Source organism: Crotalus tigris, unplaced genomic scaffold (genome assembly GCF_016545835.1).
Source record: "Crotalus tigris isolate CLP2741 ecotype Arizona unplaced genomic scaffold, ASM1654583v1 scf7180000024359.8030256, whole genome shotgun sequence".
In the NCBI taxonomy this organism is placed as follows: domain Eukaryota; kingdom Metazoa; phylum Chordata; class Lepidosauria; order Squamata; family Viperidae; genus Crotalus; species Crotalus tigris.
In genome coordinates, this window is record NW_024100528.1 from 1,759,901 (window position 1) to 2,003,693 (window position 243,793).

At 37.5% G+C, this 243,793-nt stretch overlaps 5 protein-coding genes across 15 annotated transcripts; 1 reads left to right on the forward strand and 4 right to left on the reverse strand.

The window, feature by feature from the left end:
• Positions 1-114,224: 114,224 nt before the first annotated feature.
• LOC120300793 (nucleoside diphosphate kinase 7-like) lies at positions 114,225-160,185 on the reverse strand. Its single transcript, XM_039327263.1, has 10 exons — positions 160,045-160,185; positions 137,568-137,675; positions 134,478-134,644; positions 131,264-131,374; positions 130,826-130,876; positions 128,170-128,377; positions 124,939-125,044; positions 118,900-118,964; positions 116,362-116,430; positions 114,225-114,368 (listed from the first exon to the last, which is right to left on the reverse strand). The coding sequence occupies exons 1-10, from the start codon at positions 160,045-160,047 to the stop codon at positions 114,240-114,242; spliced, it is 1,017 nt and encodes a 338-aa protein (XP_039183197.1). The 5' UTR covers positions 160,048-160,185; the 3' UTR covers positions 114,225-114,239.
• An 81-nt stretch (positions 160,186-160,266) lies between these two features.
• BLZF1 (basic leucine zipper nuclear factor 1) lies at positions 160,267-177,699 on the forward strand. Of its 2 annotated transcripts, none has more exons than XM_039327262.1 (7): positions 160,267-160,350; positions 163,921-163,988; positions 164,511-164,941; positions 169,323-169,522; positions 173,081-173,209; positions 175,087-175,309; positions 176,783-177,699. In XM_039327262.1, exons 2-7 carry the CDS (start codon positions 163,961-163,963, stop codon positions 176,963-176,965), a joined length of 1,194 nt encoding a protein of 397 aa, XP_039183196.1. In that variant the 5' UTR covers positions 160,267-160,350; positions 163,921-163,960; the 3' UTR covers positions 176,966-177,699. The 2 variants fall into 2 exon arrangements, with proteins under 2 accessions (XP_039183196.1, XP_039183195.1); XM_039327261.1 differs by lacking the exon at positions 160,267-160,350 and adding an exon at positions 160,937-161,201.
• Positions 177,700-178,494: 795 nt separating this feature from the next.
• Positions 178,495-187,888, reverse strand: CCDC181 (coiled-coil domain containing 181). Of its 9 annotated transcripts, none has more exons than XM_039327254.1 (6): positions 187,793-187,888; positions 185,105-185,265; positions 183,490-184,473; positions 182,355-182,501; positions 179,650-179,801; positions 178,495-178,892 (listed from the first exon to the last, which is right to left on the reverse strand). In XM_039327254.1, the coding sequence occupies exons 2-6, from the start codon at positions 185,240-185,242 to the stop codon at positions 178,739-178,741; spliced, it is 1,575 nt and encodes a 524-aa protein (XP_039183188.1). In that variant the 5' UTR covers positions 185,243-185,265; positions 187,793-187,888; the 3' UTR covers positions 178,495-178,738. The 9 variants fall into 9 exon arrangements, with proteins under 9 accessions (XP_039183188.1, XP_039183187.1, XP_039183185.1 ...); XM_039327253.1 differs by having other exon boundaries at positions 187,752-187,809; XM_039327251.1 differs by having other exon boundaries at positions 187,670-187,804.
• A 1,708-nt stretch (positions 187,889-189,596) lies between these two features.
• SLC19A2 (solute carrier family 19 member 2) lies at positions 189,597-202,047 on the reverse strand. The gene is made up of 6 exons (XM_039327325.1): positions 201,684-202,047; positions 199,901-200,506; positions 197,465-197,687; positions 195,851-196,043; positions 194,172-194,313; positions 189,597-192,718 (listed from the first exon to the last, which is right to left on the reverse strand). The coding sequence occupies exons 1-6, from the start codon at positions 201,879-201,881 to the stop codon at positions 192,590-192,592; spliced, it is 1,491 nt and encodes a 496-aa protein (XP_039183259.1). The 5' UTR covers positions 201,882-202,047; the 3' UTR covers positions 189,597-192,589.
• Positions 202,048-204,137: 2,090 nt separating this feature from the next.
• On the reverse strand, positions 204,138-242,314 carry F5 (coagulation factor V). 2 transcript variants are annotated; one of them, XM_039327344.1, is made up of 26 exons: positions 242,053-242,311; positions 240,543-240,634; positions 238,150-238,272; positions 236,710-236,922; positions 235,030-235,173; positions 234,726-234,947; positions 233,196-233,361; positions 231,945-232,122; positions 228,921-229,023; positions 228,277-228,488; positions 226,723-226,873; positions 226,273-226,485; positions 224,042-224,452; positions 222,529-222,670; positions 219,380-219,539; positions 217,091-217,327; positions 216,281-216,488; positions 214,302-214,481; positions 213,520-213,636; positions 213,056-213,127; positions 212,169-212,263; positions 208,108-208,263; positions 207,056-207,200; positions 206,692-206,840; positions 205,602-205,784; positions 204,138-204,559 (listed from the first exon to the last, which is right to left on the reverse strand). In XM_039327344.1, the coding sequence occupies exons 1-26, from the start codon at positions 242,217-242,219 to the stop codon at positions 204,413-204,415; spliced, it is 4,386 nt and encodes a 1,461-aa protein (XP_039183278.1). In that variant the 5' UTR covers positions 242,220-242,311; the 3' UTR covers positions 204,138-204,412. The 2 variants fall into 2 exon arrangements, with proteins under 2 accessions (XP_039183278.1, XP_039183277.1); XM_039327343.1 differs by having other exon boundaries at positions 222,529-224,452; positions 242,053-242,314.
• Positions 242,315-243,793: the final 1,479 nt, after the last annotated feature.

Here is a 243,793-nt window from a genome sequence, read left to right on the forward strand (position 1 = left end):
CACGGCGCTGGCGACAGCCTGTCTGGTCCCGGGCAGCTTTGCACCTGCCCGGGACTGCCTGCAAACGCCCGAGCCGTTTGCAAGGCTCAGGACATAACACAGTTTATTGCAGAAAGATGGTTCTTCAGGAAAGTGCAGAGGAGAGAAGGAGAAGAAGAAGGGCAGGGCACATGGGGCAGTAGGCTTTTATACCCCTCTAGCCTTGTTTGGAATAGTTTCCTGTTCCTGTGGCATGAACCTTGAGGCTGTTTCTGAGTGTTTGTCTAGGCCTTGATATCTGTGGTTTAATTCTATTATCATATCCTGCTTCCCAGGTGATGGGGATGACTCCTAGAGTTTGGGTGGGGTATGCAGATCTTCTCTTTTTTCTTCTTGATTGCTCTGGCTCCAACTTTCTGATGGTTTTACATCTGCATTTGTATGGGGCTAAAGTCTTGCTTGGGGCAGAGAGATAGATTTGGAGCCAGGTTTGGTTTTAAAAAATCCTTTTGAGGAAAAACATATTTTTCTGCCTTTTTAAATATTTCTTCTCTGGGCTAACTTTCATCACAACTTACAATCCTCTATTAAGTAATATTTAAATTACTGTTAATATTTATTAAAAGTGTTTTTATGACCAGTCATTGTTCACTTATATTTTCAAAATTTGCAGAAACATTATATTTCTATCTTTCTTAATTGTTCAAAGTATTCTTTCCATCTTCCTGTACATTTGTTTATTTTAAGTGGAAAAATAGATAATTACAGATATAAATAATAGATATACCCAATGTCTTGCTTTTCACTAATTTTAACATCTTACTATGAAATTATTTCACAGTAGTATATTTAGTCAACAGAAAAAGAATATGCAGTCAAGAAATGTGCTGTGTACTAACACCTGGGAGAGCAAGCCTTTTGCCTTTATATTTCTATAATTAAAAAGATCAGAATAGCACAAGCAAAATTTTAAAGAAGCAAGATAGAAAGCATTTTGAGGCTTTTGAAATTTAGTATTTGAGGACACTTTTGAGAATACAATATACAGCCAAGAAATCAAACAAATGGATCATTGAACAAATCACACTCAAGACATAAAATGCCAGGCTTCTACTTTGGATACATTATGCAAACCCCTACATCTCTGAAAAAGGCTGTGGGAAATTTGACCAACAGCAAAGTGATAGACTAAGTTGCAGTTGCAATGGCTACTTGAAAAAAGAACTAGTTCCAAGACATAAATTAATTTAGAAACAAAAATTATTATTTTTAATATATTAAGAAATCTTCATTATGTATAATAAAATTGATAATTAATATAGAATGTAAATGTATTTTCTTCATATGTTTCATATAAAATGTGGGGTAAAGTTTAATAATAATATTCAGATGTGTTTGAACAATATCAAATCAGTATCAACAACTTTTAATAATACTACACTAGGGTATAGTATTCATGAAAGACTTCTGAAAGTAGACATAATCTATAAATTGTTCTTGATATTTTAAATTCAGAAGCCACTGTAATCCAAGTGAATTTCCTGTAAAATAACAGCATTTCCACTGTAATGTCCATTTGTCATAATCTTTCTTTAAATGAGCACAAGCAAACACTTTCCCATAATAATTTTTTTAAAGTGTGTGTGTGTGTGTGTGTGTGTGTGTGTGTACAGATAGATAGATAAATAGATAGATAGATAGATAGATAGATAGATAGATAGATAGATAGATAGATAGATAGATACATACATACACTAAAGTGTACAAAGTTAAACAAAATGAAAGGCCAAATCTATTTAAATAAAATGTTTTTCAATAAAAAAAGAAATACTAATATTTAAAATATGTAATATATGGATATTTCTATTTACTAATTATTTGTTGTTTGTTTTATATTTTCTTCATAACTGATGTATTTTGTTCCTCAGTTTTATTCCAATAATAATCCTGTTGTTGGGATGCAAGGTAATAACTAGGTCCAAAGAGCTAATAAATTTCCATATCTGGAAAACTAAACACAGGTTATCCGGGTATTGCTCAAATGTTTTAAGATGTATAAACATTTTTTAGGAGATCTTTAGTTATTATGATGGGTTCTAGAATTATGATAAGCTCCTCTTCTATAAAATCCAATAAATTATATGGTTGAATAATAATTCTTCTATATAATAGTTTCTTCAGTGGTCTTCCAGTATATTCTTCTGCTTATCAAATTACTAATACAAAAAGGAGGTAAGCTACAGGAGCTTCCATGCCATTAAATTAGCATGAGAATAAAAATTCCTACAGCACCATAATTAGCTGTTGTGCAGATTGTGACAGAGACCTCTTCAGTATATCTCCTCTGAGTGTTCCAAGACCAAAATGTGATGAAAAACCAAACTATTGATTTTTTAAAAGAAATTTCTGAATAAAATCTGTGCACACTGTCACTGTTTATGAAAATATAAGCATCAGAAACTTTCTATGAGACCAAGTTCTTGTTTCTATGGGGATATAATGCTTACCCCCCCAAAATGTTCTGCAATTACCCCATCAAACTATGAATATATATTGTTTAGTTAATAGGAAAAGAATTATCCTTTCTCTTTAACTTCCATGCATAGTAGAAAAAAAGAATAGCTTTTTTCAATTTTTCTAGTAGGGAACTGAATTAAAATAACCAATAGAGTTAATTCTCAGAATTACATTTTCTAAGTTGTCACGTGCCAGCAAGGATTCTGGACCACAGAAAAACATTTATTTGGTTACACAAGTGAGGAATGTAATAACTGTTGTATTTTATAGTCAATACACTTTTCATATTTTACTTTTGAATTCAATATTTCAAAGTATAACAATAAATTATATAATATTTTGAAATATATCAAAAATAAAACAAGAATAAAACAATTGCAGAACAATATTTTTGTTATATTCTGCTGAGCAGAACTATTCTTGCAATTCAAATTAGAAAGAACAACTGCCACACAACTTTTCCTATGTAAGGATAGCATGCATGCTTGATGTAAACCTAAAATATTCCATACACTCATGCCATAACTGTTTCAGTTTTAGAGCACAGTAAGTAAATGTCTACATTTAACAGACTAGAATTGAAATACTGCAAAATCTGTACTTTTAAAAAAGGCTACTACAGTATAATGCCAGGAAAGATTAAAGCAAAATGATTAAACTTTAGGAGGAAAATTAAAATAACTATGACGTTTTTCTCTAGGACAAGGACAACTAACACAGTAGTATGACAGAACTTCATAAAATTTTATTTATTAAATTTATTTAAAATTTATTTTAAATCTTATTACAGGGTAAGATTACATAGATGGATGTGAAGAATGAACAAAGTTTTTAACTACATTCAACAAATTAATTACTGGAAAGTTTAGACCAGACATGTCAAACTTGTGACGTCACGTGACATCGCATGACGTATCGGGACTTTTTCCCCATTGCCGGCAATGGGGTGGGTGCAGTTTCGGTGTGACGCATCCGGTCTGTGGGCCGGCAGTTTGATATGCCTGGTTTAGGCAGTTCAGTGGAACTGATTAGCAAGAGATGCAAGATAGATCTATTCTCCACCCCACCTCTTCTTTCAAGTAAGAATGAAAAAAAAACAAGAGAAAGCAAGAGAGTAACAAGTCATAAAAAAGTTGCAGTGTGAGTTAAACTGACTTAACTTCTTGGTTGCAACTTACAAAATAGACCTTCCATATTTTACTTTTTAATTAAGCTAGTTCTACAAAATTTCACTTGCCCACCATTAACAACAGTCTAAACTTCAATAACCCACTTGAAGTATAGAACTGCATGTTGGAAAATGTAGGTTAATAGTTACAACACAAATAACGAAAGAGATTAAGCGATTAAATTTTCTGTTGTGAAGTAGAAGTATCCCAATCCTAATGCAAATAAATGACAATTTCATTATTTGATTTTATTCTCTTTTATTATTTGGTTAGGTATGTTATAATTTTAAAATTATAAATTATATAAATTATAAATAGCAACAACATTTAGACTTATATACCATTTCCTAAGTGGTTTATAGTAAGCATATTGCCCCCAACAATCTGGGTCCTCATTTTACCAAAATTCTATCCATTGGAAGGATAGAAGGCTGAGTCAACTTTGAACCAGTGAGAATCAAACTGCTGGCAATTGGCAGAATTAGCCTGCAATACTGCATTCTAACTACTGTAACCTATGGTTCTTTTAAAATTATAAAATTATAACCATTGTAATAAAATAACCAAACAAATAATCAAGGTATTTCTAATGTAAGGAATATCATTAGAAAATCAGTATCAGATTCAATATTTTTGCAAAAAGTTGGAACTCGTATCCGTTGAAAAGCTAAGTAAAGTAGTTGCTAATAGCAACATTGTAAACAAAGAATCTCAGAATTCACAGTCACAGTTACTGTGGCTAATGTATGGTGATATGGTGAACAATTCTTGATGGGTTTTGCATATTTACAGTAACATAAGCTAGTAACACTAGCTAGAAGCTGACAATTTAATTATGTGAGAAGCCTAGTTGGAAATAAGATTGATTGAACTGAACTGTACAATGTACTTCCAAATGCTTTTGAGCTATCATAAAATAAAATTGTTATATAATTAAACACAAATACTGAGCTATTCTGCTACAAAGTGGAGCAAATTACATTGCTGGCTATGTTGTTATTATTCATAAGATGCATGTCGTGTCAGAGAGAGGCAAACAAAGAAAGAGTAAGAGTAAGTCTAAGAAAAATGTACTTAAAAGACTGATCAGATTTATTAAGACAGATATCCTATATCTACTTCCTTGAGAAGATGAGCCATTTAGCCCATTGGGATTACTTCTGAGTAGACACATAGAAACTTACTCTACATAAATTGTCATTTTATAGCAATTTATCTTCTTGAACATTCAACTCAGAAAAAAATAATGATCAGCTGAATATCTCTATTAACATATCCTTTCTTGTCGTGGCCTTTTAGCCAAATTTTGAAATGTTTTGCTTCTGAATATACTGATAAGTACTTCTGTTGAAACAAATTTCTATTATTTAATCATAGTTTCAATAAAAGCTTATTGTGAATCAATTATTATGCTTTTTCATGTCCACATCACATTAGTTAAGCACATATTTTTTTAATTCTCATTTTGTTTATACAGGATTGATTTGTTTTTAATCTATATATATAGATCTATAATTTTTTTAAAAAAAATTGAAGTATTAAATAAAAAACCTTAATTCAAGATTAATAATAAATCTACTTTACAAAGATAGGATTTGTTTATCTTAAACCTTTCAAGGAAATGTGTGATGTGTAGTACAAGCTACCTGGAAAAACAGCCAGCAAACTTTATTATATCAAAATGACCCACCACATTTCATACTTGGTTAATTCTAGAACATTTATTTGTTTGTTTGTTTATTTCTAAACCACCCGTCTCCCTCAAAGTGCATAGTACAAAGTATAAAGAAAATTGATATCACAACTCTAGTAAAAAAAAATTGTAATTACTTCAAGGTGAGTTATTGTGGAAATCTAAAATCAAGGCAAATAGGTGGGCGTGGAATGCTACAAGTACATCAGATGGTTGAAGAAGAAAAAATGGCTTTGGAAGAATATCTGAAGAACAATGATGAAGATGCACTGAAATTAGTATATCAGGAAGGCTTACTAACTACTGGAGAGACCAAACTGGCCTACAAGAAAGACCAAATGAAGAACAGAATAGAGGCATGGGAAGACAAAGCACTACATGGCCAATACATGAAAAATATAGCTGGGAAAGCAGATAATAATAAAACCTGGCAATGGCTAAGAGCAGGAAAATTGAAGAAAGAGACCGAGGGACTAATTCTGGCTGCACAAGATCAAGCCTTAAGGACAAATGCATACAAAGTCAAAATTGAGAAGACAGCAACAGACAGTAAGTGCCGCCTATGCAAAGAAGCTGAAGAAACAGTGGACCACTTGGTAAGCTGTTGCAAGAAGATTGCACAGACTGATTACAAGCAGCGGCATGACAAAGTAGCAACAATGGTGCATTGGAAGATCTGCAAAAAATATCATTTGCCTGTAAGCAAAAACTGGTGGGATCATAAAATAGAGAAAGTCATAGAAAATGATAAAATTAAACTGCTCTGGGACTTCAGAATTCAAACAGACAAGCACCTGCAACATAACACCCCAGACTTAACAATTGTCGATAAGAAAGACAAAAAAGTCTGGATAGTGGACGTGGCAGTGCCTGGAGATAGCAGAATAGAAGAGAAAGAACTGGAGAAGATAACAAAATACAAAGACCTACAAATAGAAATAGAAAGACTGTGGCAAAAGCAAGCAAGGGTAGTACCAATAGTCATAGGCTCCTTGGGTGCAATCCCAAAACAACTGGAGCACCACTTGAACACCATTGGCATTGACAAATTCGCTATTAGTCAATTGCAAAAGGCAGCCTTATTAGGAACTGCTTCCATCCTGCGACGATACCTGTAATACCATCAAACATCCCCATCTGCCTATCCCAGGTCCTGGGTAAGGACTCGATAGGTAGACAAAAGGCCAAATCCAGTCTGAACATCTGGCTGACTGTGCGATGATCAATAATAATAATAAATAATAATAATAATAATAATAATAATAATAATAAGAAGAAGAAGAAGAAGAAGAAGAAGAAGAAGAAGAAGAAGAAGAAGAAGAAGAAGAAGAAGAAGAAGAAGAAGAAGAAGAAGAAGAAGAAGAAGAAGAAGAAGAAGAAGAAGACAGTAGGTGCCGCCTATGCAAAGAAGCTGAAGAAACAGTGGACCACCCGGTAAACTGTTGCAAGAAGATTGCACAGACTGACTACAAGCAGCGGCATGACAAAGTAGCAACAATAGTGCATTGGAAGATCTGCAAAAAATATCATTTGCCTGTAAGCAAAAACTGGTGGGATCATAACATAGAGAAAGTCATAGAAAATGATAAAATTAAACTGCTCTGGGACTTCAGAATTCAAACAGACAAGCACCTGCAACATAACACCCCAGACTTAACAATTGTCGATAAGAAAGACAAAAAAGTCTGGATAGTGGACGTGGCAGTGCCTGGAGACAGCAGAATAGACGAGAAAGAACTGGAGAAGATAACAAAATACAAAGACCTACAAATAGAAATAGAAAGACTGTGGCAAAAGCAAGCAAGGGTAGTACCAATAGTAATAGGCTCCTTGGGTGCAATCCCAAAACAACTGGAGCACCACTTGAACACCATTGGCATTGACAAATTCACTATTAGTCAATTGCAAAAGGTGGCCTTATTAGGAACTGCGTCCATCCTGTGACGATATCTGTAATACCATCAAACATCCACATCTGCCTATCCCAGGTCCTGGGTAAGGACTCGATAGGTAGAGGAAATGCCAAATCCAGTCTGAACATCTGGCTGACTGTGCGATGATCAATAATAATAATAATAATGATAAAGTTTGAAGGAACCTTGGCAGTCATCTAGTCCAACCCCCTGCTCAGGCAGGAAACCCTATACCATTTTGGACAAATGACTGTTCAGTTTCTTCTTAAAAACTTCCAGTGTTGGCGCATTCACCGCTTCTGGAGGCAGGTTGTTCCACTGGTTAATTGTTCTAACTGTCAGGAAATTTCTCTTTAGTTCTAGGTTGCTTCTCTCTTTGGTTAGTTTCCACCCATTGCTTCTTGTCCTGCCTTCAGGCTCTTTGGGAAATAGTTTGACTCCCTCTTCTTTTTGGCAGCTCCTGAGATATTGGAACACTGCTATTAGTCCCCCTCATCCTTCTATTCGTTAAACTAGACATACCCAATTCCAGCAACTGTTCTTTATATGTTTTAGCCTCCAGTCCCCTAATCATCTTTGTTGCCCTTCTCTGTACTCTTTCTAGAGTCTCAATATCTTTTTTACATCGCGGTGACCAAAACTGGATGCAGTATTCCAAGTGTGCCTTACCAAGGCATTGTAAAGTGGTATTAATACTTCACGTGATCTTGATTCTATCCCTCTGTTAATGCAGCCTAGCACTGTGTTGGCTTTTTTGGCAGCTGCAGCACACTGCTGGCTCATATTTAAATGATTGTCCACTAGGACTCCAAGGTCCCTCTCACAGTTACTACTATTGAGAAAGGTAACCCCTATACTATACTGTACATTTGGTTTTTCTTGCCTAAATGTAGAACCTTACTTTTTTCACCATTGAATTTCATTTTGTTAGATAGCGCCCAGTGTTCAAGTCTGTCCAGGTCCTCCTGTATCCTAAGCCTGTCTTCTGGAGTGTTGGCTATTCCTGCTAGCTTGGTGTTGTCTGCAAATTTGATGAGTTCTCCATCTATCCCCTCATCCAGATCGTTGATGAAGATGTTGAAGAGCACTGCGCCCAGAACAGAGCCCTGGGACACCCCACTACATACTTCCCTCCATGTAGATGCGGTTCCATTGAGGACCACATGCTGAGTATGGCCGGTCAGCCAGCTATGGATCCATCTGGTGGTGATGCTGTCTAACCTGCATTTTTCTATCTTCTCAAGTAGTAGGTTGTGGTCTACTTTGTCAAATGCCTTACTGAAGTCCAAGTAAATTATACCAAGTAAATTCCTCTGGTCCACTAATTTTGTCACTTGGTCAATGCTGTGGAGAATACGTTGCATTCATTGGCTGACACCTCCCCAAGCTGAATGTATAAATAGGGGCAGAGCTATCTTGTTCTGAGTTCTGTTTTGTCTTCAGTAAAGAAGTATCTGTTTTACTACTCCTGCCTCTTCAATGCTGGACCCAGCAAGAAACAGAACAGGAGCATTCACCACTTCTGGAGGCAGATTGTTCCACTGGTTAATTGTTCTAACTATCAGGAAGTTTCTCCTTAGTTTTAGGTTGCTTCTCTCCTTGATTAGTTTCCATCCATTGCTTCTTGTCCTGCCTTCAGGTGCTTTGGAGAATAGCTTGACTTCCTCTTCTTTATGGCAGCCCCTGAGATATTGGAACACTGCTATCATGTCCCCCCTCGTCCTTCTCTTTGTTAAACAAGACATACCCAATTCCAGCAACCGTTCCTTATATGTTTTAGCCTCCAGTCCCCTAATCATCTTCGTTGCTCTTCTCTGTACTCTTAATGAGAATAGTCCTGGTTAGCCTAGAAATAATTCATTACAATCTTTGATAGTTTAAGATCATTGACTGTGCAAAGTTCAGACTCATGTGGAAAATACAACTCAAAGGGGGAAATTCTGACCTCTAGGCCCAATCTATTTCATAAAATCTCATTGACATCATGTAGTATATTCCCTTTCCTCAAAGTTGAGGAGAAGGCAAAATGTGAGTGAAATAACTTGTGATAGATGAGGAAAAAAGAAATGGTAACTCTACCTCACTATAATGATGAAAACAAAGGGCATTTGGAGATGATCCTAGTAGAGATTTTTTTTTCTTCACAACCCTTCCCTTCATACCTTGTGGCATGACATTGAATATCAGATAGCTCCAGATGTTCTGTCTTTAGTTATACAATCGGCTTTATTAGTATTAAGCAAAATATAGCAGGCTTCTGTGATGTAGTTATCTCAGATATTTTGCTTCTTTGCTTTAGTATGTATTCTTGTGCAAGAAAAGCTTTAAGACAAAAGAGAATTGTGACACCTCTATCAGTTTTCAATACTGGTTGTTTCCAACTCTAAAAAAGGATATAGAACAAGTTTTAGGGGAATCAGATATTTATTAATTAGAAAACATTTGGTTCCTAAATAAAAGCATGGCAATAGCTAAGTTTGTGAAAGGTTAGTTTTCATAAATCATTAAATTTTTTAATTATTTTGTTTTGGTAGTCAAATTTCAGTGGAATTGTTTTTCTCAATGCCAATTGCAAAACAATTCTTTAAGAATTATGAAACTTAAATTTCATACTGAAACTCCTATGTTACATAGCTATGTTTTATGCATTATTTTCAGATTATAAGATTATCACCAGTACACTTCCTTTAATTAAAAAATGTATCATGTTAGTTTTGCTCTCTTAGAGTAATTAGCATATGGATATAATCACTGAATAAATCTGCAAGTCCTGGAAGATGGGGGAGCAAAGAGATTATATTTTAAATATAATACATTTGACTAATACTTTTTTTAACAAATCAATATTTCTTATGTAATAATTGAAGTTCAAAAATTGTTAATGTAAGCGATAAGCATTACCATTATTTGCATTACATAACACTTTATATTGCATAAAGAGCAGTATTTTTACAACAAATTAATGTCTAAAGCACAAGCATTGTTTTAGTTCTTATTTCAGTGGGAAAGAATTAATAATGCATTACAGTTTGTTTATGACAAATTTGTCATTCATGAGGAATCTTGAGGAATTCTATACATAAAGTGTGGTTAAAATGATTTTGTTCCTGACTTTTATATGTCTGGAAGTTTACAGAGCCACAAAATCCCTTCTTTTATCCATTTTATCAACTTAGAACCTAGAAAACTTTTAGTCTTGTTCCGTTTTCTAACTGATAAAAAAAATCTAGAATTAGGATTGAGGCTTTTTGTTCATTTGTTTATAGAACTTCCAGAAATTGCTAAGATTCTGAAAAATTACAATGTACGGAACTAGATTAAGGTAATTAAGCAACTACATAAGCTTAATCAGTCAGTAACAACAGTAACCCATCCATTATATGTGCATTGTTTCTTTTCATGAGAAAAGTGTTTTATGAAGCATAGAAAGGGAATCATTTTACACAAAGCAGTTTATTCATTACATGTTTTCTATGGTTAAGGAAAATGTATGGCAGCAGATGCAGCAAAAATTACTATTTATGAACTTCAATAATATATATGAAATTTGGGATATCCGACATTTAATTATAAATAGACTGGAAGACAGACTATTCTGAGTTCCCACATCTGTGAACCAGATGTTGTTTATTCTTTCTGCAAAGTCTTGAGTTGTATATAGAAGAATAGGACAGATTTTCTATTTGTGATAAAAGAAAACAATATCAAAAGTCTTTAAGCCTCCTTCCCTCATAACTCATAAAACTCAAGATTTATCAGGTCAGTAAGAGATTCTAACAAAAAGAGAGTACTCCATACAGATAGTAAAAATATTTATTGCTTCCTTAATCCACTATTAATGTAGACATAGCAGAGTTCTATTAAAATTTTAATTCTTATATATTAAGTAGAAAATTTAAAAATAGTTGCAAGGAAAGGTTCCATGGTACAGAACATGATCATTTTTGTAGAGCATGTCAGGTTGAATTATTCATATTCTTACTTAGTTTTGAAGATATTATATTTTAATTAGGGTATATGTATATGTACTGTATTTTTCTGTCTATAAGATGCACCCTCGTATAAGACGCCCCTCAATTACTGGTACTTCTCGGTACCATCACACAAGGGAGGTGACTTCCTCCAATCAGATGGTGCTCTGCAGGCTTAGTCCCACCCACCCCTTGGCCATCAATCACAGCACTGAGGCAGTTTCCCGGGGCCTCTTGCAGATTCAGCCCAAGCTGCGCCGATGAAAAACAGATCATAGAAGGCAGCTTCAGTGGGACTGAGAGCATCCTTGGGGCAGTGTGATCCTCCAGCACCAGGTAGCATCTCGGGTTAGTGATATCCTCCTGCACCAGGTGGCATGGCAGTGGCATGTAAAGAACCGACACAGCCATGCCCTGGGCTGCGGAGGTTACTGTTCTGTTTCAGGAAAAGAGGCATTGAAATGAAGCAATGAGTTCCAACAGTCTCCTTTATTGCAACACCAACAGAACAGGTTTTAAAATGGTGTGGCCCCCTTTTATAGCCCCCCTGCACAATACCCTGCTGGCCAATCATTGCAAAGGCTGGAAGCAGCCTTTATTGTCCCAGGCAGCACAATACCTTGCTGGCCAATCATTGCAAGCCTGGAAACAGCCTTTCTTGTCCCGGGAATCCACATGGTCTGCCCGGGCCAATCGCTGCAGCCTATGCCTGCTGGCCCAGGACATAACACCCCTCCCCCCTTGGCTAAAATAATAAGGCACACTTATTATTTTAAATACTCCAACATTCCATTACATTGCGTATGTTGCATTTATATATACACAACACTACAGTCTTGCTATCGCCATACTCCCCACTCCCCTTGAGCTGCATTACTTAACCCAGACTACCAGGCCTGCCCATGAACTGACAAGGACCCTAAATAGTCTTGTAAGTATTTAGGAGGACCTCTGGCCCGCCCTGATCTTCTCATGGCCAGTGTGTGTGTCTGGCCTGCCAGCTCGCCTGCCAGGCTAGGCAGACCAGGACTTTGTTGTCCCAAAGACCCAGGGGACCCACCCCGCTGCTGACTGGCTGGATCTGCTAAATCCAAGCCAGGGTTCCTTGGGGGGGGGGTTGAATTCCCCAAGTCCAGTGGTGGGGTGGAATTCCCCAAGTCCCCACTGGACTCCTCTTGGGAGCACTGTCCCTTAAGCCCTAGACCAGCAGCTGGAGTGGCCTGAGTGCCAGAGGCCAGAGCTGTCTCCATGGCAAACCCCCTTTCTGCAGACTCCCTATTTGGAGCAATAGCTGAAGCCTAGGGATGTTGGAGACACTGTGGTCCACAATCGTAATTGTGGTCCTCCTCCCCTCTGAGAGCAGAGCTTGGAGTGGAAGAGTTGCTGGGAAACCTCCAGCGCAGTTGGTCAATGTGACATCGGATCACACGACCATCGTCCAAGGCCACTTCATATGACAGTGGCCCAGAGACCTTGTATACCACTGCTGTGACCCAGAGATGTCCTGGTCCATAGTTCCTTGCCCAGACCAGATCTCCCACTTGTAGTCTCCTAGGTGCCCGTGGCTGTGACACCTGTGAAGCCACCCGGTCTGGGTGCAATCTGTCCAGTTTCGTGATGATGCGGCGACCCCAGCGGAGTTCAGCTGGGCTCTTTCCAGCAGCTGTGCAAGGTGTGGTGCAGTGGCACAGAAGAAAGTCCGCTAGCCTGTGATGCCAGGTGCTGTGAGTGATCCTCTTTAAGGCATCCTTGGTTGTGCGCAGCATTCGTTCAGCCTGGCCGTTGGAAGCTGGATGGAATGGTGCCGATGTGGCATGCCGGATCATGTTGGCCTGGAGGAACGCCTTGAACTCAAACGATGTGAATTGGGGCCCGTTGTCAGAGACAAGGACATCGGGAAGTCCATGTGCGGCAAAGATCCCTCTCAGCACCTGGATGGTCCTAGCAGTGGTAGTGGAGGAGACAGCCATGACCTCTAGCCACTTGGAATGGCTGTCCTAGAGAATTAAGAAGAATTGCTCCTGAAAGGGCCCAGCGTAGTCGATATGGACCCTCGACCATGGGGTATGAGTCTCTTCCCACCTATGAACTGGGGCCTGGGGCATCTCCAGCCTTGACTGTTGACAGACAGTGCACCCGTGGACCTGGGCTTCGACATCTTTGTCAAGCCCAGGCCACCAAAGATGGCTGCATGCTAACGCCTTCATCTGGACTATTCAAGGATGTCCCTCATGCAGAGACTGCAGGACTCTAGTCCTCAATGAGGTTGGAATTACTACCCAGCTACCCCATAGGACACAGCCCTTGAAGGTGGAAATCTCATGCTTCCTCTGCCAGAAGCTCTGGAATTCTGAGCCTGGACATCCAGACAACGCCCAAGTTAGCACGCATGTTAATGTGTGATCAGTGGCTGTTTCTGCAGCCACATCCCTAGCACTGAGGGGAGATTCAGGCAAGTCCTGAATAGACAGGATGCGATTGGCAGGTGCTGGATCTGCCTCTATCTGCTGTAATGGCAACCTGCTGAGACCATCTGCATGACCCATTTCTTTACCTGGCTTGTGAACCAGTGTATGGTCATATGCAGACAAGAAGATAGACCATCTCAGCATTTGAGGGATATTATGTGTGGGGTTTGTTTGTTCGTTGTGAACAACCCCAGCAATGGCTTATGGTCTGTAAAGACCATGAAATGGCGGCCATATACGAAGTCATGGAACCTCTTTATGCCAGCCACTATGGGTAAGGCTTCCCTATCTATCTGTGCATAATTGCATTCAGCTGATGATAGGGTTCTAGAGTAGTATGCTATTGGGACTTGCGTTCCATCAGCCTTCAAGTGACTTAACACAGCCCCAATCCCATAAGGGAACGCATCACAGGCGATACACACTGGCAAGTTCTCATTGAAGTGCGCGAGGACCGCATTTGAAGAGAGCAAGGCCTTGGCCTCTTTGAAGCTCTTTTCATGTGCTTGTGTCCACTGCCACGGGAACTGTTTGTCCAAGAGCCAGTGTAATGGCTCAGCCACTGCAGCCTTGTGAGGAAGGAATGAGTGGTAAAAATTTAGCAGTCCCAGAAAGCCTGAAATTTGCCTTTGGATTTGGGACTTGGGGCCTGCTGAATTGCTTTGCAGCTTGGATTCAGAGCATGAATGAGGAATCCTAGAAACTCCGTGGAGGTAACCCTGATCTTGCACTTGTCTTGCTTAAGCTTCAGCCCCGCTTGGCGGAAACGTAGCAAAACGGCTCTCAGCTTTTTGGCTAAATTGTCAGCTGAGTCCCCAGCGATGAGGACATCATCAAAGTATGAGCAAATGCCAAGGATATTTCGGAGCGTTACACTCTGGAAGATGCCAGGGGCCACATTTATTCCAAATTACAATCTTTTTACCTTGAATGCCCCTCCTGTGAGTCACTATAGTTTGGGCCTCAGCCATTTCCTCATCAACTGGCAATTGTTGATAGGCCTGAGCCAGGTCAAGCTTAGCAAAGATCTGGCCCCCCTTGAGGGAGGCTAGAATGTGACTGACCACTGGTACTGGGTACGAATGCTGCTGCAACGCTTTGTTAAGCGTGCACTTGTAGTCCGCACAGATTTGGACTTCCCCATTGGCCTTCAGTGGCATAACTATGGGCGTTTCCCATGGACTACTGTCCACAGACTCTAAGATACCCTGCTGTATCAGTTTATCCAGCTCTGCATCTATTTTCCCCTTTAAGGCAAAGGGCACCCTGCGTGGCTTGATTCTAATGGGGGCTATGGCTGGGTCTAGCCTCAGAGAAATAGGAGGGTCTTTGTAGGAGCCAAGTTCTGGACTAAACACATCTGCAAACTCCTTGCAGACCCAGCCAGGCCTGTTGTTTGCACGCTGCGTATTCCAGTCATCTGAATTCCCAGGGCCTCAAACCAGTCGAGTCTAATGAGACTCGTACGGTCTCCCCCAACCACAACTACATCCAGTAGCCCCTCAAAATTCCTACGCTGCACTTTGAACGTGGCCTCCTCCCTCACGTTGACTCTGGAATTTTGGAAATCTGTGAGGATGAGGTTTGACAGCCTGAGTTTCACCCATAGGTCGCTTCTGCTGCAGACCTTGTTGAAGGTGTCTAGGGAGATGATCGATAGAGCAGACCCAGTGTCCAGCTCTATCAACAAGGGGACCCCTTGCAACTTCACGTTGATGTGAAGCTTCTTCCTAAGTGGCACGGGAAAAAAATAGCATATGTATATGTATGTATATGTATATGTATATGTATATGTATATGTATTGAAAGCTAGCACTTCTTGGGTCAGCCTAGTTTTTTTTTTATTGTGATCTTGCTGGAGTAAAACTCTCCCATCTTCCTTTCTTTCTTTGGTATTAAAAAATGATATTCCATCAGCTGCAACTACCAGATTTCCTTATAATAAAGAAAATAGAGACTCTTAATTATTTTTTCTTTGGAAGAGTTTCCTTTTGCTCTACTGTCCCAAGACAATCTTAGTTAAAAAGATTAGTGACAAACGAATGTGAAAGGAGCACATAGTATTTGCAGGAGCACTAGATACCAAAATATAAAACAAACTTTTACATTAATTTCTTTTATGGCTTGTATGAAAGCAAAATAGTTATAACCATGAAAGTACTTTGCAGGATATATATTTAACCATATTATTGTTCATATAATGGCAGAAACTCAACTTAGGAGCAGTGATAATGAAGCACCAAGTATATGATTTTGACTAATGAGCTGGAAGTGCTCAACTCTCTGAAATGTTAATTGTCTTGGTCAAAAGACATAGTGGAAAGCCATCTGTCATTCTGCCTGGTGATTTGAAGGATTTTTTTTCCTAGTAAAAGACAATACTGCTGCTGCAATTGGATTCAATTAAATATAGTATATAGTGGAGTTTTATTTAATTTATGCCTTGAAGAAAAATAATTTGTCTTGTTTTTCTTTTAAAAAAATTTCCAAAATCAGTGTTACTAAGACAAACTTGGAAAAATTACAGTTCTTGTTATAAAAACTGTAATACTAAAGGAAGAAATATATTCACTCTATATTTATCTATACTTATTATTAGGTAAATATTATGGCAATATGTCTGGCAATATATGTTATATATTTATTTATACTTATTAATGTTTATAAAGCCTAAATACAAGACAGCAAAATGCAATCAATCATTTTAATGTAAAACTAATTAAAATAAATAAAAAGTGGTCATCTTTTCCTACTGTACCTTAATAGCACATAAGGCCTATTTAAAAAGGAAAGGTTTAAGAAGATTTCTGAAGGGAAGGGAACAAACATATTTCCACAGGAAAGAGTCTAACCTTTAGGACAGTGGTTCTCAACCTTTCTAATGCCGTGACCCCATAATACAGTTCCCCATGTTGTGGTGACCCCCAAGTGGGTGTGGCCACCAATAAGAGGGAGTAGGACAGCTAGGAAAAAGGGGGAAAATGGTGGACAGCGTGGTTTGGCGACCCCCATGAAATGGTTATTCGACCCCAAATGGGGTCCCGACCCACAGGTTGAGAACCACTGCTTTAGGAGAACAGAAATGTTGGAGACTGTCACCTAGAGCAATGGAGGATAGTTTCATCTCCTATACTATTTCATCAACTGTGTTCTAACAAAAGGCAGCCCCTTTTGTTAGAACACAGTTAAGTGGGGTGTTAAGAAGGCCAGTTCCTCAGAATTCTAAGTTGTGGGTTTTTTTTTTTTTTTTCATTTCTAAACACTGCCCTTTGTGTTATAGGCTTTGAAATTATATAATACTTTAAACTGTTAAGCTTTTGTCAAGAATAATAAAATGAAGAAATGTTGTGTGTCTTTCCCCTTCTACATACCCCAGGAGTCAGCACAGCTTTAGGTATGAGATTGTGTCCCAGCACCACCACCGTAGCATCAAAGGATTGGTCTATAACACATTATTTGAGATGTTACTCCAGAAATCAGGTGTATGGTTTAAACAGAGTTTATATTTAACTTTTTGGAATATTATATTTGAAAGTGCAAATATATACAGTTTTATTTTTGTTACAATTATGAATGTTTTAATTATTATTATTGCCTGTGAATTTATGGTCCAATTACAACCCAAGCACAGAAAGAAAAAAAACTCTCTTAATTTCACTATAGATATTTTAATCTTATTTTTATTATGAAAAACAATTATATTTTACCTTTTAATCAAATAATAATTAAAAAGAAATGGAAGGGAATTACAAAATATTTTATATATAATAATGATTATAACCAAATTATATATAAACTTTTTTGTAAGTAAAAATCATATATGACAAGCATAGTATGTTAAAAAACCATCACTGTAATTCATACATTCACCATCACTTAAACAAAATGAATTTAATTAAACAATGGCAGAGAGAGAGAGAGAGAGAGAGAGAGAGAGAAGGAAAAACATCTCAAATAATAGGTTATACATCAATCCTTTGACGCTTCTGGTGGTGGTGCTGGGACACAATATTATACTTCTCCCAATCAAAACCAAAGCATAAGGAAAAAGTGGGAGAACCCATTCTGTAGCATCTCATTTCTCCTAGGTTACTTCATAAATGTTGTGTTCTTTATTCCTTGAACTAAGATATGCAGGGTATTAATAAAGCAATTTAACAATATTATAAATTATGTCACATAAGTTAACTGAGGAATATAATATTCATGCACTATATTCATCAAATTTGTTATTTATTAAACCATGATTTCGCTCCAAAACATTCTAATATAGCTACTCCCTCTTCACATTTATTGGTATATTTATTCTGTGTAAGTGTAGGGTGCCGTGAATGCATCAGACTAAATAACGTCCCAGATCCACTTACAATCAGAGAATTAGCTTAGGAAGGGTTTTTTTTTTTTCAGTTGTAAAAATGTGCTTAGTTGCCAAATGAGCTTAAAGCTTCAGATTGATCAAGACGACAAATAGATACATATATTTAAAAGAGGGAAACTTTTATCCTAAAACTGTTGCAAGAAGGACTCTGGGATGTGTGTGTGTCTGTGTGTTTGTGTATGTGTGTGTGCGAGCAAGCGTGTAAGTGCATGCATGCATGCACGCACACACACCTGTGAATGCACACATGCCCACACACATATATAAAGTGACAATTCACGTAAAATTGCAATATTGATAATAATTGGAATTTAGACCTGTATGCACATTGTTTATACACCCAGTATTCAATCATATCAGGTAGCACCAATGTCACCGTAGGATTCATACAGTGCATCTTCCATTATCTAAAGTTGCATTCAAATATTATGTCACAACAAGGGACATACCTACAGTGAATGTGTTCAAAATTATTACTTTTTAACATTAATGTTCCAACTACTACTGTAATTTGTAATAATCTTATAAAGTTAACTGTACTTTTCATAGAATTGTCTGAAAAGTATTGCAGAGAAACTCTTTCATCTGTACTAGTGTGGGGTGGCTATTTAATAAGTTGGAAAGAATAATATTAATTCTTCAGATTTTATGAAAAAAAAAATTCCTTGAAAAAGAGCACTCAAATGAAGAAATGTCATTTGCTTTTAGAAGTGATACTCTTTTTTCTCCTGGGATTCATAAATGTGTAAAACTTCAAAAAGCTCCTCAGTGAGAGAAAACTGCATGAAAGTTCACAGTAATTTCAGAATAAATATCTAAAAAGGAAAAGAGCTTTGTGTCTCAGAATCGTCAATTTGCCATTTCTACTGTGTTGTTAATCTATGCCACTTTTCTTAGAACTACTATTTTCTTTTTTTTTCTTTTTGTTTCCTTAAAGGTCCCAGATAAAGATAGGAAAGTGAAAAAGATAAGCTTTTAGATATTTTCTTTATTTTCAAACCTGTTTCTTCTTACATCCTAGGACATTAGTACCTCAAAGAATTGGGCCATTTTCCTTGCAGCTTTTGGCCATATAGAATAATGCTACCTTTTGGCCATATAGAATAAAGCTACCATTTTATGCATGCATAATATATAGAAAAAGATAGAGGGCTCATAGAAATTCATTGTAATAAAAAAAATTACCTATCATATTGGTAAAGTTCTTGTTTAAAATGGATCAGAAATCACAATAACATTTCTAAGAATGAAAACTGAAAAAATATAGATGACCGAATAGAGTTGAATATATTATTTGATATAGTATATAACACACGTTTAACTGCCTTTCATATGAAGGATGTATGCAAGGTATTTTATAAGATTCTAAAGATAAAAACCCAGTCACAAATTCAGCTTTTAAATCTCAGGGGCTGCCACAAAGAAGTGGGAGTCAAGCTATTTTCCAAAGTGCCTTAAGGCAGGACAAGAAGCAATGGATGGAAACTAATCAAGGAGAGAAGCAACTTAGAACTAAGGAAAAATTTCCTGACAGTTGGAACAATTAACCAGTGGAACGGCCTGCCTCCAGAAGTGGTGAATGCTCCAACACTAGAAGTTTTTAAGAAAAGACTGGAAAGCCATTTGTCTGAAATGGTATAGGGTTTCTTGCCTGAGCAGGGGGTTGGACTAGATGACCTCCTGTAGAGATAGAGGTCACGTAGAGTTCGTGAGCAGCACACTGCCTCGGCTCAAATACATGAGCTCACCTATATGATCTCACCTAGTTCGCATGATCTCACTTATTTCACACCAACAGGATGTTCAGAAAACTGCCCCTGGCTGGTGCCCCTTGGCTGTTATATTCTTAAGGATTGGCAGGAGAATCCACAAATAAAAATGCTGTTGCTATGCTGTTGCTATGTTAACTTTTGCTGCTTATAAAAACTGCATAAGAGCAATAAAGACTGTGAAGGCAGTCAGACATCCTTGCACCCTGCAATGACTGGTTTCTAATTACTTCATTTGGTACCCGAGCCACCACCCCCCAGCTCCCCCAGTGGGGAGCAACAGCCAACATACTTACCACCTTCATCCTCTGGGACCCCTCAGTGGTAAGTATAGGTTGCAATCTATCTCAGCACCAGCATAAACATGTACAGGAACTCCGATTCCTGTTACATAAATCAGGTGTGACAGCACCTGAGGCGGATATAAGGAAACTGGTGGAGGAGATAGGGAAACACCGTCCCTGGTATCCAGAGTGTGGGACCCTCTGTTTACAGGAATGGATAAAGATAGGGCATACTTTACATCTTGAACCCCGGGCTCCAGTACAGATATTACATTGATGGTCTCAGTACCGTCAAGCAGTGGAAAAATTTGGCTCTGATGCTTTGGCAGGGCAACAATTAACTACAAGCCCCCCCGCCTGATTATGACCAGATAAAAATTGTCACCCCAAAAGCATCTCCAATTAGATCTTCAGCTCCTTCTGAAGAGGCTAATTCTTTTGCTTCTTTACGGCCATCGTACACCCCATAAGGAAAATATTAGAGGAACAATTAGAAAAAGGGTGGGAAATGTAGAAGAAATTGCTGATATGCTTTCTGTTTGTCCAGTATATGCCACGGGACAAGTAAATCAGAATGGAGCTCAAATAGTGGAATATTGCCCTTTGTCCTATGCAATTTTAACAGAACTTAGAAAAGGAATTAGAGATATGGGATTGGGAAGTACCTATGTGCAGGGAATGCTGGAAGCCACTATGAGAAATCATATCTTAGTGCAGTGGTTCTCAACCTTCCTAATGCCGCGACCCTTTAATACAGTTCCTCATGTTGTGGTGACCCCAACTATAAAATTATTTTCGTTGCTAGTTCATAACTGTAATTTCGCTATGTTGGGAAGGAGGGAAGGGGAAGGAAGGAAGGAAGATTGAAGGGGAAAGGAAGGAGATGGAGAAGGAAGGAGACTGAAGGGGAAAGGAAGGAAGGAGAAAGATTGAAGGGGAAGGGATGGAGATGGAAGGAAAGAAGGAAGGAAGATTGAAGGGGAAAGGAAGGAGATGGAGAAGGAAGGAGATTGAAGGGGGAAGGAAGGAAGGAAGGAAGGAAGGAAGGAAGGAAGGAAGGAAGGAAGGAAGGAAGGAAGGAAGGAAGGAAGATTGAAGGGGAAAGGAAAGAGATGGAGATGGATGGAAGAAAGAAAGATTGAAGGGGAAAGGAAGGAAATGGAGAAGGAAGGAGATTGAAAGGGGAAGGCACTGCCAAGGACACACAAGCAGCTCTGCACAATTGCCTGGGGAGGGGGAGGCACTGGCAGAGAGCCTGGTGGAGAGCCAAGTGGCAGCACATCTGGGGCCTCAGAAGCTGCGCGGAGGATCCGCATGCCTCAGAGCCGCCGGCTGCCCTCTCACACTTGCCAACCTGGAGCCTCCCATCCTCATCCCACACCTCTTGCCCTCTCCCAGCCACCCCCCTGGGACCTGCCTGCCCCTCCAGCCTCCTGAGTGCCATCACAGCGATGGACTCACAGGAGCCCTTTTCCACACTGCACAGCCCATCGCACGCAAGAGGGATGTGGCCAGAGTGCCAGCTCCCACTCGTAAGGCGCTGCTTCTCCCCTCCCGGCCCAGCCGGCTGGCCTCCAACGCTGCTGCCTCACCCTCTTCGCTACCCCTGGCCGCTTCCGAGGCCCAGAGCCTGGTGAGCTGGGAAGGAGCTGCTCCTGCCTGGCAGCCCCACGGCCATGCCGGGTGCCAGAGGGCGGAGGCAGCCTCCAATGGTGAGGGAGGTGGGCCGAGTGGCACAGGGGAGGCTCCCATGTGGTGCGGAGGGCAACCAGAGGCAGAGCACGGCAGGGCAACCAGGAGGCATGGAGACCAGCTCGGTGCCGCAGCTCAGCTCAGCTGGCAGTGGCGGCAGTGGCAGAGCAGCCCAGCGCCAGTGCCAGCAGCGGCCCAGACCCAGCTCGGCCCAGCCGCCCACACAGCTGAACCAGCCCAGGGCGGCATCAGGGGTGCACACGATGGTGCTGCAGCGGCAGGAGCAGGGGCTGTTGGAGGAGAAGGGCGCCCTGGAGGCAGAGGAGCAGGTGGAGGAGGAGGAGGGCAGTGGCAGTGGCGGCCGGATAGAGGAGCGCTGTCTCAGTTCCTAAGACCATCGGAAATATGTGTTTTTCGATGGTCTTAGGTGACCCCTGTGAAAGCATCGTTCGACCCCCCAAAAGGGTCGTGACCCACAGATTAAGAACTGCTGTCTTAGTGCCTGAAGATTGGAAAACTACCTTTCACATGTTGCTTACTCCAGCACAATATGTAGTTTGAGATAGCGAGTTTAAACATCAATGTGCTGTGCATGCTCTTAACTCAGAGGGGTCATTATTCCTGATCAATTGTATGGTTCTGGCCACTTTGCCCCAGTTGATGCCCAGGTTGTTCTACCGGCTGCCACTTTACAGGTTTCTTCTGAATGTGCTTATCGAGCCTTCGGAAAAGTGCCTGTTTCTGGCAAGCCTCATCAAGCCTTCTCTAATATTAGGCAGAAGGCTACTGAGCCGTATCCTGATTTTATTAACAGACTACAGGATGCCTTATGGAGGCAGATAGACAATCCTGAAGCTGAGGCTGACAAAAGACAATGCCACTTCTGAATGTTGAAGGGCAATTATCGGTTTGGGAAAAGATATGATTAGAGCTTGTCAAGATATAGGAACTGCCTCTTATCAAACCAATTTATTGGCAGATCTATGTCACAAGGCAGCAAGACTCAAGGAAAGTGTTACAACTGTGGCAAACCTGGTCATTTTAAAAGGGAATGTAGAAATCCAGGGGGGAGGTATGTCTGCAGCAGCTTGCTCCCCTTTCCATCGGGGAGCGAAACCAAAAACAAAATGCCCAAAGTGTCAGAAAGGTTATCATTGGGCAAGTGAGTTTCAGTCATGAAACTGCTGATCGGGCCGGTCTCTGGCCCCAGTCCAAACAGAGACAACAGACCATTAATAGGAAATACTCCTGCAGCTACAAGAGATAGTGCCGGAATTGATTTGATACTACAGAAGGAAGTTAAATTTAAATTTCCTGGGCAAGTTCAAGTAGTTCCATCCCAATTATCAGGCCCCCTACCACAAAATTATGTAGGGCTTGTCCTTCCATGATCAAGCATGGGTAAAAAAGGAATTTTTGTTATTCCCGGGGTGATAGATTCAGACTATACTGGAATTATTTATGTTCAATTGTGACCAATTTGCCTCAAAGTTTGCCCATTTACACTAGCCCTGCTCAGCTCTTGCATTTGCCTTATTTTGTCCCAGCAGGGGGAGAGTTAAAGGAGAGAGGGGAAGGAGGCTTCAGTTCTACTAACCCAGCCACTTCCATTATAGCTGCCATCACTACCCCAATCACATTTCAACGGCCCCATCAGATCATTGTGCTGCAGGATAAGCCCTTTGAGGGAATTTTGGACACTGGAGCGGATGTTTCAGTGATCTCTGCCAAGCAGTGGCCTGACACCTGGCCAACTGAGCCCTATCTAAGTGTGTGGGGTGTGGGGGATCATCAAAGTGCATGTCAAAGTGCATGATTTCTTTCAGCCCATTTGCCTAACTCAGATTTGGTTATTCAGGTCCACTCCTTTATATTGGATATTCATGTCAGCCTTTGGGGATATGACCTACTCAGTAAATTGGGTGCCACCCTTACTTTGGAAGACTGAGATTACTGCCCTCCCGTTGACTTGGCTGGTTAAAGAGCCAGTGTGGATTGATCAATGCCCCATGTCACACGAAAAATTGGCTGCTCTCCACCAGCTGGTTAACGATCAGCTGCTTACTGGTCATGTTGTGCCTTCCACTAGTCTGTGGAATACCCCTGTTTTTGTCATAAAAAATAAAAGTGACAAGTAGTGCTTCTTGCATGACCTTAGGACCGTTAATGTCTGTATTCAACCTATGGGCCCTTTGCGGTGCAGAATGCCTAACCCTAATTTGATTCCTCAAGATCATGAAGTAATGGTAATTGACTTAAAGGATTGTTTTTTCTCTATTCCTCTATACCCCCCTGATTAGGAAAAGTTTGCATTTACTGTGCCTGCAGTGAATGATTCAGAACCTAATAAACATTATCACTGGACAGTTTTGCCACAGGGAATGCTGAACAGTCCCACGTTATGTCAGTTTTATGTTGCTGCAGCATTAGCCCCTTTTCGTAAACATCATCCATTGGCTTTGGTATATCATTATATGGATGACATTTTAATTGGAGCCCCAAAGATACAACCTAATTGGCTTTCTGAAATACAAAATGATTTAGGTCTCTATGAATTGCAGGTTGCCCTGGAAAAAATACAGCTGCATTCTCCCTATCTTTATTTAGGGCATAAAATATTGCAATCTTATTCTGCCCCAGCTTTTCCTCGCTTGAGCTTACCCAAAGTTATTTTGTTGGTCAATTTGCAGCAATTGCTGGGCACCCTGAATTGGGTTCACCCATATTTTTCTTTGCCTACACATTTGCTTAGTCCATTATTTGACTTATTGACCAAAGGAAAACAACCTGGAGATCTCATTTTAGTTCCACCTGCAGCACTTGCTACAGTGGAGCAAATTAATGGCATTTTGAGTACTCAATTTGTGGACCAAATTCCACATAAAAATTGTCAGTTAACTCTTTTGATATTTCCTACTAGTAAGCTACCTACAGGAGTATTAGCTGTGTTAGAAGCGTAAAAAGTATATTGTATTGAATGGCTTTATTTACCCCATTCCCCATCCCAAAATGTTTTACCATTTATCCATACTGTTGCTGAAATAATAACCTTAGGATGCACTCGAGCTTGCTGTAGAAATGGGACTGATTTAATGAATATTGTTCTTCCTCTCCCTAAATCTGATTTTCAATTTTATTTTCAGAATAACTTATCTCTTCAGTGTGTTTTAAAGGATTATATAGGTTGTATTTCATATTATTTGCCTAAAGATCCTCGGTTTGCTTGTTTAATGTTCTTCCTTTCCTGTCCACCCACTGCTTTCTCCTTCTCTATTGCTGCAAGCTCCTACTGTTTTTTCTGATGGAGGGCGAACAAGAGGAGCGGTTGCTTACAGGGATCCTCATGATGATACCTGGAAAGTGTCCTACACTGCAGTGCAATCCTCACCACAATGCTCAGAATTATCTGCTGCTATTCTAGCTTTCCACACCTTTTCTCAACAGCCTTTTAATTTAATCCAGTGGTTCTCAACCTGTGGGTCGGGACCCCATTTGGGGTCGAATGACCATTTCACGGGGGTCGCCAAACAACGCAGCCATTCCCCCCCCCCTTTTCCTTAGCTGTGCTACTCCCTTTTATTCTATTGGCTTTTGAACGCCAATAGAATAGACTCTCTTGAATAGAGTCTAATTCTATTGGCCTTCAAAAGCCAATAGGAATTGTCCAGGCTGTCTCTGCCCTGCTGAGCCCACCAAAAGTCCCATTCTGCAAACGGTGCTGCAAGTTGTCTGCAGCGAAGGTGAGCTGTCTGGAAGTTTTCACCCCTCCCTGCTAAGCAACTACTAAAAATGTAAGTAAAAGAGGGGCAGGGGTGGGAGGTGGGAGGCCTGTGGGCGCAGGGAGGGTTGCTGGCACACGTGGGGCCCGGCGGGTGCCTTACCTCCCTTGGGCTGGGCCAGCTGGTGGCCCAACCAGTGGTCGGCCTGCACCGTCTCTGCTGCTTGCCAGCTACGCTTCGGCTGGCGCAGGGGGCGGAACCACGCATGCGCAATGCTCCTGGGCAGGGAAAGTCCTCGACTTACGACCGGTTGGATAGTCCTCAACTTACGACTGGTTGGGTAGTCCTCGAATTACAACCGGTTGGGGGTCGTGGCATTAAAAAGGTTGAGAACCACTGATTTAATCTCTGACTCTAATTATGTGTGTCAACTTATTTTTAATCTTCCAGGTGCTTATATCATGCCCAGGATTGACCCCAATCTCATGGCTTTGTTTTTAACTTTGCAGCAGCTACTACAAGTTTGGAAGCATTTATACTTTGTTTCTCATATACGCAGTCATTCATCCCTTCCTGGCCCTCTTTCTGAAGGCAATAGTCACACTGATGCCACTGTTCATGTCTTACCCGCTTTGTTTTCTGATCCTTTTTTTCCCATCAAAATGCTAGGGGACTGGCACAAGCTTGCCAATTCCACTCAACCAAGCCAAGCAGATTGTTTCACCTTGTCCCCAATGTTCTGGGGCATCTCCTTCAGGGGACACGGGAGTTAATCCCTGTGATTTCACCTCTAATCAACTATGGCAAATGGATGTTTTCCATGTTCTCTCTTTGTCTCCCTGGAAATATATTCATTTATCTATTGATACCTACTCAGGAGCAATTTGGGTCACGCCTCAATGAGGGGAAACAGCTGCACATGTAATTTCTCATCTTTTTTCAGCTATTACAGCCTTGGGTAAGCCCTCTTCTTTAAAAAACTGATAATGGGCCAGCCTATTCTTCAGTGGCCTTTTTGCCACTATTTTGGAATATTGTTTTTACTTATGGTCTCCCCTATAATTCCATGGGTCAAGCCATCGTAGAATGTGCTAATCGGTCATTTAAGGACTGCCTCCACAAACAAATAAAAAAGGAGGACTCTAGGGTACCCAATTTGTCATCGGTAACACAATAGGTTCAAAAAGTATTTACATTTGAATGTTTACAATTGAATGTTTCTATTCAAAATTCCACTGTGTGTCAAGGCACTTTCAACAGAAAAAAAGCTTGCCTTCCCCTCTGGTATATTATTGGGCTTTATCAGATAAACCATGGCAGGGACCGGTCCTTCTGATTACTTGGGGGCGAGGCTATGCAGCTGTGCTTGCTCCTACAGGACCTTTGTGGATTCCAGCGCATTGCATCCGCCCAACCAAGGATGTTGTGGCACCAGTCCCTGGATCCGGTCCCAGAAATGGTAAGGGTGACTCTACAGAAGGCACAGCGACCAATCCAATCCCATCATGCCAGTCGGCCAGTGACGTGGGGAGATGCGAAGAACTTGACCACCAAAGCGCAGGAAATGCTGCAGCAGCAGCAAGTAGAGCAAAGCACTGAGAACTTTTGTGCTGCCATTTTTGTGGTTTTAACTGCAAATTCCGTAGCCATCATTTGTTTCTGTTTGATTGTTAACAGCTGCCCTTTGGCAACAGCAGCTGTCATCCCACCCAAACATTCACTCGAACAATGAATGAAGCAAAACCTATGGGTACAGCTAGCTAAAATCACACAAAATGATGTCTTTTGCTTATCTGAAGTGTATGATATGGAAAATTTGCTTTCTACATGTTTAGTCCCTGTTTGTACCCCTTCTGCAGTAATTCAAAACTTCACTGGCTTGGGTGAATTTCTATTAAATGGGAACTTTAATTATGGGGTTCGCTGCTTATTATTTATCTGCTGATGCAATTGCTTTGCACACCCAGTGGTAGCAATCCCTGCAAATATAACATGTGCTAAAGTAGTTAATTGTACATCTTCAAGTAAAAAACCTCACTGTCTTCGCATTAATTTACCTGTTTTAAACTGCACAGCTTTTGAAGAGACTTCCTTTAATTTTGCCCATGTTTGGCTACCGGTAAGGATGGTTTTTCACATGTGGTCAAGAAACTTTTAATTATATTCCTGCTAATATTAGTGAAGCGCAGTGTTGCCTCAGCCAGTTGATTCCTGTTTTGCTTTCCAAACAACAATTTCACTCAAACCGTTCTCGGCGTGGGGTCACTGTAGATAGCACTTGTGACTCTGAGACAGCCTTACTTAATAAAGCAGAGTATGTAGTGCTGGCTGTGTCTATAGTGGGTGTGCCAGCACTTGCTGCTCGTGCTCACCTTAACATTAATGCTGTTGCGTGTAATTTAGCAAAAAAAATTAATGCTACTTCTCAGCAATCAACCATGAGCTGCAAGATTTGAGAAAGGCTATCGTGCAAAATCGTGCTGCTATTGATTATTTGCTTCTGCATCAGCATTTAGGTTGTGAAAGTTTTGAATGTTGTTTCAATATTTCGAATGAGGCACAAACCATCCAGCACCAGATCAGTATTTTACACAATTTGGTCTCTGATTTGAAAATTGATATTTAGGATCTTGGTAGAAAAGCCTTTGGGCTTCGTTGCCCACAGGATTATTGGGAAATGTCTTACATTATTTACATTTGTGTTATTTTGATTAGTGGGTGCTGCTTTGTTCAGTGTATTCCTTCCTTTTGCAACATGTGTATCACAGCTTTTTGCCCCAAACTCCCTCTCACATTGCCTCAGGGTCAGGTTTATGCCTTATATAAACAACTGCAAGGATGCTCCTCTCCTGATTATGATCCTATTACTAACCCTTCTTACAACAATGTCTCGTCTAACAAAACAAAAACGAGTGAGATGTAGAGATAGAGGTCATGTAGAGTTCGTGAGCAGCACACTGCCTCGGCTCAAATACATGATCTCACCTATATGATCTCACCTAGTTCACACCAACAGGATGTTGCAGAAGGCAGTCAGACATCCTTGCACCCTGCAATGACTGGTCTCTAATTACTTCAACCTCCAAGGTCCCTTCCAACTTTTATTATTATTATTATTATTATTATTATTATTATTATTATTATTATTATTATTATTATTATATCACAAAAATGATTAGACAAACAAAGCAAAAATAGAAACAAATACAACCATATATGTATTTTAAAAATGCATGGTCATAGATTTAAATTGTAATAGAATCTCCAGCGAAAGATGGAAAAATAGGCTCCACAATTTTCCTCAATCTCAAGAGGGATGAACCTGATTGTCTACCAGAAATGAATTCCAAAGTGTGGAAGTCTTCCTGAAAATATCCTGAGATCCTGTCAGATGGGGACAGGGATAGTATGTGCAGCGAGTTCATCAGAAAAAGGCCCTTCAGATAACAAGGTTTGGATCTATGCAGAGCTTTAAAGATAACAGCTAGTATCTTAAATTACAGCCTTGAGCCAAATGGCAAAGGGCCACAATTTAGCAGTTTGGTTAAGAACCAGTCACTTTTTGATCTAAAGGATATTTAGGGCATGTTTGTCTTTTGATTTACTGAGGACTTCAGGAGATGAAGCAGCAGGATGTCTTAAGAAGAACAGATATCCTGAATCTGAGGAGATAATGTCAGCATGTGTAAATGTCCTTACATTGTCACAGTTGTACTTCTTAAAAAGATTTTATGTATGTTTCATGTCCTATCTTTTTTAGCCATCCATTAGGAGTCTGGGCTTATATAGTGTTAAAGAGAAGAGTTGTTTCTGTACGTTCTGATAGCAACACAACAGTAATTGGCAAAGTAAAAGACAAAAAGTAAGAAAGTAGCAAATAATCACCAATAAGAACTTTATTTATTTATTTATTTATTAAATTTATTTATTTATAAAATTGATTTACCACCCATTTCATATCCAATGACTCTAGACAGCTTACAGGATAAAACACTGAAAAAGAAAAGACATTAAAATTGACAGTCATGATACACCACAGATAAAATCATTCACAAACACAATCCATTAAAACCAGATGGGAAAGGTGGAAGGGATGAAGGGGGTGGAATTAAATCCTTCCAGTATGAAGGTCCCACATTGTGTTCCCAAAGCATCTATCAGTTAGGTCTTGAGGCTCTTTCAGAATGTCAGGAGGATGGGAACCAATCTCTCATCAGGAGGTGTAGGCCAGACCCATCAGGGTGAGATGGTTCCTCAAGTAGCTTGGAGCCATGTCATGTATGCTTTCAAATCTTGAATTGCACCCATAAGCAGACTGACAACCAGTGTAGCTTGCAAAACAGTGGTGCAACATAGGCCACTCTAGGGGCCCTAAAAACTGTCTGCACCACTGCATGAGCTGTAGTTTCTGAATAGTCTTCAGGGTAGCCTCATACAGAGTGCATTGCAATAGTTAGAACGTAAGATGACTAGGGCTTTAGTGACTGAGCACAGAAAATCCTGATCCTGAGCACAGGAATGCACAAAACAAAGGTGTGTAAAGGCTCTTCTAGTCATGACTGCAACTTGCTTTTTGAGTTCAGAATCCAGGAGAACCTGGCCTGTCTCTGTCTGGGATAGTGCAACCCCATCCAGAACTAGAGATGTTAAAGTCACAGATATTGGAGCTCCATGCATCCAAAACCTGGGCAAAATTGGACTAGTAGTCCCTTCCAATTCCATTATTCTATTATTCTATATTGTGAAATAACTTTTCACAATAAAGACTACTTTATTTCAAGTAGTTATTAAAAAGGCTAAAGTTGCTTATCTTTAGCCTGTGGAAGATTTATAGTTTCTCAGTGTACTCTCTGGTATACTGGCAGCCAACTGTGATGGCATATAAAACAAAGGACTTGTTTTATTGTATATTGTTTCATATTTAAAATTTAAAAATAAACATATGTTTACAGGGAACTCTACTTTTAAGCAGCAATCAATTTAACCAGGAATCTGTATCATGATATTATTTATTTTATTTTATTTTATTTTTTATTTATTTTACTGTATGCCCCATGAGAGCATGGTGGCTCACATGGTTAGATGCTAGGTTGACAATCAGCAAGCCCATGCTCAAGACGCGAATACTGTTGTGTGATGGGGTGAACACCCATCATTCACTCCAGCTCCTGACAACCTAGCAGTTCTAAAGTGAGTAATCTAAGTAGATAAATAGGTACCACTTTGGTGGTCACATTAATGGGGACATGAAAAGAGACTCAACTGGGTGTCCCTGGGCAATAGGGATATAATTTTAATCCAGAAGGGCCTCAGTGCTTTCAACATGAAAGCAGCAACACTGTATGGCATTAAATCTCTGATTCTATGTAAATTAATTGGGTATTTTAAGCTCAGTCTTTTCAAATTGGGCATTATTATCCTCAAGCTGAAGATAATTTTATCTTATAATCTAATGATTTCATCAACTCTCTGCAATCTCTTCTTAATAACACTTCTGACAAAGAAAAGAAACTTTTTACAGTGGATCATAACAAAACATTTGCCCCTTCCTTCTTCTTCTATTTAAAGAAAAGATTTGTAAACTGAATTATCAAAATCTGAACATCTAACTCTTCATCTAAATGTTTTCCATGTTAAGATTTTAAAGAGAAAAAATGTGAATTTATACTTTAATAAAGTATTTAAAGATTATTCTATATCCCAAAAAGATGACAAGGAGCGAGAGCTGTCACTATCGTATCTGCTCTAAGCTACATATATGCCAAGTAATTGTGCGTGGAAATTATTTTTTCCTAATTTTTATAATTTCTAGAAAGATAGAACACATTGTAAAAGTCTGATCTATTTTCTAATGTTATTCTATAATTGTGTGGAATATTTCTGTTGGGTGTTTACACTTATTTATAAGATGACCAATTATTGTGCATGAGCAGCTCTACAAAGAGATGTTCTGCACACTCCTTGCTATCCAGGCTTCAATTCAATTCCAGCAGAATTCATCATAAAATAATTTCTCTGAATAAGAAAAGACTGCCAGATAATCTACAAAATAACAAAAAGATGCTAAAATAAATAAGTTCTAAAACAAATCAGGATTGGAAGGGATAGAGGGAAGTTATTTTACGAAAAATAAAAAGAGAAGCCCCATTCTCACAGATAATAAACTTTGGAGAAATTAAGTCAAATTTTTCCAGATTTTTAACTTTAGAATCTGGCAAGCTGAAGTGCTTTGTTGATCATGGCAATGGAAGTTGTAGTTGGCCAAAAGGCTTTTACTTCTTCAGTTCTGTTCACACTTCCTTGAATTTCAAACTTAGCTAAATATTATTTTTATGCAATTCTGTGGCCTGTTTCAAAACTCTGAAACAGCTATAGCTCAGTCTACTAATAGTTCTGCCAAATGTCAATTTCTGCCTTGCTTTTGAAATGAATGTCCAGGAATACCTGCAGGTGTGAAACAAACTGATTAGGATTGTTAGCATCACTGGAAGACTTCTTAGTAAATGTAAAAAAAAAGTATATATTACTATAATAACATTTATAGTACTGCATTTTTTATTATACCATTTATGATAACACGTGCTCTGACAACTGAATGGCTTACTACAAAAAGAAGAAAAAATACTGCCATAGGAGTATATTTTTAGGATAAATTATAAATTGAAATTACAGTAATTTGTAAAGGTGTCAGAATATTTGAAATGGAAATTATACTAAAGGGGAAATGTTCATTTTAGAAAAAAAGCTGGACAAACTTTCCTGACACAAAACAATAGTAACTGCAACAGTTCAATTGTGTGTAACATTTTCATCAGACAGTGGATGACAAAACTGCTCCCTGGTTCCCCCCCCCCCATTCATTCTTGACATATTCACTGATATATGCTACAGTGTGACATCTATTTTCTAAGCACAGGTGCTCCAGCACTGCATTATTAATGATTTTTGGCTGCATATTTCTGCTCTGCTATAAAGAGACAAAGCCAAAAGATAGTACATTTTCCCCCATTCTTGGAATTATATATTATGATATTGTACAGGTTGACACAAACAAAACTTATATCACTTGTCCTTGCCTTACATCTAGTATTGATATAATAACATACAAAAGCGCAGTGGCCTAGAGTGAAGACACTCACCTCACACTCAGGAGGCTGAGGGTTCAATATTAGGCAGTGACAGATGTTTCTCTACCAGAATGCAAAGAGAAAATATCTGCTGCAAACTCTGCATCGGTGTCAGGAAAGGCATCTGGCCAATAAATGCTCAAGTTGTTCCACTGATTAATTGTTCTAAGTCACCAGTTCTAGATTTAGTGGTTAAAAACAAGAAAAATGTGGGATTTTTTTTTTTTAAAAAAAAATAAGTTACCTCACAATTTTTAGCAATATGTTAGACTCTCCATAAATAATTAATTCTGTTTTTCATTATTATTTCTAATTATAATGTTTAGGTTCAAAATAATCTATGATTATCCCATGTATTTCTGCATATACTAAATATTTCCTAATTTTCTTTTTCCATTGCAGTTCTTCAGATTATATTAGAAGAAATAATTGTCTCCAAATTGTATGGGCTACAACTGTAATAATTCTTGATCATCAGTCAGGTAGTGTGTAATTTATGGTAGTAATAGTTTTAATGTGAGGAAGTTACCCACTTGCCTAGCTGCAAGCAACAGTGATAGGTTCTAATCAAGAAAACATTGATTCAGATTTCTAATCGACCATAATGCTCATCTGATGACTTTGGGCCAGTCATCCTTTCTCTAATCTTAATCTATATTATGAGATCAGTTTAAAAATAATATGTGAAAGAAGAAACATATGGGTCTTTTGGAAGAAAGGTAGAATAAAACTTTTGAAGAAAGTTGAAGAAAAGATCGATGTAAGTTTCTAGATATATTTTGAATGCCAGCCACAATAATTTAAACCCATCCCTCATAAACACCAGGTGACATTTGAGATGCCATGTGAAAATTCCTGCACTGCAATGAAAAGGTGAAAAACAGGAGAACAAACATATCTCTGAATTCTCCATATCTGTAAAATGATTAATTCTGTCATATGCAATTTAACTCAACCTATATATATACATATACATACATACACACACACACACACACACACACATATATATATATATATATGATTGCTGTGAATAATGGGAAAAAAATTGTCCAACCTACTGGAGGGCATCAAAGTTGTTTTGGTATTTTGCATAAAGTTTGTCAGTCTATTAAATGTTTCTGTCATCCATTTATTTTAATTTCCAGTGGTTTTGAGGATACTGATCAGCGAATCTTGCCTTCTGTTTTCTGCTCTAGATAATGACTCTAATACATATGGAGATATTTTTAAACTTTTTCAGCTTCCAACTTGATAAATAAGTAGAAAAGACCAGATATTTATTACTCTTTTTATCTCTTTACTTCAGAAAGCTTCATGTTGTGATTTCAGAGATGCCTCATATTTCAGATGCAGATGGAATTGCTTGTAGATCTATAGAGTCAGCTACAGGTGAATGGGGAGCCAAATATGCAAATAAAACTTTCTTTTATGCAAAAAAAAAAAACTTTCTCACACTTGGTTCATTTGAGACCAAGAACACACTTTGAGGCATTTAAAAATGTTTCACAGAATGGAACTACTTATGCAGAATATATGGAAATTACAGTTTTATTTGTTTCTAGCTTCGAAAATTTTCAAATTCCTTCAGAGTCATCTGTGCTAGGAAAAAGATAAATCTGATTACTACTTCATTCTCTCACAAAGCAGTTAAGAAAGCTTCAAACTGCATTGAAATAGATAATAAATCTTCAATATCATTTAAAAACTTGAAATACAGGTTTATGTGTTTATGTGTCATTTTTATATAATGCCATCTTCCTTTTTTTAATACATTTTATTAGGTCATAGAGTAAAATACAAAGAAAATAGTAGGACACAAAGTGGAGGGAAAAGGAAACGGAAAGTGAGGGAGAGAGGGGGAAAAGAAAAAAAAAGACATTGACTTCCAACTTCCTCTGTTGCAGTAGAATAAAGCATTCCATAATAGTATATAAACTAGCCATTTCTATAACAACAAATCAATCTAATTAGTAAAACCCAAAATCAAAGTTTCATTTTTTTCCATCTTAAGCACAAAGTCCAAAGCGGTCTCCATGTAGAAACAAAAGTACTTATATTCTTTTCTTTAGTCAAAACAGTCAATTTAGCCATCTCTGCCAACTCCTATATATTGCCATATTCCTGAAATAACTTCCTGATAATTTATAAAAACAAAATAAAACAGTTACTTTTCCACAAACTCAAAAAAAATCTTTATTTTAAATTACATAGTCCTTTTGCCAGTCATATTTACGTAAGTGCTAAAAGGCCAAAGAAAATAGCTAAATTTTGAAAGTGACCAATGAAATAAACACAGGATCTTTTTATGAATTGTGTCAAACAAATATCTCAGATTAATGTCTTAAGTTTATTTGAATTTATTTAAAAAAGTAGTATTATCTCTGCTGGTTGTTCAAAAAAAAAAGAACAGAATAAAAATCTACAGTGAATAAATTCATTGCAAAATTTCAAGAATTTTTCTACGGGAAACTTGAATATTTAAAAAAGAAGAATATCTGTCAGTTGTCACTGATCCTGGGCCATGTCTGTACCAAGTTACACAGCTAAATGGCATAATGAAAAAAACCTTTATAAATTAACAAAATAGAAGTGCAATTAACTTTTCCAAAGCTTTCTAGTTTAAAAAAAATGAATGACTGCGAATTTTATTTTTTTATTTTTATTTATATATCAAATTAAGAGGCTGCCCAGCTTACTCCAATCATATTAATATCCCAGTAGGAGGCAACTAAAACAAGAATACAATAATTAAAGTTAAAAAGGCAGGGGAAGGACCTTCAAGTCACCAATCTAAGGTTATGTGCTCCTCTCCAAGCCCCAAGCAAGCCAGCAGAGCCAGGTTTTCAGCTACTTCTAAAAGGGCAGGAAAGTGGAGTCCCACCTCACCTCATGGGGAAGGATAGAATATTTCAAAGGGTAAGAGAAGTAAGTAAGTCAAAATTAAATAAATAATTTTGACTTATTTACTTCTCTTATCTTTTGGAATATTATTTATTTGTATATATCAAATTTAGAGACTGTCCATCTCATTGACAGAGCAAGTGAGTAACATGTTCTCCTGGCCTGACTGGATGGATTGGGCCAATATAATGGGGAAAAGATGGTACCACAGATAGCCAGTCACCATGCCATGTAGGGCTTTAATAGTCATAACCAACACTTTGACTTGCACCCAGAAGCAAACCAGCACCAAATATGGCTCATGTAGCAAAAGTGTTACATGCACCAGCCTTGGGATATCCAAAATTACTCACCCTGCCACATTCTGTATTAGCTGAAGCTTCCAGATACTTTTCAAGATGCATTGCTATAGTCAAAAAGGGAGATGACCAGGGCATGAGTGACTGAGAGAAGGGCCTCCCTATTCAGGAAGTGGTGTGATTACTTCACAACATTAAATTGTGTTGCTCTGGAACTGAGAAACCATCAAACACCACGTGACAATTCGTGGAGTTTAAATATGGCTTAAAATAGAACAATTCTGGAACTGGAGGCAGTATGAATTTGTTCCAGGAATAATCATCACTACTCTAATACGTGCTCCATGGATCCAAGTAGTCTTCTTTGAGCTTTGTCATCTTTATGTCAAGATAGCCCAGTGAGAAAGAAAATTTGGTAACGTGTTTGCCAGCTTGACTCAAGTTAGATAAATAAACTTGCTATACAATGAGTGTTGAGTCCTCGAGTCAATGGAGAAAGAAGAGCACACATTCTGATAGTTATAACAGCTTTTATTCTCTTCAGCTCTCTCCGACACAACTCAGAGGCTCACAGGCCTCTCTGCCTCTAAATAGAATCCCCGGGCAAAAAGGTAACAAAGAATGGCGCGCTTTCGCACCTTGCGCATGCGCGCAGGCTGGCGCCCGGGACCATTGCAACATCCCGAGCCAACACCTCTTCCCCCCGGATGAAACTTAATTAACCTATATAGTTAGGTATACGCGACCTTCAAATGGATGTGGTGTGCTATCCCTTATGGAACCGCACACCTGTTGCAGCTACTTACTAGCCACTCTATAACATGGTACCATGCTATTATTTTGGAATTAAGTGCCCAAGACTCACAATCCCAAGTTCACCCAACAGCAGGCACCCTCTTCACCTCCCTTGCTTTGACAGCAATGTCACAAAATCTTCCAGGTATTTGGGAGATCTTTTAACCCTCTGTGACTTCCTCAGATTTTGAGAACTCCCTTGACCATCCTGTGTAGTGATTATAGTGGAGTTGCCCCCTCTTTTAAGCCCTAGTGGTCCCTGTGACCCTGGTTCTGTTGCCTGGTCTGCTTGCTTGCTCACCGGGCTCGTCAGACCAGACTTTGCTCCCTACTGTACCTGGTTGATCTGCCTAACTGTAGGCTATTGGGCCCCTCTATGTTCCCACCAGTATTTGGCGATTCTGCGGTACTCTCCAAGTCCACAATGGACCTATCAAGGGAACACATCCCTTCACTCCCAAGCCCCATAACTGGGTTGTCTAGGGTTTCTGTGGTGCCCCAGTACTCGGTTGCCCTCCATTCCATGCCGGAGGTACCAGAATCAGGATTTGCCTATCTGACTACCTCCCTGTATGCAAACTTCCTTTTGGAAGCAGTTGCAGCATTGGGCCAGCTTGTTTGTTTGGATGCCAGTTCTCTTGTGTTAGTTGGGTTGTTTGGATGCTCCCGGTAATTCTCCCTGCTTGGAGTGCTGTTGTGAACAATGAGTATGCCCCCTGGGTGACTCCCTGGCTGGAGTAAGTACTGGTGCCTGTATTGTTCCTTGTTCCCCTGAATTCCTGTTAGGGACACTTGCAGAACCTTGGGAGAGGCCTTCCTCCATCTCTCCGTTTGCCCCTGATTGCTGCCAACACCCTTCCCTTTGCCCACAGTGGTCCCCCTCCCCCCCGGAGAAAACCCAGGAGTTGAAGAGGGAGAGTCCAGTCTCGTACACAGTTGATCGATATGCTGCCGAAGGACACGACCGTCGTCCAGGGAAACCTCGTAGGACAAGGGACTGGTGACCTTGCAGACTACAGCCGGGACCCACAGGTGACCGGGCCCATAGTTCTGGGTCCATACAGGGGCACCCACTTGCAGACACCTAGGTGCCCTTGGTTAGGAGACCTGAGGAGCCACCCTGTCCGGATGCAGCCTGTCAAGTTTGGTGATCAGTCTGCGCCCCCAGCAAAGTTCAGCCGGGCTCTTCCCAGTGGAAGTAGAAGGTATGGTGCAGTAAGCAAGAAGAAAATCTGCCAACCTGTGATGCCAGTCACCATAAGTCAGTTTCTTGAGAGCATCCTTGGTGATGCGAACCATCTGTTTAGCCATACTTTGGTGGAAAGGTGGAATGGTGCCGAAGTCGCATGATGAATCATGTTGGCCTGTAGGAAAGCCTGAAACTCGGAAGAAGTGAATTGAGGACCATTGTCTGAAACCAGAACATCTGGAAGGCCATGAGCAGCAAAAATCCCTCTTAGTACTTGAATGGTCTTGGCAGCAGTAGTGGAAGAGACAGGAACAACCTCAAGCCACTTTGAATGGCTGTCAACAAGGACCAAGAAGAATTGTCCCTGAAAGGGCCCAGTGTAATCCACATGCACTCTAGACCAAGGTGACTGTGTCTCTCCCATCTATGCACAGGAGCCTGAGGCATTTCAGGGAGTGAACGTTGGCACAAGTGGCATCCATGCACTTGGGCCTCTATTTCCTTATCTAATCCTGGCCACCATAAATGGCTGCGCGCAAGCGCTTTTCTCCTGACAATGCCAGGATGACCCTCATGGAGAGAGGCCAAGACTCCAGGTCTCAATGAGGTAGGAATAACTACTCTGCTGCCCCACAACAGGCAATCCTGAAAAGTGGATAACTCATGCTTCTTGAGCCAGAAGCTTTGGAACTCAGTATCTGGACAACTCTCAGGCCATCCAGACAAAACCCATGAAAGCACACAATAAGCGTGAGATCTGTGGCTGATTCAGCAGCCACATCCCTGGCATTTAGGGGAGACTCAGGCAATGCCTGAATGGAGAGAATATTGATGGCAGGAGCAGGGTCAGCTTCTACCAGTTGCAGAGGTAATCTACTTAGGCCATCAGCGTGGCCCATTTCTTTGCCAGGTTTGTGAATCAATGAAAAATCATAGGCTGACAAAAAAATAGACCATCTCAGCATTCTAGGAGAGATAATATGGGGAGTTTGTTTGTTAGTGGTAAACAACCTCAAGAGAGGCTTATGGTCAGTATAGACCGTGAAATGTCTGCCATATAAAAAATCATAGAATTTTTTAATTCCAGCTACAATGGCCAAGGCTTCTCTGTCTATCTGAGCATAATTTCGCTCAGCAGAGAATAAGGTTCTGGAGTAATATGCAACAGGAACATGAGTCCCATCAGCTCTTAAGTGGCTAAGTACAGCCCCCACCCCATAAAGGGAAGCATCACAAGCGATGCAGACTGATAGGTTTTCATTGAAATGTGCAAGCACATCATTTGATGTAACCAAGGCCTTGTCTTCATTGAAGCTTTTTTCATGTACTTGGGACCATTGCCAAACTGCCTGCTTGTCTAAAAGCCTATGAAGTGGTTCTGCTACATCAGCCTTGTTAGGTAGGAAAGTGTTGTAAAAATTCAAGAGGCCTAGGAATGCTTGTAACTCAGCTTTAGACTTAGGCCTAGGAGCCTACTGTATGGCTTTTAATTTAGAATCAGCAGGGTGAATACCTCTGGCATCTATTCTGAAACCCAGGAAATCTGTAGAAGTAACTCCTATCTTGCATTTATCTTTTTTAAGTTTTAGGCCTGTTTTTCTGAAATGAAGCAAAACAACCCTTAATCTCTCAGCCTTTCTTCTAAATCTTTAAAATCACAGGGCTTAGCTGCTCTTCTCAAGGCTGCAATGTATTCTTTGGCTGATTCACCAACGCTTTGATCCTTCTGTTCAAACATGTGCCTCCACGCAATGACAGACAACTTGGGCTGAAAATGTTCCTTCAATAACTTCTTTAAGTCTGTATAAGTGACAGACTCAAGAGGAGCAGGGGCTGCCAAATTTTCTGCAATTTCAAATGCATCTTGACCACAGACACACAGAAAAGTAGCGGCCTTCAAGCCATCTTCTCTAACTTGATTCACTCTAAAGTAATTTTCTACTCTAGCGACATAAGACTCCCATCTTTCTGGGTGAGTAACGTCGAATTCAGACAATCTCCCTATCTTCGCCATCCTTGCTTCTTATTCTAGGAAGGGGTCTATCAGCCAGCTTACCTCCAGAGACGCTGTACTGGCAGGCCAGATGCTGAGTTTAATGCCATCTTCCTTTCTCCAGGACTCCTTGGGACTCCTGCCTTACAAGTCTTCTTTCTTTATCTTGTAAGTGATCCCACCTTCATCGCCAGTGTTGAGTCCTCGAGTCAATGGCGAAAGAAGAGCACACATTCTGATGGTTATAACAGCTTTTATTCTCTTCAGCTCTCTCTGACACAACTCAGAGGCTCACAGGCCTCTCTGCCTCTAAATAGAATCCCCGGGCAAAAAGGTAACAAAAAATGGCGCGCTTTCGCACCTTGTGCATGCGCGCAGGCTGGCGCCACTCAGTCTGGTCCCAGGCAGCTTGCAACAGCCCAGGACCATTGCAACGTCCCGAGCCTGCTTTTGCAGGCTCAGGACACAACAATGAGCAAGTACATTTATTAATAAAGGTTTTAGACTTCTTGACAATTTAATATGGAAGGGAACTGTTTCACAAGCTAAAGTGTGTGATCAATCAGAATGTCAAGAATGAGCAAAAATCACCTAACAAGTTATCCCAAAAGGAAATTAAATGCTAATCACGTTTTCTTCCTTGAGCAGATTTTGATGCTTTAGAGAAAACAGAGACATACTCCAAAGATTTGTAGGAGGATTCATCTATTAATATAATAATCAGATGCACACATACACAAATCTCTGACAGTTTTATTATAATTTCTGCTGGTCTGTTTTAGGATTATTTATCCAAAACACATTTTTCCCACCCGAAAAAAATCATTTCAGTATATTTCACATAATCATTATATATTTAGACAATTATAGATAGTTTTCCAGACAGGTAGAAAGGATTACTGTGTCCTTTATGACACATAGGATTCCAGTCTCCTTATATAAGTTTTGACATATTTAAATAGTGGTCACTGGTGTAAATACTGAAGAATCTAATCTAAAACCTACTTTTTACTGAGATAGTAAACTATAGCCTCTGTTATAACTGTAGCTGGGGGTTCTATAGTACTGAACCGTATGGTAGTTGAATAAACTAACCACAGAAAATATACCCTGTCAAAAAATCATAATTCAAATTAATGGATGAAAAAAGTAATGAAAATACCATATAAAGAAGAGCTTATATTATATAGCCCCATCATATGCCAACTCTACCCCTTCCAGAGTCTACATACTTGGTAACTGAATGAACACTAGGAATGTACTAACCATTTGACTCCTCAGCTTAGAAGAAAGGGAAGAAAGGAAATGGATCCTATGCATAATCTTTGATGTATGTGTAATATTTTTTGTTAAGTATCAAATGTGCAGCTATTGGTTTGAGTGACAATCATGAAATGCGGCAAATTGATGGAGATAGCCAATGTGATCAGGTCTTAATACAAAATGCATGCATAAGAAAAAAAAATGCATAGACATTCATCCCATACCTTGATATTTTTGCTTCTTCCTGACAACTATATTTTCTCAAAGGAAAAACATCTGAGTGCTTACAGCCTGAAATACACCACTTACTGAAAAAAAATGAACCGTGAGCTCTTTTTCTTTCTTTCCTTCTTTGCGGATAAAAGGATGAATGTGTTAATCTGAGCAAAAAGCTTCCCAGAAGATCTCTTTCTAAGCTTTCTCCTTTTTTCCCCCAATCAAGCATTCCTGAACAATAAGGAAGAGTCAGTAAGTCTGCTTTCTCCAAGTGATCAATCTGGCTCTACTAAATGTCCTCTAATAAAAAGAGAGTTCAGCTATTATATGGGAGAAAATGTATTGCTCTAATGAAACACAAGGTTTAAAATGAATTGTACCATAACTTTTAAAAGTAAAGGTATACTGAGTTAGCTGAGTAAAAGCTTCTATGCCTTGATATCGAGAAAGCACTCTCAACTGAAGATCTTGCTGCTCCATTACTAGAATATACCACATTATTACTAAAAGCTATTAGCTGCAGTATCCATAGAAGGCAGGGTAAATTAGACTGATAAAAGCAGCATAATGGCAAAAGCCTGCATCTTTTCTGCAAGCATCACAATATCATACATAGTACATGTATGAAGGGGGAGGAGCTTGGTTTTTTTTTTTTTTTTTTTTTTTGCAGAATGAAGGTCATCACTGGTCATTAGTAATATAGTCCTTAAATCTGTTTTCCAGCTTTCGAAGTTGGTGATCTCCATTGCATCTTGTGACGCTGAATTCTATAGGGAACTATTAGCTGTAATTAAATATCTTCTTCCATCCTGGACATCGTGGGTCAGATACCAGGAATTCTGCTGTGAGCTCAAACAGTTTCAGCTCAGGATCTTGAGGGTCTCCCTTCTAATTATGACAAACATTGCAAGATCATAGCATTTATTCCTCCATCAGCACCACTGATCCTTAAAGTTCTAACCAATTAACTTTGACTTCTTCCATTTACAAATGGATAGTTTATTTAGCCTTTATTAATCTTATACAAAATGTTATATGGACAGCTTTCCAGAGTTCTAAGGATTCTGTGGGAAGTAAAGAATCAGCTTTTCCTAACACGACAGAATGTCTTTTACAGAATTGTGAGTAGAACTATTACAGAAAAGATTCCTCATTCCAAGAGTACAGAGAAGCCTGAGAAAGACACTCAGAGTAACTCCACCTTAATTTTTCAAGGTAAAGTTGTTCTAGAAAATTGTTATGGCAGACTTTTGAAATTCTGCTAGATTCTTACCAACTGTTAAGATCCTTCCATAATTCTAAGTGACTCCTGATTCCTGAGTTTGTCAGAGTCAGAGGATGTAACATCAATACAGGAGAAAATGAACTTGTTTTCGGATACTTGCAGGATAGCCAGAATGCATTCAATGAATAGCCATTGGATTGCAAATGTTTGTGACTGACTGCAATATCTTTAGTGCAATGGTAGAGTTTTCTCCATATGTGGTAGATCTGATACCTACATTTTTGCTGAACCTTCAATTCGGACTACATTCAGTTATGACCCTTGAAGCAAATGCTTTTTCACATTCTGATGTTAAACTATTGATAAAACAGATCAATAACTTTTCCCAGAAAATAGATTGCTTTGGGAAGTATGCTCACATACTAATAATTTGGTTTACAATGAAAGGTAGAAATTGTGCACTATATATATTCAAAAAGTAATACATTCAAGTTCATGGTAAATAGGAACCAATTAACTTCCCAATGTTTCTTACCATACTTATCCCTATGAAACAAATTATTTCAAAGAAAATGTGAGTCACAAACATTTTAAGTCTAAAAGAGTGAGGTAGCGTAGTATCATAGTGCTATACTTTGCTCAGTCTAACAGTCTATAGTCTGTTAAATGGGAAGGCCTAATTGTGGGTGAAAGAGAACAAGCAACCTGAAGACAGTTGTCTTTAATTAATGGCTGCACTTCTGAAAGCTTCAAAGGAATTTAGAAACTTCTGATCATCAAAAAAATCTGGAAGTCAAAGATATGAAAAGTGTATTTCAAAGGGGTTGGCACTGTATCAAAAGAGTGAATTATTATCTCCATACTGTGTTCTCTACAAGTTACAGAATTCTTTAGTTACATTTATATGCAGTGTATTAGTTGGACTTCATGAGATCAAAAAATGTAAATATAGAAATAATTTTATTATATGTTTTGATTTACTTCACTGACAAGAATCAATGTGTCGTTACATCTATTAAATATTTTTAATTAGTAGGGACTTAACATGTCTTATTGTTTTGTTTATAGAATTAGGTTACACTTTAAGAAATTATAAATAATTACAGTTCTGCAGTTTAGGGATTTTATATTTTATTGTATGATATTTGTACACTGTACACTGTTGTATACTGTAATAACAGTGAACTAATTGGTCTTATTTTATACCCCACATTTATTTCATTCAAACTTGTTAGATTTTATTCCACTCCTGCAATTATATCATGGAAAAATCTTTTTTACTTATGTTCTAGTATGAACCAATTAATTTACAGATCCTGAAAACATAGAAAAAATTATATGCATTTTATATTGTAATTCATTTTCAATGCTATAAAAAATGCATCCAGTAAAAACTGAATGTAAAACCATCTATATTAAAAAAAACACAATATATAATAGAGAGCAGGGGTGTCAAACTGCTGGCTCACGGGCCAGATGTGTCATCGGGAAACCATGCCCACCCCATTGCCGGCAATGGCGAAAAAGCTCTGATACATTGCACGAAGTCACGTGACATCGTGAGTTTGACATGTCTGATATATAAGGACAATTTTTGTGCAACAATAACAATAATATTCATAATATAATATTCCACCAATCAAGTGGAAAGCTGGATGTCTCAAATGTCTCACTGAAGCCCACCAACCCATGCTGCTTGGGGTTGTGGTCCTCAAATCTTACTTAGCATCCTCCTAATAAACCCAGTTTGTTCAAGAGATAAGATTGAGAGGTTGAAATTAATTTTGCAAGAATTTATTCATGAGGGGTTTTACCTACAAGACAGTTAAACAATAATATAAAAAATGTGTTAGACCTTTTGGAATACTTGGAGCAACATAATGAAAATAAGCTGCATTAATATTTTTAGTCCCAGAGAAGGTCTTCAATATTTGAATTAGGCATTCGAGTTTAATGTTTTGGAAGATATAAATTTCGGAAAGAATTTTATTAAATGGCTAAGATCAGAGAAAGCACAAATAATTGTCAGTGAGATGAAACAAAATCTTTGAGATATAAAAAGAGACAAAACAGGGATAACCAATGTCTCCTATTTATTTTCATTCCTGAAATACTGAATAGAAATATCAGGCAAGACAAGAGTATTCGTCTTGCCTTTAAAAAGATACTTATAAATTAAAGGCATTTGCTGATGACATGGTGTTGATTTTTAAGAATCCACTAAAGAGATGGTTCTTAATCTGTTGTCTGCGGAACCTTGGGTGGCTACTATGTTGTCACAGTGAATCCACAAAGGCTTAGAAAAATGTTATGTTTTGAATTGTGAGTTAAGGCTTGGGGGGCCATGGTTATGGTCCATGGCCACAAAGGGTATTTAAAAGGGGGGTCCATGGTGAAGAAAAGGTTGAAAACCAGTGCATTAAAGGGAATATAAACATTAATGGGAAAATTAAAATAATTTGGTACACTAGCAGGATCTAAAATTAATAATCAGAAGACAATGATGTGAACAAAAACATAAAATAGATTATTAAACAGAATTGATCAAAAGTGTTTTCTTCAGATTTCATTGGTCCCGTGATTACATTTTAAACCTATTCATAAAATTCTTCCTCAGCAGCTAAACAAACTCATACTTTTAACTAGCTATCTACCATCTGTCTATCAATCTAGAAGTCTCACATCTGACACAGAAAGTTATTTGATCTCTCATCTTCATGTTCTTGCAACTGTGGTACAAAGAGTTCTACTAAACAGTTTAAAGGGCATATCCCCATGCTGTTACCTTTAACTTGTCCAGCCCACACACATCTCATTGAAAATTTGCTACTGATGCAGAAAGGGGCTGGTTTTTTTTTTCTTGATGTAGTATTGTTGTTTTCTAACAGAACCAGTCTTTCAATAGGCCTCATTGCCTCACACTTTCTTAGTTTTTAATTGTTACCTAATCTAATCCTTTTAACTCAGCAACTTTCCATTCTGCTGGAAATAATCTTTCAAAACATTTCACTTTGCTTAAATGTTGAGATGAGGAAAAAGAAAATGAAAACGTATTTGAAATCAGGACTTCATGGAAACACTTCCAGGTGTGGAGTTTTGTTTTGTTGGCTTAATACTAAGTTATGGCTTTCTGATTCTGAATGCGGGCATAATGCTAAAGCACCCAGCAATAAAATAAAATGAGTCTCAATCAGATCAGAGAGGCTTGAACAGCAATAGCAGAGTTCTAGCTTCAGACTCATAATTCTATCTCCAGTTTCCATCACTTGTTGCTAAATGAGGAAGATATTGGGAAGCTGTCCTCTATTCCTCCAGTTTTACAGTATTACACATGATTATAGCAATCTGTTTAAAAAAAAATCAATTCCTTATTGCCTCTTACTCCTTTAGATGCTGTCCTACCTTTTTCGGCAAAGGATCTGATTTCTCCTATATCCAATTCATTCTTCTTCAGAGAAGCAGGGAAAAAAACTGATTTTTAATCATTTGATTAAAAGTTTTTTTAAAAAAAAAAACAAAGATAAAAACTACTACAAACTAATACAAAGAAAGGAAAAAAATAAAGAAATTAAAGAGAAAGCTAAAATTGCAAGAAATAAAAAGTAAAGAAAAATAGAAAAATATATAAATATATAAATAAGTAGCTTCAAATCTTATTTATAGTAGTTATAAGTACAATTATAATTTTACTTCTTTCTTTAAAATTACATCATGACTCTCTTCTTTCTACAGTCTGTTTAATCATCAAAATCATAAATCACAAGTTCATATTTGTCTGTTTTAAGCAAAAAGTCTATAAAGATCTCCAGTCAGTAATAAACATAGACATTGTACCTTCTGTATCAAACAAGTCAATTTGGCCATCTCAGCAAGTTCCATCATCTTCACAAACATTCCTCCATTGTCGGTATTGCCAAATTGTTCCATCTTTATGCTCACAATAATCATGCTGCAGTTATCGTATACAAAAACAAAGTTTTTTTCCCAACACTTGGTTCATTAGCCTCAAAAGAAAGACCTATGGCCTCAACTATATATTAATCTTTCACAAATAATTGGGAGTTAAAGCAAGACTACTATTACTATTGGAACTACCTTTGCTTTCTTTTTCCACAATTGTTCTGATTCTATTTGCAGGTCTTTGTATTTTGTTATCTTCTCTAGTTCCTTCTCCACTATTCTATTGTTCAGTCTGGAGTATTATGTGCCAGGTGCCTCTTGGTTTGAATTCTAAATTCTACAGCAGTTTAGTTTCTTAATTTTCTATTGATTTTCTGTCTTACAGTCCTACCAATTCTTGCTTGCAGACACATGGAATTTGGTAGATCTTCCAGTGCATCATTGATGCTACTTTGTTTGTACAGTAGTCAGTCTGTGCAATCTTCTTGCAGTAGCTACCCAGGTTCGGTTCAGAAATGGCACTTGCTGTCTGTTGCTGTCATCTCAATTCTGGATTTATATTCATTTGTTCTTAAGGCTTGGTCTTTTGCAACCAGCATTAGCTCTTCTGAATCTTTGCAGATTCATGCTATCTGTTGATATTCTGCCTTAGTTATGTGTCCTTCTTTCCATTTTTTGTACTTATTCTTTTTACCTTTCAGTTTATCAGAGAGATCTTTGTGCCACCATGCTGGTTTCTTCTTGAATTTCTTGCTTTTCTTTTTCAGTGGTATTGTGTTCGACTGGGCTTTTATTATTGTATTTTTCAGTATTTCCCATGCTTCTTGAGTTGTTTTCTCTTTTAGGATTTTTATCCATGAAATTTTCCTTAGAGTCTCTCTGAGTTTGCTAAAATCAGCTCTTTTAAAGGTTAAGGCACTGGTTTGGTTATATTCTATTGCTTGTGTTTGCATTATGTTGAAATCCAGTATGATGTGGTCACTCTCGTCCAAGGATATGGCAATTTCAATTCCCTCTATCACTTCTATTAGTAAAAATTAGTTCCAGTATACCTTTTCCTTTAGTTCCCTCCTCTATTTTTTGGATGACAAAGTTGGTTAGGAATCTGTTCAATCTGTTTGCTACTACTTCAAGTTTACCCTGTTTGTTCCCTAAACTTTGAGCATTAGTATATAGGCATTTGAGTCCTTTATTGGTCTTGGGTATGTTTCTTGTATTTCCTACTTTGTAACTGAGATTTCCATCCTTCCTATCACTCTCTATTTTATTATGTTTTTCTTTCTTTTTTCTCTTTACTCCCTTCCTCTTTATGTGATCATTCACATAGTGGTTTTTGGTTGGAATTAGGTTCTCTGCTATTTGGGTAGTTTTCAACTTGTTGGCTGCATCAGCTACCACATCAGTTAGTAATCTGAAAGTTGTTAGTAAACAGAAATTCAGTCTATAGTTGCCTGGTGCTGCCCTTTTGCTGGATCTTTCATTATCAAGTAGGCTTTATCAAATGTTAACTATTCTTCAACTTCACCCCCTTTCAGTATGTTGTTAAACTATTTGGCAATGAATAGGTGTAGACTACAGGTGCCAAACTGCCGGCTCACAGGCTGGATGCATCATGCTGAAACCGTGCTCACCTCAGCTCCAGCAAGGGGGGAAAAGTTGTAATATGTCGCACACATCACATGACATGGCAAGTTTGACACCCCTAGTGTAGAGCAATCAGATGTTGCAACCAAAATCCATACAGTTCATCTTCACCTGGTGCTGACCAATTCTTGATTTTTCTTACTCTTTTCCCCACTATTTCTGCTGTTATTACCAGTCCTTTCATTTCAGTTGATGTTTTATTCTTATCCACTTTCTTTAACCAAGCTGCATTGTGTTATAATTCTTTGGCTTATTTTATATCTGGACCCAAAATTGCAGTCTCTTCATTGATGGATTGAAGATTGGATTGAAATTGGAGATTCTGCCTATGCTAATCTTCTTGGCTATACCTATTATTTATTATATATACTGTGAGCTTCTGACATAGTAGATATGTATGGATAGACTAAAATAACTGGTAACAATTTCTCTTATAAATTCTAAATAACTGTTGTTTATAATTTTTCTTGTGTGGTGGAGGTGGAGAGGGTATTTGTTATTTAAAAACATGAATATTACATTTATAAAAAAGATGTAAACAATTTATCATATGCATATAGCTTTGCTAAAAGGAAAATCTTGCATTACTAAAGCTAAAACCTTTGCTAGTCCCCTTGGGAAATGCTAGTGGAAGAAGCTGCAGTAGAAAATGTAAATGTAATGGTTACACTTGAAAAACAGCATTTACATTTTCTTTTCAATTCACTTCATCAGTAAATATTAAGTCTAAACAGACAGTTTCAGGAAGAACTCTAACTGGTGATTATGGAGAGTACCTGAAGGCAAAACTAAATGTTTCAAGATGATGTTGTAATAATAATAACGAAAAGTGACTATTTTAATGGAGACAAGCAGTTTTTGCATCAGGAAAAATAATTCAGAAAATAAGAGCAACTGTGTGAACACGAACTTAACATCTTTTCTCCCAAACATTTCCTTACACCTGTGCGCATGCACAGACACGCAGCAACAATGAAAAGTCAAATATTAAACTTACTATGAATATTAATATTACATTTAGAGAAAATTAGTAAAATATTTTCCACTAGTATATTACTCCAGTGCTGATTGCCAAAATAGATAATTCTTATTGTCAAAGCTGTTGGAATAATCAGGTCAGATCATTTCTTTCATATTTGGTAGTGTCATGGAAGAAAGAAGAACGGAGTTGAACCCTGAAAAGGAAAGAAAATGGTTTATTGAGCGGCAATCATCAGATTCCAAATTACAGAGAAAATAGAATGCAGTTACAGGAAAAATGTAAGTTTTAATAGAAAAATAAGGTTCACTATGAAAAAAATTGATTGGTTTATATTTTCAGGGGCTTGTCAATGATTTGTTACTATTTTTAGGGCTCCTGAACTTGACAGTGATTGGCTATTATTTTTAAAAGGCTTAGGAAGAATGCCTGACTTTCAGCATTGAATATTTTAATATATAATTTGTTATTGAGCCAAATATATGAATAAATGCTAGTTGATTGTTTAAAGGAATGGAATCTTACAGATTAGGTTGATTAGGGTAGGAATGAATACCATTCATCTAAGTTCATTGAATCAAAGTAAGGAAAAATTCCAGCGGCAAGATTTGTTGGTTAATCTATTGTATTGTTCAACTATAGCCTTCTTTAATTGCCAATAACCCATCCCCAGTAATTTGCTTATTAAATCAAAAAGGCCAAGAGGTATTTATACCATAGTTAGTCTTTAGATATTTGGGAAACCTCTAATTGTATTGCTTAAACTTTTTTTCCATTATAGTAGCAAAATTCTTCCATTCAATTTTGTCCAATTCTTGGAGACTGCCTTGACAAATCTGCAAGATTTTTCAAAAGTGGTTTGCTGTTGCTTCCTTCCTAGGGCTGAAGGTGAGTGGCCCAAGATCACCAACTGGCTTTGTGCTTAAAGTGGGACTAGAACTCACAGTCTCTTCGTTCTAGCCTAATGCCTTAACCACTACACCAAACTAGCTGTCAATAATGTTATAAAGCTTAACTATTCCGGAATATAAATTATTATTGAAAGAAACAAATCATAGAGATTGGATCTTATTTTCTGCCAACTGTTTCTCTCCCACATATCACCTAACATTATAGGCTTATAATGTGTGCATAATCGGGTCTGTATTTCACAGCAGGTAGTCATAAGGACTTGTACCATCCAAATTTCGGTTCTCTTAATCTAAGTGTTTTATGATATTAAATTTTATTTTGTTTTGCTGTAGATAAGAAGAGATTTATGAAGTTAATAGAAAAAGTTGTGATTTAATTTGACTTATTATATTGGCTACTGTTGTTAATTATTGATCATTGATTCAATTACAATAATAATTAAATTTATTGCATATGTAGTATTGATTTTTAAACTGTATCCTATTGTCATATTCTGGTTTCATACATTTCATTCTTAAGTGACTTTTCTCAAAGTCGAGAATGTGTCAAAATTCCTTTGTATGTCTATGTGTAACACATACTGTAGTTTCATACATATTGTAAAGGTGCAATACAATCAAAAGTCATTGATTAAGATGGGTGAGAAAGAAAGAAAGAAAGAAAGAAAGAAAGAAAGAAAGAAAGAAAGAAAGAAAGAAAGAAAGAAAGAAAGAAAAAAGAAAGGAAGGAAGGAAGGAAGGAAGGAAGGAAGGAAGGAAGGAAGGAAGGAAGGAAGGAAGGAGGCAGGGAGGGAGGGAGGGAGGGGGAGAGAGAGAGAGGAAGGAAGGAAGGAAGGAAGGAAGGAAGGAAGGAAGGAAGGAAGGAAGGAAGGAAGGAAGGAAGGAAGGAGGAAGGAAGAAAGCAAAAGAAAGAAATCCCATAACAAAGAGCCAATAGGTTATACTTAGGGCTATATTTAGTTATATTTAGTTATTTTATTTTTCTTTAAATGGTTTGTTCTGTAGAAACATGCTTAGATATGTATTTACATTTCCAATTTTTATTTGTAATGAAGCATTTTAATAATACAGAACATGTCTGTGCTAATTATATTAATCAATCAACATTTGCAATGTTGATCATAAAGACTTTTAGTTCCTAAAATAATATCCCATAATACCACTTGTGACAATATTATATAAGAAAATGTATTGATTTAGATCCTGTCTTTTCTAGAACAGAAATCTCATCATCTCTGAGATTAATTACCACTATAAAATAAATACTCATATTTTAGTTTTCCTTTGACTAAGGCCATGTCTTTGAAAGCCAAAATTTAAACGATTATTTTCAATAATTTGATGTACTATAATTTAAAGAATAAAAAACTTAAATTATATTTATGAGTGTATTAGAAATACTAAAAACATAATCCTTTTTAATGTATATTTACATATAAGTCCTCAATTTTATATGTTTCATCCACAACACACATTTAAAAAGTGATATACTCTTGTTTGCTTGACCTTTATTGTTATAATTGATCCAGCAAAAATATTTATATATTCACCTAAATATTTCACTTACTGTTCTATATTTTGCACAATTTGTCACAAAAACTTGTTTCTTACATTATATTCCTTGGACCATTACATCCATAACTATCACTGACCTATGAAAATCTATTTTCTATGTATTTACAAAGACTATTGGCCATTTATTCCTCAACTCCATTACATACATTCTGACCATCTTCATATATATATTATTCCCTTCACATCTTTAAACATTTCATAGACACATAAACATTCTATCTTTTCATTTTATTCGTTTGTTTAATTCTTTGCCTCTTACTTCTTACATTAAAAGGTTCAAACTTCCACAAGGTACATGCTAATGTAAGAAAAATCCAATGATTTATAGATGGCAGCCAATATAGTTAAATCCAGAGTTTTGCATTTCAAATATCATAGCAGTGAGTAAGGTTACAAAGATGATCATATCTGAAGGTCATTATGTTATGGAGGAGGCTAACTAGAGAAAGATTAGGCAATAGGGGAGTAGAATTTGCACAGGTTAAATTTCTCAACTATTTTTTTAATTGAATGAAACTTAATATATAATATGAAAATGAAAGGACTCATCACTCTCCAAAACATTCCAAAATTTATCAAAAACTGAGCAATGAATACATACCAAGAATGTACTAGTTTGTTCAAAAGTGCCATGATATTGTACCGATTCAAATTATCCATTACAATTTCTGTCTTTCTGTGCTCCTGTTTCTGCATTTAGTGCTGTTAGCCTTCATCATGCCACACATTGTCAATACTCTTTCACTGAGATTCATCAATAATTACAAAAGCTTAGTATTATTAATCTATAATATTATATGTATTTTATCTTACAAATATCAGTTAATAGTTATTTGATTGATATAACCTAATATTCAAAATCAGAAATGAGGAGGTGATAAGCTGCCTGGGAAAGCCAAAGGAAATCATCAAAACAATTAAAAAATGAAAGTTAGAATATTTCGGATATGTGATGCCACACCCAGAAAAATACGGCATACTCCATTTAATCCTCCAAGGAAAGATTGAAAGCAAGCGAGGTCCAGGCAGAAGAAGAACATCATGGCTTCAAAATCTAAGGGACTAGTTTGGACAAAACTCAGCAGCACTTTTTTTCGTGCGGCTGCTGATAAAAACAGGATCGCCAACATCCAATAATGGCTTTAGCACAAGAAGAAGAAGAACCTGATATTATGCACTACTGCTATATAATCATAAATGTAGGATATAGGAACAAAATGTATCTCTTTCTTAAAATAATATTTTTGTGATTAGAAACTTGATATCTTAGATAACTTTTATTTGTTACCCTTATACCATTTCAGTTCTGTGTAAATATAATATCACTCAAAAGTAAAGCCACAAATTGGTTTCGTTTCCTTCCCCTTCCCTTCCCCTTTTCTTTCCCCTTCCCTCTTCCCATCCTCCTTTCTCTTCTCCTTGCCCTTTCTTCTCCCAAAATTAAGATATTTATAGCCAATTCTGGTTTCACAGTTCTAATAGATAAAATCAGCTACAGGAAAAGATCAAATGAAGGCACAACATGAATTCAATCCTCTCAAAGTGTCATTTCTAATAAGATCAAAAAAATGTTCAACCAAAGCTTATTGCTATAATGAAATCCTTTCTCTGGGTTTTATTTCTTAATTCTTTGTTAAATGTAAGAGATGCTTAGACATGCTGTTTTTTTTTTTTGTGAAATGTGTTGTGAATCTTACTAAGTGACATCCTTATATATCCTTATATAAAATTATATCCAATCTGACAAAATAGCTGCAACATATTAAATTAAATGCACTTTAGCTAATATGAATCATAAACAAATGTATTTTTACTGAATAATAATGGAAGCAAAAGACAGAAAATTCTAAAGCAATGCACTGATTTTTTATTATTTTTTGGAGGGAAGACTTTAAATCCACACATTTGAACAGTTTATTATTGCTTTGCATCATTTATATTTAAACATACACATATATGTTCAAATACTTTTAAAACCAAAAATGTGCAAATGGCATCCCTTTTGTAACTTAAATGCGAATTGACATTCACATAGTCCGAATTATTGTTCTCAAAATTATCCAAAACTAATTCAACAAATTGTACTAACCAGAATCCAAAGAACCATTGCACATTTTCTATAATAGTCAAAAACTTTAAACTTTTCTGAATGCATGAATATGAGAAGTAAATTCACAGAGATAAGATTCTTACACTTATAGCATGAATTTACATAATGCTGCCTTTATCTTCTTCCTGCATTAGTTAAGATTCAAATGATATGGAAGCTAATTAGAAATTTGATGAACAACTATATATAACATATTATGAATTCTAAAATGTATGTGATCTGAAAAACTGTTTATAAAATAGTATGAAATTTAGACTCCTGAAGATCATTAAGACCAGATCCAAACTTTACTTATTTGAATCTTGGGTCCCTGAATATTTGATTGAATGCCTCTTAGCTTGCAGGGAGTGAAATATTTGCTATATATATTTTTGCAATCATACTGTATTGAGAAGGACTATGACCTGCTGCCCATGGATCCTAAACACCTACCAGCTTGCCAAGACGCAAAGTTATTTATATACTGTTAATCTTTTTTATGTAAATAGGAAGCATACGGAGCTCAGTGTTAATTTCAATTAGAGCAGGGCTGTCAAACTCAATTTTATTGAGGGCCGCATCAACATTGTGGTTGCCCTCAGAGGGCTGGGTGGATGTGGCCAGGGTGGGTGTGGCCTACTGGGTGGGCATGGATGGAGTGGGTGTGGCCTACTGGGTGAGTGTGCCCATCTCTACATCGTTCGCATCAAGGGTGCCTGTGGGGGCCTGGGCAGGAATGGGATAGATCTGAGGGTCTCTGGCAGAAGGGGGCGGGACCAGGGCAAGTGCCAAGGCCTGCTCCACTGGAGGAGCCTCACTGTTCCTCTCAGGCCATACGGGGGGGGGGGGGCTTATGGAGCTAAGACTGAATGCATTTCAGCATAGTTGGCCACCACAAAATTGTACATTGGCTCCCAGCTGGCCTGAGTCAGGGCCAAGGCAGAAGGGGCTGTTTCTCACTGTTTCCAGGATGCCTTCACCACATGAAACCACTTCACGGGCCGCATCCGGCCCCTGGGCTTTTGTTTGACATGTCTGAACTAGAGCAACTAAGGCTAATAAATTATTAAATAAATAATTGATGAGATCTCACTAACATCTAATAAGTTTTTGATGGTCTTATGCAACATACCTTTTATTAATTCATGCATGCATGCATGCATACATACATACATACTGTACATACATACATACACACCCACACCCACACCCACGCATATATATATATATATATATATATATATATATATATATATATTTAAGAATATTAAAAACAAAACGGTGATTCCTGGGTAGACTCATATTAAACAATAAAATATACGAATACCCAGAGGTTACAAAACTATAAAAAGTTTTAATAAAACCAGAATAAAACCAAGCTTTCGCTGGCTTCTGCCAGTATCATCAGTCGATGGGAGAAGCTATTTATAAATGTGGCGCTCTTTGCGCCCGGCTTCTTGACCTCGTCATGGGTCCCAGCCAATCCACCTGCGTTTTGATCGTAGTTTCTGTGTTGCAAGCTGTAATTTCCTCACTTTCCTTACTTGTGCCGGTACCGCAGCTCTTCCTCCCTTCTTTGTATGACTGTAAGTCGGGTTTTATGTTGTTTATTCTCCTCATCCTCCCTCTTAGTACTCCCTATTTCCATTCTCCTCCCCCTGTTTCTCTGTTTACGATCCTCCTTCACAACATAAACACAGACAGTGCACATTTAACTGCGTAGAATTAAGGAGTCCCCCCGACTTACAGTCATACAAAGAAGGGAGGAAGAGCTGCGGTACCAGCACAAGTAAGGAAAGTGAGGAAATTACAGCTTGCAACACAGAAACTACAATCAAAACGCAGGTGGATTGGCTGGGACCCATGATGAGGTCAAGAAGCCGGGCGCAAAGAACGCCACATCTATAAATAGCTTCTCCCATCGACTGGAGACTACCCTGATGATGCTGGCAGATGCCAGCGAAAGCTTGGTTTTATTCTGGTTTTATTAAAACTTTTTATATTTTTATAACTTCCTGGTGTTCGTATATTTTATTGTTTAATATATATATATATATATATATATATATATATATATATATATATATATATATATATATATACATATATATATTATTAATTATTAGAAAATGTTTCTTTTACTAAGAATTGTTTTATATCAGTAAATGTTCATTCTGAAATATGTAGTTTAAATATATAGGAAATTCACCAACCTGCTAATACTATCAGCTTTATCCATATTTATCTCTGAAACTGAACTGTTTTTGCTTCTAATGAAAATTCCAAAAGCATACAGACAAAAGGCACAGTATCAACTGTTTAGGTTAGAAACAAACATACAATAAATTCATGAGAAAGCAGGAAGAAGTCAGACATCCTTCAAATACGCTATGTGGCAATTGTCCCATTACATTGTACATGCAGGTGGTAGTCATTTCAAAGTGATGGTTGACTAACTTGGCAGAATCCACCACCAGATGGTGTATCCTAGTGGTATGAATAAAATGCATTTAATTAAACCAAATTGCTCTGTGCTTACCTTTCATCTCCTGTGCCTAGGTCAATAGTACATGCCGAATTAGAAATAAAAACAGTGAAGACTGCATAAAAGAATTCTGACATGTTTGTTATTCAGAAAGGTTCAGAATATTCTTGGTCGAAGAGACAACATATATTAGCTGGCCCATGATCCGAAACACTCACTGCTTCTAAGAAAGTGTTCTATTCGCACATGATGACTCAGATTTTTAAAGAGATTTGCTTCTTTGCACTGTATAAAAAATGCTTAATTTCATTTTAAAGAAGGTATTAGTGAAACACATCGGGGTTGTTTTAAACCCTGCTACACTATTTATAAAAAAGGAAAGAAGTATTTTTCTGTTTGAAAGCAGCAGCAGCATCAATAGTGGTAGTAGTACTTTTATTACATCACTGACATAATTTTATAACTCTTTGCAAGAAGTTGCAAGGGTGAAATTAAAGTACATTTAATTCAGACTTCTGAATAAAATAATTCAGACTGCTATATTATAGATTGCTATAATATAAATATTTAAAACTAATTAGATAGGAAAACTATATTATGGATAAAATACTAATATACCAGGTTCTAAACTATCAAATGAATGTATGTGTGGTGTATATGACAATTGTCTGCAAATATATCCTTGGTACCCATCAGATTCTATGTCCCACTTTATTTTAAAAAATGGTAAGTAAACATGTGCCAGTTTCACCCATCATCTTTATTTCCAACAATGCTAGTGTTATTGGAATCTTTTTTTCCGATAACACTAGAGGCATTTGCAGAAAATAAAAATTGTGGGTAAGGGCAATTTTAAAGTGATCAGCAACAAATGACATGTAACATAAAATGCACAGTACCAGAGAAATCATTAAAAAGTTATTGTATATTTGTATATTTATGAGCTCCTAAAATCAGATTATGTAAAACAGTAGCAGCTAAATGATATTTTGCCATGCTCCTGGAGATCTTATGATCTTATTCTGACAGAAAAAAGCAAATAATATCCTAGGAAGCCCTTAGCTATTATTGCAGGTATGGCCTCATGTTTTGAATGCAGCACTTTATTTAGAAACTGGGATAATTTCTCTAGAATCTAGGGTCCATATAGGTCAGCATTATTTCTTGCTCAATATTCACTTTTTAAGTGTGTTCCTGGCTATCTCAATTATACTTGCTAACTTTTCTTTTTCATTGAGATCTTTAGTTCATTCAGACCAGTGAAGCTTCTTAGGTAAAGCCCTCCTGGCCCTGAGATATCAAGAGCTAAGCCACAATATGACAGTGGTATTTCACAGAGCCCTGCAGATAAGGCACAGTGAATAAAATAATCAATATGGGAAAAGTTCCATAGCATGTAACAGCAGGTAATACGTTTTTAATATTACCCGCCTAAAGCACCGTAGAATTTTTTTTCCTCAGCCTGCCTTAATGATTTGCCCTCTACAATATCAGAGGGAGGTATAATAATACTTTTGCAGAGTAAAACTGCTCCTGTCACCTGGAGGAAACAGAAACTCTAGCTCATTTCTTTCTTCAATATCCTTTCTACAGCAACAGGTGATCTATGATCATGACTTGGCTTGCTTTGAACAGTGTCATCTGTTACTATAGAAATAAAAATGAAAGAATGACATTTTCCCATTTCATGTGCTTTTTAAACAATGTTGGTTTTACATTCAAATTATAGGCGCTCAATTTAATCACATTGTGAAATACTCTAAACCATTAGTGGTGAAATAAAATATATCACCTGGCATCTCTTTGAAGGGCAGAAATCAAGTCACAAAGAAAAATTATCATAACAAATAAATAATTCATAAAGAAAGAAAATCTGACACAATTCTAAATTCAATTTTTTACTGATTTTGGCAATTCTTGATATGACACCCAGCCTTTTTTTCCCATTCTGCAGTATGCATGAGAAATGCAAACAAAAATCTTTCTACTTCTGAATACTACTCAATTTATCATTAAGATTACCCTGCCATTGTGAATTTTGCTGATATGCACTGCTTGAACTATTATGCATAATATAATCTAAATACAGAGAACATGAATATTTTATGTCTTCTTTTCCCATTTTTTCAATGTCTTTTAAGTGTGTGTGAAAGAACAATATCAAAAGAGCAGCATCACAGCAGTTTTAGAAGCTCTTGTGATTCGAGCTATGCAAGATCTTATAGCATTTTTATTTTAATTTCATCTGAAATACCAAATTCTGGTCAAGTATATACAGATTGAAACAGAAGCAGATATACAAGCTACTTGAAAAAGTAAAATGATAGTTTGGTGTAAATTAATGTACAAGTCTAATTACCCTAGTTTGAGATCTAGTTCTTCATAGAGAAGTGCTTTTTTTCTAAAGCTAATTCAGTCATTTAAATACTCTTATTTACTATTTGAAGTTGTTTGTAGAAATACATCAGATGCTCACAGACTATTATCTAGATTCCATACAGTAAATTTCTGTTTGTTTACATGACTTATTTCTCTGTATATCTCATATAATGGCTCCAAATGGCTCACAACAATACATAAAGCATAGCTAAAACATTCTTTCGCCCAAGTAACAGACCAAACATGCTTAGATGTCAATCCCCTCATTCTAGGCCAATGCCTGGAGAAAAACTGAGTCTTCATAGACCTCCCAAAAGCTCACAGGGTAGAGATCCTTGATCCCTGGTGGGAGACTGCTAGGAGGGACTGGGGAGACCACTGAGAAGATATGCTTCTGAGGTCCCATCAGATGGCAACAAGATGGGCAGTTACTTTCAATGATGGGAGGTGCCAAAAGTACCTGGTCCTGTGCTACCTAGATCAGGGCTTTTCAACTGGTTGTATGTGTACTACCTGTGGTAAATTAGCACCTGGCAGGTAATATATAGCCCTGCCCAGCCAAGTGAAGGGAGGAAATGAACCAGTGCAGTGCAGGTCTTACTGTGAGAGAGTCCTCTGGAGCTGGGGTAAGGAAAAGGCCCCAGGCTCACTTCTGGCTCACCCAGATGAGAAAGGAGGAGGGGGACAGAAACAGGAGAGGCAGTTTGGGTAGGAGAGGGAGAGAGAGAAAAAAAGAGACAGCCTTGGGAGGAGGTGGGGTCACTGAAGGGAAAGAAGGGGGGGAGAGGAGAGGAGATCAAGCAGGCCAGTCATGAGCCAATTTACAACTTCTGTGGCAGCCACCTGTGCTGGCAGCAACAAACAGGCAAGAAACATAGTGGGGGAAGGGTCACTCTCCATGAGGAATGAAGAAAAGCAGCAATGAAGAAAGGCAGCATTGGCTGGAGGTGAGGCATGGAGGGAGGGAGGGAGGGAGGGAGATGGAGAGTGGAAAGATTCTTTTGTGCTTTTGAAGTTAAGGGATTTGTGCAATGTGGGCTTTGTGTTCTTAAGGAGTGTTTGGCAATTTCTATTTGGCTGATGGCTGATATCTTGTGTTAGCTTCTATTGGTCTGCTATTGTTAGCTGTAAGTTTTGCTGCAAGGGATTTTGAAGTATTTTTCTCCTGAATGGATTTTGCCTATAACATTTCTTTACTTATGAATGGAGCCATTTGGGGAGACTGCCTTAGCTGGCAGCCAGTACTTACTACATTTTTTTTCTTCCTTAAGTGTTGGCTGCCAGCTCCTTAACTTTCCTTTCTAGCCAGCAGCTAATTCTTAAAAGGGACTGTGCCTTTTTAAGCTAGTTCACTCAGCAGCTTGTCTTTTCTGTCTCTGGAGGCTTTTCTTTGTTTGATGAATATATGGAAGAGGAAAGATATGGGGGGGTCAAATTCTTCCTTCAGAAGGAGATGGGAATAAGAAACAGGGAGGCAAGGAAGGAGGGAGGAAGGGAAGGAAGGAAGTCCTGCCTTAGCACTTGCCATTGACTTTGCTTGTCAAAAGGTTGCAGAAGGGGATCACATGACCCTGGGACACTATGACCATCATAAATATGAATCAGTTGCCAAGCATCCAGATATAAATCACATGACCCTGGGCATGCTGCAATGGTCATAAGTGTGAAAAATGGTCATAAGTCATTTCAGTGCAATTGCAACTTTGAACAGGTTTTTTTTTTTTGGGTCATCAAGTTTTTGACACCTTGCTAGGTGGTACTCGAATATTGCCATATCCTAAAAGTGGTACAATCGGTGAAAAGGTTGTAAAGCCCTGACCTAGATGATAACCAACACCTTGTATTGTACTTGGAAAGCAACTGGAAATCAGTGCAGCTCACACAACAATGATGTTATTTAGGTGAACCACAACCCAACCAAAATAGTCTGTGCTGCTATATTCTGGACAGGTTGCAAATTCTGTATGGACTTTAAGGGAAGCCACATAGAGCATACACAAATAATTCAAACAGGAGGTGATTAAGACATAGGTGACTATGATTGAGTCTTCACAGTCCAGATATGGGTACAATTGCTGCAGAAGATAAATTTGTGTAAAGACCCTCCAAGCTACAGCTTCCATCTGCTATTTTGCAGAAGCCATGAGTCCAAGAGGACTCCCAAACTGTGTACCAGATATGTATGGGGAAATTTACCCTAAGTAGATTGGGAATGTCAACTCTCCTGGGCTTAAGGGACCAAAAATCACAACCACTCTGTCTTGCTAGGGTTGAGTTGCAACTGGTTTGTCTTCATCCAGGCCCTTACAACCTCCAGGCACTGAACTAGAACCTGAATAGCATCACTTGTCCATCATGGAGTGGAGATGTATAATTAAGTATAATCAGCAAACCCTATGCTTGCAAATGATTTCTCCCAGCAGTTTCATATAGATATTAATTGAAGGAGTGAGAGTCCTGAAGCACCCCTTATATAATAAGGGCCAGGGCTAGACCTCTGTTTCCACACCAATACCATCCTGGTACCACTTTGGAGAAATACAAAATAGTGCCCCCTTCCCAATCCCCATAGGAAGTCTGGCAATATATTATGGTCAATGCTATGGAAAGGGCTAGGATGACTGACCACCCAGACCACACCCTGAGCTTTCCAAAGGTAATCCACAAGTGGAATCAATAGTGTATTAGTAATATATCCCAGCTTGAATCCTGACTAAAAATGGTCCAGATAATCTGCTTCATCTAAGGCCCTCTAAAGTTGGGAACTCACCATCCTCTCAACAATCTTCCCTATCCAAAACAATAGGCTCCAAAGATGGCCTCTTGAGGAGGAAGTAAACCATTGCCACTGTTAAGGCTGGTGTAATTACCCCATGCCTGCAATGAGACATTTATAATCATTTGGACCCAATCACCTTCCATCTCCCAAGAGGCCTTAACCAGCATGGGAGGCATGGGTCCAGACAACTGGTGGCACAGTAATAAGAATCCTCTCTACTTCCTCAGGATTGACCCACTCAATTTTTTTCCAGATAACTGAGATAGGATGTACCTCAATAACACTGGAGTCCAACTCCGAAAATAAGTCAAGTGATTTTATTTATTTATTTATTTACTTATCCATTTTATATAGCTGTCTATTTCAGCAAACAAGTGGCTCTGGGTGACATAAACAAATTTAAAGCAATCAATAAATGCCTAAAATGATTACCATTTAAAAACATTAAAATGATAAAAAGACTATATAAACAAAGCAAAGACAAAAAATAGATTAAGGGTTTTAATAATAATGGACCTCACTAGTTCATCGATGCTCTGTGGGCCCCAGGTCTACTGGCATAACCAGGTCTTAAGTGACTTTTGGAAAGTCAGAAGAATTGAGGCCAATTTCACCTCAAGGAAGAAAACCTTCCATAGTTTCCACAAATTTTGTCTGGCAGATGCTTAAAATAGTCCTATAACTATTTTACAAGGAGACACCTGCATCCTCTGCTTTACCAGAAAGGCCCTAATCACCCAAAACAATGCCATCAGCTAGCCATCTACCTACCAATAATAGCAGAGAAGTAAGAATACTTTTCTACTCTTATTGCCACAAGGTAAGCCCTATTAAAGAGTTGTATCTTTATCTTAATCCTTTATCTTCCTCCAGTAGCATTCTAGCCATCTCAGGATCATTTTCCTGATCCTGGCCACTGCCTAATCAGAGCAAAGGAAAACTTGGTTCACACAATATCTCTTCTCCAATAACCAAGATTGTTATGTCCTGAGCCTGTGCAAGCAGGCTCGGGGCATTGCGGGCAGTTCCAGCAGGTGCAAGCTGCCCGGGACCAGACAGGCTGTCGCCAGTACTTGTGCGCATGCGCAAGTGCTGGCGCACCAAAAGTTGCAGATTTACCCGGGAATGGCCTATATAAGAGGCCAGGAGTTTTGGGCGTTGTCGGCGTCTTCTAACTGTAAGCTGAACACATGAATAAAGAAGTTTCCTGAGAACTACAACTGCTTCTCGTGTCTTGCCATTTCGCAAAGGACTCAACACTGGCGACGAAGGTGGGATTGCCTTACATCAACAAAAAGGTGTAAGCTTACCCGAGTGAGTCCTGAGCCGCAGGAACGGCGTTGACTCGGCAGCTACCCGCCAATCCAGCGTGCATTCGGGGGTAGGCTGGCTGATAGACCCTTCCTGATACAAAAATGGCAAAGATTGGAAGGCTTTCGGACTTCGACGTCTCACATCCAGAGAGGTGGGAGTCCTACGCAGCCAGGGTGGAAAACTACCTCAAAGTGAACCAAGTGAGGGAAGAAAGTTTGAAGGCTGCCACCCCGCTGTGCGTTTGCGCTCAAGACGCATTCGAAATCGCTGAGAACCTTGCAGCACCTGTTCCTTTAGACTCTGTCAGCTACGCAGATCTAAAAAAGCTACTGAAGGAGCACTCCCAGCCTAAGATGTCCGTCATCGAGTGGCGCCACACCTTCGAGCAGAGGGATCAATGACCCGGAGAATCGGCCAAGGAGTACATCGCCGCATTAAGGAAAGCCGCCAAACATTGCGAGTTCAAAGACCTCAAAGAACGACTGAGGGACAGATTCGTATGCGGGCTAAGGCATCGTGAGTTACAACAGAGACTTTTTGCTAAGGAGGACTTGTCTTTCCAAGATGCCTTGAGAAAGGTCACCGCAGAGGAAGCAGCGGGCGGCGCCGTCAAGAATATGCAGCCGATCAGGAACAGTCCAGATGCTGCATCCGTGCACCAGGAAGAAGTCTAAAGAAACTCTGAGGAGGATCCGGATGAGGAAGTCGACCGTCTTCACCCCACAAAGAAAGGGAAACAAAAAGGAAGCTCTTCAGCTCTCCCCAAGTGCATCGGCTGTGGAGGTCGCCACAGGAGAACCGACTGCAAGTTCCGCTCCGCTATCTGCAGGGCGTGTGGAAAACAAGGACACATTGAAGCTGTGTGCCTGGGCCGTCTGAAGGTACAACTTCAGGAAGAATTGCGCCTGAAAGGTACCAGGGTCCCCAGCCAGAATAGGGTGGGGTTTTGCGCTTCGCGAAGAAGCATCTATAGGACAGGCACACACAAGTCAATTAAGAAAAAGCTGTCACTTAAGGTGAAGCTACAAGGGGTTCCATTAGCTATGGAATTGGATACGGGGTCTGCCCTTTCAATCATTTCCATGCAAACGTTTAGGAAGATTTGTTCTGGTAGTGGAACTCAGGCCAAGCTGAGGCCTTCTGACATTGTGTTAACAGACTTTCAAAACTCCAGAGTGTGTGTTAAGGGGGAGGCCACCCTTAACATACAGTATAAGGATTTTGAAGGTCCACTAGACATATTAGTAGTAGGGGGTGAATGAACGAGTCTCATAGGACTCGATTGGTTTGAGGCCTTGGGAATACACGTCACAGGGCTCAACAGCATACAAACACTCAACCTACAGGAAGTCTGCAAAGAATTTGCAGATGTTTTCAGCCCCCAGCTGGGCACATTCAAAGGACCTCCTGTGTCCTTAAAGCTAGACCCCACTGTCACTCCCATTAGAATTAAAGCAAGAAGGGTCCCTTTTGCTTTAAAGAGTAAAATTGACACTGAGTTGGATAAACTGATCCAACAAGGAATTCTGGACCCTGTTGACTCCAGTCCCTGGGAGACCCCCATTGTCACGCCTCTCAAGGCAAATGGGGACATTCGCATCTGTGCTGATTACAAATGCACCCTGAATAAGGCATTGCAGCAACATGCCTATCCTGTTCCTGTGGTCAGTCATATTCTGGCCTCCCTCAAGGGGGGGCGTGTTTTTGCAAAGCTTGACCTAGCTCAAGCATATCAACAGCTGCCTGTTGATGATGACGCTGCTATAGCTCAGACTATTGTGACCCACAGAGGGGCTTTCAAGGTAAAGAGACTTCGATTTGGAGTAAATGTCGCTCCTGGGATTTTCCAAAGCGTAATGGAAAACACACTTCGGGGTATACCAGGGGTTTGCCCCTATTTTGATGATGTCTTAATTGCTGGAGACTCCACGCACATTCTAGCTGAAAGGCTAAGGGCTGTCCTGTTAAGGTTCAGGAAAACGGGACTCAAACTCAAGAAGGACAAATGTAAAATTGGGGTGCCTTCCACAGAGTTTCTGGGGTTCAAAATTGATGCTGCTGAGATTCACCCTGCTGAATCCAAACTAAAAGCCATTATGCAAGCCCCCAGGCCAAAGTCTAAGGCCGAACTACAGGCTTTCCTGGGCCTTCTGAATTTCTACAATTCCTTTCTTCCACATACGGCTAGTGTAGCTGAGCCTCTTCACAGGCTATTAGATAAACAGGCAGTGTGGCAATGGTCACAAACACATGAGGCAAGTTTCAATGAGGTCAAGTTCTTGCTCACTTCTAACAGTGTACTTGCACACTTCAATGAGTCCCTTCCTGTGTGCATCGCTTGTGATGCTTCCCCTTATGGGGCAGGAGCTGTACTGAGCCACCTCAGGTCTGATGGAACTCAGGTTCCTGTTGCATATTACTCCAGGACATTGTGTTCAGCTGAGCGCAACTATGCTCAAATAGACAGGGAGGCCTTAGCTGTTGTTGCTGGAATTAAAAAAATCCATGATTTTTTATATGGTAGGCATTTCACGGTCTTTACTGACCATAAGCCTTTGCTGGGACTGTTTACCACACGTAAACAAACCCCCCAAATCATCTCCCCCAGGATGCTCATGATTTATCTGCATATGATTTTTCCCTGCTTCACAAGCCTGGGAAGGAAATGGGCCATGCTGATGGCCTCAGTAGATTACCCCTGCCGCTAATAGAAGCTGACCCTGCGCCAGCTATCAATATTCTCTCTATCCAAGCCTTGCCCGAGTCTCCCCTGAATGCCAGGGATGTAGCCGCTGAATCGGGCACAGATCACACACTTTCACGTGTCCTTTCTTGGGTTTTGTCTGGATGGCCTGAGCACTGTCCTAGTCCTGAGTTTCAGAGTTTCTGGTCTAAAAGGAACGAGTTGTCCACCTCTCAGGGTTGTCTGCTTTGGGGAAGCAGAGTTGTCATTCCCACCTCACTGAGGACTAGGGTCTTAGGTTCCCTCCACGAGGGTCACCCTGGCATTGTACGAATGAAGGCTCTTGCGCACAGCCACTTGTGGTGGCCTGACCTAGACAAAGACATTGAAGCTAAGGTGCATGCATGCCACCTTTGTCAACGCTCGCGCCCTGAAATGCCCCAAGCTCCTGTGCATAGATGGGAGGAAACACAATCTCCATGGTCTAGGGTGCACATTGACTATGCTGGGCCCTTTCAGGGTCAATTCTTCTTGGTCCTCGTTGACAGCCATTCAAAATGGCTTGAGGTTGTACCTATCTCTTCCACCACCACTGCAAAGACTATTCAGGTACTGAGGGGGACTTTTGCTGCACACGGGCTCCCTGACGTCATTGTGTCTGATAACGGCCCTCAATTCACTTCCTCCGAATTCCAAGCTTTCTTGCAGGCTAACATGATTCGTCATGCCACCTCTGCACCCTTCCACCCGTCCACCAACAGTATGGCTGAACGCATGGTGCGCATCACCAAGGACGCCTTGAAGAAACTCACCTACGGAGACTGGCATCACAGGTTGGCTGACTTCCTCCTTTCTTATCGCACCACACCATCCACTTCTACAGGGAGAAGCCCAGCTGAACTTCGTTGGGGGCGCAAACTGACTACCAAGCTTGACCGGTTGCATCCGGACAGACTGCCTCCTTCTGTCTCACACCCCAGGGCACCTAGGCAACTACTTGTGGGTGCCCCAGTTTGGATTCGTAATTACGGGCCTGATCATACATCGGTCCTCGCATCTATATCCGGGGTCACAGGTCCTCTATCCTACGACGTATCCCTGGACAACGGTTGTGTCCTGCATTGGCACATTGACCAACTTCGCCCTTGACGGGACCTTCCCGATGAGACTCCTGGTCTTTTCCAGGGGGGGAGGGGGAGCCCTTTGGGCAAAGGGAGGGGCATGGGATGATGCCCATTATCAATGGGGAAGCCACAATCAGCCCATCTCAAGATTCCGCGAGTGCTCCAAACAGGAATTCAAGGAGCCCAACTAGATACCAGGCATCAACGCCTACTCCAGCCAGGGAGTTACCCCAGGGGCATAATCACTACTCACCCGCATCACTCAGTACTCCAGTCAGGGAGAATACCCGAGAGCATCCCAATAAACCATTCCCCGCAAGAGAGCTGGCACACATTCCTTCGAGTTGGCCCGACACTACTCCTGTCCCTAGAAGGGGGCAAACACACAGGGAGGTGGTCAAGGAACCAAATCCCGACTACAACACCTCTGACTCCACTCAGGGGACAACTGAGTTTTGGGACAGTACTGAAACCCACACAAGCCCGGGCACAGAACGGGATTCAGGGGACAGACAGCCTCCTGACAGGTCTTGGACGGACCTAGGAGGTTCTACAGAAACGCCCAACAGTGACAGTCACTTAGAAGGGCCAGAGAGCCTACAGCTAGGCGGGACAACCAGGTCACATAGTGAAAGAAGCCCTGGCCTGATGAGCCCGGTGGGCAAGCAAGCAGGCCAGGCATTGGAGCACAGGCCTTTGGGAATCACCAAGGCAAAACAAGGGGGACAGGCACGCATCACCCCTCAATCAGAGGGTACTTGGCAAGCACCCTGAACTTAGGAGGTCACAGAGAGCAAGGAAATCTCTTAAGTATTTGGAGGATTTTGTAACCCTCTTGGCCAAACAGAGCTAGTAGAAAAATAGAGCATTGAGGCTGATGGAAGACCAGGAATACCTGGTATTGGGGAGCATGGCACTACACTACAGAAATGAGTTATGTGTTATTATGGTATAAGGAATAGTTTTAGCCCGGGGGGGAGGGGTGTTATGTCCTGAGCCTGTGCAAGCAGGCTCGGGGCATTGCGGGCGGTTCCGGCAGGTGCAAGCTGCCCGGGACCAGACAGGCTGTCGCCAGTACTTGTGCGCATGCACAAGTGCTGGCACGCCAAAAGTTGCAGATTTACCCGGGAATGGCCTATATAAGAGGCCAGGAGTTTTGGGCGTTGTCGGCGTCTTCTAACTGTAAGCTGAACACATGAATAAAGAAGTTTCCTGAGAACTACAACTGCTTCTCGTGTCTTGCCATTTCGCGAAGGACTCAACAAAGATGATGGTTATTCTCTCCAGCTTTCTCCAACCACATCAAATTTCTCAAAAACAATTATAATAAATTATCCTTCTCTCCACATCTACACATCAGCATCATATTAAAAAAATAATAATCTAAAAAGAAAGAAAAGTAGAAAAATAGCTTTCAGCTGTCTTCATTTATCATCTGCCTACATTTTCCTTAGTCTAACAAAGTAAGCATATGTGAATTGCCCTGAAGTAATTTGAGCACTGCTGTGTTGCAATGTGTCAGTTATGTGTATCAGTAGAATTAAAATACAATGCTGAATACTGAAAAAACAGAAAAGCCTTGTAAATGACTAACATTTCAATTGGATTCTTGATTAAGCAATAACAATATAATTTTTAAATGAGTTTCCTGATATTCTTTTATAAATTATCTGAGGTATAAAAATGCAAATGTTTAGACAGAAGTGAGTTAAGGTTATTCTATATCTCAGAATTTTCATTTCTAGCGTAAATTGATATGTTAAAATTAATAATTTTTCTTGAGTTGAACTGAAAGAAGGCTTTATTAATTGCAGTAAAGCCATGTATTCAACAAACTGATCTTCAGCTTGTTTTTCCATGTCCAATTCTTTACAATAGGGTATCAAACTGCCGGCCCATGGGCCGGTTGCATCATGCAGAGGCTGCACCACCCCTGCTCCGGCAATGCAAAAAAAAAAAAAGTCATGATACATTGCTACATGTCACATCCCAGCAGCAGGTGGTCCCATATCTGAATGTAATACTATCAGTGACTTCATATTGTTGTTAAATAGTATGTGTAATATTGCAAAGCATTACATTACACAACCTTATGACAAATAAATATGACCTTAAGTCATATTCTGTCTGGAATATTGTAATAACTTACATAGTACAGATACTCCTGTATATGCTTTTTACAAAAGAAGAGCTTACTATTTCAGTAATTATCCCAAATTATTAATTCCAATTTATCAATAATTTGCAAGACTTGTTCTGCATATACTCTATTAGATTTTTATGATTTTTCTGTTTTACCAAGTTTATCTTTACACAAAAATTTGTCTTGATTTGTCTAACTTTAATAAATATCTTGTCCTTCCCATTCAACTGTTGTTTTCAATTTCTTTGTATTGATTATTTCGATATATATTTTTGTCTTCTATAGATATGAATTTCATAATCAAGGTTTTTTTCCCTCTGTACCATTGTCTTTTGCTTTTGCATTTCCTCATTTATTTTCAACATTGTCAGTAGACAACATTTTCAACTTGCTTTTTACAAACTGTAATATTTTCAATCCTTTGTTTTAATGAAATTTTAAAAGCTCCTTTTTAACAAACATATTAAATATGTGATCTTGAACATTTATTGATGGAATATTGTTAAGATAATCTGAAATTTTGATGATATCGTATCTCATCATTTTGCTAAAACGTAGATTTTGAATTTTTTATTTAATTTAAGTCAGTATTTTGGGAGACGTTCATGAATTGCTATTCCTCTATGATTTTCTTGTCTACAGTAGAAGAATTATGCTCATCACATGCAAAATGACCATGCCAGTCCATTTCAGTTGACTTATTCCCAGGTTATCAATCTTTAGTCTTCACCTTTTTAATGGGAATTGGACAAAAAAAATATTGTGCAAGATTTGAGAAAAGAAACCTGGTTCTTACAGTAGTTACTGTATATGTATTGATTATCAACATTTGAATTATATTTTGGCAAACTAACTTCAAAGATAACATTTGAGCAAGATAGACACACACAAAAACAGACTCCTGGACCAGCATTTTATACTCTGAAGATGTCGGTAGTGTGGCCAACAAAAGCTTGGTTTTGTAGATTAAACATTTGTGTTTATGATTTTATCCTGGTGATCACCTTATTTTACTTCACATTATGTGTATACTCGGGATTTGTGTTTTCAATACTATATATGTAGGTCTTTGATTATTCGGGTTTTCTCCCGCGTCAAATTGGAAGTGTCTTGGCGACATTTCGACAAAGTCTCATTCGTCATCTTCAGGCTGGTGTTTTCAGCTTCGTGCTTCTAGGAGCAATTAAGCAACTAATATACTCTCCAATGAGTAGGAAAGAGCAATTGGAGAGTATATTAGTAACAACAATACAGGGAGGAGGAGGCTGGACAAGGATGACAGAGCAGAAAAATGTAAAATTGGAGTGCAATAAAGAGAGGGCAGGGCAACTAAGGCAGTTATAGGCAATCAGGAAGAGTGGCCCTGTCACGCGAGCAATGAGCAAGCAGTTAGATCGGCAAGGGGACAAAAAAACCTTCCCCATCCCCTGAGCCTCACTCTGAAGACGCTGGCAGATGACCAGCAAAAGCTAAGTTGTTTTTAACTTTGTATATAACTGTTTTTATTGTTTTAAATATTGTTTTAACAATAAACAACTAGGTTATAATCTTCCCGGTGTGTGTGTGTGTGTGTGTGTGTGAATCCCAGGTACATTCATATTAGAAATATAAAAATTATTTCGAACACTGGGATAAATATAAACATAAAACAGCTGTTTATTTGGTAAAAACAACCATTTGTTATACAAACATCTGTCTGCTACCTGAGCTTTCATTGGTCCCCTGCCAATGTCATCAGAGTAAAAGCTTTGGAGTTTGGAGAGTCTGCCTATAAACCCAGTAGTTTTTACGCTCTGCTCATTGAGCAAGTAATTGGTCCGTCTGCCCTAAATGACTATAATTGCCCTGAAAGCCTCACACCGGTTGTGCACAGTTTGATTTTGCCATCTTTCCTCCTCCCATTACTCCCCTCCTTGTCCACTCCACTTTGCCCGTCCCAATTGGTCTTGCCCTGTGTGGCTGTGTCTTGTCCGTAGGTGTGCCTGCCAATCTTGGCATCCCTTTTTCTCTCATCTCTGCCCTTCTACCCGTCCCGCTCGCACTTGGCTGCTTAAAGTTTGCGTTTTTGCTGGATCATCTCCCAGCTCTCCCCCCATAGTTCTCATAAGTCGTTGTGCAACCCGCTCTGGCATTGTTGCTGGATCATCTCCCAATTCTCCCCCCATGGTTCTCGTGCATCGTTGTGCACTCCGGTCTGGCGATTTGTGCACCCCCCATCTTTGCCGATCTGTCCTTCTTCTCCTGATCTTCAGGACGGTCATGTGTGCGTGTGTGCTCTGCATGCCTGCTCCCCTCTGTTTGCCTTTATCACTCCCGTCTTTGCAAGTTGCACTCCATCTGTTAGAGTGTGTGCAGATCATGATGCTCCTCCCCTTCGCTCTGCTGGCACTTGGCTGTCAGAAGTTGCTACCGGACCCCGTCTTCTGGCTCCCATAGATCATTGTGTGTCCTGGTCCATCGGCATCTCTCGCATCGTGCTGTCCTCCTTAATCCGCCATCCCTCTCCTGGCTCCTGGGCATGTTGCATCGATGTCTCCCCTCTTTCACTCACCATTTCCCTCCTTTCATTTTCATGTATTGTACTAATGCGTTGTCCTATAGGTGAGCAGTTCTGGTCTTTTCTTCTGTTCCTTGTTCTCCTATGTATGGGCAGTGCTTTCCATTGCTGTTCATGCCTCCTTAGTACTTGGTAAACCGGCAATAGATCTATATGATGGTTGATTGCATGTTCATCTGATAGCCAGGTTTCCTTGAGCAACTGACCTCCTTTGGAGATGTCTTGGGCAACAGCGTCTGCTCCTACAAAATCAAAAGAATGGTTATTGTTGCCATGTGTGTCCATATCTGTGAGTGTTGCTCATGCCTTTTGACGGCCAGGGTCCATGATGTTCAAAAGCCTGCTGATAAGACCGGCAGTTTGTGCACTCTGCTCATAGAATGCGTTACCGGTCTCCCTACCCCAGTTGACCATATTGCTTCTAATAGTCTTGCATCCATCTGTATACTCAGAAACTTGGGGATCATCACCTCTCTTGTCACTCTCTTTGTCCACTTTGGACATATCTGGGTGCATGTTGCTATAGGATGGTCCTTCAATGTCTCCTGTCCTGTGGCCACCCCCCTGTTGTGAGTGTGGCATCCTGCCTCCCATCATTGGCTCCTTTATGAATCATGCTGGGCATTTCTCCCCTTTGCTGGTTGTGGTTCTTTGCTGTTGAATGAGACAGCGATTCTAGTTTTGCGTAGGCTGCACCTGTTGCAGTCGTTGTGAGTTGTTACGCTGTTGTTCCCACTTCCTTAGTGCCTGATAAGCAGTAACTCTATGTGGTAATTAATTGAGTGCTCATCCAACATCCAAGCCTCCTGCAGTAACCGGCTGCCCTAGGTGACATCCTGTGGCTTGGAACTAGAATCCATGAACACGAGCTGGCCATTAGATGACATGAGCAATGCTCACAGGTGTGAGTCCTAATGGCACGAGCTGGCCATTAGATGACATGAGCAATGCTCACAGGTGTGAGTCCTTATGACAAGTCCTTGTCTTGTTTTTATATTTATCCTGGTGTCTGACTATTTTTCTCAACACACACACACACACACACTGTTGTGTATATATATGTATATATATATGTAGGTTTTTGGTTGTTCGGGTTTTCTCCCACCTAAAATTGGAAGTGTCTTGGCGACGTTTCGACGAAGTCCCATTCGTCATCGTCAGGCTGGTGTTTTCAGCTTCGTGCTTCGAGGAGCACGAAGCTGAAAACACCAGCCTGAAGATGACGAATGGGACTTCATCGAAACATCGCCAAGACACTTCCAATTTTACGCGGGAGAAAACCCGAACCACCAAAGACCTACATACAAACACCCACAAAATCTCAGAAAACAAATATATATATATATATATATGAAACAGTAACAGCAGTACAGCAGTGGATTGGATTACTAAAGGAGGTTGTGAGTTCCACTTCCCCGGATAAATTTGAGTACAGATGGACATCGGTCAGGGATACTTTAATTTAGGTTCCTACATCAAGTAGAGAATTAGATGCAGTCACTTAAATATCCCTTCAGGTCTATCATTCCATAGTTTCTGCATACTTAAATGTTGTAAAGACATTTAGCACTTCAGAAAAGATTGTGCGCTGCAGCACTGCATAACTGTTTTAAAGTTATCCTTTTGTAAATCTATAGAATGTGCATTTTTTTAAAAAAAAAATCCGCCAATAGTTTAAAAGAATTTATGGCAAAGCTCTTAATTTCAAAGTGATTTCTTCTAAAGGACCACATTACTTCTCAAAACGAAAATCACAAAACTATTAGAAATAATAAAAAATTATTTTGTAAAAATGGATAATAGAGGAATTCTTAAATTCTGTTGAACTACAGACAGATATCTGAAATTACACAGATTAAGAATATTACTGAAGAGATAACATTACAACCTATTTTATTTAAGTATAGTGATTAGAATATAAATACTCTTAGATTTGCATTTAAGGATGATATTTATGTGTACCCTATATAAATAAATAAATAAATAAACAAACAAACAAACTTTGCAAAATTATCAAAGCAAGGTATCCTTTTCTTTAGGTCAATTCCTGACACCTATTTACCTGTTTTCACATATAGAAACTGCTTCACAGTTTTAATAAAGAATAGAGTACTCTAACATAAGTGTAGCCAAATTATTTGATCCATTTAAATCCAATGGAATCAATTATTCTGACTGGCACAACTCTCTATAGGAAATAACTTTTTAGCCATTATCATAGTGATTTTTAACTGATCATGCCAGAAACTAAACTTGGAACTTTTGCTTATAAATGTCGTACAGCATTCTGCTTCAGACCTAAAGCCCCATCCATCTGCTGTAGTTTCAGGTAACTAAAAAATAAGCAGACAGTACAGATTGGAAAACAATTCCCAGTTTTCTTCATCTGAATTTTATAAATCAGAGATTATTCTGGGGAAGCTTTCTAGATTTCCCATCCTGCTGCAAAATTTGAAATGATCTTTTATTGCAGAATTCGTTGTGGTAAAATAAAATCTCTGAGTTAGATTTTTTTTTCAGTAATAATGTGATAGCATTACATTAGTTAGTTTTAGGTTGCTTCTCTCCTATGTTAGTTTCATCTATTTCTTTTTGTCCTGCCTTCAGGTGCTTTGGAGAATAGGTTGACCCCTCTTCTTTGTGGCTGACCCTTAGATATTGGAACATTGCCATCATGTCATCCCTAGTTCTTCTTTTCACTAAACTAGACATATCCAGTTCCTGCAACCATTCTTCATATGTTTTATCCTCCAGTCCCCTATCATCTTTGTTGCTCTTCTCTGTACTCTTTCTAGAGTCTCAACAACTTTTTTACATCATGGCAGCCAAAACTGGATACAGTATTGCAAGTGTGGTCTTACCAAAGTGTTATAAAACGGTATTAAAACTTCACATGATACATTACATAAGAATGGAAGGTTCCAATTGGGCCACGGAAAGTTCAGTTTCAAAGCAAGCACCATTATACAAAGTATGGAAAAGGTGAAAGAAATAGCAAACCAGAGAAATTAAGGCATGAGGTAGGGAAGAAAAATGAAGCTGCAACTAATTTAAAGCTATATCCTTCACTCTACCTCTCTCTACCTTTCTGTCCTTAAAACCATCCTTGTTTTTCCCACATTCATACCATGCCTCACACTATTTGTTTGCCTCACACATCTCTTAGGATAAGAATTTCCTTGGAAATCAGTGCTACTGAAGAATTGTCAGCATTAGAATCTGCAGCATACCATGTGTTGGTTACGCCTTGCTGCTGTTTTTTTTTTAATGTTATGATATATACCATTACATTGTTCCTTGATGCACACACAGTGAGTTAATAAAAACCATGAGGTTGTTTTTTTGAAGAAACTACAAACCTTCCATACAAAGTTATCATCTCTATCACCAGATGGCTATCGTTTATGTTCACTCTCTTCACTGTGAGAAGAATACTAATAAATCAAAAATTTCAAATAGAAAAGAAAGCAATGTTCTGACTGGATTTTTTTTCTTTTTAAAGAACTTGACTATGAAAATAGATAAAGCCATTATAAGCTTACACTCTCAATCAAATATAAATTGTCATTTTTGGCATTCAGAAGGTTAATGATGTATTTCTTAGCCACAGAGCAATGTATGATTATATACAATCAGAGATTTCAGTAAACCTATCTAAGCCAGGCATGTACATTTTTCACTTCAGCAGCTACTCTGGTGGTAGCTTGTAGATCAAATTTCATCTAGTCTGTGTTCCTGACAGCAGTCACATCAAATTACAGAATCTTCTAGAGTTTGCTGGCACGGTCATCTCAGTCTTTCTATCAAATAATATGCCTGTTGCTTTCATCATGCAATCCTTAATTATCTGCAAATCAGCAAGCTACAGCCTGTGCTAGCCAAGGAAATGAGGAAAAAAATAATATTCCTTCCAATGCACATGAGTAGACACCCTTTAGAAGATCTGATTTGATTGCCAGTAACAATATTCCATTGGTACTTTTTAATCTCTCTGCCATTCCTCTCTCATTCCATTTAAGTCTTAAGACTCTTTTCCTAAAGAATTAGCTTATTCGGGCATTTTTTAAAATGGCAAGATATTCATCCTTTGCCACAAAAATGCTGTGAATATTATTTCTCATTTCCAGATAGCTGATGCTTGGTGGATAAATACACTAACTCCCTCAGGTCAATGTGCTATGCATAAAAAATAGGAAGAAAAGTTGTTGCAAAGGGAATATTTTCTATTTAGCCTTCTGTCTGAAATGCCTGCCTTTAGAATACCCCTTTCTTAATGCAAGTGAAGGTGAATTAAATTTTCTGATTCAGATAGGATCAGGGTTGGTATAGGTAACGAATTAATCCATCAAGAACTCATTAAATTTTGCTTGCCTAGGAGGAACTTTTCATGTAGCATGTCTGTCATTGAATTGTGGGACATTGCCTATCAATTTTCAATTCCTAGTGTTGCTAAAATCTAACATCAACTCCGCTTAGAGAATTACTACCTGTAAAGCACACCTCTCTGTACTTGATCTAGTCCAGTGTTTCTCAACCTTGACAATTTTAAGGCATGTGGACTTCAACTCCCAGAATTCCACATCCAGCAATGCTGGCTGTGGAATTCTGGGAATTGAAGTCCACATGCCTTAAAATTGTCAAGGTTGAGAAACACTGATCTAGTCATTACAACCCAGGGTCAGCATTTAAATACATAAATACATTATTCAGGACTAAATATGGTTGCATGACATAAAGGAATCATGAAACTGTCATTAAACACTAACTTTTATATAAAATATGTTTAGTACTTCATCTTGCATTAGTGCAATAACAATCCTTCATAGAGATAGAAATATAATATACAAAGGAAAAGATTTCAAGTATGCCTTTGTTTGAAATATTATATCCCAATAGTAGTTACAAATGTTCATTTGTTAAAATTACATTTAAGGTTTTTAGTTAATAACAAATATCAGTAATAATTTTCTTGCATTTTAGAAACAATGAACAAACATTTTAAATAAGCAATGTAAATCAATAACTTTCATAACTATAAATGACATAGCATAAAAACTCACAGACTGTAGGACAAGGTGTGGCAGAATCTGGGCACAGAGTTAAAAGAGTGATCAGCCTAGAATCCTATGTAGTACACTGAACTAAGTATAAAATGCTTTGATAAGTGATAAGCAGGATCACAACAAAACTAAAACTAGATTTAATGCAATTAAAATTGAATTGGGTTAAATATAATTAGCATGACCATTCCCATATATTTAATAGTATTATTTAACACTTGTAATACAGATGCAACTTTGTCTGAAAGGATAGCACATGGAACAAAACTACTGTGGCATTAAAAAATAGACACATACATACACACATAATTAATCTGTCTTAGCTTTCCTGGTTTGTATTGTCATATAATCTCTTCTCTGCCAAAAATACATAGTTCAAGTCATATTTCTATTTTTTAGTTGATCCTTTTTTCTCTTAGCTCAACCCTTTTAAAGCTTTATATTTGATTCAGCAATTGATTTTCACATTGCCGTCTAGATGTCTTTTGGGCATCAGGAACTGGATCTGAGGAAAGACATTTTTCCATGGACTAGATGGGGCGTGGTTTCAAGTGCTGCTTGCATAACATGTGTGTGCAAATGGGGCTGCACTCGTTTGCATAGTCTTGCTTCTGGCATGCTGCTGACAGATGCCAATCTGCGGCCCGGGGGTTGAGGATCCCCGTTCTACATAAACAGTTTATTTAATATTTTTTTATTCTCATCTCTTCTGATGTTATTTGTTTTTTAATAGAAACATCTTTCTTATTAGTTCCCTTTAATTATTTCTCTCAACATTATTTTCAATTCATTCTTCCTCCAGAATAATTGCTTCTTAGCCCTTGCATTCTCTGCACCATCCCTATCTTATCATATCTGGATTCAGTATAGTTTCTGTCATCTATTCCATACAGTCTTCAATTGTATCTCATATAAAGTTTAATCCCAGCAAACTAATAATTTTCCATGCCTTAATAAAACTGGACTGAAACCAGTTTCTGCAGAAACAAATTATTCCATCCTATGAAAGCCATATAAACAATTAGTGCTAAAGTTTCCTCTAGTACAGCTGAAATATACAGGAATAAAAATACAAGAAGATGCCAATATGTTCAGAAAATGTGAAGAAATTAGATAGCAATATCACAATTGCCTTGATTCATAGTCTGGTATCTTTGCAGAAGAGAAAGAGAGTTAAAAAAATTTCCATTTCAAGAAGTGTGTATTTTTTAGCAATGGAGGGTTTTAAAATAAATGATGCATTAAGTCGAGCCTGAGATGTGATGCACTATAGTGTGAACTCTAAAAAGCATTCATTTGTTACATTTATATAGAGCCACGCACTATATATTCCCTTTTTTTGTTTGTTTATTGCCTCATACCACAAATATTCCCTTCTCAGCCACATGCAGAAAAACATACTGGTTCAGCTACTTAAATAGGCTAATAAAAACAACATTCAGCCATTTGGAACTGAAATATTCATGAGCTACTCAGGGAACAATGAAACTCAACTACCTTAGCTGTCCTAAAGGAACAAAAGTCAGGGGAACAGAACAGTAAATACAGACCATTCTAATGCATCTTAAATTTTTCTTCTTTGTACACTTCTTTTAGCAGAGCATTTTCAGTATAAACTCAGACATGGGAATTAATGTGCTTGCAGAAAATTGTATATAGCCTTCAACCAGATCACTGGTTGCTTCCATGCCTTTGATAGGACTGGTATGTTTTAAAAGATCCAAATCAGGCAGCTATCCCACTATTTAGTTATCTCTCTTTTTTTCCTTTACATCATGGGACATCATGGTAAAGCCATACCCAAACTTCTAAAAGCAATTACTTCCAATAACAGTGCCATAAGCTTCTGCATTTGTCTTCTAAAATCCACGAGGATCAATTAATAATCTCCAGACAAAGTCATGCATGCTTTAAACAGCTTTGCAGTTGGCTAATCAGTGTGCAGACTGGATTCAGATGTTGCTTTTTGAGAGCTGGTGAGGACACCAAAATGGTGAAGGAATGGGCTCAAGCTTGGTCTAGATCCATCATTAGGTGTGCAGCAAAAGCTTCTGATTAATTCAGGACACCATTCTGTATTGTTTAAAATACTTGACTTCACAAATCTTTAAATGATGAGTTTTGAAACATGTGGTAGTGCATATGAAGCATCACTTTTTCTATGTTCATTAAAATTCTTCTCTTATATCTGAATTAGCATGGGAAGTGCAATGGCCACTTTCCTTTCTTTCGTTCTCCACTACTTGTAACATAATGAAGAATGAAAAAGGCAAAGGCAGAATAAGTCTGTTCTTCTAGACATATAAACTATGGTAATAATGAGAAAAATCAGATATAGTTTTTTATCTATACAAAGTTTCTCTTGGGAAGGCAGATTTTGAAAGGGACCAAGAACTTGCATGAATGTTAGTAGTTTTAGAATTTGAACAGGAGGATAAATGACTGGCAAATAAAGATGAGATTAGTTAGTCTCAGGCTGCTTAGGAGATGCAGGTTTCACGCTGATCAAGGATTTAATTATCCAAGAAATATTTATGCAGTGAAGAATAAGACATTATATGAGATTTATCTACCTGGAGCAGGTATTAAGAGGGAAAAGAGAATCTGAAGATTCCCCAAAATATCAAAGTTGTGCAAGTCATGAAAGATTGCCATCTAAGAAATATATGAATATCTTGATTTACCTGAGAAATATTGTGATACCTACACACTTAGCTACAATTTAGGATTGGCTAAGCACATCATTATATTAGCAGAAGCAATATTATTGAAGACAAAGAGATGGTTAACCTTAGACTGATAGACTAAATAGACAATTATTATTTTCTATCTTCCCTTGAAGTCAGATGCTAGAAGATAATGGGAGGAGCTGAAGCTATTTAACCACCTGCATAATTATCTGGCTAAGGAAGCAGTCTAAGAGAAAAATTAATGTCTTTCGATCCTTGACTTGCTATGAATAAAGAAAATAATTAAACTAGTTTAGACAAAAGGCCTTGCATTATATCTTGCCTGAAACCTTATGATGCAGCTTGTTAAAAATAAAATTAGAAGGCATTGTTCTCTTATAGACAGCTGATGACCATTATTTGTGTTATTTAATGTACATGATAGAGGTTTCACATGCAATATTCAGACAATGTCATTTCACAACAAATGCTTAAGACTTTTTACCTTTTTTTCATGCAGGAAAAGGCATGAAGACATTCCATAAGACTGGAAAAAAGGGTGAAAAAATAAACTGTAGTCAAATGTTTTACTGATCTACTAAGTCAAATCAAAGAAAGAAATGTGAATTTCTGAAACTGCTTCAGTTTTAAAATTTAAAATTTTGAATTTTGTATGTTATTCCATTAGCTCATCATATAGGTTTTAGTATTAAATATGTAATCATAGAAATGGTTTTGTTTCTCTCATTGGTACTATCTTCAACGTATAAAATATGTCCTAAATGAGAAATCATGTGCTACATTAGGACTTTTTCATTTGTTTGTTTCTTCTACTACTTTATAAATATCTTACAATTAAGAAGCACTTACAAATTTTAGATATCATATTTTACCACTCTTATGCATGTATATTGTTCAGTGAAAAAAATAAACATATTTAAATATCAAAACCAGAAACAAAATAAACCTTAGAAACAATATCATGGCTAAAAAAAAAAAGTTTTGTTCAAGCTAATGAGAATACAATAGGATTCTTGTTCTATTTAACAACATGTCTTGTGTATCCCTAAATGTATTGCAGGGGTTCCCTAATACTCCAGAGCAAGCAGTTTCTAGGATGCACATGAAACTACAGGAGAAAAAGATAATCCAAGTCTGTTAATTGACCTGAATAGTCCAATTAGATACATTAAGGAATTCCCATGGTATACATCAAAAATCTGTTATCAAGAATATTATTTAATACAGAAATGAAAACAAGAATAAAGTAAGCCTCTTAGGTGTTTCTAAAAAAGAGAAGTGTTGCAGAATAATCAAAATGCTTTCTTTCCTCATGACTATTCTGGCTTGTATAGTTACTTTGCATGATCTGAAAGAAAGGAGAGGTTGATTTTGGAGAGCTTTGCAAAGTAGAAATACAGCTTTAGCTGCTCACAAGCCTAGAATCTTGTATTTCTACCATTGCTCACTTGCTCACCATGCCCACGTCTAATTATCCATTGTTTGACTGGAGATTAATAGGTAGAAATAAAAATGTAAGTTAGGAAGTTATTTTATTTATTTATTTACTTGTTTGTTTATTAAACTTTTATGCCACCCATCTCACCAAAGCAACTCCAGTCAGCTTACAGTCATACAATTAAAATACAATATGGAACATGAAAACAATGAATAAGAAGCATACATCGCAAGCTCAATTAAAATTCAATTAATCAAGATAAGAAGGAAGGGAACAATGTGTGCATGAGAAGGTGAGAGGGGTCTGATTATTCCATTAACCACTTCCAAGATGCCACAGCCCCACTGAGCCGTGTCTTCAAGCTCTTTTGAAGGGAGGTTATGGATCTCACTTCAGGGTGAAAGCAGGTTATGCCAGAAGGCATGCAGTATAGCTCAAAAGGCTCTTCTCCTGGACCTGCCAGTCAAAATTTCTTGACTGACATGGTCCATGCCTCTTCTGACATGCCTCTTCTTCCAGCATGAGTGCAACAGGCCAATCCTATCCAGATGAGCCAGATCCTTAACTAACCTGAACTCATGCATGAAGGGTTTTAAAGGTGATAACTGTTGAGTCCTTGGCGGGAAGCAGACACGAGAAGCAGTTGAAGTTCTCAGTTTCCTTTATTCAGCGTTCAGCTTACAAGTAGATGGCTTCAGCAGCTCCCCAAACCTCCCAGCTTCTTATATAGACGCTTCCCGGGTAAATGTGTTACTTTTCCCGCGCCAGCACCCGCGCATGCGCACGGCGCTGGCGACAGCCTGTCTGGTCCCGGGCAGCTTTGCACCTGCCCGGGACTGCCTGCAAACGCCCGAGCCGTTTGCAAGGCTCGGGACATAACACCCCTTTCCCCCGGGCTAAAACTACTACCAACATATAAACATTTATTTTATGCAGTGTTCTGCTTCTCAGTGCTCCTATCGTTACCTGGCTTTTGTTTAGCCAGCAATGTTATGTAATCCTCTAAGTATTTAGGAGACTTCTTTGCTCTCTGTGACCTTCTCAGCTCTGGGTTACTAGCATGAGTTCCCTGACTGGAGGGAGATGTGAGCCTGTTCTCCTTATTTTGCCTTGGTGCCTTCCAAGGACTGTGCCCCAATGCCTGGCCTGCTTGCTTGCCCACCGGGCTCGTCAGGCCAGGGCTTCTGTCACTTTGTGACCTGGTTGACCTCCCTAGCTGTAGACCCTCGGGCCCCTTGAAGTGATAGCCACTGCTGGGCGTCTCTGTTGAACCTCCTAGGTCCGTCCAAGACCTGTCAGGAGGCTGACCATTCCCTGAACCCCATTCTGTGTCCGGGCTTGTGTGGGTTCCTGTACTTTCCCAAAACTCAGTTACTCCCTGATTTGGGCTAGAGGTGTTGTAGTCGGGACTTGGTTCCTCGACCACCTCCCTGTAGGTTTGACCCCCTGTAGAATTTGGGGTAAGGTCAGGCCAACCTTGGGGATTGTGTGCCAGCTCTCTTGCGGGGAATGATTTGTTGGATGCCCCCGGGTATCCTCCGTGACTGGAGTGCTGTGTGATGTGTGTGGAAGGTGAGTATGCCCCCGGGGTGACTCCCTGGCTGGAGTAGGCGTGAGTGCCTGTTGTGTGGGTAAGCTCCATGAATTCCTTTTCGGAGCAATTGCGGAACCCTGGGATGGGCCGTTTGTGGCTCCATCAGTGGAGATGGGCAGCAGCTCATGCCCTTCCCTTTGCTACAAAGGGTTCCCCCTCCCCCCCGGAAAAGACCCAGGAGTCTCATCTGAAAAGTCCCGCCTAGGGCGGAGTTGGTCGATGTGCCGACGCAGGACATGACCGTTGTCCAGGGCAACCTCGTAGGAGAGAGGACCTGTGACCCTGGAAATAGAATCGGGGACCCAGGTATGACCAGGCCCGTAATTGCGAGCCCAAACCGGGGCACCCACAAGTAGTTGTCTAGGTGCCCTAGGATGTGAGGTAGATGAAGGCAGTCTGTCCGGATGCAACCAGTCAAGTTTAGTAGTAAGTTGACGCCCCCAGCGAAGTTCAGCTGGGCTTCTCCCTGTAGAAGTGGACGGTATGGTGCGATAAGAAAGGAGAAAGTCAGCCAACCTGTGATGCCAGTCCCCGTAGGTGAGTCTTTTCAAGGCGTCCTTTGTGATGCGCACCATACGTTCAGCCATACCGTTGGTGGACGGGTGGAAGGGTGCAGACGTGGCATGACGAATCATGTTAGCCTGTAAGAAAGCTTGGAATTCGGAGGAAGTGAATGGAGGGCCGTTGTCAGACACAATGACATCTGGAAGCCCGTGTGCAGCAAAAATCCCCCTCAGTACCTGAATAGTCTTTGCAGTGGTGGTGGATGAGACAGGTACAACCTCAAGCCATTTTGAATGGCTGTCAACAAGGACCAAGAAGAACTGGCCCTGAAAGGGCCCAGCGTAGTCAATGTGCACCCTAGACCATGGGGACTGCGTTTCCTCCCATTTATGCACAGGAGCTTGGGGCATCTCTGGGCGAGATCGTTGGCACAGGTGGCATGCATGCACCTGAGCCTCAATATCCTTAGCTAAAACAGGCCACCACAAGTGGCTGCGTGCAAGAGCCTTCATACGAACAATGCCAGGATGACCCTCGTGGAGGGATTCTAAGACCCTAGTCCTCATTGAGGAGGGAATGACAACTCTGTTTCCCCAAAGTAGACAACCCTGAGAAAGGGACAACTCGTTTCTTTTGGACCAGAAACTCTGAAACTCAGGACTAGGGCAGTGCTCAGGCCAACCGGACAAAACCCAGGAACGGACACGTGAAAGTGTGTGATCTGTACCTGTTTCAGCGGCAACATCCCTGGCACAAAGAGGGAGCTCGGGCAAGGCTTGGATTGATAGAATGTTGACAGCTGGCGCAGGGTCAGCTTCTACTACTGGCAGAGGCAATCTACTGAGGCCATCAGCATGGCCCATTTCTTCCCAGGCTTGTGGAGTAAAGAAAAATCATATGCAGACAGAAAAATAGACCACCTAAGCATTCTAGGGGAAATGATTTGGGGAGTCTGCTTACGTGTGGTAAACAGTCCCAGCAGAGGCTTATGGTCAGTAAAGACCGTGAAATGCCTGCCATAGCGAAAATCGTGGAATTTTTTAATTCCAGCGACAACAGCCAGAGCCTCCCTGTCTATCTGAGCGTAGTTGCGCTCAGCAGAAGACAATGTTCTGGAGTAATATGCAACAGGAACCTGAGTTCCATCAGACCTGAGGTGGCTCAGGACAGCTCCTACCCCGTAAGGGGACGCATCACAGGCGATGCACACAGGAAGAGATTCGTTGAAATGTGCAAGTACACTGTTAGAAGTGAGCAAGGCCTTGATTTTGTTAAAGCAAGCCTCATGTGTATGTGACCACTGCCACACTGCTTGTTTGTCTAGTAGCCTGTGAAGAGGCTCAGCTACACTAGCTTTATGTGGAAGAAAAGAATTGTAGAAATTCAGGAGGCCCAGGAGGGCCTGAAGTTCGGCCTTGGACTTTGGCCTAGGTGCTTCTAAAATAGCTGTCAGTTTGGATTCAGCAGGGTGAATCTCAGCAGCATCAATTTTGAACCCCAGAAACTCTGTGGAAGGCACCCCAATTTTACATTTGTCCTTCTTGAGTTTGAGTCCCGTTTTCCTGAACCTTAACAGGACAGCCCTTAGCCTTTCAGCTAGAATGTGTGTGGAGTCTCCTGCAATTAAGACATCATCAAAATAGGGGCAAAACCCTGGTATACCCCGTAGTGTGTTTTCCATTACGCTTTGGAAAATCCCAGGAGCGACATTCACTCAAACTGCAGCCTTTTTACCTTAAAGGCTCCCCTGGGGGTCACAATAGTCTGAGCTATAGCAGCAGCATCATCAACAGGCAGCTGTTGATACGCTTGAGCTAGGTCAAGCTTTGCAAAACGCGCCCCCCCTTGAGGGAGGCCAGAATATGACTGACCACAGGAACAGGATAGGCATGTTGCTGCAATGCCTTATTCAGAGTGCATTTGTACTCAGCACAAATGCGAATGTCCCCATTTGCCTTTAGAGGCGTGACAATGGGGGTCTCCCAAGGACTGGAATCAACAGGTTCTAGGATTCCCTGTTGAATCAGTTTGTCTAACTCAGTGTCAATTTTACTCTTTAAAGCAAAAGGAACCCTTCTTGCTTTAATTCTAATGGGAGTGACAGTGGGGTCTAGCTTTAAGGACACAGGGGGTCCTTTGAATGTGCCCAGCTGGGGGCTGAAAACATCTGCAAATTCTTTGCAGACTTCCTGTAGGTCGAGTGTTTGTAAACTGTTGAGTCCTGTGACGTGTATCCCCAGGGCCTCAAACCAATCGAGTCCTATGAGACTCGTTCGTTCACCCCTACTACTAATAAGTCTAGTGGACCTTCAAAACTCTTGTATTGCACGTTAAGGGTGGCCTCCCCCTTAACACACACTCTTGAATTTTGAAAATCTGTTAACACAATGTCAGAAGGCCTTAACTTGGCCTAGTTCCACTACCGGAACAAATCTTCCTAAATGTATGCAAGAGATAATTGAAAAGGCAGACCCTGTGTCTAGTTCCATAGATAATGGAACCCCTTGTAGCTTCACCTTGAGTGACAGCTTTTTCTTAATGGGCTTGTGTGTGCCTGTCCTACAGGATGCTTCTTCGCGAAGCGCAAAACCCTACCCTATTCTGGCTGGGGAATCTGGTACCTTTCAGGCGCGGTTCTTCTTGAGGTTGTACCTTTCGTCGGCCCAGACACACAGCTGCAATGTGTCCTTGTTTGCCGCATGCCCGGCAGGTAGCGGAGCGGAACTTGCAGTCGGTTCTCCTGTGGCGACCTCCACAGCCGATGCACTTGAGCGGAGCTGAAGAGCTTCCCTTCTGTTTTTCTTCCGTCGTGGGGTGGAGACGGTCGACTTCCTCGTCCGGATCCTCCTCAGAGTTCCTTTGGGCGTCTTCCTGGTGCACGGATGCAACTCTGGACTGTTTCTGATCGTCCGCATGTTCTTGATAGCGCCGCCTGCTGCTTCTTCTGCGGTGACTTCCCTTAAGGCATCTTGGTAGGACAGTTCTTCTTTAGCGAAAAGTCTCTGTTGTAGATCTCGATGCCTTAACCCGCACACGAATCGGTCCCTCAGTCGCTTCGTCGAGGTCTTTGAACTCGCAGTGCTGGCTGCCTTCCGTAATGCGGCGATGGATTCTTTGCCGAGTCGCCGGCCGTTGACCCTCTGCTCGAAGGTGTGGCGCCATGCGATGACGGACATCTTGGGGTGGAAGTGCTCTTCAGTAGCTTCTTCAGATCTGCGTAGCTGACAGACTCTACTGGAACAGGTGCTGCAAGGTTTTCTGCGATGTCGAAGGCGTCTTGGCCGCAAACACAAAGCAGGGTGGCAGCCTTCAAGCTCTCTTCCCTCACTTGGTTTGCCTTGAAGTAGTTCTCCACCCTGGCTACGTAGGACTCCCACCGCTCTGGATGTGAGACGTCGAATTCCGAAAGCCTTCCGATTTTCGCCATCTTCAAATCTTCAGGAGACGGGTCTATCAGCCAGCCTACCCCCGAATGCGCACCGGATTGGCGGGCAGCTGCCGAGTCGACGCCGTTCCTCTTCCGCCACTCAGGACTCCTTGGGTAAGCTTACACTTCTTCCTTTCCAGGTAGTGCAAGGCATCCCACCTTCGTCGCCATTGTTGAGTCCTTGGCGGGAAGCAGACACGAGAAGCAGTTGAAGTTCTCAGTTTCTTTATTCAGCGTTCAGCTTACAAGTAGATGGCTTCAGCAGCTCCCAAACCTCCCCAGCTTCTATATAGACGCTTCCCGGGTAAATGTGTTACTTTTCCCGCGCCAGCACCCGCGCATGCGCACGGTGCTGGCGACAGCCTGTCTGGTCCCGGGCAGCTTTGCACCTGCCCGGGACTGCCTGCAAATGCCCGAGCCGTTTGCAAGGCTCGGGACATAACAATAACCAATACCTTGAATTAAATCTGGAAGCAAACTGGCAACAAGTGCAGCTTGCAGTATAGTGATGCAACATGGGCTGCCTAGGAATCCCCAGAACTGCCAATATTGCAAGTGTGATCTTACCAAGTGATTATAGTGGTATTAACACTTCATATGATTTTGATTCTATTCCTTTATTAATGCAGCCCAGGACTGCATTGGCATTTTTGGAGGCGGCACCATGCTGCTGGCTCATATTTAAATGGTTGTCCACTATGACTTCTCACAGTTATTGCTATTGAGTCAGGTACCACCTATTCTGTACCTGTGCATTTGTTTTTATTGCTTTTCTCATACTGAATTTCATTTGTTAGGTAGGAATAAGTGCTTTAGTCTGTCAAGATCCTTCTGGATATTAAATCTATCTTCTGGGATAATGGCTATTCCCACCAGCTTGGTGTTGTCACAAATTTCATTTTGCAATGAAGACTAACTTTCTACTTGGTGTTGTCACAAAGTTCCCCTTCTATTCCCTCATCTAAATCATTTATAAAGATGTTGAAGAGTACTGGGCCTAAAACAAAACCACTGCATACTTCCCTCCATATAAATATAGTTCCATTGTGGACTACACATTAAGTGCAATTTGTCAGCCGGTTATGAATCCTTCTGGTAGTGATGCTGCCTATCCTGCATTTTTATATATTATCAAGAAATAGGTGTGGACTTACTGAAGTCCAAGTATATTATGTTCACATCATTCTGCTGGTCCTATTTAACTATTTAGCTATGTAACATATATATATGATAAATAGGAGTGAAAAAGTATTGAGCCTTGCAGGATGACACAAAGAAGCAGCCATGGACTGGACTTCTCTATCAATACTGTTAGGGACCAAGAAAAGAGCCAAAATAGTGCAAACCTTAATGCTGCTGTTAAGGCATATCTCTTGGTGATAGTAGCAGTGAAATACAATTATGACACAATAGGAGTATCACCCAACGGCCCTGTTCTAGATCACTGATTCAGGTTTTAGTCCTAATGCATGTTCTAGCTATAGTTTTTTTTTGTGACTGAACAGCTGATACTCCATGCCACTGAACAGCTGAGCCAAATGAGGTAACTGGTTGAAAAGAAAATAGACATAATAACAACAATACTACATGCAATGCTTGAAAAGAAAGGTCCATTGGTTTTCTTTGTTCCTGTGTTGGTAGTGGTGAATGAGTTTATTTTTCTCCCCAGCCATCACAAAAATGCATTAGTATTTTCATTAGAAAAGTAAGTTAGAACAGCACAAAGAAGGAGAATTAGGACAGGATATAGCCAAGAAAATTAATTGGTTACATAAAGCAATAGAAGCCGGATTTTCCTAATAAATGTTTTGAGCACTCCAAAGAACTGTGAGAAGATGCCATAATTCCATTTTTAATTACATTCCAAATGCACCTGTAATGTGCCTGAGGTAAGAATTCAGTTTCCAATGATATATGGGTAAGAAGAAAGATAAAGGAATAACTGGTGTAGAGGTCACATTAACTGGATGGCTTTTTTAAAAAAAAAAGAAGCAACAATCAAGGCCACATTCTGTGCATAAAAGGGCTGCCAGCTAAAACAAGGAATCTTAAAGGCTGCAACAGGAAGCATAATTTGATTGATATATTTACTGAAAACATTTGAATTTGCTTCCAAGCAAACATGTATTGAAAAATGTAATTATACTAGTTTCCTTCTTTGTCCTGATTATATTTTTCTTACTTTTAAAAGATACATTGCTCATGATTAAGCAGTTTCTTGATGGTAAAAAAGATAGCTTTATGACTGATTTTTGATTTTGCCAGGAAGTGATTTCAGAACTCCTGTTTCACAAAAGAATGCTCTGCACAAGGTTAGTAAAATTTAAAATTGTCCCTTGGCAGTTTCTCAGCATTCTGGATGAATTCCAGAATGGATGTCAAGAAGCTTTTCCTGCAAAGAGATGTAAGTATGAGATGTAAGATGGGTATGCTAAGTAAACAGACATTTGTCCTAGGCCACCTATCAATTGGATGATCTATCATATTCTATGATTCATTCTCATTGCAATAGATATTTGTCTAATGTCTGACAAACCACACAAATCAGCATGGCTGGAGGCCAAGGTCCCTACAAGACTGAAATCACTCTGTGCCAGACCTGAAAAATAAATTATTTCTTCCAATCTAAACACATTACAACTTTGCCATCTGGAAAGCATCTAATATGTAAGAACATAAAAAGACATAACAAAGTTGATTCACAATGTCTCCAAGAGTCTTTAAAGAAACATATAAAAAAGTTTATGTTTACTACAGAAATCAAAACCTACTAATTCTTTATAGAATAAACAATTCACAGACAGCCCAGCTTCATAAACCATGCCAAGATGATGTAAAACTAGTTCCATGCATAAAATTTATTCAAATAAGCGTATCATAATGGTATGTGCTTCACTGTGGCATCACATGTTATAGATATTGTATCAAGATTATTTTGGACATCTTGCAAATGATCAAATGTTCCGTAAAGCACGGGTGGTGGGGGGAAAGGTTATATGTGGAAAACTTTTGGAAAATGATTAGGATGGTGAAAACTGTCAGCTTTATATGGATAATAGTCAGGGATATAGATAGACAATTAACCCACAGTTTTATATTTTTTAATCCTTGTCTACATATGTCAGTGAGAATTATTTTCCTGAAAGAAATATATAACAGCGACTAAGAACGTATTGCACAAGTAGAAAAATGGATAAAATGTTTAGGTAACTAGATGAGTACTTATTCATTGATGGAACATACTATATGCTAACCGAATTAAACTAGTTTATATCACACTAAATTTCACTGATTTTTTTCTGACTTTCATCTGAAAAAAGCTTTCTGCCCTTATTCTTTTAGTTGTTTTTTTCAATTTTCACAATTGCCCCAAAGTTAGATTTAGTAATTGAATAAAGACAGCAAGGGTTAAAACACAATATTGTTCCCTTTAAACTGACCTTTCAAGTAACAGCTATAATATTTTGTGGTCCTTAGTAAGATGGGAAAATTATTTAATGACTTAATGTTAAGATAACCTATGAATCCAAAACAATTAAAGTTAGACTTGTCCAAAGGAAAGCCAATGACATCAAAATAGGAAAAAAATGGGGTGGGGGAAATCCAATGTTCTGTAATATTATATATTGATGTCCATACATAACGACAATCTTGGAGATTGGAAGCTAAAGAAATACCTTTATAAATACTAAAATTGCAATTACATAAAGTGCAAGCAAGCATTTAGAAAGCTATTTAAAAATGTGTAAAGTTATTCCATAGTCATCAGGTTATGACAGATTATAACATTTGAGTTTGATAGCACATTGCAAACTTTATTTGGCAGCAAAAATACTAGATATAATAATGAGTTTGTATGAAGAAATGTGTATTTTCCAGCTAAGCTAAAGTGGAGGTCAGGAACTGCTCTGTATTATGGATCCAGTTTTAATGATTTATTTAATCAACCTGAATAGGTTTACTGCTATTCTGAAAATAAGTTTACAAGACAGTAAGACTCACCATTTTCAAATGACTTCCAATTGCCCTAATTTACAGAAGTAATTATTATTCATTTTAACAATATCCATCTGCTCGGATAGAATCACACTGGATAATATAAAATGTAAAGTGATTTCATAATTTTCATCCAAGATCTTTGCTCTAGGATACATATTTCAATCAAATGTTTATAAGTAAGACTTATAAAATTTAAAGAAAGACATCTAGGACTCTGTACAGCATCCCCTTTTATAGTTTCACTTTAAGGATTAGACATTATCCATGTACCAGAATATCTATCTGATTTTTTTTTTAAAAAAAAATGCATAATCAGATATGACTCCTGGTAGATAATAGCCACAGATCTCTAGAAAAAAAGCTTTTTTTTGTTTTGATGTCTTGTTAACAATCCAAAATTTTTGATTAAGCTAGCCAAGATAGCCAGATACCAAAATAAATATATAAATCAACAGAAATGCCACCCTCGCTAAAAAAATATTTTTTTGAAAAACATTACAAAGGGGAAGAATTCCATCACATTAAATGAAAACTGATTTAATTAATTAGGGGTGGGTAATGTTCAAAAAAACAATAGCTGAATTGCATCTTCCAAAAGTTCCAGGGAATACCGGCCAGATTTGTGTTGTCTGGAAATTCTGGAACATCTCACAGCCTGTCTCTTGAATTCACATTGGGGAGGGTTAGAATAAGCAATTAGAAAATCTACATATGTATACATATACATATACATATACATATACATGGAAAAATCTGTACTGTACTGAGAAAGAATTCTGATTCTTATTTCCAGCAAGGCAAAAAAAATTCTACCAAAATTTGTAGAGACAATATGGCAAAGCCCTATACTTGATTCACTGCTATAATAAAAACATTACATTAATAAATTATTTATAAATGAAAAATCACTCCATGTAGATTTTCTTAAATATATAACGGGATAAAACAATCCCAAATCATTGTTATGGTAATTATTTTCAACGAGAGTCATCTTAAGTTTAAAAAGTAATAATAAAAGCTTCTAAATGGTACAGTAATTACAGTTAACTGCTGTGATTAAAATATATGTAATTTTTTTGCTTTAGAAGTTGGATTGTTTCAAAGATTACATAACTAGCAAAGTATCAAAAAGTTCAAGTATCTCCCCTAATTTATTCAATATGAGTTTCTGCATCCAGGCATAATTCCCCCAGCTGAATACAATTTATTACTTGAGATGGGATTTTAAAAAAAGTAGCAAAATGAATTAAACAATGGAATGATATACTATGGTAACAAAAGCACTTAAATGAGAAAAAAACAATTTGGAAACAATTCTTTCCTACCACATGGCATTGTCTTATGCATACATTTGCCACATTACCTATTTAAATGGATATGAATATGTTTTGTTTTATTTAATATGAAAAACCATATTTTATATTGCTTGATGCCTTAGACATACTTTAATTTAGTGTGATCACATCCAGAAAAACATTATGAGAGACCAATATGATGCAAAAAATTATCCTGGTTTCCATGTAATAGTTTTTGTTTGTGAATGTGTTGCAATCTAAAAGTATTTGTTTTAAAAAACATTTCCATATTTTTCTAGTAGAAGGAGAAAACTCTGGTGCAAAATTCAAATTCAAGTAAACCAGTAAATTGAGCTTGGTCAGACTAATTTGTCCTAAGTTTAGCAAATTTGAAATGTCTCAGTAAAATTAAGGTTTTGAATCATATTAATGGAAGAGGAAACTGTAACTGCCTGATTTTTCTTTTGGGGCTATTTTTAAATAGATAAATGTAAAAAGGTTTTGTGAACATTTTCCAGATGCAAGACAGGTGCTAGAAAACAGTTCTAAGTATTCTTCAATACTCTGTCCTGGCAGCAGTTGGATCCTAGAGCATCACCAGTAGAGCAAGTATACTTAATAGGGCTGTAATCAGACCTACTTCTTACTTTCAGTATAGGGCATTCAAGTATAAGAAGTATTCTTTTGAATAAATGTGATTCAAACTTCACCAGATTTGATTAAATATAAGTTTAATGAATTTAATATGGCCATGATAACTTCAGATGTCAATGACAAACATTTCCAAAGGAAAAAACAGGCAAAGGAAAAGAAATGGATCTTAAGCTTAAATTAATATTACTAATTACATACAAATGCATTATCTGTTTTCATATAGAATTTCAGTACAAGCATTAATACAATTTATTAATATATATTTATCCCAAAAAATGTGTTCCCCTTCCTTGGATAGTTTACTTTTAAAATGGGAGGTTTTTCTCAATTTACTGACAAAAAAGGGTAAAGGAAGCAGATTATTTTCTTTTTCTGCATTTTCTATTCTGAATATTAGTACAAGAATATCAAGACAAATAGAATTGAGATGCAGCAATTTTTCTTAGTTTTTTGACAATTAAACAATATATTAATCATGTAGTCAAACACAGAGTAAGATAGACGGTCCAAAGCTAAAGTATTACAGGAGTATGTTATTTTCTTATAAGGAACATTAGTTGCATGATCATAAACTTGAAATGCTTTCATACCAAAATGTGATATTTTAATTCTGCATTAACCAATCCCATTATAAGAGAGCATTATTGACAGATTATATCACTCACATACAACAGTTTACCTGATGGATGTCTTATATGCAGAATGAAATTAAAGTTACATTAGTTCCGTACAAAGATGTTTGATACTGCAATTTATTTATTTATTTTCAATAGTTTTTAAAAGTATATAAAATATTGTGTGTCCCAAACATAGATGTTACATGCTATTCTGCACATCAGTGATGAAGGGAATGGTTGCATGAAGCAAGTAGAACAAATCGTCTTCAACATGATACCAAAATTGAATATTTTGGTTACTTAAATAAGCTTCATTTTTTCCTTAGGGGAAAAAAACTGCATTTGATTCAAAGAGTTGCAGACATATGTTATGTTCATGCCCATGAAAATTCTGAATTACCTTTTTGCCTTCTGATTTGAAACATGTGAAGCTTTAAATAGGCAAGGGCAATCAAAAGTAGCAAGTATCTCTCCAATTGTTTGAAAAATATCTGTTACTCATTTACTGATTAGATAAGTTACTCATTTACTGAACAAATAATATCTGTTACTCATTTACTGATTAGATTCCTCTGAGAGACTCCATTTTCATTATAAAAACATCATGGTGGCAATTGTCTTTGTTGCCAGAACTAGGAGGTAAATTCCACTTATTGTGGAGAAAATAAACCAATAACATTGGAGAATCTGTTTAAGCATAATAATGCCATGATTCATATGAAAGTGCAAAGGGGAATATGAAAATTAGAGATGGATTATTCCTGCAGTTACTCTGTCATCAGATAACTAAGAACTCTTTACATAAACATCTAAGAAAGCTTAGAAGCAGCTTCAGTAATTTGACATCAAGTTAGTTGGATTCAGTCAGTCAGAATACAGCTGGAACGGACCTTGGAGGTCTTCTAGTCCAACCCCCTGCTCAAGCAGGAGACCCTATACCATTTCAGATAGGTGGCGGGCCAGTCGTAAAAACCCAAAGTGATGAAGCACCTACAACTTCTGAAGGCAAGCTGTTCCACTGTTTAATTATCCTCACTGTTAGAAAGTTTATCCTTAATTCCAGGTTGCTTCTCTCCTTGATTAGTTTCCATCCATTGTTTCTTCTGGTGCTTTGCAAAATAAGTTGATATCCTCTTCTTTGTGGCATATACTAGAATACCAGTATCATGTCTCCTCTAGTCCTTCTTTTCTCTAGACTGGCCATTCCCAAATCCTGCAACCGTTCTTCATGTTTTTGTCTCCAGGTCCTTAATTATCTTAGTTGCTCTTCTTTGCACTTTTTCCATAGACTCAACATCTTTTTTGTAATGTAATCAAAGCTGGATGCAATATTCCAAGTGTGGTATTACAAAGCAGTACTAATACTTCATGTGATTTTGATTCTATGCCTCTATTTATACAACCAAGGATTGCATTAGCTTTTTTGTTTGCTGCTGCACACTGCTGGCTTACGTTTAAGTGATCGTCCACTAGGACTCCAAGGTCCCTCTCACAATTACTGTTTTTGAACCAGGTTTCATCTAATCTGTACTTGTACCTTTGGTTTTTCCTGCCTAGGTGTAAAACCATGCTTGTCTCCACATTAAATTTCATGTTGTTGGATAGGACCCATTGTTGAAGTTTGTTAAGATCTTTTTGGACCCTGAGCTTGTTTTCTAGGATGTTGGCTATTCCTGCCAGCTTAGTGTCATCTGCAAATTTGATGAGTTTGCCTCATCTAAGTCATTTATGAAAATATTGACGAGTACCTTGTGGTACTCCACTGCTTACTTCCTTCTATGTAAATATAGTACTATTAAGGATTACTCATTGAGTACAATTTGTCAGTCAGTTACAAATCCATCTGGTGGTGATGCTGTCTATTCCATATTTTTCTAGTTTACCAAGAAGTAGGCTGTGGACTACTTTATTGAATGCCTTGCTAAAGACTAAGTATAATATGTCCACAGCATTTTCCTGGTCTACTAATTTAGTCACTCTGTCAAAGAATTAAATAAGATTGATTCGGCATGATCTGTTTTTAACAAACCCATGCCAGCTGCTAGTTATAACTTGATTTGTTTCTAGATGTTCACAAATCTGTTTTTTTATTATTATTTTCAGTATCTTCCCAGATATTGATGTTAGGCTGATTGGTCTGTAATTTCCTGGACCTGTTTTTTTTTTTTCCCTTTTTTGAAGATGGGAACCACATAAGCTCTTTTCCAATCCTCTGGTAATTCCCCATGCTCTAGGATTTTTTAAAGATATGGTACAATGGTTCTGAGATAACATCCGACAGCTTCTTCAGAACTCTGGATGTAATCCATCAGGTCCCGATGATTTATGAGGGAGATTCAGAAATAAATCTCCATTAGTTCATGTGAGAGAAATAGGTGGGGATAGCAATGCCCATCCTATGGTGCCATGCGCAGTAATTTAGTAGACAGTGAGAAGTGGAAGGAGAAGGTTATGTTGCAATTTACTCATCTGCTAGATCAATTGAAAATGAACTGTGCCATAGAAAATCCTGCCAAATGTGAATTGTGTGCAGTAATACAATTCCTGTGTATGAAAAAAATGTCATTGCGAACTGTGTAATGTTTATGGACCAAACGTGATAAGTGAAGGTGTCATACATCAATGATGTCACATATTTAAAGATGGACGAACTGATGTGCATGATAAGGCAAGAAGTGCCTGCCCATCTGTAGTCAGTGATGAACTCATGCAGGAAATTGACAAAACGTTCTGTGAAGTCCATTGGTTCTCAGTATCTGCAAGCATTGGGGCATGCTGACTTCCAGTGTGGTGTTGGTTCATGATAATTCTCACCCGCACACTGCTAGATGCACACAAGAAGTTTTGAAGCAGTTCTGTTCGGATGTTTTTGATCACCCTCCCCCATAGCCCAGATTTGGCACTGAGCAACTACCACCTCTTCAGGCACATGAAACAGTGGGTTGTGCTTTTATGATAACAATGTGCTTCATGAGGCTGTTACAGGTGGGGAATTTTTTTGCAGAAGGAATTTCAAACCTTGTAAGACATTATGACAAGTACCTCAATTTCAGTGGCAATTATGTCAAAAAGTAATGTAATGTTGTAGTTTTCTAATGTGTATAATAAAAGTTCTGTATCTGCACGTGTCTTTCATTGATAACCAAATGGAACTTCATTTCCAAATTGCCCTCATATATTAATCAAGATCAAGCAGGTGTTCTATTACCATTTTCTTGCTTAATTTTAATTTTTATGTCTAGTCTGACTTTTACAGTTATGCGTTTGGTAGGTTGGACAATAGGGTTTTGGGGTTTTTTTGCATGAAGACTAATGACTTAAGCAGCTCTGGTTTGTCTCTACTGCCTGTTACTTCCTTGCCATCTCTTCTCTTTAGCAGACCAACTGTGTCCTAGACTTTTTTCTTGTTCTTTATATGTTGAAAGAATTTTTTTTTACTATCTTTGACTTTTTACTATTTTCGTTCCTTCTGAGCCTTTGCTTTCCTGACTTCATCTTTGCAGACTCAGGCTATCTGCTGATATTCTGTCTTATTTATGTGTCCGTCTTTCCACTTTTTGTACTTATCCTTTTTGTCTTTCAGTTTATCAGAAAGATCTTTGTGCAGCCATGCTGTTTTCTTCTTGGATTTCTTGTTTTTCTTTTTTAGTGGTATTGTGTTGGACTAGATTTTTATGATCATATTTTTCAGAGTTTCCCATGCTTCTCATTTTCCCCTTTAGGGTTTTTATCAATAGAATTTTTCTTAAGTTCTTTCTGAGTTTGATAAAATCAGCTCTTTTAAAGTTTAAGACACTAGTTGGATTATATTCTATTGCTTGTGTTTGCATTATGTTGAATTCCAATATGATGTGGTCACTTTTACCCAAGGTTCTGGCAACTTCAATTCCCTACATCACTTCTTCTCTATTCGTAAGAATTAGGTCAGTATAGCTTCTCCTGTAGTTCCATCCTCTACCTTTTGGATGACAAAGTTGTTAGCTAAGTTAGTTAGGAATCTGTTTGATCTCCAACTTGTTGCAGAGTTTGTCTCCCAGTTGATATCAGAGTAGTTAAAGTCTACCATTACTACCGTGGTAGGTTTGTAGGTTTCCTACAAACATTTGTTAATTGATTAGCAAAGAGTTCATCTATTTCTTCTCTTTGGTTGGGTGGTCTGTAGATGATAAGACAAAATGTTGACTATATTTGGTACTAATTACTATTTCATTGTAATAAATAATGTAACTGATTTTTGTTCCAATATGGCTACCATTCAGAATAATTATATCACTATAATCATATGTTACAAAGAAGAAGTACCATAGGATTCTTACTTCAGAACAAAAACATCTGATAGCAAACATATTTGATTTGAACTTGAAATCAATTTTTAAAAAAGAATCATTAATAAATCATAAGAAGAAAGCATTCACTAGTTATTTTGGCTCTACTTTCCCCCTCTTTTTGGCAATATAGGATGATAATACACAAGTAGAAGATCATTTAGTATCTAGTTTCTACTGGATATATTCAAGAATTACACTTCAGTACATTATTAGGTTATGCACCATAATCCAAAGATAAAGAGAGAGCCTCTAAGAATGTTCTGTTGAATCATGGAGGAAGTATCCTACTCTCAATTTAAAAACAATGCTTTCCAACTTCCTTTTATATTTCCTTTTGTAGAGGCAAGATTTAGCATGAGATTGAATAATGACCATTAAGTTGCTCTTAACGGAATGGTATATATGTGTTGCCTCTAATATCTAGTAAAATTGGCATAGCTAATTGGGAAGCTTGGAGCCTGCTGGGAAGTATTCCTCTCATCACTCACAGATCTTGGTTATATCAGAAAAGTGGCTTGCCAATACCTGAAAATTAATTATCAGAGGCAACATAGAAAGCATTCACAATGATGTGTAATACCACAAAAATGGGCAGGCTACAGAGAAATTAGCTAGCAAAGAGTGAATGATATTCATAGCCATTTATAACCACTCTTAAAAACAATAAATGTTTATTCCATTATCTATAAGCATTTTGTTGGAATATTCACGAGCAGGAAGATCATGTGGTAACTCAGTCAGCCAATGTGAAGAAAGTGCTACTGAGTCTGTGCAAAAGGGTATTGAGTTAGGAGCTGAATTTTCAGTCTCAGGCTTGTCTCTGTATCTCTCTGTAAGAAGTCTTCATTGAGCTATGTTGCTGTAAAGAAGAATGTATGGTATTGTAAATATTTTGATATAAATATAAAGAAGTTATTTTGAATCAGCTAAATGCAGTCAACTGTGAGAGCTTTTGATGTATTTTTTCATCAAAAGAGAAATTAAAATTCTCTAACAGGTTATGGGCCCAGAGCTTACTAAGGACTGTATTGTAATTTAAAGCTGGAAGAAATTGCCTGTGTTTAGAAAGTATAAGAACAAGGCAGAATAAGCAGAATGGCTACAATGGAATTTAAGGAAAGCTCTGTGACTCGTTTAGACCAGAAGAATTACATTATATGGGCTGCTAAAATGAAATGTTTGCTCAAAGCAAAAGAGCTGTGGTATATCGTAGAAAATCCACCACAAGTGTTTGTAGCTGCAGATCAGAAAAGTCATGATCGAGCAATGGCTTATCTCATCTTGAATTTAGATGATGAACAATTTCTAAATGTTGCAAATTTAAAAACTGCAAAGGAGATTTGGTTGAAGTTGAGAGCTGTGCACATGAATGTTTCTACATGCAATATAGTGCAATTGTCAAGAAAACTTTACAGGGCCTGTTTGCAACCAGGTGAATCTGTGGAACAGCATTTAAATAAAATGCAAAGTTTATTTTTGGACTTAGAACAACGTGGGATTAAATTTCCTGAGTCCCAGGAGGTTTTATTGGTGTTGATCAGTTTAGATAAAACCTGAGCCACAGTTTCTGAGATACTTAAGTGTAAAGAAGAGCAAGACTTAAATTTTGAGGCTTTAAAGGCATGTTTGCTTAATGAAGAAGAAAAGCAACATTTTAGGAACAGCCATGAGGAGGTGAAATTCCTGAGGAGGGGGTCCAGACTGCAAGTCTCCGGAGAAGAAACAAGCAGATGGGACCAAGTTGCATCAAAAGAGAAATTTTGCAAGCAGAGGGCTCAGCAAGAAAATAATTGCTACATTTGTGGAGCAAACACACATCTGAAAAGGAACTGTTTGCAGAGGAACAATTTACAGGGAAGGACATTTGTGCAAGCAAAAAAGACTGATTTGCAAAAGGAACATTTTGGTGTTGCAAAAGTTTGCTATAGCAACAACAGAGACAAGTGGCTAATAGATAGTGGGGCAAGTCAAACAATTGTTAATGACTCTGAATTAGTTTGTAGGTTTGTTCCAGTAGCACAAGAAGCTGTGGCTTTGGCAAATGTCCAGAAAGCAAAAGTCATCGGAAGAGGCGATGTAAAAAATCCATATTTGGAATCAAAGTTTGCCAATGTGCTTTGGAGATGGAACATAATTTGTTAAGTGTGTCTAACTTAGACAAACAAGGTTTTGAGACCATTTTTGTAAATGGGAAGTGTCTCATCAAAAGGAATGGGAATATTTGTATTGCAGGGACAAAAGATTCAATGTTCCCATATATTTAAGAATGTTGCAGAGCATGATTCATGTATTCATCTTCTACATAGAAGACTTGGCCATGCAAGCTTTAAGGTTTTGCAGCAAATGCAAGAGTTTGCAGAAGGGCTAAATTTGAAGGGATGCAAAACATATTTGGACTGTGCAGTATGCAAAGCATTGAAGTCAAAGGCATTCCCAGTTAGTAAATATAGCACAAGACAAACAAAAAGAGCTCTAGAGCTGATCCATGCAGATCTGGTGGGACCTATGAAAGCCAGTTTGGGAGGAGCAAAATATGCACTGGTAATTATTGATGATTATAGCAGGTATTCATTTTGCTAGTTGCTCAGGGGTAAGACAGAGGTGCTACAACAATTCAAACAGTGGGTAAGTTTTGTAGAGAGAAGGTACAGACAACAAGTGTGTCAGTTGCAAACTGACAGAGGTACTGAATTTATGTCCACTAAATTCCAACAATGGTTGGGGCAGTTGGGGATAAGACACAGACGTACAAATCCTTACACAGCAGCAGAGAACGGTGTAGTTGAAAGAAGGAATGGTGTTTTGCAAACAATGAAAGATTCATTATTAGAGGATTCTGGTATGAGCAGGTCATATTGGGAGAAGCCATATTGACTGCCAATTATATAGTTAACAGGCTGTGGAGTTCCTCCATTAATAATACTCTATATGCCATTCTATATGGGAGAAAGCCATCAATGGCACATTTGAGAATTTTTGGAAGTACTGCATGGTTACATATTCCGAAAGCAATCAGAAGAAAGGGACAGCAAAAGGCAAGAAAGCTCAGGTTTGTGGGCTATGAGCCAGGGTCAAAAGGATATCGCTTTAGCGATGGAAGTAAAAGAATTGTAATTTCAAGGTCTGCTAATTTTGCAGAACAAAATTGGGACAGAATTAATGCAAATTCTGGGTATGTCTCACTTAATGACGGTGATCTATTTAATGACAATAACTCATCTAATGATTAAAAAATGATTATTGAAGATGTCAATGTTCACGGAGGAGAGGCTGAACAAGACATGAAGCCAGATAGACTTGAGACACAGGAACAGTTAATACCACATAGGTCAGAGCAATGTAACAAAGGAATTCCGCCTGACAGGTATTCTGCCAGCAAGGTAAAGGTTTGCAATGTGTGGTATGAGCCAAGAAGTTATAAAGAAGTGTTGGCATTACCAAAAGCTGAACAAGAAAGATGGAAGGAGGCCATGGATAAAGAGATGAAATCCATGGGAGACCATGAAGTATTTAAATCAGTGACTTTGCCACAGGGAACCAAAGCTGTGGGTTGTAAGTGGGTATATAAGAAAAAGGTATTGCCAAATAATGATGTACAGTATAAGGCCAGGTTAGTGGCACAAGGTTTTTCACAATTAAAGAATTTGGGAGAAATAAAAAAATTATCTCGGTGTAGAGATACAGAAAAATGAAAAAGGTGGTTATATTCTCAGTCAAAGGAGAAAAATTGAGCAGTTATTGGAAAAATATAATATGAAAGATTGCAATACTGCTCCCACACCCATGAGTACAGATTTTTATAATAGTTTAAGTGCAGACAAAGGTGAAACCTGTGATCAAGAGATATATCACTCAGCAATAGGGAGTTTGTTATATCTATCACAGTGGTCCAGACGAGACATAGCTTGCGCAGTAAGCATTTTGAGTTGTTTTACTGCTGCCCCTACAAAGTTACATTGGATGGGTGTAAAAAGGGTTCTCAGATATTTAAAGGGAACTATAAATTTGGGTCTTCAAATACGGATTACTGAGGAATTGAAATTAAAGTGTTATGTCGATAGTGACTATGCAAATGACATAAACACAAGGAAATCAAATTCTGGGATTATAATATTCTTTGGAGGGACTCTGATTGGATGGAAGTCCCGAAAACAAACAACTGTTGCTATTTCAACAGCGGAAGCAGAATTTATTGCTTTATCTGAAGTAACATGGTATGTACTGTTGTTGCAAGATTTAAATATTAATGTAAAAGAATCTGTAAAGGTCTTTGAAGACAATGCTGCCTGTATAAAAATGGCAACTGGTGACAGGGTGAAGAACAGATGTAAACATGTAGACATTAAGTATTGTAATGTCAGGGAAGCTGTAAAAGGAAAATTGATTAGTTTACATCATTGTTCTTCTGAGGATAGTTTGGCAGTCATGATGACTAAACCATTGGGTGGTGTTCATTATGGAGAATGTATTAAGTCAATAGGTCTGATGTCTCTTCCTGTCATGAAGGGAGAAGTGTTGGAATATTCACAAACAGGAAGAGTCATGTGGTAACTCAGTCAGCCAATGTGAAGAAAGTGCTACTGAGTCTGTGCAAAAGGGTATTGAGTTAGGAGCTGAATTTTCAGTCTCAGGTTTGTCTCTGTATCTCTCTGTAAGAAGTCTTCATTGAGCTATGTTGCTGTAAAGAAGAATATATGGTATTGTAAATATTTTGATATAAATATAAAGAAGTTATTCTGAATCAGCTAAATGCAGTCAACTGTGAGAGCTTCTGATTTATTTTTTCACCAACAGAGAAATTAAAATTCTCTAACATGTTTTCTGACATCCATTTATTTACTGTCAATCAAATTAAATGCACATCAATTGGCAGAATATGAAGGATGTTTTTGTTCCAAAGATGGTGGCTTGTTAAGAAGGAAGCAGAGCTTTCTATGGGGACAATCTTTTTAATGTTTTTTTTATTATTCTGTTTCTATTTAGGATAATTTGGTATTCTAGACCAGGGGTATCAAACTGCCAGCCCGCAGGCCAAATGCATCATGCGGAATCTGCGTAATGGCAAACCAGTCCCGATACGTTGCACGGCGTCACGTGATGTTGCGAGTTTGACATGTCTGTTCTAGACAATAGTTTAAAATTAAAGGCAGAAGAATAAATTTATTGATTAGGAACAACTTGAACTCTTAGCTGTCTACTTCAAAGTTTCTGAAACTGAGAAAATAAATTAAGTTCTAAAGCAATGTTAGCCTTGTCACCCCAAAAATCCTTTGATAGGCAGAAGTTTAAATTACCTTATATCTACTTATAACATGTCAAATAATTTATCACATAACTGTAACTATTAACCAGACTCCCACACAAATGTAAATTAAGCCACAATAGTGTATATTATCTGGAATAACCTCATAAGCAGCAAAAAAGATATACAGTAGAATTTGTGAAGTAATTCAAAGCTATCTGATTTGATTTGCCATTTTGAAACAGTTCCTTATTCATTATTCAAAGCTGTTTTGATATGATGATTCGATTAAAGGTTTATCAAATTAAGCATTTCTTCAAAGTTTTGCACAGTTGTAATATATCTGGGAACAGTATTTTGATTCCTTAAGTGTGACTTTATTTAAGTGCTAATAATCATTAAGATTACATGTTTCCTCATTAGAAATTTCTACATAGTAAATCACAATATCATTATGACTATATACCATTCAAGTCAGGGTTTATATAACTGAAATGTTCAACAGAATTTTAAATTGTAATGGTATATCAGATGTATCTTTCCCATAATTTACTGAACTACATTTCCATGAAAGTGGGTGTGGGTTGCTGCTTGAGGATTATATATCTAAATTTTAAAAAAAAGTTTATGTCCAATAGATTTAAATGTAAATCTTACTTCATTTCCAATGAAACTACCATTGCTATTTTAAGGACTGGCTGATATCTTGCTTTTTTTTCAAAATTAATAAATGATTGAGAGATTAAAAATTAGAATTATACATGATAAATGAAGTAAGTTATTACTAATTATTCTAAAAGTCAAACAATCGGAAAATGATCTCTTCAGGTGCTAATTTTAATACTTGAATGATATTAATAAGGCTCTTGATAAAACAGCAGGATATCTTTAGATTACACGAGTAATCAGGAAGAAAATTTATTGTGGCTTTGTGAAGCATGAAATGTTTGTGGAATGTATGCAAAAGTGGTACTTTATTCTCTGCAGTGAACAATTCCAAGTCCTCATAATAGAAAATATTTAATAGCTTGAAAACTCTTGAGGCATAGTTTAAAGTTGTTCGAGTGCAGTTAATTTGACTCAGTATAAATGAATGCTGAAAGAAGAGTTGCCTTATATAAAAGTACTTTAGGGCCTCATTGATTAAAATAATTATATAAGGTAATGCTAAAAACATTAAGATAGTGAGAAAGTAAAATCAACGTCTAGAGAGTTAACATATGAAGGAATACCATTTGCAGATGAGATTTTGAATAGCAGACTCATTTGAATTTTTTAAAAAACAACACTTTCTACATCAAGAAAAGCCCCAAAGCTTCATCCAGGCACGTAGTAAATTTACCTTCTAAAAGTAAAATGTATTAAAATATATCTTTAATTTAATGCACATGTTCACTTGTACTTTTTAGAAATCATGTTTTTCATGTTTAATTTAATTAGAAAGTATGTTTTTAATATTTGTTGACAAATATTAGAGATAGAGATGATAGAGACAGAGATAGAGATAGAGATAGATAATCTGTCAACAAATTGTCAACCATATGGCTAGCAAATTCAATATTGAAGAAGTTCTATGGTCTTGAGGTGCCATAAGAGGTAAACTTTATTGAATACACATCCAGCACTGAAGAAGCAACATCAACTCTAATTTTCCCAATGAAAATCTAGTTAGTTAACAATAGCTTTTCATAATCCCCACCCACCAAATGTTCACATTACCAATCACATCTCTTCTGTTTGGTATGGGAACAATCCACTTCTCCATCAGACACCTGCTTTTGTGATCTTGGGTCTCACAGTCTCTGGATGGCTTCTTGAAACTCCCATTTCTTTCCCAGGCTCTACCTCCCCCCCCCCATTTCTGTGGCAAGTTGAGTAGTGACAGAGGTTAGCAAACATCTTAGCAATTCATCATTGACACAAATATTAAAATAAACATTACAATCAAAAGAAGGGGTGAGAAGATATCTTCCCATCCTGGATATAAACTGTTTCAACTCTCTTCTTGGGATGGCACTACAGGGCATTGCAGACCAAAACAACTAGACACAGGGACAGTTTTTTCCCTCAGGCCATTATTCTACTGAACACCTAATTCTCATAGTGATATCTAATGTCTATGGGTACTTACCCAAGTAGTATAGTATAGCCGTATTATTATGGATCATCGCACAGTCAGCCAGATGTTCAGACTGGATTTGGCATTTTGTCTACCTATCGAGTCCTTACCCAGGACCTGGGATAGGCAGATGTGGATGTTTGATGGTATTACAGATATTGACACAGGATGGAAGCAGTTCCTAATAAGGCTGCCTTTTGCAATTGACTAATAGCGAATTTGTCAATGCCAATGGTGTTCAAGTGGTGCTCCAGTTGTTTTGGGATTGCACTTGAGGTTGTTGAACTCGACCCAAGGAGCCCTATTACTATTGGTACTTAAACACGACCCTTGCTTGCTTTTGCCCACAGTCTTTCTATTTCTATTTGTAGGTCTTTTTATTTATGTTTAGTCCGTCTCTCAGTTTCCTTTCTCTTCTATTTCTGGTCATGTCATCCATGGCACTGCCAGTCCACTACCAGACATTCTTTATGCTCTATTTTTACATCCATTTTAACACATTGATCGACAATTGTTGTAAGTGATCTGAAGAGTATGGTATGCTCGTTTATTGTTCGACTCGGTTGCTTGTCTGTTTGAATTCTGAAGTCCCAGAGCAGTTTAATTTTATCATTTTCTATGACTTTCTCTATTTTATGATCCCACCATTTTTTGCTTACAGGCAAATTATATTTTTTGCAGATCTTCCAATGCACCATTGTTGCTACTTTGTCATGCCGCTGCTTGTAATCAGTCTGTGCAATCTTCTTGCAACAGCTTACCAAGTGGTCCACTGTTTCTTCAGCTTCTTTGCATATGCGGCACTTACTGTCTGTTGCTGTCTTCTCAATTTTGACTTTGTATGCATTTGTCCTTAAGTCTTGGTCTTGTGCAGCCAGAATTAGTCCCTCGGTCTCTTTCTTCAATTTTCCTGCTCTTAGCCATTGCCAGGTTTTATTATTATCTGCTTTCCCAGCTATTTTTTTAATGTATTGGCATGTAGTGCTTTGTCTTCCCATGCCTCTATTCTGTTCTTCATTTGGTCTTTCTTGTAGGCCAGTTTGGTCTCTCCAGTAGTTATTAAGCCTTCCTGATATACTAATTTCAGTGCATCTTCATCATTGTTCTTCAGATATTCTTCCAAAGTCATTTTTTCTTCTTCAACTATCTGATGTACTTGTAGCATTCCACGCCCACCTATTTGCCTTGGTAGATAAAGTCTATCAATGTCACTGCGTGGATGAAGGGCATGATTCATTCTCATTATTTTTCTGGTCTGCCTATCCATTGCTTTTAGTTCTGCTTGAGTCCAGTCCACTATTCCAGCTGTGTACCTAATGACTGGGATTGCCCAGGTGTTGATTGCCTTTATGGTATTTCCTCCATTGAGTTTGGATTTTAAGATCTTCTTCACTCTCTTGATGTATTCACCTCTAATCTTTTTCTTGACTTCAGTGTGCTTGAGGTTGTCAGCTTGAAGGATACCCAAGTATTTGTAGTACTCTTCCTCATCCAGACTCTTAGTGTTATTTTCGTGTGGCATCTTGATTCCTTCAGTTTTCATTATTTTTCCTTATTTGATAGTAAGTGTGGCACATTTGTCCAAGCCAAACTCCATTACAATATCTTGGCTATATATACGGACAGTGTTGAGTAGCGATTCTATTTCAGATGATGTTTTTCCATACAGCTTCAGATCATCCATGTAAAGGAGGTGGGATAGTCTGGCAGATTTTTTTGATGTTTGATAGCCATGTCCTGAGTTATTCAGTATTGTTGACAGAGGAAACAGTGCAATGACAAATAGTAATGGTGATAATGAATCTCCTTGAAATAGTCCTCTCTTGATATTAACCTCTCCCAGCTTCTCACCCTTGATCTGCAACTGTGTCTTCCATTGTGCCATCGATCTTTGCACAAATTTTCTGATGTTTCTACTGACTCCTTTTATTTCTAGGCACTTGATTATCCAGTCATGTGGCAGAGAGTCAAATGCCTTTTTGTAGTCAATCCATGCCACATTCAGGTTGGTCTTCCTTCTCTTGCAGTTTTCCAAGATCATTTTGTCTATTAGGAGTTGATCTTTTGTTCCTCTGCTGTTGGGGCGGTTTCCTTTCTGCTCAGGTGGAAAGAGATTGTTTTCAACTAGATGCTGTTGCACTGCATCAGCTACTACACCAGTTAGTAATTTGAAAGTTGTTGGTAAGCAGGTAATTGGCCTGTAGTTACCTGGTGTTGCCCTTTTGCTGGATTTTTCATTATTAGGTAGGTTTTCCCCCAGTTGTTAGCCACTTTTCAATTTCTCCTCCTTGTAGTATATTGTTGAACTGTTTGGCAATGAGTGGGTGTATAACAGTTAGATGTTTCAACCAAAACCCATGCAGTTCATCTTCACCTGGTGCTGACCAATTTTTGATTTTCTTTGCTCTTTTTTCTACCATTTTTGTTGTTATTACTAGTTCTTTCATTTCAACTTCTGTTTTATTTGCATCCACCTCTTTTAACCAAGCCGCATCCTTGTTGTATTTCTTTGGGTTATCCCATATCTGCTTCCAGAACTGCACTGTTTCTTCCTTGTCAGGTACTGACTGATTCCTTGCAGTTTCTCCATTGATGGATTGGTAGAAACGTTTCTGATTGGATTGAAATTGGAGGTTCTGCCTATAGTTTGCAATTCGAGCTTCATATCTACTGATTTTCCTGGCTATAGCTGTTATTTGTTGCTTTATTATTTCCAGTGCTTCCTTGATCTTCCTTGTTTCTAAGTGGTATTTCTTGATTAGGTATTCTTTGGTCTTCTTGTTCTTCAGCTTCTTTTCTTTCATCTGTTCTAGCTTGCTTGCATGTGATCTTAACTTGCTGATCTTATTTTCTAGTCTAACCTTCCATTTTTGTGGTGCACTGTTTGTTTGTTTTTCTTCTTTGTTGATTTTGCATCCCAGGTATTCTGTTATAACTGCAGCTGTGCTGTACATTAGTTGGTTTGTTTCTTGCAATGAATTGGTGCTTATACTTGATATTGCAATATTTGCATCTTTTAATGCTTGTGCTAGCTGTTTCTTTGGAACAAGCTTCAATGCAGGTAGCCTTATTCTGTTGTTTTTGTGCTGTTCTAGATGCTCAGTTATTCTTTGTTTCAATTCTTTTTTTCTTTAGTTAGAGGGTTTTGTTCTTCCTGAGGTAGAGGTGCCTGGTTTCCAAATGAGAACAGTTGTATATCTCTGCTAGATTCCTTCACTGCCAACTCCCCCTGGTTTGCCTCTACATTCTGAATTACTTCTGGTAAGGCTTTGATTTCTTTGCCATGGGTAAACCTTTGCAGTTCGTCCAATTCTGTTTCTGTGAATATTTTATTTCGTGTTATAAATCGGCGTTGATCTGCTAGTCTCTGTTCTGTTGTTTCTGATTCTGGATGTTGTTCTTTCAGAACTGGTGCATTCGTTTTAGATATCCTCTTCTTGTTGAACTTGATCTGAAGTAACAGATCATTATTTCTTTGTTTTCCATCACTGTGTATTTGCGACGGGTAAACACCTTTTCTTCCAGTAGTTCTGCAGCTGCTGGCCCTGGTTGCTCAGCCAACAGTCCTGAGTCCTGTAACCCATTTTTCACCAGATATCCAGGAACTATCTAGTGTGGACCTTGTTAACCTGGGCGATGTCCGAGCCGGTATGGCATTCTGCAATTTACGTCTCACCATATTTTTTATGGGAGAGACACTCTTTGTCTGACTCCTCTGATGAGACCTGTCCAGTATGGTTGAACCTCTGGCATAGCTCTCATCTTCCTCAGAGTACACAAGCCCCACAACCACGTCAAGGTAGTGCCTCACTGGGGGCTGCTTCTTCTTCTTCTTCTTCTTCTTCTTCTTCTTCTTCTTCTTCTTCTTCTTCTTCTTCTTCTTCTTCTTCTTCTTCTTCTTCTTCTTATTATTATTATTATTATTATTATTATTATTATTATTATTATTATTATTATTATTATTTTCAGGCTTATAATCCATTTGATTGATATCAGCCTTTTAAGGTAGTCCAGACCAGAAACCAAAATTATAAGTCCTAATACCATATTTATTATACAGTTGCAATATCCTGGAAATCTGAATGTGTCTCTCCCCTTCTTGCCTTTACATTCCAGAGAATGAGGAAGGTCATTTCTGAGTTGCTTCCTCAAATTACATTCCTGCTTTGGATTTATATTTCGTCTTGGCTACAGTTCTTCCTCTTGCCTCTCAAGGTTATTCTCATAGCCTACAGCAGTTCCAACCCACAGGCCACAGGCCATATGTGGCCGTGACAGCTAATAATGCAGTCCCACAACATTGTAATAAAAATATTAAAAAATAAAGGAAGTTTGTTATTATATATTTTATCTGCAGTCTGAGACAATTCCTCTTCGCTCAATAAATCAACCCAGATTGGATTCTGCAATTTTTTTTTACTTGTTTGCTTTCAGAGAAATATGTATGGCAGCTAGAAATGAGAACAAACAAATTTAATTAATAAATAAATCTCAGAAAAATATGACTTCAGGAAAAATGGAAGCCTGTGAGGCAATATTTGTGAATCTTATTAATCAGCTCTATATGCTTCACAACTCAGGGCAAAACCAGAAATTGCAGCCTTCTCCTATTAGATACCTTCTTTATATTTTGGACCATAGCCATCAAATACAGTGAACTAAATTTTCAAATATGTTTACCAAGAAGTGAAAAGAACTGCAGTTTAATATGCAAGGGAGATATGATATTGTGCACAAATATGAAATTAGTTTTCATCATTTTAATAAAAGATTTTGTAGTCTGTGTGGTTTCAAATAGAGTTCAACAATTAAATTGTCTATCATTGACAAAACTATCTAGTAGATGTCCGAAATCTAATATTTGTGTTTATATGTTATGCTGATCATGATGTCTGACTCATCACATCTTTTTTTAACAGAGACAGAATGACATACTAACTGCAGTCTCATATTGATCTGATTTTTTATGCTGACCTACAATAGCCTTGGTACTGAATGAAAATACTTTTCTTTCTTTGCTTTGCATCTATCTATCTATCTATCTATCTATCTATCTATCTATCTATCTATCTATCTATCTATCTTATCATCATTAAATTCTGATTCCTGTAACCTTTAATGGGGAAAACATGCACCATAGGACAAAATCTTTTGAACCAAGGCACCTTGAATGGACTATCTTATAGACTGCCTCGGAAATGTAAGATTTAGGACTCCTGTGGAATTGAAATTTGGCAAATGTTATAACACATTTGATGATATAAACATTATCATAAAGCAATTTATGACCTAACTCAAAATGTCATAAAACATTTTCTGTGCTCTGTTTGATTGTGCTATGCATGGGCTATTTTCAAGTGAGATACATCTCTGAATGTATCCCAATTTTTCCAGTGAAGGCAGTACATTAGAAGCTGTGTCACTGAAGGCACTGAGGAATCTGGTAAGGAAATATCTCTGAAACAATGACCCAACAGGGTACAGGTTTTCTAGTATATTACTAAAACTCTCCTGTTGTAACTTCCAATTGTAACTTCCAATTGGGCATAATGCTGCTTCATAGGGAAACAATTTTTTAATCAATGTACCTTAAATGAGCTAACTTACAGAGTATATTCAAAATCTGAGACCCATTACTCCCATGGGATTGAAATTTGGCAAAGTTGTGCCCATTTCAATACTGCCACACTGCCACACTGATAATAATCATTTCCAACACTCCCTGCCAGCTTCCCATAAGAAAAGTAAATGGGAGAGCTTCTGGTGAAGAAAATGGCAGACTGAGTGGCTCCCTCAAATGGGAAGTGACTCCATAACTGAAGTGGGGTTCGACCAGAACTTGTAGCCTAAATAATTTTATAGATTTAAGAAGAATCCTGGAAAATAATGCACTCATCCCCTGAACAGCCACTCCTTGCAAGATTGCAAAATAGAGGTTTTGGCAATCAGTTAGTGAGTCAAACAATTCACACTATTTAATACACTACAGAAGTACCACATATAATGGTTCATTTTAAAGCAAAAAAATAATATATTTTATATTTGTATCTGTACCAAAGAAAGTTGGAAGCTACCCTTTTTCTATATTTTTCTTTTCTTTCTGCACCCTTAATTTTTCTTTTTATCTTATCTGTTTTTCCTTAATTTTTTCTTTCTGTTTTCTTGTATTTTATCTTTTATTGAAATTTCATAAAGTCTTATAAAAAGAAAAGTCAATGGGGCAGCCATCAACAGTCAGAAATCACTTTTGCTTTTTTGTCCACCTGTAGTCATTCTGTTTCTTAATTTAATAAAATATCTCTGAAATCATAACTCAATGAGATATGGGTTGTCTAGAACTACCTAAAAAGCTATCTAGTTTATGTGATTGTAATCACAAAAACCTCTATCTTCAAATCTACAAATCTTTGAAACAAAGTTATTACAGTTCTGAAACTAACAGAAATAAGATAGTTAATAGAAAACAATTGCATTGTTATTAATATAGCTGTATTTTAATAGTTGTATGATTTCTAAAATAATTATTTTAACTTGCATAGACCTTTGAAGGTGTGTAATATGCAAGTTTTAATATTCAAAAGAAAGATTGGTTTTCTAATACTTCAGGACTTTAAAACTGAAGTTGAAATTAAGATATAGTTGCTAGCTAAAGTCACTTAGGTCAGACATGTCAAACACAAGGCCCGGGGGCCGGATGCGGCCAGCGAAGTGGTTTCATGTGGCCCGCGAAGCCATCCTGAAAACAGTGAGGGAATGGCCCCTGTTGCCTTGGTCCTGGCCCAGGCCATCTGGGAGCCAATGTACAATTTTGTGGTGGCCATCTATGCTGAAACCATTCAGTCTTAGCTCCACAAGGCCGTCTGGAAACAGCAAGGGACCAGCCTCTGCCGTGTCGGCCCTGCCTCCTGGGTGCATGCTGGGGGCGTGTCACCTTTGTGAGGAATGAAGAAATGCACTATTGCCTGGAAGTGGCCAGCAAATGGCTCTCGCCTACTTCACATATCCGGCTTGATGGGCTCTGGGGGAGGGGTTTCAGCAGGCTCTTCCAGTGAACTATGCCTTGGCGCTTGCCCTGGTCCCACCCCCTTCTGCCAGAGACCCTCAGATCTGTCCCACTCCTGCCCAAGCCCCCACAGGCCCCCTTGGCGCGAATGATGTAGAGCTGGCCATGTCCACCCAGTAGGCCACACCCACTCCAGCCATGCCCATCCAGTAGGTCACGCCCACCCTGGCCACACCTACCCAGTCCCCGAGGACAACCGCAATGCTGATGCGGCCCTCAATGAAATTGAGTTTGACACCCCTGATCTAGGTAGTTCATAGCAGAAATGACATCAGAAACTTTTTTTTGCCATAGCTCATTTAGCTATTTTATGCCAGATATCAGTAATTGATTTAAGGCTGCAATCCTATAACATACAGCAACAACAAGCACCAGTAATTTCTAAAGGATTGCACATGTATCAGAATGCCATGGCATGATTATGTAATGACCCCATAACATCTGATGGCAAAATGTGTATTATGAAATATTTATGATGTATATTTGATGGTGGCTCACATATATTATCATTTGCCTTGCCACTCCTCTCCCATGTTTACAGTATAAATTGATAGATATCTATTCAGATGGAAGTTCTACTGAATTTAATGGTTTTAAGCTTACATAAATAGGTTAAGGATGGCAGTCTAATCTAGAACTAGAAAAGCTCACTTTTGAAAAAAAATGGTATCAGATATTGTAATGGTTGTTGCTTAGGCAATATAACTGTTATCTTGATAGTTTCTAGCATTTTTAATATTTAACATTTAATCACTGATATTTCATGTTTTAGCACCTAAATCTTTAATTTAAAATTAGGGAATGCAAGATAGGTTTATTTCAAAAATTGTAAAAGTGGACCAAGAAATAGTTATTGTACTGGAGTGAGATCTAAATGCAACAAATAAATAAAGCAAAATTATTAAAATCATCTATGGATTATATACAAGAGATTAGTTTTGCATTAACATAATCAATTAAAACTGTAGATGTTGATGCAAGCATAAGCTACACAATCATGCATAGCTTAGAATAGTGATATAAATTCTAAAAATTAGCAGTAACAGAAATATAAGAATAGCTAATAAAATCCTGGAAGACCAAAGGATCATTATTTTTTTCACCTCAAGCTGTTATCTTCTATACTCTACATGCATATATTTATTCATATATGTATATGCATATTAGTATGCATATACATACTACAAAAAAGATGTTGAGACCTTGGAAAAAGTTCAGAGAAGAGCAACTAAAATGATCAAAGGCCTGGAGACTAAAACATATGAAGAATGGCTGCAGGACTTGGGTTTGGCTAGTCTAAAGAAAAGAAGAAACAGGGGCGATATGATAGCAGTATTCCAGTATTTGAGGGGCTGCCACAAAGAAGAGGGTGTCAAACTATTCTCCAAAGCACCAGAGGGAAAGACAAGAAACAATGGTCAGAAACTGACCAAAGAGGGAAGCAACCTAGAATTAAGGAGAAACTTCCTAACAGTGAGGACAGTTAACCAGTGGAACAGCTTGCCTTCAGAAATCGTGGGCACTCCATCACTGGAGATCTTTAAGAAGAGATTAGACAGTCACTTGTCTGAAATGGTATAGGTTCTCTTCCTTGAGCAGGGAGCTGGACTAGAAGACCTCCAAGGTCCCTTCCAGCTTCTATTCTATTCTATTCTATTCTATTCTATTCTATTCTATCCTATCCTATCCTATCCTATCCTATCCTATCCTATCCTATTCTATTCTATTCTATTATTTCATTTTAACAATAACAAATGCATTTCTCATGCTCAATTTCATAAATCAGCTTTCTCCAAACTGGCACCAACCACATACATAGAATAACAAATTCTATCATCCCTGAATATATATTTAATGGTGCTGGGCTGGAATAGAGTCTCTCCTAAATGGATTGAAAGTGCATATAAATAGCAAACCATACATAAAATATGCTTTCTGCTTGATGTTTGTTTCCTATGCCTACAACTAACTCTTTGAAACTATTAAAAACTACAATTCAGAAAATATCAATTAGAATCTCCTTACTGAAACAACTAAATAAAATAATTCAGCTGTATATGCAGCAGTCACTGGATTTTTTTCATTTTTTTGTACATAAATTTTTGTACATAAATCAGAAGTTCTCATATCCTGTGCATGCCTGATTATTTGTTAAAATTGCTAAGGAAAAGACTAAAAACAATGTCTCATAATCTTGTTATACAATTCAACTTGCTACATCAAAAATATGTCAATTCCCAGGAGAATCACCAAGGTTATTTAAAAAGTTAAAGTCAATTGCAAGGGTCTAATTTTGGCTAGAAAAGCAACACTATGATACTTAATGCTAACACTTGTTTCAAACTCAAATGAGCAATATGTTTCAATGCAGGAGGCTATTTTGTTTTACATCTGAATCACAATTTCTTTTCTTAATAGAAGTAATTTGGGTAAGAACATTGAGAATCTTGGTTGTGGTGGTGATGGTGGCATAGAGGCAAAAGAAAAGTCTTGGGACAACAGGGAGATATATTGTCTTTTCAATAGTGGTGACAACTCAATACAGAGATAGAAGGAAGATTAGTGAGGTGGACAAAACCATGAGTCATGCCATGCTGGGAGTGGCTGATAAGAGGAGTGAAGAGAAAGGGTGAAACATGCTAATCATATTCTATTTGCCCCTTAAAATTCATGTGCAATCCCTCCAAATGTTGTTTTGTCCAAGATTCTGGATTTCAACCAAGACATTCTGGATTTTATTTGTTTTAAAGTACAATGCTATTCCTCAACTTATGGAAAGCATTTTGTCTGGATTCAAAATATAATATATTTAATGTTGTTATACTCCTAATATGTACATATGTAATTTGGCAAATTTGTTCCTAGCCCTTTAATAGATTGGAAACGAAAGGAAAATATAAGTACCTTTATTATGCCAGTATATATTTTTCACACAGGAAGAGAAATTTTGACCTAAGAAAAGAGGTGAGTGAACTGTTCTGTACAAAACTACAAGCTAAGCAAAAGTGGATCTCTTCTCCAAGCTGCTTTAAAGTGAAAGTAAAGGATATACATTCACAGATCTCACTCATCAGTCTTATTTTGTTATAAGTTGCTTAATAAGTTACTTACAGGATCAGAAGGGCCACAGTAGTCTCTGAACACTTTTTCAGGATCTACCTGTCGAATCTCTAGAGCTATACAAGGTCCTGAATAGAGTTCTACAACCATCTCCTGTAACCAGAAAAAAACCCAACAGATGTTTACATTGTTCTGAAGGCACATTATTGAAAATTTTATGGCCCCATTACTAAATTGATAATTTTACAGAAATCCAAATAATCAAAAAGCAGGGATGCAGAAAACAAGCAAACAAATCCTTTAGGACTAGACTTGGGTTTTTTATCCTAGATTATTTTGGGATAAACATTAATCAAAAGCAAAGTACCTCCCCAATATCTGAGTATTTATTTTTATAAACAAGTATGATGTGATAGAGTGATCTCTTCTAGCTTATTTTGCATTTTGAAAAGCTCAACACACTACAAGCTGCACATTTTTTCATACTGCAGAAAGCAGTAATATATTACTGATATTTTACCAAGAAAACCACACAGTTGGGAATATAAAATAACTGATGATATAATGACAGATAATGTACCCATTAGAAGGGATAGCAACACACTGCTGAAGAAGAGTTGAGAATCTTTTAGAGCAAACTGCCAGCCCACGGGCCGGATGCATCATAGTGAGACCGCACCCACCCCATTGCCAGCAATGGCAAAAAAAGTCGTGATGTGTCACATCATGTGATATTGCGAGTTTCACACCCCTATTTTAGAGTACTAATTGTGTTTATGATATTGCCAGTTTAAAGCCTACAGGATCTCTGATTGCACCTAAAGCTTTGGGAAAGCTCAACACAATAAAACATGAAAATGAATGACTAAACATCGGTATCTTAGGATCAGCAAATTGAGATAGACTTGAATTGAATAGTTTCAGTCAAAAGTTGGTGGTCTTGTTTTCATAGTTAAAAAGACAATAGCAAGAACAATACTTGGCTGCAAAGCAATCAATCACCAGATATAATCAATTAGACATAATTGACAGGTGTATTCAAGTTTATGCTCCAACTATATATACAGAAAAGAAAATGGATGAGTTTTATGATCAAGTTCAATTCGAAATTGACAGAGAATGCAAAGCATGGTGTGCTGCTTGTGGCAGGAGTCTAGAATGCCAAGGTTGGAAATATTGAGAAAAATATAGTTAGACATTATGGCCTCAAAAATCGAAGTGAAATTAGACTAGCTCCTTTCCTGTTTTCCTTTAGGAGGACTCTGGAAACTGAGTTTTTTCTTAGAGTAGTTACACTTTGAAATGATACTATCTATTGAGTTTATTGGTTCTTAATAGAAAAAGATTATCAATTTGTTATATTTCATTACTGACTCATCATTTTTTATTAAATTTACCATTGGTATTTAAACTGTGGATGTTTTAAATGTCATGTGTATTTTGTAAACAGGTAAGAACCATACTGAGGCATGACAGAATAAAAATAGAACAGGTACATAACTATCCAACTATTGTAAAACAAAATGTGTAAAGTGGCATTTCAGTAAATATTATGAAGTGTGGCATTCCTGCAAATACTGCAAATGTAGCGTATTAACAAAATTTGCCTTTGAGAATTCTTCCCCAATTGCAAAGATGACATATTATTAAACTGCAGAAAGATCTGGAGGCAGAAGGTATGCCAAGCATCCCTCCTCAATGGGGAAAAAATATCCACAAAATTAATTTGCTAGTTTGTGGATTTGATCCATTTTTAAAGTGAGGCAGAAAAATGCAAGGAGGATTTCTAAAGGTAGCAAGGAATTGGAATTTTTGGAAATTTGTTTTAATTTTAAAAATTAAGAATTTTGATATGATGTTCAAGGACAACATAATGTTACTAATGGGGATGCTTTTTAGCCTGGAAAACCATTATCCAAAAGTGCACACAATTTATGTATATCACACTGTGGATTCAAACCTAAAAATTATGTGTACAGTTATCTTTCCAATAAATTGTTAATGGTTTATTTTACAGCAAATATTAAAACAATCCATAACTATGAGTAATAATCCTGAGCATTACCATACAAAAAGGATGGTCCATTAAGATAATATCTAAACTGCATCAAAAATGGTGAAAACAGATGTCATAATATTTACTTACAGAATATTCAGCAACAACACCTTTGTAGACTGCATAGAATTCTTCTGCATTTGCTCGGTCCATATAGAACTACATATAAAATAGAAAGGAATAATCTAATTCTTGAGATTCTGTGAAGCAGAATTGTGGAGCTAGTATTGTCTTAAAAATACTTAAAAACTACCTAACAATTATAGCTGCCCTTTTTCTGTACAAGAAACATGACAAGAATTGTGTGGTTTCTCAGTCATGTAGAGGGTATTTATTGTTTGGCAAATAAGCTGATAAACAACATGTGTGTGCACACTACTCATCAAACCACATGGTAAAAAGTCAAGCACACATAAAATTAAGTTATTCAAAATAATAATAATAAATTTAGGTATCACAGTTTGTAAGTAGCCTGGCTTTAGTAGCCTTGCACGCTGACTGAGGAATTCTGGGAGTTGAAGTTCACAAGTCATAAAAGGGCCAAGTTTGAAGACCCCTGCTTTAGAGTCAGTGGGGGCTACTGGAGGAGGCACCTTTTGCTGGTGACAACAGACAGACTTTCCTTTCTCAGCCTTATAGTTGTCAACTTGCTCCCCCCCCCCAAGTACAAACATACCAGGTGCAAACCCAGAGTTTCCTGAGCATAAAGAAACACCTTCCTCAACAAAAGTCTTAATTAATTTCACTCTATCTCCAAAAAAAGTTTTTGTCAAGTTTCAGGCTGCACAAAGCTCATGATTGTTGCTCACTATTTATATTATTCAATTATTTATACTAATTAAAATTTAAGTAAGTTCAAAATACATCAGGGGAAGGAAACAATGGGGCAGGGAAAAGAGAGGAGGCTTTCTAAATGCTTTTTGTATAATGCTTTTGTTTCCTTTTACTTTATTAAAGAATTATTTCAGTGTCAAAACAATTTTAAGTGCTTGTACAATATTATTGCAATGATCACTGGCTAATGAGTTTTAATTGTAATATCTAAGTATGTATTTGTAGAGTCAGACTGATGTAATGTTTAAGGTATTATTCTAGAACTTAGGAGATGAGTTCCAGCACTACCACACTTGAACTCACAGTCTAGAACAGTGGTTCTCAACTTTTTTAATGCCGCGACCCCCAACCGGTCGTAAGTCAAGGACTACTCAACTGGTCGTAAGTCGAGGACTACTCAACTGGTGCAGCACCGTTTGCAGAATGGGACTTTTGGCGGGCTCAGCAGGGCACAGACAGCCTGGACAATTCCTATTGGCTTTTGAAAGCCAATAGAATTAGACTCTATTCAAGAGAGTCTATTCTATTGGCTTTCAAAGGCCAATAGAATAAAAGGGAGTAGCACAGCTAAGGAAAAGGGGAAAAAAATGGCGGACTGCGTTGTTTGGCGACCCCCGTGAAATGGTCGTTCAACCCCAAATGGGGTCCCGACCCACAGGTTGAGAACCACTGGTCTAGAAACTAGTTTTCGTTCCAAATCAGGAATGCAACTGCCCTGAATGGATCCAGAAAATCAGCTTAAAAATGTCTGAAATTGATCAGCAACCACCAAATGCTCAAGCATTTTCCCTGAGAAAGTGGGGTAAACTACTAATTCCAATTAACATCTTATTAATTAGGTTACTTCAGAACCAATCTGATCATTGCCTCTTCAAAAGCTAACCATAATTAATTAGGGTTGGCTATGAGTTCTTTTCTTTGTTTTCTTTTGGAGGAGGAATAGCCAGATGCTTCTCAATATACATTATTTATATCAAGGCTTTATTGATTTGTGTTCAGCAAATTCAGTGGGGATAATTCCCATCTTTAAAAGTTGCTTCCATAGTACTGTTGGAAAAGTATAATGATCTAGCATATGGGAGGTATATCAGCATTTGTGAGCAAGCAGTTCTGACTATGAAATGCTTTAGCACACGGGCGTCAAGCTCACCACGTCATGTGATGTGTCATGACTTTTTTTGCATTGCCAGAGCTGGGGTGGGTGAGGTCTCCGTATGATGCAACCGGCCCTCCAGCCAGCAGTTTGACACCCCTGCTTTATCAGCAGCAGCAACAACAAAAAATGCTTTATTCTAAATTAACTGCTGCAATGAACAAATACGGGATTTTCATGTGAAAAAAACTGTGAGTTCAGTTTAGTTCTGCAAGTTTCCTGATTCAGAATATGGTCAGAGACAACCTGATCCAGTTTTAAGTCATTTTCATTTTTCTTTGGCTGACAATCTGAGAATTATAAGAAAAAAACAAAATAAATTCGGCAACTTTGAAGTCTATCCATTTTTTGTTTAACTGAACTGAAAAGGCTGATTTCCTTTGTTTAACAAGATAACACTTTGAAAACCTGATACAAGACACCACTTACAACAAAGCTGAAGGAAGCAGCTACATTTCTGGCTGCAGCTGTTTCAGCTGAGAAAGAATCACTAAAAGCAAAGGCAGACATGTTCCCAAGTGCAATGGACTATGGTGTGGTTCTATAGTAGAAACAGGAGTGGTAAATGTGGAATTTTCTCTCCACCTCCTAATTCCACGAGAATTAAATAAAAAGAAAATAAGAAAAAGAAAATTAGTTACCATCTGCAAGGCTGAGATATCAAATCCTCCATCAAGAATTGCTTTTATAATCTTTCCAGCTAGACCTGCATTAAAACAAAAAAGGAGAATAATGGTAGATACCTAAGAGTATTTTAAATATTAAATGCTTGAGAGTTAGGGTGTTATCATATAATAATTCTTTTTTAAAAAATCCAGAATATATTTGGACTAATATATATGCATCTGACACCTGTACAGAGATAAATATAACACCTACTCAAACTTTTGAGCTGAGGCACTCAGCTGGGAAAGATTTTTCTCTATTTAAAGCAAAACAAAAATATGTGTAATTTACATAAAATAGGAAGACCATGATTTACACTTAAGTGTAAGATATTTAGCTCTTTGGGGGAGAAAATCAGATTTCAAAAAGCACATGGTATCCTGTGGATATCTCCTAGTTAATAATACTAATTGGATAGTCTGTATTTGACAGGTCCTAGCTGGCATACAATAACACAAACATGCTTGGGATAAAACTTGGCTTTGGTTGCAGTTGTGGCATAGTAGCCACAGTGTATTAAACCTGACAAGTATTGTCTGTTACCTGGGAATGACACAGGTAAAATTGAAGAAGCCTATGCAATGGGACAAGAAAAATTAGACAGAGATAAAATCTTATATTTGAATGAATTAAAGATTAAGGGATTAATTGGCCTTATATTGAGGATTTAGATTTATAAGGGAAATGAAAATGAACTATTAGGAAATAGCCTTGAATTATTGTTTAGCCCAGATAACACAGACAATGTATTTGAGACTATAAAGGATACTCCATTAGTAAGTAGTGATGTACTAGGATGAGAAATAGAAAATGTTTATGAAATAAAATAAGAATATACTTAAGTAAGTAATAGGTGTATTTTAGATATTATAATTTTTATGTAGTGAAATAAAGGAAACTTGGGTTACCCGAAATTTAAATACTATGGATATTAAAGGTTAAATTGGAATACTATAATTAAAAATTAAAATTTAGGTAAAATTTAAACACAGGACATGGATATGTATAAGCAAAAATATATTGATAAATGTTTTAACTGAGCTTGTTATAATTAGAAATTTACTAGCTTAAATATGATATAGCAAATGTTAAGGGAAATAGAGAAGGAATTTTTTGATGATGTAACCTGAGATATGTACTAAAGATTTTGTTATTGTACTATTGATTACCCAAACACCACACTGCTTTCCAAATACTCAAATGTAAAATTGGAAAACCAATAAAAACTTGCTATTAAAAAAAACGGCTCTCCTCCTGGGTCCTGTCAGATGATACTACTTAATAGATGTTACCCATAAAAAGGTTCTTCTGCAGTCCAGATAGCATACAGCATCTTAAATTAAAATCAAAAGAAAATTGACAACCATTGCAGTTCTGGGAGCAGAGGTTGTGTGCTGGTTTTGGAGTGCCCACAACTGCCTGCACCATAGCACTTTGCATTAGCTGCAGCTTCTGGATGTTCTTCAAAAGCAATCATATTTAGAGTACATTACAGTAATTTATTGAGGAGGTGACCAAGGCATGAGTGATTGAGAGCAGAGCCTCTTGTTCCAGGAACTGGAGCAAATTCACCAACAGAAATTGTAAAAAGGGCCCCCTAATCACAATTGTTATCCGCTCTTTGAACAGGAGATATGAGTCCAGAAGGACACCCAAGTTGAGATTCCCAGAAGCTGAGGGCCCGAAGAGCCAAAACCACTCAATTTTGGCAAGGTTGATGCTGATCCCCATCCAAACCCAGACACTGAGATATGACATCTATAACGAAGTGTGAGAGTAACCTTGAGGAAGGAGAGGAACAGCGACAGCCAAGGCAATAGTCAAATAAAAAAAATCTCAACATAACTGGAATGGAATTTGAGAAAGTATCTCAGCCTGGACCTCTCCAACCTCTCTTTAGGATAAAGGCAGAGAAGGGAGAGGCACATTCAAAGTTGCAAGATACTGTTACTGTTCTATTATTGATTAACTTACAATAAGAAGTTTACTATTCATGACTTTGATGTTCAGGTTTTGTCCACTTCAATGGTCTGAAAACATCAACAGCAACAGAATGTCTCAGGAAGAGGATCAAAACAATTAAAATTATTTGAGAAAAGATATTCTGGGACATCCTGAGAGACTGCACTATAGCAAATCAGGGAGTCCTAATTTGAGTCAATGAAAAGTCATTCAAATGTGAAGCTATTAATCTCTTAATAAAAAATAAAACAAAAATATATAACAAATTATATCAAGATCAGTGTTACTGACTACATTCAAAAGTAACCATGTAACACAGATTTCTAAAAAGGAATCTGGAGGTGATTCTGTAAATTATACTTTAAGTCAGTCAGCTTAACATCTGTTCTGAACAAATTTGTAAAATTGGTAATACAATGAAAAGTAACTAGGTACATAGGTACAAGCTTTTCTGAAGAAAAATCAGCATTGATTTCATAAAGATTAATCCTGCTTCATGAAGCTTAACAAAGTTCTTTCAGAGTGTCAGTAGGCACATGGATGAGGACTTCTCATCAAAAGCTGTTTAGTATATTTAGTAGTCATGGGATAAGAGAATTGCTAATGGGTTAAATAGAAACACAAACACATGACTACAAATCAAGTTTCTTTTTAGAGGGAAAAAAAGGAAAGGATCTATGTTGAGACTAGTAATTTTTAAATGAATCAAACAATCTTGTTGTAAGCAATGAGCTGGTCAAGTATGTGGATGATGTAAAATACATAACCTTGGTTAGGATGGTAAAAACCACAAATCATTGAAGATCTTTAGAAAGATCCCTTTCAGTTACATGAATAGGCAATTTATTTTTTCCCCTTGCAAACTAGAGAGATTGTTTAAACAAACTATTTTTTTTCTGAGTGGCTTTTCTCGACTGCACAGCATCTCCCTAATAAGCGCTAAAAAAAACAAACTAAGAAGCTGCAGTCCATGACTTTAAGCAAGTTAATTATCTTAGGCGCAGCTTGTACTGCTGCTACTGCTAGCAACCAACAAAATCCCTGCCTTGACATTAACAAGTTAATAGCTGACAGCTTTTGCCTCCTTTTGCTCTTGTGGCTTGCTGTCATGAGCACTCTAGGCAAACAGCTGGAGGGAACAGCATTCCTGTCAATCTGAATTCCCAATTGTGTGCTTGGGTACACTTTTGCATTCTTTTCTTTTTCACAATATATAAACACAAACATCAATTTCCTTCCATTTAATTATCTCAGTGCCAGAATAAACATTTTTAGAGGTGGGAGAATTGGGCAAAAAGAACTATAAGATCTGCCCAGAGAATCAGAATTCTGGGCAGATCTATTTGGGCTATTTAATTAATAAATTCTCCAAAGGTAATTGCTACCATGGTGTCTCCTTTGGGGTTTTTCTTTTTTGATATCCATCCTGCAAATTCTCAATTAAGTGTTGATGCATAACAGGGGCTCCCGGTAGATAGGCTCAATACTGTCAGCTCAGGGTATGGTAGTGTTAAAAGACAAATGGCATCCTAAGTAGAGTTAGAAACACTGTAACACCTCTTGGATGTTTGAAGCTCTTTAGCTCAGAAAAATAGAAATATGAGGAATGTGAACATGGGTTATAAAAGTTATGCATTGCATGGACAAAGTGGCCTGATCAAAGCAGAGAAGAAGAAGAAGAAGAAGAAGAAGAAGAAGAAGAAGAAGAAGAAGAAGAAGAAGAAGAAGAAGAAGAAGAAGAAGAAGAAGAAGAAGAAGAAGACGAAGAAGAAGAAGAAGAAGAAGAAGAAGAAGAAGAAGAAGAAGAAGAAGAAGAAGAAGAAGAAGAAGAAGACTAATTCTGGCTGCACAAGACCAAGCCTTAAGACAAATGAATAAAGTCAGTGTGCTGCCTACCACAGTGGACCACCTGGTAAGCTGTTGCAAGAAGATTGCACAGACTGACTACAAGCAGCGGCATGACAAAGTAGCAACAATGGTGCATTGGAAGATCTGCAAAAAATATCATTTGCCTGTAAGCAAAAACTGGTGGGATCATAAAATAGAGAAAGTCATAGAAAATGATAAAATTAAACTGCTCTGGGACTTCAGAATTCAAACAGACAAGCACCTGCAACATAACACCCCAGACTTAACAATTGTCGATAAGAAAGACAAAAAAGTCTGGATAGTGGACGTGGCAGTGCCTGGAGATAGCAGAATAGAAGAGAAAGAACTGGAGAAGATAACAAAATACAAAGACCTACAAATAGAAATAGAAACACTGTGGCAAAAGCAAGCAAGGGTAGTACCAATAGTAATAGGTTCCTTGGGTGCAATCCCAAAACAACTGGAGCACCACTTGAACACCATTGGCATTGACAAATTCGCTATTAGTCAATTGCTAAAGGCGGCCTTACTAGGAACTGCTTCCATCCTGCGACGATATCTGTAATACCATCAAACATCCACATCTGCCTATCCCAGGTCCTGGGTAAGGACTCGATAGGTAGACAAAATGCCAAATCCAGTCTGAACATCTGGCTGACTGTGCGATGATCCATAATAACAACAACAACAACGTTGGAAGGTACCTTGGAGGTCATCTAGTCCAACCCCCTGCTCAGGCAGGAAACCCTATACCATTTCGGACAAATGACTGTCCAGTCTCTTCTTAAAAACTTCCAGTGTTGGTGCATTCACCGCTCCTGGAGGCAGGTTGTTCTACTGGTTAAACATTTTGTCTTTCCTATCAATACAATATTATACAGATAATCCTTGATTTATGACAATTGAGCTCAAAATTTCTATTGCTAAGTGAAATAGTTAAGTAAATTTTGCCCCATTTTACACCCTTTCTTGCTACAGTTTTTAAGTTAATCACTGCAGTTGTTAAGTTGGTGACACAATTGTTAAATGAATCTGGCTTCCCCACTGCTTTTCAGAAGGTCGCAAAAAGTGATCACATGACCCCAGGACATTGCAGCCATTATAAATTTGAGCCAGTGAAATTTTAGTGATGTGAGCATGAGGATGCTATAACAGTCATATGAAAAATGGTGATAAATCACTTTTTTCAGTCTATATATAAGTCTGGCATAGTCACGTGATATTTTGCTTAATGACAGTGGGACTCAGCAACAGAGACATAGGTCCCAATTATGGTCAGTAAGAGGACTAACTGTACCATAGTTTTGAAACTGGCAGAAGGAAAGAACAAGTTTAAGTCAAATTAAGTAAAATCTTTTGAATAAGAATAGTAGAAAATAGCAGTTTTCTGTAATCTGAATGTCCTTCAGATATACTTTCTTCAATTTCCCCAGAATGTTCCAGCCAGCAGATCATTAATAATAATTCTAAAATACACACCTTTGAAAGATGCCCAGGCTGGGAAAAGTTATCAATATTAAAGCTACAGAGGGTTAAATGTATTTTCTTATAATGCAATGAACTAATTTTATTTACAAAAATCAAATTAGTTCCAAAATAAAAAAAGGATTTTAAATTATCAAACATAGTCTACAAACCCCATTAATAGCTTTTTCTCATTTGAAAGAATCCACTGTTATGTACTGATGCATTATGGGAAGAAACAACTATCACACTATATTCTAAACATTATCATTTTATTCTGAGGACCTACTAGAAGCAGCAAAATATGACGGTCAAAGTGGTTTTGCAAAGCATTCTCTTGCCAGTATCTCTGCAGAACCTGTTAACCCAAATAATTATTTATGTGGTTTATGTACTTTAATTGCATACAGAGAACATCTCCATCTGATACTGCAAGCAGGTCAGCTGGAAATCATCTGAGCCTAACTGATAAACAAACTGCTGGTAGGAAAGACTTTTGTCAAAAAAGTAAAAAAAAAAAAAAAAAAGATGAACAGCAACAGGAAAACAAGTCTTTATCTCTGCAACTATGAGTATTAACATTAACAAAAAGGAACAGCATTGCTTGTTAGAACCAGGCTGAGATAGCTACCGTTGTGGAAATAATTTATATGTCTACTAACTAGACAAAAAGAGGACCAACAAGTATTTTTATTGACTCTGCAAGGAATATAACTAACCTTCTTTAATTGCATGAGGTTTAATAACACAGCAAGTACAATGTGTATAGTTTGCAGTGCCTGCGGGTCCACGGCCTCCATTGGAAGGAAAGAATAATTCCAGTTCCTGGAATTAATAGGAATTAAATACATAAATTTAATAGGGGTCCAAGCACTGAGATTATAATAGTCATTTTGGTTTTTATTCATTTCCATTCCTTATTTATTAACATATTTTTGAAAGTGCCTCATCATTCAGCACAGACAATAGACTTCCAAACACAGACTAAGATCCAAAACAATGCCCATTTTCAAAAAAATCCCCAAGTACAGGTAATCCTTGACTTATAACCATTCATTTAGTGACCTTTCAAAGTTATGAAGGCACTGAAAAAAATGGCCTACCAACGTTTTTACACTTATGACCTTTGTAGCATCCCTATGGTCATGTGATCAAAATTCAGACATTTGGCAACTGGCATGTATTTATGAAGGTTGCAGTGTCCCATTGTCATGGTTCACCTTTTGCGACCTTCTGACAAGCAAAGTCAATGGGGATGCCAGATTCACTGAACTGTATTACTAACTTAACAACTGCAGTGATTCACTTAACAGTTGTGGCAAGAAGGGTCGTAAAATGAGGTAAAATTCATTTAACAATTCTTTGGTTGAATTGGAAATGTCAGGCTTATTTGTGGTCATAAGTCAAGGACTATTTGTAATACCAAGAAAAAGATACAATAAACCTTTCACAAAAAAAAAAAAAAAACCTTGAGAAATTTAAGGCAAATTTCAGTACTGCATTACCAAGAATAGGCAGGGAGAAAACCATGAAAACTATCCTATGTCACCATAACACATTCATTGAGCTATAATCACCAGATGAGTTCATTATTTTGTCATATTACCATTAAATATTTCACAATAAACTATGTAACACTTGATTTCTTACTAGCTGCTCATACTGGAAACAGAGAACTTTCCAACCTGAATGCCACAGGACTGCCAACTGTGTTGAAAGAGTTTTAGGCTATCAGAGTGAATCAGGTGGGCCAGAAGAAATAAAAGAACAGTAAGCTATTACAGGTGACTTAACTGCCTGAAAAGATGAAAAAGCTTCAAACCCAAGTCAATAAAAACATAACAATTCAAATCCCAAAGCAAGCTGAATATATTTATGGGAGAATGTGTGTTTTTCAACCAGAGGAAGACAGAAAACAAATAGAACTAATGATTTAATGAAAAAGAAATTACAGGCAGAATCAGGTGATTCAACAACATAGAGAAAGAGGTTAGAAAAAAGGAGCAAAAAAAAAACAACCAAATTACAAAAATAAGCTTGAAACCACAGTCCTACTTCCTATTTATCTGTTACAGCACAGATACTCTTTTGTTTGTTTTCTTGTCTGCCCACTCCTAGAAAACAGAGGGCCTTTTTACAGGGCTAGCTGCTCACTGGGGAGGGAAAGGTCATCATCATCAATAGCAGAGGTTCTCTTCGTGATGAGGTGAGATCCTTCTCCTACATTGTTGTTTTTTTTAAAATGCAGACTAGATTGGGGGCTAGAACTTCTCTCCAACCGCTACAGAAAATCTTAGGACCATGATTTCAAAAATCCAATCAGCAGAAATCATCTGCCTGAAATTCATGGAACTATATGAACTGTTAGATTGGACAGTCAGAGAATCTATTCTCTCTGACTTGCAATTTTAATATCTATACAGAAATTAATCTCCAGTTCTTTCTCCCAAAGTTTGTCTTCACAAACAACCAAGTAATTGCTCTTCTACTTTTACCAACATGGCTTCTGCAAGCTATATATGCTTTTCTCCATTAGTAGCCTGTTTTTTCATGAACAGGACACTGAAGTAAAATCTCAGGCTAGCAAGGGCACCTATGATTAGATCACCTGTTATTTCTCCCAGATATGGCACTACCTGGATTCAGTCTTGGCAGATGTTTTCATTTATCTGAACTGGGAAGAACAATGCTTGTTGCCTTACAGTAAGTACAGTGATCCTGAGTTGCTAAGTAATCTCAATATAAATATTTCCCTTTCTCCAAGCAACACAAAACACAGAGAAAGCTAAAGAAGATAAGAAAACTGGAAGGAGGAAATCAGTAGCAAACAAAAAAACATTTCAAGTGCCAAGGACTGGCCCTCCTTTTTTGCCATCCTAATTTATAATCTCATAAATTTAACATTTTTCAGTGGCATGAGTATGTGGCATACCATTTTAGAGTTGTATAGAATTCAACAATGTATAAATTAATGGATTCTTTAACTCTTCATAACTCATAATCACACACTTAAATACATAATACTACATTAAAATACTTTTAAGGATACACAGCAGGGACAAAAAAGGGAGTAATTAAAACATTGCCAGCAGCACTATTCTTAGCTCCTCTAATCAACATCAAGAAACATGTTTCCATGGAAAGAAAAGCAGGCATCAAAAAGTAAAATGCAAATATATTGTCGAATCTGTTTTCTTATAGCTTGGAAAGATTCACATGAAGGTTTGCCTTCAGATGAACCTCCAATTAATCTGTTTAAATTTATTTAATCCATCACAATAAATAGTTAGGAAACTATAAAAAAATTCAATGTGGCTATGTATTATCATTTATAGTTTCAACTCTAACAAGATGAAAATTAAAATGATGTATACATTATATATCTTATTTTATTCTGTAAGATTTACTATTTCATTTATTTAGAGTATTATCATGCAATTACTCCTTTAACAGCTTCGGGCAATATTTGACTGAAATCATACTACCATTATTCAAAATGACGACAAAATGGGGGAGGCTTTCCAGTGAAAAAAAAATGGGATGAAGTCATATAAACATAGTTAGTTACACAGTACAGTAGTTTTCCTGGACAGAGAATTCTCTGATTAGTTGAAGCGATCTTCATAACAAATCACTAACACTAAACGTTTGTGTTAGTGATAAAATATGCCTTAGGATCTTCTACAGATCTTAGTTGAATTGCCTCATTTGATCTAACTAAGATGAAAGCTATGGAATTAGGAGGCTGGTCAATAAGGAACTACTGGTCAAAAGTAGTAACTTAAACAGGATTCAGAAAGAAAGAGAAAGGAGTGTTCATTTTACATATGTACATGCATCAGTGGAAAATATTTAATTGAGAGGTATGAAAACATAAATAATTCTTATATGCTAAAAGAAACTAAGTCATGTACAGAATGGCCTATCAAATGTATATTTGAGAAACTTACACTAGCAGCAGAGGCAAAGGAATCAGGGCCATGAGCCACATTTCTTATGTTGTCACTTCCAAAACGTGCTCTAATGCTGTTTGGAGCATCGGTTCGGGCTACAACTGAATTTGCGGGTCCTAATAATTGTTTCCATCTGCCTATGGCATCATCTCCCAAAATCTCCATGGCAACAACAGGGCCACTTGTAATAAACTCAAGAAGCTCACTGAAAACAGAAAATAGAATAGTCAGGATACCTGGGAAACCAAATGCTTCAACAGGATTCTTCCATCCTAAACAAATTAATACCAACAAAGTTGGGTACATAGTACAAATATTAAGCTACTATAGTAAAAATAGTAAGTTGCAGAAAAATCTGATTAGAAATAATATTTTCATATTTTTGAAACAATACTTTGTTTATTCTGTTATCTTTTGCAACATCAGAAACTATTTTAATATTTTAAGAAAGGCAGAACTGAAAAGAGATAACAGATTTGCTGACTACTCAGGAACTCTGATCTTATGTTTAATTGCAAATTAAGCAGAACATAAATCCTAAACTTTTGGCTCCTTAGAAATTGGCAGCCTAGAAGCCAAATGAAGCTTGCCAAGTCTATCAAGCCAGGCATCTCTCTCTGTAGAACTCTATCTATTATTTATGTACATATATGGGCGATCATGTTCAATCACAAACATGCATGTCAAGAAAACAAAGTACTGGTCACAGTGTGTATATAAAGCATTACAAAATAAATTTAGCACATCAGTACTGCTCCCAGAAACAGCAGGCACCTAATTAAGTGGATAGTCAAGAATAGTACAGATCACTTAATTTCTTAACATTACTTTTACAGTATATAGGTAGTCCTTGACTTACAAACACAATTGAGCCCAGAATTGAAGTCATATGTTATTGCAGTCATTAAGTGAGGTGCCCATATGACCATCTCACTCAATAACCACAGTTCCATCATTCCCAGTTGCAGTTGTTAGGCGATTGCCTGGATTGTTAGGTGAAGTTTCAGTAAGGATCATTCTCCCTTCCATTCATGTTCTTTTGGCTCTGCACAGTGGTACTGCCAGCGGTAACCCCAATTGCCCCTCCTGCCCAGTTGACCTTCACCACCTTAAGCCATTTTCCAAGCAGGCATCCCTTTCCTTCTGCAAGCTTGCACCTCATTAGAAACTTCCTGATCCAAATCTCATGAAAATTAGACATGTGGTTTGAAGAACAGCAGGAGCCTTGTTCTTGGGTTGCTTCAAAAGCCTCATTTCCCCAAATCATGTGCACCATTTCTTTTGCACATCGTGAGGGCTTTCACATAAAAAGGGATATTGGTTTGAAGAAAGGATCAAGGTGGTGAAGATCAGCTGGTATAGGGACAATTGTAATGGCTGCTGATGAATGCCACTGTACAAGCAGCCAAAATGGGGGAGGGGGAGGGATATACAAGGGGAGCTGTGGCATCCCCAGGGTTGTAAGGGCATGTGTGCTGTAAAGCACTTGACTTTTTATCATGTGACCACAGCCGCAACTTCAGGCAGGGGTTGTAACTACCTTTATTTGGAGCCGTTGTAATTACAGCTGGTTGCTGAACATACCGTTGTACGTTGAGGACTGCCTATAATACAGTAATGTGCACATTTGACTCCCATGTTCTACCCAATATATTTTAAACCAAAGAGCTTGCCATTGTGTCCTGGAACACAGAGAGGCAGCTTGGGAAGTTGCAAGATTACCTTGCCTATTCCCAGTCTCCTGGAAAGGAAAAACTGATTAATTTTATATTTTGCAGTGATTAGAACAAGAACACCCCTTTTTAATGGACCACTTTTTTGGCAGCAACCATCAAAGGAAATTGCTGTAAACAAACTATTGTCCTTAAATTTCCAGTCTGTCTATGCTGACTAACAATAGCTATTTATTGATTTACTGGATATTTCATAGATTGAATCACTGAATCTTCTGTGATACTCTGCAGTCTACACTATACTAATACTAATACTATACTACTGTACTATAAAGTCAATTTGCTTAATGGTAAGAAAATGAAAAGGATCAAGATCATTTTGAAACAAAAACACACTGCAAAACAACTAAGTATGTAATACCACAATAAAATGTAGAATGAAAGATGTATTAAGGTAGGACCATGTATACTCTTGTAAGAAAGTTCTAAAGATGAGAAAACGATGAAAGAGTATTTTAATGTTGTTAGAATATATTTAGTTTATTAGAATAAAAGTATCAGAGCAGGTTGCAGGACCTAGCTGGTACTAAAAAAATCTAAATAAGGCCCAATCTGATTAGCACTTGGATCATAGGGATTTTTTAATGCTGAAATCAAAAATATATTTTAGAAGGTAGCAAAAGAAAATGACTTATTTTTATCAAGAAAACAACATGGATGTTTCAATGAAATCACCAGGATTTGAGTCTGACTTGACTACAAACCTGACAGAATGAAAACCAATAACTATCCAATTCTGTACAAGGAAAACAGTATAAAATTAAGAGAAGTCTAGTTTTTCTATGCTTATCAAATACTATCTATATTATATTTGTGTAGATAACTCAAAGGACATTGATAGAAAGCAACATGGTAAGAGTTTTTATTTCATGGAATGTAACATACATTAAACCACTCAGTGTACCAAAACGTATACTCACTTGTAGTAAGGCTTAGCTTGATGGTCTGCGTGTAAATCCATTGCTTCTCCCCTATAAAAGATATTTTTAAGAATATTTTTAATATTCTTAATTAATAGATTCTTCTATTTTTAATTAATGTGTACACAATATTCCTAGCATTTTCTTAATAACAGCAAGCAAGATTCATTCATTCATTCATTCATGTAATATCACATTATAATAGATAGTATTTATCGTTATTTCTTCCATTCTTGGGCTACTGCATGGTTCAAGATAGAAACACTGTATATAATTGCACAGTCACACTTTAATGATATCAAGAAACAGCATATATTGGTAACATCTATGCATTCTAGGGTAATTTTACAAAAGATTGTACTTCACGAATCAGTAAAAATTTAAAATGTAAAGTATATTTCTATTTTTTTGAAAAATAAGCAATGATTAAAATCTCACCTTGTAAGTTTCACCATTTTAGCCTTTGTTATTGTAAAACCAGAATTAATAATCATATCAATAATTTCTCCAAGTCTGAGTGCTACATCTGGTTTTAATAATGCCAAGGTTCTATAACAAATTTAAATGAGAAAATTTTAAAAATAGCTTATGCATCAACGTTTACCAAGACAGGAAAACATAATCATGTCAATCATCATGATGTGATCATTCCTAGTGCCCAGATAAATAATGGAAGTATTTGGTCCAAACATTTTAGTACTGCAAATGAGTTTTGAAAAAAGTTACACAGGAACAAATAGTAAGAAGGGTATTTCTTTAGATATTGTTGTCTTTTTGTCCTCTTCAGATTCTAGTTGGGAGGAAAGGGACCTTATGCTAGGCAAATAAGGACCCACATATTTGTTAAGCAGCTATATCAGACACGTCAAACTCACGATGTCACATGACATTGTGCAACGTATCGAGATAGTTTTGCCATTGCCGGCAATGGGGTGAGTGCGACTTCCGCAGGCTGGCAGTTTGACACCCCTGAGCTATATATTGGGTCATATATTAGGAAGGACCCTAATATATGACCCAAAAAGGGAGAGAGAGCAGCTAATTATACTTTTGCAATATTGCTAGTTTTTAATATTCTCATACTGAAAAATGGAAATATATTCTTATGATGAGAGATGCTGGTTTTTCAAAAATCTAAACGTAATCCAGCAGATTTTTTTTTTTTATCCTGTCACCCTCATTATCCCATGACCCTGTTCCTTTGATAACTGCAATATAACTGGAACACTTGGGGTAGGGAGCAATTAAGGGAGAAAAATATTCTTTAGTGTCTTTGTCAGAAACTGAGAAAGGCAAGTGATTAGCTGAAATTTAATTATGACAATATCTGGATTATGATACTGTAGGGGAGAAATGCTAGAGATTGGTGTGAAAGGGAGAAAGAAGAGGAAGTGGTGTCCCTAACCAAAGTGTAATCACTGTGGGAAAGCAGCAGTATCTTTTTCTTTGCTTTTCTAACTTTTCCCTGAGGAAATCAAGTAGTTCAAGCACCATGGTCAGCTCCAAGCCAGATAAACATCTCAAAAAAACTCCAGTACAAGCTTAGTTTTAACAAATTTCCTGAAGATTAAGCTGGATTTTTAATGACAATACAAGTTTCTAAAGTTTTATCTAGGTCAGAAGACACTCACAGTTGACCTGAGAACCAATCTCTCCTACCTCTCGTATTATAAATTGGCTAAATCACTGAGCAAGAACTATTCTGAGGTTAAATAAGGAAGGAGGAGTTTGCTGGAGGCTTTTGTTCTTTTGTTTTTCCCTGGGAACAATAGCTGACTATGAGGAAGGAAGGAAAGAAAGGAATCTAAGCCACCATTCAAATTATGGGATGAAATCATCCAAGATGCAAAAAAGACTCTAACGTATACAAACTTTTAGACGTAGAAACTGTGCAATTTTATTTTGTATACGCTCAAAAGAAATGCCAGATTAATTTTTAGTTTTTTTCTTAGAGGCTAAGCTGCCATTTTAGATGAGCCTACCCATTGTTCCTCTTCCTCTCCCTTTTTAAAAAAATCCTAACACATATTTTCTTTGCTAATGAAAGAGTCCCCTTTCTTTCTTGCTATACAGGCAGTCCTCAATTTACAATAGTTTATTTAGTGACCGTCCAAAGTCATAATGGCACTGTAAAAAGTGACTTATGACCATTTTTCACATTTACGCCTATTGTAGCATCCCCATGGTCAAGTGATCAAAATTTCGTTGCTCAGCAACTGACTCATGTTTATGATGGTTGCAGTGTCCCGAGGTCATGTGATCATATTTGGCAACCTTCTGACAAGCAAAAGCCATGGGGAAGCCAGTTTCACTTAGCAACTGAATTATGAATTTACAACTGCATTGGTTCATTTAACAACTATGGCAAGAAAGGTCATAAAATGAGGCAAAACTCACTTTACGAATGTCTTACTTAACAACAGAAATTTCAGGCTCAACTGTGGTCATAAATCGAGGACTACCTGTTACTTTAAAAATCTCTAAATGCTAGTTGACACATACTTTTGGTACTGATTTGTATCTTGGGGGATAATCTGGCATATTAACTTGATATCAATAATGCCATATTGATCAACAATATGTTGATGTCAGTAAATATTTTGATCAATAATAATTTTAATGAAACCAGTGAATCACATTTGTACATTATCTCTCTTCTATTTTAACAATTTATGTCACACAAATTTTTTGAAGAGAAAGGAATTTGCTATTACTTTATTGTTGTTGTTATTGTTGTTATCCGCATTGCTAATGTGGAAATGAACAAATGTCATCAAAACCTAGTTTTCTTCCTTTCTGAAAACATTTTCAACAGTGCTAAAAAAACTAGTTTGCCATTTTCAGCTCTTTCTAAGTACTATTTCTGAAATAATTTGTGAGTATTACCATCAGTTGGAAAGAAACCCCAGTATAAAAGAAACACAAATACAAAAGAAGACATAAGTTTTTTCCAAAATTTAAACATATTAATAATTAGTGATTAATAATACATTGGAGTATATATAAAAGCAATATATGCATATATTTTATACACACAAACACATTTTAATTAGATTATCTAGGAACTTGAGTAGCAAAAATAAAAATGGCTTTGTTGTTCATAATCAGTAAATTTAAATCAGATGATGAAAAATAATCTGTATTATAGTAATACTGCTAACTTTTGGGGGCGATAATTTTTCTGGTACAACAATTTTCCAGCTTATTTGCTATTTTATCACAGGATCTTAATTCTTTTATGTTTCAAGGTGTTGTTTGGAGTATCATTAAAAACTTAGAAAAGACAACTTAGGCTCTATAACCATGGTCTGAGTTGTAACAGATCTAATATGAATATTTTTGAAAATTTTAATTGTAAGCCCCTGATAGTAAATAGGATATAACTACACAAAGTTAAAGCAGCAAAAAACTATATGAAAAGCAAGACATGACTATAATAAAGAGTTTGCTTCTGCTTTTTTATGTTCACATACTTGGTTCCAATTTTTCTAAGGATCAATTTAATATAATACCTTTCTCCATTTTTCCTTTTATCCATCAGAAAATCCAGTGCTAATTCTTGTATATAATAAGATGACTCAGTAAGTGAAGTATGTTGATTAACTTACAAAACTGAAAATTCCTCAGAAGTTCAGAAACAGCACTTTCTCACCTTTCTTTGCAACTGCCCAACACGCGAGAGGTATATTGATCTGCATAGTCCACCAAATTGAGGTGGCGTGAAAAAATAGTAATTCTGTTGCCCACAAAGAAATCTTTAAAATTCAGATCTTCATATTTAGTGCGATTTAAGAATCTGAAGCGATTCTTCATGTCATACTGAAGAGTAAAGAGACAGCTGTTTTAATGTTCTTATTTTAAATTAAAATATATAACATTTCAATAACATTCAGTCAAATGTTGGATACTGAATTCCTACTTGATGCATATAGGAAAAAAATCCAGAAAGGGTCATAGAAAAGAAGGTAGAATAACATCCCCATTTGCCCTTTTTATTTTCTGTTTTATTGACAAAAATGTGACAACTTTTCTGATTTAACTTTTCTGGTTAATTTTTTTAACAAATCATGTTTCCTAGTTACCTGCCTAATTTGTTGGCTCTCATGTAGTTTGTAGTTTGTCACATTTTAAGCATGAACTTTGTGATTCTGAGTCTCTGATGACCATGAAAAAATTAAATGTCTTCCTGAGATGATTATAATTATGCTATAACAACTGAAAAGGAGCCAGTGTGATATAGTGATTACAGTATTGCCAAAGACCCCCAAGTTCTAGTCTACTGTCTATTATGGGCACTTACAGGGTGATTTGGGGGTAGAGATTTTAAGCACTATATAAAGATTGAGATAAACGTTTAACAAAAAACAAATGGGCCAATCCAATTCCTTTTGTATTAAACAATTCTACAATTATTATATTAATGGTTTTTAGAGATCATCTCATCCAACTACCCACTCAACACAGGATGCACTGAAGTACATCCAACATATGATCATTCAGCCTGTTTGAGGGATTCCAATAACTCAATACTTTCTGTGGCAGTTTGTTCTTCCTGCCCTCTAGTCTCAACCAACTTCTTGGTAGGTTTAAACCACTGGTTTTGGTCCTACCCTATGGGGCAATTGACAAAAATCAATTTTCTTCTTCTATGTGAAAACTATTTGAACATTGTTATCATGTCACCTTTCAATCATTTTTCTTAGCCTATGTTCTTTCTTTCTTCTACTTGCCTATCCTAAGATGCAATTCCCTTCTTTCTCATTATTGATGATTAGCTAGGGCTCTATTTTATTTCTAAGAAAAGACAGGTGCAAAACAGAACTTAAAAGCTCTGCCTTCTCACTGTCACCCATTACCAATTCACCACTATCTCCTTGCAATGGACTTTACTCTGTTTGGTTTTCCTTTAATTTCTTACACTGCATAATTTACACAGTTTATAATGAAGTTTCTCTCCTGTTTGCTCACATTCTGGAAATAAGCGACTATGCCATAAAATGCTTCACTATTATTTGTCATTTGTTCTGATAATTATTGCAAAAGTTTCAATCCATTTTCAAATGCTAACACATCTGTTTTTATTAATACAAACATGTATAAATAATTCGCCTGTTCATCCTGAATTATGTATACATCTGTTTACCCAAAGACACAGGTGCACAATAAAGCCAATAAACAGAATTATTCTAAATTGTAAATACAGCTTGTTAATTTCTTCCTTTCCCTTTTTCTTGCACTCTCTTCGCCCATGATCAAATGAAGTCCACTGAATTAGAATTAAAAGGTCTTAGGCACACACTTAATCCATCCACGAGAAAAGTCTTACATTAAAATAAAGAATTAATTTCATAAATCTCTGGCATCTTTCTTTCAGACTCATGAAAAGTATCTGGCAACCTTTATTAATAGCAAAGAAAAGATTGATAGAAGAGAATATTTGTAGTTCAGCGTTGGATTGTGGGGTCCTTGGTGCTTTCTGAGTTTGGTGGTTTCCTTGTAGATGTTTCATTAGAATGACATTTCATTAATCAAAGAAGAGATTGCACAAAACCAAAATGAGCAAATATCAGACAGACTGCAACAACAAACAAAAAAACCACAAATTCACCCATCATCCTAATATAATTTGTTGGGGTTTCAGTTAGAAAATTGTGTATGTTCAGTCACTGTGGTTTGTAAACTCTGGTTTAAAATTAATGAAATTTGTGAATCCTCAGCCTTTGAATTAGCTTTATACTAACAATAAGGAAAAATCAGGCAATATAATTCCATGGGATCTAGATTACATATTTAAAAAATGTAATATATTCTGCATGAAAAAAATAGTATTTTATAATGCAGAAGACCAGATAAATATTATTAACCTATTCTTACTCATTCCTTTTTTCCCATTATTCTATTTTATTTCTTGTATTATTTTTACTTCCTACCTTGTATTATTTAGGTAAATATATTTGAATTTTTAAACTGTTATTTATAGGTTGTTTTATTTTCTTCAAGAAAATAACTCTTTTTAAAAAAAAAGTTTATTGTTAAGTATATTTTGAGAACTTAGCCAACTATGGTTTATTCAATAATCCCTCGTTATATAAATGATTGTGTGACAGTAAACCAAGACTATCCATCCCACCTAACTTATGCATATCTTTAAGCTAATAAGAGCTATGCAGATCATATGCATACACACAAATAAATATACAAAACATACCAATTCACTAATTCAAGTTCTGATCAGTATCAAACTCATTAATATTTAACATCGAGAGAAAAAAACAAAAATTGGATAAGCAGACTTTACATACTAATCCTATGTAACTTATTTAACTTGTGAAAGGAAATATATCATGGGATTTCATCTCCATGATCAGATTTCAAGTCCATGGTCACAGAAAAAAATAAAGGAAACAAAATGGCTAAGTGGATTATCTCGAGCAAGATTGTTCAACCTGCCCTTATTTGTTGGGAAGCTTCATATTTTTCTCAATTAATTTGAGTGGAGTATAAATTCACACTCAGTTTTTCTCAATTACATTCTTTCTTTGTATGAAAAGATATTGCAATTATATGTAGGTTTCTGAAAAGGGGAAATAATGCCATCTTCTTCTCCCACATCATGCAGTTCTTGGGGAAGGAAAGCAATTCTTCTATTTCTAGTTTGTGTAACACGCAATCCATGTTATTAAAGTTAGTTTTGCTTTCAAACAAACCATTTATAAAATACTTTTATACAAAATAATCCTACCATTTCCACTGATCCATCTTTAGGGTAATACAAAAGCTCATAACGTCGAAAAAGTGAAGCATTTGCATCATACCATTCTGCAATGAAAGCAAATCTTTCATCTTGACTCTAGAAAACAAAAGTCAAATGTATGGCTTCTGTAACAATTTCAGAATAGACAATATGTTCAATATTTCTTCCAATAATACCTAACAATATTGCTTAGTTATTTGCAGTGAAAGGCATCAAGATTTGTCAATCTGGCACCAAAAGCTGGAATTTTAAATAAGGAGCATTACTTTTTTAAATGTTTCTCCAAAATTATGGATCAATTCACTGTTTTCATTGACAACTATTGCTATTCATTTACAACAGTACATACTAGTGATTATCTGGACATCATAGTATAAAATCAATACAGATGCCCATAAAATGCATATTTTATTTATTTTATACTCTATCTTATCAGACTTTTCTGAGAGTTCTAGGTTACTTCTTCTGACTGCTGGCTGCCAGCAGTTTGGCAGTTCGAGTCTCACCAGCTCAAGTTTGACTCAGCCTTCCAGCCTTCCGAGGTTGGTAAAATGAGGACCCAGATTGTTGGGGGCAATGTGCTGGCTCTGTAAACCACTTAGAGAGGGCTGTAAAGCACTGTGAAATGGGCTATAAGTTTATATGTATATATATGCACAGAGTGAGAATGCCACTTATATATTAGAGAGCTTCATACTCTCAACTTCTCCAGATTATTTAAAATTCAAGGATTAATCAAATATTATGTATTTAAAAGTTCAGTATTCAAAAGCAGCTGATGACATACAAAGAGACAATTGTCAGCCAGTCTTTTTCTAAAGCTCAAAACAACACACAGTATGTATTATTTGTGGCTCACTGAAGACACAGCAGTTGCTAAGAGTGCTTTTCTATCCAAAAAGCAGCTTGTATACTTTTGCCACTGCTGTAAAAAGGCAATAAGTCATTACCAACAGAGATCAAATGAAAGATTTTACATCTACTTACCAGAAAAGACAGAAACAAATGGATTCATTACTTACCATTAGCTGTTTGAAGGCTCACACTTTTTTAAAACAGTAGTTTAAAATAATGATCCCCAACCTTTTTCACACCATGGACCAGTTTTGTGGAAGACAATTTTTCCACGGACAGGCGTGAGGGATGGTTTTGGTTTCACTAAATCACCCGCCACTCCCCTCCAGTTGTGCAGCTCAGTTCCTAACAGGCCATGGACCAGTACTGATCCATGGCCTGGGGATTGGGGACCCCGGGTTTAAAAAGTACTTTCAAATGAGACTCTTACTGTATAATTACTTTGCTTTATTTACTATATAAATTGTATCATACTTATATCAACTAATATTTTTCCACTGAAGACTTGCACTTTTTCTAAGCATAAATATCCAGGTAGGAGATAAAATAGTACAGGGCCATTTTTTTTAAACCCATTTAGATGGAAGAATGTATAACTGAGGAAGAGTCTATTTCTAGATGTAGAGCTATTTGCATTCTGCAAAGCAAATATTTATTTGCTTTCAAAATCCAGGCTATAAATAAAATAGTGAGTAGTTCTGAATAGGATGTAGCAGTAATACTATAATATTTTTATTTATGTTCACATCTGATTACTGTATATTGAAATAGAAACAATTCCAAATCATGTATGAGCTGCCTATTTTTTCCAAGAATATGAGAACCAAGCTAATACTTTACTATTAATACATTTTGTCAACTCCAATATATGTCTTCCTCCAGTAGAAAATGTATGCAACCCACAGATGAACATAAGAGATTAACCCTTTCCTCAAACTATTTAAATACATAACCAAAAGTAAAGAACAAAACCAACAGCCCAGAGTAGCAACCCCTAACCTTTTGGGCACCAGGGATTGATTCTGTGGAGAGAGTTTTTTTCCTGTGGACTGGAGGGAACATGGTTTTGTGTGCTGCCTGCATCCTGCAGATGGGGCCTTCACTTGTTCACATGGCCTGGTTTCTGGCATGCTGCAGCTTGATGCTGGTCCACGGACTCGGATTGGGGACCCCTGCCTAGTACTAAGATAAACAGCAAATATACCAAACAAAGCTATAAACACGGAACTTCAAAGAAGATTTTTCTGTCCCAGTCTACGTGAGTCCTTGTTATGCTCACAAGAAGAAATCCCTCTTCCAAGAAACAGGCAGGAACCGCAAGAAAAAAACAACTCCTTTTATTCTCACAGACCTGAGTCAATGTCCAAGGCAAACAAACACAGTCCACAGAAACTTGATCCTCAACACAAAGGGTTGCCTTTGGCAACCAGCACCTCCCACACCTTCCCTTTTATAATTCAGCCAAGGCGTGGCTTCCTAATGCCTTCTCCTTTGCCTTTGGAGTCACCCCATTGCATTCCTCTGTCCCACTTGCTTCTCCTGCCTGCGCCAGCTGTTCTTCATCACTATCCAACTCAGGCTCCCAGCACAGCTGTGTCTCAGCCCGAACGTGATTAGAGGGGCCAGGCTCCTTGTCCTACTGTAAGTCTTGGAGCTCCTCAGAGCCTTCCTCTGACTCTAATATCACTCCAGGCCTCTCCTCCTCATCTGATTCCTCAGACTCAGCTGCCGGATCCACTAGCTGGCGAGGAATCACAACACGGATATACCCCAACTGAGAATGGCAGAACAAGTTACTGTATGTAAACAATCAGCAAACATATTCTGCTGTGCACTGATGATATTAGCAGAAATGAAAGATCTGCAGAAAAATAACCCAGATCAGAAACATGCCTTCCTCTCCCCATGTTAAGAAAGAATATTAGATATTCCCTGATAGTAGGGGAAATATCTCTTGTAGGGAAGATGGGTAGCATAAAAATGTAATAAATAAATAAAACTAAATAAAATTAGGAAAGGAAAACCTCTTTCAAATGCCTGGAGAAGATGGAATTAAGGATGTAGTTCCTGTATTTTGCAGATGGCAATGAAACTGATTTAAATCTGCAGAATCTACTGTACATTGTAGACTACTCCTTGTCATACCTTCTGTTCAATTTTTAACCTGCAAAATGAACTACAGGTTCACCAAATGATGTGACAAAGTTTTTTCAGTTACTGCATTAAACTTCTAGAATGTCCTATCAAGGGACATCAGTCAAGCTTAGTTTTCCTACTTTTTAAAAATAGCTTTTTAAAATATTGGTTGGTGTTATTTCCTGCTGCTATGCCCTTTTTAAAAAGCTCATGTTATATTGTTGACATTTTGTCTATTTCCATTGCTTTGATACTCTCAAGTTGTTCTACAGAAAGGTTATTTACATACAGTAGCTTTGAACTGTGAACAATAAGATAAATATCTTTAAACCAGATAATTGTAAAATACACACAGAAGCACAATTAGAACTATATAATTTTTACCTTTTCCCCTCTCAGATCTCTCAAAATTGCCCATTCCTTGCCATTCAGTCAACTATTTAGAAACTATTATACATTTTTGTGCCAAATGAGAATTTTTAAAAATAAAACTAATTAGGATTTTTTTTTAATTACTATGACATTTGAATAGCAGACATGAAATTCTATGCATGACAGTCCCATGTTATTAAATGGGAACCATTCAGTTATGTTTAAAACTGCATCCCTAAATTATATCTTTAAATACTAAATGTGTGGTGATTATCAAAATAACATTATTTAGATTAAGATGTACATAATGAGTTAATTATAAAGTCCTAGAACACAATATTTAATACACTAATAAAAACCCCATTTATAGAACACAAACATTATGTAAACAGAGAAAGAGGGGGGGGAATCATATAAAATATATTTTAGGGGATGTTCCCCTAAAACTCTTGTAGGGCAGAGATAGCAGAGAAGGCAGACAACACTGCTGCCTCCAAATTATCCAGTAAACAGCTTAAATTGGGCCAAATGACTTCATAAAATCCTAGTCCAATGTAAATCTTATTTAAAAGTAAGCTTTTTCTTTAAAAAATCAACATATCCACCATTGAGCAGTGGCATTTCTAAGTTGTTGGCATGACTCACTTAGTCTCTTCAGGAAATAATGTGCCACATGCTATTTCAGCAACAATTTAAAAAAAAACCTGGTATGCTATCACAATTGTGTAAATGAGAAAATGCTATGAAAAATAATTTGTAATATATTCTTCATAGTTGAGTAGCAAGCACACTATATAAAAGAAAAATGTTCAAGACTTTGCAAAGCCAGTAAATCTATCAAATATAATTGAGTATGAAGCAATCTGAAGGAACTTTATTCAATTTGACAGCATGAACTTCTTTGAAATCAAATCATTCATTTGTAAGATCCTAGTGTACTTAACAATATTACTTCATTTACATCAATTTTTTCACAATAAAACTGCGTTCAAAGCAATTTACAATCAGAATATTTTTTAATTTTCAGATCAAGGCAACTATGCTGCATATTTTTGAAAGATTAAAAACAAACTGGAAGCTGTTACTGTTGAACACTGCGCTACACTCACTTTAATTAATTACAAGTAGTCCTTAACTTAAAAAGCCATTCATTTAGTGACCAGTTAAATTTACAAAGGAACTGAAAAAATGAATTACAACCAGTTCTTGCACTTATAACTGTTGCAGCATCTCCACCATCGCTTAATCAAAATTTGTGTACTTGGCAATTAGTATGTATTTCCTATGGTTGCAATGTCCCATTGTCATGTGATCACCATCTGCAATCTTTCCAGACAGCTTCTGGCAAGCAAAGTTAATGGGAGGAAACCAGATTTGCTTAATGACCAAATGATTCATTTAACAACTCAGTTATTCACTTAACAACCTCTGCTCAATCATTCAAGCCCTAGTCATCTCACGTTTCGACTACTGCAATGCACTCTACATGGGAACACCCTTGAAGAGCATTCAGAAGCTACAGCTGGTATAGTGTGTGGCAGAGCAGGCAGTTCTTAGGGCTGCCACCTGGCTGGTTTGCTTACAGATGTAATTCAAGGTGCTGAAAGCCCTGCAAGGCAAAGCGCCAGGTTAGTTGAGGAACATCTCAACCTGATGATACTGACCTAACCTACTTGTGCTAGCAAAGGAGGCATATTGCAGATCCATCAGTCAAGGAATTTCGGCTGTGTGGTCAAGAAGAGGAGCTTTCTCTGCTGTGGCTGCCTTTTGGAATATCTTACCCCCTAGGTGAGATCGGCTTCCACCCTTCTGACCTTCCCCCATAGCCTTAAGACCTTAGCTCTGCCAGATGGCTTGGGGTCCCAACAGGAGAGTAAGTATCACACTGGAGATGGTTGATTAATTAAGAACCAATCCACCTCCCTCCCATCCTGCTCCCTCCTTCCCTGTCTTGTAACTATGATTTTATTTGATAGTACTTTCATTTATTGTGTTAGGAATATTATCTCTGATGATTTTAATATTTTTATCCTGTGAGTCGCCCAGGCTTGCTTTGAAATGAAATGGACAGCAAATAAATTTAAATAAATAAACAAACAAACAAACATGGCAAAAAAGATTGTAAAATCAGGTGTGACTCACTTAACAACAACTTTGCTTAGCAATGGAAATTCTGGTCCCACTTAAGTTGAGGACTACAGCATTGTTTTTTCTATTTGTATTCCATCCCGTTCCAAGTACCATATTGTCCATAGTTCCCATATTTTAAGGAACGGTTAAACAAAAATGAAGTTGGAGAAACAGAAACACTACAAAAATGGGAAACAAATAACTAATGATGGATAAAAATCAAGCCCAGTGTAATTAATTAAAAGCCACTATGAACAAAAAGGCCTGCAAGGTCTGGTTAGAAACATTTAGATCTGAATGAAGTCAATGTAGCATATATAAAATGCACAAATGAGCCTTGAACTCAGTGTCTGAGTTCCCAAATGACCCTGAGCCAACTATGCCACAATCATTTTCTACGTCTAACACTTTCCTAAACATAAGAAAAGTACTACAGTTGGGTTCTCCTGGAACTGCAATAAGGGTGAAAAGTGACCTTCAGCCAGCTGATACCAGCGTGTGTTAGTGCTGAAGAATTTGAAAGGCGGTTCCAAAGAGCACACATTTTGCACTTACCTTGAACATTCCGAGAATATCGTGGCCTATTAAAAATTTATTGCCTTGCTACAAAGACGGACAAGAGTTCAACCAATCCCCTTCTTATTCACTACTGGGAACATTCTGAGCCAGCATTCATTGTGTACTACAGTTTAACCAAACAGGCTCCTGATCAGTCTGTCATTAAAATTAAATGCTTCTTTTTACCTTGGATTGCGTAAAATATTAACTCTTGGGCAATTCAGCTGAACGCAGATTTCAGTTACCACAATGTTTGATGGCATGCCCATAAAACTATTATCATAAAGACACATAGCAAGTTAATATTGGAACAGGGGTGTGTTGGTTTTTCTAACTTATCTAATATCTTTAGTAAAGAATTATGTAGCGAAAAAGAAAAGGAAAAATGGGAGGGCAGGCAAGAACAAAGAGGATTTCAACTGCAATTCATAGTTCTGGAACTAGGTACAGTGTGCATTTACAAAAGTCTAGTTAAGGTTCTAGTTTTATACTCCTTGACTGGAGCAAATTCCAATCAACTAAATGGGATTTACATTGAATATACTTGTAAAGACTAGCATTGTACCGTATTTTCCGGCGTATAAAACGACTTTCTAAACCAGCAGTTCTCAACCTGTGGGTCGCGACCCTTTTGGGGGTCGAACGATGCTTTCACAGGGGTCGCCTAAAACCATTGGAAAAAACATATTTCCGATGGTCTTAGAAACCGAGACACCGCTCCTCTATCTGGCCGCCGCTGCCGCCGCCCTCCTCCTCCTCCTCCTCCGCCAGCTCCGCCTCCAGAGCACCCTTCTCCTCTGATAGCGCCTGCTCCTGCTGCCACAGCGCCATTGCGCGCGCCCCCGATGCCGCCCTGGGCTGGCTCAGCAGCCAGTCTGAGCCGAGCTGGGTCTGGGCCGCTGCTGGAGCTGCCGCTGGGCTGCTCCGCCACTGCCACCGCTGCTGGCTGAGCTGAGCTGCAACGTCGAGCCAGTCTCCATGCCTCCTGGTTGTCCGGCCACATTCCACCGCCGTCCCCCCTCCGCACCATGCGGGAGCCTCCCCGTGCCACCCAGCCAGCCTCCCTCGCTGTTGGAGACCGCCTCGGCCCTCTGGTGCCCAGCACAGCCGTGGGGCTGCTGGGCAGGAGCCGCTCCTTCCCAGCTCACCGGGCTCTGGGCTTCAGAAGTGGCCAGGGGGCAGGGAAGAGGGTGAGGTGGCGGCAATGCCTGCATGTGCGTCGGAGGCCAGCCAGCCGGGCTGGGAGGGGAGAAGCAGTGCCTTCCGAGCAGGAGCTGGCGCTCCGGCCGCACCCCTCTTGCATGCGATGGGCTGCGTGGCGTGGAAAGGGGCTCCCGCGACCCCACCACTGTGATGGTGCTCAGGAGGCTGGAGGGGCAGGCAGGTCCCGGGAGGGGGCGGCTGGGAGAGGGCAAGAGGTGCCGGGATGAGGATGAGGGTTCCAGGTTGGTGGGTGTGAGAGGGCAGCCGGCAGCTCCAAGGCGCGCAGATCTTCTGCGCAGATTCCGAGGCCCCGGATGTGCCACTGCTTGGCTCTCCACCAGGCTCTCCGCCAGAGCCTCCCCCCTCCCCGGGCAATTGTGCGGAGCTGCTTGAGCATCCTTGGGAGCGCCTCCCCTCTTCAATCTCCTTCCTTCTGCATCTCCTTCCTTTCCCCTTCAATCTTCCTTCCTTCTCCATCTCCTTCCTTTCCCTTTCAATCTTCCTTCCTTCCTTCCATCTCCATCTCCATCCCTTGGTGGGTGTGAGAGGGCGGCCGGCGGCTCCGAGGTGCACAGATCTTCTGCGCAGCTTCCAAGGCCCTGGATGTGCCGCCGCTTGGCTTTCCACCAGAGCCTCCCCCCTCCCTGGGCAATTGTGTGGAGCTGCTTGTGCGTCCTTGGCAGCGCCTCCTCCCTTCAATCTCTCTCTCCTTCCTTCCTTTCTTCCTTCCGTCCTTCGTTCCTTCCTTTCCCCTTCAATCTTCCTTCCTTCTCCATCTCCTTCCTTTCCCCTTCCATCTTCCTTCCTACCTTCCTTCCTTCCTTCCTTCCATCTCTATCTCCATCCCTTCTCCTTCAATCTCTCTCTCCTTCCTTCCTTTCTTTCCCCTTCAATCTTCCTTCCTTCTATCTCCATCTCCATCCCTTCCCCTTCAATATCTCTCTCTCCTTCCTTCCTTCCTTCCCCCTTCAATCTTCTTCCTTTCCCCTTCAATCTTCCTTCCTTCCTTCCTTCCTTTCCCCTTCAATCTCCTTCCTTTCCCCTCCAATCTTCCTTCCTTCCTTCCATCTCCATCTCCATCCCTTCCCCTTCAATCTCTTTCTCCTTCTTTCCTTCTTTTCCCCTTCAATCTCCTTCCTTCTCCATCTCCTTCCTTTCCTCTTCAATCTTCCTTCCTTCCCCTTCCCTCCCTCCCCACATTTTTGAGCAAGGAAGAGTAAGCTTCTCCAGCGAGCATTGCTATATTTTTTTGTGATTAATCACTATGCTTAATTATATTCAATTCGTAACAATGAAAATACACCCTGCATATCAGATATTTACATTATGATTCATAACAGTAGCAAAATTAGTTATGAAGTAGCAACGAAAATAATTTTATGGTTGGGGATCACCACAACATGAGGAACTGTATTAAAGGGTCGCGGCATTAGGAAGGTTGAGAACCACTGTTCTAAACCATGAAAATCTTCTCAAAAGTCGGGAGTCGTCTTATACGCCCAGTCGTCTTATACGCCGGAAAATACGGTAAATCTTTTTAATTCAGATCAACTGATCAAATTAGCCATGCAAATAATCCCATTGCATAATGTTATACCTTTCTACTAAAGCTTAACCTGCATCACAATACAATTCAGGTGGCCAAAGGAAGAAGAATCTTGTCTATTTTTTTTCAATATCACATACTGTGTAATGCTATTTCTGAGCATTTTTACTATTGCAATCATAGAATTATCGAATACTTAAAGCACACCTTTTAAACTGCCAGTGTAAGGTGGCTGCTTAAACAGGGAATTAGTGTAAGCAGAAGGTCCAATTCTCCCATTTATTATTTTTAAAATCCAGTGGCAGAGACACAATGAAACTGTAGCAAACAATCTTGAATTGCAGGTGTTGGCAATCTTTTTGGGTCAAAGGATACAACTGAAATTTTATGCCCATGTAGTGATCTCACTTGAAATGATTTAACAAAATGGCTACAATGCAGACATGGACTTTCAAAAAAATACTTCGTAGAAAGCAAACTGATGACATTATATTCTGCCATCTCCTCTAGTTCCTAACTTGTCTTTTTGCTATGTCTCTTCCATCACAGTTTATCTTTCCCCTTTTTCTAGAAAAGGAGTTCTTAAATGTATGAACTATAAAAAGGCACTTTTCATTTACTGATTTTTAAAAATACATAAAATTAAAATCAGGTTCTATAGGAAGCCTAGCAGACACCAAGAGGAACGATGTTGATGATGTCCACGGGCACCACATATTCTAGTTTTCAATTATAGCCTACTATGGTTTGCAAGTTTGTGAGTCATTGCAGTCTTACTCATCTTTAGCTTACCTAACTCCTTTAACTGTAGATGTCTGAGATTGAACCTAAAAACATCTATAGGTAGTCCTCGACTTACAACAGTTCATTTAGTGACTGTTCGAAATTACAGTGGCACTGAAAAAAATGACTTATGACCGTTTTTCAGAGTTACAACCATCGCGGCATCCCCAGGATCATGTGATCAAAATTCAGATGCTTGGCAACTGACTCATGTTTATGAGGGTTGCGGAGTCTTGGGCTCAAATTATCAACTTTTGCAACCTGCTACAAGCAAAGTCAATAGAGAAGCCAGATTCACTTAAAAACCGTGTGACTATCTTAACAATTGCAGTGATTCACTTTATGACAAGAAAGATCATAAATGGGGCAAAATTTGCTTGACCACTGTGTTGCTGAGCAACAGAAATTTTGGGCTCAATTGTAGTCCTAATTCGAGGATTACCTGTATAGGCAAAATACATGTTATCAAAGCAAGTAAAAATTCTTTATGGCCTTTTGGACAGAGAACACTATAGCAAAATTCCATAAACCTATACTTATTAATAGAAAAATAGGTATAAATACATTAATACAGTAAAATAAAGTTTTTATAAAGTACGGCCCAAGGACTACAGAGGATAGTGCATCCAACCTAGCTTAAAATACTGATTAAATACAGGTGAACGTTCAATAATAATAATAATGTTATATTTATAACAATAATATTATAGCACACTTAGGGAAAAACCTATTAAGTCACTGAAATGACATTTTCATAACATGTTGGCTGCCCTATGTTTCAACATAATTATTTTTACAACAGTTTTAAGATCTCTAGAGGAAGAGATATTTACAAATGATTCAAGTTAATATTCTTGTCTAAAGAAACCCTAATTAAATGCTGGTAAATTATGCACTTTAAAAAGAGTACAGAAACCAGTAGAGAAATATCTTTGGCAAGTAAATAGCTCCACCTAGTGTTTCAAGAAGAACTGATTTTAATACTTAATCCTAATGCAATTACAGAATGTGATTACTTACAATCTGCTTACCCCTTTACTTGGAAACAAATCCCACTTCATTCAGTGGACTAGCTGGTATGCTGTTAATAGCATTTCAGCCTAAAATTTGAGTCCACAATTTGTAGACATGCTAACCTTATGGCCATATATTTTCAGATATACCAGTTTATTGAAAGTATTGAGTGATAAAGGAAAAATATTATTTACTTAAATGTTTCAAAGGTTTTCTACAAACTTGCTCTGAAAATACTGAAGGAGAATCCAATCTATTTTTATCTGAAGAGAATACCAGCATTATCAATTGTTTTCTTCATTGATGATACCCTTTTATTGATAGCTACTCTTTTATTTATAGATAAATTATTCCTTTCCAGTTAAACATAATTCTGTTCTTGGGGAATTATGCACCACTGCCAAAGCTGTTTACATCATGGAATTTTAATTAGAGATGTAAAGAAGTTTACAATAAAAAAACTGTCCTTAAAAATACTTTTCAAAACAAAAAGAAAATTGGAAAAATGTCCATTACCACTTTCATATAATTATTTATTTTATGCATGGTTTGAGTTCAGACAAAGCTCACAAAAACCAAAATGAAATAAGAGAATAGTATTAAGTTAAGTCAACTAGCAATACTTTATAAGAGGTAATTTCAAATACTGAAGGGCTGTGATCCATTAATATAATGAATCTGCATGAATAAAAATGATGGACTGTACACTACCACTCCGGCAGGGCTGCCATTATCTTTGCTCATCCAGACAGAAAATGAGCACTATCTATAGTGATCTGTAGAAGGCTGGCTCAGGAGCCTGCCACTTAAAAGAACAGAGAGGGAGGCATGCTCAAGTGATGCAAGCAAACTTGGGGATGCAGAGCCATTTAAGCAAAAAGTCTTGAGAAGCCATTTGAGCAAAAGGATATCAAAAGGTGAATTTGACTGAACTGGCAAAGAACAAGTGTCTCTCTCTCTCTCTTAACAATAAGGGATTATGCAAGGGAAGATGTCCCCTGACTAAGCAGTGGAGTTATGCTAGCTAGAGAAAAGCACTGGATGTTGTCTGGCCAGCAGCTTTTCAAGGAGGTTATGGAAGTATGGCTGTTCAAGAGTGGGCTCCCTGATTTTTTCCACAAAAGGAGCAACCTTCCCACCTAGTGACATTCCTCTAATGCACAACACTTCCAATCCAGAAGACCTAGATATTCATTCCCATAAATGATGAGAATTCCTAGGAGTCTAATTTCTCCTGCCTCAAGGGATGGCCATTCCATTAATCTTGCAAAGAAGACTTGGCAGTTAAAGCTTAGATAACCAAACAGCTCCTCCAAATAGGCCTCCAGCGCAATGCAACATGGTATAGATAAGGTTGGAAGCTTCATTTTCACAGTAGCAGCAGTCAAATTTCTCACTGTAGGGGGCCCTGGAAAGTCTCTGTGGAACTCAAAAATAGATTAGAGTTGGTGCAAGAGTCATTGCATGTGCACAGAAGCTGTTAAAGGGAGAACTCCTGTTCATAGTTTTCATATACAGACCAGTGTAGAATCAGTAACTCAATGAGGCCTACCCACATTAAGGCAGAATCAGGATAAGTGCAACCCCCTTAACCCCAAATGTTGTTGGACTTCAATTTCATCAGCTGTGACTGACTTGGGGCAAATAAAAGCAAAGTATCATTTGTCTGTCTGTTGTATATAAATGATATTTTAGTACTTTTAGAGCCAGCTTGGTCTAGTCGTTAAAGCACCAGCCTAGAAACCAGTCCTGCCTCAGCCATGAAAGCCAGCTGGGTGATCTTGGGCCAATCACTCTCTCTCAGCCCAATTTACCTCACAGAGTTGTTGTTATGGGGAAAATAGGAAGGTGTGCTGGATATGTTCATTGCCTTGAGTTATTTTTTAAAAATAATAAAGGCAGGATATAAATAAATAAACTATATACTTCTGTTGGGTTCTCATATTATTCTCCACATCCCTATTTTCAGGCACTGCCAGAAAAAGAAAAGTGCAAGCTTTCTTACCTAATTTTAAATTAATCTTGCTGGACTCCAAATTCCTGATCATTGAACAGGTGGCTGCTATGGAAAGGAAGGCCTAGCAACTCCATCTGGTGCACTAGTTGTGCCCTTTCCTAGTCTGGGAGGCCTTTCAATCATTCATGCCCTATTCATCTCATAACTTGACTGTTGCAACGTGCTCTATCTAGAGTTGACTTTGAAGACCACCTGAAAGCTTCAAATGATCCAAAATGCAGCAGCATGGGAAATAATGGGCATCCCTGATAAACTGCACTGGTTAGCAATATGCTGCTGGGTGCAATTCAAGGTGCCTTAAGCCTACATGGTATAGACCAGACACTGCCCAGGGCTCCGGACAGCCTGCACCACTGTCCAGGGGTCCTCTGTGTGGCCTGAGAGGGACAGCAAGGCTCCTCTAGTGGAGAAGAGTTTGGAACTCGCTCTGGTCTCGCCTTCCTCCGCTGGAGACAGTGGACCCCCCCCCCAGCCCCACCCAGACCACATAGGTGCCCCCTAACATGAGCGACGTTGACCTGGCCACGACCCCCCCAGCCACGTACCCCCCGAGGTCAACCACAATCCTGATGTGGCCCTCAGTGAAATCGAGTTTGACACCCTTGGTATAGACCCTTATTATCTGAGGGACCATCTATTTTGCCAACAGGCAAAAGTCTACAGGGTTGGTTCAGCCTGGTCCCTTCAATTAAACAGTGTCAAGTATCACTCAGGAAGCATGCCTGGCTTCTAGAAAGAGGTACCACCAGAGATCCATTTGGCTCCCATTCTGGTGCATTCCAGAAATCCTTAAAAAGTGGGTGTTCTCCCAGACTGTGTGGTAGGTTTGCAGGAGCCATTGTTTAATATGTTTGTCAGTGTGTTTTGTTAGCTGATCCTGACATCTTGCTCTTTATTTCCTTTTCTTTTAAATTTATTTTCTATACTTTCTACCTGTTTGGTTTTATTGCCACCTAGACACATTGGAGTTGGATGGTGCCTAAATTAAGTAAATAATCTATTTTAAAAAAAAATCAACTCAATGGAATATTGAAAAGAAACTATATAAAATGATGCAGGACTCTATTCATCAGTTTCATTATATTTTTTTAATTAAGTTTTTATTAAGTACAAAGAAAAAAAAGGATTAAAAAGATTGAACATGGTAAATCGTCTTTGATTGACATCTCAGTCCATATTGTACATTAATTACATATAATATATCTATATACAACTATACATTTCTGGTCTCTGTCTCAACTTATCTCTTTAATGTGACCTCCATTTTTTCCCTCCATCTATAAAATTTATTCCATATTCGATAAAATTCTGTTTCTTCCTCATTTTTTAATGTTTTAGTTATCCTATCTAGTTCTGCGCAATACATAATTTTCTTTATTAGTACTTCCCCACTCGGTACTTCCATTGCTTTCCACTTTTGAGCAAATAGTATCCTTGCTGCTATAACCACATGGATAATTAAATATGTGTCCTCTTTATTTACATTTTTCTCTAGTATTCCTAATAGTAGTGTCTCAGGTTTGTATTGAATGTTTTGCCTAGTCATTTCTATTGCCCATTCCCAGAACATTCGCCAGTACATCTGTGCGTCTCTACATGTCCACCATACATGAAAAAAGGTGCCCTTTTCTTTTTTACATTTCCAACACATAGATGAATATCCGTTATACATTTTGGGTAATCTGGCCAGAGGGAGATGCCATCTGTAAACTATCTTATACAGGTTTTCTTTATATGATGTCGCCACTGTGATTTTGTTATTTTGCTCCCATACTTGCTGCCATTGATCCATATTTATATTATATCCTAGACATCAGTTTCATTATAAAGGCAATTGTTTGCAAACTGAACCATACTTTCCAACACTGAAAAGCCAGTAAAATAAATAAATTAGATCTAACTATAGTCTGTGAAAAGATCAATCCAGAAAATAAATCTTCAATGAACTTTTATGGGCAAAGCAGATGGGCAGTAGTTCACACCATTTTCAACTTCTTCATTGTAAGCTCCTTTTCTTCCCCATTATGTTTTCCAAAGTAGAGCTACCTGAAGCATTATAAAGAATTTCATGCTTCATGGTTTCATTAGCTTTTATTCCTTCCAACCCAAAGGAAGGGAGAGAGGGAGAGGGAGGAAGATAGAATGGGGAGGAAAGAAATCCCATGAAATATTACTGACACCTGTAATCTAAAACCTGTACTATGATGCAGCTAACCCTGTGTTACCCTATGCATACAATAGATAAAAATATAAATCAAAAGGGAGAGCAGAAACATACTGCAATTAGCTGAAATGAGGAATGGGGGTATTTTGCAAATATTGGCCAGATCTACAGTATATACATCTGGATCAGACAAATAGGTAGCAAACTTCTTTGCATCAAGAGGCAGATAAAAAAAGGATCAGAAGAAAGAAAGAACACCTGCATTTACTGAAGGTTGAGAACCGTCCTAAAGTATACAGCAGTGGTTCTCAACCTTTTTAATGCCGTGACCCCCAACCGTTCGTAAGTTGAGGACTACTCAACTGGTCGTAAATCGAGGACTACTCAACTGGTGCAGCACCGTTTGCAGACTGGGACTTTTGGCGGGCTCAGCAGGGCAGAGACAGCTTGGACAATTCCTATTGGCTTTTGAAAGCCAATAGAATTACACTCTATTCAAGAGAGTCTATTCTATTGGCTTTCAAAAGCCAATAGAATAAAAGGGAGTAGCACAGCTAAGGAAAAGGGGAAAAAAATGGCGGACTGCGTTGTTTGGTGACCCCCGTGAAATGGTCATTCGACCCCAAATGGGGTCCCGACCCACAGGTTGAGAACCACTGGTATACAGTATATACCCAGTTTTTAAGATGTTGTAACCTAAGCATGTTTCTTTAAATCAATTTAAAGAATGAGACTTTGGGAAACCAGTTTTCTTAATTGGAATCAACTCTCATGGGACTAGCATACACAGAGAAAATACATCCCTTCTTAGTAAGTCAAATACAAATAGATGGAGCAAACACATAAGAACCTGCCCTAATCACAGCTCAGAAACACACGCATATACAGGCAACAATAATGCACATAAACTAATAAGACCCTGGGGAGGAAAATCACTACACAGAAGAAAATATAGAAGCTCCTATGATCATTAATTGTACAGGAATTGGAAAGAATGCTCAAAGCTATGCTTATATATTCAGTTCAAACATAAGAACTCAAGTATTGTTCGTTAAGAAGCTAGGAATATAAATTCATTTCCTAATCCTTTATTTGTTGCCCTCTTTGCTTCTTAAGTTCCTAAATCTTTATAGATGCATTCAGACTACAACTATTTATCAATCAATCAAATTTATATGGCTGCCCATCTTATGGAAAGTTACTCTGGGAGACATATAAAAATCCAATAAAACAGTAGATACATAAAACAATAATCTAAATCTATTAAATATGGTTTGAAAATTCAGAAGGAGGCCAATTTCATCTCTAGTAGAAGAAAAGACTCCACAATGTAGGTGCCATAGCAAAAAAAGGATGAGTTTGTATGTACAGTAACATTATAATACAATGTAGTGTTACATGGCTAGGTTTTTGGCATACATATAGTAAACTATCCCATTGATGAAAGTTAGCCCAGAGAAGAAATATTAAAAAGGGCAGAAAAATATATTTTTCCTCAAAAGGACTTTTTAAAACCAAACCTGGCCCCAAATCTATCTCTCTGCCCCAAGCAAGACTTTAGCCCCATACAAATGCAGATATAAAACCATCAGAAAGTTGAAGCCAGAGCAATCAAGAAGACAAAAGAGAAGATCTGCATACCCCACCCAAACTCTAGGAGTCAGCCCCATCACCTGGGAAGCAGGATATGATAATAGAATTAAACCACAGATATCAAGGCCTAGACAAACACTCAGAAACAGCCTCAAGGTTCATGCCACAGGAACAGGAAACTATTCCAAACAAGGCTAGAGGGAGTATAAAAGCCTACTGCTCCATGTGCTCAGCCCTTCTCCTTCTCTTTCTCTCTCCTCTGCACTTTCCTGAAGAACCATCTTTCTGCAATAAACTGTAACCTTCTTCCCAAAGCAGTCACCATGTTTGCTTATTTATTCCCGGCTTGGATGAACCAGGATGAAGACTTTACTTCTATCAATTTGGCACCCCAGATGGGACTCCAAGCTAACCTCTCCAATGGACTGAGACTGGTAAGCCCCATCTTGCCGGCAGCAGACCCCCTTGTGTCTGTGGATGGGTTTCCCAGGCCTTGCCCATGTGGAGCTAGGGTAGTAAAGGGAGTTTTGAGAGTTTGAGCTCAAGGGCTGCTTTGGGAAGAAGATGAAGGTGAATACCTCTAAATTTTAAGTTTAAAGCCCAGGGGAACAAAGAAAATGTGTGTATTTCTGTTTGTGTGAGTGAGAAGATCTTTTTTTCCCAATCACAGTTGGATTTTGCTGCTTCTGGTCTTTCCTAGCCGCAGAAAGGATCTGTTTAATTGGCAGAACCTGGAAAGCATGGGGGTTGGCCAGAGCACAGAACCTTTTGTTAGGGAAAAGGGAGAGGCTGTGTGAAAATGAAATGGAATGAGTGAATGAAAGAATTGGATTTGGCAACTAGCTGGTAAGGCCCTGTAAGCAAAGCAAAGTTAGGAAATTAAGCCTCAAGAAGGGAGCGACCACCTACCTCCGAGAGCAAGTGGAGGTGCCCACGGACATTAGAGGCGTCCATAAACAGTGGGGTAAAGCCGGCCGGTCGAAGAGTAGCCCGTACCTTCTGAGGGAAACTGGAAGGTCTCTGCAGACCCCTTTTTGGTCTGAAAACGTGGAGGATCCCTCGGAGGAGCCCACGAACTCTGAGAGGGATCCAGAGAAGCTCCGTGAGTCCCCTTTTTTTGGACTCACAAAATCGTGATAATAGGAAGAAGTCTCACAAGGAGACTTCTGACGGATTGTGCCCTTTAGTGGTAGGAAAATCCCATTATAGAAACATGGGAAGTTCTAATTCAAGGGCGGAAGTAGGTTTCCTGGTTGAGAGCTTGCTCGTAGCCTGGGACAGGAACCAGTTACCTGTCCAGGCCAGAATGGAAAAGAGGTAGGTAAAGAAACTATATGGGGGAAAAGAAAAAAAAAATACAGACTTTGCTTAGGGCCTTGCTGGGAAACCAATTTGGCTAAATAAAGGTACTTAAAAGGGAAAATAAGAAATAGTGATTCTCTATCTCTCTCTCTCCTCTATGCAACCACGTGGTATGTTTAAAATATGTGCCTTCCCTAACTTGAGTTATCTGAAATTTATGGTGGGAATGACTAGGATGTGTAAAACTAAGACTTCTGTTCTCTTGTCTTTGTGTATATATGTTTGTCAAAGTCTGCGTGAGAGGTAAATGTGACTGTTAACTGTTTCAAATCCAAAGAAAAAAAGAATTTTAAATTTTGCTAGAAATTCTGCTTAAAAATAAGCCACAAAAAGGAAATACCTCACTCTGTTTGTCTGGCCAACAAACAGAGTGAAGAAAAAAAAATGTGTTTGTTTGTTTGTTTGTTTTCCTCTTTCTTTCTGAGTACTCTCAAGAACAGCCTTAAGTTACTAGGAGGGATTGCTTTAAGTTTATCTGTTGGAAACGTTTCACTTGCATTTACTGTATGTGTTTTATCTATCTTTTTCCTGAAAAATGTGTGTCTATCTACAAGAGCCTTTTGAAACTCAAGTCTGCTTGTGTGGGGAAATAACTTTTTAAAGTTACTTTTCTTATCCTATCACTTACTGGTGAAACTACTATGAAGCTTTCTGAAACATAAGCATTTTCCAATCTCTAAAATAATGTGATCTATTTTAGAATAAATTTTAAAGGCAGATCCTCCTACCCTTGGCAGGTTACACATCTTAAAATATTAGGCTTTTAAAATTATTTGGAGTTTTCAGCATTTTCAAACTGCCTGCAAGCTACCCCCCTTCCAATTCTTTTCCTGCCCTTTGTTCTCCATACCTTTTGTCTGCCTCTCCTGGTAGAGTCCACCCAGAAAGCGGGGGGGGGGGAGACCTTGTTCTTGTATCTTTCAGCCCTGAAACCCTCTCCCAAGCCTTTGGAAGCAGAACACACAGACCCAGATGCTGCCTCCATCCATTTGAGCCATGGAATTGAGTTTTGAATCCAGCCATCCACTAAAAAGCCACCATGCAATCTAAGTGGAACATCTTCCCAAGCCCTACCATTTACCCAGATGCCTGTGAGAGCTGCAGAAGGAAGGTGGTGCCATGTGAAGCCTCAGAAGAGAAAATTAGACTGTGGGGGGAGGGTGGAAACTCATTGTAAACTTTTCTTTCTTGCCCCATTTGTATTGTAACAAGCCAGTTGAATGTATTAATGGAGAGATGGCACTTGGGGATAGGTGGCAGAACAAGTACTGAACACCTTGGACTTCTATCTGGTGGGAGGGAAAATTTATCCAGAATGTTTGTATTGACTATTTTGTAAAAGTGCACACACACACACCATTCAGAATCATACTTGAGTCTATCCCCTCCACCTACCTTTAGTAAAGTTCCCCAGGCTGATTTTTGCTCTATTGCACCAAAGCTTTGTGGGACCAACTTCCAACAGATTCCAAGGGGGAGGGAACCAAGCCCCCTCAGGTAATTTGCAATTCATATGCCCTGACTAAGGAAGCAACAGGAAAAATCCCAAACTTCAGCCCTGAATATCTTGCACTGTTGGGCTCAGATTGGGATTCCTAGAGCTCAGTATGTGCAATTTAAAGAAAAATTTAATAGCCTGGCATATTGGACATTACAAACCTGGATGCACTGAATTAAGAGCTAAGGCAGAAAACAACCCTTGAAATTGGGCAGCCAGTAGTCATGTACTAAGGAAAATCATGGCTGTGAAGAATTTTGGGAGTTATGCAAACCTGACTGGAAGCTAAAGGTGATATCCAACATTTGAAAATGATTGGCACAGAATATTGGACACTATAAATTTCTTTTCCACCTAACAAAATTTTGCCCTGACTTTTAGAACTTTATGGGTGCAAGCTCCCCTTTTGGGAGCCACTAAAGGGATCTTTTTCTGCTGCCTCCATTAATGTCTTATTATTATTAGGTTTTTTTGCTTAACAGTTTAAAAGCTTGTCTACCAAGGCTCCCTGACCAGATCAATTTTAATGTTGTGCCAATAAGTGTGTCATAAATTCACACTTAAGGCACAAAGCGGGGATTGATGAAAGTTAGCCCAGAGAAGAAATATTAAAAAGGGCAGAAAAATATATTTTTCCTCAAAAGGACTTTTTAAAACCAAACCTGGCCCCAAATCTATCTCTCTGCCCCAAGCAAGACTTTAGCCCCATACAAATGCAGATATAAAATCATCAGAAAGTTGAAGCCAGAGCAATCAAGAAGACAAAAGAGAAGATCTGCATACCCCACCCAAACTCTAGGAGTCAACCCCATCACCTGGGAAGCAGGATATGATAATAGAATTAAACCACAGATATCAAGGCCTAGACAAACACTCAGAAACAGCCTCAAGGTTCATGCCACAGGAACGGGAAACTATTCCAAACAAGGCTAGAGGGGGTATAAAAGCCTACTGCTCCATGTGCTCAGCCCTTCTCCTTCTCCTTCTCCTTCTCTTTCTCTCTCCTCTGCACTTTCCTGAAGAACCATCTTTCTGCAATAAACTGTAACCTTCTTCCCAAAGCAGTCGCCATGTTTGCTTATTTATTCCCGGCTTGGATGAACCAGGATGAAGACTTTACTTCTATCACCATCCATAGCTATAGTTTAAATTAGGCATAAAACTGCAAGGATGAAGAGTATGGCATTAGAAGCAGAATAGTGTGTGTTTAGGTATTTTTATCAGCTTCTGATCAGATTCAAATTCTGTACAAAAGTTCAAGAATTCAGCATTTCTATAAAATTTTAAGGACATATCTAGCATGAGATAGAATGTTTATGTTTCCCATATTGTTTTTTCTGCTTGTTTTATCCATTATCCATTATATAATTATAATTCAGATTCAAATGCATTTCTTCACAGAAACAGACCTTCCAGCAGGTCATATCATTATAATACTTAACTGCCATTACTGCCTACACACATCTTCTTCAAAATCTTTTCTTTTTAAACTAAGTGAAAGACTATTTTTTCCTACTGTTTTTTCCACAAATGTTGCAATGTTGGGGATTTTAACCAAAGTTATTACTGCGGTAAGAAAAATGTTTTAAAGGTTTTAGGTAAAACAGGTGAAATGAGATGAAAATACATTGTTATCACTTTTGAGCCAAGAAAGGATTCCAGGGAAAAAAGGAAGTTGTCACAAAAGATTATAGAACTGACTTAAGTAGAACTTTAGACACTTAAATAACTACATACAAAGCAGCTGAGAAAAATTAAGTTGGGAAAAATGAATGTTGCCCTATTTATGCATAGCAAATACAAATCCCATTGTATTCAACAAAATTCTTCTAAATGTAGTAATATGCATAAAATTGCAGGCAAACAATCTTAATGAGCCAGATTCAATTCTCTTTACTGTATTCAAAAATAAATCAGTGGTTTTACAGTTGTATGGTTTTAAATCTATAATTCCTGCTTCATAATTGTAATCTTTATAGGCCTTTGCTTCTATGTTTGTGTATAAAATACTACAATGTATAACAAATCGACAAAGTAACAATCCATGCAACCTGAGTTCACTCCAAAATTGGCTGTTTGTCCAACACATTATGCCCAAATCATACAAACCATATAATGGCTTAACATGCTATGTAAATCAGAGGATAAGTTGCAGTCAATGCCAGCCTGAATTCTTGATTCTTGATTGTTTTTTTCCATCTTGCCTTCCCCTTTTTGCATGGAGGGGACTTATTATTTCCCCAAGTTAATGCCAATAGACATCATTTTCCTAAATCTAAAGAAAACCTCAGCTTATTAGAATACCATGAAGATAATCTAACAGTTTAGTAACTATAACAGTCATCCCAACATGAGTTTTTTTCTCACATTTACCAAAGAAACTCTGGTTCTCCTTGTTCATTAGGCAAGGTGGCAGGAGATGATATAATGAAAATGATGGGAAAGATCAATTTAAGAGCAGAATGAGTTAACTTGAAACACCTTTTAACTATAAATAACACTGAATGGTTGTAGCCTAGTGCTTTCTAAGCCCAGCCTACTTCTCAAGGTTACAGAGAAAATAAAATATGTAAAACTATAGATGCTACATACAACTTCTTTGAAGAAAGATGGAATATAACTGTGGTCTCATTATATAAATCATTGTCCATTTTTCCCAGTACGTCCTTTATTGCAAAGGACCATTCTTTACAGTATTTCAGAAAGTTGTTCTGTAGATTTATTCCTTTTGCTTTTGAATTCTTTTGTAAAGCAAAGTTATAACTTTTTTCCGTTATATATTCAAGATGGACAATATTTAATATTTATTTGCTACGTATATGTAGGGATGGGAGTCTATACATATGTTGTTCATAGTATGTTTAGGTGTGTGTCATGTATATGTTTCACTCTGAGAGCGGGCAACTAAATTTCATTTTTGATGTGTGCCATTGTGCCCACAGTATAAAAATGACAATAAAGGTTATCTTATCTTTGTGAATTTCAGATTTGCCCCATTTTAGATTTGTCCTTTAGTTTTTCCAAGAAAATATGGTCACTTTTAACAAAACCCTAATAAATATCATGTCACTGAGCTATAAGACTGCTATTAGCTCAAGCGACAACATTTCTTTTCATGGGGATACTTCGTTAGGGGTCGTCGCCTCCCCAATCGACTTTTTATGCTGACATTACGGGAATCTCCTCCCCGCCGGAGATCTCCTTCCTCAGCCTGCACAAGCCATCTCCACTCACCATGGTCCAGCCACCTCCGCCTTCCCGGCCGCGATTACAACAAAACGGAGAAAGAAAACTCGACTAGCGACACGAGCTATCCCCAAGCCGCTTCTTAGCAACCGAGGCCACACCTTCTCTTGCTCTGCGGCTTAAACCTCCGGTAAAAAGACCAAGCCGTCTTGAGTTCCTATTGGTTGGGAGGAGTATCGCTCACTCTCGCGATAGTTAGTCCGGCAAAGTAAAAAGCCTGGCGTTGTCACTGGAAAAAGAGACCGGAAATCATGAAATTCCCGCGGGGATGAATGTGCGCAAAGATGAATGTGGGTAAGGGCATGTCATTATTACTTGTCTGTACAAGAACGTAGAGATAGGAATGTAGAAGTTACAGCGTTCATTAACTTTCGAGTGAAAAGTGCTTTTTTTTTTTAGTTCCGCCACAGACTCTAGCTGCGAATAGACTTCATTATATTGTAAGGAGACCTGTGGCTAACATACATTAATCTTGCAATATTTTTTTCAAAATGGAGATGAAAAAAGAAACTGATTGCACTCCCTTTCAAAAAAAGCCCCACAAAAAAGTTACTAAGCCAAGACCGATCTACTTCAATTCCATCTTTCGTGTTCAAATTAGCTAAACTTCATGCAGTTTTTCATACAACCTTTAGAAACTTTTTTTTCCCATTTGAACGAAAGCCTTGCAGAAAACGTAGGAATTTTCCACTGGTATTTATATATCAAATCTATATAGCCGCCCATCCACCGAAGGCAACTCCGAAGACTGAGGGTCGCACTGCTAGCCAACTTTATTTTAAATGTTTTGGACTTCAACTCCCAGAAATCCTCAGCCAGCATTCTAGATGGGGTTCTCTGACAGTGGAAGTCTACACATCTTTAGAGTTACAATACTAAGGATGAGGAAACACTGCTCTTTAAGTAGAAAATTAAGGGGTCATGTGATTTTCTAGTCTAATAAAAGGTTGCCAGTGATTTGTTTGGTTAGTCTCCCAACTAAGGCAAACAAAAAGTTGAAATTGAAGTCAGAAGTTACGCCATTTGGGTGTATTATACCTCTATAAACGGAAGGGAGTAGATCGGAAGTTACTCTTTCCCAAAAGGAGAAAGAAAACAGCAATGAGAAGCAGTCTGGAGGAGCGAAGGAGGAAATCCCACAGCTGGTTAGTTTTTTACACTTTAAATGAATTTCCGCAGCAATTGACTGATCGCCTGGGCCACACCTAGTCGTCCAAATAACGATCGGCTTATTTCTGGGTTGGCGTGTTGTGGGAATGAAGCCGTCTGGGGATTGCCTGAAGCGAGTTATTCAGCTGTATTTCTGTAAATCATTGTTACGAAGAAGTGGGATGTGTTCACATCATACCCGGACACAATGTAGCCTGCCGTGCCGGAGACCCGTCAGCATTGAGTTGATGTAAAAGTTGAAGGGCTCGTTAAATTAAATAGGAGAGCAGCCTTAGGAGGAAAAATGTCCGCCATGACTGGGTTAACAGATAGTCGTCGACTTACGACACAATTGAGCCCAAAATTTATGTTGATAAATGAGAAATGTATTTAGTGAATTTTGCCCCTTTTTATGACTTTTCTTGCCATGGTTGTTAAGTGAATCACTCCAGTTGTTAAATTAGTAACATCGCTGTTAAGTGAATCTGGCTTTCCCATTGACTTTGCTTGTCAGAAGGTCACAAATGGGATTGCATGACCCCGGGACACTGCAACCGTCATAAATATGAGCCAGTTGTCAAGCATCTGAATGTAAATCGCATGTCCATGGGGATGCTGCAATGGTCATAACTGTGAAAATGGTCATAAGTCAACTTTTTTCATTGCCGTTGTAACATTGAACGGTCATTAGATGAACTGTTGTAAATCGAGGACTATCTCTGTTTACTTATTTACTTATTTCTATGGTTTATGAGTGTTGTGTTCTGCCGAATATCTCTCCCCAATTCACGGCAGTTTACAACAGAAACCATAAAGTTGTGTGAGTTTTTTTATTTGCCCACAGTATGACATAAGAAAATGGAACAATTACTCCACCATAGAAACTGCAGAAGGAAGGGAAAAATAACTGTCAAACTACCCCCCAAAACCAATGTAAGAACTCAGTTTCAACCAGCATCTCTGGAGGGGCCAGACTAGCTTTTAGGGGAAGCCTCGGTGCTAACCCAGAAGCACCAATTCCTGGATTCAGTCCCCTTTCCCCAAAAAATATTGGAGAATGGAAATATGATTTTCCAATAGAAAAGAGTATCTGTAGCTCAGGGTTGAAATGTGGGGTTCTTGATACTGTCTGAGCTTGGTTTGCTTGCAGATGTTTCAGTACCCAACTAGGTAACTATATATAATGTATAGTGAATGTGAGTTTTGCTGTCGGTTTATATGTGGTAGCTTTAGGCAACTAGCAAGGCAAGTTATGGGTAGACGTGGCTCATGTCCATTCGTTCAGCAATCATTCACAGTTACTGAGACGCTGAAAAAAATGGACTTACAACCAGTCTTCAAAGTTCCAGCTGTTGTAATGTCCCTATGATCATATGGTTGCAATCCAGATGCCCAGGTGCCTGGCTCATGATTACAATATTGCACAAGCTATGCTGCATGATTGGCATCTGTGACTCTCTGGTACCTTCACGTAAGCAAAGTTAATGAGGAAGCCAATAGGGAAGGTTGCAAATTGTCCCAGTAAGTCACTAGAAACACCACCCCTGCCTGCTTGCACTCCATCACATGCACCTGTCAGCAGCACTGCCTTCCTCCTCTGCCTTCCCCCACCCCACCGCAGGCCTATTTCAAAATGACAACTCCTAGGCAGCTCCTGGGAGTTCCATAGCTACAAGGAGCTATGGAAAATTTTAACTCTTTCTTACCCTTCAAGAGTTGTCAGAATTTGTGTAGCCCAGACCTAGTAACCTAATTTGGAATTTTGCAAACTAGTTTACAATCCAAAATACCGGGATTCACATATGCTGAACCAAAGTTCACATGTCATATGACAAATCAGTGTGTGGGGTAAGCTCTTTCAATAAGTCAGAAAGATAATATTTTTGCCTCTTGATTTGTGTGGTGTATACTATATCTTTATTTCTGCCATCTTGGTGCACGAACTTGGTCCTGATGCCATAGAATTTATTGAATATTAATGATGTCTTAAAATACAGACCAGAGAATCATTTTCAAGCTTCAGTTTTTTAAGGGTGAAGCTCTCTTTGAACCTGTTACAGCTGAGCAAAGAGATTTGCTGCTTGATGTGCCAACATCCAAATCTCACTAGCATCTTTCTGTTTCCAGTTTGTAAAGTCAATAACTATTGATTTTCTATCTAGTCATGAATCCTCAAAACTGTTACCTGCAGTAATCACTTCATTTTGCCTTATGCTTGAGATAGGTCTTAAATTGTAGGCATGATTGATTATATTCTGAGGGTGGGATAGAATTCCATCTTAAACATACCTAGGTTATTCAGACACCCAAATTCCTAAATGAGAAGAGTGTTCTAAGTCAATTTCCTATTTCAAAATTATAGGCATTTTTTCAGCATTTGCTGAAATGAAATAGTTCCTCTTTTTGTCTTTCAGAGTTTTATTGTATCAGCTGTTTTTATTACATTAAGATATGCAGCTTTTTAATAAAAAAAATAAAGCTCCATGAAAATATATTTACAATACTTAAAATAATGATCAACCAGCCCAAATAGGATGCATATCCATCCAGTCACTTCCAAATGAGGTTTGGGGGCTTGAACGTTTTCTACTATTTTTGTGAGAAGCTGTATTATGAAGTTGAATTAGTATGTTGCAATATGTTCTGTACTAATGATTCTATATTCTGTTTAATGGAACTGACAATCATAACACTTTTGTTGTTTCTTTCTTTTAGGCTTTAAGAGTTTTTTCTTATATGCAATCTTGTCAATAAAATGGCAACTCTAAATAATGCAGAAAATAGTAAGTATTCCTCTTTAGGAATTAAATATTGATTTGGGATATATATTGCAGATATTTACAAAGACAAGGCTTTTAATACATGCTGTATTTTTGGCATGATTTTTCAGAAGTGTCATTGCCACCTTCCTAGGGTTGACAAAAAGTGACTAGTCCAAGGTCACTGAACTGATTTTTACCTAATGTGGGACTAGAATTCATGGTCTCCCAATTTCTAGCCTAGTGTCTTAACCCACTATACCAGTGGCTCCCAATCTTTTGGGCACCAGGGACCAATTCCATGGAGAGAGGTTTTTCTGTGGACCAGAGGGGGCGTGGTTTCATGTGCTTCCTGCAGATGGGGCTTTGCTTGTTTGCGAGGACCAGTTTCTGGCATGCCATGGACCGGTGCCGATCCACAGATTGGAGGATTGGGGACCCCTGCACTACATCTGAACTACTGGCTTTCCTAATAATATTAGGGTATATTACTTATGTTTTTCTGATTTAAACATATTGTATGCTATTTTCTGCCTCAACCTGAAGGTGAATATACTACTTCACCCATTCGTGGATCTGGTGATGGCATGGAAACAGAGCAGCCTTCAAAATCTGAAGTAATCCTCAACACAACTAGCCATGCCCATCGAAGCCCACACAAGAAACTTCTTCCATCACTAAGTCCTGGAGTTCTTCAGCTGGGGAAAGTATACGGTGACAAGGCTGTGGAAATTGAAGCTGTACGAATCATAGTTCCTAAAGCATCTATAAGCCATGTGGTACCTGTTAAAAATACTAAAGGATCTAAATCCTCAGGTCCACAAAAAGAGCCCCTCGGTCTGTCCGATGGAATTTCATCAGATAATAAGAAAGAACTGCTGGAGCTAAGAAATGAAATAGGAAAGCTTAAGAATTCAGAAAAGAGATTGTTACAGGATAAGGAAGGCCTTTCCAATCAACTCCATGTACAAACAGAGGTAAGAAAATAGACTTGATTGAATTACTTTTAAAGACTCTTTTATACCATTCGTTTGGAAGAAATAACTTCAGTGTACACAAATAATTATTCAGGGATAACTGTGCAGCTTCAACTCCATTTAATAGTTTATACTCAGTTTTTTTTCCTAGTTTTGATTATTTCCACTCAGAATTAAATTAAATTACCCTTAATGACTTCATTTCATAGTAAGGCCTTTAAGGATTGTAGTCTGCATCATTCGATTATTCTGAACAATGACTATAAAAGTATTCAGTATAAAGTGGCTCATTGGATCCCTCTATAAAGGAGAAAGACAGTCTCTAAATATGTATATAAACCACAATTGTATAAATAAACAGAACTATACCCTCTACCTGAAAATTGATAAAGTGGGTAGCTGCTATGTTTGAATATGCCATCATTCCATTAGACTAAATTTCATATCTCTTGGAAAAAGCCAACTTTCACCTAAGCAAAATTACAATTTAGATTTTGGAGGAGCTTCTTTTTTTAAAAAAAAAGTTTTATTAGCTTATAGCATGGGTCGGCAACCCGCGACTTCGGAGCCACATGCGGCTCTTTGAGCCATCACCTGCAGCTCCGGAGCCTCCTCTGCCATTTGCAGAGAGAGAGAGAGACAGAGAGGCACTTGCACTTCCCTTCTCTCTCTCTGTCTCATGCGGACTTCCCCCTTACAGGGCTCCTGATTGGCCCTGCGCCTGAGTGCACCACCCCCTGGGAGAAGTGCAGCCAGGAAGTCCCTTTCCCGGGCTGGCCCCATCCGAGGTACACATGGCCATGGAGCCGCGCAGGGAAGCCCCAGGATCCCTGCTTGGAGTGGCCCACCGGAGGCTCCGCAGAACGAGCCAGCCCTCCCACAAGCCGCGGCCCAAGGGAGAGCAGCCCCTGCGATTCCCAGTCAGCGTGACCATTGGCCCCACTGGCCGGGCAGGTGCGCCAGAATCACGGCTGCTGGGAAAGAAGAGGGAGATACAGCAATGGTAGGAAAGGAGAGTCTCCTCTTGGGGCTCGGCGCCGCCAGCGGCTTCCTTGCCCTCCTCCTCCTCCCCTTCTTCCTCCTGCTGCCCCATGGGCGGCTCGGGCAGGCGCCGGGACAAGAGGAACACCCGGGGGGCCAGCTGACCGGCGGAGGGGCTGGCAGGGCCAGTCAAGCAGAGCAGCCACAGCGTTGCAGCCAGGGCCGGCAGCCCGCGCGGCACCAGCCCCTACCGCGGCTACATCGGATGGGCGGAGGACGAGGCCAGGCAGTGCAGAGTCTTGGCTGGGGCGGCAGCAGCGGCTTTCTCACACTCCTCCTCCCCTTCTTCCTCCTGCTGGTCCCCGGGCAGCTCAGGCGGGTGCCGGGGCAAGAGGGATGCCCGAGGGGGAGCAGCCAGGCTGGTGGAGAGGCTGGTCAGGCAGAGCAGCCGCAGCATTGCAGCCAGAGCCAGTGGCCCATGCGGCACCAGCCCCCGCCATGGCTACATTGGATGGGTGGACGGCGAGGCCGGGCAGCGCGGAGTCCCGGCAGCAGCTTCCTCGCCCTCCTCCTCTCCTTCTTCCTCCTGCAGCCCCCTGTGCGGCAGTCCCGGCAGGGGTGGCGGCTGGCAGGGGCATTGCTTCCTGGGCCGTCCCTGGGCAGCCGAGCCAGCCACGCGTCTCCACGAGCCTGCTCATCTCTGCTGGCGGCAGCAGCGCCATCTGGTGCTGTTTACACGGCTGTTCTTCCACGTGACTGAGATAGGCAGCGCCGCTCCGCTGTTGTTTCCCCAGATCAGAGTTGGGGCCACTGCCTATCTCAGTCATGCTGTCCATTGACTTCCATGGGGACGCTTGGCTGATTGAAACAGCTCCAAGGATCGAGCTGCGGGATGGCTTTGAGTGGCAGAGACACAGAGACGCAAATGTGTCTCCACAGGTGATGCAGCAAGGGCAGAAGATGAGGAGTCAGCCTATGTCTGTGCACATGCACAGACTTAAACGGAGGCTTCCAAACCTGACACCCATACACACATGGATGTCTGGAAAAAAAGGGGGAAAAGTGGGCATGACTATTTAAAGATCCCCACTTTTCCTTTCCTTCCTCCTTTTTCGCAGTGTTGACTTCTGCTCCTCCAATCCTGGTTGCTCCTCACAGTCCCTGCCTGCCATGGCTATTTCTGAGAGCAGGGAGCAACTGCCTGCTGGGCAAGCCCCAAAAGCTTTCTTCCTCTCCCTGATCTTGCCTTTCTTGCTCGCCCTCTGATAGAGGCGTCTGCTGGGTTTCCTCAACCTCCTCCTCCCCACCTTTTATTTTTATCCCACCACTGACTGCCTCTTTCGCAATGTTGACATTCCGGGGACTCGGACCTCGCTTCACTCCTGGAGTCACTTGGCAAAGCTTGAAGGAGAGGCTGCCTGCTCCCACCTCCTGCGGAGCAGAATTGCTGCTTCCTCACCCTCCCAGCGAAAGAACCCCAGAGAGGTGGAAGACGTCCTTTCTCCCACTTTCCGCTTCTCATCCTTTCTTTTCTGAGCACCCCTCCCCGAGCAAGCCAGAAGCTTCAACTCCAGCCTCCTGCAGCAGGCTGAGATAGGCAAGCCCGAACGGCCGTCTGCTGCCGCTTCGGAAGATTTGCCGCAGCAGCTCTTTCTCCCCATCAGCCTGCTCCTCTGTTCCCTGGGAACCTTCGCACCAAAAGGCGGAAAGAAGAAAGTCCCAGAGAGGGAGAGCGTGGGGTGGGGAGAGAGCAGTCTTTTCCGAGGGGAGGAGAAGCCAGGACGGAGCTGGATGGGGGCAGAGCCAGTGCAAGTCTCGCCTTAGGCTCCACTCTTTAATCAAGTCCCCTGTTCTGTGCGCGTGCGCACATGCGCGCTCACATTATGCGGCTCTCAGTTTTTTCTTTTGTGATGAAAACGGGTCCAAGTGGCTCTTTCAGTGTTTCAGCTTGCTGACCCCTGGTTTATAGTATACGATACAATGAAAATACAATAGTGGAAAAGATAGAGAAAGGAAAAGGGAATAGAGAAGTGAGGTAAGGAAGAGAAAAAAGAAGAAAAAAGGCATTGACTTCCACCTTCCTTTGCTGCAACAAAGTAGACTATCTACTTCAAAGTACACTATCTACTTTTTACTTTTACAAAATAATATAAGCTAGCCATTTCGATAACATCAAGTCTATCTAATTGGTAAAGCCCAAAATCAAAATTTCATTTTTTTCAACCTCAAGCACAAAGTCTAGAAGCGGTTTCCAAGGGGCAGTAAAAGTGTTCATATTCTTTTCTTTAATCAGTACAGTTAGTTTAGCCATCTCTGCTAGCTCCATCAGCTTTTGTAACCATTCCTCCATTGTGGGAATCAATATAGTCCTCCATTTCTGAGCATAAAGTAATCTTGCTGCTGTCAACATATATAACATCAAAGTTCCATATTTTTTTTCCAGGTCTTTGTATATTACCCCCAAGAGAAAAATTTCTGGGTTTAAGAATTTTCTATAAAATTTGAATCCTGCTCCAATATTTTCTTGCTTTATCACACATTCACCATAAATGGTAAAAAGTCCCTTCTTCACCTTTACATTTCCAACATTCATTTGAAATACCTTTATACATTTTTGATAACTTGTCTGGTGTTAAGTACAACATCTTGTAAAAAATTTCTTTTAAATTATAATTTAATATAAATTTTAATCCTTTATTCCACATATTTTCCCATTGTTCAAGCATTATATTGTACCCCAAATTCCTTGCCCACTGAATCATACAATGTTTTACTTGTTCATTTTCCAGATTTAAATTCAATAACGTTTTATAAACTTTAGCTATAATATTTTCATCACTACCGCACAGTAGGGTTTCCAATTGATTTTTAACAAAATCAAACCCATGATTCTTTTTATCTCACTTAAATCTTTCTTTCAACTGCATATATGTAAATCAGTGGTGAACATGACCTTCTGATTCTAGCTCCTCCTTGGATTTGAGGGTAGGCTCACCCAAATTAAGAGATACTGTATTATATATCACTTGATTTTGGAGGAGCTTCTTGAAAGCTACTATGGGATAGAAAGCTACTGGTCTTAGATTATGAAAGCTGTAAACATGTAAACTTATGTTCACCTTGTTAAAGCTGCATTATATAAAATCCTGTCTTTTTCCTTATTAAGACATATGTGGTGTTTATGTAGCCACTCTACAGTAATACAAACAGTAACGAGCTTTGTTTGGTGTCCATCATATTTTGAAATGCACAACAGTCAGCTTTAATATATGCTGTAATTAACTACTACACCTGTCTAGTAACACAGAACAAGCCAGCATGCATCTTTCTTTATACCCAGTTCTTCAACTGCAATAGGTTAATCAACTCAGTGTGTGTTGAAATCATTTCTCTATCTTAGGTCAACCGGGAGTTGAAAAAGTTACTTGTTGCTTCTGTTGGAGATGACCTGCAATATCATTTTGAGCGTATGGCACGTGAAAAAAATCAACTGATTCTTGAAAATGAAGTCCTTGGGCGGAATGTGTCTCAGTTGTCTGAGCAGTTAGAACGGATGTCTATACAATGTGATGTTTGGCGAAGCAAATTCCTAGCAAGCAGGTACTATTAATAATGCTGCCTTTTAAAGGATATCTTGATAAATAAATGTACATCTATCTAAGCAAGCATAGACACATAAATACTTTTTCTCTGTCAGAGTTGTTGATTCAGGATACCAAGCTTTAAGGTTTAACAGACATGATTGTTCTGGATGGGGTCATACTTCCCTTAAAGATCAGGTTTACAGCTTGGGACTGCTTTTAACCAAAGATACACAACAGTAGCTGGCTAAATGTTTATCAGCCTTGGCAGATAAACCATTGTGTATTCCAGGAGAAGAGAGAACTGACATTGGTAATGTATGGTTTGGTAACTCTGAGACTGGATACTACTACATATCGCTGTTTGTGGAGTGCCTCTTGAAAACAATGACAATTGGCCAAGAATGATGCAACATGATTGGTGCTTCTAGGAGGTGCCACAACACACCTTTCATAAAGCAATTGTGCATACTTGAGTAATTTTCTGATCCCAATCCAAATTACTCACTCTGGTATACAAAACTGGGTAGGTCTTAGGACTTCCGGTTTGCTATCGTGGCTGCCGCGGATCCTGGAAGTCGAGCTCCATCTTCCGCATTCGGTTTCATTTTGCTGAGGGACACTGGAAAGGGTCGAAAGTCGCCCTGTAGGGACGATGAGCAAGGAGGGGACACTCGCTTGATCGTGAAAGGGCAGTATCCTTTCCGCTCGATCCGGGGCAGCCCTCCAAACCGGTGGAGGAAAGACCGGCCATAGTAATATGGTTCGTCACTAGACTGCAGACAGCCGAAATCAAACTTACCACTAAGCACTTCGAAAGCAACGCGGATGAAACTGGGTGAGATCCGGTCTTGTCTTTATCCTAAGTACTTTCTTTTCCTGTAAACGCTGCCTGAAGTATCTTTTCCCCTGTGAGGAGAGAGGGAAGGGAATTTCTATCCCACCCTCTAAGAATAGCGGCGACTGACTACCGAGGGGAATTAAAGCATTAAAAAACAACTTTAATCTAATTGGATGTATATATTCCTGAAACTTGAGGACCAAAAATTTTCCTATTTTTATTGTTGGAGACTTTTGCTCTTATCTACAAAAAGGAAATAAAATTGGAAAAAAGGATTATAAAAATTTTGGACTTAAAAAACCTTAAACGGCATCAGTGACATCTTGTGGCAAAGTTTGGTATTACAACTTGTTATTTCCTAACAGAGACTTAGCTCAAAGCCCAGACCTTAGATAAGATTATTTTGACCTTGGTACCACCTGTGAAAAACTCAGCTGTAAGAGAACAGCTGGGTGGCATAACTGGCCTACTTGAACTGTGAATGTAAACCTTTACTGACTTTCAGAGTTATATGTGGGGAATTGCTTTCCTATCTCTTTATTTGAAGAATATTGGTTACTATATGAGATGATGAAATACCTTGGACTATAAAATCTTTCTTGACAACGACTTCTAATATAAAGACTATTTATAAACATATGAAAGAGATGGATGAAGACCAGGAAAAGATCCTTTCCATGTTGATAGCAATACATGAAACCATTCTTTCAGTTTGTGATAAAATAAGACCTAACATAAAGATCAAGATGCCAGCTTAGATACACAAACCCAAATTTTGACTACAACCAACAAACTAACAATGCAGAAGATAACAGAAAAAGTAGAACAATCAAATATTAAGACAGAGGACTCAATTGACCAACAAATAAAGTTAATGGAAAATCCAGAAAAGGGAGTGACAACACTGAAAATGGAAAAGACTTTCTATATAAATCAGAAGAAATTTGAGAAAGAAGAACAGATTGAATGGAAGATGAACATATCAGGGCAATCATGGAGAACTGGAATAATAGGGAGACAACTTAATGAATACAAATGGGCTAGTCCTTCCCAAAAAAATGGCAATTAAATATTCTCTTTTATTTCAAATAACATACATAATAATAGAGGGAGATCTATTTGACGATCTAAAAGCACTGATACGGAAGCCTACTTGGCAAAGGAAGAAAGCCAGAATAAGGCTGAAGAAAATTGGTTTTTTGATTTATTAGAAGGGATTTCATATTAATTACAGAGTTAAAGGGAGAAGTTTAGGTAAGGGGAATTCTGGTCATTAGATTTAAAATATTTGGAAATTAGTTGAAAATAAGGATTTTATCTGTTTAATATTTAAAAAATAGACCTAAAAGAAAAAAAAATTATTACGAATATGGTTGATTTATTGGTTAACCCAGGTAATATATACAATAGTTTTGATTTATTAAAGGGGATATTGTATTATTAAGTAGATGATTTAATATGGTGGGAAATAGATAACTTTTAGGAAATAGAACAAGATTATATTTAAATAGATAAAATGTGTATTTTGGATATTAGATTCTGTTATGAATTGAGATAAGGGAAATCTTGGTTACCTAAAGCCTGAAAATTATAAATATCAAAGGTTAAATTGGAATATTGATGGGAAACTAAAAATTGGGAAAAATTAATAACAGGATATGGATTGTTTATGAAGATTGAATGTAAAAAATAATTAAGATACATATAAGCTAAAAATGTATTGATAAATGTAATAATGATGTTTTTACTGAATTGATATAATAAGAACTGTATTAGCTTAAATATGAGACAGTAAATGTTAAGAGAAAAAGAGAGGAAATATTTGATGTTGTAACATGAGATTTGTACTAAAGATTTTGTTATCGAAGTCTTGATTAACCCAGCCACCATGTTGCTTTTTAAATACTTAAATGTAAAATTGGAAAATTAATAAAATATTATAAACGAAAACTGGGTAGGTGTCTTGGAGCCAAATTACTTTTAAATACCCATGTTCTAATATTTTTAATGGGGCATCTCTGCAGCTTACTCCACTAATAGAATTTAGAGCAGCTAATTCATGGTGAGTGTAAACTGAAACAGTTTGCCTGAGGCTTAAAATATTTCATTTCCTAAACCTCTTATAGTTTGCAATCATTTTTAGAGATTTTTAATAAAGTGTTAATTTTGATAATTATGAATATTTGTATGCCAACTAGAACATACCAAATGAAAATTTCATAGTATATGCCTTTTTAAAAATCTTTATAAATCTACTTATGATTTTAGAAGTTTGTCTGACAATTATTATCTATTCACAATTGATGTTTTATACATCCCTAAATTATTGCAAAAGAAAGGGCAGTTGATTTTAATATGATTGTGAATTGGGAAAGCTGCTATGATGTAACTGGTACCATGTCTAAACTGGTCTAAAGTAATGATTTAAATCTCAATTCAGCAAACAAGCTCACTGCATGGTCCTAGAATGCCATCTTTCACCGTAATATATTTTACAGGGTTATTTCATAATAGTACTCCTGGGAAAAAGTGGAATGACATTATAAGAAATTTGTACTTCATATCACATTTATTTGTTCAAGATGTATTATCCCTTTATTCCAAATTATATACACAATCTGTTTAGGTTGCATCATGAAAATGCAACCATTGAAATAACTGCTAATGTACAATAGGAACACATATTAATTAGTTGAATCAATTTTAACTAGGACATATCTGAAATTTCTTCTACAGAGTCATGTCTGATGAGTTGACTAACTCCAGAGCAGTTCTCCAGCGTCAGGCCAGAGATGCACACAGTGCAATTCAGGACCTTTTAAATGAACGTGATCAGTTTCGCCAAGAAATGATTGCTGCACAAAAGTATGAATATGTGTATTTTTTGTGAAAGACATTTTTCAAATCCCAGTTTAGCCATTTTACTTAGCAACTCTGGATTATTGATATTTAGAAAAATACAATGTCATACCTATATATTTATTATTGCATAAGTCTTAGTTATAATCTGCTTTATTTAAAGATTTACTTCTAATTCCATAGATTGAATTAGAATTCTATATAATCAAAGTTCGATGTGTAAAATACAGACAAATATTGTAAGTGTCTAAAACACTTTGAATACAGTGAAAACAATAATATGCAGTTGGGAAATAATTGTATCAGAATGATCATATGTATGTAGAGCTGTTCTCAGTCAACAAGGCTTATATATATACACACAGTATATATCCATGACCCATTAGGTCATTGTTTCAGTCAAGTCATTGTTTCAGATGCGTCATCATTTTCAGTTGTGTCATTGTTTCAGTTGTTCATTATTTCTGGGAGCAAGAATACTTTTCAACTTCTTGTTGTCTTTCCCACTAACTTTGTTTTTGGGAAGCTTGCAGAGAGAAAGTCAATGGGGAAGCCAATAGGGAAGGTTGCAAAATGCTCAGACAAGTCCTCCCCCACCTGTGCATCCTCCCAAAGTCCCTTTGTGCTCATACCATGGCAACAACCTACACGCCCCTGTACCCCCTCGCACACCCACCCTGACCTGCTGTGCCTCTTATGCACCTTCCCTAACCATTGCCACACCTTACACACGCCCTCGCTCCTTCAGCAGTCAATTGCCTGCCTGCTGGCCTTGGACTTGCATCTTTCTGCCAGCTTCCTCACTGATTTTGCTTGTGGGAAACTGACAGGGACCATTGGAAATGACAGTCATGTGACTGTGATACAACAGGAGCAGCATTGAAACAGTCGCAACTTTTGCAAATTTCAATCCCACTAGAACAGGGTTTGGCAACCTTGGCTCTTTTATGACTCATGGACTTCAACTCCCAGAATTCCTGAGCCAGCTGGCTGGCTCAGGAATTCTGGGAGTTGAAGTCCACGAGTCATAAAAGAGGCAAGGTTGCCTATCCCTGCACTAGAATGATGGATTCCAGATTTTGTAAGTTAGGCCATTTGAGTAACTTGGATTCAAAAACTGTTGTGGTATGATGCATCATTTTGCCTAATTGAAGGTTACAAATAGAAAAACAAACACAAAATATTTAGTAGTGTATACAGATGCATGCATATTTTATGTATATGTACATCATATAGAGAGAATGACAGATATATAAAGAATTGAAAACAGTGTCATTGCTTTAAAATGTACATAGTAGCACAGACCATAAAGCATTAGAGCAACTATCATTCTCTGTGACAATAGAGATCTACCTTCCCTAGTTATTAGGTGCTTGCATAGCTTAAATTTTTCTTCTACAGTCTGTTTATCTTACATTTTATTCTCCAAATCATCCACATGTAAGAAACTTTATTCTATGTGGAGGATAAAATTTGAAAATGGATAATAGGTCAGTCTATATTTGTTGGGTGAATTTTCTGTCCCACATGGCTGATGTGAGCTGCAGGATTACCTACGAAATCTTTTTTTTCCCCAATTATTTTTACCTCGTTTGAAAATAATCCACAGTTGGTCTGTAGTTTTCTGCCCTTCCTGTTGCGGTCTCCCCTGCTGTACAAGGGCCATAATTTTCCCATCCAAAATCTTAACCAGAAACTACATAATCTGTTCCTTTGCATCACTAGCAAAACTATAAATAGCAATTTTTGCTCTTGAATAATTTAACACTCTTTTCTTTTTATCCCTTCGTCTCCTTGACTGTTTATCCTGTTGTTTCTTTAGCCCACCGAATTTTCTTATGTCTATAACATTTGTAACTGAAACTGACTTCTTTCCAATGCAGATTATTAGAGGAGCTCCTGGTTTCTCTACAGTGGGGAAGGCAGCAGACATACTACCCTCGTGCACATCCTCATAGTACGGTGGAATTGGCTGCTGTAAATCATAAGCTTGCTAGAGCAGTAACTTTACATCTACTTGGAAACTCTAGTATTGCTAACAGTTCAAAAAATGGCTCTTCGTCCACAGAACTCTGCAATACCCCTGCTGAGAAAATGGCTGAAATGGTAAAAAACTATTTTACACAATAGCATGCTATTCTGTTGTGCATTAAAATTTTCAAGTTTACTTTCTAGAAACATAAAGCAGTCTTTTTTATTGCATGATAACAAATGCTATGACTTAATAAGCCTTGTATTCCACTAAATAATATTAGTATTCTACTGTACTTCATAGCAATAGTTTTCTACTATTCATTTGCAAGACAAGATACAAACTCAGAGGTGGTTAGAGCAGGGCGACATTTGATTCCTAGAGCTACACCTCTGTCGTGGCCCACTTCTAAAGTAGATTGCTGACAGAAAGACCTGAGGAAGTTTTTCCTTGAACATAATCTAAACTATGGTTGTAGTTTAAATTGCAATAGCTGAGGCTAATAGAGAATCTGAACTGAGAATTGTTTGGCTTATGCTGGGCAAACAAATTTACATTTCTGCTTGTTGTCCAGAGACCAGTAGCAAAGAAATGTATGCTTTTTATGTCAGATGCAATCATTTCCAAACTAATTATTATAATAATTGCATCTCCTGCATTATTGTTCAGTTAATACAGATCACCTTTGAAGAGTTTGTGCAAAATTCAATTGGTGTTAATTGTGACCGCTAAGTGATACTGATATCTAAAACTAAGATAATACACTGTTTTTTGGTCACAATTCAAGTTGCTGGTTTTAATATTTAAGATAATAAACAGCTTTAAGAAGTAAACTCTTTATTCTGTACAGGATAAAATAATCTTATAGAACAGACATGTTAAACACAAGGCCCAGGGGCGGGTTGCGGCCTGCAGAGTGGTTTCATGTGGCCTGCAAAGCCATCCTGGAAACAGTGGAATGGTCCCCACTGCCTTGGCCCTGGCCCAGGCTGGCCGGGAGCCAAAGTAAAATTTTGTGGTGGCCATTTATGCTGAAATGCATTCAGTCTTAGCTCCACAAGGCCGTCTAGAAACAGCGAGGAACCAGCCCCTGCCACGTCGGCCCCACCCCGAGTGCATGCTGGGGAAGTGTCACCCTTTGTGAGGAATGAAGAAATGGATCATGCCTTGGCGCTTGCCCCATCCCACCCCCTTCTTCCAGAGACCCTCAGATCTGTCCCACTCCTGCCCAGGCCCCGACAGGCACCCTTGACGCGAACAATGTAGAGCTGGCCATGTCCACCCAATAGGCCACATCCACTCCATCCACACCCACCCAATAGGCCGCACCCACCCTGACCACACCTACCCGGCCCCCGAGAGCAACCGCAATGCTGATGCGGCCCTCAATGAAATTGAGTTTGACACCCCTGTTATAGAGATACCACACTATCTCTAAAAAGTAAATTGGCAATACAATTTCTCTTGCATGGGAATTGAACTTTCTAACTTTAAAAAATGAGATATCCCTTTATCTGGATATTTCAGATTGTTTTAAACATGTTATAAATATTTTTAGCAAAAGAAACCATTGCAGTTCATTGCTATGCATTGTTATTATTTTCCAGGTATTAAGAATGCTAGATTCTGGCAAATGTACAGAAGTATCAGAACTTTCTTTTTCGGAGCCTTCAACACCATCTTTTCTTTCCCCAAAGAAAAATATTGGACGATTTCATCCCTATACTAGATATGAGAACATAACTTTCAACTGTTGTGATCGCTGCAAAGGAGAATTACTTGTCCTTTAAAAAAATCTATTTAGTTAGTAGCAATGACTTCCGATTCTAATAAAGCATACGATCTTTGGGCACTTTTATTTTCTGTACTTTTAACTAGTACTGGATTTTGTGCTAGAAATATGTCTTTCATAAAGCTTTCAGGGCTTTAATGTTCTGTCTCAAATTCCTTTGTGGTAGATTGAATTTGTAATGCAATGTAAATTGTTTGATACCAACCAAGAATGTATTAGAAAAATGTTCCATACTGTACAAAGATCTATAGAATTTGAATTACCAACTTTTCTTCTTTAAGAGAACACTTGAGAGTATTAGAAATATCCCATGAACCTCAAATATTTGCTTCCTTGAAAAGATCCAGCTTATTTCTGTATGTGAACTATTTTATTTTAGAATTAGGGTGGGTGTCTTAAGTATTTTCTACAGTTGACTTCCAGTATTAGCTGTTACATGGGCAGGTTAAAATGCATATTTTAATGAAAACTCAAAATGCTTCTTTAGGTATAAACTGTACTTTAAAGATTTTAAGTGATGGAGTAGATTTGGTGAGAGTAAATGAATTTTAATGCACAACATTTATGTCAAAGAGTAGCAACAGCATTTATGTGCAAACTATTGGAGATGTGCCTCTGAGTTCACCTTTTGTACAAAAGGTTTTTTAAAAAACAAACTTAAAATCAGTATCCCTGAGGGATTCTGTGAAAAGATTTTAACGGTGCTATTAAATGTGGTTGGATTATTTTATCTTTTTTTTTTCTAATTTGTAAATAGGCAAAAATATGCTGTCATCACTTAAAAAAAAAACACTTCCTTTCTAAATCTCTATTTCTTAATAGTGGGGTTGGGTTGGTGGTATAATTTGCAATTTCTCAATAACACACCAAATACGCTGGATTTTTTACAATGGGACTTCCAGATAATGCTGTGACATAGTAAAACCTTTAGCCATTTCTAGAAGAATGTTGTACATTAAGTTTTCTACTCCTGAAAAACAGTCCTGCAACACCTGTTTGACTCATTAACCCAGCCCTGTCATATAAACCCCATACAAACACATATGAATGACAGTATAGTATACAAAATAGATTTGGCATTATATACAACATATCTCTGAATGGGAGAGAGTGAGCAAAAGGAAACAGTATAAAAATAAGTGCTATATGATAGCAAAGTCCTATTTCAACTATCTCCCCAAATTTTGGAAACAAAAGAGATTTATATTCTAACACTTTTACTTTACAAGCTACTCATTTCAAAGCAGTGCAAGTTTAGTAATTTCTACTTCAAAATAAGTAGAAAGTGTTTCTGAAAAATGGGAGATACTTGCATGTCCTTAATAACTACTGCTGAATATGTAATAAGCCCATAAAACAGAAAAATAGAAACTTTATTAAGTGGAACTTTAAAATAGCTCAGCTGCCTGAATGAACAGTAAACTTTGATATATACATAAATAATGTGTTCTATTATTTTGGCATCAGCTGTGATTAATGGTGTAGGGTTTCTAACCAAATGCCAGATGTGAAAAAAATACACCATACTTGCAGTAGGAGTATTTATTATATGTAAGTTTTATAGAACTGAGAAGGCAATCCCGATCTATTCACAAATAGATAATTATTCCAAGTTTAAGATGGGGAAAAATTACTAAGAGAAAATTAAGCCATTATTGAAGGATTTCAAAATATTCCAGAAGAGAAACCACTTCCAACAGGCAATCTCAAAGCTATGCAAGATATTCTGGAACACACAAGAGGCATCCAGGGCCTCTAAATCTCAGCAGTATTAATCTGTAAAGCGAAGGGACTTTGGTTCAGAAATTGAATGGATAATATTTTCTATTTGCTTTGCTCTTCTGGCTTCTTGCCTAAACTGTTTTGATCGTTCTCTAGCAATTAGTTGCTCTTCTCGCTTCTCACGTCTCTTCCTTCTTAGCCATCTACATAGAAATGAAATCATGTTTAAAACTGAATATTAACCAACACTTCATTTTTGCTGTTTGTGTAGTACAAGCAGATAACCTATCCCTAAAAAGATACATTCTGGGACAGAATACATCTAAAAATCTTATTAGACAATTACCTGTGATTTGGACTATAGTTCATAATAATTGAAACCAGTAAGTATTTGAATCTTTTGAGGACAGTGAATTTATTACTCATTAACATAGCATATTATCACGCTATAGCTTACAGAGAAATATAAGCCCAAGCGTTTTGGTAAAAAATTAAATGTTGAATCTGAAACTATTCTCATCAAGCAATAACCAAATTTCATTTCTATTATTACTGGCCATGATCTAAAGTTATTTGGTGTTGAATCAAACCCCTCAATCACTACATTCAGTTTAAAGCAGATCAACTTGATAAACAACGTATCTGAACATTTAGTATTGTAAAGCAAAAAGAAAAAGTGACTAATCTATAGTTACATAACATCTTCATAACGTATAATACTGTGTTAAAAACATGGTTTCTAAGTTGATCCAAGTTTTCAAACTGCAGTATTATTTTATGTTGTGCGAATATATTCTCTAGATTGATCCAAAATGTAGTGAGAAAAATACACATTTACAGGAGAAAACAAGAGAAGACAACGGACCGAAATTCATCTGCTTCCTGGAGAAAAAAACATCCAGATCTTATTAAAATAGCAATGTTATATTGGTTTCTAAAATGAAAAACAAAAATGCTTACTGTTTATAAGCTTTGTCATTTTCAACTGTTCTTGGAAGGAAGAACATACCCTCTTCTTGCTCTTTCAGGGTTTGTATCTGTTTTTCTTTAATTTGTTCCTGCTGTTTTCTTTTAAGCCACAACTTGAAAGCATCATCTGGATTTCTATTCTCCTATTTAAAAATAAAAAATATATACTTTTTAAAATTCAGAAAATGTATACAGATACTTAGAGTCATGAAACTAATTTGTCCTAATCTGAAGGCATGAGACATTGTAATCTATTAAAATCAAAAGAAAAAGTATTCATGAACTGGTTATGATTTGTAGATGCATATCTGCCTTCCAGAATAATATCAGAAAAGTGGAAAAGGGAAGAGATTACATCATAAACACAACCTGAAAATAATTCATACTAACAATTCCATCTAATTATTATTCCATATTTAGTAACAGTGATACACTGGATACAAAACCAGTCATCTGCATGTGTTCAGAAGCATCTTAATTCTTGTAATTAGTATTTTATTTTTATTTTATTATTTTTATGAATAATAGGAGTCAGTTTGGTTTAGTGATTAAGAGACCATGTTAGAAAGAGTTTGAGACCATGTTAGAAACTGAGTTTGAGTCCCACCTTAGCTATGAACGCTGGCTGGGTGACCTTGGACCATTCACTTTCTAAGCCCAACTCATCTCACAGGGTTGTTGACGGGAACATAGGAGGAGGAAGGTATGTTGCATATGTTTGTGGACTTGAATTCTAATTAATTTAGAATTTATTATTTCTAAAAATAATAAATGTGAAATACAAATAAATAACTGAAGGTGAAGTACATACATAACAATCTCTCCTATTTTCCCCACAACAACATGAAGTGGGTTTTGCTGAGAGAGTGTGACTGGCCCAGGGTCACCCAGCTGGTTTTCATGCCTAAAGGTGGGACTCAAACTCACTGTCTTTCACTTTCTAGCCTGGTGCCTTAACCACTAGACCAAACTGGCTCTTTGATTTTAATTCTTGGGTTGTACAACTGGTGTTTTGGTTCACTGCTTTGCTGCATGACCCATTTCTCTTGAGTTTCAGTCCATAGATATCCTAACAATTTCCTAAAGAGTTTACTGATACAATTCAGAATTTATAGTTCTATCGATTGTCCTGGCCCAAAGGCAGCAAAGTAGGTCACTACTTTGTTGCCGGTACGTTTCACAGATTGGATAAGACCGAACATAGTCTTTCACTAACTGAAAGTAATGGCTTTCTCCTTGCAATTCTGCCATGTAAATCGTTATTCAGTATTCTCATGATGATGGTCTCAGGAACACTGACGTTTGTCAATGCAAGTAAGGCCTTTACTTTCTTAGATATTACCTCAGGTTTTTTTGAGACCTCCTGGACTATTACACTCCTTATTCCTAGTGTGATCATGATTGGTCAACTATTCCTGGGGATAGTAACAATAGTGTTGAATTGCCTCCATTTGCACACAATCTGCCTGGCAGTGGACTATTGGAGTCCACACTTTTTGGAAATAGTTTTGTAACCTTTTCCAGCTTGGGAGCATCAACAACTATTTTTGGGAAGTCCTAAGAAATCACCTTTGTTCAAGCCCTGACATATTTCCACATATCTATATTGTGAAGATCAGGCTTTGATATTGAATATCTGCCATTCTGTTCTTTAATAAGTACTTTCCACATTTATACCTGATTAGCAATCCATTGATTAAAACACCTTGCTCCAATTTTCCCTTCAAGTGAACTAATAATCCTAAAAGTTTGTACAATGCAGCCACACACACATATATCTAGCTTTTGATTATTTTCTTCAAGAAATCAATGAACAAGTATGTTTTTACATATTCATTTATTGGGTTCTCTTCATCTAGTTTCAGGACTTGTGTGAACAGATCTCATTTTAGGACATACTTTGTTAGGCCCAAACCCAAAGAGACACAGCAAAATCCCAATGAGTCCAATCCTTATCTGCTTATACTTAACAAACAGAATCTTGCCTAACTAAAGCTATAATCTTCTAACTTACTAGATACATCCCAAGAGGTTCTAGGGTAAAACTATCCGGAACCTTCCTTCCTCAATCCAACTGGGGCCTGCACAGTCTCTTAATCTGGGCCTCTCTCTCTCTCTCTGATGAGGTTTACTGCCTCCTTCCTAGGATAGCTCTGTATTGCAATAACTCCTATCCACTGATTGTCCATGTGCATATTCCATCACATATTTATGCAGAAATATTGAAAATTCAGAATGGTTCACAAACTTTTAAATATAACTCAATTTACGGTATATTACCCAATTGTATTTTCAAAATATTAGCATAAATCATTTTATTAATTTACAAAATTAACATTCCATACTTTTTATAACAAAGTGACAAACTCTAGACATTTTCTGACATAAGCAAGGACTATGCATCTAGAAATTGAAATTTTGCAATTATTGTTAGGATATATTTGATGTTGGGGAAATATCCACACAAACAACACATTGCAACAAAAAGAATTTCAGTAATGTTTAATACCACACTAATTTGGCTTCTAAATAGCTGATCATTATATTATCTGTAAATAAGTGAGATTTGTCCTTGACATACAAATAGTTGCATCTGGAAATAAAAGGCTGAATTCTATCCATCCTCATCAAGAAAACTTGGTTTAAACTTTTAAAACTGAACCAACCACAGAAGAATAATGGAAACTTCATCCTACCCTGCTATTTAAGTTCTCTATTTCTTTGGCACGCTGAACTCTTTTCTCCTGCAGCATTTGATCTTTTTTCTTTTGCAGCCAAGCCTGGAAGACTCTATCATTTTCTCTCTTTTTTTCATCTTCCAACATCTTTTTTTGGTTTTCTTCCTTGCATTAAAACATTAACAAATAATGACAATTTTAGAAAAAAAATCAGAACATAAAGAATTATGAATTTCCAGAATGGAAATTGTAAAAGAAGTTAGTTAAATAATTTTCCATCACAGACTAGATACAGACTAGAAAAAAAAGAACACGATTTTCAGCTGTTCTTCCACAATATATCCCCAATCTCAAGGTCTTCTGAAAGCTTGGGAGACACTGAAAATAAAGGAAGACTGGCCCAAAGATTGTAAGCAGGAGCAGGAACTACCCAAAATCACATGATTTCTCATTCTGAGATTTTCTACAGGATCAGAAGACAAAGAAATGTTGATTAGCGCCAAGGTAATCCAAATTTTTGTTTTTATTTTTAGCCAAAGATACTATTATAATGATAAACACAATAGGTTTTTAAAATTAGTAAGATTCTCAACTGCAGTGAAGCCTCATGTTACTTGATGATTGTGGCTTCCCTCCTCCATCAAACCATTTCTGCTTTTAGAACTGCAAACAGTTCATACAATATGTGTTCATACAATACCCTGAATCATAAATCAAACGTTAATGTATGTGGTTTTTTTAATCAAGTTCATGTTATTTTATGGTTCGGTATATTGTGAAAACCTAAGAAATTGAGGTACACTAAATAAACTACTATTGCATAACAAGAACAAAGCCAGCAAGGGAAACTGACCTCTGGACACAATCTTACAAATGGAATAGTATTAGCAATGTTTTAAAAGATGAAACACAACATGCTAAGTTTAAAATATGAACCAACAAGATTTATTTTAAAGTTCATTTTCAAGTCACTCCTGTTAGAAGTTTTCAAACACAAATGACTGCATAAAAGAAGATGACAGCTAAACAATGCCCATATATAAAACCTGTACTCTGAATATTATTTGCAAGAGGAACAAATATCAAGGGTATTGTTTGCTTCCATATCCTAATCGTAGATTTGTAAAAGTAACCACATCATTAATATTCTCACCTCTCTTCTTATTTTCTCTCTTCTTTTCTCTATTTGTTTCTGTAGCTCTTTTTGCCTGGGTGATAAACAGAATGTAGAACTTCTTATATCAAGGCTCACTTTTGCTGACTGGACCCTGCGTGGGCTCCTTCCCCTTTCTATATTCCTCGTAATATTGATGGCAGAGCTTGGTCGAATAGGTGGTGGTTGAGGGAAAAAAAAATATCTTTCTTTGCAAGGAGAACAAGATGTTATAGGCGTTTGCAAGAAGGACTCGTCTTTTGCACCAAAAGCACTAGCATACGAACTTTTAGGAGAAACATGCTGAGTTTCAATGTCACTGAAAGAAATACTCAGAGGAGGAAATAAGCCTTGACTTTCAATGTCACGGATACTCAAGAGTTCAAACTTCCCATCTCTTTCTACTAGGATCTTGCCATCCTTGTGCTCATCATCCATACTACCATTGATGGACAGAGATATATCTTCCTGTCCTGTTTCATTAGAAATACGCAACTGAGACAGCCTACCTGCAATGTTTTGTTCTCTGTAAGGATCATTTTTATCTGCTTCTGCATTTATCAAAGATGGTACTTCTAGTTCTACTATACTATCATTGAATTTTAGTTTTCTTTCTTTTGTTTCATCTAAAGGCTCCTGACTCAACAGAAGTTTGTTAGCTTCTTCAATTTTTTCTAAGATATAACGCTTTATATCTTCATCGTCTTCCTCCTTGTCTTCTAGCCTTGATTCCTGACCGGAGCTTTCGCTATCTGTATCAGATACTGGTTCCAATGCCTTAGGATCAAGTTCAAATATAGAATGTATTTCATTTTGTGATGCATCATTTAGGGCTTCCTCAGGCTCAGGAGGTTCTTGTGAAGAATTTCGTTCCTCATCCTTCAGTATTTCTTCAGGCTCAAGAGAATCTTGTGAAGGATTTTTTCTATCCTCTAAGTCTTTGTCAGTGTTAGTTTCAAAATCCTTTTCATTGTCATCATGATTCTATGAAAAAAAATGTAATATCTATTTACACAAAATGTAGGAGGCAATATGCACAGTCATGGTTTATGTACTATTTAAAGCACAATTTGTTTGAGCATGATTTATTGGATGACAATTTATTCTTACACTATGATAACCTGGGAATATATAATTTTCTGATCTAAGAACTGCTCTAAAGTTTTGCATAGAAGTCTGCACGTCAAATTCCTAAATTTATTTCATTTATATTTAATGGAAATCAAACATAGTTAACAATCTTTTTCAGTTATGCATTTAATAATTTCCCTTTTATCACAATACCTGTTACATAATTTAGTAACAATTTTTGGTAGACTCACAAAAGCTTTGGAGGGACTTCACAAATCCTTGGGGCTTCAGATTGTGTTCCACTGAACTAAATTGTAATAGTTTACAAATTACAGTGGTTAGACTCATAAAACATAGTGACCCAAAAGTAAGCAAACACGTTATTAACTTGATGGTGAATCAAGCCACAGAATAGCTGATTGCCATTTGGCATTTAATCATAAACCATTTAAATTTCATCCTGCGTTCAGCAACTCTTCTAATCAATCTGTATTACATATCTTTGTTCTATGTATACTGGTATACAATTATATTTTCTTAATACCTGTATATCATCAGAAATTTCTTTTTCTTCTTCATTAATTAGCCACTCAAGGTCTTTCTCAAAATCATCCTCATAGTCACCACCTTCTGTGGTATCTCCCGTGTCTGTAGATTCACTGGTTTCTTTTTTGTCACTCATTGTGGATGTTTCTTAAAATAAAACTATAAAATTACAAATAGCATATATCAATTTATAATGTTACTCACATAACGGCAATAAAATGTTACTCAGCAAAGTACTTGCTCCTAATTATTTCAAAACACTAACATGTTATTCTACAAGTTTATGTTAAGGTAACAGAAAATTAAAGGATAGGGATAAGTTCAACAGCAATTCCAAAGTAAGTACAGGTAGTCCTCGACTTATGACTGCAATTGAGCCCAAATTTTCTGTTGCTAAGCGAGACAGTTAAATGAGTTTTGCCCTATTTTACGACTTGTCTTGCCATAGCTGTTAAGTGAATCACTGCAGTCGTTAAGTTAGTAACACGATTGTTAAATGAATCTGGCTTTCCCATTGATTTTGTTTGTCAGAATGTAGCAAAAGGTGATCACATGACTCCAGGACACTCATCATAAATATGACTCAGTGGTCAAGCATCTGAATTTTGATCATGTGAGTATGGGGATACTACAATGGTCATAAGTGTGAAAACAGTCATAAGTCACTTTTTCAGGACTGTTGTTAATTCAGCGGCTCCCAACCTTTTCTATACCCTGCACCCCTAGAACGCTTTTGATCTATTCTCGTATCCCTTACAAAAGTTTGAAATAACGGCAATGAATTATGCATATACAGTATAATTTTAAAAACCCAAGTTTCCGCACCCCCTGGAATATCATCTCGCACCCCCAGGGTGCGAGCTCCCCAGGTTGGGAACCCCTGGTATAGGTAGAGGACTATCTGTATAAGCAGGATCGTAATCTTGTTAAAAAGTACAGGTTTATTTCTATTGTACTTAGGTTTTACAGAACTCTTTAAGATAGTATAATGAAATGAGATGTTCATCATTCTGATCAATTGAAATAATAACATGGGAAGGCAGAACTGATAGATCCAGTATATTATATATTATAATCCAGGTTTTCTGTTTCTCTAAATAACATTTTAGACAAGGCATTAAGCTCACATGGGCTATTTTAGAATAGTTCTCATTTAGCAACCACAATTATGACCAGCAACTAGGACAAGTGACACCACAATCATACTTATAATCTTACTTCAGCTTTGCTTTGCTTTGCTTTGCTTTACAGGCTTACAAAGGTCATAAATCTAAGGGCTGATCATAAAGTTACTCTTTCATCAGCTTCATAACTGCAAACAGTTGCTAAACAAGGCAGTTGCTAAACTAAGCAATCACTAAAAAAGGACCACCTCTACACAAATTAGATAGAAGGCATCAAGTCATTTTAGTCTTGTTGACTATATGGACAAATACTCAATTCTCCTTTAGTTATACTTTACAGCTCTTCTGAGAATATTCTAGTAATTTCTTCTTTGATCCTCACTACCCACTTTTGCTTTTACTATCCTCACTTTATACACAATTATTTTGATCAAAGAGTCTTCTGTTCCTTAAATACTAATATTTTATCATATTAATTTCCACATGTTGTCCACTTAGTCAAATGTATTAAGTATAGTCTTTAGAAATGTATATCTTACACACACACACACACACACACACACACACACACATATAACACATACATACATTGTTAAGGAAAGGTGAGAGACGTAACTAGTTACTAATATGGATAACTTAATTAACAATTAAAAGATGTTCTTGCATGCAGGAGCAGCATATAAAACTGACTCATGTGTTAATCTGATAGAACTGCAACCTGTCTTTTATTAAGGCAAGCGGTGCGACTGGTTAATTGTTCTCACTGTCAGGTAATTTTTCCTTAGTTCTAGGTTGGATCTCTCCATGATAGGTTTCCATCCTTATTTCTTGTCCTGCCCTCAGGTGCTTTGGAGAAGAGGTTGACCTTTTCCCACTGTATGCTTGCCAAGGTACGTTGAGGCAAACGATAAACCTTTCCTTTCAAACCGAACCAATTCTGGAATCCAGTCATACAGTCCCGAACAGAGCGAAGGGGGCAGATTAAGGCTTGATGCCGCCTAGGCTCGTTAAGCGTCTGAGGGGGAGGAGACTAAAAAGTAAGCCAAGTCTTTAAACCTGTCGCCATGGCAATCGGCACCTCCGTTTTGATCCTCGCTGAAATAAGGGCAGGCTCGGACCCCCAAGACAACGTTCAAGCTGTCAGAACTACCGAAACAGCGACACACACTGCGTGCCTATCTCGGACGCCTGCCCACCCTTTAGCACTAATCGCGGAATTACCACCCTCCGAACAAAAATTTATATTCAGACAAGTTAGGTCCCACTCTCTTTTCTGCTCCGGGAACCCTACGCCGATTTCAACCGAGTCAGCAACTTTTCAGCCTTCGCTTGCGAACAAAGCAAGCTTCGTCGGGCTTTTCTTGCCATGGAAGAGCCTGCCCGTCATAACCTCAGGCCCTTTCACTCTCTAAGCGCCGGCTCTCCAAACCCTGTCGCACCTTCCCTCTCATCTCCACCTGTGGACGGCGCTGAGCAGTGACCCGCCCGCCATGGCGTCGTCATGGTAACTGCTGCACCCACCGGCGTCCTGCCATGTCTCCGAGGTTTCCCCCACCACTCACCAAGCAGAGGACGGCGGCTGTAAAGGATCAAACGGAGCACTTTTGCCGCGCACCACGCTTTCCGTCTCCATGGAAACCGGGGGCAGGACGATCTCCCGATAGAACAAATAACAGATTCCGCCGAACCCTTGTGCCGCTACGGAAAGAGTTGAAGTGGCGCGTAGGCGGGAAAAGTGCTTGCAATGGTGGAGAATATCTGTGAAATGTGTTATTGGGCGTATGTAGTTTAAATTTGCATTTGCGGAGTAACAGCTAACAAACTAATGGAGGGGGAGAAATGGTACAGATTGGGTTGTAACTTGAGAAAATAACATTTTATTTGTCTGAAGAGTCCTGAGTGCACGTTCCTCTCGAGTGCGCGCGTCGGGATGTGTTTTAGTTGGTGGGTTACAGGCAACGGTACTGTATATCGGCTTGCAAGGTCTTGCTAGATTAGAGATCCTGGTTGACATATAATAGCATGAAGATGTTTGGTTCTGCTTACGCCATACTGGCCAAAATGTTCAAGAACTGATTGTTGCTATCTTGACATCTAGTAGGGATGGCTGCATTTGGTACATTTGTACCTAAGACTGGTAACCCGATCCAACCTCTTGTCTTACTAAAACATATTGTGTCAAAGCCTCAATTGACCATACAGACAGCTGCCTGATAACCATAGTATCAGGAAAATTTCAATTTGGACTATGAGGGTAAATGCTGGAAGGAAGGAAGGTAATAAGTCCACATGTGAAATTTAGAGCTTTTCTAAAGCTCTAAATGAGGAAGGGGTTAAAAATCTGGAAAGGGATTTATTAAGTTGGTTTTATTTCCAATCAGTTTAAGAACCAGAGATCAGCAGTTTAACCATCTGTGAAATTTAGAGCTTTTCTGCTCTAAATTTCACAGATGCTTAAATTGCTGATCTCCTATTCTTAAACTGATTGGAAATAAAACCAACTTAATAAATCCCTTTCCAGATTTTTAACCCCTTCCACACTGGTCAATCAAGGTCTCATGTTGTCTGAACTCAACGTTTGCCTCAGCTTCCAATTGGTAGATTCCCTTCTTTAATGACAGGAGGGGGGCATTTCTGCCAGCATGCATAGTAGCCTATTGGAATGGTGATATCTGCTTATTTGTATGATGAAATGAAGCACATGCTGCACATAAGCAACATAAGGCAAAAAAATCCAACTGTGAATGCATAGCAGAAATTGCCTTTTTGGTGGACTGGGAAAGGTAGAGAATGCAATGCTGTTGTGCATTCCTGCCTTTAGAAATAGTCAGTGGCCTGTACTTGTATTGGTGCAGGCTGATCGTTTAAATCTTAAGAGAAGAAAAGAGATATAAATAAAATTGTTCTGATCTTTTGGAGTGGAACTGATTTATATATGCTAGGAAGTAAAATGCTAAAGTATGTATCAGAAAGTATATATTATATGTAATCAAGGTTATAACTGCATACGAAAGCTAGAATTTATAGGCCGATACTACAGTAATGCATGATGATAAAGAATCAGATACAAATTTTGGAAAACACTGCACAATTCTATAGGCGTATAAGAGGATGTTGATGATTTTTAAATCAGTGACCCCAACCTTTGGGGAACCAGGGACCAGTTCTGTGGAGAAGTTTTTTCATGGACCAGACGGGGTGTGTTTTTGCGTATTTCCTGCATCCTGTGGATGGGGCTTCAATTGTTTGCACGGCCCAGTTTCTGGCATGCCATGGCCCAGTACTGGCCCACGGACCAGGGTTAGGGACCCCTGTTTTAAATGATATATATTAGAATTATTGTTGCAAAAATGATGAAAAACAAACTTTTAAATTGTCAAATATCTTTATTTGTTTAAAATAGTTTTACAGTTTGATTAAAATATTTTTTCCTTTTAAGATATTTTTATTTAACTTTCCTGCTATTTTTACTTTGAGAAGGAAACTTCTCTTTAAAACACTGTACCCTAATGTGATTATATTAATGCAAAAAACATACATCCTCAAAAAGAGCGGACTGTATTAGTATTAGTTATTAATATAGCATAATTTTCCCTGTGTGTGTGTTTGTGCTTTCATACAGCTATTCTCAAACAAGGAAAGTGTCATAATTCATCCACTACCAATATCCTTTACATAAATGAGGTTTCACAGTTACTATATCAATCTTCACTTATCAAGAGAAACACGAAGGGCTGAAGTACATATAATTTTAATTATATTTTAAATTATAATTAAAATTATGTATGTTGGTTATATGAATAGTTGAAGGGAAGATGTTCTCTTTGTGAGTCAAGAAAGTTTATTGGACGTTTTCATAAGATTAACTTCCAAAGTAGAAACTGTCACACAAAAAAATTACAATGGAGTGTCATAACAATGAGTGTTGTGTGACACTGTGGCTTTAACCAAGAATGGGTAATTGGCGTTCTTCTGAATTTTTCAGTTTGCCAGTTTTTATACTCATACTTCAGGAACTGTAATACTCCCAAGTATTACAATAAAATCTAATAGAGCAAAAATAGCACTGAATGAGAAAATATTACAAGTTTGGCAGAAAAAAAGATAAAAGACTCCATTGAACTGAGCTCAGCTTCTGATTCCATAGACAAGTCCTTGAATTTTTTAGCAATAATGTAGAAATACAGTACTTTGTTGCTGCCTTTTGGGATATTTTCAGATTCCCAGCCTAGGCTACAGTTGAGGATTTTTCAGTACCTCCTATCCAATACTGGACCAGCTTTTTAAGATCAGTCTAGGTCAGTTAGTTGCTGCCACCTGAACAATCCCACTTTAAAAAAGTTTATAAATATGGACTTCTTCACACATATTAAAATTATTTGGTAGGAAAACCCTTACTGAAAATCATTCACATGAGATACAACTATAAATATAGGTAGTCAGTGCTTAATGATGGTAATTGGGACCAGAATTTCCCTTGCTAAGCAAGGCAGTTATAAAGTGCAACATTATATGACTACATCACTTAACAATAGCAACCTCAAGTGTTGCTGTAATTAAGTGAGGATTGTGGATGGTTAAGCAAAGATTGCCTCATGATTTTCTACCAGCTTCCAATAAGCAAAGTCCACATGGAAGCCAGCAGGAAATTGCAAGTCCCAGGCAGCTCTCAAGCAAGCCACTGGGGGAGGTAAGTGGATGCTACATGAGCATAGAGATACCAGGGATGGCTGCTGAGCAGTGTGCAAGAGTGGCAGGACTGAGTGGCTGCTGTCAGATAAAGGAGGGTACGCAGGCTCCTCCAGAAAAAAGGATGTAGGAGGGTGAGCAATTTATAAAAGCATCTTGCAACCTTCCCTGCTCATTAACTTTGTTGTGGGAAGGCATCAAGAAAAGCTACAAATAGCAATCACATGAATGTGGGATGCTGCAACTATTCTAAGTGCAAACACAATTAGGGGGTGCTGTGGTGGCCAGACCTTTGAGAATTTGTAATAAACACCATTTGCTCAGTGCTATCATAACTCTAGTTGCTAAATAATTTCCTAAGTAAGTGTATACTGATCACCAATGAACAAAATGAAACTTTTCACATGTAGCTTTTTCATCATGTGGCCAGGGTTAGTATTTTTAGCAATTACTCCAACACCCTGAAGTAAATACTGCTGTTTATGGATTTATTCGATTTTATGATTTGCTATCCATTCACGTGAAATATAAACAATGTAACTGGGCAATAAAAAAAGGTAACTCAACATAAAAAACCAAAAAAAATACATATGAAATCTTTCTTCTCTAAATTTAAAGGATAAATAGAACTGTCGGTGTTCTTCTGCAGTTTCTTAGTGATTATAAAATATCTATAGTCTACTTAGGTAACTCCAGAAGGCTCCAGAAATCACCCCCAGAGGATTTTAATAAATCCAAATTATGGGTTTATTAGAAAACACCAAAAACAATTAAAGTAATGATGTATCTGGTATTGTTGTATCCATTTGTTCCACACTTAAAAAAATACAATTATTACTGGCAGAAACAGCAATCAAGACAATTTATATTACTTGAACAGAATAATATAGCTGCCATTTCTTTTACTTAGACATTGTGAAAGTCTACTAACAACAGCGTAAATACATAAATTTAAGAGTTTCTTTGGAGAAGCTGAAAAGCCTAATATGACCAATAAAATTATCCAAATGGCAACCTATGTTTGAATCCCAGGAGGTTTTCTGCTTCTGTTTATCATTGCCTTATAGTATCAATGAATTAAGATATACAGTTGACACTTCATGAAGTCAGCAAATCAGGAAAGCAGCAAGAGAGAACTAAAACCTTTAAATTTACCAAAATCATTCTAGAGTTAAAAATATTTTGATTGCATATATAGAAAGGTCTAGCAGAACGTGCAACTACTAAACCTGAGCAGTATCCTGCCACGGCCAATTAGTTTGAAAGGATGCTGCTGATTGCAGTTCTATCACAGTGCCTCACAGTTCTAGGCTTCTAGAAATCAACATATAAAGAACACTGAAAGCATAGCTAGGCTATGTTTTAACAAAATCATCACTTTCCATTTACAGTTTTATGGTCTGGCTACAGAAAAAAAAACAGAAAAAAATTCTCCCCATGTAGACTTGGTCCACAAAAGGCACGTTGACACTATGTTATTAAATCCAGCAGTCTTACTTATATAAGATAAATGTATTCTACTTTGAACATATGCTACTAATATAGTACAAATAGAATCAAATACAATACAGATAGTGGCTTTAAAGTAACAATAGTTGCATAAATATAAACCATTATATTTAAAAATAGGTTTATCCCACCAGATATCAAATTAGCTCATACTTTGTATTTTAAGTGTCATCTGCAATAGCATCATTTCTTCTCCTTTCCTTTGTCCGGAAATTCTTGATAATACTATATGTGCCACTTATCAGGAACAATACTGCTATGGCAGCAAAATAACCAGCATAGATCATGAACTACAAAAAACAAAAGAAGGTTTAGTAAAAGCAGAAGTTAATGTTCACTGACTTCTCTCACAGAAGGTACGATCATGAAACAGATTAAAAATAACTTAATTTGCTGTGGATATTTTAAACACACCTGGAAAAGCACCTTTTAGATCTTCTGTCTCAAAGATCATTAATTATTAGATTTATTATAGCCATTCCATTCCAGAAGACTTTGGGCAGCTTACAACATCCCAAAACAATTAAAAATGTAATAACAGAGCATAGCAGCCCAGAGGAAAAGATATTAGTACCGTTAGGGGCTTTGCTAACCGCAAATCTGGGAATACAGCCAGGTCATAAATGCTTCCAGAACTCTAAGAGAAGGGGTGCCTTACATATGTCTGAAGGAATGCTATTCCAGAGGATAGGGGATGTGACAGCAAAGGCACACTTCCTCACTCCCACAAGATCGTAACATTTACTCTGGAATGTACCCATTCCAAGTGGACAGTAATTATTGGAGATAGTTAATCCAGTAGATAACCGGACCCTATATTATGAAGGACTGTATAAGTGATGACCAGTACTTTGAGTTGCACCTAGAAGCTAAGTGGCAGCCAACGCAGCTCGTAGCAGCAACGACAACTGGGCATACATTAACACTTGTTACTGCTGATACCAATACATTTTAGACCAGCTATAGTTTCTGATGATCTTCAAGAGCAGTCCATATAGAGGCACTGCAATAGTCCAATCATGAGGTGATTAGGGCATACCTGTCTGAAAGGACCTCTGGTCAAGTAACGGGCAAACTGCTGCACAATATCCAAAGGACCTCCTGGTCTTATCTGCCACTTAAACAGTAGCTGTAACTCAAAGAAGACTCCCAAGTTGTGCACCAGTCTCAAATGAGAAAGTGCAGAAAATGTTGCCGACCTTGGATGCCCAAACAGCCATAGCCACTCAGTCTTGTCAGGGCTGAGCTGAAATCTGTTCCTTCTCATGTATAGACATGAGTTACATGGGTCACAATTTGTGATGATAGAAAGCAAATTAGATTGGATTCTGTTTACCTCCTCTATATTTTATTAGTGTATTTCCAGGAATGTTAAAAAGTCAAAGCCATGTGGCAATTCAATTTTAAACTAAACATAAATTATAATTGGCATTATTGCATCTGTTGAACATCCTGGCAGTTCAATATGTCTAAAAATAGAAATTCTGATCTGTATTAAGAATGTAAAAAAAAAATCCCAATATATAGGGGGCTATGTACTTTTTACCGTCGAAAAGCAACTTATCAGGCCTCTCACATTTTCAATATACTTGAAGATAGCCTTTTTAAATGCTGTCATGTGGATACTGGAGAATATTTGCTGCCTGGAGCTTATGAGAACTGAAGTCTAACTCCTCTGCAAGGTAACAGGTTATGGAAAGCTGTCTATTCTCTTCCCACCCAATCAAAATTAATGAATCTTACCTGTGTAACTATGTCAAGGCCAAGACCTTTTGCATCAACAACTATCAATGTGAGTACTGTCTGTAATGCCAGTGCAATAAAAGTATTAACCCCAAATACAAGGGCATAGCGTTCTACACTTAGATTTGTAGCAATCTGGAACCTTCACAAAAAGAAAAGAAGGATGAATTTAAAGAAACAACACATTTCATTTATCACTTGCAGGTGATCATCAAAATGTAACTATATTGATTATATAAATTTTTTATTGTGAGTTCCATTCATTTCACACACAGATCTTTGTGAACCTCAAAGAGAACATATGAGGTAGGAAACTGCTGTTTTATTTCCTCTTATGCCTTATCTCTGTATCTTCTATTCCCAGAAGGCTCAGCTGATATAAGGTATTGGGGTTTAGAAAACGGATAGCCCCTTCCTCAAAGCACCATTCCTTGTACTGAAGTATACCCTATTTCCCCGGGCTGTAGACACAGGAGAAGTGAAGGAGGATATAAGAAGCACATTTTTCTGCTTTATGCAAAAAAAGAAAACACTATTTCTTCCTACTGTACATAGAGCATTTTTAAGACAAGTAGATCAAGTTTGGAGAGTAAGATAGGTTGCCACAAATGGCATTGGCTGTCCCTCTTCTGTTATATATGAACTTAATTCATTAATCCACAAACTAAAATAACATTTCTCTTCCTACTATCAAAGGGAAATTCAAAGCAATTGAACTTCTTTCAGTAATTTAGTGTCCTCTAGATAGAAGCTATAAAGAGAATAATAACCACAGCAGAAATTCAATTTGGGGAGAACTGATAAGGTACAGGAATATTAAAGGCCACAAACTTAAAGGAAACAATGGCTTTTAGAATTATATAAAAGTTATACATACTGGAAGAAAAGAGCTAGGATGCCTAATGGAGTTAAGAGGAAGGTTCAGTTAAACCTGAACAGAGCTCAAAAGAACCAAATAGCTGTGGATGAGAATAAAGTCAAGCAATGCAGCAATCATTATAGTATTAAATGCCTTTCTGGAATGAAGAAAGGTCTTCTCTGGAAGTCTGAGGATCAGAAGGTCAGTTGGGTCTATCACAATCAATCAATAACTTTTAGATTATAAAAAGTACTATATATACCCACAAATCATTTCTTTTTCACACACTGATATTCAGTTTCAGCCTTCAGATATGCAGCACTCCCCATATTTATCTTGACATTTAAAAAGGCTCCTCATCTGCTCCCATGTAAGTTTAGTGTACCAGTCCAACATCTGCTCAGCTTAGAGGTTCCAGAAATGTGGTTCTCACATGCAGCAAATTTACAACAAATTTATAAGATAATACATTTCCTTACATTCCCAACTTACAGCCCCATTTTAACTAAACAAATTCACTGATTTTTCTTATGTTGTAAATCACCACGTTGAAAACACAGTTCAAATCTCTTCTAGCTATTTGGCTATTTTATAGCTTTATTGTGGCAGAACTGAAGTTTTCAGAAAAATACAGTGAATTTATTCTGAAATCTATATGACAACATCCCTCAACATGGTAAATCCATATGTACTGGGGCAGCACTCTCATTAGATTAGTTAGAATTTCTGGGATTTGTAGTCTCATCATATGTGTATGATAAATGAGCAATGGCAAGATTTAAAATTTATAAACTGGTAAAATATGGAAGCGAGTACTTACGTTGCAATTGTAATGAGTAGCATATAGACAATTCGAAATGCCATGTAGGAGGCATAGCACACCCAAATGTTATGAACAGTGTCCATGATATACACAGCTGCAGCAATGAAGAAGGAGAACATAGCTAAGATTATTTCACCCCAAGTAAGAAAAGATATTTTTATGTGTCCCACAGCAAATACAGCCACAGCACCTATAAATGTAAAATTCAAACAAGTTAGAATGCAAGAATAATTATGTCCAGTATACTATATATTTTGAATACTTTTCAAGGAAATCTTCTAGAGATCAAAATCAGAAAATAAAGTAATAGCTTTGTTAAGTGTTTGTTACTTAAGTTTACATTAGCAGAAATAAGGAAACTAGGATTTGTTGTGATTTGGAGGGTGAGTCAATTACAGGTAGTCCTTGGGTTATGGCCAATTGAACCTGCAATTTATAGTCATATGTTGTGCTTGAACCCAATTTTATGATTTTTGTGGTGATCATTAAGTAAATACATCAGCTGTTAAGCAAGTGTATTGTTCACTACTGGAAGTAAATGCTGCAAAACCAAGATTATATGACCATGAGGTGCTGCAAACGACTATTTGCTGAGTACCCAAAATATCGTCACAGGATGGGGGAGGGCGACATCAGAACTTCAAAATGAGGTTATAAGTAAATTTGGGGGAGGAGGGGGGCTGTCTTTACTCTGAACATCAAGGACTACCTGTATATAATTCAGTGTGGAGTTGAAATTCAACTTCTGCTTTATACTTATTTTCTAAAGCAATTTACTGGTCCCTTATAACAAGCCAGAATCCAAAACAGTTTATGATCATGGGCATTAGAATTGAGAATAATGCAATAATTTGGTTTATGTAAGATATTTCCTAATCTAGCTGGTAAAATTGTTACTCAAAATATGCATAATAAAGATTGTTTAGCTATAGTAGTGGTTCTCAACCTTTTTAATGCCGCGACCCCCAACCAGTCGTAAGTCGAGGACTACTCAACCGGTCGTAAGTCGAGGACTACTCAACTGGTGCAGCACCGTTTGCAGAATGGGACTTTTGGCGGGCTCAGCAGGGCAGAGACAGCCTGGACAATTCCTATTGGCTTTTGAAAGCCAATAGAATTAGACTCTATTCAAGAGAGTCTATTCTATTGGCTTTCAAAAGCCAATAGAATAAAAGGGAGTAGCACAGCTAAGGAAAAGGGGGAAAAAATGGCAGACTGCGTTGTTTGGCGACCCCCGTGAAATGGTCGTTCGAGCCCAAATGGGGTCCCGACCCACAAGTTGAGAACCACTGAGCTATAGCTATACTGTTTCAGTTGCCATTACATTGAAAATGTATATACATAAATATGACCAAACTGCTTTAAGTATATATAGGTGGATATCTTCTCTAGGCTCTATAAATACTATTATCTCCATATAATAGTTCAAAACTATTATGACTAAATTGCTAATAAAAACAATATCACATGAATTCAGTTAACAGCAATGTAGTAGAGTGCTCTTAGACAAAATGCTTTTTATACAAATTAGTAAATATTAGTTCTGACAATTCCAAAATGCAATTAATATGTTCACTGATCAGAAGAAAGTCAAGTTAAGAAACAGCTTACCCAACAACGTGGAAACTGCTTCCACGGCACCATTATAGATCTCAGAGGTCTGAGAAGGCAGCACAATTTCCCACATGCCTTGAGCATAATTGATGACTTGGAAATAGCCACATGTTGACAGGGCCCACCACACAGACCAGCACAACAGAGGCCAGGAAGAGTAACACTGTAAGAGGTCCTGCCAGAGTTCTTTGATTACCTTCATGATGTTCACCTTTTGCTCCTGTTGAGATTAAATAAAAAAATTCAAAATAAAATATACCAGAATTGTCCTTTATATCTATTATGGTACAACTGGAATAGTACAGATCCAGATAAACTCTAAGAATATTATTCATATATTTTGGGAGAAATCATAACAAATATCACAGAGTGTTCTCATTTCTCCTTAAGTACAGAGAAAGTGCTGGAGCTTTGTATAATTCTCTATACAATGATCATTCCTATGTGGCAAACATGGATACTTTTCATTTGTGAATGCTTGTCCACAGAGCAAATCACCCTCTGGCCATAGTTCTGCTTACTAAAGTATGCTATTAACTCCTCTCTTTTTTCTTATTTCTATCACTGAATGAAATAATAGGAAGTAACACTTAATATAGCTTTGTATTCCACTGAATGTGGGAAGATCTAGTATTACTAATTCTGCCAATCAATAATCCTGCATAGGTTTTAAACTGTAAAAGGGCTGATACATTGCTTCCCTTTTCCTATATGTCTTTCCATTGTCTGGGACCTTTTTACAAAATTAAACTATGAGTACAGTTAACATTTATGCAATCATTTGATGTTACGCTGGAGGATATATTCTGAAGTTGGTATTCACTCCATGCATAAAGATTTTTTTTTCTTTCAGTGTCAGACAGGCTCCCAATTCAGAAGCATACAGTGCAACTAACTATCTTCATTTCATAAAAATCTAAGCAAGTTCAAACATTATTTTGTGTGGTTCTACAAAAGCTATCTTTCCTTTTACCATCTTAAAAACAAATGAAACAAATGAACAGGTTTAATAATCTGTTGAATAATTCCATAAAAAGTCTAAATAACATGTGACAACTAAGCTATGCTTGATAATAATGGAAATGGTGAACAAGAAAACTATCACCAACTGTTGCAGAAGTAATAGACCATCTATTTTAGCTTTGACTACTTAGCATGTACAAATAATACCTTTGTTTCAGCTCGGTGTGGGCAAACATTTACAATATAGTTGGATAAGAAAGTTAGTGGCACTCTAAATATGATAGGTTTGAACAACAAAGTTTGGTATTCATATCACTGATCTCTCCCACATTAATGACCTTGTTGCTATGTGAATGGTACTTCTCAGTACCTTAATTACTTTCCATAAATGAAAAACAACCATAGGCTCTCTCAAAGGATCGCCATGATTACAATCAACATAAAAAATTCAAGTGTTCTTTTCACACTCGGTATTGTGTAGAGCAAAGTGAGATATGTAGAGCATTTTTCACAAAATCTTTCAGTACAGTGGTCTTCATTTAACAAGCATTCAGTCAGTGACCATTTGAACTTGGGATGCTAAATAAGCGGTACATGACCAGTCCTTGAAGTTCTGGCTAATGCAGCAGCCCTACAGTGTCATATGATCATAATCTGGACACTTGGCAACCTGCTCAAATTTCTGACCATTGCAGCATTCTGCAGTCATGTGACTGCAATTTGTGATCTTCCCTGCTAGCTTCCCACAAGCAGTCAGCAGGGAAGCCAGAAAGAAGTTGGAAGCCACAATCATATGAGGTTCTTGCTTAAGTATCTGTGAGGTCCTCAAACTGCCATTGCTAAGTGGCATGGTCACAGGACACCATGCTTTATGCTTTATGGCTGCATTGTTTAGTGACAAAAATTCTGGTCCTAACAGCTATTCTAACCCAAGGACTATGTGTAATGTGGTTAGAGGAGTTTTGTTCTGAATCAGACAAGTAGAAAAATGAAAAGCCTTTCTACCTCTGTTCTAACCATGCCAGCTAAGCTTATGTAAATGGCAATATGAACCTTTTTCCAACCCAACCTCTTAACATTAGATTTTCATTAAATGATGTCTAGATTGCACTGGGTTAAGACTAGCCATAGCTTTCTTAACTCTTCTTGGAAGAATCTATTATTATATTGTTAGGAACCTGTCTTCCAAGGTAAAAGGATCACATTTTTTTGTACAAAAATTGCCTTTTCCCCCATAGATTATTTATGTATATTGGCATAGTTGGTTTGTCTATATTCTGAAATGTCCTTATTTTGGCAGGCAATAGGACCTCACCAACACAACTATGATTAAAATATCATCAGAATTTGAAATGATCAAACAGAAGCATCAAAGGATAACAGACTATTGATCCAATTAACTGAAAACAAGTGCTCAATGGCAGACTATATTTTCTACATACTCCTCAATGCTAAAGCAGTAGTACTTACCTGCTCCTCTGCAGGACACTCTTCTATATTTAATGGAATCTTCAATTCCACTTCTTCCAACCCGGGAACCTTCTTTAAGGCAGGATCATGTTGGATAATTGTTCCATTTTTATAACTTAGAACCTTCATTTTACTGACCTGAAGGCTTGAGTGATGGTGGAAAAAAAAGCTTTTCTGTGGCATAGGCAGAGACCAAGCTATTGCAAAGGCAACAGATACAGAAGTAAGTGACACCACATTCAAACTGAACAAGGACCAGCCTACAACAGATACTAGGACTTGTCCACAGACAGAGCCCACGGTATAGCCCACAAGGGCAGCACTTCGACAGTAGCTTGTGACTTTCTGATACAATTTCAAGTCCACAACACTATAAATGTAAGAGTAATAAGCAATTTCTGTTGCAGTCACTAATCCATAAAAGAATTCTAGAAACTGAACAGCTAGAATTCCTTGGGAGTACAGAAGCATAAACCATGTTACTATAAGGCTTAGTCCTTGCAGAAGGATGATAGGCTTGTATCTGAGATAATCTGTGGCCAAGAAGACTGGGAACAGCAGCACTAAATAAGAGTATGTCCATACTGGATAAATTTCATTGAAGACCTACAAAAAAAAAGGATATTATCTTTATAAAATGGAAAATTCTCATTATATATATTTTAATGAGAATATATATTCTCATTATATATGTTTTAAATTTATTTTTAATTCAAAACACACACACACATATATATTGGCTAACAATATATATATATATATATATATATATATATATATATATATATATATTGAATTAAAAATAAATTTAAAACAGAATTACATATAAATGATGAACATATAATTGCTAACATATATAAACTTTTATTAAAATTTGAAATGAAAAAAACAAGTGAAAGAATATATGACAAAACAGAGTAGAAATGTTGGTTATAATATACAAATGGTACAATGGGAGAATAGGTGAATGAAAGGACTGAAATTCACACATCTTAAATACAACTTTTATAAAATGATGTATCATTGGTATTTGTGACTAGAATAGTTGTCCAAAATGTATGAAGGAATTTTAAATTTATGTTGGAAATGTGACTGAAAGTTTTTAATCATGTTTGATGGACACATGAAAAACTAAAAAAAAAATATTAGTAATTCAGAAATATTTTAAACATTAATATATAACTGAAGCCAGAGGTGTTTCTTTTGACAAAAGTATGTTCTGATAGATGAAAGCATGGGGGGGAAAAACCTCACTAAACTTTATTTTTATATATAAATAACAACAGCCAGACATTTGTTTATATGCACTGTAATGAAAATATCTGACAATATCCACAATGGAAGAATGGATTGTGAAGATGATGGAATGTGCTCAGATGGCAAAACTGCCAGCTCTGATTAGAGAAAATACACTGATTAATTTTAATGCTGATTGGAAACCCATATTAAAAGGGTTTCTTTTCTTCCAGAGCCATCTTTCTGTCTGGCTCTCCTCTTCAATAAATTGCAACCGTCTTTCTAAAGCAGTCACCATGTTGTTTATTCCCCGCTTGGACTGGACCCTGATAAAGACTTTTCCTTCAACACGCTCATTAGCATCCTTTCTGAGAGTAGATGAGGCCATGTGAAGGTTTATCTGTGCTCTCCATTCTTCCATCCTCCACCTTTCAGTCAGAACCGAAGAAGCTTCTTGGACGAAAAAAGAGACATCCTCAAGGAAAAACAAAGTCCAGTTGCCTTTTGAAAAAGCACTTTAAAATTAGAATTAAAGAAGATATCTCACCTGGGTCTCGGTGAGATTCTTGTCCGGTCCCAACAAATAAGGTGTGAGAAAAGGTTCCGACGGTCGCAAGTTAGCAAAGAAACCGTAACCACACAGCACAGTCGTAGGAAATACCCAACCAAAACGCCGCGGGGCCCGCCTCGCGCGGCCAGGGAACCACCGGGACTGGAGTCCGTCCAAGATAACCGGCGTTTCCATCTGACGAGCCCCACAACGGGGCGGCTCAAAGTCCCGCTTTCAGCGGCAGCTTCCGAACGACAATCGCCTTGTCGCTGGATGGCCAAAAATCCGACCGGCAACCCACCCGGCCAAAGGCACCTTGGCCCTGCGCAGTAAACAGTGTCGCCTCCTCGCTTTCGTTTGCATCCGCGATTGGGTGGAAGGGAAAGAAGTAAGTACACGTCAATGGGGCGGAGAGGTTACTGGTTGATTGTAGAGCGACCAATTGGATTGCTAGATTCAGGCCACACCGCCGTTGGCTTTATTTTGATAAGTTGTCGGCTTCCCTCTTTGTGCCTTTTCTCATTTTAACTGGCACGTTTTGCGGAAAAGCTGGAGTAGTTTCGTAACTGAAGCTGTATGGGCCGTTGCTTTAGGAGGATTGCCTTTAGGGCTCTGGCATCAGTGAAACTAGTGGAGAAGAATGTTTCCTGGGCAGGGAATATATCACCGGGGGGGGGGGGTATTACTACTTGGACAACCAAACCAGTATCTAAAAACGTGCTCAACTGCTGTTTTAGGAGCGTTTATTGCGATTACTTCTAGCTTTCCGCAGTCTTTAGTTCTCTGCCATGCTTTCTCCTGTTCTCACAAGTATAAGTTTGGTGTTGGGCAGATAGATGGAATCAACGATTGAAAGGAAGGAAGCCACGGTGGGCTCAGTTGAGATATGACAGTCTGTACTCCATAGGTGATAGGAAGTGTGTGAAATCAAACGCTTAAATCTAAATCTGACTTTCCCAGGGGAAAATTTTTGCAAGGCAGTCTGGTGAGATAATGTATGGAGGACTTTAACTTGGAATGCAAAAGGAATACATTTTACAGATCATGAGTGAATGAATGAATTATGAATCAATGAATGAACTTTTTAAATATACAGTAGATAGATAAGATATGTGTCTATGAAACTAAAGGAAAAGGAAAAATTGTAATAGATATGAATGGAGGTGGTCTGATTTCCGGATATAGTTGGTGAATACATGTATGGAAGTTAAGGTGTAGGATTAACTGTAAAGAAAGCAGGTGTGATCAAATGAGTCAGTAATGAAATACTGCCTCATCACAACACATGCCTCATTCCCTTTTATATTCATTATAACATCACTTTATTTATTAGATTTTTATGCTGCCTATGTTACTTTATAAGTAACTCAAGGAGGCAAACATATATAATTCTTATATTTTCTCCATGACAACAACCCTGTGACATTGGTTGGATTGAGAGAGACTCAAAGTCACTCAGTTGGCTTTCATGCCTGAGGTGGGATTGGAACTCAGTCTCTTGGTTTCTAGGCCAGCACCTTAACCATTACACTAAACTGGTTCCAACTACTACTATCATGAAAGCAGCAAAAGCTGCCAATTGTCCATGAATGAAAGGGCTAAAATATGTGATGAATGTGAATGGAAATGACAATATAATGGAATTTTTTGCAAAGAAACTAAAGGAATGCTGAAAGGAGTACTAAATATATTTCTGTTGAAATGGAGGCGAAAGTTTGGAATTAGCACTCAATAAAAAATGATGAAAAGGTAGTAAATATTGTGAGAATGTTTAAAGTCATAAACTGCAGAAACTGGAGAAATGTTAAAATATGGAAATTTGCAAAAATAAGCAGATGTGTTTGTTGAGGAATTATTGGGCATATATTATATATATTGGGTTTGGATATGTTTATTCTTGATTCATTGGAATTGGTTTATTTTTGGTAGATATTAGAAAGATAATTGAAATAAATCATTTTAATTGATTGTATTAGTCACTTTGACTCCTCCAGACCTAAGATTATTCAAAGAGACTGTTGAAAAGCACCATTGATATCAGCATTTATACCACTGATCTAACAGTTACTGTTGTCTGTCTTCATTAAAAGTTGCCTTTCAACTCCTGATGATTTACATAGCTACATTCATATTTTTCAGTTTCAACTTCTGATGATTTACACAGCTACATCCATATTTTTCCTAGCAACGTTAAGTGGACCATTAAATACCATTGCCTTCTATTTCCCAATCCATCTCATTGGCACAGATGTTTCAGATGATCATCTATGTACTAACCAAGGCCAACCTGGTTTAACTTTCTAGTACAGCCAAGTTGAGCTAGAGGCTCTTAATCGCTGAAATTTAATTAATGTAATATTTTCATTATATGCCCTCAGAAGAAAGGGCAACAAAAAAATTGAAATGAAATGTTTTCTATTTGAGAACAGGAAGACACAAGGAACATGAAACTGGCAAAAAATAAGATTTTATTGTGTTAGGATGTACGTTCAGGATTAAAGTGGCAGTAGAATTATTCATTGTAAAGTCACTTCAGTTGTGTTATTTTGATTCATATTTTCAAAGCTATTTGAAAGTTGTGTCTGAAAGCCTTTTGAAAAGGATAGCTTTATTATGGTAATACTGTTTTATTATGCTTTTGTTTTGTTTCCTTTTAAAAACAGAGTTAGTAATAAGAAAACCTGAAACATTGAAGTTGCTTGATTTGATAGTCTTCTGTGCAAGCCTTAAAACACATCACAACCAAACAATTCTATCCGGAGTGCAATATATTGATTCCATGTTTTTGGGATGATACGAATGAACCTGGACAATATAGGTGGTTTGAAAAAGTGTTTGACTTGTCCATCACTGTTAATATTTCCGGTGAACACCTTAATATAAAACAAAAGAATGAATTAGCATCATATGCAAATGAATGAACATTTCAAATATAAATCCTCAAAATTGCCACAGAATGTCACCAAGAAAATGATTTTCTGTCTCAATTCATCTCATTTGTGGGCTTGCAAAATTTAGATAAACCTATCAAGTTGCCTTATGATTTCAACTATTGTTTCATTATCTGAAATCAATGCTATTATTGACTACCAATGTGCTTTGTCAAACTCATTCAAATTGAGATGCATGTATTGTCCTGACGATGGCATGCTCCAAGTGCTTTTAATTGGAGAAATCTCATATTTGCTGGAATTCCAGGAAATTTTCAGCGATAGGGAAAAATAGGGGACATGGTGATTATAATCTTTCCAGGCCCTCTAGGGAAGGGAAAGGTTTCGTTAGATTTTTGGGTTGATGTACATTGCCATAATTTTTTCCTTTACTGAAAAATATGAGATTAAAAAAACCTCATGGTAGAATTTAGCCATGCCTGAAAAGCAAGAAAAACCAAACTGATTCTGAGAATGTTTAGGAACTACCCTTTATGAAGCATTCCAGCATTGGCTTGTAGTTTTTACAGTAAGAATACTAGGGCTATGTCCCACAGGAGACATGAACTATAATTCACCTGTAATAAGACTCAATTATTATTCTGGTTTTTGAGCAGTGATCTTTTCGGGGAACTAATCGGCAAAATGAACTGCTAATCTGTCCCACTATTATCAACTGCTGCTCCATCTGTACCCTTTGCTTTCCTCTGAATTAATAAAGGGACCTCTGATGCCCACCTAATTACAAATCATAGTTCAGCAATTTAACAATGTACTCTGGCAAACTGTAGGAGCTGTAACAAAACCAAATTAGATAGTACAGAGTCACTAACTCCCAAAGATTAGATTAAAATCTATGAAAAGGGAAATGAAGATTTTTCAGCCTTATATATTCCCAATATAGTATCATACATATGGTAATAAAATAAGGTTGGAAGGTATAATTTAGGTAATCAAATCCATCAGTAAGATAAGTAATTGGTACCTTTTCCATGGAAGTGCAAACATCCAAATAAGGCTTCCATGTTGAATTGCCATCAGTATAATGGATGGAAAATGTTTTCACATACATTTCTGTAGACATTGATGTAGCTCCTTGAGTAATTATGCTTGTTATTTTTGTAAGCTGTTGCAAATCAATTTGTAGCCACTGATCTTTGTTGTTTACCTAAAGGATTAACAAGGTTCACTTTATCATGCTACTCTTAGCAGTTGGACTCTAATTATCTACAACCTGCACTAATTGAGTCATATGGAAATGCACAGGAAATCTGAACTCATTAACATGTAAATTAAATGCTATTAAAAATCCAAGAGAACACATGAAGCCTACCTACCCAAAAATTAAAGAACACAAATCCAAAGATGATCTCCAATTATATAGGACTTTAACTACTATAGAATTAATGGAATCTCCCCTTCCTCTGTTTTACTTTTCTTTCTTATAAAAATAGAACACATTTAATGCCCAGAACACAAATTTCTTCAAGGATGCTTCATGTATTAATTCTTGCAATATAATTTTTTTCCCAATCAACAATTGTCAATGGAACAAATAGTCTCCCGGAGTTGTGGGAGCTCCAGCGCTGGAGGTTTTCAAGAAAATATTGGACAACTATTTGTCTGGGATAGAATAAAAACTGCCCTGAGCAGAAGCTCGATCTAGAAGATCTCCAAGGTCCATTCCAGTCTTATGATTATATGATTCCATAATTTCATGAATACAATAAGCAATCATTTAAAGACTCCTATATTATACAAGAATATCAGTCAGAGAGACAGTATTAACTGACATACAACTCTGAAACTGCTGCCATATAATTTGTGAAGTGACTTCACTAAGGAGAAATAAAAGTGTGGAAAGAAATATTAATACTATGTAAATAACAATTCAGCATCATTCAAAATATACCAATCATATCAGCTGTGCTCTCTACTCTCTCTTCTCTTTGATTGATACTACCAATTATTAGATGGAAACTACCTTAAGCATTTAATTTAATGGAAAAGTAAAATTTAAAAAATTCAACCAAGAAAAAAAATCAGGTAACTTAGTTTGTAGCTTTTGTTTTTACCTTTGGTTGCCAAGCATTTGTTCGCCCTTTCAGATTGAGTCGTGCAAGGGATGGTTCCCATGAACTCCACCATGTCTTCTTATAAGAAGAGGCTGTAATCTCTGAATTCTTGATAGCCCCACTTTCCATTCCCAATGGCATAGAGCACCCTGTTGTAAATACATATCCTTGTTAGATTTTTCTATTGCTAGCATATTCAGGAAAAAATACCAGCAGGCTCGGAATTATATTTCTACAGATAGTTTGATCAAGTAATTTAATCCCCCCCCAAATATTCATTCTTTGTATAAAATCTCATTTCTCATGCACTTTCAATGTTTCTCCTCATTTGATAGCATGTGTCAAATGTCTCTTCATGTCTTACCTTCAACTTCACAACCCAACAGTTCAATACGGAAAGTAGGTCTATTGTAGAACTTGGTTGGATGCAGCCTAATATATCTAGCAATAATAGGAGGATCAATGTGGTTGTCTTTTACTTTGGTACCATCTGAATTACCCTCAAAAAGCTGAGGAAAAAGAAGTCCAAATTCCATAAATTATGTCTCATTTTTTAAAAATATAAATTATTTTAAAATATTAGCATCTGGAAAATTAAAATGCATTTGAGCTTACTCAGTTTTAATCAATTATTGGTTTTCAGCGAGGTTGCACATCAAAACAAGCACTGAATTATTTCAATGAGAATTGAGGATCAGAAAGTTTCATATTGCAAGAATTCTATTATATTTACTTGCTTTATTTTTTGGGTGTTTGTTTATAGCTTACAACTGTTCTCTCCATTTTCCCTGTCAAACACAATGTATTTCAGTCTTTGATACGCATATGTATAATATTTTCAGATTCATATTCCTCATTGTAGCATGTAATCTGCCTAAATAATTTAGTGTTTAAAACAGCAACGATACATCATCTGAAACAAAGTACACAGGTTTTCTTATCCACACTAAACACACCTCTAATATCACCACAATCATTCTTTATATATTTACCCATAAAAATATTAAACTACCTCAAATCACATCTGTTGGTCCCAGCTACAATTCCCTTTTAATAATTTCTTTTATTATTTACAAGTTAAAAGAAGGAAGGGAAGAAATTACCTTCCCACAATTTACATTCTTTCCCACCCACCAATTAAATATTTTCCAGTTTTTGCATCTCTGTTTCTCATTCAAAATTAATCTGGATTTAGAAACCTACTTCCTTAAAAAAAAACAAGTGAAAAAAGGACAAGATAGTAAATAAAACATGTTTGTATTAGTTTAAGAGATGTATAGAGAATATATAATTTTAATACTATTCTTTTTATACAGTATATTAAAATTTGAAAGGGTAAAAACTCTTAGCATTACTTCTACATATTTTCAAGCAGAAAAGAAGAATGAGGATTTCAGATAGAAGAAACATGCAAACCATTTGTGTTTTGGGATGTTTTCCTTTAAAAGCAATCCACTTTTGCCCATCTTTGCTGTAGGTAACAAAATATTCCACAGTATACAAACTTTTCAGTAATTGCATGGCTCCTTGGGTCTGAACACCTGTGATGACAACTTGTCTTTGTAGGTCTACCTATACAATAACAACAAAAATTATGAATCTATAGTACAGTACCCTAGTTTCATTTCTTCAGTTAAAAAGTATTCTGTACTATATTAGATGGAAATACAGGATTGGTTCAAGAAATCTGTCTGACATAAATGGAATTTTATCACTTTTCTATCAATTTACAATACTAAACAAACTGAAGGTTGAAATCTAGTTAATCTTTAATGGTTAGAAGAACATCCTCTCTAATTTAAGCCAATGTACAGCATACAAGGCAAATAGTATCGTCTATACCAGTGATGGCGAACCTTTTAGAGACCGAGTGCCCAAACTGCAACCCAAAACCCACTTATGCATTGTCGGGTACCAGGTGGGTGTGGCCCATTGGCTGGGCGTGGCCAATTGGGGGTGTGGCCCATTGGGTGGGTGTGGCTGTGGTGGTAATGGCAGACTGGGTGGGACTAAAAAGTTCAATCAATCAATTCCAACTTTGCAAGATCTTTTTTTTCCCGCGAGAAGTTGAAATTGACTGATTGATTGAACCTTTTTTTTTTTTGCACATGGCAGTGGAGGCCTAAAGCGAAAAGGTTTTATAAAGCCTAGCTGAAGGCCTAGGACTGGGGCGATGGTATGCGTGCCCACAGAGAGGGCTCTGAGTGCCGCCTCTGGCACCCATGCCATAGGTTCGCCACCACTGGTCTATAATAATTTGTCCTGTAGTCTTTGCCATCCGTTGTTTAAGACTACTATCATTCTCAACCTAAAAGCAGACCAACCAGAATGCTCTTGATTTGACATATAGTGATGTGAAAACTGGATTCATATATGACACTAAGCCATGGTGTGTCAAATTTTGTATTCTTTTAATTGCTAAACCATTGTAATCTCTTTTTTAAAATAGCATGTGCAGTGGTGGGATTCAAATATGTGAACAACTGGTTCTCTATGTTGATGCTGCTTCCGGAAGTCCATTCTGGGCCTGGGCAACAAAAAAATAGCTACCAGTTCTGCCGAAGTGGTGCAAACCGGCTGAATCCCACCACTGAGCATGTATGAACATAGCAAATTATAGTTTAGCACAATGTAGGAACCACATATAAAACTGATTGTGTATATGAAATAATATGCAGAACCTGAATATCTTTGTAGCAGTCATGTTTCCTTTCACAAAGAAAATCAAAATAATATATGTATTATTTATGCAAATTAAAATTTAACGCTCTTATATTACTTTATAGCTCTGATAAGTATTTGCAGAGCTAACAAGGAAATAGACTAGACCAGACATGTCAAACTCGCGATGTCACATGACATTGCACAATGTATTGGAACAGTTTTGCTATTGCCAGCAATGGGGTGGGGCGTCCGGCCTGTGGGCCGGCAGTTTGTCACCCCTGGAATAGACCAATACACTAAATAAGTAAATGACTAACTGATTATGGTCAGGGCTATAGAGATGAATGTAATGAAATTAAGTATATATCAAAGATTTTGCTTTCAAACTTATCTGCTTTCCCAAGTGGGAAAGCAATTTTCAAATATTCCTTATCCTGTATATTTAATTCACAATCTCCCCTAATCTAAGGTGACAAAAGCAACATTTTAATATTAAAATGTTAATATTCTTAATGTCTCAAGAATAACAGTGCATTCCAAGATAATTTCCACAACCAAATCACATTGTAGTATTGCAATAAACTGTTGTATCAGTGACAATAGGTTCATTGTAAAAAAAGGATCATTACAGAACAAAACAGAGATCAGCCATTTCAAAAACTGCATCTTGTTTCTATACACAGAGAAGCATTTATTTGCTTTTAGCTTGGCTTATTAATTCCATGCCTGAGTGAATAGGATAAAAATTAACTTCCCTAGAATTAAATTCTTTAAAGTCCGAGACTAAATTTAGTATCTCTAAAATCATATTAAAATTGCATTTAAAAATTTAATAATACTAAAAATCAGGTTAAAATTAGAGGAATATGTCACTTTTACAATAAGAAAAGAATCCAATATAGGTTCTAATCAGTTCTTTAAACACTGAGATGATATATCTTACACAGCCTAAACCTGAATCTTTCTCTTCTGTAATCATTTAAAGCTTAAAAATAGGAGCTGGTCTTTTGAGCAGTGATATCAGTCTCTGTTCTACATTCACCATGTCATGGCTCATAGTCCTCGCTTAGCAACCACAATTAGGCCTAAAACTCCATTACTAAGCATCATGATTGCTAAGCAAAAATCACATAATTACAATGGCCATATGACATCAATTTAATTTGCTCATTAAGCAAGACATCGTGTGACTACAACTTGCAATTTTATTGCCAGCTTCTCTATTGACTCTATTTGTCAGAAGCCAGTTGTGAAGTGCACAAAAAGCATTCACGTAATTCCAGGACACTGTGACACTCAGAAACCCCCACCACTTAAGAAATACCTGAAGGTCAATCATGTGATGATGGGGACACTGCATTGGTCATCAGCCAAGGCTTAGTTGTAAAATTACTTTTTCATTGCCATTGTAACTGAGAAAGTCACTAGGTAGGACAATCATTAAGCAAGAACTTAATTTTCAACTCTAATGCAAGATATCTTTTAGATGCTTGTGTCTTTTCTAACCTTATGAATGCAATGGATGGAAATTAGTTTTTCTGCCTTTTTGTACCCATCTTTTTATCTATATCCATTATCAGTTTAAAAATCCAAGAGTGATCTTCGCAATATTGTTGAGAGCCTCTGGATCAAAATGAGTGAAGGAACAAAAAATTAAGGCTGTGGTTGGTATTTAATATTATGAACCCAATTTAGAAGTTATGAATGATCTTTTTTTAAAAAAAACAAAAACAAATTGCAGATATTTAAATAGAAATGATAAAAGGAATTTAATTATCCTGGTATTTGTTGGAAGACAATTCTTACCTTCCAGATAGTTCTTTCTTTCAGAGAAGAGGAACCACAAAGGACAGAACTATTTTTGACTTGATATTAGCCAGTAAGGAAGATAGAGGCCGTGTCCCTTATTTCTAAACTTTGGGGAAAAAAGCACGCACAGCAAACTGTCAAGCTTTCCCCCCCACAAACCTCATAAGCTTTTGAAACCCTTTGTCCCAAGGAAGCAGCCAAAAGATCACCCCCTTTTGACTTAATACCTTACTTACCTAAATAAATAATATGCTTTAAGTTCCCCCTTATCTCTTCCTGTCTTTATCTCTTCCTGTCTTTGTCAGTTCTTTCTCCTTTTTAATCTACCTGTATTTGTTTTTACCTGCTCTCTGAACAGGTAATATGTTACTAGAAAATAGTTGCTTATATGAAGGAATTTTTCAATTACTTTATGTCAACAGCTAAAGGTTAAACTTATGAATGTAAAATGTCAGCAGTTAATGGTAAAGCCTATGTATGTAAAAAGTATATAAGAAGCAATAAACTCAGAGTTTGTAAAGCTGTGTCCTGCAGCTTCAAACCTCTGCTCAAGAAATGCCTGAGTCTTTTTCTTAGCATCGTTACACTAAACCACAATATTTTTTACCTGTGTTCCTATGAAAGTTAGCTCTGATACAGTTAAGAACAGATGTCAAAAATTAGTTACCACAACTGTTAACATTAGGAACAGGTGGAAACCATTCCTCCTGCCCAGAAGAGAGAAAATTCAGACCCATTACATAGGTGGAAGTAAAAGGGCAAGAATACAAATATTGATTTCACTATAATTTGGGCTTGTATTTGATATCTAGCCATGTCCAGAATTCTAGAGTTAGCCTCATTCCTTTTTACTAATTTTCTTGTCTGAGTTTAGTATTCTTGGATGCCTGCTCTCTTGAGCTTCGATTTCTAATGCTGAGAGAAGCCTGAGATTCCTCAGCCCATGCATGCAATAAGCTTAAGTCATCTTAGTTAGGGTTTTCCCTAAGTATCTTAATTCATACTTGGATCCATGGGTGCTCATTTTCCTTCTTTATGATGCTCCAAGCATTATATTTTCCAGCCTTATTCAGTCTTGCTAGCTTAGGCTCCCAATATCCTGTACAGAAATATGGAAAAGACAGAAAAAAATATTGGAAATTATCGATTATCAAGTGACTATTATAAAAGAACTGGAACCAAGAAGCAGAAAGAAAAAAATCTGAAAATGTTCCAAAATACAGTATATATTGAATACTGTATGCTAGATATTGAGGACCCAGTACATATTAATAATTGGTGTTCTTTTCCCTGGCTTCTTGTTATTACGAGACAATTATTTTTAGCACCATAAAAATAAAATGAAAACATGCCCAATGTATAATTTAATGAACTGGATGTTCATTAGAGCCACACAATATAGTAGATGAACTTATAGATATAGGACAGTGATGGCAAACCTTTTAGAGACTGAGTGCCCAAACTGCAACCCAAAACCCACTTATGCATCGTCGAGTGCCGGGTGGGTGTGACCCATTGGGTGGGCATGGCCAATTGGGTGGGTGTGGCTGCAGTGGTAACAGCAGACTGGGTGGGACTAAAAAGTTCAATCAATCAATTCAACTTTGCAAGATCTTTTTTTTCCCTGCAAGAAGTTGAAATTGACTGATTGAACGTTGTTGGTTTTTTGCACATGGCGGTGGAGGCCTAAAGCGAAAAGGTTTTATAAAACCCAGCTGAAGGCCTAGGACTGGGGCGATGGTGCGCGTGCCCACAGAGAGGGCTCTGAGTGCCGCCTCTGGCACCCTTGCCATAGGTTTGCCACCACTGATATAGGATTTCCAAATAACAAGATTTTTGACATGACAGCTTTAAAATTCAAGATTTTTGACATGACAGCTTTAAAACCTACCAACATGACCTGAAGCACTGATTTGTGAATCTTGTATTATCCCACTTGCCAGACCCATTGGTAATTTACAATCTGCAGAGGGAGAAAGAGACAGCATGGAGGTGTTTTATTAGCTTTTCCTAAATTCTGGCATTAAGCAGAGTACTACTTATTAAACCCAACAGAAGAAAAAGTTATGGTTGCTATGCTCTTGTATCTATCTTAGGTATGCCCAGCTAGGAAGAGGCAAAGACAAGCAGATTATATAGAAATGATATTAAAATAGGACGCATGCCTTCTCTCAAATCCTGAAAATATTTTCAACGCCTGCTAAATAGGGAATGTGCCACTGATGTAATCTACATGCTACCCATGCAAACAAAAAATCCTGGGATCTCAGTATTGATCCCCACCACTTTTTGTGTGTCACAAACTTGTAGTGAAAATATGTGCCTTGTAGAATTAGTATAGTTAAGCTCCGTTACCTTTATCAATGACAGTAAAGAGAGCCTGCATTCCTTTTTCCTGATATTCACCAACTTCTGTTTCTAAAAGCCATGTGCCAATTTTGGATGGTTTCATTTTGATCGTGGTGAATGAACCTTGAAAGCAGAGAGGAAACATGTTAATTTTTAAAATATTATTTCCAAATTGCCCTTGTACTGTATGTGAGAAGTTTTGTATTGCTAGCCATAATTCTCTAAGATTATCTAGATGGAAAATTGAGTGTCTTGGCATATCTCTGAAGCTACTGGAATCAAAATTCATTGTAAATTTACAATGAACAAATTTCATTGCATACAATTTTAATAATGCATACATTGAGTAATGGCCACTATGTACATCATAAATGTATCTTACAAAAGGTAAGGTGCTGTTATTTTGCACATTTCACTATTTCAGAAGTTTAAACATTTGTGTTAATGCTATTAACATTCTAATATACTGCAGGCTGTATAATGCTTCTTTAAGAGAATACTTAAATGAAGAGTAACAGTGTTATATAACTGATGCTATTATATTTAAATAATATCCTATTTCCCTTAAGATCAGTTACAACTTGAAATGCATTGTGAATTCCATACTATTGTTACATTTATTTCCCATATTTATTTTGTTCAACTCAAGAAGTTATACATAATATTCTTACCTCCTGTATGGCTAACATATTTTAATGAATGCTTTATATCTATATTCAGTGCAAGTAGTTAGAAATATTTCAAGTCATTTCAGCAAGAAACAGATGTGTGTATCTGAATTTATTTACCAGGAAGAAGAGGAAGGACCCCAAGTTGATTATCTTCTCTTCCCTCTTCAGTGAATGTCTGACCATGAAAATGAACAACATGGATGTCTTTGGGTACACCCATGTTTAGCAAATGCCAGTGGACATTTTCATCTTTGTACATCTTCAAGCCTTGCAACTGGTAGGAGATTCCATTGATTGCTAAAAATAAAAATATGACCAGATTAAACAAAAATCATTGCAGTTCAGTTTAATATAGCAGGCATCAGATTAAAAATGTTGAATATGGAAACTCAATAGCATTGTGAGGATTTGGGGAAAAACTTCTCTTTTTTCTCCTAGTTCTCATTAAGATTACAACTGCTTTTAAATATAGTAGTGTAAGGAGAGATGGAAAAAGGTATTTATTTTTTAACTGCTTCATTCACAAATATCCAGCAAAGATTGGTCTTAATAAAATATAAAAAAGACGATTCAAAATAAGCCAGATTAAAACAAAATAAATAAAGTTAGGCACTGTAATACCAGAAAGATGTATGACAAATTCATCTTGCGTTTTTACAGTTACATGTAGCCATCTTCTAAGCTTCTAAAGATTATGATATAGCCAAATTTGGAAATTCCAGTTGAAGTAGATATATAGTTTAAATATGTATTTTATTAAAGCAAATTATACAAAGCTTCTTCTTGAACAAACAGTTGTGAAAATCTTTATTTTGACTGATTAGAAGACCTAGAAGGTCTCTTCCAACTGTTATTCTGTTACTTGAGAATTGTGATAACTGAGAAACCAATTTAGACTTGAATAGCTCCTCAGATGTTTGTGCTACAGTCAATTAGATTCTGGATTAAAAGGAGGAAGACCGAGATTCTAATACATTCACTTACACCGCTATGCAAGCTTTGAGCCAGTCATTCTGCCAGCCCATCATACCTCAACAGTTGTTATCAGAGTAAAATAGATCTTATGCTGTGCTTTGATATAACTATCTATAAAATAAAAATGCTATGCTAATATAGTTGTGTTAATAAAAAACTTTTACTGAAAATCTCAGTCACAGAACTCTTAATATTTGGGAGCTTTATCATTATTAGTTGGATTCCACCTTTTGTATAGGAGTTAATGGAGCACGGTGGCTCACATGACTAGGACGCTGGATAGGAGGTTAACAAGCCCAGCTTCAAGACCCAAATGTTGTCGTGGGGCATAGTTGAGCTCCTGTCTTTCACTTTAGCTCCTGCCGGGAAGGGAGCCCCCAAGCAGGCATACCACAAGCAACAGTGATTAGTCACCGGCTAATCATTTCAACCCGTAAGTGCTTCGGTACTTCTGACACAAATGCTATGCTATAGGAGTTCAAAGCACGATTCATAGCAATCCCTCCTTCTGTTCCTACCCTCCATATCTACCCAGTAGATAGGGTGAGTTAAGAGAGAAGGAGTGTGCCAAAGTTATCTTTAGGAATCAAAGATGTATTTTTTTGTGCTTCTCTTCAAATAGCATCTCTATAATTTTATTTAAAAAGAGAGCAAGGGTAATGATAGAATCTAAGAAGTGGAAAAGAATCTGATCTGTACACTTAATGTAGTTTTAAAGTTGTTTTACCTAGGATACAAAGACTAGAACAGAAAGCAAAATCTAATAGATTTAATATTAACACACGCAATCAGTTAACAATTGAGTTGATTGTTTTAACAATGGATAAATACAGGTCTGTGCTATTACACTGCCAGGAATTCGATCCTGATCAGCTCAAGGTTGACTCATCCTTTGAGGTCAGTAAAATGAGGACCCAGATTGTTGGGGGCAATATGGTGACCTATAAACTGCTTAGAGAGTGCTGTAAAGCACTATGAAGCAGTATATAAGTCTAAGTGCTAGTTTTATTGACATATACATAAAGATAACATGAGTAGACAATCCTATTATGTTGTCATTAGCATGAAAATGATTTATTGCAACTGGAAATCTTATACAAAAGAAATGGAAATATTTCTACCAGGAAATGTGTGGCGAGATTGGATTCCTACAAGTTTCTCTGCACGAGTCCTTTTGTCAGATTTTTCAAAATACCAGCTTCTCTCCTCATCAAAGACCATAAAAAGCAGGACAAATTCCCTTATGTCTATTGGCCTGTTGTACTTGTCAATTGTGCCTTTCTGGCAGATCAAAATAGGTCCAATCAAACCAGAGTGAATATCTTTTTCCTGCAAAGTATATTTTAATGTGATTTATTTTTCAAGTTAAAAAAGAAACACAATATGAACACTAGTAATATTTAATAATATTACTAAAATGAACATTTAGTAATAGCATATAATTATAGGTAAAAATAATTAACACAAACCCAATATGAAAAATAATTATTTGGCAATACAAACAAACATACGTATATTTAATCTTGAAGAAAAATAAACATGAATATTCAATCAATATTTCTATACAAAACAATATATGTACTAAGAGATTATCTGATTGGGAAAATGTTATTAATATAGCTACTAAATGGTGATGAAATTTGATTCCATTTCTTCTTCATTAGAGGTTTCAAAACTATTTGGCCTACAAAAAAATGGTCAAAATCTAGGAAACATATACAAAACCTCAATACATGGCCCTATAATCAGAGCTGAAAAAATAAACAGAAATCATTCTTTTTCATGAAAGTAATTGCAAATCTAAGATAAAACAAATAAGCAAAATGCATATGCTAGAAGATAGATAAGTATATACTTCTTTAAGGTTAAATGAAGGCATTATATGATTGTTAGGTTTTCTTTTTAAAAATATTCTATGATATTTATCTTACCGGATATACACCAGAGTAATAGGCCCATGATTTACATATTTGCTTTTTGTCTGTTGGTCCTGACCGTTTGGTGACATGCCAGACATACGTGTATGTGCCGTTTGGCATGATTGCGTCATCCTTTTTGAAAAACTCAGGAGACTGGTCATCATAGCTTCTGCCTTCAGAAGATTTCTCATAAAGAAGGCCATGAGCATGAAGTGAGTATGGTCTAGAGGCCTTATTTCTGAACTGAATCTAGAGAGTTGAACAGTCAATGATTAATAAGGAAGTTAAAAAAAAAAACTATGTCCAGAAAGTTTCAAACATTTGCAGTTTTGTAGAGATTGTAGGATATTTCAAAGGATCATGGCATACACCGAAGCTGCAAACAAGTTATTTTATCACATGTGATTATATAGTATACTTACATTTCTTTTTTATTTAATTTTATTTTTATTATTTTTTATTTATTCTGTATATGCTCAAAATGACCAATCAGGGTAAACAAACATCCAATCAGCAACCAACAACACCAAAGCAACCAATTAGTATCAGGCATAAACAATTAGTCAAAGACTAACCCTTACCAACTTGCACAGTTGAAAACCATCTCAGCTGAACAGTAATTAGAAATCTGGACACCTGGCTATAAAGTCAGGAGCCCAATAAGTTCCTGCTCAATTGTTTATGATCTACATAGCAGATCACCTTGCCTTTGAAGATGCCAACTACATTTGTTGGTGAAATATCAGGAAATCTGTTGTCTACATTATAGTCACTAAACTCTGAAGCGCAACACTATCCAATAGATACCGACTGGGAAAGCCTACATCAATATATTAAATACAATTTATTTTTTTCTTTGGATCCTGCCACATAAATCCATGTGTGACCCCAAAACAGTTTATGTATCTCATATACTGCATATACAACATGTTATTAGTTTCACTGGATCTCTATATACAGTTTATACAAAACTATTCTATACAGGTAGTTCTCATTTACGGACCACTTATTCAGCCAGCATTCAACTGAAATGGTAATCCTTGTAATAGCAACCATTGCAGCATCCCCACAATAACATGATTATAATTCAGATATTTGGCAATTGGCTCGCAATTATAACATCACAGGGATGTTCATGTAATTGTCATTTTCAACCTTCACTGCCAGCTTCTGACAAGCAAAGTCAGTGAGGAAACTGAAACAAGGTTGCAAGTGGTGACCACATGCTCTTAATGACAGTATAGGATTTGCCCAATGACACAACCATGGGCTGCCAGAACTGTGCATTCATTAAGAGGTACGAGTCATATGATATCACATTTTATGACCAAATCTCTTAGCAACGGAAATTCCAGTCTCAATTACTGTTGTTAACCAAGGACTGTACAAGATTGACTCAGAATATTATCCAGACGATACTGAAAATAACTGATATTATATTGTATTTCTGTATCACCATGCACAATAGAAGTGAATTGAATTTCCTGAGTGCTGAACTTCTGTAGGCTCAGGGAATGCAGAGTTTGCAAAAGTACAAAAAAAATTGAAAATTTGTGACATAACTTGGGAGGAAGGAGAGAGAAAGAGAATACAATATCTTAAATATTTAAACATTTAAACAAACAATATTTAAATATTGTCATAAATGTCATACGCATAAAATAAATTAGAGTATGTTTAATTTATTATTTTCTATTTTGCTAGATAGATACATCCAGATTGTATAAAAATATGCTGATACACCTTTGCAAGCCTCTTAGAGTTAGAGGCCTGTTCTGACAGTTCTTCCTTTTTACATCTAACATGTCCATTGCACTCCAGCAAATGCTTCCCTCCTCCTTTCCCAGGGCTTCCTGAAGACTATATAGGACTGAGTTTGAGCACAGGTTCATTCAAAGTTCAAAGCACTTCAAAGAAAAAGCAGTCTCTGAGGAAAGCTCAGAATTCCTGTAACAGAATAGATTTGTGAAAAAGATAAAAGAAGCCAGACCCCCAGCTTCTTACATTTCAAAATTTGTTTCCAGTACGCTAGTTGGTCCTATTTCTGTTGGTGCTCATCCCAGATAATGTGAAAAGCACTGATTTGATTCCAGTACTGTCCATGGTAAATGTTTGTTACATCTTTTGTATAAATAATTTAATTACTTAACATATACTGTAGTTGTAAGACACAAAAATTTGGAATGGGCTTTTTAGAATCTGAAATTGATTCCGTTTATTGTAGTTCAAACATTTTTCATGCTTAATGTTGTTAAAAATCCAAAGTACTCTTTTATTAAAATATTGTGAACATAGACTTACTTGAATTACATCATCCATCTCAGCCCTAATGAGAGGACCCAGTAGACCAAGTTGTTCTTCGTATTCTCCTCCAGTTCTAGGTGTCTGGAAAGTATCATCAAGATAACTTCGGAAAATAGCTTTTTTGAATGTGGTCCTGGTTACGCGATTTCTCACTGTACTAAGTATATGGAAGATTTGGGAAAGAAAAAACCTGAATTTTTAAAAATTTGCATATACTATATATTAAGTACTTGTAGCTGTAGAAAGAAAAATGGCAGAATAATAATGGGAAAAAACATATCAAAGCTATTATTTGAATTATGACATTCATTGAATTGTCATAATATGGTTTGAAAAAATCTAAATTTAATCAACTAGACTTGGTCAGCTAGAGGTTTAGATTGGATCTGGCATTTTTGTCCACCTATCAAGTACTTCCCTAGGGTGTGGAATGGGCAGATAGTTATTATTATTGTTGTTATTTTTGGTTGCACAGTCAGCCATATGTTTACATTGCATTTTGCATTTTTGACCATTTCTTATTAATATTATGGTTTATCACACTATCAGTCAGATGTTTAGACTGGATTTGGTATTTTATTAGTATTATTATATTTTGTCTTAATGTATTATCTGAACCCAGCCATTATAATTTAGAAATCACAGATTATGAATTATTCTGGGTTGTATGAACCCAGCCAATTGCAAACCATTGTCACCAGTGACATGTTCAGATGGCTTCATTGTTGAAGTGACTATTCCTATCTTCTCTTTGCCTAGGGTTTGTATGTTTATTTTTATAATATTTATCTTTTAATGTGGATTTTTATTTTGTACATGTTGTTTTTATCCGTTCTTTTATTTGATTGTTATATGCCACTCAGAGTCACTTTGCATGAGCTATACAAATTTGATAAATAAATAATTAAATTATTCAGTAATGGGTAAGGAATTTAGGGGTTACTGTCACATGTACAGAACTTGTATTAGGTTTAGTAGCAGGATCCATGGTTTGGCATGCCTGTGTATGTTGTTCTCTATTTCTGTTTGAATAGTAACTCCATGCTTCTGCAGATTCTTCAGTTTCAAATTTAGTTCTTTGACTAACAAAGGGGCTCCTCTTTGATAAACATAAACAAGAATCCTAGCTAGAGACAATAGCCTGTTCCTCTTATTTGTGAATGTTTAATATCAAGAAAATATTGAACTGATATTTAATTGTTTTCTTTTTCTTAATGCTAGAAGTTAATAAACACTTTTATTAAACTTACACAAAATGATTAATATCTAATTCTTCTATGAACTAAAAACAGATTTACACAATTGACTGACTTTTATTTAGAGTACAGTCGTACCATGCTTACATGAAAACTTTTTCCCACTGTGTTTGATAGGTGCATTATCTTCCTACCTAGTGCTATCTGAAAATATATTAGACTGTTAGGGCCTAAGGTGATTTTGAAGATAATAGAAATTAACATCCTGCCAATTTACAAGGATCTTGTCAGTATGACATCATGTCAAAAAGTTGTCCAGCCTAATTTAACTCTTAATAGAACTCTTAGTTATTTAACCAGCTGAAATAATTCTAAAACAAAACAAAAATCTTATCTCTTAAAGTAATCTATTTGTTAATAAACAACTAATTGAAAGGTTCCCCTAATTTTTATCTGAAATTTGCTTCACTATTATTCCCACCTAGTTTTCAGTCCAACTAATCATTACTCTGGAAAACAACAGGAGCTGATAAATGAGTAAGCCATAACTCTCCTACAATCAGTGCACAGTTTTCCTTCAGACACAAGGAAATGGAACCAAGTTCTGGGTAATGGTATCAAGTGTAATGTAATATTCCACACTCATGGAGAAAATCTTATTTTTCTGCTTCCAGAAGTTCCAGACTATGATATTACCTCACTGATAGGCGGTGCCATAGTCTCTTATCAGATTTGCACTCCTATTTGGAGTTCCTCTAGCTGACTGATTATTGATCAATTATGTCATTGAATTGGTGATTGACTCTCATGACCACATAGATTTTCTCCATGGGAAGTGCACCAACCACCAATATAACAGTCCATCTAACTTGTAATCATTTTTTTTTTTTCACCTTTCCCAGCATTAGAGTCTTCTCCCAAGAACTAAGTCTTTGTGTAATGTGTTTGAAGTAGGATAGTTTGAGTCTGGTCATTTGTTATTTCCATTCAATTCCTGACTTTGCCAAGGACAGCCACTGCCATGCTGCTGCTATACTGCCTTTTTTGTTTTCTCCTTAATGTAGCTTGTATCTGTACTTCGGTCTGAGCACAAAACCACTGGAGAAATTGGATATAATAAAGCTTATGGCTACCTCTTTGCATTTTTTTGTTTTCTTTAACAAATCTAACAAAACTTGCATATGAAAATATATCTTTTTCTTAATGTTTTATTCTCTTTAAACATATTTATCTTTTCCTGCTTTCCAGTTCAGATTATTCTGTTTTCCTTTTGGCTGGGATCATACAACAATAGTTTATAAATTATGCCTGGATTCATAAAACACTGTTGTGGTTCTTACATATCTGGGTTTGGGGCTTCTTCAGAATTAGCCCTAGTGTGTTCCCATGCCATTTGTGTTTGGCTGCTGAGCAGTTAATTTCTAACTCAATTCCAAATTCCAAAAAAACAATACCAAAACACAAATACTAAAACAGGGTATATTTTCATGACACGCTATCCAAAAACTTCAGTTAAAACATAAACCCTACGATCATAATACTCATCAATTTTTAAACAAATAGTTCAGTAAAACTGTTTTTATAGAAAATAGAATTTTCAATCTACAAAAAACCTCAATTACATTTTGTTTTATAAATTAAAATGAATTGTGCTGGATTTAGATGACACCAAAAACATAAGATTTTGGAAAGGCTTTGGCGTGAATGAGATTGAAAAGAATCTTGGAAATCATTATTCCAGGTTAGAGTCCATAATTCTATATTTGTTATCTTTCTGTGGTAACATCTGAACAGTCCAGTTCTTCATACCTGGCTCAAGTTTTAATAGCATTTCTTTATAACAATTACAGCTTGTTCATGGCTTAGAGATTCTTTAACATCTTAATATGTCATTGTTAAACCGGCAATATGAAATTGAACAATAATTAAAAATAAATAATTCAGTCAAACCTTTTTCTGAAGGGTGAGTAATCCCACAACACTTCTTCTGCTGCAATGTAGTACTTCCTTATATTTCCTCGGTTGATAGTACGTAGGTAGCGTCCAGCTATGTCATCAGCATTACGTGCACTATTACTGTCAAGTCGAGAATCTGTGGTATATGGATTATCATAATACATTAACTCATATTCAAATGAACCACTGCTACTCTTATCATTGTCTATATTATCTATATCATATTCCTGATAGTCACCATTTTCTACTGGAAGACCTATTGTAACAATTGGCTTATTGTGTTTTTGTGTTAATTTGGCCTCATTTAGCAAATTTGTGTGGTTGGGTTTATTGGAAAGTTGGGAGTTGTTGAGATTTCCAGGTAGGACTAGAGGCTTGGAAGTCCTTGGAGTTAAAACATTTGGCTTTTTTTTCTTTCGTTGGACTTTTAAAAAAGGTCGAGATATATTGACAGTGCAGTTCTCATCTTTCTGGGCTTCATATTTGTTATTAATTCCTGGTTGGCCCAATTCAGCTTGACCATCATAGTTATATGTTTTCTCTTTTCTTTTGCAAGGGAACATGGCATTTTCTTGATAAAATGAGGCATTTCTGCTGCTGTTGTGGAATTTATTGTCAGCCTCATTAGTGATATTGTCACTTTCTTTCTTGTGGACAACATTCCATTCCATGTCTGTGTTTTTAGGGAGGCATTTCTTTCTCTGGTGAGATGAACTTTTCTGAATTTTTGTAGTCTTTGAAATTGCTGTAGAAACAAAATTATCTAATGTGGCATCTGAAGTCAAATTTTCAGACTGTGGCATTATAGAAGGTATTGAAACAAGATTTGGCTTAGATCTATTGTTTTCCACTGTTTCTTTATCAGCTGAAGTTATATTTGTTGTAACTTTGGAAAACTCAACATTTGCTGCTACTATTTCTTCTTCTTTATAATCATAATCATATGAAAAGTAATTGGCTTTTGAGTTATCTAAGGTAGAGTCATTTTCTGTACTAGAAAGAAATTTTGTGTCCTCACTTGTAATGTTGAAAGCAGAAATATTTCTCTTTTGTTGTACATAAAAGAGTAGAGCATACATCTCTTTAAGAGCATGCAAAGTTGCCTCTGTCAAAACTTGTCTTTCTCTCTTTTTATCCCAAATATCTTTTTCAAATGTATTTTCTTCTTGCTCCTTCATGGAAGAGATTATTTCAAGGGACATTAAATCTTCTATATCTTTGCTCTGGAGTCCTCTACCTGTTTTTAAATATTCAGCAGCAAGCATTTGTTTGTAGCTATCTGAAATATGAGTAATATTCTCTTCATTTTGGCTTTTCTTAGATAGCAAGATGCCAATCACTGCAGTGACATTTGAAATTAAAATTTCTCCTGCTGAAGATGTATAATTAGCATAGATTGTCTCAGATGCAGTTACGCAAGAATTATTTTGAGTTCTCAGTTCTTCGTTATCATGCAGAGTATCACAGCTCTTTGTTGACACTAGATGAGAGTTTAAAGATACATTACCAGAAGTATAGGCATCTTCTTGTATAGCTAGAGCTGTGAGATTCAATTCTTCTTCTTCAGCAACTGACCCATTAAATGATCGAAGGCCAAGCATGGAAGCTATCATTAGTTGTTCTTCATAATCCTCCTCCTGTTCCTTGCTTGATTCTTCTTGATTATCCTCTCCATCGAAAAATCCAAATTCTTTTGCTATGTCATCTGTTTCTGTGTCTGATACTACACTTCTTTGGTCCTTTTCTTTCTTTTTTATTACTGGTACTTCTGAAGAGCCAAAATTGACAACGTTGGCAACAATATCATCATTATCTTCTTCCTCCTGTTCATCTCCATCATCGTAATTGGCATCCAGAAATCTCAGTCTCATTCCATTGCTCATCTCACGGGAACCCCATGATGACAGAAGCCAGGTTCCTAAAAATGCAAAATAATTCATAATAGATAGATTTCTTGTGTTTCATAGTTTGCTTATACTTAATTACTGATGTTAGTTCTGCAGTCCATTAACAATGTTAGTATATAGATTAAATTAGTATGGTAAATCCAAATTGACTAGGACAGGGGTTCCTAACTGGGGGTGCTCGCACCGCTTGGGGGTGCAAGACAATATTCCAGGGGGTGCAAAAACTTGGGTTTTCAAAATTATAGTGTATATGCATAATTTGTTGCTGTTATTTCAAACTTTTGTAAGGGGTGAGAGAATATACTAGAAGCATTCTAGGGGTGCAGGTGTGGAAAAGGTTGGGAGCTGCTGCACTAGGAATTGTGAGAGACATCCAGAATAACTGGAGGATACTAGGCTAGGAAGGGCTTTCTAACATACCATAGCAATATAATACATAGAAAAAAAATATAGCTATAAACAGAACAACAATCACAAACATATGATACCCATTACTCCCTTAAAGATAGGAGTGGGCAAGCTGAGGCTTCAGAACTGCATATAGCCCTGATTTTTCTTTTCCTTTTAAGCTTTACTATTGTTTTATTTTGAGGAAAGATATAAACTCTATAGTTATACATTATATCAGTATGGAACTACTTATTATTATGCAGAATAACCTAGCTGCCCTTCTCCTTTTCTTCAAGCTCAACGTTGAATGTCTTTACAACTCTGGGCATCTCTTGGCTATAAAGGACTTACTAAGAATAGACTGAGACTAAAATTGAACATGAAGCTGTTGTTGATTCCAGGAGCTAGACTTTGGAACTTTGCTGTTATATGTGATCTGGACAGATTCAGATTCTGAATCTTAAGGTTCATATTCACAACTTGGACATTATTTCTGAATTGTGATAATGTAAAACCAGAGTACACATAGTAAGTTGTATGTTTCAGCTGATAAACCAGGCACGTCATTCATGGAGAATGATCTGGCATCATTGATACATGCACTGATAATCACAAGGTTGGATTATGAAATAAATTCTTTGGAGGGGGTTTGGAAACTCCACTGGCCTGGAATTCAGCAATACAGGAGATAAATGACACAGAGCACCATTTTGAAACACTTGCACTGACAACTGACCGTTTCTCAGGTTTAATTCAAAAAGCTACCTATAGTAGCATATACAAGACTCAGGCCCAAATTACCATATTGTCTACTGCATGCTCAATTAATCATCTTGTGTGCCACAAATATATTTCATATAAATAACTAATTCTACCTTCTCCATAGTAGATCATATACTCTGAGGTCGCTCCCTTGCCTCCTCTCCCCTTGTAAGAGTTTAGGAGAAGGCTTGAAACATATCATAAACTCAAGTCTTTCAGCGCTTTGGAAATGTTGTGGTCATAGTTTTTAAAATGTTTTTTCTTCAAATTATTAGACTAAATGTTTTTGTCAATAGATATTTGTAAGCTCCCATAAAATGGAACTGAGAAGAATTTACATGGTATAAATACATAGACAAAGCTAAAAAGAAAAGAAATTCTAGAAAGTAAAATCAGAGGGAATTGAGAGAATATAATAACAAATGAATAGTCTGTCACATAAATTGGATTTTTGCACACTCATAATCAGAAAGACCCCTAGGGCCAATTTAGATTTCACCTATAATTTAATGCTTATTTGTTTTAATCCATGCTAGTTTTATTTTAATTCTCTTCAGTGTTTTTATGCTATTTAATGGAAATCGTGCTTTTCTATACTACGAATTTTATAATATTTTTAATAATATTGCAAGCTATTCTGTCTGAAAACAAATAAAGAATCAAACCCAAAGTTATATACCCAGGTTGTCCATGGTTACAGTAGCTGATTCACCACTCATGGGGAAAAGATTCAAAATATCTTGATGCTTTTCCTTGAATAAGAAGGTGTGACCAGAAAGATGTACTGGAACAATCTCATCCATTGTACCTACACTGATGAGGTGCCATTCAACAGTTTCAGACTGACGAAACCCCAAAGGATCTGTTCTATCCGATGCATAGCCATTGAGTGCTAAAATAAAATTAAAAATGCAATTAGGAGTGCATTCTTAAGAACAGCTACTCAAAAAATGAGTTTCAATAGTTAAAGAGAACCTGTTCAAAGATAAATGTCCTTAGAATTAAAGAAATAAAATTAGAATTGTAAAAATAGTATGTTTTCCATATTTATTTTTACTTTTACTATTCATTTAATTTTAATGATGTTGAGTTAGCACAGAATAAAATAATGACTTAGATTACTACTCACTGTACATAACATTGGACTTGTAAAATTTGGGGTCATCTCTCTTAACAGCGGAGGAATTGCTGCAGTATTTCTTGATATTGTCTTCCAAGTACCAGCTCTTGTTTTCATCAAACACTGAAAAGACGGCATGCTGTTCCACATCAGCTTTTGTCTGCACAGCGATAGGTAGAAAATAGATCTAGTTCAACTGACAGAATGATACGCCACTTGACATGCATTTCCTTGTTTTAAAAAGCAGCAGTATAACAATATAATTTATAACATTCAAATGAAATAAAGCTGAAATGACCAACAAAAGATTGTTTTAAAACAGATAAATAAAATAATTATTTGTATACAAAGATAGCTAGGTATTCTTATCCGTGTCTTTGTAATGCTGGATCATATTATATGCAAGGCTTTCTTTATCCAAGGCAGATTGTTCAGATTGCATTTGAAGTAACAGATTATATGAAATCTGATTTGGGTTTAAGTGAACAGTTGGGAGTGCTGCTGGTATATTGCTTTCCCTCTTGCCCATAGCATTGCTGCATCAGCTATTGGATTCCATTGCTGAGGTGGCAATAGGGTCCCCAAGACTATTGGTGCATGGCAACTCCAACATGCCATTTAGTGACACCGAATCCAGGGCAGCTCAGGAATTCATGGCCTCTATGTCAACTATGGACTTGTCTCAAATTATCAATAACCCAACCGTATTAGCGGCCATATGTTAGATTTGTTTTTGTTTTTTCTCTCTCAGAGAAAAGATGTGATCTGGCAATGGAGGACATCAGTCCATTGTCATGACAGATTGATCCCTAGTTGCAGGGAGTCATGGCCCAGTCAATCAGCCCACCTATGCGGATTTATAGATCCGGTGGGGTTTCAGAGAAAGCTTGGGGCTTTTTCTGAGTATCTGGTGGATGGTACAGCTGAGGCCTACATGGCTGCATGGAATGGGCAGGTGGCTGGAGCCTTGGATCATATCACTCTTATATGGCTTTCTCTGGTGTGCTGATCCTGGAGTGCACCTTGGTTTAACAAGCAGCTATAAGGGAGGAAGCACTAGAAGAGACCCCTGTAGTGCTGTTGGAGGAAAATTCAAAGTGTGACCAATAATGTAAAAGCCTATATAAGCAATTATCTCTTGGTGATAAGGTTCCTTTGATTACAATTAAGTAATGTATTTTATGAAGACCTTGAAACCACACCTTCTCTATAGTAGTGCCTGCCCCCTTGAATGAGGTTCCTCCTAAGAAGCAGATGGCCCCTTATTCTGCTGTTATTTAGAAGGGCCATAAAGTCCTAGCTCTTCACCCAGGCTTTTGGTGAGGGAGAGGGATATCCCATTTACACTTGCCATCTTTTATCTTTTAAATTTAAAAATTTACTACAAAGTCATGGTCTGGAAGCCTGACAATTCATATTGAAAGCCCACATTGAAAAGTGAGGGACAGAAGCAATCCCAACACCTGTGATTCTCCAGTAAATGGTAACTGTAGAGCCATGCCGCCTCTGAATCTAAGCTGGGTCAATCATTCTGCTCTCTCAACTTGAAGTAATAGACAATACCTGTACCCCCTTGCTGTCAAGCGCCTTGCGTTTACAAACCAGAAGTGGCCCAATCAGTCCTGAGGCAATATCTCTTGTCATATCCACAGCACTATGATATAATTTAGTAATGCACTGAGAATCCTTTGCTGTGGGTTCATCTGTATCAAGCACAGTCCATTTGTATGTGTAGACTTCTCCTGGTTGAACGGCTTTGCCCTGAGTTCTATTCTCTAAAATATAACGGCAAAAAAGATAATGTAAAAGATGGGTAAGGAACCTGCAAATCTCTAGTTGGAGGCTTAGTACTCATTCCATTCCAACACTATGCCAGTAAAAGCAGTTCAAAATTAGAACCAGCTACAAAATATACTTCATTGGATGTATTCATGTGGAGTCTAGGCAACTGTCTGCCAGTTAGTTGAACAACGATTCCTGCTTTGAGCAGGTATTGGGCTACTCACCAGAATGAGCCTACATCTCTTTCTGATTCTTGGTATATAATTTATAATTAATTGAAAAGCTCTTAAAATAGATTTCCATTTTCTTTTTATTATTTAAAATGGAGCCAACAAAAACACCAGACTTATGCTGAACCTAATGGGAAGACACACAAGTAATCAGAAGACAGCAGAGAAGGAAGGTAGAAATAATTCCTAACCAACCTTTGGAATCCGAAGGATAAATAGCTCCTTCTGAATCTTTTGAAACGGAAACTCCATGCACATAAATACTGTAAGGTCGAGTGGCCAAATTTTTGAATACAATCTGTTTAAAATGGAAATCCAACATATGTTTAGCATCACAATACTACTAGTTTTTATACAAGAATTTAGCTAGCATCACCATCATTTTTATATACATTCCCATTTTCTAATAAAACAATAAATAAAATCTAGTAAAAGCATGCAGCATAACAATAGAACACACTGACAGAGTTCCAAAAATTATTTGTCAAAACACTTTGGCTCTCTTGTGAGTGGAATATCTACCTGGTATCTATTAAACAAAGTGATTTTCTTTCAGACTTTCACACAAGCTTAAAAAAAAGTTAATAGGACCCTTAAAGCTCCTAAAAAGTTGTGCTGCTTTAATAAATAATAGACAGGTACTGCACTTACATAAGTTCTTCTAAATTGTTTCGGACATGAGTACAGACCTATTAAATACCACAAAAAATCTCTATGAATAATTAAAAGTATATAACCCAACATGATGATGATGATGATGATGATGATAATAATAATAATAATAATAATAATAATAATAATAATAATAATAATAATAATAATAATAATAATGTTGGAAGGGACCTTGGAGGTCATCTAGTCCAACCCCCCTGCTCAGTCAAGTTGCGCCATGTTAAACATGAATGAAACTTATGGTTTCAGAGAAAATCCCTGATGATGTCACAGTTCTTCTTCCAAGCTATTTATTTTATATCCAGAGAGAGGAGCTCCTATATTCGTGGTTGATATCAAATAGCTAAGCCAGTGGCTGGAGTGTAACCAAGAAAAATATTCTGTTAGGATAATACTTTGTTCTACTTATGGGTTTTTAAAATAAAAAGCATACAGATACAGATACGTGTCATTCATACACACACACACACACACACACACACACACACACACACATACATATACATATGTACATATGTATATACAATCACTTCCATTTCAAAAGAATGCTAGTAGAAAACTCTGATCTTAGGGTTTCTGTATGCTTACTTGCAGGAAAATAAAGTAAAATTACCACAAAATGAAGTGTAAAACACTTCCTGTTTTCACTATAAATACAAAGACGCTTGTAATGGTCAGTTACATTACAAAAATATATGTCAATATATAATTCAACTTCAGTTAAAGCATCAACAATTGTAGATTTTATTTATGACATTTTCTTCCACAATCAGTGTTTTGTCTGAATAAATATGATTGGATAGACAATATTATATGTGAATACAGAATATGCTTCTCCTGAAGAGCTTCATTTTAGGGAAAAGTGATGCAGAATTAAAATGATACTGGAAATTCTTTAAACAAGAGAATTGACTTTATTTTTTATATAAAAAGAACAATTGCAGTGTATTACCAGTGCCTAAAACAGGTATGTGTATAAGCCAAAACTCCCCAATGCCTGCTAAAGCTTTTATGCTGTTCTTACAGCCCTTCCTTAAGTTGGCAGGAATTTGTAATTCATGATAAAAAGAAAATATTTTTTTTAAAAAATGGAATTATTCATATTCATTTTATTCAATTAACTTAAATTTTGAGTCCAATTATCTGCCCGTTTCTTAGAATGAAGCCCATAACATCTTGGGCCTTGGCTCAAAATACGGTGCACATCCTTGACTTATGAAGAGTCACTTACTAGATAATAATAATATCTTTGTAAATAATATCTTTGTAATGCAACTATTATAAATCATAGGTGTAACTGATAACCTAAATGACCTGTCCAACTTTTAATTTTTGGCCCCTTTCCTCTCCCCATAGCCATTAATATCTCATTAGTCCTGAAGCTTTGTAGATTTTATAAGATTATGTTGAAATTTATCATTGTTTTCTTTTAATCTAGACAGTTGTTATTTATTTTATACAGTTATAGCACTATCCAACCATCCCTGTGACATTATAAGTATCCAGGCTTTACTTTCTCACAGACGATACCAAATATCACTAGTATAAAATACGGTATGTGCAAAATGTCTACTGAAGATTTATTATTTATTTGTTTGTTTATTTATTTATTATTTCCTGCCTTTGCTATTTTTGCAAATAACTCAAAGCGGCAAACATATCTAACACACCTTCCTCCTTCTATTTCCCCCACAACAACAACCCTATGAGGTATGTTGGGCTGAGAGGGAGTGACTGACCCAAGGTCACCCAACTGGCTTTTATGGCTATGGCAGGTCTAGAACTCAGTCTCCCACTTTCTAGCCTGGTGCATTCACCATTAGGCCAAACTGGCTCTCAGAATGACCAGAGTGCTTTTATAGCTGGTCCTCACTTAATGATGGTCATTAAGACTGGCAATTCTGCTGCTAAGCAACAAAATTATAAAGAACAATATCACACAACCATGATGACTTACAAAGTAATTCTGGTTGCCGTTGATTAGGAATCCCACATAGTCATTAAGTGTGATATTGTGAACTGTGGGGATACTGCACTACAAGGATGGCCATAAGTCCCACTCATTCAGCAGTATCATAACTTCAAACAATTTCTAATAAGTGGCCACTAAGCGGGGATCACCTGTACTTCGTTTTAGGTGAAGATATTGAAACTCATTCACTTGAATTTACTATTACCAAGAATAAGACATGAATAACATATGCAAGATAAATACATATGTGGCTACTGATGAACGCAGATAAACTAAAGACTTTTACAGAGAAAGTATTCTGTCAATGTAAACTCCACAAGAGAAACATGGTTTAAATTACAGAAATTAAATCTAACTTTCATAGAAATCAATATGAACATTTATTCATTACCAAGTCTCTGTACTTTTCATTGGCAGTTGAATGTGACTAACTTAGTCGTGATATCAGTTAAGATTATACAGTATATGTATTTTGGATAAGCAAAATATATTTAAAGCTAATCCTATTACTTGGTGCAAATGAAATAAAATGGGATTGTAATCTATTTACCTTCTACTTGCCCATCAGTACTTACATTTATTGTGTCTCTGACTTCAGCTCTGATAACAGGGCCCAGAATTCCACGTTCTTTGGGCCAAGTAGTATAAGTTGGTTTACTGAAGCTGCTGTCTTTATATTGCCTGAAAACAGCCTTTTTGTATTTCTTGCCAATAAAATTTGAAAAATTATCCAGATACTGAGCTTTATATCTCCTTTAGAATTGAAAAAAAGAATAGACCTTAGTAAGATTTCTTATATAGAAACATCAAAAACAAAAAAATCCCACCAGAAACTTGCATGAGTGTGTAAGTCAGTTTTTACAAGTCTACATGATAAATAACTAGCATGTGTACAATGTAGTAAAAAACCAAAGAAAAGTTGTATACATGGATGACCAAATAAATGTAGAATCAGATGATGGACCATAGACCCTCTAAATGCTGTTGGATGATAGCACTTTCATTCCTGACTGTCATCAGACACTTATTTATAGTGACAGACAGCTGCAAACAATATAAATCCTTCCACTCCCCACCATCCAGTCAGAGCTGAAGAAGCTTCTTGGATGAGAAGCAAAACATCTTCAAAGAAAAACAAGAAAGTCCAGTTGCCTCCTGAAAAAGCACCTTTGGGATGACTGAGAATCTCCATAGACATTTGACACACTGGATACTTAATCCAGGACAAGGCAATTAGTTTCAGAATAAAAATGAAAAAGTGCTACAAAATAAAATGCTTTAATCTTCCTCAAATATCTTTTTTTTTCAGAATTGCTCTCTTCCCATTGCAGAAAGTTTTAAAAACTGTATTTAAAAACTGAAATCGTAGCAAGATATTCTTTCTGTTTACAATACAGTATCTTGAAAATCTCAAGGATCTTTTGGAAGATTTTTGTGAAAAAGAAATTTTAATTCCTAATCTTAAGAAGTGAATGAGATGATGACTTATTGGAAAGAGAATGGAACTATGACAGTACTGTGAATGAACTTGTACTATGAATTTTTCATTCTTTCATTCTGACACTTTGTTTTCCCTGCATAATTGTATGAAAATAAAGAGATTAACTAAAAATGTAATATGAAATGACTTCTACATACAATAGAACAATAAACATTTATTTATTTTATGGAATTAAGAAGCAAGAGAGAGGTTCATGCTTTACAATTTAACATGATGAGAATGTGTTTCACGTAACTGAAATGGCCTACAAGTCCTTGGTTTATGATAAATCCTATGAATTTTTATGGCATCATTTCATCCTCTTGACCACATTCAGTCAAGTTACCTGTCAATACTGCTAGGAATTTCTGGAGCATAATCCCAGGTGATTTCTTCTGCAGCAATGAAATAGTCCCAGTTTTTAATCATCCTCTGTTCCCTAAAGGATAACCTTCTTGTTAAAGTATCTGGATTTCCACAGTCTTTGATATTTAGATAACCATGCATTCCAGCTAAATTAATAAATAAATGAGACAAGGATAATAAAACATATTAATGGTTATGATATATGCATATCTACTTGCTCTTCATGTTGCCTTTCAGACTGTTCAGATTAAAAATAAATATTGCCCATTTTATATTAAAAATGTTTGCTTCCATGAAGCAACAAGAATTTCTTTCTCTTAAACTCACAAAAAGAAATCTATGATTCTTATACATTTAAACAAGTTAGTATATGTGGAATTACAGAATTATGTTCCAAACTACTTTTGCCAATTTAATTTTGTGTTAGAGACCCTTTCAGTGACCTGATGTATGCTCAGCAACTGCATATAAATCAACCCTTGTGATATAATAGGTATAGGTATAATTTATTCTTGAGATATGGGGAAGAAAAGTAGAAGATAAAGCAGACATTCTTAATCTGTTCATTCTAATGTGCTGTACTCCAACTGCCTTCATCTCAACTCATCTACAACTAGAGGTCATAAGTTAATAGTGAATAGGTCAAGCATGTCTTCTCTGGTGCCACATCTCCCTATGGAACATGTGCCCCCCCCCAGATATGAATGACTAGGAATGCTTGAAGGACAGAATCTGGGCTAGTATGCTTCCCATGGTGTTTTATTGATATTTTATATTGTGCTGTCATGTTCTATTAGCCACCCTAAGTCTTTTGGACAGTGGGTAGCCTTAAACCTGAAGAAAGAAAGAAAGAAAGAAAGAAAGAAAGAAAGAAAGAAAGAAAGAAAGAAAGAAAGAAAGAAGGAAGGAAGGAAGGAAGGAAGGAAGGAAGGAAGGAAGGAAGGAAAGAAAGAAAGAAAGACATCATTCAGTTTCTTAACATGTTCTTTTGTACAATCAAAATGATCATAATAAATAGGCATTTCTAGATTATATATATATATATATATAATCAGCATACCTAATAACCTATCTGAAGACTTAAAAGAGAGCAGGTAGTCTAACAATTTAGAGTTGGAAACTGGTTTCAGAAAACTGGATGGAGCCAGGAAAAAGAGATAGGTAAGCCTAAGATGAAAAAAATAATCAAATATAATGAATGTGATTAGTCTTTCTATATTTATTCATTTTTCTCCTTCTAGCATAATCCTAGAGCAAAAATAAACCAATATAGTCCACAACCATAGCTTTGAAATGCTGGAGTTACAGATTCTAGACATGTAGGACTGATGTATGGCAGCTGTCATATAGAACATGTTATTGTTCCTGTTGTTCTGGAATCATTTTGCAAATTGCACCTCACATTCCTGGTACTGTCTCTGGGAAATGATAATTTTGTATGAGTTATATACAAGAGAATGAACTTTTAACTGTAACTGTACAGCTTGCCTGCTAATAAAGATAACCTTGCCTTGTTGATGCTTTGCAACCAGAGAAGATATTAGCCATTTTCCTGTCCTGCTTACTGACATGTTGGCTGTTACTGAGGCACCTCCAACAAGGTTGATGGTGGACACTTTGTAATGGTTTTGTTCCAAGGTTTGTCCATTGAAGTGGACAGAGAAGATCTCAGGACCGGAACTCATTCCTATCAAATGCCAGCTAATATGATCGTAAGCACAAGCCTGAACATCTGGAAGAAAAGAACAGCTGTTGTAATTTTCATAGAAATGATTGTAATTTCATTCTAATCAATAATATGGAAGAAGACATACCAGGCAAGGTTCCATTAGCATACCCATTAATTGTGTATTGGAGGGAGGACTTTTTGTACCAGTTCTTACTTTCATCAAACACAGCAAACATCAGCACATATTCTCTGTTGAATAGTTTCTGTGTACCATTTGCATTCAGGCTTCCTAAAAAGAAAAGGACATTGGCAAGATGGAATCAATTATCAAATACTACAATAACTTCTTGAATAGCAAATCTATTTTAAACTGAAGACCTCCATGGTCCCTTCCAGCTCTATTCTATTCTAAAACCTTTCACTATGCCACCTAACTCTTAAGGGAATTGAGGATCAACACAGATTAAGGATAAGTGGAAGGTTACAGAGATTACCTATGACAGGATTACCTATTATAGAAGTGGGCAACATTGGCTGACAGACCATGGAGCCCCTCACCTCTTATTTCTGGTCCCAGAACCTCCAAGACTATACTATCATAATTCAGCAAACTGTCTTGTGCTTTAAACAAATAACAAATCATCACACCTGAAAGGTGAACATTGAATTTACTATTTCTATTAACTTGGTTAATTATTTCATTTCAAAAATTCATATTATCAGCTGATCATTTCCTCATTGTAAAATCACAAAAGTAAAATCACAGCTGAACTAGGGGGCAAACTGTATTGTTTGTTGTAGATGCCAAGTCTCAAATATGGAAAAGCTAGCCTTAATAGCATGAATGTGAATTGTTTATCTGATTCATGGGCTGGATGCGTCATCCCAAAACCACGCCCAGCCCATTGCCAGCAATGGAGAAAAAGCTCCGATACATTGTGCGATGTCACATGACGTCACGAGTTTGAAATGCCTGCTTTAAGGTGTCGAACCTTTGTGACTATTGCATCTGTGAATCTCACTTCTGGTCCAAGGAACACAATATCTTAGATCAGTGGCCCCCAACATTTTGGGCACCAGGAACCAGTGTCATGGAGAGAGATTTTACACAGACCAAAGGGAGCATAGTTTCTTGTGCTACCTGCATCCTGCAGATGGAGTTTCGCTTGTTTGCATAGCCTGGTTTCTGGCATGCAATGGCCCGGTCCATGGCCTGGGGGTTGGGGACCCCATCTTAGATGGGCTCCGGAGACTTCATTCAAACACAGATTTTGAAGTAGTAACATATATTTAAAATTAATAGAGAAGAAGTCTATACAATTTAATATAAAATACATATTTTGGGGGCTGAAAAAGACAATCTGTATACTGTATTGTCAGAACCAATATCTCCTTTGCAGCAGCACAGAAATAGTTTCTGTCCACCTTTGACAGCAGATACACAGTCTGGTAGCATCTTCAAGATTAAATAGCTTTATTAGAGTGTACATTCTTATTATCTGTGTGAAGTGAGCTGCACATTTAATTCTGAAGGTGGTACTAAGCTCCATGTCAGCATTGTTTCCATGCATTTATATGGTTCTTCCTGCCTAATTACAGAGACCTTCTTGGATACAACATAAGCTTTTGAAAGCTAAGTAGCAGAATTTCCAATTATGTAATAGCCTTTATAATTCTGCCTTGAACTTTGTCAAAAAAAAAAACTATGAAGCATAAACATTAAACAAATAGAAGTACAAAAATGAGCAGAAAGATCGCATATTACAGATTAATTCCAGCAGATTAATTCCAGCAAGACTGCAGCTTCTTTAACACATTTTATTACCTTCTTTACATATCAGCAAAGCACCAATGAGACCAGAATTAAAGTCTCGCACCATGTTTACATGTGAGTAGTAGGCATAAGTGAGACAGGGAGGATCAGCTTCTTTTGGCCCAATTTCTGCAGTGATATTCCATACATATTTGAACGACTGGCCCGGAGGCACAGCATCATCCAGTCTTTCCATACCTGATGTCCCATCAGAATATGAAGACCCTTCAATGACAAAGGAAAGAGGTTATCATGATTCATTACCAACAATGCCATTGTAAAATAAATATATGTGCATATGCATGTGAGTGGGCATGCACACACGCTTGCTAATTATATTACAGATCTGGTTGCAAATTGGGACCTTTATTTTATAATGGCATTGCAAATATGGGTTAAGATCTCCTTTTATCACATATTTCAGTCAGGAGGTTTTCCATTTGACTCCACTTCTACTCTCCAACCCCAATATATTTATATTAATTATATTTAAAATTAATATAAATATTAAGTATTTAAAATATTTAACATTAATATTTAATAGTCGAGCCTTAGGATTATTCTCACTCCTGCAAACCCAAAAGAGACATAAAATATTCTGGGCTAATTTAGTGACCCTCCTTCAGCTGATCAATGAGACTATGCAAAAATATAATTCCTTGGTGTCCTGAATCACTTTATATAAAAATGAAATAAATTGTTGGCATCCCCTTCCATGTTTACAGTGCATGTTGAACATTTTTGTTTGATTTTGTGTCTGTGATGGGGGAAACAAACCTAAAGTTTTATAAATGAGGCAAAACTGACTGAAAATGGAAGTGACCTTGTAGACTGGGCAAAGAGATGCTGCCTAAGGAATGGTCAGATAAGAGACAGCGTAGCCCACAGCTGCAGTTACAGTATCACTTGAACAAATTATGAATATTTTTCACACAACCGTTGCAGCATCCCCATGGTCACATAATCAAAATTTGGATGCTTGGCAACTGGTTCATATTCATGATGGTTGCTTGTCCCAGGATCACATGATCACTTTTTGCAACCTTCTGACAAACAAAGTCACTGGGGAAGCCAAATTCACTTAACAACCATATCACTAACTTAACAACTGCAGTGATTCACTTAACAACTGTGGCAAGAAAGATTGTAAAATGGGGCAAAATTCACTTAATAACTGTCTCACTTAGCAAAAGAAGCTGGGGTTGTAAGTCAAGGACTAGGCCTGAATCCAGACTTCAAACTATCTATAAAGTAGTCAAATTCTATGCCTCTTTCTCTTGTTCTTATTTAATAATGGCCACAGAGGCCATTATTTAGGTCTCTGCTTCAGTCCTTGCCAGCTGTTGCCCACAGGCACATTCCTACCCACGTTTAGAATTTAGCTCCATTATTTTAAATCTATCAAAGATAAAAATGATCAGGTTATTCAGACAATATTATGGCAGTGTTTACCTTCTGACCATTTGTTGTACACAGCACTCTGCGGGTGAATGTTCACAGGCTGAGTAGCAAAATTCTTGAAATAAATGATGAGGATGTCTCCCACTTCGCCACGTAGAGTTGGCCCTAGGAGCCCTGCTCAAAGCACATTAATAAATGATTTTAAAGAGAATAATTAAATATAAAAATGGTATTTGAAAAAAATATTTTTCTTTTTCTTCTGGATGAACGTAAACTGCAGCAAAGGTACAGAAGGTGAAGACAGAGAAGCCTCCCTATAAAATGAATTACGGTAGCTTATCTTTTAATAGTTAATAAATACCGTAATATTTTCTTCTGAGCAGGGATTTGTTTATTTTATTCTCTATCCATCCTTATCTCCCTCCAAGTAGCTCATTATGACATTTAAATTCCAAAATAATCCACGTAACAAAGTATATTCAAGTAAAGAGATAGTGGCTTATCATTTCATCTGAAAGATGCTCATTGGCTTATATGCATGAATGGGGAAATGGAGCAGCCATATCACAGAGAACGTGGCTGGATGAGTAGGCACAAGACTTTAACTTGCTATATTTGTCCTCTGCTTTAGCTACACAGATAGTCTTCGACTTACAACAGTTTGTTTAGTGACCGTTCAAAGTTACAACAGCGCTGAAAAAAGTGACTTGTGACCATTTTTCACACTTACAACCATTGCAGCATCCCCATGGTCATGTGATCAAAATTTAGATGCTTGGCAATTGATTCATGTTTATGACGGTTGCCGTGTCCCAGGGTCAGGTGCACAGCTTTTGCAACCATCTGACCAGCAAAGTCAATGGGGAAGCCAGGTTCACTTAACAACCATGTTACAGCTGCAATAATTCACTTAACAAGTGTGGCTAGAAAGATCATTAAGTAGGGCAAAACTCACATAACAAATATCTCACTTAACAACATAAAATTTGGGCTCAATTGTGATTGTAAGTCGAGAACTACCTGTATTAAAGAATGTATGACCAATTTCATAAATAAATTAAACATACTTGCTCGGACAATACAGATATCAAAACTGAAGGCACAAGAGATTTGTCCAGAAGACATTAGTTACTAGATCATAGTAAGCTTTTGAAATCCCAGCTAAATTAATGTTGCAGCCACTGCATTACTCACAAGCAGGGTAGGGTTCCCATCCAACATTATAGAATTATGGACATAGAATGATACGTCAAACTGTTGGTCCTTCTATTTCAGCTTTGTCAGCTGTATTGCTGAGAGGTATGATGGTTCATATCAGGAGTGTAAAGAAATTGAAGGCTTTACTTTACTGGCTCAAGAACAGCTTTGACTACTAATTGTATGAAAGTGAAAAATCAATATGTAACAAACAATTGCAAATGTCAATTTTGTTGTACAAAGGATGAAACAATTGACCAGTGGCTGCAGCAAAATTTCACAAACTGAATACCAGCATTGCCAGAATTATCCATTGGAAATATTGCCAGAGGCTTGGATCTAAATGTAGTAAAAAGTACTGGGACAATCAAGTTGAGAAGAGTTTGGAAAAGGGGTAGGTTAAGATCTTTTGGGACTTTGAAATCCAAACAGATAGGCGTCTTGTTCATAGTGTGCCTAATATAGCAGTTATTGAAAAGAAGAAAATCTTTTAATGTTGCTATTCCAGGTAATGCTAGAATTGAGAGAAAAAAATTACAAAATATCAGGACTTGCAGATCAAAATTAAATTCTTATGGAAAAAGAAATCATTATGTCAGTTGTGATTGGAGCCCTTGGATCAATACCTAAAAGGCTTCCTTGACATCAGATAAATCTGAATTTATCAGATTTGAACATTCTAATTTTACAAACATATAAAACCCTGCTTGGAACTGCCCATATTCTTAGATGCTACCTTAATAATTGATAAGTCCTTGGTTGGGATGTTGATTATTAAGTTTCCATCATTCTCTGACTGTGACTCTAACTGTAGATTACCCATATTATAAAATACAATAAGTGAATGCCTTTATTATTTGTCTTTAGAACGTGAGTTCATGAAAAGTCATATCTGAAATGTAATGAAGTATATTTGTGAGGAAGAGGTGGAACAGGGTCACTTTTTAACTGTCTTGTGTTCTTATCTATTGATTGTCTTTTGCATTTATCTCAAGTGCTAGTGGCTATTATTTCCTGCTGACTGACAGGTGGAATGAGAAAAATAAGACTTGTTTGGGGATGGTGGTCTTCAAGAATCTATATATTGAGATCTCCTGCATATATTGAGATGTTACCCTATCCTAAATCAAGACCTCTAGGCATTGGATAATTAAATAAACTTGGGATAGCTTACAATTGCAGTTCATTTGCATTTGTAATCATAGGAACATTATACATTGAATATAGTCTGAAAATATTGCCTTTACCTGAGAGCTCATCTCTTGGCTTTTCTTGTTTGAAATCTACTTCATATTCTCTATAGACAATTTTTTTAAATGCAAGATCTGACTCTGATAATCTGAAACCATACAAAATAATTTAGTAAAATAATATATTCCAACTCTGGCTGAAAATTCACTATGCAAGTTAAGCACATTCCCATACATTAACAATGTCTTTATAATGCCCCTGATCCAATGAAATGAAGGAACAAGAAATAACGGAGTTTTTCACTGACAAAAGGAAATATTTGGGGAGACAGGAAATCCTGTATGTATCAGGCCATGTAAATATCTGGATCTTCAACAATACCTTGAAATTAATCTACAGCAAGCCATCCACTTACACATTACTTCTAAACACTAGTCTGCATTTTGGCAACACTTTATACTTTAATGAAACTAGCTGATGGAATGTCCTATTAATCAATTATATATAGAAGTCAACCCACTGATTGATGCAAACTCATTAATTACAGCTGTTTGAGACCAGAAATATTGTAGAGACTCTTTCACACCTGGAAACTGTATCAAGGTATACAAGAATTTTGGGATCAGTCCATAAGACATATAGCTATATAGGAGAAGAGAAAGGGCTAGATAGCACAGAACAGCTGCTGAGCAAAAATGGAATGGAGCTGTTTGTGAAGATAGTAGGAATGAGAAAAAGGTACTCAGAATTTAACATAAGGCCTGGACTATTGAAATTTAACATGCAGCATAGCATTAACAAAGCTGAGATGATAGAAGACCAGTGAGAAAACTATAGTAGACTAAAATAAGTGGTGGGAGTATCGGATAAGTAGTTATTGCAAAGCATGCAGAGATTAAAGGGCAAAGAGTAGAGAGGCTGTTAAGCAAATGAAAACATTTGGCAATGGTTATAGAAAGAAGGATAAAGCAAACCAAAGTGTATGTCCTAAATCAAATGATAAAGCTTTTCCTGAACTGTGCTTATCATTGTTAATTTAAAATGTTTCCCTTCTATAGCTGTTGAATTACATGTACAAAGTGGTACACAAAGATAATAAAAACATACATTGGAAATCATAGAACAAACTGTCACTATAAAAACAAGGACTAGCCAAGCCTAGCTACATTTTAACAACTCCAGATGAAAGTGAGCATTAGGACCGCGAGCTTGAATGTTCTGCTTAATATAATATACCCATTGTATTGAACAGGATAATATGAATTATAAAGGAAAATGCTAAGTAATGCCTCTCAGTTAAAGCACTGTGAAAGTCATAGCATATGTCATCTTGAAATTAATCCAAAGCCGTCTATTCCATTACCTCTTCTTTATTTACTGACTGTATTCACAACATACTTTATTTCCTTAATCATGGATTACTAAATTAGCACAATAGTAGAATAAATTTGGCTTTCCAACCACACAGGTTGCATTCCCTATGCCCCACATTATACTGCTCATTAAACAAATCTTCTGAATATGTTCCCCATTATTTCCCCTAGTCTTCCCCCAATTTGTTGTTACCTGGATAACCCCTCAGGTTGAAAGTTGTAATCCCAATCTTCCAGCTGAGCACCTATACGGTACTCTCTAAGCTGAGCTGCATTCACTTGGCAATACTTCAGCCCCATCCAGCCCAGGAACATCAGTAGAAGACATTTGGGGACAGGGCTCACACTGTATCTTCTCATTGATGCTAATGCGCTGAAAGACACACAAAAGTCAGCTCTGCCTGCAGCAACGTGCCACTTCCCCACAGAAATCTATTGTGTGGCTGGTGTTGCAAGGGACAGTGGCTTCAATGACGCTGTTTTTTCCTCCTCCCACAATCAAGATAAGCAACTTCTGAATTTGTTTGGTTTCTTGACTCCTCTGCTGAGAAAGGCTGAACAATGTTAGGGCAAAGCAGGTGACCTGTTTGTACTGTTCACATGTAGATAGAAAGGGATTAGGAGCAGGGATAAAGGCAAAGGCTAAAGCTTGTGAGGATGAATATCTGAGAACCTAAAAGGCTAGAACAGCATACTATTCAAAAACATGAGGACTCAATAAAGGAAAGATCTGGCTATTTCTGCTAATTTGGAGGTGGGAGGTGATGACACCAGAAGCCTAAAATATGTTTTATTGCAGCAATTATATTTTTATCTTACCCTCCTCCTTCTCTCCTTAATAATATACTGCCTTTATTTTGTAAAGGTAGCATACCTGAAGCTTTATCTCCTATTTGCAAAATGTCCCGAGCAACTGCTAAAAATACTATAGTGAAATTGATTTAAGGAAGAACTTAGTCATCTTTCAATTAATCTGCTAAATTCAGACAACATATCTTCATATAATTTGTTGGTTTTGACCTTTAAAACGTACATGCCATGGAGGCAGGTTACCTATGGAACCATTTTCTCTCCCATTACCTGTCCCACCTGATCAGGCATAGAATGTATGTTGCAGACTATTATCAGTTAAAGAATTTCAACTGGCGGAATCCTCAAAAAGAGCCATCTCTGCTAACATCTCTGCCCTTTAGAATATCCTCCTCCCCGTCCCCCCCAGAAATGAGATGGGCTTCCACTCTCCTGGCCTTTCAGACAAATTTGAAGACCTGGTTCTGTTGATGCACAGGACTTGCAGAGGAGCAAGCAACCTTGGGATTAGGTGCTTTGAAGGCCCACACCCTACTTTTTAAATTTATGGTAATCCTAATTTTAATTATTCCTACTGAAATAGTTTTTATATGGTTGTTTATATTGTACGCTGCCCAGAGTTGCTCTGTGAGATGAGTAGTCTCCCAATTTGATAAATAAAATAATTACTAATCTGTGACTTATTTATTAACTGCAAGGTATTTCAATGTTATAACCATTCATTTATTACCAGTGTTGAAAATTATGGCTCCTCTAACTTTGGTTACATATGGTATGTGTTTCTGGATATACGAATATATATTCTCCCAATGTAATCATCAAATTTACTTGATTGAATAGTGAACCTCCTCACGGAAAAGGACAATTATGTGATGCTTTCTAAGGTGTTCAGAAACCAGTTCAAGCCATGTCCTTCGGCACAACATGTTCTATGCAAAGAAAATTTGAACTTTTATTTTCTCTCTCCAACCCCCATTTTAACAAACAGAAAAGTTAATGTTTACCAGTAGCAAATAATCCAGATCTTTGGGAAGTATACAAATAGAGAAAGCCAACACAATAACCTGGGTCAAATAATGTGTACAAAACCAGTAACTTCTATAATTTTCGTACACGAATATTAT

Excerpts from the sequence above, each read along its gene's own strand:
- LOC120300793 (XM_039327263.1), bottom strand. Across the intron at positions 130,877-131,263 it reads AAAATGGTGAAACTTACAAG|GGGAGAAGCAATGGATTTAC; the intron begins GTGAGATTTTAA and ends TATCTTTTATAG. Across the intron at positions 114,369-116,361 it reads GTGTTGTTGCTGAATATTCT|GAGATGGTTGTAGAACTCTA; the intron begins GTAAGTAAATAT and ends TTCTGGTTACAG.
- BLZF1 (XM_039327262.1), top strand. The coding sequence starts at position 163,961 with ATGGCAACTCTAAATAATGCAGAAAATA. Across the intron at positions 163,989-164,510 it reads TCTAAATAATGCAGAAAATA|GTGAATATACTACTTCACCC; the intron begins GTAAGTATTCCT and ends CTCAACCTGAAG. Across the intron at positions 164,942-169,322 it reads AACTCCATGTACAAACAGAG|GTCAACCGGGAGTTGAAAAA; the intron begins GTAAGAAAATAG and ends TCTCTATCTTAG.
- CCDC181 (XM_039327254.1), bottom strand. The coding sequence starts at position 185,242 with ATGAGTGACAAAAAAGAAACCAGTGAATCTACAGACACGGGAGATACC. Across the intron at positions 184,474-185,104 it reads AAATTTCTGATGATATACAG|AATCATGATGACAATGAAAA; the intron begins GTATTAAGAAAA and ends TTTTTTTCATAG. Across the intron at positions 178,893-179,649 it reads AATGACAAAGCTTATAAACA|ATGGCTAAGAAGGAAGAGAC; the intron begins GTAAGCATTTTT and ends ATTTCTATGTAG.
- SLC19A2 (XM_039327325.1), bottom strand. The coding sequence starts at position 201,881 with ATGGAAACGCCGGTTATCTTGGACGGACTCCAGTCCCGGTGGTTCCCT. Across the intron at positions 196,044-197,464 it reads AGCAGTTTCCACGTTGTTGG|GTGCTGTGGCTGTATTTGCT; the intron begins GTAAGCTGTTTC and ends TTACATTTATAG. Across the intron at positions 194,314-195,850 it reads CTACTCATTACAATTGCAAC|GTTCCAGATTGCTACAAATC; the intron begins GTAAGTACTCGC and ends CTTTTTGTGAAG.
- F5 (XM_039327343.1), bottom strand. The coding sequence starts at position 242,219 with ATGAGAAGATACAGTGTGAGCCCTGTCCCCAAATGTCTTCTACTGATG. Across the intron at positions 233,362-234,725 it reads GGTTGCAAAGCATCAACAAG|CTGGAATGCATGGTTATCTA; the intron begins GCAAGGTTATCT and ends TTATTAATTTAG. Across the intron at positions 226,486-226,722 it reads CAAGTCCAATGTTATGTACA|CACTCAATGGCTATGCATCG; the intron begins GTGAGTAGTAAT and ends ATTTTATTTTAG.